Source organism: Dermacentor variabilis, chromosome 5, assembly GCF_050947875.1.
Source record: "Dermacentor variabilis isolate Ectoservices chromosome 5, ASM5094787v1, whole genome shotgun sequence".
Lineage (NCBI taxonomy): Eukaryota > Metazoa > Arthropoda > Arachnida > Ixodida > Ixodidae > Dermacentor > Dermacentor variabilis.
In genome coordinates this window covers 152,702,682-152,991,039 of record NC_134572.1, presented here as the reverse complement: position 1 = coordinate 152,991,039, position 288,358 = coordinate 152,702,682, and the positions used below count along the sequence as shown (strand labels likewise).

Sequence of the window (288,358 nt, the reverse complement as noted above, 5' to 3'; positions counted from 1 at the left end):
TCATCCTCAGCTTCTAACTCAAGAATAGCCCTTAGCAGTTCTGGTTTTCTGAGTTTGTCCGAGACATTCAGACCCAACTCTCTTGCAAGCTCCAGCAATTTCGGTTTGCGCAACGACTTCAAATCCATGGCTGCTCTGAATGCTGCTTTCTCTACTGCTTACTATTGTCTTGCCGCAAACTAACCCGGCAGCAACGACAACCACAATTACCAGCTCTGTTTCTGACACTAACAAAAGCCTGGCAAAGCTCAGAAGAAGAAAGTCCCGCACTCACCAAACCTCGCAGCCAAGAGTCCAGCGCAGTCGTTCCGCTGCAGGCAACCAGTCATCACACAGGGCTCGTTGCACTGCTCCCGGATCGTCGTTGAGCTGCTCAGCATACAGTCAACTGCATATCTTCGCTGCTGGCCTCCGTTGTCGCGATCTCACCGCTGGCAGACAGTTGTTTGAAGTCGGAGGCGATCTCACCGCTGCCAACCAGATGTTTTGATCGCACCGCTGGTACGATCTGTTGGGAACTCGGCGCTGACGCCCGTGGTTGTACCTGGGTCGCAAGCCCCAAGGGTAGCGTTGGCCTGGCGGCCTGGGGTACAACTGGAAGCATCCGAAGGTCCCGGCAAAGCATGAGTCGACTGGTAACAACAAAACAACTTGTTTATTTTAACATCGCAAAGAGTTGGCGGTCAGGTTGACCGAAGTAGAGAGACGGGAGAGCACTTTACTCAGCAGAAGAAATCGGAGCCCTCGATTTGTCGTCCGGGGGCAGCTGTCTTTATACTCTCGCAGTTGAGGGCAAGAAGGAACCCCTCAATAGACGAGCACGTGAACGTACAATGTCGTAACGCTGTCGTAGCACAATGTCGTAGCACAATGTCGTAGCACAATGTCGTAGCACACTGTCGTAGCGCTGCCGGTCGGGCACAATGACTGTAATGAGAGGGTGATCCCTGCTTTCGCATCGCCTGGTTCGGGCACAATGACTGGAAGGAGAGGGTGCCCCTGCTGTCGCATCGCCTGGTTCAGGCACAATGACTGGAAGGAGAGGGTGATCCTTTGCGGTCGCATCGCCGCAGTCGCGCCTGGAAACACCTGGCGGGGAGCGTTGCGGCGACGACGATCGGGCCAAAATGTCTGCCGCCCCGCTGCAGTCGCGCCGGCAAAACCACGTGTCGCAGGCGAAACGCAACACCGCCGACGCAAGCACCCGGAGGTCACTAGCAAGGTTGTCTCAACAGACGAATCAAACGCTCTCCTCGTACATAGGAGGCCACTTTTGTTTGCTTGAAAAACGAATAACTTTGCCGACACTGAGCTGCTTGTCTTATCTAATTGGCTGACAACAGGTGAGCAGCACGCTCAAGTGGAGAGGGATTTGATAGGGCCGAGCCACTGCACTGAAAATCGATAAGCGGATGAAGAAGGTGGTGCCGGCGTCTGCGATTGATCCGCTTTCCCTTACTTAGCTTGTGGTGGCTGATCGAAAATCGCAGCGGCATGCAATGGAAGCTTAAGAATGACGCTAAAACGGATCCTCAGCAAAGAAGAGTTGGCCGAATGAGGTTGTAACCGTGCCGAAAGTGCTCGAAAATGAAAGTGCTCGGCCACGCAAGAAGTTACATTATACGCAAATAAACCCATGCTCGCCGGCAGGTGCGAGTAGCGAGTGCGTGAGCGATCGGCGGCAGCCATCTGTTATTCCTTTCGGAACGGGGCAGCCTGCGGCTATTCCGAAGAAAACTGAGTTTTGTTCGGCATATTAATGCATCTTTAATGCGTACAGGTCACTTTGAGGCGTTTGGTTTTTGCGATTTTGTCACGTCGCGTGGCAGGCAGGTGACGTGGTTGCCGCCCGAAAACTTTTGACCGATAGCTGGGGGCTAATGGCGAAGAGGCGTCGAATCAGAAATAGCAATTTTTCGTTTTTCGGCCAAACCATGCATAATCAGTGCGCACAAGTCATATCAGATGGAGAGCTATCGCGGTTGTCGTGACGTCGCGTGACTGACAGATGAAGTGGGTGTGGTTCAAAAAATGTTTGACCAATCGCAGGAAGGAGAGCTGATTACAGAATTGGAACAGAAATGTTTGGAATAGTTTTACGTTATAGCGCCCTTGGTTTCCAATTTGCGATTTAGGTCAAATTTTTGTTAAAAATCGGCAAAAGTAGCAGATTTTCAGGAAACGAGACTATCAATTGCATATAATGGCACATCTAAAGCGTACAAATTTGACATGCTACATATGAATCTCAAAAAATTTATTAATATGTAATTACAACTTTTGCAGAACCCTCGCTAACAACGTAACAAATTCGCGTAAGAAGTAAAAGGATTTATCAAATTTCACCTCTTTGAATTATCTAATGGATGCCGTTTACAAAACCGCGATATCTGTTCTTTATGCGTAGCTATTAGTTTGTAAACTTCGTGCTTCTCCATTTTTCAAACTTCTGAATTTAAAAAAAAATCTTTGTAACAAAAGTCAAGCCCTAAATCAATATTCCGCTTCTAACAGTAACTATAATTTAACTTTCGCTCTCAAATGCAAGAAATTTCATTAAAATGGGTCCTGGGTTTATCTCAGAAAAACGTTTTTGCGTTGAACACCGGAATTACTCGGGCTCTCCCAACGAAGACCTCGACAGAGATTTCTCCCAGCAAGAAATCAAGTCGGCTCCGGGCCCCGACAAGGTGACCAACAAGATGCTCCGGAACCTGGACGACCAGGCAACGAGCCGCTTGACAGACTACGTCAACGACTGCCGGCGCAACGGCGGGATACCCGACGAATGGAAGAGGTCCGCCGTGATCATCGTCCCCAAGCCGGGTAAATCCTTAGAAATACAGAACATGCGGCCGATCTCTCTCACTTCCTGCGTTGGTAAAGTGATTGAGCACGCTTGCCTGTGCAGAGTTAATGTCTACCTGGAGTCAAACGACTTGTACCGCAGCAACACGATTGGCTTCAGAAGAGGGCTCTCTACCCAAGACGCCATAATACAATTCAAGGAGCAAGTCATAGTCACCACGGCGCGTGGTTTGAGGGCAATATTTGGACTTGATCTAAAGAAGGCCTTCGACAGGGTCAAGCACACGGTCATCCTCGACAGAATCGCGCAACTCGGCCTGGGCGAACGAACGTATAATTTTATCCGAAATTTCCTTACGGGAAGAAAAGCCAGAATCAGACTGAACGAGGAGGAGAGTATCCAGATGGACATGGGCAGCGCTGGCACACCGCAAGGGTCCGTCGTGTCACCGATGCTCTTCAACCTCGTCATGATCGGACTATCGAAAAAATTGGACCGAATAGAAGGCATTAATCACACCGTTTATGCAGAAGACATTACGATTTTTACGACGAAATGCGCAAGCGAGGGAAATATGGAGAACAGATTCAAGGGGCGGTGGAGGCAATCGAAAATCATCTGGAGGGCACCGGACTAGAATGCTCGCCGGAGAAATCGGAACTGCTGCTCTACTGCCCCAGGAGGCTCGGCAAACCGTTCAGAGACGTAGCAGAACTACACAAAAGGGGAATCAGATTAACCACGAGGAAAGGCAGAGAGATACCCATGGCCCAAAAGATTAGAGTCCTGGGTCTCTGGATCGAAGCCAGGGGAACAAACACGGAAACTATAACACGCCTGGAATAGAAAGTCACATCGACCATTCGGCTAATACAGAGAGTCTCCAACAACAGGAGAGGCATTAAATAAAGAAACGTCGTACGGCTCGTTCAGGCCTTCGCGATCAGCCAAGTCGCGTACCTGGCGGTGTTCGTCCACTGGAACGAGGCTGAGAAAGACAAGATCGACGCGCTCATCAGAAAAGCGTACAGAACCGCACTGGGTCTCACCCAATACACAAGAAACGAGAAGTTACTACAAATCGGGATACATAACACGCTGGAGGAAAGCGCGGAAGCACAGCGGGTAGCGCAACTCGAAAGGCTCTCCGGGGGGCAAAGAAATCATGGGAAAGATCGGCATAAGCTACCATGGAATGAACGGTCCCAAGACGCAGATTCACCCAGACGTCCGAGCCGCAATTAACACGGAAAATATCCCGAAGAACATGCACCCGGTGCACAATGTTTAGAGAAGGAAATGCGGCACGAAAACGATTCTCAAAAACCACGGCGCGCCGGAGGAGATGCTCTTCGTAGACGCCGCCCGGCACCCTTATACCGCGACTACAATGGTGGTGTCGGCGCTGAAAAAGGTAACTCTCTCTTCGCAATGGTGGTCGTATGCACGAAAGACCGTGAGTGTGGGCTCCGTAAGAACCAGTTCGTTGGAGGCAGCGGAAGAAACGGCAATCGCATTGACTGCAATGAACGGTCGGCAACAAGACAGAACAATAATCAGCGACTCCAAGACGGCTATTAGGAACTCCTCAAAGGACTGGGTATCCACCGAGGCGGCCAATATCCTGAACCGCAGAGCAGAATACATTAATAACGGCAAAATTACACCCAAGTACTTCAGATGGATCCTGGCAAATATGGGAGAAGTTACCATGAATGTCCTTCCCAACCTCAACGAGAAGGCCCACAGAGTCACGCGAAAACTAACCCACCGCTGCACGGGCAGTGACGGCCCAACACCCCGCAACCCTCGGGGAAGGGGGAAGGACTGCGGCGGAGGCGATGGAGAAGAGGGAGGAGGCGAGGACGACAAACAAGAAATAAAAGACGACAGGGACAGACTGGTCACGTCACGACATACTGACACGCCACACGAAACAAAGAGAAGCATACCCACAACCCCACAAACAACTCGACAAGTCTCAAGAAACAGATTGGAGAAGATTGCAAACCAGAACATTCCGAAACCCACTACAATTAAAGAGAATAATTTCAACACAATATCCAGACGCGAGCTGCAAGCTCTACAAACACGAACACGCAGACATGGCACACATCTTATGGAAGTGCACACAGATCAGATCAGTATATGTAGAGGACAAGCTAGAACCGTACCTTCTCGAAGAGCGATGGCTAAGCTCTCTGACTAGCTCGGAACTACACGACCAATTATGGGCTATCCAGCGGGCCCGGGCAGCGGTGGAAAGGCTATGCCTCACCGCACATAATGCCACGGTGGCCTGAGCCCGGGCTGGCAACTTCGCAGGTCATTTTCCCATTAATGTTTTTTCCGTCCGTCCGTTTTTGCGTTTTTACATTTATTTGAATACGCCGCGTCGGAGTTGTGCCCGAGCTAAAGCTTTCTCCTAACTCCATCGGGTATTACTTCCTAATAGTGCATGGTCGGCTACATATGCAATATTTATATTTTCTTACGCGCTGCATACGAACATAAGCTTGGGGTTGTTGGATTTCGGGATATTGTTCCGACGCATTTTCTTTAGCAGACGCCTGTATTTGGAGTCACGTGATAGCCACTCTGTCACCACCTCCGCTCCATCGGAACACAGGACGTGCAGTGCGAATGGGAAAGTATACGATGGTGACCATTCTTAGAATTTGCGCAATTTTTAAAAATCTCCTCTCGCAGATAGCATAATTCTTGATTTTCATATGCATTATTGAACACATTAAATTAATTCAATATTTACTGGCCATCTTGCAATTTAGGCGTTTTATCCGGCGAGGTTGCCAGACGTATTCATTTCAAATTAATTTCAAGGGCGACAATTGTTTTCGCATAATTTTTCAGAATGTATATGACAAAGTACATCGGCATTCCAGTCAATTTGGAGTTTCAAGGCAAAACGAACGTTTGTTAAAAGTGGGAGATACAACCATGCATATTTAAGGCGACTTTGATGGCGCATATCTCTAAACTGGTGTCATTCCGTAAAATTTATAGTGGGTACGCCGTTCACACTCACCGGCTCTTAATCATAAATGCTAAATCGTAAAGTAAATAAATCACAATGAAATTTTATAAATTTCGATAATTAATTGAATATGTGTTTCCATTTTTCCTGCAAGTAATGTAGGCCTCTCTGAATCTTTCAGTCCAAGTACCAGACATGTTATCTGCTACAGGCCATTTCTAAAGATCACGTAAAAACTAAAAAGGATGACCGCGTATATCGCGAACGAAGTATCTATGCTCGTACTAGATCTTTACTAAAAATTCTTTTGGTAAAGGTTCCCTCGCCAAGTCTGGCCATTTTGAGCTGACGAGCGCAGAGGATACAATGCGCGCCAACGATTTTGTTTGCAAAGAACTACATCGCTACACGCCGTGGAATCCGAACGCCGTTTCTTCTTTCCCTCACGACGACCGCGCTCCAAGCTGTACGGTGACGTATACTCGTGTCCCTGCGTCTACGTACTCGTGTCCGCAGTGTGACGTCGCTCATGGTGACACGTGACTTGAAAAATTATTCAGGAAGGATCTGTTATTTTTGTCATATCATGCTTGAATTACCGAATTGAAGTTTAGAGACATAATAAAACACACAAACGGAATGTCTGCGTGATTTTATTGTTTTACTTCGCACCGAAACAACAGAGATGTACTTCCGCTTCGTCTGCTTGTTCCCACGGTCGCGCAGTCACGTCCGAAGGCCCCGAAACTATGACATTTTCTACCGTGTTCCAGCGCGTCATAATGCTCTGCGATTCGCTTGTTCTGCCTCATCATTCCTGCAGCACTTAATTATACCGCTTGTCATGTGTTCTGGTGCACAGCGCGCAAAATCGGGCGGCACGAAACGAGACAATTACATCTCGAGGGCAAGGCCGTCAGCAAAAGTGCGCAGCGCCAGAAATATGAAAAAAGAAGCGAGGAGAAAAAAATGAGGGCGGGGCCCCTGCCGTGTGCGTCGTCGAAGTCCCGTAGGGCAGAACGCCGGCAAGTAATTTTGCTTGAGAAGGATAGATGGGGCAAGTGCAAAGAGCGCCTGTGTTTCCGGTGAAGCTCGCCTGCTGAAGCCATGGGTTCGCGGCACTGAAATGTTTCTATCTAGGCTATTAATGAGCCGACATGAAAATATTTTGCGGTAGAACGCTCCCTAGAGGACACATAACTTTTGCTATGGAACCTCGAAAGGGGCCTTTATTAGATTCCCGGGAGGTAACGTACTAATTAAATTCTTGTGCCGCAAAAATTACCAATTAACATTAAGGTGGCGGTCCCACTCCGACGGCACGCCCTCCCCATTTTGGCCATTGTTCGCGGACGCACTGTGTCTTCTGCGCTCATCAAACGGATGTGGATAATATTGCATTTTAATGCTTACTTTCGGCGCTTTCCGATGACGTCTATTATTATCGCCAAGCTTGAAGCGTTACCTGACGACGCTTAAAACAATGTGAGGAAAAAACGGCATTTTCCTGTACTAGCTTCAATTGGACCGCGTTTCTGCCAAAACAGTTCAACATAACAAAATTAAGTTTGCTGTGCCGTTACACGAAAGTTGATACAATGTTTCTATGAAGAGATATTGCGTGTAAAGCATTGAGAAATTTATTTAGGTCCTTATAAGGTTGGGCAGAACAATAAAAGTATATGAATGAATATCTTTTTCCATTTTTAACGCACAACAGTATTTAGTGGTTTTCGAGTTTACAGTGCACTTATCTATGCGATATTGTTTTTGTTCTGATGAACAGTTGATCAGTTATTATTACTTCCACTTGGTCATTTACGGCTACAATTCGTCACGCATTACCGAAGAAGAGGCAAAACTACTCAAGCTGTAACTCTGCAATTCTTAATTATCAATCATCAACCCCTTTTCTGCCATTCTATGAAGATAAAGATTTCTTAAGTTGACTAAGGCACCTACGAGGGAGCAGCGAATTTAACCAACTTTCCTGCTGGCAACGTCCCTCAAATTGATATTCCTTTTCACGTATACAGTAATTGAGAACATGTTGCTCACATCAGTAGCGCCATACAATGTTTTGTAACTACTAGCATTCACTAGTTTTACTAAGCAGCGCTTGAAACCAAAGATTTCCAATAAATAGCTAATCTTACAGTCTTTTGCTTGTGGCGCCATCTGTGCACAATCATATCAAGCTCTTTCATGTGAGTTCCAACCTTGGTCAAATGTGGCGCCACTAAACTCTACAAAGTGCAGCCCTCAATTTTTCAAATGTAGCGCATTCTTAGATCTTTCCGCCACCCCGCTCACCCTGCCGCTTCCTCCTCCACACCTCCTGTCTCCCCAGCTTCCTCCGCTCCCCCATTGGCCAATCTGTGTCACGTGGAAGCAGGCGCCGCGCTTTTGTATATTTTTTTCTTTTCACAGCGGAGCACGCGCCACGCTTTGTTATATTTTTTTACTTTCCCGCGCGCTCCGACCTCCATTGTTGGGCCTGCGCGACGAAAGTACCGCAGGCGGACTGACGGAATGCGTTAGCGTAATAGAATGTGTTAGGGCCGAGAATGTGTTAGGGCCGAGCCAACATTTACAAACACTTCCCTGCATGCACCTCTGCTGCTGTTACATTTAGTTCTGTATGCCAAGGCGGGCTAGTATCCTAAAACATCTTTTAAACCTTTTTTGCCGCATTAAAGTTGTTAGTTATTCTGCACCTCTGTGTGTGCCGAATGCACATTTCAGTGCATCGATTTCTTCAGAAAGTACACTCCTCTTTATTTATTTGTGCATGCAAAACGGGTTCAGAAGAACTGCTTTCCGAAGATCTGTATAACAAGCAAAAAAATTCTATGTTGGCTGCACATAAAGAAAGGATTGTTTTGTAAATATGTTATTTAGTTCTTTAAAAAAAGGCAGCTGTCAGTATTCTGTTCCAAAGTGAAAATTTCCCCTACCTGGCTCTGCTTCATTTTCCGTTGTTGATGGTCCATTCGGGGGAACTCAACTGACAGGCTGCACTCTAGCCATGTCGGGTGTGCTGTCACCAGGATCAAGGTCGATCGACATCGTCGCCAAAAGTCGAGCCCAAACTGCATAAAAGAAACATCTCATCATTTTGCTATCAGTTTTGGAATCTTGTGTGTTTCACACACGGCCGTCAGTGAAATATTCCGTCACTTGGACACTGAAAAAAATTCAACCATTTTCTGGCAACCAAGCTGAATACACAACAAATGGAGAACATTAAAGAGCAAATACAGTTGTCCCATTAGATTGATCAAGTACAGCATGTAACTGAAATAAATCAGTGATACTGTGTGTGTTGGCTTTGAATACTAGAAACATAAAAAGAGGAACTTGTAGCCACGTCACTTCGAATTTCCCGCGTTTGCTACACCTCACAACAAGTTTGGCATCGTCCGGTACTCGGGGATAGTAATCGCTTAAAATTAAGATGATCGAGAATCGGCATAAATTAACAGGATAATTAACCGGGCAATATTTGCGCATAAAAACAACTCACGTAGCGAAGCTACTGTCAAATGACCGATGACGCATCTGCGGGTTTGGGCGAACAATTCAAGAAGGAATGCGAGTTTCACTTGTTTCACGCCTACTAAGCTAAGATAGAATTTGAGTTTCCTACTAAACTATACTAGATATTTACGCTCTGAATAAAGCGCTGGAAATTTTGTTACCTCACATTGCATACGTATGAAAGTGAGGAAATTGCTTTTATTGTATTCTGCCCAGGCGGCATGTGGCAGCTACCACTCTCATGCAACAAAAGCATGAAAGTGGTACTCGCGGCACGGAAGACAAACACATACAGAGCCAACGTTACGCCTCTTGGAGTTAGAACTAAGCACGATCAAGCCAGCTAGTTTCCTAGCCTTCATAACGCCATGAACAAGACCAAACATCGAGCGAAGCAACTGTCTGCTCTCGAAAATTATTGCCGCTTCCATTTACATACCTATCGCCTGCCACAAGCAAAAGTCAAAGGGTTAGCTGTCGATAAGCCGCAGGTTACACTGACAGCAACATATTACGATAACGTAAAACAATTTCCACGCTGACTTTGCAGCCGCAGTGGGCGCTAAGTGCCGCAGTTCTCGTTGGTCGCTCGAAATTCACACCACGATGACGGGCACTGCATCGATCACATGAAATATTGCACGCTTTGCTCCGGAGCTCAACAGGAGGGCGAAGCGCATTTGCACGTGCCTGAAATCCGCATGCCGGAAACCCGTCGACGCTTTTGAGAACGGGCCACACCGCCATACAACCGTACGGCCACTTCACTTGGACGTGAGGCAGTTCTATCAAACATTTCACATGTGACATATCTTACACCGATTGTGCGAACACGAGAAAATGACGCAGGTCGCAATGCGACGCCGTGCAGCCGTACATCCACCGATGAGCTGCGTACACGGACTTGCAGAAAAACAAAACGTTAGGCGCGAGAAGATGGCGGCGCCTGTTGCAGAGACGAAGCAGCGGCAAGGTAAATATACCTGGTAGCGAAGCTTCCATAGGAGCCCATGCGTTCAATACATGGCGGTCCATCGGCGGTTCATGGGGCTTTGCGCCATCTGCACATGTGGTGGGAACACTTCCAGCGGAAGAAAAATAATGTGACGCCATGTCCATTAAAAGCAGAAGTGACGTCATTTTGTTTTCGAAGGCGCGAAATTTGTTTTGTTGGCCTGCTTTTGGAGCTATATATTCAAATGCCCCGCCATTCGACTTGATGTGCGTTTCGAGCTTTCAGCGCGGAAAGCGATGCAAGAAAGGCCAGCCGTACGGACGTCGAAATCGCACCCATGCAGAAAACATACTTTCTTTGGAGGCCGACGAAAGCTTTAGGCGTAGCGTGCTGATCCTATCGTCGGACGCCAAGCCCATCGGCCAGCGCAATCGCATGAAAACAACTAAATAATTATCTGGCTGTCGTAATTCACTACTTTTGAATCAACAGATTTAAGAGCGCTGAAGCTACCCGCGTCACCAAATTCAGACAAACTTCGACAAGCAAGAAAGCACGAACTCTGAGGAGGGCGTATTTCAACAGCTAAACTTGACGAGTGCGCCTTTCTGCCCATTTCAAGACGTGCATTGCATTGCGAGTGATAGTGCCGTCAACGCCCCTCTAACGATGGGCGCTGAAAATACACGCATTTATTAATAATAATAAAATGGAGTAAACTTGTATTTTTTTAACCGGTCACGAATATATAAGATTGACCAGGAATTTTATTTTCGTTGAATGAATCTAACTGTGTCTGCTTGAAATAAAAAAACGCTTTTTTCTTTCCCAATGTTTGTTCCCTCCAAACATAGTCGCGCTTCCCTCGCTGCTCCCATATCCCCTCTTGCTGATCTCGGTGACAATCTGTACTGAACCGCTTTTCGCCCGAAGCTTCGCGAACCATTTGGATCGATCTTGGCAGCGGTGTAGTGGAAAAGCGCGAATGATGTTGCCAACGGTTGGTTCCGTCGTTATGCCGGCGATGGTGGCTTTAGTGGTGTGTGTTGCGGCTGTCTAATTTTTTATTTCTTTTCCCCAAACAGTACGGTTAAGATCAGTTGCTTATTTACATTTTTTACTGTGTCACTTGTCATTATTTTTTTCCTTTTGTGCAATTACGTCGTCAATTATGGCCTCCCAGATTTGTGCTGGCCAGCTTCGCAAGCAAATCTCGGAGGCCATGGGACAACGCGTTAGGAAACGCCGTTCTTGTCGTGGTTAACGTTTCATCATCGTTTCTTCGACTGAAATAGAGGCGTAGTGTCCCTTTTCCCGGGGGGTGGGGAAGGGGGGGACCAAGACGGCATCGCTCAGCGGGGGGCGGGGAGTAGGTTGGTGTTCGTTCTCATCGCGACTTTGCGAACCCTGCGATTTCTTTTTTATAACGTAAGCATTTCTATACTTACCCAACAAAAAAAAAACCATCCATCCATCCATCAGTCCGTACCAGACGATATCTTTCAAAATAGAACCCGCAGGGGTAAGTGAATTCACCTTCGTGCTAGCTCTCGCTTCAACGCGACCGAATCGGCGAGAACACAGCGCTTGCGAAGCTTTCAGCACATGCCGCACTATGCGCTTTTCGCAGATCACATTCGAGATAGGTGGACGCGCGTCTGTTTTCAAAGCGAACCAAACGGCGAGAACACAGCGCGTGAAGTTTCCAGCAGTGGGCACACTCTGTCCGCATTGCAGTTCGCGCGGCCGTGCCACAGGCAGCCGCCGCCGGAGAACGGTTGATAATCGTTCGACGCGGATGAGAAGTGCTAAAGAGCGATAACGGCTCAAAATGAACGGAACGTCATCAGCGCACCTGGCCCGGCCACCTGCAATACTTTGCTCGCGCCATACACTTGGTACCGCCGACCACAGCAGCCCGTGTCGACGCAGCGCTGTCACCTATACTCGTCGGATCACGTCTCATAACATTGATAACGACATGGAAGAGGACGACATGAGGACATGACACCGACAACGACATGAGGAAGGATAAAGCTTACGCGTTTAGACAAATCCCAGAGGAGTTTCTGTGTGATATTTTTTATCGAAAAGGTACAGTGGGCGGTGACCCAGAGCTGATAATGCATGTAGGAGGGGTGCGAAGCTTTTCTTTTTATGAGAGTCTTGCCCAGCTCCCAAAGATCTCCTCAAGCTAAGACTTGCTGATGGCTGTATGTTTTTTTTTTATTATTATTGTCGCACGCCTTCGAACCGCCATGAATCCTACTGTGTAATGACATTAGAGCCGCATTCACGTCCAAAAGAAAATGCCGCCGGTAATTGGGCTGCCTATAGGTTTGGGGCCCGGCGGCAGCTCCGCTCCACTCCTCAGTTTGCGTTGAAAAGTTAGGGGGAGGGGTCTAGAGCAATCTTACACCCCCCTCCCAACTGTGACGTAGCCAGAAAATTTTTCGTATGAGGGGGGGAGGGTCCCAATTGACTGTGGAGGGGGAAGGAGCTTGGCCATTGCCATAGTAGCAAAAAAAATACTGTTAGTGCGCGTTACAATTGCCCGTCGTGCTCCCGTTGGCCACGTCTGTGTTTTTTTTTCCCTCTTTCAGGTACACTGCTCGGGCACTAGAATACAGATGTGATAAATAGCCGAGATTTTCTGTCTGCACGACCCACGGACGAAGCGCAGACGGCAGCACTCAAGGACAGAAGGTCACGTGAAAAAATCGGGAATGTGAAATCTATAGTATCGGAAATACAAGCTGGTTGTAACAATTGATGACGCCACTGACAGCAACCGTGTTTTTATTCTGTCCTGTCTGCGGTTGCCCTACCCGCATGTATGAAACTCATCACTTCGTCACCCATGCAAGTGGGAACAAATGCTTCCAACCAAATGCAATTGTTCTGAACTTTGAGGCTCCAGTTGCGATCAATCAATTTTCTTGTTCCTCAATCAGGCGCATATTTACTGTTCTTGCCCATTTCATTTGAAGCACTTCAAAAAACCTTCTTTTTCAGACACTAGCTTTGCCAAGGGTATTAATTGGCCAGACGCTTTTATGTAGCGCATATTGTGTAGCAAAAAGCTCTATCGTGAGGTTTTCATGGTGCTCGAATCCTGATATTTGACAAGTTGATTAAATAATTAGGACTGATTATGTCATTAAGCAGAATTTCAAAATTTTAAGTATCTCCAAGCGACGGCAAACAACAACAGTAACTTTGTTCTGTCCCGCTACTTGGGACACCCTGTATGTATGTATGTATGTATGTAAGTATGTAGGTGAATATATATATATATATATATATATATATATATATATATATATATATTTATATATATATATATATATATACATATATTTCTGTGAAGGCATCCGGCACAGAAATAGTTCAAAGATAGAAGCACGCAAGAAAAATTACGACTTCACTCGCGTTAGCACACGCCACACGAGCCCACACAGAGTTCAACTTATAGATTTTTCACTTTAAGTAAAGAAAGAAGTGAGAGACGGCAACCAAAAACGTGAATACAAACTTTGTAAACTTGCGCGTGTCGCGACAGTGGCATAAATGATGAAGAAGTGCGCCGCCATGCTCTGCTTATTTTATTGCCTAGTGTCCTGCCTATGTATCTTTCAACGAGAAGACCACCTGGAAACCACGTGTTCTAAGACTTCACTGGACTTCGGAACACGTGACATCTGGTTTCTTGTGCGCGGCATGGAATGCTACAGGTCACGCAGCCATCGCACTTTTCAGTGCGAGCAGTCAGCAAAGTATGGCTCGCTCATTGTTTGCTGATAATCCTGTCGTTCAACCGGCCCCTCGTAGAATAGGGCAAGCAAAGAACCCTGCCAAACACGTCGCACCTCACCGCGTGGGGAAATCTAGTTGGTAGATATTATCGTACGAACCTTGCAAATAGGAGGAGGCGATGACAAGTTCTGTGTGCACTTCAACAACGCTTCCACAGCCACCTGTGAACAAAAGTCAGCACCGAGGAAATTTCTGGTATCTCACTTTATCTGCAATTCTCCTTGGTACAATGGCGCAATAGCCTAAACTGCTGGCCAACTGGCATGCACGGATGATGTAACGCGCACGGCGTTTTTTTTTTCTTTCATATTATCTATCCCCACAGCCACAATTGAGTGAGTTCTGGTTGGACTGCATTGATGGCGCTGACGATTGGGGGGGAGGCGCGACGACTAGACTGAGCCAACCACTCAAATCTGGAGAAAGAATCCGTTCGCGTTTTGCCCGCTTTGTAAGGTTTAGTGGCGCCACAATTGACAAATGTTGGAACTAACGTGAAACAGCTTGATATATAAGAACGTCTAGGAGATTTATTATTTATTGTAAGTCTTTTGTATCGAGCACAGCTTAGTAAAACTCGTGAGTGCTAGTAACTACAAGACGTTGTATGACTCCATTAATATGCAGCGCTCGCTGTGAATTAGCGTGTACGTGAAAAAAAATGACAATTTGCACGGACCTGGCCAGCAATAAAATTAGCCACATTTACTGCTCCCTTGTAGATTGCTTAAGCAACACTGGACAATTTCCTCTTCATAGAATCGCAGAGAACGGCTTCCTGCTTCATTATAGAAAACTTCAGTATCACCATCACTAGTTTTGTATATCATTCGGTAAAGTGCGACCAAATATAGCCATGTATTGCCAATTCGAAGTACTAATAAATCATGAAGTGTTCATCAGAACATAAAGCAACTTCAGATAAATGATAATTGCATTGTAACCCAAAAAATCAATAAATATTGTTGTTCTGGGTTGAAGAAGAAGGAAAACATTCATTCATAAACTTTTATTGCTTTGCCCAAATTTATTAGTTGCTATAAAAATTTCTAATTGGGTTACACGCACTATCTCGTCATCGAAACCTTGTATAGCAATAAAAAATTATATTTCAAAAAAAGTTATATTTCTATTCTCAGAGGTGTCACTGGATATTTACGAAATGGTGGATTTTACACTACCGCATAACAAAACCTAAACAAAATTAATGGTTTTATTAAGCTTTAATATATTGAGCCAGATGTAGTGAATCGAATTTAGCTACTTCGATCTCGTAATAATAGGTCAAATAATGCTCACTTGTAAGCAAATGAATAATAAACGAGATTGACCATAAACCAGGTCTACCTCCGACTCTGCAGCTGTGGAGCATGCGTGTGCTTTTAGTATCTAATATACAAATTTTCTATTATGCCTCAGTTTCAATTTCGGCATCAGCAAGGAACATTCACATAGGGGGCTCACAGCCATAAATGCCAGGCCAGCACGTGCTTTGGTAAGCGAGTTGGTGCAAGTATATGAAGGAAAATAGCGCTAAAAAGGAGACTAAAAATAAATATAAAGTGGAACCTCCGTGTACGGAAACTGTCCAAATTACGCGTAGCTTTCTGTGAAGGTCGTTGTGGGGCGGACTGTGTTATGAGTATATACTAACGATGATTCTGAGTGGTTGTGCTTATGTAGTAGGCGTTATTCATTTATAAATGAATGAGGAGAGCGAGTACAAATATGCACACATTAAAAACAACAGTTCACGACTATGGAGGTTCCGAAATTTGCTGTACCTCGAAATGAAGTGCTATACAAGGTTTCTATGAACAGATATTGCATGCAAACCCATTAGAAATTTATATTGGAGACAGTAAAAATGGGCAAAACAATAAAAGTTTATGAGTGAATACGTTTTTTTTTTTTTCGGCGCAGAACAATATTTCGTTATTTTCGAGGCTACCGGGCAGTTCTCCTCTATGTGAAGTTGTATTATGTTCCGATGAACCGTTCATGAGTTATTATTACTTCAATGCGGCAATTTATGGCTATACTTGATCGCGCATTACGGAAGAGTATGCAAAACTGTTCATGCTGAAACTGAAATTTTCTATAATTCAGCAGCAAGACGTTCTCTGCTATTCTATGAGGAGAAAATTTTATTATGACGATTAAGGAATCAATTACGTAGCAGTAAATTTTTCTCATTTTCCTGCTGACCAGGTCCGCGCAAATTGTCTTCATGTACACGCTAATTCACAGCTAGCGCTGCATTATAATAGAGCCATACAGCGTCTTGTAATTACTAGCACTCACGAGTTTCACTAAGCAGTGCTTGGCACAAAAGATTCCCAATAAATAATAACTCTCATAGGCGTTCTTTTGCTGGTGGCCTGATCTGTGCAAACAAATATCAAGCTGTTTCACGTCAGTACCAACATTTGTCAAATGTGGTGCCACTAAACATTACAAAGGGGGCAAAACGCGAATGGATTCTTTCTCAAGCGGCGCTATAACATAAAGCTATTCCAAGATTTTCTATTCGAATTCTGCAGTCAGTTATCCGGGATTGGTCAAAAAGTTTTTGGACCACCCCCACTTCACCAGCCTGTCGCGCGTCGTCACAAAACCGCGAGAACTCTCCGCGTCAAAGCGACGTGTACGCGTTAAAGATGCATTAATATGCTGAACAAAACTGAATTTTTTTCTGAATAGCCGCAGGTTGCCCGTTCCGAAAGGAATAAATGATAGCTGCCGCCGATCTCTAAGGCACTGACTATTCGCACCTGCCGGGGAGCACAGGTTTATTCGCGTATAATAAACCTTTCTGCGCGGTCGTGCAACGTTTTCGAGCAACTTCGGCACGTTTACGACTTCGCTTTGCCAACTATTCGTTGCTGAGAGTCCGTTTCAGCGTCATTCTTAGCCCACCGTTGCATGCCACCACGATTTTAGGGAAGCCAACGCAAGCTAAGTAAGGGAAAGCGGACTAATCGCAGACGCCGGCACCGCACTCTTCATCCAGTTATCAATTTTCAGTGAGCTGGCTCGTGCAGATCGACACCCTCTCTATTTGAGCGTGCAGCTCGCCTCTTGTCAGCCAATTAGATATGAAAAACCGCTGAAATATTCGACGCCATTCCTTTTGAAAGTCAACAAAAGTGACCTTGTATAAACGAGGAAGGCGTTTGATTGGGCTGTTCAGGGAACGTTGCGGGTACGCTGGGCCCGATGCTAGCGTCTGCTGTTACGCAAATTTGACGTCAAGAGATTGGAATAAAAGCATATTTGAATAGCTTTACGTTATAGGGTCCCATGTAATTCGTCTGTTTTTTTTTTGGACCACTTTCTTCTGAATCGGCAGAATTTCACTGGTGCCATCAACCTTTTCGTGTTTACATTGCTGTTGTGGCAATTCACAACACAACAACAATTTCCAGTCATCCGAAATGGCGCCGTCGCAAAGAAGAGACGTTTCCGCGCACCGCGGGCTAAGAGTGAGTGCGACCTTGAAGGGAAGTGGAGGAAGCGTACACCCGTGGGAGGTGCAATCGTTTCGCCAGGGGAGAAACGAGTGCTGGCGTCTAGGATGAAACTTGGCGTGCCGGGAGGAATGGCTTTCTTTCCCCGATTTCTTGCATATGGATACGAATGTCGATGGTTCTGGGCATGTGTACTTATGTCGTGAGGAGCGCGAGAAAAGCTGCTGCCCGCCGCGTTGTCACAGCATTTTTTTTTTTTGCCTACTCCAATGGCACGAAAAGGGCAGCGTAGGCCCGGGCGACCCTGCTTTCTTGATTGACATCCTTTCCTAATATATCATAGTGCGCCCGCGGGACACTGTGATGTAGCTTCAAAAAGCCTATTCGAGATAGCATTCTTGCTCACCATAATAAAAGAGGGCAAGTAAGAGCAGATATGTTTATGTGGCTTGACCCTTTACAACGGGCGCGTGCTAATGCTGCGGCCTAGCCGTGATAACCAGGGCCCGTGCAGAAAAGCGAAAGCGGAATCTCAGAATTATTTGCGTACGCACGCGGCCAATGGGTCACTTGTCAAAGTACTTCGGACGGCAGTGATCTATAGCATAATGGGCTTCAAAGTTGCACTGTCATGCCACATGAGGGAAGAAGTTTTCTCGTTTCGCAGGGAATTTTTTTGGCCAATCAAGATAGAATGCTACGCACTAAGCTTATAATGCTAGCGCAAGGTCGATTAGCATCTTGCGTAGTTCGATTCTTGGCAAAGTTCCCTGTCTTTTTTCTTTTTCAGGCCATTCGGGTGGCACCATCCGCTCGATCGAAACTTCGGACGTTCCAGTGGCCTCAAATGCGTAAAATAAAGAATGCAGTGGGGTACCCTTTGCTAGTTTACTTAGCTAGTATTTTGGTACAACGGGAAGCGCATAACCAGGGTCTACAACACTGCCACCGAACTTTCCGAGCTCCTGTATACCACGTGCGAAGCGCACTCCCTGGTTGTCGTGAAGCTACCTTCAGCACAAACTTTTATGTTTAAGATTAGAATGAAAAATAAAAAATAAGGGAGCTTTCGGCAATTCTCTTCCTTGGCGTTCCTCCGTAATTCCACGTAGATGGCGAAATGCTCTTAAAGTACATTGTAAGTAACGTTGATACTGGAAGCCGTTTGTTGCTAGATGACGTTTCCGCATGAAAGAGTGTCGGACAAGGCGTCCAAATCTCGTGGCATGTAATACCAAATGCACTCAAATATACATATCGCCTGTAATATACACTAAATTAAAAATAAATAAAAGGAATATGTCAGTTCCACCGGTACCAGGAGCTTCAGTTTTTCCAAATTTCCGCATAAAAATACTGGCCGCAAAATCGACATCACGCTTTACTCGGCCCCAACCGCTCTTTGGCTGCGGGAAATAATCACTGAAATAATCACTAGCCTAGCATCGAGAGCAAAAAAAAAAGAATTCAAGAATGATCGGACATTACTATTTTTAGGAACACTAAGCCATTCATTTCGGATTCCGTGGACTGTGAACACCATTGCACCAGTGATAAGACGTCGAAAGTATAAGTATTCTAAACTCAAGAATACGCAATCGAAGGAACAAAACGCAACATTGGAATAAATAGGCACTGTATATTAACATTAAACGTAACGCTATCTCATAATTTATGCTCGCAAAGAAGAAGACTACGGTGCTAATGCATAATAGAAAGAGCCCAGTTCCTTTATTGTGGTACTGATCGATTCCACCGTAGAATGTTTGAAAAATACAGAAATGTTGCGAAAATATCGAAGTAGCTACTGCATTTAACTCCACTGTTATATTCGTCAGCTCAAGCCATCCTTTTATCCATACTTTCACTTCCTGAACGGTAGCTAAGTTAGTCTTGCATCCAATGTTGAAGTTTTACACTAATGTTGCAGCACATATTAGTCGTCCAGAAGCTATGTAGGAACTAATCGAAATTCGCAATAAGCAACAGCGGTCAAAGGGTTGCGAATAGCGAGACTGCTGTGATCCGCCACGACACCGTTTCAGTAGTGTGCTCATACATTCCTAAGCAATGCATGCTTTGCATTCTTTGACGGCCGCCTTGTCAGTCCCCTGTGAAACGTTCACGATTGTGTGTATTTTCCTGATGCATATAAGTATTCAAAGCATGTTGCGGCGTATGTTTTAATAGCAACACAATAAAAATATAGACAACTTTGTCTTCTCAGATACCGCGCTTCAGAAACCGTTTCCCACATATGAATAGTCCCTATAGCAGAATATTTGATAGCACACTAGAGTTTCAAGACTAATAGTTTGCATAGATAAGCGTAACCTTGCAAAACTTAATTGTTGTTGAACGAATCATGATTAGAGAGCCACATTTCCAAACTAGCGCAAACACATTTTTCTGTCGACGCAACGATCACACATGGCGGCCATACATTAATCAATACTGATAATTGCATCCTGAAATGCCTGCTATAATATATGACCGTATGGTTGTAAATAAAATTCTGGTGTCTGAGCATTCAGCGTAAACACGCACAGAAAATTGCCCTGGTTACCAATTTATGACAGGAAATCTTTTTTAATAATTTTCATGCTTCATCGAAATAATTCACTTCATGGCCATTTTGCACACTCAAATTTCTCAAATTCATCGAGCAAATAGTTCTACCTTCCACAAAGAGAAAACCAAAGCAGCTTACCAGGACCCTTTCTCTGACCTAGTCACATTCCTAGAAACGTATGTGCGAATTTGCACATCATGCTGTGCACTGGAGTCTTTATACTCTATGCAAAAGAGAAGCCGAGATACCGACACATGGCTTTTGTTAAAGCTCGTAGACTTTTGAAACTCTACGCGGCAAACTACATTCCTTCTTTCAAGGTCAATCACCCGCCTGCCCCACCCTCTTTCGCACGAAGCGAGACTAAAAGGCTGTCAAAAAATTCTTCCTGAAACTTAATATCCTCATAGTTCACCCTCGTGGCCTTGAAAGGCAGTCTATTGTTGCAATTCGGCATACCTGACCATCACCCACACTTTGAGAGTATACAGCTGGGCAGGGTTAGGCGATGGTAAAGGGGTAGTTACTGAGAAGAAACAATACTGTGCATGCGGTCTTTCCTGTATTTCCTGCGCATGCGCAGTAGCCATCTCTCGTGTGGTACAGGTATGGGGGAATAGCACCAAAGAGGCCGTCATTTGAACGCTAACCACCCGTTGAGTGGGCCACGTTTATGGTCTTGTGGTGCGGTGTTCAAGCGCCCTGTGCACTCCTTTTTCGCAATGGGCATAGACGTCTATGGTTTACTCGATGCAGCCGAGGACAAGATAGCCATAATTGACAAGAGCAGTCAAGATTTGGGCATCCACAAGCGACTCCTGCTTTCGAACTTACTTCGCGAATGGTCCTGGCTGAACGATGACGAAACCGGGCCAGAACAACCGGCCAGCCGCAAGCGTAGCAGCCCTAGTCCGAGCCCTAAAGCCAAGAAGCAGCGTGTGCAAAAAGAGGCGGCATCCTCGCGGAATCGCCATAGGAGGACTCGTCGTGCAGAACGCTCTAAAGGTGGGAAACTTTTGAAGTTTATTTCTACATCTTTTAGGGATCCATTTAGCTATAGCCTCAATATGTATCCTACTGCTTACGATACGCGTGTTTTGTCACAGCGATGGGAAGGAAATCATCGAGATATTCTCATCCCCGTGGGTTGAGGAGACTGCATGGCGGTATATACAATTGTATAAACGTAACAAAATCATTAACGCGATGTCTGCTAAGGGCAGTTGTACAATTACGACTAGCCATTGATTGTGTGCAGTGGCTACTGCTATTTGATAGCACTCCACTCAAGTAAGACTTTCTAAACTAACTCCGCTTGTCTCGTTACTCCACACATTTAAGACATCAATTTTACAAGGTGCTTCCAAATCACTTGGCCACACTTTTGCATCACCGCTTTTCCATGATTTTTTCCACACGCAATAAAAGTTTCGAACGCTTGCAAATTGCCTCAATTTTATCGGAAAGAAGACATCTTGTTAGGCTGCGCAACCAGACATATCGCGATTAGCGAACAATTTCATGTAATTCAAATTCTTGCATCCCACGCCTACATGAGTGACTCAAACATTTGATCACTTTTCGATGCAACCGCTTCTATTGCACAGACAGTATAGAAATTAACATTATCATTCATTGGTTCAGTAACTCAATGTACTTAAGCTGGGTGATGGGCACCTATGAAAGCTGTCACACGAGTTGTGAATTTTCTCTACCATTCATACGACTGTCTTCATTTCGTTACAACCAGGCGTTAATGGACCTAGCTTTCAATTTTCAATTATTTCCAATAATTTTGCTAATTCACTTGTCAAAATTCTGGTAGTAGAAATTATTCCGTGCATATTTCGAGTGAGAGGCAGCTAGTTTTTCACGTACAGTGCTACAATGTTTTTTAACAGCACGTTTCTGCCATGAAGCAAATAATTTTTATAATAGCATTAGTGATTTTAGAAACTTTCAGGTCCATGGCATAAAAAATTAGAATTTTATGAGCAGTTTGACGGTCTCGTTTTACTGGCTCACTCATAACAGTAGGTATGGCAAAATGGCTTTGCCATGATGAAGTGGCATAAAATTTCCGTTTACATTCTTTAGAGTCCTCATTGCAAGTAAAAACTGATGATTGCAAACCCAGCTTTAAATTATTTATCCCACGAGTATTCCACTGAGCAGACAACTGCTATCAATCAGGCCAGGAAATGCTAAAGAACTAGAAAACGCCTGTGTGTGCCATTCCTATTATTTAAGATATACGCGCAGGCTCCGCCTACTGCAAATGCAGTACACTAATGATAATATTATTGTTACATCTAGTGACAAGGTCTGTTTCTGATTCGCCGTTTTCCCGCCACTGCTGTCGTGCCTGTAGCGTTTCCTCGCCCTCTCACGGACCTTTTTCTCAGTACACACCCTCGCCACCTTTCTTTGTATTGAAACTTCGTGCGAAGAGTGGGCGAGCTGTTTTCCAATCACGGCATCGTCGGTTCCACGTATTCTCCGCTTCCCTCTCCCTCTTTTCTATCATTCCATCTAGCTTCCCTCTGGACTTGCACGTTCGCAGAAAGGTAAGCGCTGTAATTCTCGTAATGCTTTTAGACGGGTCACGGACGCTTTGTGCCAGACAGCAGAAGCAGTGGGAAAGACGAAGGAAAAAGATTCGCTTTAAAAGTAATTCTTTGTGACAGAACCAAATGGCGTTGTCTGTCAACAGCAAGCCTTGCTCCTACTGCCTGAATTCTTGCCGGCACATAACTTTCTGTTGAAAGGTAATATTTGAATGTAATGCTTCCGGTGTGAAAAGTGGTAACCACGATTCGCAAAATAATTATATTTACAATCAGCGAGTATTTTTTTTGAAAACACAATAAACAATACATCACTCGTCCTTTGAAATGTCTGAAATTTCGCGTTTGCACTTTGGCATTACGACTTTTTCCGTATACTTACATACATTTTCCATTGCTTTTGGAAATAACGTCGTTCACTTAAAAATTACGTAAATCGTAGCAAGCCCAATCGCGCGTGAATATTTTGTGCAATATCTGTTCTACGGGACACGTTTCGGAATCCTTTCCGAGGTGCAGATTGCGTCATGTTGAGTAAGGCAGGCACATGTGATCTCAACCCTGCTAGCTTCCGTCACCACGTGCCTCTCCCTTATTTTTCAGTTATGCAGCTACATCGTGCCGTGAGACGAGGGGTATTGAAGATGGCCTAACATATGCCATAACATTACGACGCTCTGCTGCCGCTTGTTTCGTCATAGTATGTATAATTGAAAAATAAGAATAATGTATAAAATTGCTATAACCATAATCCTTTGTGGCGACCGTGGCATGCCTTGAGTAATCACAATTTGGCCGCGCGTGATGCCTCATTAAGAAACTGCGGTGCAAGTTTGAACTTTCATGATCAGCGGAGTGAATCCACGTCTTATGGTGAAAACAAGTGCTTCTTATACCAAACTACAACGTGTATTTTCGCCGTGAAAGCTTATGCTTCCGTCTGATTTAGTGACTAATATTGTTGCTGACAAGCTGTTTCTTTGCGTTATTTTCGCTCCAGCCAAACTGGAGAGCCGTGCCCATCGTCGACGGTGCCAGGCGGAAGCCGTGCCGTCCGATACCAGATGTGTTCGAGAAGTCCAACCAGTGCACCCGGTGGCTTGCCCTCTCCCCATCCTATACGAAGCAAAGCCGTGCAACACAAACGAGTGGGATTGGCTCTTCATGGACGTCTACGACCTGACAACCGACGCCCCTGTGCCTGACCCGGACTTGTCGTTTCTTGAGCAACACGCAGCTGTGTGATTAGTCCATTGGATTTTTTACTCTTTTACTGTTTAACTGGCTGTTTATGGCTGATATGACGAGACCAGTGCGTACTTATACCTAGGTGCTCAGTTTTTAGATCTCCCTCGAGTGCACAAGGATAACATATTGTGTGATGACCATTTCGTTTAATTATGTTCACACAATCTCCAATTTGCACTGTTAACTTCTCGCTATTACATGCATGAGATCTGCGTACAAAGCGCTAATGTGTTAAAAACGAGTGTGCCCCTCTCACGGTATCTGACTATGCATTTTGATTTTAATAAAATGTATATTTTGCACCTGACAAGCTTTGTTTTTCCTTCATCAACTGCAAAAGTTCGCGACATTCAGCCGCCGCGCTCTCAATTAAGCGACTATTGGTGATCACACATCGTGTTCCTACTCTCTTACATTTCACCCTTTTCATGGCAGTACGGCCTGTTAACAGGAAGCTTTAGCTCGAGTGCTCCTATATAAATAAATGTAAAACGAGAATTCGTCAACTGCAGCACCAAATTTGACGGGGATGGTTGCATTTAAAAGAAAAACTTAAACTATAGTGACTGTTGCTTTCGAATTTGCGATTTATGTCGTCAATTTTTAACTAAATTTCGGCAAAATTCGCAAATTTTCAGAAATCGAAACTTTTAAGTTTACATTGTAACTCAACAACGAGAAAGGATAATACAATTCTGTGAATTGCAGCTAAAAGCACATCTAAAGCGGACAAATTTGACATCTTACAAATGAATCTCAAAAAATGTATTAATATGTAGTTACAATTTTTGCAAAACCCTCGTAAACAACATAAGCAATTCACGTAAGATGTGAAGTGACTTATTAAATTTGTCCTCTTTGAATGATCTAATGTATGCCGTTTACAGAACTACGATATCCGTTCTTGGTGCACAGCTATTAGTTTGTAAACTTCGTGCTTCTATATTTTTGAAACTTCATAACTTTTAAAATCTTTGTAACAAAAATCAAGCCCTTAATCAAAATTCCACTTCCTACGTTCACTAGAATTAACCTTTCTCTCTCAAATGCAACAAATTTTATTGAAATCCGTCCAAAGGTTATCTCAAAAAAACGTTTTTGCGTTTTTAGATGTTTTTGAATAAACCGCGTCGGAGTTGGGCGCGAGCTAAAGCTTCCTTTTAACTGAATCGGGTATTCCAACCTTGGAGTGCGTGGTCGGCTACATACGCATTATTTATAGGCTCTGCATACGAACGTAAGCTTGGCGTTCTTGGATTTCGGGAGATTGTTCCGACGCGTTTTCTTTAGCAGACGCCTGAATTTTGGGTCACGTGATAGCCTATCTATCACCACCGCCGCTACATTAAATTAATTTAATATTTACTTGCCATCTTGCAATTTACGCATTCTATCCGGCGAGGTTGCAAGACGTATTCATTGCAAATTAATTTCAAGGGGGACAATTGTTCTCGCAAAAGTTTTCAGAATGTGTATGACCAAGTACATCGGCATTCCACTGAATTTGGAGTTCCAAAGCGAAATGAACGTTTGTTAAAATTGGGTGATACAACCATACGTATTTAAGGCGAATTTGATGGCGCACATCTCTAAACTGGTGTCATTCCGTAAAATTCAAAGCGGATACGCCTTTCACACTCACCGGCTCCAAATCATAAATGCTAAATCATAAAGTAAATAAATCGCAGGGAAAATTTATAAATCTCGATAATTAATTGAATATGTGTTTCTATTTTACCTGCAAGTAATGTAGGTCTCCCTAAATCTCTCAGTTCAAGGACTAGACATGTTATCTGCTACAGGCCGTTTCTAAAGATTACGTAAAAACTAAAAGGGATGACCGCGTATATCCCGCTCGAAGTATCTATGATCGTACTAGATCTTTGCTAAAAATTCTCTTGGTAAACGTCCCCTCGCCATGTTTGGCCATTTTGAGCTGACAAGCGCAGAGCATACAATGCGCTACAACGATCCCGTTTGCAAAGAATTACATCACTACGCGCCACGGAATGTTCTTGAACTTCAATCCGAACGCCATTTGTCCTTTCCCTCGCCACGACCCCGCTCCAAGCCGTACGGTGACGTACTCGTGTCCCTACGCCTACGTACTCGTGTCTGCAGTGTGACCTCGCTCGTGTGGACAAGGCAGCATCTGTTATTTGTGTGATCTGTTGCGTGAATTCACGAATTTAAGTTTAGAGAAATACGAAAACACACAAACGGAATGTCTGCGTATTTTCTTGTTTTACTTCGCAGCGAAGCAAGGGAGATGTACTTCCTCTTCGTCTACTTGTTCCCACGGTCGTGCAGTCATGTGTGCCGATACCGATGCTATGGCATTTTTTACCGTGTTCCAGCGCGTCATAAGGCTCTGCGATCCGCTTTTTCGGTCCCAGTATTCCTGTAGCAATTAATTATACCGCTTGTCATGTGTTCTGGTGCACAGCGCGCAAAATCGTGCGGCGCGAAACGAGACAATTACAACATCTCGAGCGCAAGGCCGTCAGCAAAAGTGCGCAGCGCCATAAAGATAAAAATAAAGCGAGGAGAAAAGAAATGAGGGCGAGGCCCCTGTCGTGTGCGTCCTCGAAGTCCGGTAGGGCAGAACGCCGGCAAGGAATTTTGCTTGAGGAGGATAGATGGGGCAAGTGGAAAGAGCATCTGTGTTTGTGGTGAAGATCGCCTGCTGAAATCATAAAAAAAATTAATTATGGCGTTTTACGTGCCAAAACCACTTTCTGATTATGAGGCACGCCGTAATGGAGGACTCCGGAACTTTCGACCTCCTGTGGTTCTTTCACGTGCACCTAAATCTACGTACACGGGTGTTTTCGCATTTCGCCCCCATCGGAATGCGGCCGCCGTGGCCGGGATTCGACCCCGCGACCCAGTGCTCAGCAGTCTAACACCATAGCCACTGAGCAACCGCGGCGTGTCTGAAATCGTGGGTTCGCGGCACTGAAATGTTTCTATCTCGGCTATTAATGAGCCGATTTCTATCTTTTTTTTTTTTTGCGGCAGAACACTCTTTAGAGGACACATAAGAACATTTGCTATGGGACCTGGTGAGGAGCTTTTTATTAGGTTCCCGGGAGGTGCCATATTAATTAAGTCCTTCTGCAGCAAAAATTACCAATAAACCATAAGGAAAAGGAACCACACCAGCAGGACGCGCTCCAAATTTTGGTCATTGTTTGCGGACGCACACTGTTTTCTGCGGTCATTAGACGGATGCGGATAATATTGCAACAGAAAGCTTACTTTCGGCGCTTTCCAATGACCCCTAATATGATCGCCTAGCTTGAAGTGTTACCTGACTCAAAACAGTCTGAGGAAAATACGGTATTTTGCTGTACTAGCTTCAATTACACTGCGTTTCCGTCAAAACTGTTCAACCTAAGAAAATGAAGTTCGCTGCGCCTTTACAAGAAAGCTGATACAATGTTTCTATGAAGAGATATTCCGTGTAAAGCATTGAGAAATTTATTTAGGTCCTTATAAGGATGGGCAGAACAATAAAAGTTCATGAAGTAATATCTTTTTTACATTTTGACCGCAGAACAGTATTTAGTGGTTTTCGAGGTTACAGCGCACTTATCTATGTGCAGTTGTTTTGTGGTCTGATAGACAGTTGATGGGTTACTATTACTTCCACTTGGTCATTTATGGCCACACTTCGTCATGCATTAGCGAAGAAGAGGCAGAATTGTTCAAGATGCAACTCTGCAATTTTCAATTATCAACCCTCAAGCCTTTTTCTACAATCTATGAAGATAAAATAGTCTTATGTTGATTAAGGAACCTTCAAGGAAACTGCGAAGTTCACAAATTTTTCTGCTATCCAGGTCCCTCAAATTGATATTCTTTTTTCATGTACACGCTCATTGAAAACGTGTACAGCACATCAGTAGCTCCATACAATGTTTTGTAACTACTAGCATTCACTAGTTTTACTAAGCAGTGCTTGAAACAAAGGATGTCCACTAAGTTACAAATCTTACAGGCTTTTGCTGGTGGCGACATTTGTGCAAAATCACATCAAGCTCTTTCGAATGTTTGTCGAATGTGGCGTCGCTAAACATTACAAAGCGAGCAAAACGGGGATTTATTCAGATTTGAGTGTTTGGCTCAGTCTAGTCGCCCCGCCTACCTTACACTCCTTCAAGCACATATGTGTCTGCAACAAGACCTTCAACGTGGTCCTGACGCAGCCCATGTAATTGTGTCTGGTGGGGGAAAAAGAAAGAAAGAAAGAAGGAAACAAACAAAGCAAGCGCCGCGCACGGTACGGCGCACCATGACTGCACGCCAGCTAGCCAGCACGTTAAGGTATTGTGCCATTCCGGCCCAGAGAATTGCAGATAAAGAATCCACAAATTTCACGGGTGCTCAGTTTTGTTCATAACCGGCCATGAAAGCGCCCTTGAAGTGCGCTAAGAACTCGGCATCGCCTCCTCGTAGCCGCTAGGCTCGTACGGCGATATCTGGAAACTTGTTTATCTCACGCGGTAAGGTACGCTGTGTTTGGTATAGCACTTCGTTGCCCTTATCCTAGGCGACGCCGCTAGAATGATAGGACTAACAGCAAAAAATGAGCCAACCTTCATTTCCCCAAATTAAGCGAAAAGTGCGGAAGGCTGCGTGACCTGTAGTATTCCAAGCCGTGCGCAACAAACCGGATGTCACCTGTTCTGACGCCCAGCGAAGTTTTTACACACGTGATTTGCCGTAGGTGGTCCTCTCGTACAAAGGTGTATCGTATTTAACCGCGTAACCATCCCTCTCGTGCACTCCTCGAGGCCCCGCATGGTCCACTTCATTTTTCGAGTAATCATCGTACCCTCAAAAAATCCTGCAGGAATCGCCATCTGCTTGTTGCGGTGCATGACGGCTGATCAAGCTAAATTTTCCGCCATATTTAATTTTTATTTGCGGAGCCTTTACGCCATTGCATGCACAACAGCGCAGATGCTCGAAAGTCTCTGAATTCAGCAGAAGAAGAGCACGGGCTGGGCGAGAAAGCCAGACAACACGTGCACGATTTCCGCTATGTAGACTTACGACTTTTAGGAGAACGTACTTTTGGCAAATATTCTAGTTATGCACTACCAGCTTGTATAGTGCGTGTAATCTTATAACAAAGGCCAGTGTGAGTACTTGCTATCGGACGCCTGTGTCATGGGGAACTCGAGAAACGGTCCTTCGCGTAGGCAACAAAAAAGACTGTGGCCGAAACTTGGAAAACATCTGAGGGCTGTCCTCGAAGCTATGCGCGAGTGCTTGTGATAGTCGCTGTGACCCTTACGCTCGCGCAATATGTGCTAGCAGCGGTGAGCGCATGTACATTTCATTAAAGCGAACGTTCTGCGCCACAGCTTGTTTTACCGCTTCCCTGCAGTGCGTCTCTGAACCTTGAATGACGCGACCGCCAATACCGTGCGCGCGTGTTCTCTAGCGCGTGCACACGCGAGACCACGCCATGTACGCCAGAAGTGTCCGCGATTTATATCGCAATACAACAGACTAGCCGCGTGTACTCTATGCTATCTGTTTTGTAGGGGTGCGAGCATAGTAACTTTTCTCACCAGTCTAAAACTGCCCATCACAAATTGATTCGAATAATGATAATTTGATTCGACAACCGATTCAAATAGGCCATTATTATACACTCGATTCAGATTTCGCACACCCCTACTAGTATTTGATTTATTTCAGTCTTCGATTTTGCAGGTGCTGTCCCGTGATAGAATTGTGCGACTGCAATATATTTGGGCAAATGTCCACTTTTTTGGTTGAGAGAGAGAGAGAGAGAGACGAGTAAATAAAGTTGTTTCTCTCTCTCTCTCAACCAAATATGTGGACATCAGCAATTGACAGTTGGCAAACACTGAAAGAAACCCATATAATAAACATTTCCTTTTGTTCGCACCTACGCACATTCATCATGTCACTGAGTGACACTTATCAGTTCCATCATAATTCCTTCTTTTACTCCTCTGTTTAGCTGTAGAGAATAAAGTGGCACGCAAGCAGTGTTTTTTTGGTTTCCTTCCTTCATTCACGTGTTCGCTTGTCGAACAGTTCATAAATGTGACGAGTAAGTTTCATAGGCGGCGGGTGCACATGAAACGAGGTAACTGTGTAACTGTGTAATTGCATAACAGCGGGACGCATATTTGTGTTAAGTGGTACACAAGCAGGTACACGTTACGGGCATTCATATGGAGAATCGCGTGAAAGAACGCAACTGCAATTCTTGCTTGTTTATCTGCACTAGATGATATAAATAGCATCCTGCTCATGTTTCTCTCACAGGCCCATCTCACACCAATAGTGAATTGAAATCATATGCGCACATGCACGAGGGTATCGGAAATAATTCCGGCTTATGACTGCATCAGGTAAACATGCATGAAGCAATCCCAGTTTTACTACGTGGCTTCATGTCCGGAAGTGCTGCAGTCTGCGCTTCGTCCATGTGCCCTACAGTCAAAAAATCTCAGCTATTTATGACATCTGTATTCTGACTCTTGAGCAGTGCAAATTCAGATGACAAGCATTGCAAGGGCTTTGTCCGCATGCTTTGACACGGCGACTAGTCCCAAAGACTATTCTGCCTGCTCATGGGACAGTAGGAAGCACGACGTCTTTCGAAAGGGAGAGAAGGCAATATCCAGCGCACGCGAGATGGGTAGCAGGCCACAGAGACAGGGAGTATCCGACGCGTCGGCTTAGCTATACCATTTTGCGGATAGTGACTGCTCACCTTCCTTCAGCTTTTGATGCATTTTCGGTCATGAGGAAATGTTGTTAGTGTGGGGCAAGGTGACAGCCTAGCTTCGCCGTCATTACCATAACTGTATCGCACGTGGCGAACGTTTGAACTATTCGGTGGCAGGCGGAGCTATCATCAGTCGGCGTTCGTGGAAGTGGTGATCCTCTCCTGTACTAGCTCAGATCAATGGTGCTTAGCTTGGCCGATTGCAGGAGCTAGCATGGCATGATTGCAGGAGCGGCAGCAGGGCATGGCCGATGGCGTGGGAACATTTGTTCGCCGCCTAAATCCCTATTCATGTTCAGGCAGCCAGATACCTGTTTTGGGATGCATAAGGCTAATGGTGCTTTGGTTGGCTTTCTGTCGCGCCTCTATATAGAAAGCAGCCTTTTTTTTTTTTTGCGCACTGCAAAGTGCGCGAAATGTGCGAAGTAATGGAAACGAGCTTTCAGGAGGGCTTCTGAATGCAGCGAAATAGGCATCAGGTCACGTGGCACACGAGCTCGGAACGAAACTGGTTTCAGTTGTGAACACAGCTCTAATTTTTATGCACGTGGTCCGAGGTAGCTTACAAAAGCAGTGCGACTTCTTCGAGGAGTTGGGCCTCACTCTGCCCCCCCCCCCCTTCTCCCGTCCCACTCCACGCGACCTAACAGTGGCGGTGACAACGTTTCTCGAGGAAGACACTTCACAAGAGAACTGTCTTTTTTTTTTGTTTACTTAGGCGCTATGTCGTAAATATTACTTAGGCGCTATGCCGTAAATATAAACAGGCCTGCAGTTCGGCCTGATCCCGGTGACCAAAACCGGTAACGCACTACGTCCCCAGAGCAGGATTGGCCACCCTGGTGCAGTACTTCGCCACAACCGCCTATATGAATACCACGAACAAACCCCGGCCCTCAGTCCCCAGCGGCTGCGAAGCAACTCACCACGGCGGCGGTCAGACCTGAGACGCAGCAGTGAGTGCTAAGAATCCCTGGGTCCAGACAGACCGTCATTGGAATCTGAACCTGGCAACGTTTAACGCTAGAACGCCATCTAGTGAGGCGAGTCTATCAGTGCTGTTGGAGCAATTAGAGGGCAGTAAATGGGATATAATAGGGCTCTGTGAGGTTAGGAGGACAAAAGAAGTATATACAGTGCTAAAAAACGGGCACGTACTGTGCTACCGGGGCTTAGCGGAGAGACGAAAACTAGGAGCCTGATACCTGATTAATGACAATATAACTGGTAACATGCAGGAACTCTATAGAATTAACGAGAGGGTGGCAGGTCTTGTTGTGAAACTTCATAAGAGGTAAACATTGAAGGTCGTGCAGGTCCATGCCCCCTACATCCAGTCATGATAACCAGGAAGTCGAAAGCTTTTTTGAAGACGTGGAATCGGCGATGGGTAAATTCAAAACAAAATGCACTATACTAATGGGCGCCTTCCATGCCAGGGAAGGCAAGAAGCAGGCTGGATACAAATCAGTGGGGCAATATGGCATAGGCTCTGGGAATAGCAGGGAATATTTATTAGTAGAGTTTGCAGAACACAATAACATTCGGATAATGGATACCTTCTTCCGCAAGCGGGATAGCCGAAAGTGGACTTGGAGGAGCCCGAAGGGCGAGACTAGAAATGAAATAGACCTTATACTCTGCGCTAACCTTGGCATCATACAAGATGTGGACGTGCTCGGCAAGGTCCGCTGCAGTGACCATAGAATGGTAAGAACTCGAATTAGGCTAGACATGAGCAGGGAACGTTAGAAACTGGTACATAAGAAGCAGATCAATCAGTTAACGGTAGGATGGAGAATGGAGGAACAGCACATCAAGCTGCAGAATAGGTATTCGGCTTTAACTCAGGAAGAGAACATTAGTGTTGAAGCAATGAACGACAATCTTATGGGCATCATTAAGGAGTGTGCAATAAAGGTCGGTGGTAACTCCGTTAGACAGGATACCAGTAAGCTATGGCAGGAGAAGGAAGATCTGATCAAGAAACGCCAATGTATGAAAGCCTCTAATCCTACAGCTACAGTAGAACTGGCGGAACTTTCCAAGTTAGTCAAAATGCGTAAGACAGCTTTCATAAGGAAGTAAAATATGGATAGAGTTCAACATGCTGCCAGGAACAGAGGAAGCCTAAAAGCAGTGAAGAAGAAACTAGGAATAGGCTAGAATCAGATGTATGCGTTAAGAGACAAAGCCGGCAACATCATTACTAATATAGATTATATAGTTCACGAGGCTCAGGAGTTCTATTGAGATTTATATAGTACCAGTGGCACCCACGACGATAATGGAAGGACGAATGGTGTAGAGGTATTTGAAATCCCACAAGTAACGCCGGAAGAAGTCAAGAAAGCCTTGGGAGCTATCCAAAGGCGGAAGGCAGCTGGGGAGGATCAGGTAACAGCAGATTTGTTGAAGGATGGTGTTGAAGGATTGTTCTAGAAAAACTGCCCACCAAGTGTACGCAATACCTCATGAATTCGAGCGTACCGGAATCTTGGAAGAACGCTGACATAATCCTAATCCATAAGAAAGGACACACGAAAGACTTGAAAAATTATAGACCGATCAGCTTATTATCCGTTGCCTGCAAAATATTTACTAAGTTAATCGGAAATAGAATCAGGAACACCTTAGGCTTATGTCAACCAAAGGACCAGGCAGGATTCTGTAAAGGCTACTCAACAATAGACCATAGTCACACTATCAACCAGGTGATAGAGAAATGTGCGGAATATAACGAGCCGTTATATATAGCTTTCATTGATTACGAGAAAGCGTTTGATTCAGTCGAAACCTCGGCACTCATGGAGGCATTACAGAATCACAGCGTAGACGAGCCTTATGTAAACATACTGAAAGATATCTACAGCCGCTCCACAGCCACCGTAGTCCTCGATAAAATCCCAGTAAAGAAAGGGGTCACGCAAGGAAATACGATCTCTCCAATGCTATTAACAGTGTGCTTGCAGAAGGTATTCAGAGACCTGGATGGGGAAGAATTGGGGATACGATTTAATGGAAAATACCTTAGTAACTTGCGATTCGCAGATGATATTGCCTTGCTTAGTAAATCAGGGGACCAATTGCAATGCATGCTCACTGACCTGGAGAGGCAAAGCAGAGGGTGTGTCTAAAAAGTACTCTGCAGAAAACTAAAGTAATGTTGAACAGTCTCGGAAGAGAACAGCAGTTTATGATAGGGATCGAGGCACTGGAAGTGGTAAGGGAATACATCTACTCAGGATCAGGATCAGGATGCTGAGTCTGAAATAATCAGAAGAATAAGAATGGCCTGGGGTGTGTTTGGCAGGCATTCTCAGATCATGAACAGCAGGTTGCCATTATCCCTCAAAAGAAAAGTGTATAACAGCTGTGTCTTACCAGTACTCACGTACGGGGCAGAAACCTGGAGACTTACGAAAAGGGTTCTACTTAAATTGAGGATGACGCAACAAGCTACGGAGAGAAGAATGATGGGTGTAACGTTAAGGGATAAGAAAAGAGTAGATTGGGTGAGGGAACAAAGGTGCGTTAAAGACATCTTAGTTGAAATCAAGAAAAAGAAATGGGGGCATGGGCAGGACTTGCCAATTTCATTTTCATTCTGAAATTTAGTGATGAATGTTCGTGGTATACCATTATGCAGATGTTATTAAGCCGCTGTTGTTGTGTATGGTGTTTACATATGTCTTCCTGCAGTGTCCTGAAAACGTAATGTCAGTACTACAGTTACATCTTCACACGTTTCGGAATGTGCTTATTTATACGCAACAAAGACGCTTGTAGTTATAGGTATTATTTTTGTACAATCAAACAATATGTTTATATTTCGTGTAGGTAGCTGTACTGCCTGACTTTATGGAATGTATTATTTTTTCTTTTAGGGGGGGGGGCGGGAACTAGTCAAGCTGTCTGTTTCAGCTTTTTTTCCCTTACCTCCCCCAACAGGTTGATGGAAAAAAGATTATTATTATTATTATTATTATTATTATTATTATTATTATTATTATTATTATTATTATTATTATTATTATTATTATTATTATTATTATTATTATTATTATTATTATTATGATGTAATGAGGAGGGAAGATAACCGATGGTCATTACGTGTCACGGACTGGATTCCAGGAAAAGGGAAGCGTAGCAGGGGGCGGCGGAAACTTAGGTGGGCGCATGAGATAAAGAAGTTTGCAGGGATAACTTAGCCACAAGTAGTACAAAACCGGGGTAGTTGGAGAAGTATGGGAGAGGCCTTAACCCTGCAGTGGATGTAACCAGGCTGATGATGAAACCATAGGGAAAATTACTTGTACTTATCAATTGAATTATTGAAATGAGACATTATTGGCAATGAAAGTGAATGAAAAAAACAACTTGCCCCAGGTGCGCAACGATCCTACGTCCTCGCATTACGCGTCCAATGCTCTAACCAATTCAGCTACCGCGGCGCAGCTTCCCCATCCCCTTTCTTCGCGTAATGCGTGATTCTCTAACTCAATTAGTAAGTACAAGTAATTTCAATTATGGTTTCCTTGATGTCTTTTTTGTTTGCTTGTCATGATATGATTTTAAAATATTGGGCCTGTCGTTTAACCCCCTTTCTTCTCGTTATTCACCTTAACAGTGAGAAGTAAAATGGCACCCAAGCGAGCTTTCAAATCTTAAGAGATTCGAAAACGTAACCTTGGCCCTTTTGACAACAACCGTCGTCGTGCTGGAGTGAAAACAAAATGGGAACGTAGCGGTTTTCACTGCTTCTAGATTTTAGACTTTCTTGATATGCTGAGGAATTGGATCACTGCACAAACGAACTATCTTCTTGCCTTTCTACTTAGTAGCTCTGTTGCAAACAGTTCTTGTTCACCCAATACTAACATCTCACCCAACTGTATTGCCTTGGCCCCTTCCCACTGCTGACCGCTGTTAAGGTGTCAGCAGGCTGCCCTAGATGGCTGCTGTGGTCAGTAGCAAGTTCCTTCCCTTTTTTTTTCCTTTATTTATCGATTTGTTTATAGGCACAAGGCTACGTTTACAATTTCTAGCCTAAAACCATGGCTTACGGGACCTCTACGTTGGAGAATGGTGAAAAATAAGTTAGACGCTAGGAAGAAAAAGGAACAAACATAATTGGTGATCAAAATCATTCGAGATTCCGTCCATTTCAGTCTCAACCTCTCTGTATTATTACAGCTAGAGTTGTGTTCCACAGGGGAAGTGAGCACTGCCGTCAGCAGGTCATTCGCCGAGACGCTTTTCGGAGCAGCGGCCCGCACTCACGTTACCGCCGCATCAAGAAACGGAAGTGACGCACCACTTACCACACATATAGCCGCTATCAATCAGCGGCACCTACTCTTGTACATTCAGAAAGCTCCAACGAAGCCACTGTTAAAAGCGTCAGACATCAGAAGGCCAACACGCGCAGAAACAAAATGACAATGGTGCCGGGCACAACTCGTCCTGAAAAGAAGGGAGGTGCGGCGCACATTTCTCAACTACAGCAGATCAGCTGTCGCAGTGTCACAACAGGGACAGAGAGGAGCGTGCTGCGACGGGTAAGAGCAGACATATTTCTCTTTTTCAAGGATTGATGAATGCTATGAGCGACCCCCTTGGATCGGTGTGGTGGGTTGCGCCACCACGCTCTTGCTATTATACTGCTTAATGTCCCACCTATGCAAAAAAAGACATAAAAATTAAGGCATGATGAATTACCATAACCAAACTTTCTTACTCCGTATCATAAGCTTTCTTTCACGTCTCCGTTTTCTGCCGTTTCCCTACTTTTCGTCCACCAATCTTCCGATCGCCTCTGACTAATCTCTATTGCTGGACATCTTTGCTTTGTATCCCCGTACTCTCACTGAACCCGAGGGCTTCAAGGAGTTCATGGCTACTTAAACCGATCGCTGGGCAGGTATTTTCACATTCTAATAATACATGCTCCATCGTTTCCCTCGCTTTTCCGCCGCAAGCACATACTTCTTCTTCCTTCTCATATCTCGCTTTATAGGAGCGTGTTCCAAGGCATCCTGATCTCACTTCGAAAAACAATGAGCTTCCCTTTCAGCTATCATAAATTGTTTCTTTCGTGATTTCGTTTTTCTTTTCCTTATTTCGTTTTCCATTTTGTTTTTGTTTTCTCGTAAGTAGTTACTCATGGCAGGTTTCTTTTCCATTGCCGTCACCCACGAGATTATTTCAGCATCTCTGACTTTCAACTTCACGTTATTTGTTGCTGTGTGGCTCACCCTACAGGCCACATACCTGCTGGTAAGCTTGCTAGTTCTTTTCCTCCACTGTAAATCAATGTACTTTTTCTGTACAAATACCTCAACACTCTACCATGACTTAGTGGCGACGCCTGGTTGGAGAATCTCAACTACACGCAAGATGGCGGCAGTCATATCTTCACCTTAAGCTATTCGCAAAATGGCAGCCGTTCAGTGATAACCACAAGAACTGTATTATTAATGCTAAAGTCCTGCATGCTACACGAAGCGGACAATCCGGCGTCCGTTATGCCTTAACATACGATCGTACGCAAAGGCACGTGACCTAGTGATGACGTCACGTTCACGGAGCTATAGACTTGCTGCCACTCGCAATGCGAAATCCCCCGTGAAGAGCGACGGCTTCGGACCGAATCCGTGGTTCACAAAAAAAAAATAAAGAATTGACTTTGCGCAATTCCAAGATTGATGGAGGCAAAAGGCGTAGAGCTAACGAAACAGGAAAAAAGAACGGAGACGAGACACGTTTGGCGCTTAAGTGTGGGTCGTCTGTGTTGTTCTTTTGTTCCGTTTCTGATGCGCCTCACCTTTTGCCTCCATCATGATATTCCAACAAGCTCAAGGTGCAAGTTTAGTCGAAAAATGAGTTGACCCACTCTCAATACCAGCTTCATTCACTCCCAAAATTGTGTTGGCCCACCCCCCAGATATTGATGTTACCCTATTCGAAAATTGAGTTTGTGCACGTTGAAAGGCGACCTTGGTCGCTTCTAAAATTGACTTCGAACGCACCAAACATTTGTGTGGCCCAGCCTCAAAACTGACTTTGCCCAATTGGAGAACATGACCAAGTGAAAACCATCGCGCGAATGACCCTTAATGAATTCACATTCAATTGGCGTAAGGGGATTTGAGTGCCTCTATATGCAACAACGGCACCGCAAAACGGCGCTGTCGCGCCAGCGTGAGAGCGCCACCTGCGGGGGTAAATTAAGCTAGCCGGGTGTACATCTCTCCCATCTCTGATTCACATACCACGCACGGTGTGTGCCTGTGTGTGTGGACGTTTTATTCGAAGGACGATGTACATGCTTCTATTTGCCTTTAAGAAGATGGGTGCGCTTGACGATTATTTTCGTCGCTGCAATGCGGCGGAAGCACAGTGTCTGCTCAGCGACGTAAATGACGCTGAGCCGATAATCCGAAACGACATCATATGTGCCGCCGGAAAAATCTTCGGAACATAAGGTGTGTGTTAGCCGAAGTCATTCTTGCAGTTTCCCGCAAAATGTTTGCTACAAATACGTGTGGTCTGTGTCGGCGACCGCGGACTTCCACCGATACTGTGCTGAAATGTGCGAAATATATTGCCGCATAGCATAAATACGACATGCGCACGCAAATTTAACTAGTACGTCCCCTGCAATATAGAATAGAGGCACCAGCGTAAATAATTGGTAATTTCTTAAAAGTTGGCAAAGAGACGAAAGCTGAAAGCATTAGTAATCATTTCTGCTTCACCAATGCCGGCGCGATCAAGACGCGGGCGCGAATCTTAATCGATCTATCAGTGCAGTGGTGAAACAGGAATGAACTCCGGTCACGTTCAATGCACCGTGTTCAATCCTCGGCACCCGTGAACTCCGGCCACGGCTAGCGCATGCAATAGAAGTGGTTTCCATTCTTGGGAAGCGCACACACAAACGAAACAAAAGAAGACAGCAAAAGCGCTGGTATACCAACTGAAAGTTTTCATTTGAAGAAAAGAATTGTATACCCAGTAATCATGAAATTCGTGTGGACTACAGGTAAAAAACCATCATACACTAACGTGCGATCAGTGAATCAGATCGCATCATTTGCAAGTCGCTTACTTATTTTGTTCGGCGCATCGTTGTAATCCATTTCATTCGTCTGTTTATTTCTTTTTCATACCATTTTCTTCTGAATCGGCAAAATTTCACTGATGGCGTCTACCCTTTCATATTTACATTGCTGTTGCGGCACTTAACATCACAATACCAATTTTCAGCCACCCGAAGAGGTGCCGTGGCAAATCAGAGACGCTTCGCGGGCAGCGCGAGCTAAGCGCGGGTCGCGACCTTGAATGGAAGCAGAGGAAGCAGAGGAAACTTGGCGTGTGGGGAGGAATGACTTTTTCTCCGATTTCTTGCATATGGATACAAATGTCGATGGTTGTGGACATGTGCACTTATGCCGTGAGGAGCACAAGGAAAGCTGCTGCCCGCCGCGTTATCACTTCATTTTTTCTCCCTTCTCCAATGGCACGAAAAGGGCAGCGTAGGCCTGGGCGAACCTGCTCTCTCAATTTACATCCTTTCCTAATATGTCATTGTGCGCCCGCGGGACACTGTGGTATAGCCTAAAGATTTCTATTCTATTCTAGTGTGCATGCTAGCACACTATAATTAGCAGATATGTTTATGTGGCTTCACCCTATAGAACGGGCGCGCGCTAGTGCTGCAGTCTATCCTTGATAGGGCCTGTGCAGAAAAGCGAAAGCGCATGGGCTCACAGAATGATTTGCGTGAACGCGCGTGTTGTTATCGCGTACCATGGGTCAGTTGTCACAGGAATTCGGATGGCAGCGATCAATAACATAATGGGCTTACATTTTGCAAGGTCATACCATATGAAGGAAGAAGTTGTCTCGTTGTCCAGGGGATTTTTTGACCAACTCACGATACAATGCTATGCACTAAGCCAATAAAACAAGCGCATGGTTGTTTAGCATCATGCGTAGTTCGGGTTTTGGCCCTGTTTCCTGTTGTCTTATATTTTTCGGCTATTCGCGTGGCGCATCCCCTCGATCGAAACGTCGGGCAATCTTGCGGCCTCAAAGACGTAAACTAATGATTACAATGGAATACTCCTTGCTACTTTATTTAGTCAGTATTTTGGTACAACGGGAATCGCATAACCAGCGTCTACAACACTGCCACCGGACATCCACGCTCCCGTATACCACCTGCGAAGCGCACTCTCTGGTTGTCATCAAGCTACCGTCTGAACGAGAATTTCCCCTTAAGGATCGCGAGTACAATACCAAATCAAGTACCTTTTGGCAATCCTTTTCCTTGGCGCTCCTCCGGAATGCCGCGGAGATGGCGCAATTCCCTTAATGTACATTGTAAGTAACGTTGATAGGGTAAGGCCTTCGTTGCTAGGTGACGTTCCCACGAGCACGAGGGTAGCACAAGGCGTCCAAATCTCATGGTATCTAATAATAAGTGCACTCAAAGATACAGACCGCCTGTAATATACTCTTATTATAAAAAAAATAAAGGAATATGTTCCTTCCACGCGTGCCATGAGCTTCATTTTCTCTCAATTTAACGCATAAGAAACGTGGCCACGAAAAGCGACGTCACGCTTTACTCGGCCCCAACCGCTCATTGGCTGCGGGAAATAATCACTGAAATAATCACTAGCCTAGCATCGAGAGCCAAACAAGAATTCAAGAATGATCCAACATTACGATATTTAAGAATGAAAAGCCATTCCTTTCGGATTCAGTAGACTACGTACAGAATTGCAACAGTGATGAGACGTTGCAAATATACAGATTCTAAACTCAAAAATACGCTATCGAAGGCCCAAAATACAACATCAGACTTAATAAGAACTCCATATTAGCGTTAAATATAACCATAACTCATAATTGATGCTCGCACAGAAGACTACGGTGCCAAGGCAAAGTAGAAACAAGGCACTTCCTTTATTGTAGTAGTGATCGGTTCCAGCGTAGAATTTTTCACAATATACAGAAATAACGCGAAAATATCAAAATTGTCATTGGATTTAACTCGACTGTTATATTCGTCTGCTCATAACATCGTTTTATCCATATTTTGACTTCCCCAAGGGTAGCTATGTTAGTCTTGCATCCAATGTTGAAGTTTTACAATAAGGTTGCAGCACATATTAGTCGTCCAGAAGCTAACTAGCGATGAGTCGAAATTCCCAATAAGAAATACCGGGCAAAGGGCTGAGAATACCGAGACTGCTGTCATCCGCCACGACGCCGTTTCAGTAGGGTGCTCATACATTCCTAAGCAAACCAAGCTTTGCATTCTTTGACGGCACCGTTATCAGTCCCCTGTGAAACGTTCGCGATTGTGTGTATTTTTCTGATGCATCTAAGTATTCAAAGCAGCTTCCTACGTATGTTTTCTTAGTAACATATTAAATATATGAACGCGTTTGTCTATTCAGTCACCGCGCTTCAAGGACCGTTTCCAACATCCGAATAGTCCCGATAGCAAAATATTCGATAGCACATTCTATTTTCAATACTAATAGATTGCAGAGATTAGCGTAACCTTGCAAAAATCAATTGTTCTCGAACGATTCTTGATTCGAGAGCCTCATTTGCATACTAGTGCAAACACATTTTTCTGTCGACGCAACTATCACACTTCGCGGTAATACGTTAAAAAATACGGAAAATACTGATAAGTCCATCCTAAAATGCCTGGTATTATAGTTGAATGTATCGCTGGCAATAAAATTACCGCGTCTGAGCATTCAGGACGTACAAAAAATTGCGCAGGTTACCCGTTTATTATAGGACATTTGCGTTTATGAAAATTCATGCTTCATCGAAATCATTCGCTTCATGGCCATTATGCGCACTCACATTTCTCAATTTCATCGAACAAATAGGTCTACATGCCCCAAACAGAAAAACCAAAGCAGCCAACTATTACACTTTCTCCAACCCAGTCACATACCTGGAAACGTATGTGCAAATCTGCACATCTTGCTATGAACTGCTGTTTTTATACTCTATGCAAAGGAGAAGCCCAGATGCCGACACATACCTTTCGTTAAAGCTCGAGCGCTTTTGAAACTCTACAACGCAAACTAAATTCCTTCCTTCAAGTTAAATCACCCGCCTGCCCCACCCTCTTTTCCACGAAGTGGGAGTAAAAGGCTGTCAAAAAATTCTTCCTGAAACTTAATATCCTCATAGTTCACCCTCGTGGCCTTGAAAGGCATTCTATTCTTGGAATTCGACATACCTGACCATCACCCACACTTTGAGAGTATACAGCTGGGCAGGGTTAGGCGATGGTAAAGGGGTAGTTACTGAGAAGGAACAATACTATGCATGCAGGCCTTCCTGTATTTCCTGCGCATGCGCAGTAGCAATCTCTCGTGTGGTACAGGTATGGGGGAATAGCGCCAAAGAGGCAGTCATTTGAACGCTGACCACCCGTGGAGTGGGCCACGTTTGCGGTCTTGTGGTGCGGTGTTCAAGCGCTCTGTGCACTACTTTTTCGCAATGGGCATCGACGTCGATGGTTTACTCGAAGCAGCCGAGGACAAGATAGCCATTATTGACAAGAGCAGTCAAGATTTGGGCATCCACAAGCGCCTCCTGCTGTCGAACTTTCTTCAAGAATGGTCCTGGCTGAAAGACGACGACACCGGTCCAAAACAACCGGCCAGCCGCAAGCGTAGCGGCCCTAGTCCGAGCCCTAAAGCCAAGAAGCGGCGTGTGCAAAAAGAGGCGGCATCCTCGCGGAATCTACATAGGAGGACTCGTCGTGCAGAGCGCTCTAAAGGTGGGAAACTTCTGAAGTCGTTTATTTCTATTTCTATGTTTCAGGGATCCATTTAGCTATAGCTTCCACATGTATCTTACCGCATGCCGTGCACTTGTTTTTCACACAGTGGTGTGAAGGAAATCACCGAGATCTTGTCAGCCACGTCGGTTGAGCGGACTTCTTGGTGGTATATACAATTGTATAAGCATAACAAAATCGTTAAACGCGATGTCTGCTAAGGGCAGTTGTACAATTACGACTAGCCATTGATTGAATGCAGTGGTTACTGCTATTTAATAGCGCTCCACTGAAGTAAGACCTTCTAAACTAACTCCGTTTGTTTCGTTACTCTTCATATTTAAGACAGCACTTTTCGAAAAGGTTCCAAATCACTTGGCAAAGCTTTTGCGCCACCACTTTTGCGTGATTTTTCCCACACGCAATACAAGTTTCGAACTTGAAAACTTCGAATGTCTTTCGAAGACATGTCGCTATCAGCGCACAATTTCATGTGATTGAAATTCTTGCGTCCCGCACCTACGTGGGTGATGCAAAGGTATGATAAGCATTCAATGCAACCGTTTCTATGGCACTGATAGTATATAAATTAACGTTATCATTCATTGGTTCTGTAACTCAATGTGCTTAAGCGGGGTGATGGGCACCTATGAAAGCTGTCACACGAGTTGTGATTTTTCTCTACCATTCATACGACTGTCTTCATGTTATGACAACCATGCATTAATGTGCCTAGCTTTCATTTTTCAAATAATAATTTTACTCATCCACTTGTCCAAATTCTGGTAGTAGAAATTACTCCGTGCATATCTCGAGTGAGCGGCAGCTAGTTTTTCACGTGCAGTGCGACAATGTTTTTTACCAGCACGTTTCTGCCATGGAGCAAATAATTTTTATAATAGCATTAGTGATTTTAGAAACTTGCAGGTCCATGGCATAAAAAATTAGAATTTTATAACCAGTTTGACGGTCTCGTTTTACGGGCTCACTCGTAACAGTAGGTATGGCAAAATGGCTTTGCCTTGATGAAGTGGCAGAAAATTTCCGTTTATTTTCTTCAGAATGCTCACTAAAAGTAAAAACTTATGAAAATTATTTATCCCACGAGTATTCTACTTAGCAGACGACTACTTCCAATATGTCCAAGAAATGCTAATGAACTGGAAAACGCCCGTTTGTGCCATTCCCACTATTTAAGATATACGCGTACGCTCGGCCTGCTGCAATAGCGAGTACACCAATTACAAAATAGTTATTATATCTTGTGACAAGGTCTATTTCTGATTTCCCATTTGTCCGCAACTGCTCTCGTGTCTGTAGCGTTTCCTTGCCTTCTCGCGGACCTTTTCTCAGCACACACCCTCTCCACCTTCCTTTGTATTGGAACTTCGAGAGAAGAGTGGGCGAGCTGTTTTCGCATCGCGACAGCGTCGGTTCCACCTATTCTCCGCTTCTCTCTCCCTCTTTTCTATCATTCTATGTAGCTTCTCTCTGGACTTACACGTTCGCAGAAAGGTAAGCGCTGTAATTTTCGCAATGCTGTTAGACGGGTCACGGATAATTACAGCCATCAAGCTAATGCGATGACGCACAGAGGAGCTCCAGATGGGATTGTGCACATTCGACGCGGTGCAAATGTCCAAACGTTTGTCGCGTCGTCTTTGCTCTGTGTCGCGCACTCTGAACCACCCCCTGACGTGGTGTGCCAGACATCAGCAGCAGGAGTGGAAAAGGCGGCGGAATAGGCAAAGAAAGCTTCCCTTTAAGAGTAATTTATGGTCACAGAGCCCAATGGCGTTGTCTGTTACAGGAAGCCTTGTGCATACTACATGCATTGTTGCCGGCATATATGTCTTTGTGTCCAAAGTTAATTCTTAAATGTAGTGCTTCCATTGGGAGAACTAGTATTCACCGTTCGCAAAGTATTTATGTTTACAATCAGCGAGTATTCCACTTGAAAACAAAATTAATCAATACCTCACTCGTCATTTGAAATGAATTGAATTTGAAGCATTTGCACTTTCGCTTTACGACTTTTTCCATATACTCACATACCTTCTCCATTGCTTTCAGAAAAAATGTCATTCACTTAAAAATTGCATAAATCGTAGCAAGCCAAATCGCGCGTGAATATTTTGTGCAATGTCTGTTCTGCGCGACACATTTCGGAATCATTTCCGAGGTGCAGAGTGCGTCATGTTGAATAAGGCAGGCACATGTGATCTAAACCCTGCTAGGTTCTGTTTCCAGCTGCCTCTCCCTTATTTGTCTTTTATGCTGCTACATCATGCCGGGAGACGAGGGGTATTGAAGATAAACTAACATGTGCTATAGAGGTACGACACTCTAGTGCGATGTGTTGCGTCATAGTATATATAACTGAAAAGAAAAGGATAATATATATAAGTACTAGAACCATAATCCTTTGTGAAGACAGTGGCATGCCTTGAGTAAGCAAAATTGGGCCACACTTGACGCCTCTATAGGAAACTGCGGTGTAAGTTTGAACTTTCATAATCAGCCCATTGAATTCTTGTCTAATGGTGAAAACAACTGCGTCTTATACCAAACACAACGTGTGCTTTAGCCGCGTAAGCTTATGAGTCAGTGTGATTTAGTGACTAACATTGTTGCTGACAAGGTCTTTCTTTGTGTTATTTTCACTCCAGCCAAACTGGAGAGCCGTACCCATCGTCGACGGTGCCCAGCGGAAGCCGAGCCGTCCGACACCAGTTGTGTTCGAGAAGTCCAACCAGTTCACCCGGTGGCTTGCCCTCTCCCCATCCTATACGAAGCAAAGCCATGGAACACAAACGAGTGGGATTGGCTCTACGTGGACGTCTACGACCTGCCAACCGACGCCCCGGTGCCTGACCCGGACTTGTCATTTCTTGAGCAACACGCAGCTGTGTGATTATTCCATTGCATTTTTTACTCTTTTACTGTTAACTGGCTGTTTTCTCGCTGATATGGCGAGACCAGCGCGTAACTATACCTAGGTGCTCTGTTTTTACATGTCACTCGCGCGCACAAGGAGAACATATTGTGTGATGACGATTTCTTTTATTCCACCATCTCCAATTTGCTCTGTTACCTTCTCGATACTACATGCATGAGATCTGCATACAAAGCGCTAATGTGTTAAAAACGAGTGTGCGCGTCTCACTGTATCTGACTGTGCATTCTGATTTTAATAAAAAGTCTGTTTGGCACCTGACACGCTTTGCTTTTCTTTCATCAACTGCGAAAGTACGCGACATTCAGCCGTCGCGCTCTCAATTAAGCGACTAGTGGTGATGACACGTCGCTTTCCTACTCTCTTACATTTCACCCTTTTCCATGGCAGTACGGCCTGTTCTGAGGAAGCTTTAGCTCGAGTACTCCTATCTAAATTAATGTAAAACGAGCATTCGTCAACTACTGCACCAAATTTGACGCGGATTGATGCATTTAAAAGAAAAACCTAAAATATAGTGACTGTTAGGGCCCTATAACGTGAAACTATTCCAATATGTTTCTATTCCAATCTCCTGACGTCAAATTTGCGTAACCGCCGAAAGCAAGCACCCGGAGGTCACTAGCAAGGTTGTCTCAACAGACCAATCAAACGCTCTCCTCGTACATAGGAGGTCACTTTTGTTTGCTTGAAAAACGAATAACATTGCCCACACTGAGCTGCTTGTCTTATCTAATTGGCTGACAACAGGTGAGCAGCACGCTCAAGTGGAGAGGGATTTGATAGGGCCGAGCCACTGCACTGAAAATCGATAAGCGGATGAAGAAGGTGGTGCCGGCGTCTGCGATTGGTCCGCTTTCCCTTACTTAGCTTGTGGTGGCTGGTCGAAAATCGCAGCGGCATGCAATGAAAGCTTAAGAATGACGCTAAAACGGATCCTCAGCGAAGAAGAGTTGGCCGAATGAGGTCGTAACCGTGCCGAAAGTGCTCGAAAACGAAAGTGCTCGGCCACGCAAGAAGTTACATTATACGCAAATAAACCCATGCTCGCCGGCAGGTGCGAGTAGCGAGTGCGTGAGCGATCGGCGGCAGGCATCTGTTATTCCTTTCGGAACGGGGCAGCCTGCGGCTATTCCGAAGAAAATTGAGTTTTGTTCGGCATATTGATGCATCTTTAATGCGTACAGATCACTTTGACGCGTTTAGTTTTTGCGGTTTTGTGACGTCGCGTGGCAGGCAGGTGACGTGGGTGCCGCCCGAAAACTTTTGACCGATAGCTGGGGGCTAATGGCGAAGAGGCGTCGAATCAGAAATAGCAATATTTCTTTTTTCGGTCAAACCATGCATAATCAGTGCGCACACGTCGTATCAGATGGAGAGCTATCGCAGTTGTCGTGACGTCGCGTGACTGACAGATGAAGTTGGTGTGGTTCAAAAAATTTTTGACCAATCGCGGAGAGCTGATTACAGAATTGGAACAGAAATGTTTGGAATAGTTTTACGTTATGGCGCCCTTGGTTTCCAATTTGCGATTTAGGTCAAATTTTTGTTCATCATCATCATCAGCCTGGTTACGCCCACTGCAGGGCAAAGGCCTCTCCCATACTTCTCCAACAACCCCGGTCATGTACTAATTGTGGCCATGCCGTCCCTGCAAACTTCTTAATCTCATCCGCCCACCTAACTTTCTGTCGCCCCCTGCTACGCTTCCCTTCCCTTGGGATCGAGTCCGTAACCCTTAATGACCATCGGTTATCTTTCCTCCTCATTACATGTCCTGCCCATGCCCATTTCTTTTTCTTGATTTCAACTAAGATGTCATTAACTCGCGTTTGTTCCCTCACCCAATCTGCTCTTTTCTTATCCCTTAACGTTACACCTATCATTCTTCTTTCCATAGCTCGTTGTGTCGTCCTCAATTTGAGTAGAACCCTTTTCGTAAGCCTCCAGGTTTCTGCCCCGTAGGTGAGTACTGGTAAGACACAGCTATTATATACTTTTCTCTTGAGGGATAACGGCAACCTGCTGTTCATGATTTGGGAATGCCTGCCAAACGCACTCCAGCCCATTCTTATTCTTCTGATTATTTCCGTCTCATGATCCGGATCCGCCGTCACTACCTGCCCTAAGTAGATGTATTCCCTTACGACTTCCAGTGCCTCGCTGCCTATTGTAAATTGCTGTTCTCTCCCGAGACTGTTAAGCATTACTTTAGTTTTCTGCATATTAATTTTTAGACCCACTCTTCTGCTTTGCCTCTCCAGGTCAGTGAGCATGCATTGCAATTGGTCCCCTGAGTTACTAAGCAAGGCAATATCATCAGCGAATCGCAAGTTACTAAGGTATTCTCCATTAACTTTTATCCCCAATTCTTCCCAATCCAGGTCTCTGAATACCTCCTGTAAACACGCTGTGAATAGCATTGGAGATATCCTATCTCCCTGCCTGACGCCTTTCTTTATTGGGATTTTGTTGCTTGCTTTATGGAGGACTACGGTGGCTGTGGAGCCGCTATAGATATCTTCCAGTATTTTTACATATGGCTCATCTACACCCTGATTCCGCAATGCCTCCATGACTGCTGAGGTTTCGACTGAATCAAACGCTTTCTCGTAATCAATGAAAGCTATATATAAGGGTTGGTTATATTCTGCACATTTCTCTATCACTTGATTGATAGTGTGAATATGGTCTATTGTTGAGTAGCCTTTACGGAATCCTGCCTGGTCCTTTGGTTGACAGAAGTCTAAGGTGTTCCTGATTCTATTTGCAATTACCTTAGTAAATACTTTGTAGGCAACGGACAGTAAGCTGATCGGTCTATAATTTTTCAAGTCTTTGGCGTCCCCTTTCTTATGGATTAGGATTATGTTAGCGTTCTTCCAAGATTCCGGTACGCTCGAGGTCATGAGGCATTGCGTATACAGGGTGGCCAGTTTCTCTAGAACAATCTGTCCACTATCCTTCAACAAATCTGCTGTTACCTGATCCTCCCCAGCTGCCTTCCCCCTTTGCATATCTCCTAAGGCTTTCTTTACTTCTTCCGGCGTTACCTTCGGGATTTCGAATTCCTCTACACTATTTTCTCTTCTATTATCGTCGGGCGTGCCACTGGTACTGTATAAATCTCTATAGAACTCCTCAGCCACTTGAACTATGTCATCCATATTAGTAATGATATTGCCGGCTTTGTCTCTCAACGCATACATCTGATTCTTGCCAATTCCTAGTTTCTTCTTCACTATTTTTAGGCTTCCTCCGCTCCTGAGAGCATGTTCAATTCTATCCATATTATACTTCCTTATGTCAGCTGTCTTACGCTTGTTGATTAACTTCGAAAGTTCTGCCAGTTCTATTCTAGCTGTAGGGTTAGATGCTTTCATACATTGGCGTTTCTTGATCAGATCTTTCGTCTCCTGCGGTAGTTTGCTGGGATCCTGCCTAACGGAGTTACCACGGACTTCCATTGCACACTCCTTAATGATGCCCACAAGATTGTCGTTCATTGCTTCAACACTAAGGTCCTCTTCCTGAGTTAAAGCTGAATACCTGTTCTGTAGCTTGATCTGGAATGCCTCTATTTTCCCTCTTACCGCTAACTCATTAATCGGCTTCTTATGTACCAGTTTCTTCCGTTCCCTCCTCAGGTCTAGGCTAATTCGAGTTCTTACCATCCTGTGGTCACTGCAGCGCACCTTGCCGAGCACGTCCACATCTTGTATGATGCCAGGGTTAGCGCAGAGTATGAAGTCTATTTCATTTCTAGTCTCGCCGTTCGGGCTCCTCCACGTCCGCTTTCGGCTATCCCGCTTGCGGAAGAAGGTATTCATTATCCTCATATTATTCTGTTCCGCAAACTCTACTAATAACTCTCCCCTGCTATTCCTAGTGCCTATGCCATATTCCCCCACTGCCTTGTCTCCAGCCTGCTTCTTGCCTACCTTGGCATTAAAGTCGCCCATTAGTATAGTGTATTTGGTTTTCACTCTCCCCACCGCCGATTCCACGTCTTCATAGAAGCTTTCGACTTCCTGGTCATCATGACTGGATGTAGGGGCGTAGACCTGTACAATCTTCATTTTGTACCTCTTATTAAGTTTCACAACAAGACCTGCCACCCTCTCGTTAATGCTATAGAATTCCTGTATGTTACCAGCTATATTCTTATTAATCAGGAATCCGACTCCTAGTTCTCTTCTATCCGCTAAGCCCCGGTAGCACAGGACGTGCCCGCTATTTAGCACTGTATATGCTTCTTTCGGCCTCCTAACTTCACTGAGCCCTATTATATCCCATTTAGTGCCCTCTAATTCCTCCAATAGCACTGCTAGACTCGCCTCACTAGATAACGTTCTAGCGTTAAACGTTGCCAGGTTCATATTCCAATGGCGGCCTGTCCGGAGCCAGTGATTCTTAGCACCCTCTGCTGCGTCGCAGGTCTGACCGCCGCCGTGGTCAGTTGCTTCGCAGCTGCTGGGGACTGAGGGCCGGGGTTTGATTGTTGTGTTCATAGGAGGTTGTGGCCAAGTACTGCACCAGGGTGGCCAATCCTGCTCTGGTGAGGGAGTGCGTTACCGGTTCTGGTCACCGGGATCAGGCCACACTCCAGGCCTGTTTGTGCAATTTTATCAACACGCGGATTTTTTTTTTTAAATCCAGCGGAAAATTGCCGGCACCGGGATTCGAACCACGGACCTCTTGCACGCGAGGCGGGTGTTCTACCTCTACGCCACCGCTGCACCCAATTTTTGTTAAAAATCGGCAAAAGTAGCAGATTTTCAGAAAACAAGACTATCAATTGCATCTAATGGCACATCTAAAGCGTACAAATTTGACATGCTACATATGAATCTCAAAAAATTTATTAATATGTAATTACAACTTTTGCGGAACCCTCGTTAACAACGTAACAAATTCGCGTAAGAAGTAAAAGGACTTATCAAATTTATCCTCTTTGAATTATCTAATGGATGCCATTTACAAAACCGCGATATCTGTTCTTTATGCCCAGCTGTTAGTTTGTAAACTTCGTGCTTCTATATTTTTCAAAATTCTGAATTTAAAAAAAAACCTTTGTAACAAAAGTCAAGCTATAAATCAAAATTCCGCTTCTAACAGTACCTAGAATTTAACTTTCGCTCTCAAATGCAAGAAATTTCATTAAAATGGGTCCTGGGTTTATCTCAGAAAAACGTGTTTGCGTTGAACACTGGAACTACCCGGGCTCCAACGAAGACCTCGAGAGAGATTTCTCCCAGCAAGAAATCAAGTCGGCTCCGGGCCCCGACAAGGTGACCAACAAGATGCTCCGGAACCTGGACGACCAGGCAACGAGCCGCTTGACAGACTACATCAACGACTGCCGGCGGAACGGCGGGATACCCGACGAATGGAAGAGGTCCCACGTGATCATCGTCCCCAAGCCGGGGAAATCCTTAGAAATACAGAACATGCGGCCGATCTCTCTCACTTCCTGCGTTGGTAAAGTGATTGAGCACGCTCGCCTGAGTAGAGCTAATGTCTACCTGGAGTCAAACGACTTGTACCGCAGCAACACGATTGGCTTCAGAAGAGGGCTCTCTACCCAAGACGCCATAATACAACTCAAGTAGCAAGTCATAGTCACCACAGCGCTTGGTTTGAGGGCAATATTTGGACTTGATCTAAAGAAGGCCTTCGACAGGGTCAAGCACACGGCCATCCTCGACAGAATCGCGCAACTCGGCCCGGGCGAATGAACGTATAATTTTATCCGAAATTTCCTTACGGGAAGAAAAGCCAGAATCAGACTGGACGAGGAGGAGAGTATCCAGATGGACGTGGGCAGCGCTGGCACACCGCAAGGGTGTCGTCGTGTCACCGATGCTCTTCAACCTCATCATGATCGGACTATCGAAAAAACTGGTCCGAAAAGAAGGCATTAATCACACCGTTTATGCAGAAGACATTACGATTTTTACCACGAAAGACGCAAGCGAGGGCAATATGGAGAACAGATTCAAGGGCCGGTGGAGGCAATCGAAAATCATCTGGAGGGCACCGGACTAGAATGCTCGCCGGAGAAATCGGAACTGCTGCTCTACTGCCCCAGGAGGCTCGGCAAACCGTCCAGAGACGTAGCAGAACTACACAAAAGGGGAATCAGATTAACCACGAGGAAAGGCACAGAGATACCCATGGCCCAAAAGATTGGAGTCCTGGGTCTCTGGATCGAAGCCAGGGGAACAAACACGGAAACTATAACACGCCTGGAATAGAAAATCACATCGACCATTCGGCTAATACAGAGAGTCTCCAACAACAGGAGAGGCATTAAATAAAGAAACGTCGTACGGCTCGTTCAGCCCTTCGCGATCAGCCAAGTCGCGTACGTGGCGGTGTTCGTCCACTGGAACAAGGCTGAGAAAGACAAGATCGACGCGCTCATTAGAAAAGCGTACAGAACCGCACTGGGTCTCGCCCAATACACAAGAAACGAAAAGTTACTACAAATCGGGATACATAACACGCCGGAGGAAAGCGCGGAAGCACAGCGGGTAGCGCAACTCGAAAGGCTCTCCGGCGGGCAGAGAAATCACGGGAAAGATCGGCATAAGCTACCATGGAATGAACGGTCCCAAGACGCAGATTCACCCAGACGTCCGAGCCGCAATTAACACGGAAAATATCCCGAAGAACATGCACCCCGTGCACAATGTTTAGAGAAGAAAATGCCGCACGAAAACGATTCTCAAAAACCACGCCGCGCGGGAGGAGATGCTCTTCGTAGACGCCGCCCGGCACCCTTATACCGCGACTACAACGGTGGTGTCGGCGCTGAAAAAGGTAACTCTCTCTTCGCAATGGTGGTCGTATGCACGAAAGACCGTGACTGTGGGCTCCGTAAGAACCAGTTCGTTGGAGGCAGCGGAAGAAACGACAATCGCATTGACTGCAATGAACGATCGGCAACAAGACAGAACAATAATCAGCGACTCCAAGACGGCTATTAGGAACTCCTCAAAGGACTGGGTATCCACCGAGGCTGCCAATATCCTGAACCGCAGAGCAGAAAACATTAATAACGGCAAAATTACACCCAAGTACCTCAGATGGATCCTGGCACATATGGGAGAAGTTACCATGAATGTCCTTCCCAACCTCATCGAGAAGGCCCACAGAGTCACGCGAAAACTAACCCACCACTGCACGGGCAGTGACGGCCCAACACCTCGCAACCCTCGGGGAAGGGGGAAGGACTGCGGCGGAGGCGATGGAGAAGAGGGAGGAGGCGAGGCCAACAAATAAGAAATAAAAGACGACAGGGACAGACTGGTCACGTCACAACATACTGACACGCCAACGAAACAAAGAGAAGCATACCAACAACCCCACAAACAACTCGACAAGTCTCAAGAAACAGATTGGAGAAGATTGCAAACCAGAAAATTCCGAAACCCATTAAAATTAAAGAGAATAATTTCAACACAATATCCAGACGCGAGCTGCAAGCTCTGCAAACACGGCACTGCAAACACGGCACGGCAGACATGGCACACATCTTATGGAAGTGCACAGAGATCAGATCAGTATATGTAGAGGACAGCTAGAACCGTACCTTCTCGAAGAGCGATGGCTAAGCTCTCTGACTAGCTCGGAACTACACGGCCAATTATGGGCTATCCAGCGGGCCCGGGCAGCGATGGAAAGGCTATGCCTCACCGCACATAATGCCCGGGTGGCCTGAGCCCGGGCTGGCAACCTCGCAGATCCTTTTCCCATTAATGTTTTTTCCGTCCGTCCGTTTTTGCGTTTTTACATTTATTTGAATACGCCGCGTCGGAGTTGTGCCCGAGCTAAAGCTTTCTCCTAACTCCATCGGGTATTACTTCCTAGGACTGCATGGTCGGCTACATATGCAATATTTATACTTTTTCTTACGCGCTGCATACGATCATAAGCTTGGGGTTGTTGGATTTCGGGATATTGTTCCGACGCATTCTCTTTTAGCAGACGCCTGTATTTGGAGTCACGTGATAGCCACTCTGTCACCACCTCCGCTCCATCGGAACACAGGACGTGCAGTGCCAATGGGAAAGTATACGATGGTGACCATCCTTAGGATTTGCGCAATTTTTAAAAATCTCCTCGCGCAGATAGCATAATTCTTGCCTTTCATATGGATTATTCAACACACTAAATTATTTCAATATTTACTGGCCATCTTGCAATTTACGCATTTTTTCCGGCGAGGTTGCTAGACGTATACATCTCAAATTAATTTCAAGGGCGACAATTGTTTTCGCATAATTTTTCAGAATGTATATGACAAAGTACATCGGCATTCCAGTCAATTTGGAGTTTCAAGGCAAAACGAACGTTTGTTAAAAATGGGAGATACAATCATGCATATTTAAGGCGACTTTGGTGGCGCATATCTCTAAACTGGTGTCATTCCGTAAAACTTATAGTGGGTACGCCATTCACACTCACCGGCTCTTAATCATAAATGCTAAATCGTAAAGTAAATAAGTCATAAAGAAATTTTATAAATTTCGATAATTAATTGAATATGTGTTTCCATTTTTCCGGCAAGTAATGTAGGCCTCTCTGAATCTTTCAGTCCAAGGACCAGACATGTTATCTGCTACAGGCCACTTCTAAAGATCACGTAAAAACTAAAAAGGATGACCGCGTATATCGCGCTCGAAGTATCTATGCTCGTACTAGATCTTTACTAAAAATTGTTTTGGTAAAGGTTTCTTCGCCAAGTCTGGCCATTTTGAGCTGACAAGCGCAGAGCATACAATGCGCGCCAACGATTTTGTTTGCAAAGAACTACATCGCTACACGCCGTGGAATCCGAACGCCGTTTCTTCTTTCCCTCACGACGACCGCGCTCCAAGCTGTACGGTGACGTAATCGTGTCCCTGTGTCTACGTACTCGTGTCCGCAGTGTGACGTCGCTCATGGTGACACGTGACTTGAAAAATTATTCAGGAAGCATCTGTTATTTTTGTCATCTCATGCTTGCATTAGCGAATTGAAGTTTAGAGACATAATAAAACACACAAATGGAATGTCTGCGTGATTTTATTGTTTTACTTCTCACCGAAACAACAGAGATGTACTTCCGCTTCGTCTGCTTGTTCCCACGGTCGCGCAGTCACGTCCGAAGGCATCGAAACTATGCCATTTTCTACCGTGTTCCAGTACATCATAATGCTCTGCGATTCGCTTGTTCTGCCTCATCATTCCTGTAGCACTTAATTATACCGCTTGTCATGTGCTCTTGTGCACAGCGTGCAAAATCGTGCGGTGCGAAAGGAGACAATTACATCTCGAGCGCAAGGCCGTCAGCAAAAGTGCGCAGCGCCACGAATATTAAAAAAAAGCGAGGAGAAAAGGAATGAGGGCGGGGCCCCTGTCGTGTGCGTCGTCGAAGTCCCGTAGGGCAGAACGCCGGCAAGGAATGTTGCTTGAGGAGGATAGGTGGGGCAAGTGCAAAGAGCGTCTGTGTTTGTGGCGAAGCTCGCCTGCTGAAGTCATGGGTTCGCGGCACTGAAATGTTTCTATCTAGGCTAGTAATGAGCCGATATGAAAATATTTTGCGGTAGAACGCTCCCTAGAGGACACATAACAACTTTTGATAGGGAACCTCGAAAGGGGCCTTTATTAGATTCCCGGGAGGTAACATATTATTAAATCCTTGTGCAGCAAAAATTACCAATTAACATTAAGGTGGCGGTCCCATTCCGGCGGCACGCGCTCCCCATTTTGGCCATTGTTCGCTGACGCGCTGTGTCTTCTGCGCTCATCAAACGGATGTGGCTAATATTGCATTTTAATGCTTACTTTCGGCGCTTTCCGATGACGTCTAATATTATCGCCAAGCTTGAAGCGTTACCTGACGGCGGTCAAAACAGTGTGAGGAAAAAACGGCATTTTCCTGTACTAGCTTCAATTGGACCGCGTTTCTGTCAAAACTGTTCAACATAACAAAATTAAGTTTGCTGTGCCGTTACACGAAAGTTGATACAATGTTTCTATGAAGAGATATTGCGTGTAAAGCATTGAGAAATTTATTTAGGTCCTTATAAGGATGGGCAGAACAATAAAAGTATATGAATAGATGTCTTTTTCCATTTTTAACGCACAACAGTATTTAGTGGTTTTCGAGTTTACAGTGCACTTATTTATGCGATATTGTTTTTTGTTCTGATGAACAGCTGATCAGTTATTATTACTTCCACTTGGTCATTTATGGCTACACTTCGTCACGCATTACCGAAGAAGAGGCAAAACTACTCAAGCTGTAACTCCGCAATTCTTAATTATCAATCATCCAGCCCTTTTCTGCCATTCTATGAAGATAAAGATTTCTTATGTTGACTAAGGTACCTAGGAGGGAGCAGTGAATTTACCTAACTTTTCTGCTGGCCAGGTCCTTCAAATTGATATTCTTTTTCACGTATACGCTAATTTAGAACGTGTTGCTCACATCAGTAGCGCCATACAATCTTTTGTAACTACTAGCATTCACTAGTTTTACTAAGCAGTGCTTGAAACCAAAGATTTCCAATAAATACCAAATCTTACAATCTTTTGCTTGTGGCGCCATCTGTGCACAATCATATCAAGCTCTTTCATGTGAGTTCCAACCTTGGTCAAATGTGGCGCCACTAATCTCTACAAAGTACAGCCCTCAATTTTCCAGAAGTAGCGCCATTCTTAGATCTTTCCGCCATCCCGCTCACCCTGCCGCTTCCTCCTCCGCACCTCCTGTCTCCCCAGCCTCCTCCGCTCCCCCATTGGCCAATCTGTGTCACGCGGAAGCAGGCGCAGCGCTTTTGTATATTTTTTTCTTTCCACAGCGAAGCAGGAGCGGTGCTTTGTTATATTTTTTTACTTTCCCGTGAGCTCCGACCTCCATTGTTGGGCCTGCGCGACGAAAGTACTGCAGGCGGACTGACGGAATGCGTTAGCGTAACAGAACGGGCTAGAGCCGAGAACTTAATTGCGATGCCATGCTGCTACGAACTTTTAGGCAAGATGCATGAAATAGTGTGACTGCCACCTCCATTTTCGGCGACATCAATTGACTCCATTTTCATGTCTAAATGCAGCAATGCATGGTGCGTGTTTTGAGCTTGTTTTGATAACGGCACGCGCGTTATCAGAAGGGGCACTCCAAAGGGTGTAAACTGTTCTATGCTGATAACGCGCGTGCCATTCTTTACTGGAAAGTTCTGGGCTCGCAGTGATAAAGAAAGGAAACGCATCAAGGCAGATGGCAATTATTTTTGTGTGGCAGAAGGGGCAAGCCAAAGGGTGTAAACTCTTCTTAGAGTGTATGGGCACCTAGATTCAGGTGCACATTAAAGAAGGCCAGGTGCCCAAAACTTATGTTTGTGACTTTGGCATGTAAAAGCCGAGAATTTAATTTTAACATCTAAAGGTGCCTTATTGGGAGCCGGACATCATCTAGAGCTTTTACTACACTGCCATGGCATCAAGAAGCTCAGAGTAAAAAAAACAATTTCTCAGACAATGTCCATATCTTTCCAACATTTACAAACTCTTCCCTGCATGCACCTCTGTTGCTGTTATATTTAGTTCCGTATGCCAAGGCGGGCTAGTATCCTAGAACATCTTTTAAACCTTTTTTACCACATTAAAGTAGTTAGTTATTTTGCACCTCTGTGTGTGCCGAATGCACATTTCAGTGCATCGATTTGTTCAGAATGTACATACCTCTTTATTTATTTGTGCATGCAAAAAGGGTTCAGAAGAACTGCTTTCCGAAGATCTGCATAACAAGCAAAAAAATTATATGTTGGCTGCACATAGAGAAAGGATTCTTTTGTAAATATGTTATTTAGTTCTTCAAAAAAAGGCAGCTGTCAGTATTCTGTTCCAAAGTGAAAATTGCCCCTACCTGGCTCTGCTTCATTTTCCGTTGTTGATGGTCCATTCGGGGGAACTCAATTGACAGGCTGCTCTCTAGCCATGTCGGGTGTGCTGTCACCAGGATCAAGGGCGATCGACATCGTCGCCAAAAGTCGAGCCCAAACTCAAAATCAAGCAACAAAATCCCTATAAAGAAAGACGTCAGGCAGGGAGATACGATCTCACCGACGCTATTCACAGCGTGTTTGCAGGAGGTATTCAGAGACCTGGATTGGGAAGAATTTGGGATAAGAGTTAATGGAGAATACCTTAGTAACTTGCGATTCGCTGATGATATTGCCTTGCTTAGTAACTCAGGGGACCAATTGCAATGCATGCTCACTGACCTGGAGAGGCAAAGCCGAAGGGTGGGTCTAAAAATTAATCTGTAGAAAACAAAAGTAATGTTGTCTTCAGTCTCGGAAGGGAACAGCAGTTTACAATAGGTAGTGAGGCACTGGAATTGGTAAGGGAATACATCTACTTAGGACAGGTAGTGACTGCGGATCCGGATCATGAGACTGAAATAATCAGAAGAATAAGAATGGGCTGGGGTGCGTTTGGCAGGCATTCTCAGATCATGAACAGCAGGTTGCCATTATCCCTCAAGAGAAAAGTTTATAACAGCTGTGTCTTACGTACTCACGTACGGGGCAGAGACCTGGAGGCTTACGAAAAGGGTTCTACTTAAATTGACGACGACGCAACGACCTATGGAAAGAAGAATGATAGGTGTAACGTTAAGGGATAAGAAAAGAGCAGATTGGGTGAGGGAACAAACGCGAGTTAATGATATCTTAGTTGAAATCAAGAAAAAGAAATGGACATGGGCAGGACACGTAATGAGGAGGGAAGATAACCGATGGTCATTAAGAGTTACGGAATGGATTCCAAGAGAAGGAAAGCGTAGCAGAGGGCGGCAGAAAGTTAGGTGGGCGGATGAGATTAAGAAGTTTGCAGGGACAACATGGCCACAATTAGCACATGACCGTGGTAGTTGGAGAAGTATGAGAGAGGCCTTTGCCCTGCAGTGGGCATAACTAGGCTGATGATGATGATGATGATGACGACGACGACGACGACGATGATGATGATGATGATGATGATGATGATGAAACTCCATAAAAGAAACATCTCATCATTTTGCTATCAGTTTTGACACCTTGTGTGTTTCACACACGGCCGTCAGTGAAATATTGAAATATTCCGTCACTTGGACAATGAAAAAAATTCAAGCATTTTCTGGCAACCAAGCTGAATACACAACAAATGGAGAACATTAAAGAGCAAATACAATTGTCACATTAGATTGATCAAGTACAGCATGTAACTGAAATAAATCAGTGATACTGTGTGTGTTGGCTTTGAATGCAAGAAACATAAAAAGGAGGAGGAGGAGGAGGAGGAAGAGATAAACTTTATTATAGAAGAGGTCTTAGGCAGGGGTTGGGGTGACGTTCCCCTCCCCGCAGTGGGCTCCTCTTCTAGGCCGGACGCCAGGTGGCCCACCGACGATGTCGTTCGGCGACCTCTTCGGCCCGCTCCGTGACTCGGAGTTGAACCTCCGGGTCCGAGCTGAGCAGCGCGGCCTCCCACTGCAATTGGGTAGAGAGCTGCAGACTGTTCGACGGCTTGTCTTGATTACGTGAGTATAGGATGTGTGGTGTGTCTGTCTTATGGTGCCCACAGAGAGAACAGACGGGGCTGAACTGCTCTGGGAACCATATGGAGTATATGTACGGATTAAAGAAAGTGTCTGTTTGGAGCTGTCGCCAACTGACTTGTTGTGTTTTACTTAAAGATCTATGTGGTTCTGGGAAGATTTGTCTTTCTTTCTTAAAGTGGGCAGTAATTTCTTTGTAGGTCGTCATTCGCTCCTTGGCCGACCTGAGCTCGGGGTAACGCACCTCCCGGTTAACTACGAATCCTCGGGCAAATTGGTGCGCCGCCTCATTTCCAGGATGGCCTGAATGGGCGGGGACCCAGATCAATGTGATCTGGCGGGTATTGGAGATTTTTCGTAATATTTTGATGGCTGCTGAGTGGGCCCTTCCTTGCAAAAATTTCGAATTGCGGTTTTAGAGTCGCTGATGATGTATTTGGCAGTGGTGGAGGTAAAAGCTAAAGCTGTGGCAGCTTCTTCGGCCTCCTCTGGAAATTTTGTTTTATCGATTGTCGCTGATGCGAGGGGAGAACCTCGATGATCGACAACTGCCAGGGAAAAGGCGTCTCTGCCCGCACGTTCTGCCACGTCCACATGCGCCGTATCTTTCTGAACTGAAAATCTTTCGTGAAGTTTTTGCGCCCTAGCCTTTCTTCTGTTTGTATCGTACTGTGGATGCATGTTTTTGGGCAGAGGATGGACTATTAAGTGTTCGTGCACGTGTCTTGGAATCGGCAAGGTGTGTGCACGGATTCCTTCATATTGTATGCCTGCCATTTTTAGGATGAAACGTCCCGTTTCAGTTCCTGATAGTCTTTCGTATTGTGCGGTGAGGTGTGCTTCCATCATTTCCGCTAAGGTGTTATGAATTCCTAACTGTAGTAGTTTTTCATTTGGGGTATGACGAGGGAGGTTGAGCGCAATTTTGTAGGATTGTCGAATTAGAGAATCCACGTCGTTCCTTTCTCTGACTGTGAGGGTGACGTATGGTGTAGAGTAGATGACTCTGCTAAGAACGAAAGCCTGAATTAGTTTCCTTGTCTCGGCTTCTTTAACTCCTCCTCGCCTATTCGCGATGCGTCTGATGAGGAAGGAGATTTGGTTGACGGTGTTTCTCAGCTTCTTAATTAGTGTGTCGTTTTTTTTGGTTTGACTGTATCAGCATTCCCAAGATTCTTAGGGTTTCCACTTCTGGGATGGCTGCCCCTTCCGCGTAAATTTTGATCTCAGGCGCTTTATTTTTTCTTTGACGCTTTGGGTGTAGGATGAGGAGTTGAGATTTTGGGGGGGAACACGCAAGTCCCGCGGCTTGTGCCTCCTCTACTACTACATCTGCTGCTTGTTGTAGCGTATCTTGTATCGTGCCGATACTCCCCTTGGTTGTCCAAAGGGTGATATCGTCCGCGTACAAGGAGTGTTCTAGGTCAGGGATTTTGGCGAGTTCGTGTGCCATTTTGATGAGGGTTATATTGAATAAGAAGGGGGAGAGGACCGATCCTTGCGGCGTTCCTCTGTCTCCTAAAGTGAAGGTGTCGGATTTGATTGTGCCAATTTGAATTTTAGCCGTTCTATCGGAGAGGAAGTCTTTGATGTAGTTAAGCGTTCTTTCGCCTACATTCAACGGTGAAAGAGAATCTAGGATTGCTTTGTGTTTGACGTTATCAAATGCTTTGGTTAAATCTAGAGCTAGGATTGCCCTTGTGCTCCTTTCTTGCTCCTGAGTAAGGACCTCGTTTGCTAGTCTGAGCATCGTATCCTGTGTTGATAAATGTGGTCTAAAGCCGACCATAGTGTTTGGATATAAATTCTCTTTGTGCATGTGGGACCGCAGTCTGTCTAGTATGACGTGCTCTATCAGTTTTCCTATGCAAGAAGTAAGCGAAATAGGTCTGAGGTTTTCGAGCGCGAGCTTTTTGCCCGGTTTTGGGATGAATTTAACGATGGCATGTTTCCAAGACGCTGGGAGTTTTCCTTCTCTCCAACACCCGTTCGCAAAGTCCGTGAGGGCTGTGATGGAAGCGTCGTCTAGGTTTCTGAGTGTCTTATTGTTAATGCAGTCCTCTCCCGGAGCGGATGTCGTGCGTATCTTAAGGAGGGCTGCTCTTATTTCCGCCATTGTTATGTCAGCGTCCAGGATGGGGTTAGGTTTTCCTAACCCCATGTTTAAAATTTTGGTGATTTCCTTTTGAGTCGTAGCTTTGTTCGATTCCGGATCAAGGAGATGCCGCAAAAGATTCCACGTCTCTCTCGTGCCAAGATTGCCATTTACATTTTCGCAGATATGGTTCCACTGCTGTCTTGCGAGTTCTGCGCAGTGGTGTTGAATTGCTTCCGTGAGTGTGACCCTCCTGTTTCTAAGCTTTTTGTTGTATTTTTGCTTAAGCCATCTTTTTTCAAGGCTTTGCCTTGCCTCCCACATGTGTGTGAGGCGGCTGTCAATCGTATTTACGCCTAGATCATGTACTACGTCTTTAGAGGCCTTTCCCACATCTGATAGGAGGGTTTGTGTCCACTGTTCTAGGTCTGCGATCGGTTCCTGATTGTGGTCACGGATCGTCCTAAATTTGTCCCAGTCGGTGATTCTGTTTTTTCTAGGTTGGAGTTTGAGATTGCCAATGACGATTTTAGACGTTACGATATAATGGTCACTTCCCAGATTTTGTCTGGTGTTGCTCCAGCTTAAGTCTGGGAGATTTTCGCCTATCGTGAGGTCCGGGCACGTGTCCCTGGTCACGCTGTTGCCTATCCTGGTAGGTTGCATGGGGTCCGTGTATTGGGTTAGCCCTCTTTGCTGGATAAAATCCATTAGGGCCGTGCCTTTCCTGGATATTGTTGCGTGTCCCCATTGCACGTGTTGAGCGTTGAAGTCGCCCACAATTAGGATTGGGTTTTGGCCTGCGATTTGTAGGGCTTTGAGTATAGCGGCTTTCGCTGGTCCAGCCTGTGCCCTGGGGTGGCTGTATGCGTTAAGTATGAACAGAGAAGAGGAGTTTCTTTTGCTAGGTAGAATTTCGAGTAATATACAATCGAGCTCTACGTTTTCAATCTCGTGGTTAACCACGGTAAGGTTTCTATGTACCACCGTAGTGGTTAATGGCTGTTCTGCGATGTGACATGGCAGAACTGCCCGATACCCTGGCAGTTTTAGTCGAGACATTCTGGGTTCCTGGATCGCAATTACGTCAGGTTTTTCGGATTGCGATTGAATGTGTAACTGCAGATGTGCTTTTTTATTGCGCATAGACCTGCAGTTCCACCGGCAAATTGTTATGGTTTTAGGATTGGCCATTTTGCTGGGATTGATCGATTGGCGCCCCTTGAGTTGACGGGGGAAGCCGACGTAAAATTTCCTGTAAAACGGTGTCGAGCACTCCGAACTTGTGATTTACATCCTGTATTTGTTGTTCAAGGCTTTGTGTTAGATTGTCAACTTTTTGTGTTAGGTTATCGAGTTTCTGGCTGTGCTCTTCCACTTTTTGTTTGAGTTTTGGGACTCTATCTTCGAGTGAGGGATTTCTTACGTCAGTTATTGCTCGTTTTTTGCGAGGTGTTTCTCCCTTGCTTACTACGCTTACTGGTGTTTCGACTGATGCGGCCACAGCAGTTTCCATTTCTGTGACCTCCGGCATTGGGAGTGGTTGTGGAAGAGGGTCCTTAGAATTTGTGGGGGCTTTTAGTTTACTGTTTTCTTGTTCCAAGTGTTTGATTCGGTCCGTGAGCATTTGCATGTGGTGGAGTGCCTGATCGAGTTTAGACTGTAATGACTGCAGCTCCGTCCCCTTTCCGTGAGAGGCCACTCCCGCCCAGCTCACCTGTTTCGGTCCGGGACTCTGAGTCCGGCTGCTGGTGCTATTGCCACCTCCGCTGCGGCTGCTGCTGCGTCCGCTGTCCAAGGACGGGAAGGAGCTCGAGCGATCCTTCCTTTGGGTGGATGTTGCGTCGTCGCAGGTCCGGGATTTGGATCTTGACTGGTGCTCCGATGTTTTCGTTTGGGGTCGTTGAAATCGTTTCTTGCAACTGTTATCGCCTGTGCGTACGTGCCCTCCTCCGCAGACAATGCAAACTTGTCGCAGATTTCTTCCTTTAGGTGCTGGTTGCCGCAGTACGGGCACCGTTGTTGCGGTGGCTCCGGACATACGTCTCTTCTGCGTCCGACTCTTCTGCAGTTCGTGCACGCCTCTACTTTCGGAATGAAGGGGTAGACTGGGTACAGGACTCCGAAGTATACGATGCTACCTGGTAGTTCGTCCACGTCGAAGTGGAGCAGTAGGGACTTTGATGTTCTTCCCATGGTTCGTGCTTGTACGATTTCAGGGTTTCTTTTGTGGAATTCTGTCATCATTTCTTGTTGAGTTTCGCCATCGTAAGCCCGATAGATGATGCCTTGCAGGGCCCTGTCCGGAGGGGCGATGTACGACGTCATGATGACGTCTTTGCCTTCTATCTTGATTTGCTTGACTGTGACGTAGCGTAGTGCGTTTGCCTGCACCGGCGTCGATGCCGGTGCAGGCAAAATGCCACTCGCTGTTGCGATCGCGTGCCTGATGGACTTCTCGGTGTAGCGCGTGAAATCAACGCCACCCATTGGTCTGTAGATGATTTTATAGTCCTCCTCCGGGAGGCGGGGAAGCCGTTTCTTGGGATGCAGTGGAGGGAGAGGTTGCGCCTGCGGCTTCTCGGTCTGCTTATTTGGCTTCTGAGCTGTTAATGACTCAGCTTTGGGGTTCTTATTACGATAGGAAACAATCGTTTTCCAATCGGTCGGATCGAATTCAACTGGGGAGGCGTTAGTCCCAACTACGGCGTACTCCATGACTGTCGCCGAGGCGTTCGCGCCGCGCTAGGCCTGGCGTTCGGGTAAGTTAGGGCGCCGGGGCGACGCTGGCTTGAGACAGTCGGAGCTCGGTCGCCCGAGCTCCGATTTGCATAAAAGAGGTCTGGAAAGGTGCCTTATACAATCACGCTTCTTCTCCATGTGTCGGCGTTGGCGTATCCTGGTGTTTTCCTTCGCAGCAGGTGCTCGAACACGGAGCCCAAACGATGCACATGCGCCTTCGTTGGCCCCCTAGCGGCAGTCCCCAAACATAAAAAGAGGAACTTGTAGCCACGTCACTTCGAATTTCCCGCGTTTGCTACACCTCACAACAAGTTTGGCATCGTCCGGTACTCGGGGATAGTAATCGCTTAAAATTAAGATGAACGAGTATCGGCATAAATTAACAGGATACTTAACCGGGCAATATTAGCGCATAAAACAACTCACGTAGCGAAGCTACTGTCAAATACCCGATGACGCATCTGCGGGTTTGGGCGAACAATTCAAGAAGGAATGCGAGTTTCACTTGTTTCACGCCTACTAAGCTAACATAGAATTTGAGTTTCCTACTAAACTATACTAGATATTTACGTTCTGAATAAAGCGCTGGAAATTTTGTTACGTCACATTGCATACGTATGAAAGTGAGTAAATTGCTTTTATTGTATTCTGCTCAGGCGGCATGTGGCAGCTACCACTCTCATGCAACAAAAGCATGAAAGTGGTACTCGCGGCACGGAAAACAAACACATACAGAGCCAACGTTACGCCTCTTGGAGTTAGAACTAAGCACGATCAAGCCAGTTAGTTTCCTAGCCTTCATAACGCCATGAACAAGACCAAACATCAAGCGAAACAACTGTCTGCTCTCGAAAATTATTGCCGCTTCCATTTACATACCTATCGCCTGCCACAAGCAAAAGTCAATGGGTTAGCTGTCGATAAGCCGCACGTTACACTGACAGCAACATATTACGATAACGTAAAACAATTTCCACGCTGACTTTGCAGCCGCAGTTCTCGTTGGCCGCTCGAAATTCACACCACGATGGCGGACACTGCATCGATCACATGAAATATTGCACGCTTTGCTCCGGAGCTCAACAGGAGGGCGAAACGCATTTGCACGTGCCTGAAATCCGCATGCCGGAAACCCGTCAACGCTTTTGAGAACGGGCCACACCGCCATACAACCGTACGGCCGCTTCACTTGGACGTGAGGCAGTTCTATCAAACATTTCACATGTGACATATCTTACACCGATTGTGCGAACGCGAGAAAATGACGCAGGTCGCAATGCGACGCCGTGCTGCCGTACATCCACCGATGAGCTGCGAACACGGACTTGCAGAAAAACAAAACGTCAGGCGCGAGAAGATGGCGGCGCCTGTTGCAGAGACGAAGCAGCGGCAAGGTAAATATACCTGGTAGCGAAGCTTCCATAGGAGCCCATGTGTTCAATACATGGCGGTCCATCGGCGGTTCATGGGGCTTTGCGCCATCTGTATGTGGTGGGAACACTTCCGGCGGAAGAAAAATAAGGTGACGCCATGTCCATTAAAAGCAGAAGTGACGTCATTTTGTTTTCGAAGGCGCGAAATTTGTTTTGTTGGCCTGCTTTTGGATCTACATATTCAAATGCGCCGCCATTCGACTTGATGTGCGTTTTGAGCTTTCAGCGCGGAAAGCGATGCAAGAAAGGCCAGCCGTACGGTCGTCGAAATCGCACCCTTGCACAGAACATACTTTCTTTGGAGGCCGACGAAAGCTTTAGGTGTAGAGTGCTGATCCTAACGTCGGACGCCAAGCCCATCGGCCAGCGCAATCGCATGAAAACAACTAAATAATTATCTGGCGGTCGTAACTCACTACTTTTGAATGAACAGATTAAAGAGCGGTGAAGTTACCCGCGTCACCAAATTCAGAGAAACTTCGACAAGCAAGAAAGCACGAACTCTGAGGGGGGCGTATTTCAACAGGTAAACTTTACGAGTGCGCCTTTCTGCCCATTTCAAGACGTGCATTGCATTGCGAGTGATAGTGCGGTCAACACCCCTCTAACGATGGGCGCTGAAAATACACGCATTTATTAATACTAATAAAATGGAGTAAACTTGTATTCTTTTAACCGGTCACGAATATATAAAATTGACCAGGAATTTTATTTTCGTTGAATGAATCTAACTGTGTCTGCTTGAAATAAAAAAACGCTTTTTCCTTTCCCAATGTTTGTTCCCTCCAAACATAGTCGCGCTTCAATCGCTGCTCCCATAACCCCCCTTGGTGATCTCGGTGATAATCTGTACTGAACCGCTTTTCGCCCGAAGCTTCGCGACCCATTTGGATCGATCTTGGCAGCGGTGTAGTGGAAAAGCGCGAATGTTGTTGCCAACGGTTGGTTCCGTCGTTATGCCGGCGGTGGTCGCTTTAGTGGTGTGTGTTGCGGCTGTCTAATTTTTTATTTCTTTTCCCCAAACAGTACGGTTAAGATCAGTTGCTTATTTACATTTTTTACTGTGTCACTTGTCATTATTTTTTTCTTTTTATGCAATTAGGTAGTCAATTATGGCCTCCCAGATTTGTGCTGGCCAGCTTCGCAAGCAAATCTCGGAGGCCATGGGACAACGCGTTAGGAAACGCCGTTCTTGTCGTGGTTAACGTTTCATCATCGTTTCTTCAACTGAAATAGAGGCGTAGTGTCCCTTTTCCCGGGGGTGGGGAAGGGGTGACCAAGACGGCATCGCTCAGCGGGGGGCGGGGAGTAGGTTGGTGTTCGTCCTCATCGCGACATTTGCGAACCCTGCGATTTCTTTTTTATAACGTAAGCATTTCTATACTTACCCAACAACAACAACAAAAAAAAACATCCATCCATCAGTCCGTACCACACGATATCTTTCAGAATAGAACCCGCAGGGGTAAGTGAATTCACCTTCGTGCTAGCTCTCGCTTCAACGCGACCGAATCGGCGAGAACACAGCGCTTGCGAAGCTTTCAGCACATGCCGCACTATGCGCTTTTCGCAGATCACGTTCAAGATAGGTGGACACGCGTCTGTTTTCAAAGCGAACTAAACGGCGAGAACACAGCGCGTGAAGTTTCCAGCAGTGGGCACACTCTGTCCGCATTGCAGTTCGCGCGGCCGTGCCACAAGCAGCCGCCGCCGGAGAACGGTTGATAATCGTTCGACGCGGATGAGAAGTGCTAAAGAGCGATAACGGCTCAAAATGAACGGAACGTCATCAGCGCACCTGGCCCGGCCACCTGCAATACTTTGCTCGCGCCATACACTTGGTACCACCGACCACAGTAGCCCGTGTCGACGCAGCGCTGTCGCCTATACTCGTCGGATCACGTCTCGCAACATTGATAACGACATGGAAGAGGACGACATGAGGACATGACACCGACAATGACATGAGGAAGGATAAAGCTTACGTGTTTAGACAAATCCCAGAGGAGTTTCTCTGTGATATTTTTTTTATCGAAAAGGCACAGTGGGCGGTGACCCAGAGCTGATAATGCATGTAGGAGGTGTGCGAAGCTTTTCTTTTTATGAGAGTCTTGCCCAGCTCCCAAAGATCTCCTCAAGCTAAGACTTGCTGATGGCTGTATGCTGTTTTTTTAATTATTATTGTCGCACGCCTTCGAACCGCCATGAATCCTACTGTGTAATGACATTAGAGCAGCATTCACGTCCAAAAGCAAATGCAGCCGGTAATTGGGCTGCCTAAGGTTTGCGGCCCGGCGGCAGCTCCTCTCCACTCCCCAGTTTGCGTTGAAAAGTTAGGGGGAGGGGTCTGGAGCAATCTTACACCCCCCTCCCAACAGTGGCGTAGCCACAAAATTTTTCGTGTGAGGGGGGGAGGGTCCCAATTGACTGTGGAGGGGGAAGGAGCTTGGCCATTGCCATAGTAGCAAAAAAATTACTGTTAGTGGGCGTTACAATTGCCCGTCGTGCCCCCGTTGGCCACGTCTGTGTTTTCTTTTTTTCCTCTTTCAGGTACACTGCTCGGGCACTAGCATACAGATGTGATAAATAGCCGAGATTTTCTGTCTGCACGACCCACGGACGAAGCGCAGACGGCAGCACTCAAGGACAGGAAGTCACGTGAAAAAATCGGGAATGTGAAATCTATAGTATCGGAAATACAAGCTGGTTGTAACAATTCGTGACGGCACTGACAGCAATCGTGTTTTTATTCTGTCGTGTCTGCGGCTGCCCTACCCGCATTTATGAAACTCATCACTTCGTGACCCATGCAAGTGGGAACAAATGCTTCCAACCAAATGGAATTGTTTTGAACTTTGAGGATCCAGTGGCGATCAATCAATTTTCTTGTTGCTCAATCAGGTGCACATTTACTGTTCTTGTCCATTTCATTTGAAGCACTTCGAAAAACCTTGTTTTTCAGACACTAGCTTTGCCAAGGGTATTTATTGGCCAGACGCTTTTATGTAGCGCTTATTGAGTAGCAAAAAGCTCTATCGTGAGGTTTTCATGGTGCTCGAATCCTGATATTTGACAACTTGATTAAATAATTAGGACTCATTATGTCATTAAGCAGAATTTCAAAATTTTAAGTATCTCCAAGCGACGGCAAACAACAACATTAACTTTGTTCTGTCCCGCTATACTTCGGACACCATGTATGTATGTATGTATGTATGTATGTATGTATGTATGTATGTATGTATGTATGTATGTATGTATGTATGTATGTATGTATACATGTAGGTGAATATATATATATATATATATATATATGTATATATATATATTTCGGTGAAGGCATCCGGCATAGAAATAGTTCAAAGATAGAAGCACGCAAGAAAAATTACGAATTTACTCGCGTTAGCACACGCCACACGAGGCCACACAGAGTTCAACTTATAGATTTTTCACTTTAAGTAAAGAAAGAAGTGAGAGTCGGCAACCAAAAACGTGAATACAAACTTTGTAAACTTGCGCGTGTCACGACAGTGGCATAAATGATGAAGAAGTGCGCCGCCATGCTCTGGTTATTTTATTGCCTAGTGTCCTGCCTATGTATCTTTCAACGAGAAGACCACCTGGAAATCACGTGTTCTAAAACTTCACTAGACTTCGGAACACGTGACATCTGGTTTCTTGCGCGCGGCATGGAATGCTACAGGTCACGCAGCCATCGCACTTTTCAGTGCGCGCAGTCAGCAAAGTATGGCTCGCTCATTGTTTGCTGATAATCCTGTCGCTCAACCGGCCCCTCCTAGAATAGGGCAAGCACAGAACCCTGCTAAACACGTCGCACCTCACCGCGTGGGGAAATCAAGTTGGTAGATATCATCGCACGAACCTCGCAAATAGGAGGAGGCGATGACAAGTTATGTGTGCACTTCAACAACGCTTCCACAGCCACCTGTGAACAAAAGTCAGCACCGAGGAAATTTCTGGTATCTCACTTTATCTGCAATTCTACTTGGTTCAATGGCGCAATGGCCTAAACTGCTGGCTAACTGGCATGCACGGATGATGTAACGCGCACGGCGGTTTTTTTTCTTTCATATTATCACTCCCCACAGACACAATTGAGTGAGCTCTGGTTGGACTGCATTGATGGCGCTGACGATTGTAGGGGAGGCGCGACGACTAGACTGAGCCAACCACTCAAATCTGGAGAAAGAATCCGTTCGCGTTTTGCCCGCTTTGTAAGGTTTAGTGGCGCCACAATTGACAAATGTTGGAAATGACGTGAAACAGCTTGATATATAAGAACGCCTAGGAGATTTATTATTTATTGTAAGTCTTTTGTATCGAGCACTGCTTAGTAAAACTCGTGAGTGCTAGTAAATACAAGGCGTTGTATGGCGCCATTAATATGCAGCGCTCGCTGTGAATTAGCGTGTACGTGAAAAAAAAATGACAATTTGCACGGACCTGGCCAGCAATAAAATTAGCCACATTTACTGCTCCCTTGTAGATTGCTTAAGCAACAAAGGACAATTTCCTCTTCATAGAATCGCAGAGAACGGCTTCCTGCTTCATTATAGAAAACTTCAGTATAACCATCAGTAGTTTTGTATATTATTCGGTAAAGTGCGACCAAATATAGCCATGTATTGCCAATTCGAAGCACTAATAAATCAAGAAGTGTTCATCAGAACATAAAGCAACTTCACATAAATGATAATTGCATTGTAACCCAAAAAATCAATAAATATTGTTGTTCTGGGTTGAAGAAGAAGAAGAACATTCATAAACTTTTATTGTTTTGCCCGTATTTATTAGCTGCTATAAAAATTTCTAATTGAGTTACACGCACTATCTCGTCATCGAAACCTTGTATAGCACTAAAATATTATATTTCAAAAAAAGTTATATTTCTATGCTCAGAGGTGGCACTGGATATTTACGAAATGGTGGATTTTACACTACCGCATAACAAAACCTGAGCGAAATTAATGGTTTTATTAAGCTTTAATATATTGAGCCAGATGTAGTGAATCGAATTTAGCTACCTCCATTTCGTATTAATACGTCAAATAATGCTCACTTGTAAGAAAATGAATAATAAACGAGATGGACCATAAACCAGGTCTACCTCCGACTCTGCAGCTGTGGAGCATGCGTGTGCTTTTAGTATCTAATTTACAAATTTTCTATAATGCTTCAGTTTCAATTTCGGCATCAGCAAGGATTATTCACGTAGGGGGCTCACAGCCATAAACGTCAGGCCAGCACGCGCTTTGGTAAGCGAGTTGGTGCAAGTATATGAAGGTAAATAGCGCTAAAAAGGAGACGAAAAATAAAAATAAAGTGGAACCTCCGTGTACGGAAACTGTCCAAATTACGCGTAGCATTCTATGGAGGTCGTTGTGGGGCGGTCTGTGTTATGAGTACTAACGATGTTTCTGAGTGGTTGTGCTTATGTAGTAGGCGTTATTCATTTATAAATAAATGAGGAGAGCGAATACAAATATGCACACATTAAATAGAACAGTTCCCGACGATGGAGCTTCCGAAATTTTCTGTACCTCGAAATGAAGTGTTATACAAGGTTACTATGAACAGATATTGCATGTAAACCAATAAGAAATTTATATAGGAGATAGTAAAAATGGGCAAAACAATAAAAGTTTATGAGTGAATACGTTTTCTTTTTCGGCGTAGAACAATATTTGGTTATTTTTGAGGCTACCGGGCAGTTTCCTATATGTGACGTCGTATTATGTTCCGATGGACAGTTCATGAGTTATTACTTCAAATTGGCAATTTATTGCTATACTTGATCGCGCATTACGGAAGAGTATGCAAAACTGTTCATGCTGAAACTGAAATATTCAATAATTCAGCAGCAAGACCTTCTCTGCGATTCTATAAGGAGAAAATTTTATTATGACGATTAAGGAATCTACTACGTAGCAGTAAATTTTGCTCATTTTCCTGCTGAGCAGGTCTGCGCAAATTGTCTTCATGTACAAGCTAATTCACAGCGAGCGCTGCATATTAATAGAGCCATACAGCTCTAGTAATTACTAGCACTCGCGAGTTTTACTAAGCACTGCTTGGTACTAAATATTCCCAATAAATAATAACTCTCATAGGCGTTCTTTAGCTGGTGGCCTGATCTGTGGAAACAAATATCAAGCTGTTTCACGTCAGTTCCAACATGTGTCAAATGTGGTGCCACTAAACATTACAAAGGGGGCAACACGCGAATGGATTCTTTCTCCAGCGGCGCTATAACATAAAGCTATTGCAAGTTTTTCTATTCCAATTCTGTAGTCAGGCATCCGGAATTGGTCAAAAAGCTTTTGGACCACCCAGTGGCGTAGCAACAGGGGGGGCCGGGGGGCCGTGGGCCCCGGGTGCAAGGGGCCAGTGGGAGGGGGGGGGGTGTCATATGCCTGAAGAGACCTCTTTTTCCGCCGACTTGACTGGGCGCAAATGGCAAAGAATGCTCCGGTATCCAGTAGCTCGAGCTCATGTAACCGATGCGTTGCGCCGCAGAATTGTCGGCTGCAGCTCTATCAACACCCCATGAAATAATTGCACGAATGTGCGGGCTAAGAAATTTAATTCCCAAAATGGTCGCTAAACTATTCGTCTTAGCGGAATATTTCATGTGGGGTGCGCCGTGTGTTCATGCTGGGAGCAGGAGTCGCTAAACATACAGTAAGGCGTTGAGGCTCTTGGGTCCCTCTTCCGTTCAGAACGCGCAGCGAAGACGAACAAAGACAGCAGTAAGAGGGCGTTCAACGAGCGCGCCCGGCGCTCTCGTTTACGGCGAAGCGTTCGTTGAGAGCGACGCTGCATAAGTGCGCCCGTCAAAAGTCGCGAATGGGATTCTCTGGATCGTCTTCAGACTCGGTGCGGCCGAATGGCGGCGTATGACTCGACACGCTGTATATAGTCGCGCGCGCCGTGACGTTCAGCTCGCTTTTACTTCCCCTTTCCCGCTCGCTCCGAGAAGCCGCTGCGAAACCTGCCGTTATGTTTCACGCTTTCCTTCTTACCCTCGAAAGTTTCAGAAAACTGTTGTTATTGTGTGACTTCATGTCAAGTACAGTGTCTGTGTCAGCTACACATAATTTTTAAAAAAACGTGAATTTTGTAAGGATATTTCCGGATATTCCATGATGTTATGTGTCTGTGATTACTAGGAGCTCGGTAGCGTGAAAAAATATGGCAGGTAAGTAATAACCATATCCTTAATATTCCCCGAATTAGTACTTATAGAGGAAGTACTTCAATTCCAGAATTGAAGATTCAAAGTCATGTTATTAACTCAACAAAAATTTCTCAAACAAAATCGTTTTGGGTGCTACAACCTACAGTACTTTGGCACTGCGGGCGGCGCCCAGTATGGCAGTAGCGAAAGAAATATGAAATAGTCGACCAGTGAGGTTGAACCCTGAACCCTTTCCATTGCGAGTGCAGACCAACAGGTTTCGCTTGCACGGGCTTCATCGAGGTCCTTTTTTTTATGGGGAAGCCAAGAATCGACGCGAAGCGTGCTCTATTCTGTTCCCAATCTTTTGGTGGTACCGCAGCTAGGGTAATCACGTTTGTCCTTATAGCAGTAAATAAAAACAAGGCTTTATTGATCACAATAAAGAGAAGTCGTAATTGTCATAACAGTGGCGCCCGCGCAGCAAGGAGGCAGGTGGCGTTTTCCGTTTTTCTAATATGGTGGGAAGATCAGCGTCACTGAGACACAATTTAATTTTCGTTTTCGTTCAGGGCTGCCCACAGGCAAAATACTGCGGGCCATAGAAACTACGACGATTTTCGTGAAGTTGTTGTTGGGCAAGATGTAAATGTCGGCCTTCAATTTTGCAAATGCAATGTTGCCGCTAAAATTGGTAATGAAAACTTTATAATTTTTTTTTACTTGTGACGTGAGCCGTATTTGCCACGATGCCGCATTTGTATTGGTTGCCAAGCCTTACAGTCTGACAGAAGATGTGCACATGCGCTTATCACAAGTTATCAGTGCAGCAAACTGTGTTATTTGGCGCAGAAAAAAACAGCGTGTATTAGCGTCGAGCTCCACTATGGTATAGCTCCACCACTGGAAAAGCTGGCGCCACCATCGGCGTGACGTGCTATTAGGGATCACGTGGACATAGCGGCCGCGTCGGCAGCTTCGGGAGCGCCGAAGCGAGCTTTTTTTATGCTGCGTCCTCATTTGTTGGTGGGATCGTCCCGCTTCGAGTGTCTCCTTTACAACGATTGAAAGCACTAGAATAGGTAGTGGCTGCCTTTGAAGGTGCGCAACATGGTAGGCTACTGCTCGGTGCCGCACGTACGCAACGGAGCCCGGTGTCAGCCTTATTCATGCGTAGCCGCAGGACAAGAAGCTGCGTGAAGCTTCGCTCTCGAAACAAAACCGGCAAACAGTCATCGGCTACAACTCGGGTATGCTGCAAGCACAGACGCGAGGAAGATTTCTGCTTCGGCCCCGGGTCTGCAATGTTCGAAAAACGCGCACTGAGACGCTCGCCCGAGTCCGCTGCCCGAGTAATGTCATGATGGTTTGGTCTATGAACTTGTCGAACGTTTTACTGGCAAGTTCACTGGAGTGGATAGGGAGCGGTAAGAAGCACAAAAAAAGAACGCATGGCATATGGTCATCTTTGTGTTACGAATTAATGCACTGGATTCCAAAAAAGAAGCAGCGGGAAATCGCACGCTGAGAACACGAATAAACATATAGTGCGACGCAACTCGAGAAATAATATTGAAACGTCCAAGAATTTAGAAGACAAAAAAAAAAAAACGACTGAGTCGTCGCGACGGTACATCGCAGTCGGCGTAGGCGTCGAAGTCTCTAAAACAAAATTATTTTTGAACAATTCTGATAGCGTCCACGCAACAATGGTTGCTAGACTGCTGTGAAATGCTCATATGCTGCGGCCTAAAGCTCACGGCATGGTGCGAAAATGCGCTCACAGCGAAAGCAAAACATTGTGCGCGGACATGCATGCATACGCGCAGTCGGTCGCTGCGAACCCGTGCGATCGCTGCATTGAGGCTTCATTCTGTTATGCCCCATATGGTTATACACACACTATAAGACCATATTTCACATAGTTTGGTCTCGGCGTTTGCCTACCTTTCACGCAAGAAGCCGGTTCGGGAGACTAAATCGCGGCGACCGCGTACAGTGGCGTTTAATGTACGTATTCGGTAAAGAGATAGCGTCTGTAAACGATTCTGTGCTTTCAGTTTGCCCAAGAGTATTATTTAGACAATAAAAAACTTCTCTCGTTTCGAAAGTACTTACAGAAATTTCCGGGAGAGCTCCCGCGTGGTGTTTTCAGTGAGCGCTGACAGCAAAACCTATGAGGAGCGCGCCGCGTGATCCCTCATACTACTCCAGAGAGGCGCTTCCGATAGATGGCGACTCCGTAACTCCTCGCCGCCAATACCTGCTGCATTCGCGACCTCTGGGAAAGAAACCGAAAGAGAGGGGGACCCGGGGGACGTGCGCGGTGTCCAAGGCGGCTGTACTGGTGTTTAAACCCGGAAATTGTCGATATCCTCGCCTTCCTCGACTACACGCGGGGGGGGGGGGGGGGGGTCACAGAAGACCTGTGGGCCCCGGGTGCCAGACGACCTAGCTACGCCACTGGGGCCACCCCCACTTCCCCAGCCTGTCGCGCGACGTCAAAAAAGCGCGAAAACTCGCCGCGTCAAAGCGACGTGTACGCGTTAGAGATGCTATAATATGCTGAACAAAACAGATTTTCTTTTTTAATAGCCGCAGTTTGCCCCGTTCCGAAAGGAATAAAAGATAGCTGCCGCGCCGATCTCTAAGGCACTGGCTATTCAAACCTGCCGGGGAGCACAGGTTTATTCGCGTATAATAAAGCTTTCTGCGCGGCCGTGCAACGTTTTCGAGCACCTTCGGCACGTTTACGACTTCGCTTTGCCAACTATTCGTTGCTGAGGGTCCGTTTTAGCGTCATTCTTAGCCCACCGTTGCATGCCACCACGATTTTAGGGAAGCCAACGCAAGCTAAGTAAGGGAAAGCGGACTAATCGAAGACGCCGGCACCGTACTCTTCATCCGGTTATCAATTTTCAGTGCGCTGGCTCGGGCAGGTCGACACCCTCTCTGTTTGAGCGTGAAGCTCGCCTCTTGTCAGCCAATTAGATATGAAAGACCGCTTAAATATTCGACGTCACTTGTTTTGAAAGTAAACAAAAGTGACCTTGGATAAACGAGGAAGGCGTTTGACTGGGCTGTTCAGGGAACGCTGCGGGTCAGGGCCCGATGCTAGCGTCTGCTGTTACGCAAATTTGACGTCACGAGATTGGAATAAAAGCATATTGGAATAGCTTTACGTTATAGGGTCCCATGTAATTCATCTCTTTTCTTTTACCACTTTCTTTTGAATCGGCAGAATTTCACTGATGCCATCAACCCTTTCGTGTTTGCATTGCTGTTGTGGCAATTCACAACAGAATAACAATTTCCAGTCATCCGAAATGGCGCCGTCGCAAAGAAGAGACATTTCCGCGCACCGCGGGCTAAGAGTGGGCGCCACCTTGAAGTGAAGCGGAGGAAGCGTACACCCGTGGGAGGTGCAATCGTTCCTCCAGGGGGGAAACGAGTGCTGGCGTCTCGGATGAAACTTGGCGTGCCGGGAGGAATGGCTTTCTTTCCCGGATTTCGTGCATATGGATACGAATGTCGATGGTTGTGGGCATGTGTACTTATGTCGTGAGGAGCGCGAGGAAAGCTGCTGCCCGCCGCGTTGTCACAGCATTATTTTTGCCTACTCCAATGGCACGAAAAGGGCAGCGTAGGCCCGGGCGAACCTGCTTTCTTGATTGACATCCTTTCCTAATATGTCATAGGGCGCCCGCGGGACACTGTGATATAGCTTCAAAAAGCCTATTCGAGATATCATTCTTGCTCACCATAATAAAAGAGGGCAAGTAAGAGCTGATATGTTGATGTGGCTTCACCCTTTACAACGGGCGCGTGCTAATGCTGCGGCCTAGCCGTGATAACATGGACCCATGCAGAAAAGCGAAAGCGGAATCTCAGAATTATTTGCGTGGGCACGCGGCCAATGGGTCACTTGTCACAGTACTTCGGACGGCAGTGCTCAATAGCATAATGGGCTTCAACGTTGCATTGTCATACCACATGAGGGAAGAAGTTTTCTCGTTTCGCAGGGAATGTTTTGGCCAATCACGATAGAATGCCAGGCACTAAGCTAATAATGCTAGCGCAAGGTCGTTTAGCATCTTGCGTAGTTCGATTCTTGGCAAAGTTCCCTGTATTTTTACTTTTTCCGGCCATTCGGGTGGCGCATCCGCTCGATCGAAACTTCGAACGTTCCTGTGGCCTCAAATGCGTAAAATTAAGAATGCAGCGGGGTACCATTTCCTAGTTTACTTGGCTAGTATTTTGGTACAACGGGAAGCGCATAACCAGGCTCTACAACACTGCCACCGAACTTTCCGAGTTCCCGTATACCACATGCGAAGCGCACTCCCTGGTTGTCGTGAAGCTACCTTCAGCACGAACTTTTATGTTTAAGATTAGCATGAAAAATAAAAAATAAGGGAGCTTTCGGATATTCTCTTCCTTGGCGTTCCTCCGTTATTCCACGTAGATGGCGAAATGCCCTTAAAGTACATTGTAAGTAACGTTGATACTGGAAGCCGTTTGTTGCTAGGTGACGTCTCCGCAAGCAAGAGTGTCGGACAAGGCGTCCAAATCTCGTGGCATCTAATACCAAATGCACTCAAATGTACATACCGCCTGTAATATACACTAAATTAAGAATAAATAAAAAGAATACGTCCATTCCACCGGTACCATGAGCTTCAATTTTTCCTAATTTCCGCATATAAATACTGGCCGCAAAAGCGGCATCACGCTTTACTCGGCCCCAACCGCTCGTTGGCTGCGGGAAATAATCACTGAAATAATCACTAGCCTAGCATCGAGAGCAAAAGAAAAAAGAATTCAAGAATGATCGGACATTACTATTTTTAGGAAGACTAAGCCATTCATTTCGGATTCCATGGACAGTGAACACAATTGTACCAGTGGTAAGACGTCGAAAGTATAGGTATTCTAAACTCAAGAATACGCAATCGAAGGAACAAAACACATCATTGGAATAAATAGGCACTGTATATTAACATTAACTTAACCCTATCTCATAATTTATGCTCGCACAGAAGACTACGGTGCTAATGCATAGTAAAAAAGAATCCAGTTCCTTTATTGTGGTACTGATCGATTCCACCGTAGAATGTTTCAGAAATACAGAAGTGTTGCGAAAATTTCGAAGTTGCCACTGCATTTAACTCCACTGTTATATTCGTCTGCTCAAGCCATCCTTTTATCCATATTTTGACTTCCTGAACGGTAGCTAAGTTAGTCTTGCATCCAATGTTGAAGTTTTACACTAATGTTGCAGCACATATTAGTCGTCCAGAAGCTATGTAGGAACTAATCGAAATTCGCAATAAGAAATAGCGGTCAAAGGGTTGAGAATAGCGAGACTGCTGTGATCCGCCACGACACCGTTTCAGTAGGGTGCTCATACATTCCTAAGCAATGCATGCTTTGCATTCTTTGACGCCCGCGTTATCAGTCCCCTGTGAAACGTTCACGATTGTGTGTATTTTCCTGATGCATATAAGTATTCAAAGCATGTTGCGGTGTATGTTTTAATAGCAACACAATAAAAATATAGACAAGTTTGTCTTCTCAGATACCGGGCTTCAGAAACCGTTTCCCACATATGAATAGTCCCTATAGCAGAATATTTGATAGCACACTAGAGTTTCAAGACTAATAGTTCGCACAGGTAAGCGTAACCTTGCAAAACTCAATTGTTGTTGAACGAATCATGATTAGAGAGCCACATTTCCAAACTAGCGCAAACCCACTTTTCTGTCGACGCAACGATCACACATGGCGGTCACACATTAATAAATACTGATAATTGCATCCTAAAATGCCGGCTTTAATATATGAACGTATGGTCGTAAATAAAATTCTGGTGTCTGAGCATTCAGCGTAAACACGGACAGAAAATTGCCGTGCTTACCAATTTATTACAGGAAATTTTTAGTTATTAATATTCATGCTTGATCGAAATAATTCACTTCATGGCCATTTTGCACACTCAAATTTCTCAAATTCATTGAGCAAATAGTTCTACCTTCCACAAAGAGAAAACCAAAGCAGCTTACCAGGACACTTTCTCCGACCTAGTCACATTCCTAGAAACGTATGTGCGAATTTGCACATCATGCTGTGCACTGGAGTCCTATGCAAAACTCTATGCAAAAGAGAAGCCCAGATACCGACAGATAGCTTTTGTTAAAGCTCGTAGACTTTTGAAACTGTACGCGGCAAACTACATTCCTTCTTTCAAGGTCAATCACCCGCCTGCCCCACCCTCTTTCGCACGAAGCGAGAATAAAAGGCTGTCAAAAAATTCTTCCTGAAACTTAATATCCTCATAGTTCACCCTCGTGGCCTCGAAAGGCATTCTATTGTTGCAATTCGAAATACGTGACCATCGCCCACACTTTGAGAGTATACAGCTGGGCAGGGTTAGGTGATGGTAAAGGGGTAGTTACTGAGAAGGAACAATACTGTGCATGCAGTCTTTCCTGTATTTCCTGCGCATGCGCTGTAGCAATCTCTCGTGTGGTACAGGTAAGGGGGAATATCACCAAAGAGGCAGTCATATGAACGCTAACCACCCGTGGAGTGGGCCACGTTTGCGGTCTTGTGGTGCGGTGTTCAAGCGCTCTGTGCACTACTTTTTCGCAATGGGCATCGACGTCGATAGTTTACTCGAAGCAGCCGAGTACAAGATAGCCATGATTGACAAGAGCAGTCAACATTTGGGCATCCACAAGCGCCTCCTGCTGTCGGACTTTCTTCAAGAATGGTCCTGGCTGAAAGACGACGACACCGGGACAGAACAACCGGCCAGCCGCAAGCGTAGCGGCCCTAGTCCGAGCCCTAAAGCCAAGAAGCGGCGTGTGCAAAAAGAGGCCCCATCCTCGCGGAATCGCCATAGGAGGACTCGTCGTGCAGAACGCTCTAAAAGTGGGGAAACCTTTGAAGTTTATTTCTACATCTTTTCGGGATCCATTTAGCTATAGCCTCAAGATGTACCTTACTGCTTACGATACGCGTGTTTTTGTCACAGCGATGGGAAGGAAATCATCGAGATCTTCTCAGCCCCGTGGGTTGAGGAGACTGCGTGGCGGTATATACAATTGTATAAACGTAACAAAAACATTAAACGCGATGTCTGCTAAGGGCAGTAGTACAATTACGACTAGCCATTGATTGAGTGCAGTGGCTACTGCTATTTGATAGGACTCCACTGAAGTAAGACTTTCTAAACTAACTCCGCTTGTCTCTTTACTCCACACATTTAAGACATCAATTTTACAAGGTGCTTCCAAATCACTTGGCCACACTTTTTCATCACCGCTTTTCCATGATTTTTTCCACGCGCAATACAAGTTTCGAACGCTTGCAAATTGCCTCAATTTTATAGGAAAGAAGACATCTTGCTAGGCTGCGCAACCAGACATATCGCGATTAGCGCACAATTTCATGTAATTCAAATTCTTGCATCCCACGCCTACAAGAGTGACTCAAAGATTTGATAACTTTTCGGTGCAACCGCTTCTATTGCACAGACAGCATAGAAATTAACATTATCATTCATTGGTTCAGTAACTCAATGAACTTAAGCAGCGTGACGTGCACTTTTGAAAGCTGTCACACGAGTTGTGAATTTTCTCTACCATTCAAACGACTGTCTTCATGTCGTTACAACCAGGCGTTAATGAACCTAGCTTTCAATTTTCAATTATTTCCAATAATTTTGCAAATTCACTTGTCCAAATTCTGGTAGCAGAAATTACCCCGTGCATGTCTCGAGTGAGCGGCAGCCAGTTCTTCACGTAAACTGGGACAATGTTTTTAACAGCACGTTTCTGCCATGAAGCAAATAATTTTTATAATAGCATTAGTGATTTTAGAAACTTGCAGGTCCATGGCATAAAAAATTAGAATTTTATAACCAGTTTGACGGTCTCGTTTTACTGGCTCACTCATAACAGTAGGTATGGCAAAAGGGCTTTGCCTTAATGAAGAGGCATAATATTTTCGTTTATTTTCTTTAGAGTGCTCATTAAAAGTAAAAACTGATCATTGCAAACCCAGCTTCAAATTATTTATCCCACGAGTATTCCACTGAGCGGACAACTGCTATCAATAAGGCCAGGAAATGCTAAAGAACTAGAAAACGCCAGTGTGTGCCATCCCCATTATTTAAGATATACGCGCAGGCTCCGCCTACTGCAATTGCAGTACACTAATTATAATATTATTATTACATCTTGTGACAAGGTCTGTTTCTGATTTCTCGTTTGCCCGCCACTGCTGTCGTGCCTGTAGCGTTTCCTCGCCCTCTCACGGACCTTTTTCTCAGTAAGCACCCTCTACACCTTTCTTTATGTCGGAAGTTCGAGTGAAGAGCGGGCGAGATGTTTTCGTAACGCGACAGCCTCGGTTCCCACCTATTCTCCGCTTCCCTCTCCCTCTTTTCTATCATTCTATCTAGCTTCCCTCGGGACTTGCACGTTCGCAGAAAGGTAAGCGCTGTAATTCTCGTAATGCTTTTAGACGGGTCACGGACGCGTTGTGCCATACAGCAGAAGCAGTGGGAAAGACGAAGGAAAAAGATTCGCTTTAAAAGTAATTCTTTGTGACAGAACCAAGTGGCGTTGTCTGTCAACAGCAAGGGTTGCTCCTACTGACTGCATTCTTCCCGACACATAACTTTCTGTTCAAAGGTAATATTTGAATGTAATGCTTCCGGTGTGAAACGTGGTAACCACGATTCGCAAAATATTTATATTTACAATCAGCGAGTATTCTATTTGAAAACAAAATAAACAATACATCACCCGTCCTTTGATATGTTTGAAATTTCGCGTTTGCACTTTCGCATTACGACTTTTTCCGTATACTTACATACCTTCTCCATTGCTTTCAGAAATTACGTCGTTCACTTAAACATTAACTAAACAGTAGCAAGCCCAATGGCGCGTGAATATTTAATGCAATATCCGTTCTACGAGACCGTTCTACGAGGTGCAGATTGCGTCATGTTGAATAAGGTCGGCACATGTGATCTCAACCCTGCTAGGTTCCGTCACCAGGTGCCTCTCTCTTATTTGTCTGTTATGCTGCTACATCGTGCCGTGAGACGAGGGGTATTGAAGATGGCCTAATATGTGCCATAACATTACGACGCGCTGCTGCGCCGTGTTGCGTCATAGTATGTGTAATTGAAAAAAAAATGTATAAAATCACTATAACCGTAATCCTTTGTGACAACAGTGGCATGCCTTGAGTAATCACAATTTGGCCGCGCGTGACGCCTCTATCAGAAACTGCGGTGTAAGTTTGAACTTTCATGATCAGCGGAGTGAATTCATGTCTAATGGTGAAAACAAGTGCTTCTTATACCAAACTACAACGTGTTTTTTCGCCGTGAAAGCTTATGCGTCCGTCTGATTTAGTGACTAATATTGTTGCTGACAAGCTGTTTCTTTGTGTTATTTTCGCCCCAGCCAAACTGGAGAGCCGTGCCCATAGTCGACAGTGCCGAGTGGAAGCCGTGGCGTCCGATACCCATTGTGTTCGAGAAGTCCAACCAGTGCACCCGGTGGCTTGCCCTCTCCCCATCCTATAGGAAGCGCAGCCGTGCAACACAAACGAGTGGGATTGGCTCTTCGTGGACGTCTACGACCTGCCAACCGACGCCCCTGTGCCTGACCCGGACTTGTCGTTTCTTGAGCAACACGCAGCTGTGTGATTATTCCCTTGCATTTTTTTACTCTTTTACTGTTAACTGGCTGTTTCCTGGCTGATGTGACGAGACCAGTGCGCACCTATGCCTAGGTGCTCAGTTTTTAGATGTCCCTCGAGTGCACAAGGATAACATATTGTGTGATGAAGACCTCGTTTATTTACGTTCAGACAATCTCAAATTTGCTCTGTTAACTTCTCGCTACTACATGCACGAGATCTGCGTACAAAGCGCTTATGTGTTAAAATCGAGTGTGTCCCTCTGACTGTATCTGACTGTGCATTTTGATTTTAATAAAAAGTCTGTTTGGCACCTGACAAGCTTTCTTTTTCCTTCATCAACTGCAAAAGTACGCGACATTCAGCCGTCGCAATCTCAATTAGGCCACTATTCGTGATCACACCTAGTGTTCCTACTCTCTTACATTTCACCCTCTTCATGGCAGTACGGCCTGGTAAGAGGAAGCTTTAGCTCGAGTGCTCCTATCTAAATACATGTAAAAGGAGAATTCGTTTTTCTCGCCGACTACGGCACCAAATTTGCCGGGATTTGTTGCATTTAAAAGAAAAACGTAAAATCTAGTGACTGCTTGTTTCGAATTTTCGATTTAGGTCGTCAATATTCTTATTAAAAATCTCAAATTTTCAGAACAAGAAACTATCCAGTTTACAACATTGTAAATCAACAACGAAAAAGGATAATACAATTCTGTGAATTGCATCTAATAGCACATCTAAAGCGGACAAATTTGACATCTTACACATGAATCTCAAAAAAATATATTAATATGTAATTACAACTTTTGCAAAACCCTCGTAAACAACGTAACAAATTCACGTAAGATGTAAAATGAGCTACCAAATTTGTCCGCTTTGATAGATCTAATGGATGCCGTTTACAGAACCGGGATATCTGTTCATGTTGCAGACCTATTAGTTTGTAAACTTCGTGCTTCTCCTTCTTTCAAACTTCTCAATTTTTGAAAATCTTTTTGAAAGTCATGCCTTAAATCGAAATTCCGCTTGCTGTGTCGCTAGAATTTAACTTTCCTTCTCAAATGCAACAAATTTTATTAAAATCAGTCCAAAGTTTATCTCAAAAAAACGTTTTTGAGATAAAAAGGCCGCGTTGGAGTTGGGCCCGAGCTAAAGCTTTCTCCTTACTCCATCGGGTATTACCACCTTGGAGTGCATGGTCGGCTACAGATGCATTATTTATATTTCTCTTACGCTCTACATACGAACATAAGCTTGGGGTTCTTGGATTTCGGGAGATTGTTCGGACGCGTTTTCTTTAGCAGGTGCCTGAATTTTGGGTCACGTGATGTCACATGATAGCCGCTCTGTCACCACCGCCGCTCCATCGGATCAGAGAACAGGTGCGAACGGGAAAGGTATACGTCGGTGATCATTGTTATGATTTACGGATTTAAAAAAAAACCTCTCGCAGATAGCATAATTCTTGTCTTTGATGTGCATTATTCAACACATTAAATGAATTCAATATTCACTTGCCATCTTGCGATTTACGCATTTTAGCCGGTGAGGTTACAAGACGTATTCATTTCAAACTAATTTCAAGGGGGACAATTGTTTTCGCATAATTTTTCAGAATGTGTATGACCAAGTACATCGGCATTCCACCCAATTTGGAGCTTCAAAGCGGAATGAACGTTTGTTAAAATTGGGTGATACAACCATGCATATTTAACGCGACGTTGATGGCGCATATCTCTAAACTGGTGTCATTCCGTAAAATTCAAAGTGGATACGCCTTTCACACTCCCCGGCTCCAAATCATAAATGCCAAATCGTAAAGTATATAAATCACAGGGAAATTTATAAATTTCTATAAATAATTGAATAAGTGTTTCAATTTTTCCTGCAAGTAATGTAGGCCTCTCTGAATCTTTCCCTTCAAGGACTAGACATGTTATCTGCTACAGGCCATTTCTAAAGATTACGTAAAAACTAAAAAGCATGACCGCGTATATCGCGCTCGATGTATCGATGCTCATACTAGATCTTCACTAAACATTCTTTTGTTAAAGGTCTCCTCGCCAAGTCTTGCCATTTTAAGCTTACAAGCGCAGAGCATGACCGCTATCTTGTACACGTTCGAAAAGCCGACGTTCGATTTCACCTCGCGCGATTGTCTCGGCTGCGCCGATATCACGGCCTTGGCCAATCTGGTCCAATCACGTCAGACGAAATCGATACAATAGCGGTCGATACAAGACAGCGGTCCATACAATGCGCTCCAACGATCCCGTTTACAAAGAATTACATCGCTACGCGCCACGGAATGTTCTTGAATTTCAATCCGAACGCCGTTTCTCCTTTCCCTCGCCCCGACCCCGCTCCAAGCCGTACGGTGACGTACTCGTGTCCCCTACGCCTACGTACTCGTGTCTGCAGCGTGACGTCGCTCGTGGTGACAACGCAGCATCTGTTATTTGCGTGATCTGTTGAGTGAATTCACGAATTTAAGTTTATAGAAATACGAAAACACACAAACGGAATGTCTGCGTATTTTCTTTTGTTTTGTTTTACTTCGCAGCGAAGCAAGGGAGATGTACTTCCTCTTCGTCTACTTGTTCCCACGGTCGTGCAGTCGTGTGTGCCGTTGCCGATACTATGGCATTTTTTACCGTGTTCCAGCGCGTCATAAGGCTCTGCGATTCGCTTGTTCTGCCTCAGTATTCCTGCAGCAAAAAAAATATACCGCTTGTCATGTGTTCTGGTGCACAGCGCGCTAAATCTTGCGCCACGCGAAACGAGACAATCACAACCAGCTCGAGCTTAACGCCGTCAGCAAAAGTGCGCAGCGCCGCAAAGATGAAAAAAAAAGCGAGGAGAAAGAAAATGAGGCCGGGACCCGTTCCGTATGTGTCCTCGAGGTCCCGTAGGGCAGAACGCCGGCAAGGAATTTTGCTTGAGGAGAATAGATGGGGCAAGGGGAAAGAGCGTCTTTGTTTGCCGTGAAGTTCGTCTGCTGAAATCATGGGTTCGCTGCATTGAATTGTTTCTATCTCGGCTATTAATGAGCCGATTTGAAAAAAAAAATTGCGGCAGAACGCTCCCTAGAGGACAGATAAAAACTTTTTGTATGGAACCTGGTGAGGGGCCTTTTATTAGATTCCCGGGAGGTGCCATATTAATTAAGTCCTTCTGCAGCAAAAATTACCAATAAACCATAAGAAGAATGTCCCACAACAGCAGGACGCGCTCCCCATTTTGGTCATTGTTCGCGGACGCACTCTGTTTTGTGCGCTCAGAGACGGATGTGGATAATATTGCATTAGAAAGCTTACTTTCGGCGATTTCCAATGACGCCTAATATGATCGCCTAGCTTCAAGCGTTGCCTGACGCCACTATAAACAGTGTGAGGAAAATAGGTATTTTGCTGTGCTAGCTTCAATCGGTCTGCGTTTCCGTCAAATCTGTGTAACATAATAAAATGAAGTTCGCTGTGCCTTTACACCAAAGCTGATACAATGTTTCTATGAAGAGATATTCCGTGTAAAGCATTGAGAAATTTATTTAGGTCCTTATAAGAACGGGCTGAACAATAAAAGTTTATGAATTAAGATTTCTTCATTTTTAACGCACAACAGCATTTAGTGGTTTTCAAGGTTACAGTGCACTTATCTATGCTATGTTGTTTTGTGTTCTGATGAACAGTTGATGAGTCATTATTACTTCCAATTGGCACTTTATGGTTACAATTTGTCACGCATTAGCGAAGAAGAGGCAAAACTGTTCAAGAGGAAACTGCAATTTTCAATTATCAAGCTTCAAGCCTTTTTCTACAATTCTATGAAAATAAAGTTGCCTTATGTTGATTAAGGAACCTTCAAGGAAACAGGGAATTTCACAAATTTTTCTGCTGTCCAGGTCCCTCAAATTAACATTTTTTTCATGTACATGCTAATTGAAAACGTGTACTGCACACCAGTAGCGCCATGCAATGTGTTGTAACTACTAGCATTAACTAGTTTTACAAAGCAGTTCTTGAAACAAACGAGTTCCACTAAGTAACAAATCTTACAGGCTTTTGGAGTTGGCGCCATCTGTTGAAGATCACATTAAGCTCTTTTATGTAAGTTCCAACTTTTGTCAAATATGGCGCCACTAAATATTACCTCCCGCTCCCCCCCTCCCCAAAGCGAGCAAAACGGGGATATATTCAGATGTGAGTGCTTGGCTCAGTCTCGTCGCCGCGTCTACCTTACATTCCTTCAAGCACATATGTGTCGGAATCCAGACCTTCAATATTGTCCTCACGGAGCTCATGCAATTGTGTCTGTCGGGGGAAAAAGAAGGAAAGAAACAAAGAAAGCGCCGTGCATGGTGCGGCGCATCATGACTGCACGCCAGCTAGCCAGCAGGTTGGGTATTGTGTCATTGCGGCCCGGAGATTTGCAGATAAAGATTCTACAAATTTCACGCGTGCTCAGTTTTTTTTATAACCGACTGTGAAAGCGCCCTTCAAGTACGCTAAGAACTCGGCATCGCCTCCTCGTAGCCGCTAGGCTCGTACGGCGATATCTGGAAACTTGCTTACGTCACGCGGTGAGGTATACGCTGTGTTTGGTATAGCACTTTGTTGCCCTTATTCAAGGCGACGCCGCTAGAATGATAGAACTAAAGCAAACAATGAGACAACCTTCATTTCCCCAAATGAAGCGAAAAGTGCGGAAGGCTTCGTGACCTGTAGTCACGGAGGAAGGAAACTAAGGAGAGGCCCTGACGTCACTCTTTGTGAAGCAAAAGTGAAGCCGGAAGTTGGCGTTGCTCATCGCGATGCTCCGCCTTTTGTGCCACCCTCCTCTCTTGTTTACATCTTTCGCGAAACCACGCCGCGCTGCGCGTGGTTTCGCGCACGCTCGCGCAACATCCGGCAGAGCACAGTGCAGGTAACACAGCGCAACAAGACACGGTGACTAACGCAAACCCGCCCACACAGCGCCTTTGCCACGGCACGAAACCTACCAGAGCAACACGTGTGAGCGCTCAAAATCAGAACAACGCCGCCATTGTGGCCCAAAAGGCGTGGCCATACAACAAAAAAAAATAAAAAGCAGCAAAAAAATGAGAACCTACTACGTCATTTCCGCCACACTTTTCTCCTAGCGCGCGGAGGGGGTAGGGCCTCTCCTTAGTTTCCTTCCTCCGTGCCTGTAGTATTCCAAGCCGTGCGCAACAAACCGGATGTCACCTGTTCTGACGCCCAGCGAAGTTGTGACACACGTGATTTGCCGTAGGCGGTCCTTTCGTACAAAGGTGTATCGTTTTTCACCGCGTAATTTTCACCGCGTAATCATCGCTCTTGTGCACTCGTCGAAGCCCCGCATTGTCCACTTCATTTTCCGAGTAAAAATCGTACCCTCAAAAAATCCTGCAGGGATTGCCATCTGCTTGTTGCGGTGCATGACGGCTGATCAAGCTAAATTTTCCACCATATTTAATTTTTATTCGCGGAGCCTTTACGCCATTGCATGCGCAACAGCGCACATGCTCAAAAGTCTCCGAATTCAGCAGAAAAAGAGCACGGGCAGTGCTCACGTGCACAACACGTGCACAATTAACCCTATGTAGACTTACGACTTTTAGAAGAATGTACTATTGGCAAATATTCGAGTTATGCAGCACGTACTTGCATAGTGCGTGTGATCTTATTGCAAAGGCCAGTGTGAGTACTTGCTAGCGGATGCCTGTGTCATGGGGAGCTCGAGAAACTGTCCTTCGCGAAGGCAACGAACAAGACTGTCGCCGAAACTTTGAAAACATCTGAGGGCTGTCCTCGAAGCTATGCGCGAGTGCTTGTGATGGTCGCTGTGACCCTTACGCTCGCGCAATGAGTGCTAGCAGCGGTGAGCGTATGACATTTCATTAAAGCGAACGTTCTGTGCCACAGCTTGTTTTACCGCTTCCCTGCAGTGCGTCTCTGAAACTTGAATGACGTGACCGCCAATACCGTGCGCGCGTGTTCTCTAGCGCGTGCACACGCGAAACCACGCCATGTACGCCAGAAGTGTGCGCGATTTATATCACAATACAACAGACTAGCCGCGTGTACTCTATGCTATCTGTTTTGTAGGGGTGCGAGCATAGTAACTTTTCACCAGTCTAAAACTGCCCATGAGAAATCGATTCGAATAACGATAATCCGATTCGACAACCGAATCAAATAGGCCAATATTATACACTCTATTCAGATTTCGTACACCCCTACTAGTATTTGATTTATTTCAGTCTTCGATTTTGCAGCTGCTGTCCCTTGATAGAATTGTACGACTGCAATATATTTGGGTAAATGTCCACTTTTTTGGTTGAGAGAGAGAGAGAGAAAGAGACGACTAAATAAAGTTGTTTCTCTCTCTCTCTCTCAACCAAATATGTGGACATCAGCAATTGACTGTTGGCAAACGTTGATACAAACCCATATAAGAAACATTTCTTTTTGTTCGCACCTACACACATTCATCATGTCACTGAGTGGCACTTATCAGTTCCATCATAATTCCTTCTTTTACTCCTCTGTTTAGCTTTAGAGAATAAAGTGACACGCAAGCAGTGTTCTTTGGGTTTCCTTCCTTCATTCACGTGTTCGCTTGTCGAACTCTTCATAAATGTGACGAGTAAGTATCATAGGCGGCGGGTGCACATGAAACGAGGTAACTGTGTAACTGTGTAATTGCATAACAGCGGGACGCATATTTGTGTTAAGTGGTACACAAGCAGGTGCATGTTATGGGCATTCATATGGAGAATCGCGTGAAAGAACGCAACTGCAATTCTTGCTTGTTTATCTGCACTAGATGATATAAATAGCATCCTGCTCAAATTTCTCACATAGCCCATCTCACACCAAAAGTGAATTAAAACCATATGCGCACATGCACGAAGGTATCGGAAATAATTCCGCCCCGTGGCTGCATCAGGTAAATAGGCATGAGACAATCCCAGTTTTATCACGTGGCTTCATGTCCGGGAGTGCCGCAATCTGCGCTTCGTCCATGAGCCATGCAGTCAAAAAACCTCAGCTATTTATGACGTCTATATTCTGGCACCCGAGCACTGCGAATACTGATAACAAGCATTGCAAGGGTTTTGTCCGCATGCTCCGACACGGTGACTAGTCCCAAAACCTATCCTGTCTGCTCGTGGGACACTAGGAAACACGACGTCTTTCGAAAGGGAGAGTAGCCAATGTCCAGCGCACGCGAGATGGGTAGCAGGCCATAGAGACAGGGAGCATCCGGCGGCGTCCTCTCAGCTCTACCATTATGCGGATAGTGACTGCTCACCTTCCTTCAGCTTTTGATGCATTTTCGGTGATGAGGAATTGTTGTTAGTGTGGGGGAAGGTGACAGCCTTCGCCGCCATTACCGTGACTGTATCGCACGTGGGCAATATTTGAACTATTCCGTGGCAGGCGGAGCTATCATCAGTCGGCGTTCGTGGAAGCGGTCACCCTTCCCTGTACTAGCTCAGATCCATGCTGTTTAACTTGGGCGATTGCAGAAGCTGGCACCATGCACCAGGGCATGGCCGATGGCGTGGAAACATTTGTTCGCCACCTAAATCCCTATTCATGTTCAGGCAGTCAGACACCTACCTGTTTTGGGATGCATGAAGCTAGTGGTGCTTTGGTTGAGTACACGCAAAGACTTTCCGTCGCGCATCAATATAAAAAGCAGCTTTTCTTTTGCGCACTGCAAGGCGCGCAATAGCGCCGGACTAATGGAAACGAGCTTGCAGGGCGGCTTCTGAAAGCAGAGAATTAGGCATCAGGTCACGTGGCACATGAGCTCGAAACAAAACTGGTTTCAGTGGTGTACACACCTCTTGCCAGGGATCAACAAAGGTGTTCGAAGCTGGGCATGAAGCTTCCAAAATTAGGCCTGTCAAGCCGTGAAAATGACCCGGCACACACGTTCAGAGGTGCAGCCGTTTCGAACGCGCACATTTAGACTTGGTGTGTCCCCTTCCAACCTGACAAGGTTTCATGTACCTCCTCGCGAGTGTCGATCAGTACTCAAGGTGTCCTGAGACCACGCCTCTACAAGACGTCACGGGCGATACAGTGGCGGGAGCATTTGTTGCTACGTGGGGGTATGGTACGGTTGCACTTTGGGCACAACTACTGACCAACTACTGACTTTTTTATGCCATGACGAGACTGCTCGGCATGCGCCCTCTAACCACCACAGCTAACCACCCACAGAGCAACGGCATGGTTGAGCATCTCCACCGACAACTGAAGGTGTCATTGACCGCAACGCTCGACAGAGAGCACTGGGTGGCAAGGCTACCCCTAGTGCTACTGGCGATGCGAACAACAATCAAGGACGACCTCGTAGTCAGCGCAGCCGATACTGTATGGGTCAGCATGCCTAATGCCTCAAAGGCATAGTTCCCCTTAAAGGGCGTCTCACCAGGTGCCATGAGAAATTTCGTTATACAATGGAAGCTGTTACGCGTCCTCTAGGGAGCGTTCTGCCGCAAGAATTTTAGAATCGGCTCACTAATAGCCGACATAGAAATATTTCAGTGCCGCGAACCTATGATTTCCGGAGGCGAGCTCCACTGCCAAGCGAGGCACTCTCTCCACTTGCGCCGTCTAGCCTCCGCAAGCGAAATTCCTTCCCTGCGTTCTCACACACGGGACCTCGAGGATCGTGTGACGCCACAATAGAGTACACTATAACGCTATGTCGCGAGCCCCTCCATTTTTTTTGTCGCTTTTTTGCGGCGCGGCGCACTTCCGCTGACGGCGTCGCGCGCGAGCTGTTGTGACTGTCTCGTTTCGCGGAGCGCACGATTTTGCGCACTGTGCACAAGGACACCTGACTAGCGTTACAAGTCAGCGCTACACGAATACTCAGGCAAACACAAGCGGCTCACAGAGTATGATCCCGCGTTGGAACACAGTACGAAATGACATACGTACTTTCGGTGTCTGCGCACGGGACTGAACGACGTGGGAACAAGCAGACGAAATGGTAGTACATCTCTCTTGCTGCGGTGCGAAGTATAACAAAAAAATGCAGACGTTCGGTTTGTGTGTTTTATTTCTTTGTGCTTTAATTTGTCTAGTCAAGCAACATATTACACAAATAACAGACGTTGGCTTCAATAATTATCGAAGTCACGTATCGCCACGAGCGTCGTCACGGCGCGAACACGTGTGCGTCATCCTCCGGCTTGGATCGCGGCGGCCACGAGAAGGGAAAATGGCGCTGGGTTTGAAATTTCTGATCTTTCCGCGGCGCGTAGCGATTTAATTCGCTGCAAACACGTTCGTTAGCGCGCATTGTATGCTCTGCGTTTGTCAGCTCAAAATGGCCAGACCTGATGAGGCGCTCTTTAAAGGGAGTTCCAACCGATTTTTAAGGATCCAGTTCTTTTTTATGACTGAATATTTACCTCGGTAGTGTTTACAATTGCACCGGTTACTTCCGAAAGCAGGTGGATATTTTGTAAGCAGAATTTTTTAATCTGAGCAGCCTTAAAAAAAAAGTAAGAGTTCCTCCTCCAGCAACGCTGAGAAGTGAGGGCGATGCCGATAGTCCGCCTCGTAAACTGTGAAAGCCGCCCATCGCTCTGCTTTTACAGGAGTGAGTGCAACTGTGGGCAACCACCTAAATTTCGACCTTTTCAACCACTTTTGAAAAAGCTGGTAAAATAAATTCGCGTTGTAGTAGACACCTAAGTTTTACACACCTATTTATGTAATCATAGAAGGTCCCCCAGGCAGTTTTTTCAACACTCTGGGACCTTCTGCTGTAATACTATTGCCATGTAACTCCAACATGACTGTTGCAATAAACTTGACTTGACCTTTCTTATATTTGTACCACGTTTTTTTTTTCATGGAGGAAGGAAGTTCTTTTGCATTTTTTTTTTTTTGCCCACGTACACGCCTATACGTCATTGCTGGCTGGACAAACTCTATGGGCTGAACCCCACCATCGTTCTTTCAATATACGCGCCAAGCCAACTGATCGAAAACGAAGGGGAAGGCAGTGCCACTTTTCTACTCACTGCAAACGAAATCCTATCTGCACATGGTAAATAAGAAAAAAAAAACTGAAAAAAAGTGTACAGAATTTCAATACTAATAAAAATTATGCAGATCCCACGCACTGTGGGAATCGATGTAAGCGAAGCTTTCTGTGCTGTTTGCTTTGATTGACGATAATTAGCCGTGATGTTGACGGCGAATGTTTAATTTCTGCAACATTTTGTCCAACACGAGAGTTGTAAATTGATGATAAACGTTGCCTCGCATGCGCCACTGCTGTTTGTCAGCGTAGTAGACAGAACACAAAGGGAGAGGTGTTTGCTTCAGATGTTGTTGTGCGCCATATTTTATAACCTCTGAGAGGGTTGCCTCACATGAGAGGGTCATTGCTTCACATGGCACATCGCATCATGGCAGAAACATTACACTTAAATTGTATTATGGGGTTCTACTTGCCAAAACCACAATCAGATGATGAGGCACGCGGTAGTACCGCACTCCGGATTAATTTTGGCACCGTGGTGTTCTTTAACGTGTCCCTAAATCAAAGTGCGCGAGCGTTTTTTATTTCGCCCCAGTCCAAATGCAGCTGTCTTGGTCAAATCCGTGACCTCGACCAATGCCATAGCCGCAAAGCTATCGCTGCGGGCACAAAAGTGTTCATTTGACGTGCGACCGCTTCCGTTGTGTCGCCTAGACACTGCGGCTCTGCTTCTGCACGCCCTGCGTAAGTTTTCCGCTAGACATAAATGGTTTAAGAAATTGCATAAACGCCCCGTACCGTACCTTGAACTTAAGTTTACCCAGCGTTTCCGTGCCTTCTGACATCACATTTTCCCTATCCCCCCCGCCTTGTATTTACGCTTCGCTCAGCTGCTGAGCGGAGCGTAAAAACGCCAAACTAAAACACTCTATTGCCGCGTGGAACGCCAAAGGTCATATAAAGAATTAAAAATTGAAATCTACGTTTAATGAGAAAAACATGGCCCGCTTTAGCCGCTAGGATAGGCAATCTTTCCATCAGCGGGGATATTTCGATTCACCTTGTGAGTGGTTGTTTGTACCTTTATTATTTACTTCATCAATCTTAAAATTCCTCGCAATATCGCAAATTCCCTCTCGTCCAAAATTGTGGGGAGAAATTCCCGGGAGAATTCTCTCCTGCACGGAACATCACTGTCTGTGGCGCATTTCAATAAGGTCGAGCAGCTCGCGACTTGTGAGTTAACACGCTTCAATGCAGAATAGAACTTCCGGTTTCTCTGCAGGGTCCAACATTGTGGCTGAACGCCGCGTACGTTGTTCACTGAAATCTACAGCGTGCCTCTTGTAATGCGTCATTTTGCATTGCTGCCTCGTGAAAGGCACAAACGCGTCTCGAACGCTTCTATCAATAAGAGGAGCATAGGCGTATCTACCTGTGGGGGGGGGGGGGGGGGAGCACCTGCCCCTACGTTCAATTATGGGGGCGGAGGGGCGAAGTATGGCACCATCACCGCTTTTGAAAGAGGGCACTGGCACTTTCGGCTGCAAGCTGGGAAGTCCGTTAAAAAACAGCTAAAGCTAAATTTTCTTTCTTACTAGAGTGACCACATTCTTTACATTTGCTTTCGGCATTAAGAACGTGTATGTACATATCATAATATCCGTGTCTTTCCTTTTCACATTTTGTATTAAGTTCGTTAACTCTGAAAACTGTAGAATTTAATTTGTCAACGGATGCAATCGCATCATTACACTTTCGTTCGCATTCTTCAGTGTTGTTAATAGCAATATTTCTACTAACTGTCATAACCTTGCAACAATTGGCCTCCGTTGTATATAACCTTGACACATTATTGAGCTTTACATTGGAATCATTTCTATTGCGTCGATACCTTTCGATTTCATTCTGCTGTGTATTCTTGTCGTTCTGTAATTTATTTATTGTGATTTGTAATTTGTTTAAATTATATTGACAATTTGTTTCACATCTACTTACTGGACCTTATTTACAAGCTTGTTCGGCTTCTTGTATGATATGCCGCTCCTGTTCATTACACTTGATTTGCAAATTACCTATTTCGCGACTGCAATTCGACGCGCCGTTGATACGTTCGTTATTCAATATACGTACGACTTCCAGTGCAATATATAATACACGTCCAGGGGATTTGATGCCAACCAAGAGGTTATACAATGTTCCATTAAGTGCATATTGTGTTGTAGTTTGTTCTCGCCACAGCGTTTCATATAATGCGCTGGCTTCGTCGTTCCACGTTCTTCTTGCGTCCTCAGATATACCATTCCATTTAAAAAGTAAGTTGTTTGCTAAAGTATTTGATATTTGTGTTGAACATGTTTGCAACGATGGTGTAACATATTGATGTGCTTCCGAAATCATTGATGATGCAGTCGGTGAACTTGTCAATTGCATTGCAAATGGTATTGCAACCACACTTGATGGTGGTGGAATTGCTTTTATCCATATGTTTTCATTGTTGTTGAAACTTTGCGTCGGTACCGATTCTTCAGATCTGCATCCTTGAGTGCCTGTAAGTGTTGCAGCAGCATGCAGGGTCGCAATGTTCTTTGCGTGGCAACATTTTTTATACTCTGACGAGTGTGTTGCAATTTTATAAGGACGCCCTGCGACGTACAGTAAAAAATTGTAAAAACTAAATATTTCAAGCGTGACATGTGTACAGTGAATGTCAATAGAAAATTTACCACATGGTTGATTCTGCTTTATTATCATATCGATTTTCCACAACCAACAATATGAATGGAAAAATGGTACATATATTTCTGTGTCTACAATACTTTCTTCTGTGGTTGCATTAATGGCATAATGTATATGTATATTATCCAACCAACCTATCATTTCGAGTAAATCGAACTGATTAGTTTTTATTGTTTCTGAAATAATGGTGTTTCTAACCTTTGCTATATAATTTATAATTTCATTACGTTTCCGTTTAACATTTTTCATGTAGCTACATTTGGCTTTAGTGGGAATGCTACTGGGACCAGCGAATTTGTTTAAATACAGAGTTAGTTGGAACAGTAGCTTCGTTATTCTAGATATGTTACTTTTCAATGTACTTGGCGTACTGATCGCTAATACATTTTCTGAATAAGTTCCGGCATACGCATTACGAAACTTGAGTGCTTTTAAAAGAACATTTTGACAACTGCCATGAATGTGCTGAGATGCAGGCAATTTACTACCTACAATATCTATTATTTTCATTTTAGAGATGTTATTTACACTGAAAGGTTGTAGTGCGCCAAAAAGTCTGAGCCGTAAGTCTTGATAGTGGACCGGTTTGCCGCGCTGAGCTCGAAAGACGTAGAAGGACGGGGACCTTGAAGGTGGGCTCGCGGGTAGCAGCAAATGTCGGAACCGCTGTCGACAAGGAACCGCTGCTTTGTAATTTGGTCGGTGACGAAGATGCGACGGCCTCCAGGTTGGCAGCTCGCAGCCGTGGCTACGAGCTGCCGTTGGCGTTTCCCTGATTTCTAGCGGAGCAGGGTGGTCGACATTGCCGTGCTCTGCCCCCAAGCGTCTATGGTAGTAACACCGGTCGTCGTCACCAGGCTGCTGCGACGGGGTAGTGTTCTGGCCACGGCTTTGCGAGTGGCGCGTCGGCAAGTGTTGATCCAGGCGTCGTTGAATGGAGCTGAGCTGTCGGTTGATATCGTCGATACGCCGCGCAAGCTCTATGGTGTTCAGCGGTGCGGCGACAGCCTGGACGGTGGGCGACAACGGCGGCAAAGAGACCTCGATGACGCGATCAGCGATCCCGGCGAGTTGGTCAAGAGGTAGCGTAAGCTGAGCCTGCAGAATTGCCTGGACGTGCGGTGGAAGTCGTTGAAGCCAAAGTGCTCGCAGTAAGGAATCCTGGACTTCCATGTTGTCCGCGAGAGCACGCATGTGGCGGAGGAGCCGCGAAGGCTTGCGCTCGGCAAGTTCTGCGGACTGAAGTTGTCGCACCTTCTGGTCTTCCGAGAGTGACAGGCGGCGAATGAGTTCCGTCTTGAGATGTTCGTAAAGGTTGACCGTTGGTTGGTTGGCAAGGATATCCCGGACCTCGCTGGCATAGCAGACATCGAGGTGGGCGACGACATAATCGTAGCGGGTCTGGTCTTGTGTGATGTGCGCGAGGGAGAACTGGGCCTCGACTTGGCGAACCATACCTCGGGCGAGTCGGCCCAAAACAGCGGAAGCTTGACAGCGACACGCCAGACGCCGTGCGGGGCAGCGTGCGGGATGCCATCTGCCGGGGTTGTGACGTCCTCGGCGGAGCCGGCAGGATGCTGCTGCACGGAACCGTTGAGCTGGTCGTGCCGTTCCTGAAGCGTTTGCTCTTGCTTCTGGATCTCCTCTTGCTGCGTGTGAAGCTGTCTGTTGAGAAGTTCCAGCTGTCGTTGAAGGGCGTCTTGTTCGTCCATGGCGATGCGTTGTTGTTCGTTGTCCGGGTCACCAGATGTGGGTTGTCGTGTCTGCCGAAGGACGTATCCCAACATAAAAACGTAACGCTTCTTTATTCGACTAACGATGGCAGCGGACGGGCATACCAACGCTACGTTCGTCACGGTAGCGGAAGGTAGAAGCCGGTCTTTCTCAGCCAGGCAGCCTGTTTTTATAGCCACCGTCGGTGACGCATACCTCGGGTAACGTGGCGGTGGCGCTATGTTTTATCGACCATGCAGTCCAGCGTGCAGCTCTGTTATGCCGGGCCACATGATAAGACGGAGGGTGCGCAGAAGTATGCGTGGAGTGTGTCGCCACACAGGCATTACGAACTTCCCATACGTAGGCCATTCCAAAGATATCGCAATACCAGGCCCACCCGCGGCGGAGATGAAGCAGGCGTTAAGCGCTCGCCATAAGTGGGTCGATGCCGAAGGATAGTGCCATGCCGGGCCAACCGCCGGCGGATGTGAAGAAGGCATTAAGAACTCCCCATACGTAGGCCATTCCAAAGATATCGCAATACCAGACCCACCCGCGGCGGATATGAAGCAGGCGTTGAGCGCTCGCCATACGTGGGTCGATACCGAAGGTAGTGCAATGCCTGGCCGACCCCGACGGAGGTGAAGCAGGCATTAAGAACTCCCATACGTAGGCCATTCAAAAGATATTGCAATACCAGTCCCACCAGCGGCGGAGATGAAGCAGGCGTTAAGCGCTCGCCATACGTGGGTCGATCCCGAAGGTAGTGCCATACCGGGACAACACCCGGCGGAGTTGAAGCAGGCATTAAAAACTGCCCATCCGTAGGCCATTCCAAAGATATTGCAATACCAGACCCACCCGCGGCGGATATGAAGCAGGCGTTAAGCGCTCGCCATACGTGGGTCGATACCGAAGGTAGTGCAATGCCTGGCCGACCCCGACGGAGGTGAAGCAGACATTAAGAACTCCTCATACGCAGGCCATTCCAAAGATATCGCAATACCAGGCCCACCCGCGGCGGAGATGAAGCAGGCGTTAAACGCTCGCCATACGTGGGTCGATCCCGAAGATATTGTAATACCGTGCCCACCCGCGGCGGAGGCGAAGCAGGCGTTAAGAGCTCTCCATACGTGGGCCCGTCCCGAAGACTCCGAAGGGCGCGTTGTAGGTTCCTGAGTCGAAAGGGGTATGTGCCATTGATCTTGGACCCTTTCTTCGCTGCCACCAGGATCGGTCCACGGGATGATTTTTTCTGTTAACGGACGCCGAAAAAAACTACAGGAGTTAGTCATACACTGCTTTCGCTGTAAAAGGCGACCAAATGTTGACCGCCAAGTAGGTTGATTTGTCGGCGCTTTAGGAATGTGTGGGGAGTGGTGGCGTGGGATGATAGTGGGGGGGGGGAGGGGGCACCCCCTTGGGTACGTGCCTGCTCATTGGTATGAGGCGCGAACTTTGTCACAAGTGAGATTCTCCCTCAACAGTCGGCAAGTCAACCTCAATTGTCCTGACATACAGCCCGCGCAGAACGCCTCAGTGTTGCGTTTCACTGCTTTAAAGAAATTATTTTGGTTTGGATGAGGGACACCTGCATCTCGATGTCAAACACTTTTCTTTTTGAGCTCCAGCTCTTTCAAGTAAGCGGCGGCACGCTTCCTTTCCCATTCATTTCTTAATGCGCCGGTTTTTTCTGTTCTCGTCCTCCTTACGCTGCGCGTTCGTCCCACGGACCCTTTGAAACATCCTATTGGGCAGTTGTACAGTCAACGCTCAATTTTTCGGGCTTCCTAGGGGCCGCGAAAACGTCCGAAAAAATGAATGCCAATCTTTTTTTTACAGTACCCTCAGAGTAAATATACATTATAGTTATACTTTATACATTTACTTTTTACATTATACTTTTAGTGTCCTTGGGTGCTCAGATCACCATAGGCACGTCCGAAAAAGCTCTGGAGGCCTGCCAGTACACTTACTCGGCACATCGGTGCTCGTACTGCGACAGGAGACTGCGCGTGCACGCGAGTATAATTAAGGAATACATACCGTGTCCCACTACAATTGCCCCCTTCTTACGCTTGCTAAGCTTCACCGCGTAACAATTCCGTATTGAGGCGAAGCTGGCTTGCGGTAACTGGTAATATGTAACGCGCCGTGCATTCAGAGTTTCGAAGCCAATCGCAAGGATTACAAAGGCGGAGTCGGTGCCATTGCTGACAGTGGCGAATTATTTCATTGAAAAACACGGCCCCGAAAGGTAAGAACCTTAATAGCGAACGTCGAAGCGGCTACAGTTGTATAAAACGAAAGTATGCAGTGAAGCCCCGCCCATGCCATCATAACCGCCAGCCACTGTTCCTCCGCAGGCTGCAAATAGTTCGTACTTCAAACTTTCCGTTACCTAAATGAGACGGTAACCATAAAAATAACATTTGCATATTTTCACTCGTATAGTATTACAGTGGAACGGTGAAACATTACTTCTTTATTGAACCGAGATGAAAGACCTGCTTCGCTGCAACTATTATAAACTTTCACTTCAGCTGGCAGTTAAGTTTCACGAGTAAAACGGGCCCAGCAATGAAATGAACTGTACCGCGGACTTTTAAGAAAGTGAAATGCTCAGACTCCATACACTTTGTCTATGTCTGTTGCACGCCTCATCGCTTCCGCCTATGAAGACTCAACAGCACACGCTCCGGAAGTATCATGTACGACGCAATTTTGAAAAGGTCACATGATGATTTTGTTTGCTTCTGCGATTGCCTGGCACAGAAACAACCTCGCGCGGTCCGTGCGCCTTCGTTGCCAACTGCTGTTTTTTAAGTTGTATCCTATTATAGGCGTAGGGTCAGTAGGGTTGCCGCGGTGGTGGCTACAGCTGCCAGCGGGTCTGCGTTCGAGGCGGCGATATAATCAAGATGGCAGCGGTGGTGGCGTCATAAATGCAGTCTTCGTCCTGAAATCACGGCAAGATGTCCTGAAAGAACCGGACGGCGAAGGGCTCTTGAGCCCGACATTTCGGAGGTTCTTATCGACTCTCACCATGGAGACTGTTACGGAGTGCGTGGTGGTGCCGCGAAGCCCTCGGAATTATCGGGCGTCCGGAAAATCGGTCGTCGACTGTACACTGCCAACTCCTCCAGCCGACGACACGGCGTCAAAGACGATTCAGTGCGACTCATCCAGTTACTCGAGCCAGCGTTAGCGCGACTTCCGTTCCCTTTCAATAAAATTACACCTAATTTTTCCCGATAGAAGCACAAATTCCCCGAGAATTCCCAGATGGTAGACACCTTATTTCTTCACACATACAGTTCTAAACATTCATCTTACAAGCATCAACGTACCTCGTGCCACGGACTGCTGAAGCCTATGCTCTTTCACGAATTCCAAATGCCAGACCGGCCGCGTCAACCACTACTGCTATCTCGTGAACTCAAATAAGCTTGGAGTCATTACGACTCCAGTATTCTTTTTTTTGTTTTTGTTTGCTAGGCTTTGAAATTGTCGCGTGATGCTTTCCTACACTCATTTAATGCAAATTGCGTTCTTTGCAGTCCGACCAGTTTTCTTGCCAGCTATCTAACAAGTGTGGACGCCAAAGATAGTGCAGTCTAAATGACTTGCAGGTCGGTCAAGAGTGCAACACACACATTCAAGCGTCAGTTGCGAGTCAGTGCCAGTGTCGTGTTCTTTGCCTGTGTGCTTGTCTGTGTAGCACTGTTACTTTTCAAAACATTAATTACCACCAACTCGCTAAAGTTTTCCTTCTTGTGCAGTCTGGGCATTTTCGCTCCCAATCTCGAGATGACCACATTGATGTGGGATCTTGTGGTCCAAATTCTTCCACGGCATTTCACTGTAGAGGATGCCTCGCAACGTTCGCTTACACTACTACCTTACGCTTTTATGCTGGAGTGTTCGCCAGTTTCTCAAGCACACACTAGTGCAGCTTAAGGCAGTAAGACTACAGCAAGACGATGGTATAACGACATTGTAAAGACAGCATGACGAGTGCAACAATTGAAAAACGATAGAATTACAACTGTATGACAATGGCAGATTCCGAGATGATGGAACAACAGTGCAACAATGGCGTTACAACAGCGCCCCGAAGAGAATCAGATGTAAAACCGGATGGCTGATCACAAACGCCAGACAACTCCCTGGCGATGTCACATTCATGGTCGGACGTCAACAGTACGATTACAATGGAATGACGAAGGAGCAATGATGACTGAAGATAGGCGCAATCGGTGGGTTTCACCACTCAATGTATGTAGGACACCACCACCAGATGGCATTACAGGGAACTGAGCATTAAACACCGAACACTCCTCTAACTGATGGAAGTACATGTGATGTCGCATGCACTTGTAGTAATGGAAGCACCTTCTGGTGCCTCCCTATGGACAGCGCCAACAGAGGAACGAGCCAGGGATAGCTTTAAAATGTGGGACATTCACATGAATATGCGATGCACTTTAATGAACCTCCGCCGACAACTTGGGCAACATTATGTGCCACTGGGTATGCGTGGACCTAAATGAAAATTAAATTCTGGGGTTCTTGCATGCTAAAAACCACTATCTGATTCAGGGACTCCAGATTCATTTTGACTTCACAGCGGAGAGAGAGGAGTCCAGCTGCAGCATGCACCTCATAGATGATGCATTTCGGACATTTGCATACTGGACAGCGACCATAGATGAATTCTGCACAAATTCTTTCCTTAACGTTTGTACACATGCCCTTTTCAAGGCGACAGCCGTGGCGTAGTTACGCCTGGCTCGCAAACGCAGAATCGCATCTAGTGCATGTGGCAAAACGTTTTCGCCACATGCACTAGATGGCCCAGAGTCGCACATTTGTTTAAGAGAGGCACACATTCCACAAGCATAGCATTTACTTTTATTTCCTCAACCCAGCCAATGAAGAGGGAAGGAAAAAAAGCAAGCACACTCTTTGTTGTACCAAAGAAGTCTGCACCTTACGAATACACGCCGCAGCATCAAGCAAAAAAATTACATTAAGAAGTGATCATTCCTTCAATTAAAAAGTTATGTACACTGCTCTCTACCAGACAACTACAAACCCTCAGTAGCTTTTTTTTTCCTCACCCCGCTCCTTTCTTCCTAGAAAAACGGAGCCAACCTCTCGTGACACTGGCCCGAAGGCAAAACCAGGGCCCAAGATGCTGCACCGACAGCAGAAGGCCAGAGAAAAAAAAAAATCCTTGATGTCACGCATTCCTGCAACCGCAATTGCAAGCAAAAGTAATAAGCAAAAAAACTACTCAGGTATGTACATGTCTCACGAGTATGTGCATCGTCGTACACAACAGCGCACACGCAGGAAAAAGAAAAAAAAGTTATCGAAGTCCATTTTGCTATTTAAAAAAGACCACTATTCTTCAAGGACAAGACTGTCAGCCACTAGCGCCTTTCTTTTTTTTGATCGGCAGCATGCAAGAGTCCGACGCGGCTATCGCTACACACTTTAAGCGCTACAGCAAAGTGCTGGAGTTTTAAAGGTCAACTAGGCAGCCAACAGAGCACCTATAGTAAACCAAGGCCGACTGACGAGAAGAAAAAAAATATACAAACCCGATTGTATATCTACAGCCTGCCAAAAAAAAAGGCCAAGAACAGCTCAACAGTCCCAAGGACAGCCACTTCTCTCACGCACATCAGTGCTACATGCAAGTTGTTGAATACGGATCCAACGGGGAGTAATAAATACAAACGCAAGTTGTCTTGCGATACCTGGGAAAATGAAGCAGCTTTGTATATATTGCTGGTAAAACGATTTTTTAAATTTTGCCTGCATCCGTATGCCATGAGCTGCCTTTTATTAATATATATATATGTGTATGTCTTTCAGTATGGAAGCGAGCTCCCACAGGCTGCTGAAAGATGTCCCATGGCACGCACAAGAACTAAACAAACCTAAACATGCATTAGAGCAATGTCAATTGTGTTCAGAAAAGTTTCTACAAGACAGGAAAGAAAAGGAAGCTATTTTAGGCAGCCAATAGAGAGAAAAAAAAATCTAGAAGTGCTTGTGCATGAAGGTTGTTTGTAAAAGGAAAGAAGAAAAAAAAAAAATGCAGCCAGACATGAAAGAGAAGATGCAAGGTGAGTGGGAGAGCAAAAGGGAGGAGGAGGAGGGGAGCACTTCTTCAGCAAGAGTCACTAAACCAACGACGTTGCAGCCGTGGAGAAGAAGAGGGTGCACAGGCATCATCGTTGACGTCACAGTCAGCTTTGTTTTTGTTTTTTTTACTCGGAGACTTCGTCTCCATCTTCTTGCTGCAGATGTGCGTAGATGTTCCTGCTTGTGTACACCTGCGCAGAGAGACAAACAGGACTTTTACTTATTTATTGTTAAACTACGTTTAACCTGAAAGAATTACAGCAGAGGCGTTAAAACAGGCAGTTTTGGTCTCCAACCAAACAAACACTGCATCAAGAAGGTTTAGATCCAAAAACACATTCTCCTCACCAGGCCACAAAGCAAATCTTGGTTATACGCTGGAAGTTGTTACATGTCCTCTAGGGTGCATTCTACCATAAAAAATTGTCAAAACGATTCATTAATAGCCAAGATGGAATTATTTCAGTACCACGGACCCATGATTTCAGGAGATGAGGATCACTACCAACATAATGACATTTCCACTTGTCGCTGTCTAGCGAAATTCCTTCCAGGCATTCTCCCATACCAGAGCTGGAGGATCATGTGACGCATACGTCACAGGCCCCGCCTTCTTTCTTTTCTATCCTCTCTCGCTTTTTTTGCTGCATGACGCACTTCCACTGATGGTCTCCCGTGTGAGCTGTTGCATGTCTCATTTCGCAATTTTGCGCGCTCTGTGTGAGAACTGAATAGCGGCAGAAGTCAAAACTATACAGACATTTAGACAGACAAGCAGATCGCAGAGCATGATCGCGCACTGGAACACGGCAGTAAATGACAGTTTCGCTCTCCGCATGTGCAAGTGCACGACATGAAAACAAACTGACGAAGTACAAGATCAAGTACATCTCTCTTGCTACAGTACGAAATAAATCAAAGACACGCAGGCATTCGGTTTATAGGTTCTGTTATACAGTCAACAACTGAATTTTCGGACGCCCAAATTTTTGGACATGCCTGATATTTCAGACGTCTTCGCGGCACCGCCACGAGCCCCATAGAATCAATGTATAAGGACAACTGAAGTTTCGGATGCTCGAACCCCCCGCCGTCCAATTTTCCGGACTTTTTGACGCGACGGAAGGTCCTTTAGCTCCTCACGCAGCACCCTTGTGAAGGAAATTGACTTGCAGCCGAAGCATATCACCGCTTTGAACCACAACTAGCCGAATCTAGCCGTCACACACCGATTTGGTCTGGCCACGCTGGCTATGTTATCGCCGCACTTCCGCCTCCAGCGGAGTTTCCGGAGCGGCACCATTTCGTTTGTTTGCGCAGGCCACGTTTTGGCTAGCGTGGTGTGTGGTTGTGCTGTTGTGTCAAGCGTGTTCTGCGACGCTAAGCCTAGGTGCTTCTACGCTCGTCAGCGAACTCCACTGTTCGCAACTTGAGGATTTCGCTTGCCTTCGATGGCTCCCACTCCGTCTTCATTGTCCTCGCCGATGGCATCGAAGCACGGAAAGCAGTACCGTTGGTTAACGATGGAGAAGAAAGTCGCCGTTATTAAGCAAGTCGTGAGCGGCCGATCGCAGGCTGACGTGAGCAAGGAGTTCGGCATCGGCTCCGCTCTGCTGGGGTTTCCATACCCGCGGAAATAACTTTTGAGCAGTTTGTTGACGCTGACAACAAGCTCGACTTCTGCGCAGAACTGACTGACGAGGAAATAGTCCGTCAGGTTGTGGGGGATTCAGAAGACTCCGATGTTGAAAATGAGGAGCCGATGCCTGCGCCGCCTACAAGCGCAGAGTTGATGCGAGCACTGTTGACCCTTTCATCGGTGTACAGTGCTGACATGACCCTTGCTCAGATCAAAGTGAATATGATCGCATGCAACCGGAACGCCGTCCAAACAACAATCAACAAGTTCTTCAAGCCACTGCAGCAATAACACCGGCTGCCTGACGATGCACATGTACATAATAAACCGGCAGTCGGCTACATACAGTTTTTGAACGCCTCTTTTTATAGCCACTTCAGTGATGCTTTGGTAGGGTTTCGGAAGCCTGGTACTTCGCCCTTTACCTCTAGATCCGAGAGAAAAAAAGTGCGTTTTTTGCATGCATTCATTTTTTCGGACTGCCTGAATTTTCGGACGTTATTACGTTCCCTAGAGGGTCCAAAAAATCGGTCGTTGACTGTATTTTCCTAACTTTATTTCGTGTATCAAAGCAGCAGATCAAACAAATTTGTAAAAAAATGTATTCGAATCTAGGAAGATAGTTTTTTTCAAATAATCATATACCACCAAACTCTAGGGTCGGCTTAGATTAGAGGATTTTTTTAAAAAACGCGCCAGTTTGCAATTGATGATAAATACGGTGCACAGCTGGCACCACCTAGAAAAGTCAGCATCGCAGCTGCTATTAGCCATGCCAGTATCCAACCGAAGTAAACAAGCGACATCGCTATTTTGACCGGTGTCATATCGGCGAGTGGTGTGGCCCATAGCGTGGCTGGCACGGTGTTTTCGAAATGGCACCAAACAGGCAATGCCGCTTTCAGACGAAAAGTAGTGCTAGCTGCAGAGGCATCGTCAAACGTTCAAGCCGGCTGGGACTTCAGCATCGATGAGAAAACCTTCCATCGTTATAGGGGGCAAGGGGAGACGCTTTCTGCGTGTGCCGCAACGAGGAGATAACAGCAATAAGGAAAATAAGCGTGCGATAAAAGAGAGGAGCTGTTCACCGAGGTCGCGCCGCGTTTTAATGCATGCGAGCCGTGCCGCACTGTCCGCGCATGAATAGGTGCGAGGACGCGAGCCTGCACGTGGGACCAGAAACGTTTTTACTAATGGACGGGCAAAAATGGGGCCTTCCGCGATTCACAGTTGCAGTTCCGAGTTTCCGATTGCAGCCGTCTTGGTCTTGTTCGAAAGAGCCACTCTTCTCGTTTAGTTTTCTCACTACCGCTACTCGGTGCGCTGAAAGGCTCTGAAGAAAAAGCCAGCTAAAAAATTGTCCCAATGCGCAATTCCATTTGTCGACCGACACATGCGACTGCAAGCATGCCGTGCCAATGGCAGATTTTTGCCGTCTGTCTGCTCAGGCCGCTTGGACGTGTGCTACTCGGCAGGAAACGATGTCAAGTTCAGTTAGCTACAAACCATACATTCCGCAAACAAGAAAAGACATGAGGGGTGTTAAACCTCCAGAAGTGCGCAGCAGCTTTGGAAGATGCCAGCATTAGTTTGCTACCTGCGGCGGAATGCCGCCGAAACGTTACCCAGTGACTGCGGAATAAGCTTAGCTCATCAACACTGTTCTGGCAGCGGCCGGTGTTCCCGGGCCATTCGAGCACAACTACTGCAGCCCAACGATTTGGAGGCGGTGAAGAAGGCTCATGAAAAACCGCAAGTCTTTGCTTCAACGCTGGCTACCAAGTGAAAATCAGATTTTCTCGCTCTCGATGATGCCGACGTGGCCTACTCGGATCCGATGGAGACGTGCTTCATTATCGTAAACCTCGATTCTATAAATGCCCTGCTGTCTCGAGTAAAGTGCAAGTTTCGGTGTGGCAGCGGGCAAAGGCAAATGTGACTGCAGTTTAGCTATAAAGATAGTCATCTCGTCTGCAATTTGCTGCGATACCACGTAGGCGCAGAATCTGACGCACGTGAGCGGCAGTGGGACGTGCTCCCCGTCCCTCGTGAACAGTCTCACCGTGCACAGAATGCGGAGCACCGGTAATTGGCAACCGGCATTAAATTACATTTTTTTTTTGCGATTATCGATATTCGTTTCATGCACGATCTGCGATGATGCTGCGTTGGCGAAACGTGCAACCCATACTTCGCAAATAATGCCGTTGCGCGAGAGATCCGGAGCGCAGTAATAGGGGAACACACAATTTTTTTTTTTTGCCCAATAGTAACTGTTTCACACTGCAGCATACATCGTGGGGCATGCGCGAGGAGCATACTAGCCTGTTACAACTGGTAACGTGTAAATAAATACATTAGATTCCTGAATAAGTAGAGTTGTCTGTTTTTCTCAAAACAAACTTTTTGCTTTGATCTAGAACAGTTACAGCCATAATTTTTTTCTTTTTTTTTTTCTAAACCAACTTAAGTGCATGAACATTGAAGTGCTGCTACAAGCAGATTCCTTTTTTTTTCAATTTTCCTTTAATTGCTTTTGTTATTGTTTTCTAGTAGCAATACTGTGAACACTGAACTCATTAGCAACTAAATTGCCTATTGTTGATGGATTTGAAAACTTCTTCCAGCACTTCCCTCCTCAAACATTATTTTTTTACCCATTGTCTCGCCAAACAATAGTAATGGGCTTTTAATTATCTCCACAATTATTTACACTATATAAAAAAAATTACTGCATTTTTGTAATTATCTTGGAAAGCTGAATAAGACCATGTCTTAATCGAATTTGGTCTAAATATAAGTTGCAGCTTTATACACCATGCTTCCCCCTTAACCCTCCTCCGAGGTTTTTTTGTCTTTTCCAGCTTATGAAGCCTCCACTTCGTGGCTTTTTTAGCACTGCAGAAGGGTAATTTAATATCAAAACTCGAATTACTTTTCTCTTTGGCCTCATTTTACCTGGCAGCACGCTATGCAACTACCAATTAACGACCACTCTCAACCACTGCCCGATCAAAAAACTGCACTGGCACGCGCGCATGAAAGAAATTTACACCCCAACGAGACAAATGATTTCTAAGGTCCAATTCGCACTTGTCCACTTCCCACAAGCAGCAAATGAAGAACGGCCCTCACCACTTCTTTGTCGTTATCACTCTTGTTGCCAGAAGTGAGGTCCTGTTTCGAGAGTGGTCTCTCGCCGCCATTTCGGGTTGGGGGGCCGTCTCTTGGCCCGCTGCCACCAGAGTCCGGACGTCGGATGCGGTCGGCCGGCCGCTTGGCAGAGTCTCCCGGTTCACCTGACGAGTGACACAGCAGAACAGCAAGGTTGCGAGCGTGGATGGCAACCGTCCTTCTCCACAGTGCAAAACAAACATTTTTCTAAAGCCACCGTGACGGTTGGCTGGCATGCGAACACTCTAAGCACAGCTTTCTTTCCCAGGGAACTATCGCCAATTAGAATGAATGCACTGCTAGAAAATTCTCAGCGGCTGCAACTGCCTGTCGGACATATTTCTTGCAGGCTATCTCATTCTTTTCTGACCCTTGCATATTTTCCTATACAGTATTTACTTTTTGGCTTTTGTTCATTTATGCCCATATTGTAGCCTTCTCCGGCCTGCAGTACTGAGAAAATACAAAAAGTGGGGGGAGGAGCATAGAACTGACATCGGCACTTACTAGCGCTCCTACTGCATGCCGACTAATACAGGCACTCAAACCGGACCTGCATGCACCCGCAGGCATTCGCTCACGTTTGCATCCGGCGACTCACTCAGACTCCTATTCCTACTCGCGCCCACTCAAGTGATCTGTCACTTGCACTCACGCTTACGCATTAATTAAAATTAAATTCTGGGGCTTGACATGCCAAAACCACCATCCGATTATGAAGTAACCCCCCCCCCTCCTTGTAAAGGGGGCCTTGAGATAACTTTTGACCACCTGAGTACACAACAAGTACAGAATGGCGGAACACTGCCTGGAAGGCAAATTCAACAAACAAGAGCAGGCCATGCGTGGTGGTGCTGAAATGGATGTGATGACCGCGATGTTGTTGCGACCTCACAATTCAGGCGAAGCCTCCAAGACAAGCATTTGCAGTTAAATCTATGAGGCGCAGTGCTGCAACCAAGGCAAGGCCTCAGAGATTACCGCCTAGCGTGTAATCTGAGGCAATTCTTGATGTCTCGAGCTTCCCAGAGGATAATGGCGACAGAGTCTGCGTGCGCTACAACCATGTACGGAGTCCTGATAATCAAATGTAGAGCTGGTGGCTGTCCGAAATTTCGGTCATCTTTACACATTATTAAGTCTACGGGGCGATTGGCAGATCTGCAAAGCTGTCCAAATTACTGAGCATATCCGGATTATCGGTGTCCGATTTATCGTTCGGCAACTGCACACATCTAGCACTCACCTCGAACAGGCGCGTCGTAGCCTTGAGAGCCGTGCCGGCTACTTTGTGAATGTTGGTCGCTGTCCTGTAAGGAGCAAAGCAAAGTTTACAGACTATGTAGACAGTCAAGAAAATCACATCGTTAGCACAGCATTGTACGAAATAACATTAGGGGACAAACATTTTTATTAAACAGAAAGAACTACAGTCGAGCTCACTTGCAGCATCACCGGGTTTAACTATACTCGGATGTAACCATGAGCAGCCGTGGACTTTTGCGCGTGTTCTATGGTGAAAGAACCCTACTTACTATAATGTTCTCATGCCGCATTACAGTCAAACCTCGTTAATATGTAGTCGGCCAGGAACAATGTTTAGGTACGCACTAAATGATGTACGAATTAACCACCAATGCCAGTTTAAAAGGTGCTTACTGGCCAGAAAAGAACTACGTCACAATGCTCTAAAACACAAAAACTCAGACAGGCTTTATTTGTGCTTAGGCAGAAAAACATCGGCAATATTCACTTTCCGATGTGGTGGCCTTGCCGCGACAACTCCGAACTCTGTGAGACCGCGAGCGAGTTTGTCCATGAGGACCCACTTCTCTGCGAAAGCTCGCATGACGCTCAAAGCATGTGCTGCGTTAGATAATGAAAGGCCGTCGTCCACTTCCACATCGTCGCTGTAGTCATAACTTTCAGGTGAAGATGGGCGAGGTGCGACGGTGGAAATAATGTTGCTATCCGAGAACTCTGCGGATGTAACAACGTCGACAAACTATTGTGCCGCCTGCTCATCTCCGTGCAGCCCGGTGTCATTATCAATGTCATGAAAGTTGAATAGGCCATGCAAACAAACAACAGCGCTGCGGCGACACAAACTGGTGCGCACAGACGCGCAAGGTGCATTGATAATGCAAGCAAAGTATTTAAGGTAGCGGCACCCGGTGCACTGATGACGTTCCGATCAATAGAAGTTGTTATCACTCATTAGCACCTTATCCATCCACGTCGAAACCTTGTGAACCGTGATCAAACGTGCACTGATGGCACCTGCGTATAAGGCATGGCCAAGCGGACCATATCTTCAAAACGATTTGTGATGAGAGAAAGAGCCAACTGCTAATAGCTTCGCGCGCTGCATTTCCGCCGCTGCGGGCTGAAGAGAGACGCACGAAACCGCATCTTGAAAGCGACCCAGAGTAATATAGTAAGTAATTTGACATGTTACCCTATGAGCGACCTGTGAAAGGGGCATGGTGCGGCTTGTGCCGAGAGTTTCGCGAGCACTGTGTTCTTGCCGCCTCGTTCGCATTGAAGCGACAGTCAGCATGAATGTACAGCCGTTCCCTGCTGCGGGCTTTATCTTGAAAGCAGTCGTGTTACAGGACGGACGGAGGGACATTTTTCTCTTTGGATAAGCATAGAAATGCCTATGCATTTTAAGAAAATGTGCTTCTGTACAGTTACTACTTGAATTGGATTGGGTTCGACGGAGATAGCGAATTCGCACCCCTACCGGCAGCAAATCTCGAAAGCCATACTTTTGTGCGCTGCAATAGGCAACGGCTGTATGAGCAGGAACTACGTCATGGTAGCCATGTTTGAACGTCTCTATCGCTGGCGGCTGTCGTCCGGCTATCGCAGCTCTGGAATTGAACGTCTCCACACACGATATCTTGCCGATTTTGTGTCTGTGCGTGTAGAACAACAAAGGAAATGGTACACACTAACTGTTTGGTGGGCACCGAGCGACTACGGCTTAAGCGGTTAGCCAATACATGGGGTTCAATGGGGGTGGGTGGGGGAATCTTTGCAACTACATTTAAACCGCAATTACACATTAAGGGGGGACGCGGGTTTTACATCGCGAAAAATGGCCAAAAAATCAATTTTTTGACAATCACATTTTCAGTTTCTATAGCCCTTTTTCTATCTGATACCCAAATATCATCCCTGTAAACCACCAAGAAGTGCTCTAAAAAATTCGTTTTATTAGCCAAGGTGGCGAAAAATCTCGCAGAAATCAAGAAAGAACAGCGTTTTTCACGCCACAATATCTCCGGAACGGCGCGACCGAGCGCCGCCATCTTGCTCTCGTTGGAAAGCGCATTTCTCCGTCTTCAAATTTGCCGCTTCAGCTATCTCCTCCATACAGAAACAAGCGCACAAAAAGCAAATGATTGAAGGTCTTGCCGGAGTCTGCGATTGGCCGCGCCCACCACGCGACTCCAGCGCGGTTCGCCATTGGTCCGGCGCTCGCGTCGTCTGCTCGGCTCTTTTCACCTCGCGAGTTTGTTGTCTCCACTCTCCGTAATCTCGACGTGTCAAAACGGGCACTACGCGGATATCGCAGTAGCGTGGCCGATCCCTATGCTTGTGGACGTGTCATAAGGATTCCAAGCATCGGCGACGCGGACTTCGCGACCAAGATTCACGCGCGGAATCCTCGGACATGTGGCTAAGCCTTTCAGCACTCGGTGTTTCGAATTCGTGACAAATTCGTATCGCGCACGCAATCCTCGGAAACGCGGCTAAACATTTCGCGCATAGGCAGTCTCCGACTCAGCAATCATGCACATCGCACGCGGACTTCTCGGACCGTCACCTAATCATTTTGTGCATCGGCTCCTCCGACTGCGCGAACAAGCGCATCGAGGGTCGACTCCTCGAGCCCGCGGCTAGGAATTTCGCGCGTCGGCACGTAGGACTGCGCGAATGAGCGCGTCGAGGGTCGACTCCTCGAGCCCGCGACTAGGCATTTCGCGCGTCGGCACCTTGAACTACGTGACTAAGCACATTGCGCGTCGGCTCCTTGTATCTGCAGCTATGAATTTCGCACATCGGCACTTCGGACTCGCAACCAAGCACATTGCGCGTTCACTCTATTATCATATTGTCACGATAGCTCGTAACAATATCTATCATACCACCCCTTGATAAAGAGAACCTCATCATGAGCTCTGTGCACTAGGCCCCTTGGGCTGGCACACACCTGGCTGCAGAAGTGATCGAGGCATCATACAAATGTAAAATTCTGGAAAGCACCTAGCAGCTGCATATCTATCACTGGCTCTCTGATCCTAAGTTCCACAGCCACTGTCAGGTGAAGATGACTTGGAAGGCTACTTACGTACACTCAGAGCCTTCATTCAGTAACATGGTCAATTCTACTAAATGAAAAAAAAAAAGAATGCCTCACTGATTGTAATGGAGACTGCTATCAATCAGGCAGCCTGCATGTACAACACTGGAACTATATTCATGCCCACACAGAGTTCTACACTTCAGTTTGCAACCCAGGCACCATGCTCTTTGTAGAGCATGGTGCCTAGTAAAGTTTCTTGTGCTAGTTAAGTGGCCAGTGTGCTATTATTTTGAGTGTGCAGTCACACATTTAGTATGGCCATTCTTACAAAACATAGAGCTTCAAAATGGTGCCATTTGTATTGCTGTAGATTCACTTCAGCAAAAGCTACATTTGTTTGAAACTTCAAATGCGTTTATTTCAGTTCGATGTTTTTGCACACTGTACTCCGCCTTAGGGGTGTTTTTTCTGGGTTGTTTTTGGCCAAAAATGACAAGGGTGGTATTATTTTATTCGTATTGAAATGATCTGAGGGGTGATGCTATTTTTATTACTCTTGCACCGTCATGAAAATTACATTCAGGTATAGTAATCGCTGCTAATTAGAAAAAAATTTTCATAATAAATGCAAGATTGTTTTCTTGTCCGCAAAATGTTTCCAAATGAATAAAAATAGCATCACCCCCTACAGTAGGTCTTTAGCAATGGTGTCATGCATTTAGTTTTTGGTTTAGCAAGACGGAATCATCAAAAAGCCCCGTAACGAGTTTGAAATTAATTTGACTTCAGACCTCAATATTTTTTGAACTGCTACAGCTATCAAAAAACTAATTACAGATGTGAAATCAATATGAAAAATTACCCCAGACAGTGGATTTTATTAAAGATTCAACCAAAAATAAGAAAAAAATTTTTAGGACCCATGTCCCTAATTAAGTGGGTACATGTTAACGAGGTTTGACTGTAACATGTCTGGCTACTGGGTGCCTGTGCTGAAAAGAAAAGCAATGGGAAGCCCAGGAAGAAAAAGCACAAGCCGCTCTGCCATACTTGCCTTTGTGCCACGCACACAGCATGGCATGCTTGTCATCTTTTTCCCTTCCACCCATGCGACATCAGCGAGAGGGTGGAAGGAAAATGGGAGAGGGCGTGAGGCCCGCAATACCATGTGACGAAGGCGTGCCGTGTGGGGGAAAGGCTAATGCGGCAAAGCAGCTCGCATACTCTTCTTTCCCCTAAGCAATGGGACGGAGGCACGCCACGCAGGGTGTGCCCTCGGCATGCTGCATAGCACGTCAAGTTCAATTTTTCTGGCAAAGGACAATTTCAGGAGTGAAATAAAAGTTTAGGCCCATAGATATGCATGGGGCACCAGCCGGGACTTTCGGTCAGGATCAAATTCAACGAAATATTGCATTACCTGGAATCTAATGAACGGAAGTTTACTGTATTTTCTTTTTATTCATCACTGTGAGCAGACTACAAGGTAATACCGAATCAAATGCAATTACCAGCAGCAGAAAAGTAGCCTTGTGGATTCTTAACGAGAGAACTTTTTCACATCTAAATTGGACTCAGTTGTGCAATAGTGCCACTCAAACAGTGCTCCCTAACCACATACTTCAGGGCTTTAGCTAATCAAATGAACACATTTGCTGCCACAACATACATGTTCGATGCTTATTAAGGTCGGCATGCATTCAGCTTGTAGCGGAAGCGTGCGCAGCCCTGAAAACAAGACAAAGCAAAAGACTCACAAGAGAAGGGGAAGAGGAGAAAAAGGAACACGGAGGTGTTTGGTACCTCTGCCACTGATCTCGCAAGCAGTGTGGCCACTTACGTTGCTATACTGCCGCGACAGTGGTTGCCGTCCCCCGTCGTCGTGGGAGTCCCTACCAGACTCCGAGGAGCGCCGCGATCGCCCTGACCCCGAGCCGACACTAGAGCGCCTCACACGGTCATCCTTGCGGCTGGAAGAAAAAAAAAAGAAACCAAATGAAACAGCATGTCCCCTGCAGTACAGAAAGCCCCCGCACAAGTCACGCCAAATGCATGGATTAAGCAAAAAAAGAGAGCACGAAGAATATATTACAAAACAGCACAAGGGAGTTCATAGTTTTGTGCTTCATGTTAAGGGGGCACGCGGCTTTCGCATTGCAAAAAATGGCAAAAAAAACCCCAATTTTTTGAAAACCACATTTTCAGTTTCTATAACTTTTTCTATCCAATTCCGAAATGCCATCACTTTAAACCACGTAGAAGCGCTCTCAAAAATTTGTTTCATCAGCCAAGATGGCGAGAAATTTCACGGCAATCACGAAGGAACAGGATTTTTCAAGCCACAATATCTCCGGAACGGCGCAACCGAGTGCCGCCATCTTGGTCTCGGAAAGCACTCTTCTCCATCTTCAAATATGCCGCTTCAGCTACCTCCACCATACAGAAACAAGCACACAGAAAGCAAAATAATTGAAGGTTGTGCTGGAGTTTGCGATTGGCCACGCGCGCCACGCGATTCCAGTACAGTTCGCCATTGGTCCAGCGCTCGCGTCGTCTGCTCGGCTCTTTGCACCTCACGAGTCTGGTAGTCTCCACTCGCTCGACGTGTCAAAACGGGCACTACGTGGACATTGCAGTAACGCCGCCGATCCCTATGTTTGTGGAAATCTCAGACTCATAGCTAAGCATACCGAGCATACGTATTTAGCTAAAATCGGTTGATGTAAACATCAAAATGCACACTTAGCCTCAGAGTAAAACGACGTGTCGATGCAATGCGCACGCGAGCTTCGTTTAGCTGCGCCCACCGGCGATGCCGAAGTTGACGGTCTCAAGCAGCTTGAAGCAGCCACGTCGACCCGCAGTGCCGTGGCTCGCAGCAACACCGAAGTTCTCGAAGAGCTTGGAACAGCGGCATTGATCCGTGGTACGATAGCTTGTGGTATCACCAAACTTGACGATCTGGATGAGTTTGGCGCAGCAGCCCCGGGGGACCGCACTACTGCAGCTTGCGACAACACCGAAGTGGCAGTTCACGGTGAGCCTGGCCCAGCAGCATCGATAGGTGGTACTGTGACTTGCAATGACACTGAAGCTGCCGTAGTTGTTTTCGACGATGCAGTTATCTTGTTCTAAGCATGTCTACTTTTGCGGAACACTTTCCGCATGCTTTCAAACACGAGTCTCGACCAATCAGAATAACAGCACAAAAACATGCATGCATGTACGCACGGCAGCCTGGCTAATAAACGTAGTAACGAAAGTGCAAGCTAAAAGGGAGCGAATTAACGATGAAAATATTTACATGAACGATGCGAAAAGAGACCGGGACGCAAAACACTGCACAACAAAGAGAAGCCTCGGGCGCACGCAGACGACGTGAAGGCACCATGCTGTCAGCACGAGGCCGCGCCAATTGGAGGGTTGCGCCTCGGAGAAGTGCGCGCTTCGCCCAATCAGCGTCGCTCTTTCCAAACTTCACCCTTCGAAAATGTCATCGATGCCGTCGCTCACAGAATGCCTTCGTCGTGTTTGTTGAAAGGCGCCAAAATGAAGTACAGGAAACCAGCTTTCAAACGAGACCAAGATGGCGGCGATCGCCTCGCATCGTCCGGAGCTTTGTTGGCATGAAACTACGGCAAATTTTTGAGCTGGGCCTTCAATTCCAGCCCACCGACACTTACAAATTGCCGTTTTTTAATACTTCGAGAAGGAATTGAGCAATAATACTTTGTGGGGTAATACTTTGGACAATGAAGACTTCATTGAATAAAGGGAAAATGAGACATCCACCCGTTCGTAGCAATTGCTACAAAGGAAACCCATACGGGTTCCTCGAAAGAAAAGCCTCATAGTTGAAGAAAAATTCGTCCTGGTCCGGGACTCGAACCCGGGACCACTGCCTTTCCGGGGCAGCCGCTCTACCATCTGAGCTAACCAGGCGGCTAGCAGATGGCAGGGCGAAGTCAAATTTGTCGACAACACGAAGCAAAAGCCTTTGCTTCGTGTTGTCGACAAATTCGACTATGCCTTGCCATCTGCTAGCCGCCTGGTTAGCTCAGATGGTAGAGCGGCTGCCCCGGAAAGGCTGTGGTCCCGGGTTCGAGTCCCGGACCAGGACGAATTTTTCTTCAACTATGAGGCTTTTCTTTCGAGGAACCCGTATGGGTTTCCTTTGTAGCAATTGCTACGAATGGGTGGATGTCTCATTTTCCCTTTATTCATTGCTTCTCTCCACCTTGCGGGTTTCCGCAGAACTACTACGTCAAACTCTTGCCTTTGCTTCGTGTTGTCGACAAATTCGACTTCGCCCTGCCATCTGCTAGCCGCCTGGTTAGCTCAGATGGTAGAGCGGCTGCCCCGGAAAGGCGGTGGTCCCGGGTTCGAGTCCCGGACCAGGACGAATTTTTCTTCAACTATGAGGCTTTTCTTTCGAGGAACCCGTATGGGTTTCTTTTGTAGCAATTGCTACGAACGGGTGGATGTCTCATTTTCCCTTTATTCATTGCTTCTCTCCACCTTGCGGGTTTCCGCAGAACTACTACGTCAAACTCTTGCCTTTGCTTCGTGTTGTCGACAAATTCGACTTCGCCCTGCCATCTGCTAGCCGCCTGGTTAGCTCAGATGGTAGAGCGGCTGCCCCGGAAAGGCGGTGGTCCCGGGTTCGAGTCCCGGACCAGGACGAATTTTTCTTCAACTATGAGGCTTTTCTTTCGAGGAACCCGTATGGGTTTCCTTTGTAGCAATTGCTACGAACGGGTGGATGTCTCATTTTCCCTTTATTCATTGCTTCTCTCCACCTTGCGGGTTTCCGCAGAACTACTACGTCAATGAAGACTTCAAAATCGCAATTTTTGAAAACACAGATTTTTTTTCACTTACTTTTATTTCAAGACCCGTGTCGCCCCCTTAGGTGAAAAAATAAAAATAAAGGAAGACTGAACGACACAAACAACATCCACTTTGTTTCCCGTGTAATGATGACAGCTTCATTGGCAAACTGCAGTCCTAGAACTACCGGTCCCCTGTCAATCACCGATTACAATAGTCAAGAGGGGAGGGGAGTTGTTGAAAAATAAGTTCCACCGAACAACAACACGCAGTGCAAGAGAGGTAGGAATGTGCATCAGCTTGTCCCATTTGTTGCATAACTGAATACAGTGGAATCTCGATGATACGATCACGGTTAATGTGAATTCCTGGATGATACGAATTTTTCTGTGGTCCCTGCCAAGCCCCATTACTTTGCAACGTGCTAGAGAACGGTTGCTACGAATAAATTTTCGACCCGCGTCGGTTGATATGAAAATTACCGAAGACACTTTGGAAATTCTAAAGTGTGCTTGGCAAAAGCCAGACGCTGCTGCCGTCTGCGCTCCGCTTCCCTGGCTTTGCTGTTCGGTGAAATGGCCAGTCGCTGCTGCCGTCTGCGCTCCAATTCACTCACTTTGGTGTTCGGCGATATCGCCTATCGCTGCTGCCGCTTTCGTTCTGCTTCCCTGCCTTTGGTACCCGGCGATCTAATCAGTCGCTGTTCGCGTTTCCGTTCTGCCTCCCTTGCTTTCACATCTGGTGACATGTTCAGTCGTCGCATGCGCATTCGCTCCTTGCTCTTCTGGCATTTGGTGTTGGGGGAGTCCGCTACCGCTTCCCCGAAGCGCTTGGCGCGCAATCACTGGGCCGTTTCGGAGCCATGCATCACACCCTCTAGACTGCAACGAGACCTCTGGCGAAGGAGCGGCAGTGCAGCTGTCACCGCCGACGCGCGCACGCTCGTTCTACCGCTACTATGTGATGTCACGGTTCCTATGCGCAGCTGCGCCCCCCAGCGGCGCACCAATTGCTAAGGGAGGGAGGAGACTGTGCCGCTGCGCGGATGAGAGGCCACAGTTGGCCAGATTCCAGCGCACGGACGGACGCGACCGTGAGCCCCACCGATGGCCGCGAAAGAGAACAGCACGCAGTCACGCTATTTCTCCCTTTCTCTTTTGGTGCGGAGGCCGCGAAAAGTTTGAAGTGATGGCGCTTTTGTTGCTTTTGTGCTTTTCCTCCTTTTCAGTCTGCCACTGGACGGAGTAGCTGCTGTGCTTTGGGCCGCGTTCTTCGTGTTATACGTGGGCGATGGCGAAGGTCCACCACCGGCGGCTGAAACGCTGCACGCGCTCGAAGTTCTGAGGCGTGCTATGGCCGCGTATGAAATCAGCGATGACACATGTATGCGTTTTTAAGGATTTCGACAAAGTCTGCTAAGTGACCTGACAAAGAAAAAGAAGCAGAAGGACATTAGAGACTTCTTCTTCAAGAAATAAATGCTTTTTACGTACGTGTGCCTGAGTGAGTTCACCTCTGACTCTTTAATTCAGCTAGTTTTAATTGTTCCGATGATACGAATTTCGGCTAATACGAATATTTTTCGTGACCCCGTGAGATTCGTATCATCGAGATTCCACTGTATAACGCAGAACATAAAATGAAACAAATCAAATAAAGATAACCTTGAAGCCAAATTATGTGCGGCAGAACCTGAAACGCGAGACAAAAACATACCAACACGAAAAAACGTACGACCCAAAGTCAATAAAAAAATTTGCAGGCACAACTGAAGTTGACGTCTACATAGTGCGAAGTGTTGGGCTAATTTTTGCACAACGTGCCTGCTGTTAGATACAGACCATTAACTGACATCGGTCAAGTTCTCTGAATGCAACCTCTCGCCGTTGCATTCCAATTATGGCACGCAGGTACGCGTTGACCACGCTATCCGATCCCTCACACAGGTTGCATATTCTGTCCTCATGTGCCACGTGTGGAGCTTCCACCCCCCCCCACCCTCCGGGTCATCATCAGCCTGGTTAAGCCCACTGCAGGGAAAACGCCTCTCCCATACTTCAACTACCCCGGTCATGTACTAATTGTGGCCATGTTGTCCCTGCAAACTTCTTTCTTAATCTCATCCGCCCACCTAACTTTCTGCCGCCCCGTGCTACGCTTCCCTTCCCTTGGAATCCAGTCCATAACTCTTAATGACCATTGCTTATCTTCCCTCCTCATCACATGTCCTGCCCATTTCTTTTTCTTGATTTCAACTATGATGTCATTAACTCGCGTTCCCTCACCCAAACTGCTCTTTTCTTATCCCTTAATGTTACACCTATCATTCTTCTTTCCATAGCTCGTTGCGTCGTGCTCAACTTAAGCAGAACACCCCCGCGTGACACTTCCTAAAACAGCAACTGGAAGCCGGCATGGTTTGAGCTTGTCGACACTTGCAGCACTGGAATACCATTCAAGGACGACCTGTCCCCTTAATTTTCTTCCAGATTTCCAAGACAAGACGCTAAAGAAGTGAATTTCTTTGCAATTTCTGCTGCGTATTTCTTCTAAATATTTTGGCACAAGATTAAAAAAAGGTCTTGAGATTGCGGAAAATGAATAAAGAAATAGGAAATCTTTAGCAAGTCAGCCATTGCATTTCCGCGCCCCCTTTAGCCATTTTTTAAAAAGCTCTTGGGAGATGAATTTTGGGTAATACAATTTTTTTGCCACATGCCAAGAGGTTCATAGTGCGTTTTTACTGAACCGAGCTTTCGTCAGGAAATTAGCAGGAAATGCGCGGTCTAAGTACGGTCAGGGGGCTTATATTTTTTTGACGATTTCACTCGACTTTAAACTCTCCTATCATCTATACATTTTTTTTTTCCATCCCGCCGTGCGCAGTGAGAAGCCACTCTGCCGGGATGCCTGCCCGCCGTAACACACCTGTCCTGAAATGGCTCCCGGTCCCGGATTTGCCGGCGCTCTTCTTCCTCCCGCTGCCGAGCGAGCCGTGCTTCAATCTCACGCTCTCGGGCAGCCGTGTCCACGGGCCGTGCTCCGCCGAAAATAGACGAGGAGGACTTAGGTGCCGGCTGCGAGGCCTGGGGCGCGGCAGCGGCCGCAGGCTCCGGTTTGCTCGCCTCCACAGGCACGGAGCGAGGTTTGAGCTGCAGCTTCTTGCGTTCCCGTGGCCCAGAGTCTGAAAAAAACAAACAAGAAACAGAGGACTGTCCCAGTGCTCAAAATGTGAGCTATGATGTACCCAGTTATTAACAATGCACCACACAAAGTTACTTGATAACCACTGCTCGCCAAGATCGATGCAAAAGGATACATCAGAAACAGTCTGGTAAATTGTTAACTGCTCAGGTTTCGCAAATTAACTCTGATTATAACATGACCGCAGTTATGAAACCGAGAAGTGCTTGAAAGTTCGTGCAACATGGCCCCCATTTCCGACTTTCGGCTCAGTTAAAGAAAAATGAAATAAAGGTCCTAGACTTAGAAACGACGGTAAGAATACTGGCAAGCTTCCGAGCGCTCCAAGTCATTCAATACACGGTCAACAACTCATTTTTCTTAGTTTTTGCCGTGACCGTAGGTCCGAAACATTATTAATCGAAGCCACCATTTTGTTTATCTAGCAGATTCAAACCGCCATAGCCCATTTGCGTTTGGCTGCGGGGCAGGGTTGTCTTCTGCTGTCATGCACTCTGCAATGCTGGGCCTGACTGCTTCGACGTTCACAGCCGAGCTTGCAGCTGTTCGGCGCCATGTTTTTCATTTCAGTCGTTTCAAAATAATAGTTTAATTATTAGATGAGAAAATGAAGGTCTAAGTATCAGTATTTGAATTTCGCGCCGAAACCCCAACGCCGGTACAGCAACGTGACGTCAGGGATTCCAAAGTATGTTTTCGCATTTGGGCCGTGTTGGTCGAGTATAGAACACAATGTAGTCAATCTGTACTGCTATATAATTAAGTAGGCCCTAGGAGAAGCTATCAAAACACACGAAGTCACAGCGACCAGGTGCGGGAACTTCAAGGAGGAGTCGCCACCCGTCTTTCATTCTTGCGCTTTTTCTGGCTTACCAAGAGTCTTATCGTAGTAAGAGCAGTGTTCTTGGTGTCCTAGAGAGGCAATTTACTGATGCAAAAGAAATCATTTTTCTCTTTAGTGCCCCTTTAAGGTTATTCACTTAACAAACGCAGCGTGGATTTTTTACTTTACAAAACACAGAATAAGAATGCACATGCCACGTACGCTGCATAGAAATTTATTGTGCAAAACACATGCGACACGGACTTACCGGGAACGATGCCACAGAAAGCGAAAAAAACTTTCGCAAATACGTGCTACGAGAGCAAGATGTACCAGAAACATGCGAATTTACCAACGCCGGAACAGCATGGATGGCTACGAATGGAGGGGATGGCAAAAACGACGACAACCACGAGAAAGGACCTCGCGAGGTGCCGACAATGGCCAAAACAAAAAACATCAGCCAAAGCAAACAACATGAGATAAAGTTGAGTGCAGCGGCAGGAACGATAGGCCCATGAAATGTGTGAAGCAGCCAGAGCATACCTGTCTAGGTCCAACTGCTACTGCAAAGCAGACCAACCTTCCAAAACAGAGCCGGTTGATATCTCCGATAAGTTTTTTTTTTTTTTGAAACCTTTCCGAAGAGCCAGTTCAGAAGCTCTTGTTGAAAAGCTTTTTTAAAAAAAGAATTCAACTTTTCACTGCATCTTCTGCAACTTTCCATATCTCGAAATTTTATCCAGTTTTTACTACATCGTATTAACAAGATATTGCTGTATACACACATGTACTCATTGTCTCCTGTCGGGCTTCAGAACTATTTCGAATGTGGCTGTGGCGATTTGAGCCATCGAGGACAGTAGAAGGCACGAATTTGTTTTCTTTCGACGTGCTCGATCTTTTGTGCCTACATCATGTCGCATGACGAGTAGCTGCTCGGAGGCGAACGAGTGAGCCGAGGCGAGTGCCAACATGTGACACTGTCCTGATCCCACGCAATTACTTTCCGTGTCCTCGCATCAAGACTGTCACCTGATGGAAAATGACCAAAGCCTATTAAGGGGGGACGCGGGTCTTGAAACGGCAAAAAATCACAAAAAAGTCGATTTTCGGAAAAGTGCATTTTCGCTACGTTTATACATTCAAGAATCCCTCCGCGAAATCTAGAAGCTAAATTTAATCGGAAAATAATAAAAAATCGCGCTTAAAGGGGCCAGGGTGAACGCGAAATCAGCAAAATTTGGTCAAAAATGTTCAAACTTCGCGCCGTCACCATTTGCGAACGCGGTGGCCGATGGCCGCCATCTTGCGCTTGTTTTGAAGCTGTTTTCTTTGTGCGCATTTTGCACCAGTTCAAAATGGCGTCGGTGAAGGGAAACCGACGCTATCGCGTCATTTCTGGAGGACGCGTCCGTGCCGCCGATTGGCCAAAGCGCGCACACACCCCGCGCGCCTCGCTCCTATTGGTCCGGTGCTCGTCGGCGCGCGCTCGACCGCTCTCGCGTCTCGCTACGTTTGTTTATCTCTGGTTTCATCGCGCCGCTGTCTACGTTTGTTCAGCCGCTTGCCTCGCGACGTTTGATAAGGTGCTCATTTCGCTGCCCGAATGGCTGGAAAAGATTGTCGTCTCAAGGCTACTACGCGTCAAGCGGCTGTGGAATGCGCGACGGAAGGCGGCTAGGCCTGCATACTCGCGGAGTTGCCGGTTGCTGGTCTGCCTGGACATTCTACCGGATCGAGTTCCGAGCTGCAAAGTGGCACGTCTAGCGTCAACACTTCGTCCGCCCACGCCACGCGTGTTGGCACAGATCGTGCAGGCACCGTTTCCTTCACGACTGAAGAAAGTAGCGAGCGCCGGAAAAACGTCCGGAGCGCCGGACCTTCGAAGTGCTAACTCCAGCAAGAAGCGAGAAGCCTCTTTGAGCACAAGGAAGCTGGCGAAAAAGCGGCAAAAAGATAGGATGTATTCAGATTATGCCCCTGGTGAATTTCCTTGAGATTTTATTGGTATGTTCTCAATAAAGATGTTGCAGAATGTTTTTCCTTGATTTCTCAAAACAAAAATTCCGACAGACTTCCAATTTTGGAGGTAAAATAGCTTCTGTCCTATTTCAGCTACCAACTTAATTTTTTTTTTGCCAGAAAGATAAATGTATGCAGTAAGCAATATGCACCTTTTCAAAGCAGCACTCTTCTCAAAAAGTTTTTGAAATGAGTCGCATGCTTGACATGTCAAGATGGCATTTTTTTCTCACAACTTTGATGAGCTCTAACTCTTGCTCAGATTAGCCTAGAACATTGAATAATACCTTATGGCACTCCCTGAACATCCTAGATAGTCTTTATACTCAAATTACTGTGTTAGGGTTTTCTGTTTAGATGCTAATTTTCCTCCAAACAAAGGACTCAGCTTATACAATGCATTTAGAGTATATCAAAAACTACTTATCCTGTGGCAAAATTAATTATATTTTTAGAATCTGCATATTAAAATACACAAACTGTGAAAATTTCGTTCAGATCTGTCCACAAATAAAAAAGTTGTATTTCAAGTGTAGCCTCCCCCCTTAAGGGGGGGATGTGGCAATGAAAAATTTAAATTATTTATGGGAATAAATTGGGGAAAATTGGCATGCAGGTGCGATTTGTGTTTGATATCATAACTGAAGTTAGTTTTGTGCTATCTATTATAGCTTGAGTTACAGCAATTGACAGCCCCTAATTGTCACCCCCAAATTAATTGATAAATTACACATAAGTTCGCGAAGATTTACAAGCACGAATGTTGACTAAGGCCCATTCTGTGCAATAAAGCCATTGGTTTATTTTCTAAATGCCGAAACGAGCATAAAAATATTTTTGAACTTCCCTATGCATATCGTCTTGCTAATGACTTGCAAAAAAAACCCATTATAATTTTTTTTTTATGAGGTGCAGTTAATAATCGACAGCTTTATTGCACTCGTACATTTTTCAGGATCTAAGTGCGAAAGACAGAATGATGCATGTGCTCATTCGTTGTGAAACGGCACTGCAATCCCTGAAACAACTGTACAAAAAATGAAAGCTGAGAAAACAGAGTTCAAAGTTTCCCTTAAAATAAAATATTTATTTTGAACACCTAACACCCCCCTGGAATGTATTCCTTTGCCTGTGAGGACACATTTTCTTTACATTTTGATGTAGTTTTTCAATTTCTTGCAGCAGTTTCGTGCACCTTAGTTGCCTTTTTGACCGTCTTGCATCCATGCGTCATGCAGAGGTAGATGACAGCGCATTCAAAACGTCCGCTCTTGTCTAGTTGCGCAACCTCTTTATTGGCGAGAGTGGAGCTGAAATCCGCAGTTGAACATTTAAAGTGAAAACTCATGCTCTCGTTGATGTTGCGGTGCCACATGCGGACGCGCCGGCACCAGAGCCCTCAGTCGCGTAGTCAGCACTGCACGCGGGCACGCTTTCCCGGTCACCCACGTGTGCTGGTCGTGCCTCATCGATAAGCTTGGCAGCATCTGCTTCTACGAGTGGTTTCCTCCCTCTTTTCCACATCTTTAGTGGTCTTCCGTACGCGTGGACCACTCGGAACTTGATTCTTTTGGGGTTCATTACAGAACAGGTGAGTTAAGCTGCGACAATTATCAATCACATTGATTGGAATGCGCTATGCAAATGCACGTTAGAGAGGTTCATCAGCAATTCAAATCTAGCGCAGCCTATTGGCTGTTGTAGGTTTGAATTGCGCACCCACGTGACTACTGCAACCAATTGCAATGCTGCAGCATTTCCATTTTCTTCGCCTACGTTTGCTGGTTTATTTTTCGGTGGAGAAATGAGTCGCTCCGGCAATCTTGAGCTCCGATCTCTCCTCTTTACGGTCCGCGGTGCAACGGGGCATTCCGAAGCCAGATTTTTTCGCAATTTTTGATGACAGCACTCTAGGAAAGAGCTGTTTTCTGAATTTCTGCTGCATATTTTGTTATAACATTTCCCCACGAAGCAAATAAAGGTCCATGGATCGTGAAAAAAATCAATAGAAATCGAAAGTTTTGACAATTTTGACCGCTTCAATTGCCGCGTCCCCCCTTAAATTATTAAGGTGCTCACACAACTGGAAGTGTATACACTCGCAGACCGTTTATTCGGACCTCACAGGGACTGCGGAAATGCCCGACTAAACAGGTGTCCGAAAAAGCAGATTAAGAAAAAGAAAATGAAATCCTTCATTTCCACGCACTTATTCGGGCTCGGCAGTAGGCTTGAAGAAATCGTGAATGCGCCATTGCACGCTGTTCCGTTCACGCGCAATCAGATAAGCCTGAATCTCTGAGAAGGTTGGCTGAAAGCACAGTCACTGCTTGTACACGCTCTGCATGAGACGGCAGCGTAGCACATGGTGCGTCATCTTCCGACTCAGTCATCGTCCGGCAGTGCAGCAGAAACCTGATGAATGATCTCGTCGTCGAGTTCTTCGCATGTCAGTACAGCAGTGTCAGCACCTGTGAAACTGTCAAATGAGACAGTGTCCGGAATCTCAATGCAACTACTGCGCAGGTCTCGGCAGAACATTTTCCGTGTCAGTAGGGAGCACATCGGAAGGCGACAAATCTTAGGCCTCCCGGCACCCGCTTGCCGGCATTCCCCAGCGCAGTCTGCGCTGGCACTGTCGGCGCCATTCAGTCGTACAAACGAAAAACATGGCCTACTTGCAGCGTCGTGCGCGAAGAAACAAATCGGCTGCTGGATTGTCTTTACATGGCTTACTAAAATGAAACTAACTGCTGTAGAGCCACTCTATCGAACAAGGCAGAAACGATGATGATGAGCGGGGATTTGCAGTAGTGCCACTTTGTGGGGCAGCAAGGAGGCTCCGTTCAAAGCAAAAATGGCGCTTAGCAAGTGGAACCATGCACCGGTCAGAGTCGGTGCATGGTGTTCTCGATCGAGTTGGCTCAAGAAGTGTCCGAAAAATGAGACGACAGGTTGCAAGGTGTCCGAACTTTCGGCAGTTGTTATACATTATGGTCTATGGGGAGAATGGCGGTGCCGCGAAGCAGACCGAATAATCGAGCATGCCCGAATTTTTGGAATCCGGAAAATCAGTCGGCGACTGTATTTCTGGACATTATAGAGGTTCTGGTATTCCATTAAAGAAAAAAGAAATCACAGCAGAAGAGTACAAAATATTGTGTTGGCACACCTTCAATGCATTCCGCTGGTCCTGTCGATACTTGTTCATCACCTTTGTCAGACACCGACTTCAGATTGAACAAAATTCACCGCCAAAAGAAAGCAGTGTTTGGCACAGCAATGCTATCAACCATGCCTCAGATGAGGGGAAAAGGCGAGTTGAGCATATATGGCGGAACACGCAAACGAGGGCTTTCAAAAATATTTTTGGGGTTATATTTGTTGAAAGGCATCAAGGCATCGCACTCATTCCTAAGCGCTGCGAAGGTTTCAAGAAAGGATCGGTAAACCCCCGGTAACTCAAAGCCAGACATGTCCAAATATCGCCCCCCCCCACCCCAAGTTCTGGCTAAGCTATGGTTAAAGTCGCTACCCAAAGGTCTCCATACTCTATTTGCAGCTGCGATATCACCAAAAATTGCGAACAAAATTCTGCTACCGCAGCTAGTCCTGATTAAAGGAGTCGACAAACTTGGCAAGCGTCTTGCAGTTCTGCCGGCTTGGGCAGAAATAACATGACACAAAACCAGACGGGGAGAGCGAACGAGGGGAGAAATGCCGGACTTCTCAAGACGGCCCACGGTAAGGAATGCGAGGGTGCGACATACCCACCTCATCTACGTGCAAGTGCCAGCAGCATTTCACAAAAGTCATTATCAGAAAGCCAATCACCTTGTTGCTCACGGTCGTCTCGGTCGTCGGGGCCACTCCGGTCATCCCTGTAGCTGCTGCCATACTCCCGCCTGCCACCACCAAAGCCTGGGAAAAACGGGCAACAGAAGAGCGAGATGTCAAGCACAAGTTCTTGGCAATTCAGTTGTTTACTTGTTTTATAGAAAAATAAACACGCATACCAGAATATAATCAAGGAGGTCCCAGAGCACATAGCTCAAAAGGGGACCTCCTGTCAGAAAATGTGCATTATACAAAAAAACATGCAAGACAGAAACAGCCCTGTGATTATAGTCGCTACGCATGATAATACAAAATATATAATAGCACAGCATAGTGGCATACAGTTCTGGTTATTTGTCCTAAGTACCGTAGAACCTCGTTGATATGTTCCCATTATGTACGTTTTCTCGGTGCCAACTCGAGCAATCGCGAACACAAAAAATGACCCAATAGTGTTACGCTCATTGTTTATAAAACCGGTTCATACGTTCCCCGAATACACGATTTTTCGGCCCCAATGTTCAGTACGTCGCCAAACTGCGATCGCATGATACATTTTCCAGTCGCTAGATGCCATGTAAACAAGAAAATATGCGAGGTGCATGCGATCGAGAACAATATATAGCTGCTCACCACGGCTGATAACTCTTTCCGCATCGCACCCATAGGGCATCGTTAGCCCGCTCACGATGGTTTGAAATGCCGCTTTCAAGACCTGTGCCACTCACGACACACTGCGCTATCGGATGTAAAGGAGGAGAACCATATTTTCATGTTCTAAGCAGTTCGCTTTTTCCCCCCCAGGCGGTAATTTTTTAACACAGTCCAATGTTTCGCGATCGTAAAAGTAGAAAGCAAGAATGGCTGCCCGCTATCAATGGTTTCAAACACCGCTTCTGAGACCTGCCGTGCCCCTCACGGCCACACTAAGCCATAGGACACGAAGGAGGAGAACTGTACTTTTGTTTTCTAAGTAGTTCACCTTTTCACCACCAGGCGTTCAAATTTTTGAACGCAAAAGCAAAAATGGCCACCCACTATCGATGGTTTGAAACGCTGCTTCAGAGACCTTCCGTGCCGCTCAGAGACATTATGCCATACGACGTGAAGGAGGAGAACTCTAGTTTTCTAAACAGTTCGCCAGGCGTTAACTCTTGAACGCAGACCAAAGTTTCGCGATCGTCAAAGTAAGCAAAATTGGCCGCCTCCGAGAGCAGCGCACGCACTTAGAAAATCGCAGATCTCGCGATTCAGGTGCGTCTATGGCAGATTTTATCGATAGATCGAGCAGCAGCGAGTCTGAGGATGCTGCCTTTTCGTCAGACTATGAATCTGGGAGCGACAAAGATGCAAGCCAGCCTGGAACATTGGCGGCCACAGCCCGGCACACCAAACTGTGCAATACCCTTTCAATGGAAGTTTAAAATTTTTTTCAGAGATAGTGCCTACTACACGGTAATACATTTTGTATAGCTCATAACTGTTTCAGTCTTTTCTTAGTAGATATAAGTGTGTCCTTACAATCACACTATCTTGCTTCTGGAACAAGAAAGGGGGTTAACCGAGGGGCCCGATTTTATTACCGTATTTACTCGCATAATGATCGCACTTTTTTGTAAGAAAAATTGACGCAAATTCAGGGGAGCAATCATTACGCGGGTTACCGTAAAAACCGGAATATAGGTCGAACTTTTTTTCAAAAAACTATTGCGAAAAGTCGACCCTCGTCTTATATACCGGACATTGGCGGAAAAACTACGGAAGTCTTGCAACAATGGGCGGATGAAGTAAAGAAGCGCCTTCGCCATCAGCAGCAGGTCGTGGCCATGTTGTGCCGACATTGTGGCAAGGCCAATTTGCATTTACATTGTCACAAAGTTATATTGGTTAAAAGCTGCTTTTTAAAATTTTGTTTCAAAATGAGCGGAAGCCGACGATAAGTCACCATCGCCTACAAGAAAAAGGCGATTGAGTGCGCGAAAGCCCACGGCAACCTCGCGGCACAGCGCCAATTTGGAGTATCAGAAAAGAGCATTTGGTACTGGCGGAGACAGAAGCAGCAAACCAACAGAAAACGTCATTTCGTGGGTGAACCGCAGCGGACCGCAAAACTGGAAGACAAGGTTGCGGAGTTCACCCGGTAGCTGCGCGTAAGATCACTGCCTGTGATAGCCGAATGCATCCGTTTGAAAGCAGCAGAGATCGCACGCGCCTGTGGACTGGGCAGCGAGAAGCACTCGTCACACGACTAGTTCGGACCACTCTAATCAAACGCGTTGCTCTGGTTCGGAGTAGCACTTGCACACTTCGTGCCCTTCTGCGTACTGTACACCCGGCCAATTTTTAACACTATCGCGCGACCAACGACCCGCATGTTTCTCGGCACCTTATCATCACGGCACGGAGCGGCGAAATAGCGAAAGTAAGCGCACGTGTACACACGCGCGTATCTCGTTTGTTCTGCCGCTCAGCGCCGTTAATAAGGTGCTGACAAGCACGCGGGTCGATGGTCGCGCGATACTGTTAAAGATTGGCCGGGTGCACATGCGAGCAGCATTTAAATAAATACTGTCACTATTGTGCATGAGTCGCATTTGTTTCAAGGTAAGGGTGTCTTCCGGTACTTTTGCCATTGAAAAAGATTTTTTTCATTTTTAGAATTGGTTAGTTGGGGGATCGACCTATATTCCAGTCCGACCTATAGTCCGGTTTTTATGGTAAATTTCCAGCGAAAAGGAAAAAAAACTTTTTTCGTCTCGCGTTTCCTGCGGGATGCGGGACACCAAAAAAAAAAAAAAAAAAAAAAAAAAAAAAAAAAAAAAGGCGGCTGGCGGAGCAAGCCGAACGGGCCGAACGAGTTTCTTTTTTTTCTTCTCTTGAGTAAATTACAAGCATTGAAACAGTTTCTTCCATATCGATGATGAATAACATCATTATTATCGGCAATTTTGCGGCAATAACATAGCCTTGTCCACTTTGAGAGGGACAGAAACAGATGGGCGCGCTTAGCTACCAGTGGGCTCGCGTCTCTTACTGCAAGCCGGCCTCCACTACAGTGCGACAACCAGCTATGACCACTGGATACATAACAGATTCCACAAAACACTGCTTCAATTCATACACAACACAGGCCTCACAGCACACATATAATACACATATACGCACCAAGAATTATGCCTTAAGGGCAAGTCTTTATCGCAATAAAAAAAGAAAGCTACCAGTGACATAGAAACATGACCGGCGTGCTGTGGAAACTGCATCATCCGTCTTCAGACAGACAGACAAAGAACTTTAATAACAAGGTCCTGAGAAGCTTTGCCCTAGGGCAGAGCTGCGGGCCGCTCCCACGTGGGGACGGGTAGGCCGAGCCTAACCGCCGCATCGTGGGTGGGCTCTCTGGACCGCCCAAGTTTGACGTGCATACTCTGAGCTCCGGATGGCAGAGCTCCATTCTTGTTCTGTGATGCGATTGGGTCCCAGTAACGAGGGGCATCGCCAGAGCATGTGTGCCAAATTGCTAACAGCCCCACAGTCGGGGCAAGTAGAGCTGAAAGCCTCTGGAGTGATTGTGTGGAAAAGGGCCAGGTTTGGATAGCACTGCGTCTGAAGCATGCCTAAAGTGGACGCCAGAGGTCTAGCCAGTTTGCAGTGAGGGGGAGGATAAGTCCTCCTACCCAGGTGATAGTGCGTAGTAATTTCGCTGAAAGTAGTGCGAGTGTCCCGAAACTTGAGAACACCGGAGTCTGAGCTCAATCTTGCTCCCGCGCGGTGGGTTAGTGCGTGCGCTTGGGAGTGGGCAATGTCATTAAGATTGGGAAACGAGTCAAGCTGGGGGTCGAGGTGAGCCGGAAACCACGTGATGGTGTGCGGAGAGATTATCTTGTTCTTGAGAATCTTGTGAGCCTCCTCGGCGATGGATCCTGAAGCGAAAGCCCTGACCGCCGACCTCGAATCAGTGAAGATTTGTGATCTGCTGTTGTCTAGGAGTGCTATAGCAACTGCGACCTGCTCTGCTCTGGTTGGTGTTGAGCACTTCAGGGAAGCCGCATTCACTATCTGTCCGTTGTGATCAACGAGGGCAATGGCGAAGTTAGACGACTGTCCATATTGGGCTGCGTCGACAAAACATGCCGAGTAGGGATCGTCTTTGGTACGCTTGAGGAGGGCGAGGGCTCTTGCCCTGCGTCTGCCTACGTTGTGTTGAGGATGAACATTATGGGGAAACGGTGCAACTCATATGTTGTTCCTTTGATTTTCTGAAATTTCATATTTCCGCTCTTTCATGAGGATAGGGTTGATCCCAAGAACTGCCAGGATCTTCTTTCCAGCCGGGGTAGAGGATAGACGGGCCAGTTGGGCTGACTCCTGGGCCTCGATTATCTCGTCCAATGTGTTGTGCACTCCTAGTTGCATAAGGAGGTCCGTGCTCGCCCGTAACGGAATGCCTAGTACTTTTTTGATACTTTTTCTGATGAGCGTGTTTAATCGTTCCTTCTCGGAGTTATACCAGTTGTGCATGGCTGCCACATAAACTATATGACTCATGAGGAAGGCGTGGAACAACCGGAGGAGGTTGTCTTCCTTTAAGCCTCCACGCCTATTCGAGACTCTGTTGATGAGTCTCATCATGTTCTCAGTCTTGGCTGTGAGCTTGTTGAGCGTAGTATTATTACTGCCATTGGATTCGATGAACATGCCAAGGACCCGAACGGTGTCTACTCTGAGGATGGTACGGCCGCTTTTAGTGTGGAGTTTGATGTTTATTTCAGACAACGGTTTCCAGCCTCTAGGTTTGGGACCTCTCCTGACTGGCCTGTAGAGGAGGAGCTCAGACTTGCTCGGGGAGCATCGAAGCCCCGTATTTCCCAGGTACATCTTTGTTTGATCTACAGCCTCCTGTAAGCCTAATTCAACAGTTCCTTCGCTTCCTCCGGTGCACCAGATTGTGATGTCATCAGCGTAGAGCGTATGATTGATCCCTTCTATGTTGGAGAGCCTTTCCGACAATTTCTTCATGGCGATGTTAAAAAGCAGTGGTGAGACTACCGCTCCTTGTGGTGTGCCTCTGGGGCCCAAACTGAAATTGTCGGACTTGAGGTCACCGATTTTGAGCGTGGCCTTGCGATCCCGGAGGAACGAGCTTATGTATCTGTGGAAGGCGTCTCCCAAATTGAGCTCTGAGATGGAGTTCAGAATGTGAGCATGGGATACATTGTCAAAGGCTTTCTCCAGGTCTAAGCCTAGGATGCCTCTTATATCTCTTGTGGTGTTGTCAATGATTTGACATTTGATGAGTTTCATGACGTCTTGTGTAGACAGGGCCGGACGGAAGCCAATCATGTTGTACGGAAACAGTCCTTGTTTCTCGATGTGCTTAGAAATTAGATTGTGTATGACATGACATGTTCCGCTACTTTCCCCACGCAGGACGTGAGGGAAATGGGTCTGAGGTTTGAGAGACTCGGGGGCCTTCCAGGCTTTGGAATGAGGATGACCGAGGCCATTTTCCAGGACTCCGGGACAACCCCTCGTTCCCATATTCCATTAATCTCCTCTGTCAACCATTCTATAGAGCAGTCGTCCAGGTTTCTGAGGGCACGGTTAGGGATGCCATCAGGACCAGGGGCAGACCTGCCATTTAGATTCTGGACAGCTTCCCTTACTTCGCATGTCTTCACTACTATCCTAATACGGCACGTTTCCGCTAAGGGTGGGCGAATATCTTAGCTGTGTTACAAGCGTCGGCGTATGAATAGGGTACACATTTAACGTATCAGTGTAAACGTGGCTACTATCGTTGCCGCTCGCGATTTGTTGCGTGCCCACGAGTGCAGATGAGAAGAATCGAAAGGCACCTGTTTTGTTGTTGTTGACCACAACCATTATAAAGCCTGCACATAATAAAGGCAAGTTTCGTTGCAGCTTTTCTTTTAGTCAAGGAAGTGCAGAAAGTGATGAAAGTAATGAAATGAGGCATCTACTTATGAATGCTTGGCGTCTGCAAACCGCTTGGGTTGTCTTGTAGAGTCGTTCGCGTAGCATTCGACAGATGGTAAGTGCGATCATTATTAGCTAGACTTGGCACACGACATATTGTTGCGGCAAGTTCAGTGTGCGATCATTACACGGCAAATAAAAAACATTGAATTCTGACGACAAAATTCAGGGGTGCGATCATTATGCGAGTAAATACAGTAATCATGTCATGAGAAGCCAACAAACGACACCAAGGACAACATAGGAGTTATTCCTTGTACTTACTAACTGAATTAAAGAAATTATAAATTAATGGCAATGAAATTGGATGAAGAAACAACTTCCTGCAGGTGAGGAACAACCCCACGTCTTCGCATTACGTTTGCGATGTTTTTTCATCTTTTTTCTTGCAGCTATTCGGCAAGCAGAATTGAAGTGGTGCGAAAAATTAAGATGAGGACCTTTTTCAAACGAGACCAAGGTCACTGCGACTGGAAACAAAGTTCTGCAACAAAAAGCGTTTTTCTACAGGTGTGATATAAAATGATACCACAACTACTATATCAATCTAGGGAGTGTTAAATCTTCAGAGAACATGCATCGGTTGCTGTAGAATTTTAAAAATAATATTTACAAAATCCATTCTTGGTCTGCAAGACCAGTGTCTGCCCTTTACCAGTTTCAACCAGTCAGCACATAGACAAACCTAGTAGGAAGGCGGCTCAGATCTGTTGGAGGTTGCTCGTGGGCCCAAACGACGCTTCTATGGAAGAAGTCTAGCCCATGTGTTATCTCAGGCCCAGTCACCGATCATGCACTCGATGAGTGGCAAACTTCTCGCTATGGTTTACCGCCCACCAAAACGCCAGTCAGCAGCATGTTTTGGCACGGCCACACTGCCTTGACCAGCACTAATCTATTTCTGTTAAAAACTGTGCTCCTGTGAAACATGTTAAAAAATTGTGCGAAGCGCACCTCGATCCCTGTCAAAGTCTCTGTCCCGTGGCCTGTCGTAGCCGCCGAGCCCACTCCTGCGCTCGAAGCCGCGGTCGAAGCCTTGGTCGCGGTCTCCGAACCCACGAGGTCGGTCTCTTGAGTACCGGTCACGGTCCCCGTCTCGGTCAAAGTCCCGCCCAAATCCAGACCGACGGTAGCCGCCATCATCATCAAATCCTCGGCTACCGCCAACTGCAACATTAAGCCAGAGGCACGATTAGCAAGGGCTCTAAAAAATTTCAAAAGAAGAAAGGAAAGAGCAGGAAAGCAAATGAAAAGATGCACAATGTTATTGTGGCATCAGCAAGTGTTGGTTTATATACAATCCTATCAGGGTTTGCTGGGACATTAGATGAGCAAGCCTGTTTGTATAACACTGCCAGAACAAGAGCAAAAACTAAGCAAAGAAAGATCTCCAGCAAGAACTTGCAAGGCTTATGTCCCCACAGAGGTCTGGTATGGAAATTGCAAAACGCAATTTTGTTTTCCCATAAAGAATTTGCCCAAGATTGCCAAAAGTGTGTTAGCAATTTGTGTAGTCGCGGCCACATAGCCTTGATCAGCCCTGGGCCTATTTGCACTGAAGTATACCAGACTAGGACAACTTTCTATATTGACTAAATTTCATAATATAGGCTACAGCAGTGTGCGAGTTCTTAATGTATGGGGATGCGCAACTCTCACGTGTCCCCTGATACGTTGTTTTCTTGCATAGCTCCCATCTCCTGCAATCCGGCTTTGCCGCCTGGCTTTACTTGGCGGTCAGTATGCTAGCAGGGTAGTACGAGAGATGGCACGAGTGTTGCTCTACTAACGCAACCTAACGGCGGGGTTACTTGGGCACAAAAAGGAGAAGGCTCTTCCTCTTTGGCTCGGGGTCGGCAAGCCTTAGCCACTCACTGACCCCGAAGCCTGGTCGTTTGCTTGAGCCTACGCGCGAACGACCAGGCGTTGGTGTCCAGTCCAGCATGGGGCGAACATATTCGCTCGTTAACCGGTCGTGGTGAGTCTGACTTCCGTGATTTGTCGCGTGCCCATTTTGTGGATAGCAACTCGGCTAGCAGGCATTAGTCTATGAAAGGTGTAATAAATGCCCTTGTGATTGTTTGCACTACTGTGTTGTCGTTTCTTTGTCCCAAAATGTTGGGTGAGAGCCCCACAAATGTTAGGATGACACACAACAAAGCGGCCAGCAATGAACAAATCAGCTACAGCAGAAGCCAACTGCCTTTGGTTTTACCCCAGAACACAAGTCGACTGAAATATGTGTGTGTTGGGAAACAAACCACAGAACAGTCCATTGCCTGAAAAAATGCAGAAAGCAAAAGCAAAAAAAAAAAAAAAAAAGTACAGCAACTCACAGGAGGATTCTCTCCGGTCATCTTCCCCGTCATCCCTCGTCATCGATCGCCAATCCCCGCCTAACGGTCGGTCGCTTCGGCCAATGTCACGGTTTCCGCGCTCACGGCCTTCGTTGTCTGTCAAAAAGAACAAAGCAATTCATTGTCAGCGCACGCACAGCATCAGCGAGAAGGTTGCTCCTCTTGGAAGCAGACAGCCAATAATCAATAACTCACCATGTTCCTCTGCTAGGCTCACTTTTAAGGACCGGCCCTTCAGATTCTGAAAGACAAACGCGTGCATTTAAGGGCAAGCAGTCCATCAACATCTTAGTACACCCAGTTTCATACATAGCAGGCAATGCTGTGAAGAATCTCTAGACAGACATCTTTGACTGCTCGCATTCACGACCAAAAAGTACTGCACACCATATGATAGACGAAGGCATAATTCCCCCCTTCCCGAGATTTTTTGAGGGGTGGACATTAGCAACCGGAGTGCCGCAAGCCTTTTTGATGCGAATAGCAATCTCAGTATTGTCAGACCAGTTTTCTTTCCGGCTATCTATACCACTGCAAATGTGGACCGATCCTAAAGCTAGTGCCGTCTAAAAATGTGGGCCTTCCATGTGGGTATGTGCCACTGAGTAAGTGCCGCTCTTCAATGAATCTCTTGACGCGCAAACTTCATGGTGCCACTATCAGAACCTGCAACGTGTCCAGAGGAAAGAGCAAGAGAGGAGTCTGGCTGCAGTGCTCACCTCCTGCACAATGCACTTCGCCTGTTCTGATACTTGGACAATCATCATAGAAGAGTTCTGCTCGAATTCCACCATTCCATTCTTTTCTTTAATTATGACCATTTTGCTTATATATGACTGCCTCCGAAATTGTCACATACAGAGACTTCCCTCAAGACTCTCACAAAAAAGTTTAACAAATTTCTGTTAAGTCCTCTAAACCTCGCACTATTAGCAGCATAGTGTGACTACTGTGCCTAGAAACTACAAGAACGCCACCTTATGGCCTTTTTATATGTATAAAAAACACATGAAACAGTAAAAACAAGAGAGCGCCCTCTAGAGTGATTACTGGCACGGCAAACGCTCAGCTACCGTGGAAATGATGGGCATTAGGTGGATTTGTCCAATCTCCATGCTTGCGGCTTTGTTTATTATGTTTTATCAGCCTTCATTGGCGTAAATTTCCAAGCAATCAGATTTCTCTATATGGATGAAGGCCATGAGACTCCACACACACGCATAACGGTTGCATTTCTAACACTACATTTCACTGAATGTGATCAATCTGCAAAGCCGCAAAGTCAGCAAGTCGTTTGAAGCCAAGCAGACGAAGCTTAGGGAAATTCATGCACTACTCATCTGCCCCACGCTGGCTGAACCACCATGCTTGCAGGTGTAGAAACTAGCAACAGATTTCCAGCAGCAATTATTGTGGCAAACTAAGCTGCTACAAACCTCACCCGGTAGGAGGGAAGGAGCCATTGTTATATAGCCTTCTGCATGTCTCTTCTTATATGCAGCAACATACTCAGGGTTTGGTGAGCAAGTCATTTGAAAGAGGGGGGGTAATCAATTTGTCACTTTTCAATGTTCCTACTACAGTAAAACTTTGTTAATTCGGCTTTCACGGGGCCGAAAAATATGTCCAAATTAACTGAACGTAGAATTATCGAGGGTATCAAGAGAACAATAAACAAAGGCTTGATACATCAACACAATTCCATCTACCAAATGAGTCGGCAAATAGTGTTCTTACTTTGTACAAATGCAGTTCGCAAGTTGAAATTCTCGCCACCTCGTGACCGATTAGTGGCTGCCATGCAAAACCCACGTCTTAATCCGAAACACTTAGTTTCGCCACCATGCGCTCCCATTATTTTTTCGCCAGTGCGCTGATAGGCAACGGATTGTGTTTGTAGCAACATAGCGGGTAAATTTGATGCCAGTGTGTGAGCTGCGGTATCACTTACGCATTGCACCGAGTCAAGACATAACTATTCCTCGCCGCAACCGACGATGACGAAACTGTGGTCGCTATCAACGCAATCACGGATGGCAACTACACAGTTTTAAAGGCGCAAGCCCAATATGGCATCATGCGCAGTGGCAAACGCAAGAATTAAGGGCCATAAAGACAACTAAATATGAAATGTTCCAGCGATCCTGACGTTTTCCACTGATGAATGGCGATGCAGAATCTGCCACTTTCTTTTGGTAGGATGCTAGAGCCGCTTTTGCGGCGCTCTGCACTTGAACATTTGTCAGACTTAACCAGTGTGCAGCCAAATGTGCCTAAATTAAGAAAGAGCTTGTTGCCATTAAAGGTCTGTTAGATTCAGCCAAGTTTCTCAGCACCTTCTGCACCTATTCACGGTGCGCTGCACCCAGGCCTTCGATTCCCCAAGGTGCAGCGGTGCACCCTGCACCCCCGTGCACGATTGAACAAGGTGCCGCAGCCCGGCACACATAACTGGCACCCCCTGCTCCTTTTCGTTTGTGGTGCCGTGCACCCTTTTCCGAATCTTTAAATATTGCATACGCCTGCCAGGATCATAGGACAAGTCCGAATTAACTAGATTTTACTACCAGACGTGCATTTTCTGTGAGCCATTTATTTTTTTCCTCCCCACACTTGCAGAAACACTGCTGATGCATGCAGTGTTTGACTGCAGCATCATGATTACCGTCAGCCTATTTCCTGTCTACAGTGCGACAAAGGCCTTGCCCTGGGATTTCCAATTACCCTCGTCTTGTGCCAGCCAACTACACCTTGTGCCACCAAATTCCCTAATTTCATCCCAGCACCTAACCCTCCACTGTCCTTGACTTCATTCCCACTACCTCGGCACCAATTTCGCTAGTTCAATAAGATCTCCAGTTATTTGGTCTAACTACTGAATGACCAGCCCAACTATCCCACTTAATCTCAACTGGAATGCCAGCAACACAGTTGGCTTTCTAATGCATGCATCATCTTGTCTCTTATTACACCTCACATATGACATTCCATCATTCCAGTGTACAGGAGGCATGCAGGAATATTGTGGGAAATATCTACAAAGATTCCACACCATACTTTGGTTCTCCACACAAAAAGTAGAAAATTAGCTATCAAGAAAGGGGTCAGGCAAGGAAACAATCTCTCCAATGCTATTCACGGCATGCTTAGAAGTATTCAAGCTATTAGAGTGGAAAGGCTTAGGAGTAAGAGTGAACAGCGACTATCTCAACAGCCTTCAGTTTGCAGATGACATTGTCCTGTTCAGAAACAATGGGGATGAATTGCAAAACACGATGAGGACATTAACAGAGAAAGTGTAAGAGTAGGGTTGAAGATTAATATGCAGAAGACGAAGTTATTGTACAACAGCCTGGCAAGGGCAACAAGGGCAAGGGCAAGGGCAAGGCCTGACTTGCAATCTCATGATTGCAAGTCAGCCTCTGGAGTCCGAGCAGGGATATGTTTACCTAGGTCAATTACTCATAGGGGACCCTGACCATGTGAAGGAAACTTAAAGAGGAATAAAAATGGTTGGAGTGCATACGGCAGGCATTACCAAATCATGGCTGGGAACTTACTACAGTCATTGAAGAGAAGTGTACAATCACTGCATTCTACCAGTGCTAACATATGGGGCAGAAACTTGGATGTTAACAAAGAAGCTCGAGAAGTTGAGGACCGTGCGAAGACCAAGGGCATGAGTTAGGCATAACATTAAGAGAAGGGAAAAGAGCAGTGTGGATCAGAGAGCAAACGGGGACAACCGATATTCTGGTTGATATGAGGAGAGACAAACGGTATTGTTGCCGTCGACAGGCTGGGCGAGCCCAAAACACCTAAGGGGTTAATGTAAATGACAAGGAACATGAGTATTAGCGAGTGAGCGCACGTGAGTGTGGGTAAGTATGCATATAAATGCATGCATATATAATGTAAGCTTACCTGTGAGTGAGCATCCTCTATTTCTGCCAACCAATTTTCACCTCATGCAATGAGTTTTCGCAAAGTGCAACAAATTCAATTTCTAAGTAAAGCATTAGCAGGCTTTAAATTCAAATGCTGTTTGTTTCCAACGTGCTGCTGAACATTTTACGAATCTATGGTCTATTAACTGAAAATTCAAACAAAAATTATGACTTGTGCTAATTGATGAGTTAACTACAGTCGCCAACCGATTTTTCGGACTCCAAAAATTCGGACATGCTAGATTATTCGGTCTGCTTCGCGGCACCGCCATTCCTCCTATAGACCATAATGTATAACAACTGGTGAAAGTTCGGACACCTTGCAACCTCTCGTCTGATTTTTCGGACACTCCTTGAGCCAACTCAATCGAGAGCACCATGCATCGACTCTTGACTGACCAGTGCATGGTTCGACTTGCCTAACATCGTTTTTGTTTTGAATGGAGCCTCCTTGTTGCCCCACGAAGTGGCACTACTGCAAATCCCCGCTCATCATCGTTTCTGCCTGGTTCGTAGCTACAGCAGTTCCGGTCTCAGCTTAGTAAGCCATGTCAAGACAATCCAGCAGCTGATTAGTCTCTTCGTGCATGACGCTGCGAGTAGGCCACGTTTCTCATTTGTGCGACTGGTGTCGGCGTGACAGTGTAGTGATGTTTGCTTTCTGTGCTGTGTCGAGGTTGCAGTGATGCAACACGGCATACGGAAACATAGCGTCAAGTGTCTAATGGCACCAACATTGCCCGCGCAGACTGCGCTGGGGAATGCCAGCAAGCGGGTGCCGGGAGGCCTAGGATTTGTCACCTTCCGATGTGCTCCCTACCAATGCCGAAAATGTTCTGCCGAGACCTGCGCAGTGGTTGCATCGCGATTCCGGACACCGTCTCATTTGACAGTTTCACAGGTGCTGACACTGCTGTACTGACATGCACAGAACTCGACAACAGCGAGATCGTTCGTCAGGTTTCTGCTGCGCCGCCGGACAATGACTCCCGAGTCGGAAGATGACGCACCATGTCAGTGAGAAACATTTTAGATTTACATTGTTATACCTGATCCTTATTTACATGCATGTTTGTTACATTGAAGTTCTATTGTACAGATGATATTTTGTGAGGTGCAGTGCTTTGGATTATTCAAAGAGATACAGTTGAACCTGGCTAGATCGAACTTTCAAGAAAATGACTATCAGTTCAATATAGGGCACATTACGATATAAGCCTGCTAATGATTTGGACGTCATAAAAGCACATACCATTTATAAAATCAATTTATCGATGAAACTAGCTTAGTTTCGCATGAAATAGTCCTGTATTTTCTCCTGCTTGGGCAGTTTCGCTGCCTGCGACGCACGCTCTTCTCCACATTGACTAAGGAGTCGGAGCAGCTGAGGCCACAAGCTTCCGCATTCGCACAGGAGCACCGGACTAGTGCAAGCGCACCAATCACTTTGGAGGATGTGGGCAAAGGACCGTTGTTGCTTTCCTCATTGTGCCCACTTTCACTTGTGCTCGGTATGATGTCAGCAATGTAGTCATCATTTTCAGGCTCTCCTGTGGTTGCGGCACCATCATCTTCACTCACAAGTCGCCGACCGTCTATTCGTCAATGGCTTCCGGAAATTTCGACAGCTCGGTCCAAACTTCGGGAACACCAGCAGCGGCTTTGTCGCACTCATCAGAATTTACAGTCATCACCGGGCACGCGGAAGCTAGCACATCCAAAGCAATTTCGGATGAACCACTTCTACATGGCCGTGCGTACGTGTCGGGCGCCACAAGCACCGGGTCGCAAGTTTATTCACTTTAGCCCTAATCTCCCCCTTATTCTTGAAGGTTGTGCTCAGATTGCTCATTGGAATCCTGCACGCTGGGGGCATCCCGCATTTGACCAGATTTACGATTTCGAGCTTCACAGCGAATTCTGCCGCTTCATCACGGCAACACTGCGGAGAAGGCCCACAAGGCACAAACACAATGAACCCAAAAAGCAGCGAGAGAACTCGCACTTGCGCAATCTTGCGAGGGTACAAGAACCTCCGATTGGCTGTCTGAGCAAGTGCTGCGGGCGGGCCAGGATCATTTCTTGCAGGGGGGTGTCGACGGCTCGCTCGACGCAGCGCCGTCATGGTAGAGAGAGCGGTTGGATGGAGCCGCACTGCCGGATTTTCCCACCACCGCGAGGGAAAGCCAACTTCTGGGGGCACTTTTCCGCCGCTTGACATTCGTTATATCGGGAGTCGCTGCTATTTTTGTTTGATGTAAACGTAACTTTTGCTACATAGACTTATTGTAACTATACCGTGTTCATAAATTGTTCGATATAAAGAATAATTCGATGTAAACAGGTTCGATACAGTCGGGTTCGACTATACTCTGGTACAGCCTTTAAAGGAGATCAAAATTCTGAGCAAACACTACATATAGATCACAAGTCCTGCAACAGTGCAAAATCACACGCAACACATGCACATACGTTTGTTACATGGGGACATCTAAAGATATCACCCGAAACACGTCTCAAAATTCTGTGGCTGGTGGGAAGGTCATTCCTCAGAATGATAGCACAGTTTTATCCCTTGAAAAAATTTAGACGTTTAAATTAGGAGATAAACTTGTACAATGATTCTATGAGCCTGCGAGCAGTGGGGAAACACTAATGAAATAGGTTTGTGTGTGCGCCCCGTGACTTCGCCTAACTACACACGACTTAAGTCATTGAGAATCCTGCAATGGAGACTTCCTTCACAAGTGTTTCCACTTGCTTTGTACGAATAGGCGCCAAGTGTGCCTGCTTAAGAAACCTAAGCTCCGAAATTTCGGACCACTTCCGACGTTCTCAAGGTGCTGGGACCTGCTCAGTCTAACAGCTGCACACTCCTCTACACAGGCCTCAACAAGCGTGCACCTCAGGACAGCATCAAAGGAGACAAACATGGCACAAGTGCCAACTCGCAAGTGAAGTTTATTCGAAGTAGGCATAATAATTTCCGAGGCTTTACGTGCCAAAACAACAATCTGATTATGCAGCACGGAGTAGTGGGCGACTCCGGATTAACATTGACAACCTGTAGTTCTTTAACGTGCACCCGACGCACAATACACAGGCATCTCTACATTTAGGACCTATCGAAATGTGGCCGCCACGGCCGGGATTTGATCCCGCGACGTTGTGCTTAGCAGCACAACGTCACAGCCACTAAGCAACCACGGCTGGTTCCAGAGCAGACATGCATTTGAAGCAGCAAGGGATGTGCACAAACTACACTGCACATAAGTGGAAAGGAATATCACAATCACGTTGCTATAATTTAGCAATCCAGCAAAAACCACATCACAGCAGTTTGCAAAACATCTGTTAACTGCTACGCAAAATTAGACGCGTCACTAATCAGCCTTCCCATTTCTTTTTTTTTTTCAGATATATAATACTTACATTAATTCCTATGCAAGCAAACTTTTACTCTAGCCCAGAATTCTGTCTGCCTTCTTTTGTACCAACATAAACCGCACATTTGTTTGAAGCTTCAACGAACTAGTTCGAGAACGCATTTATTTATACCCCTGACACACAGGCACTCTAAAGTCCTTTAGGTTAGGGGACATCTACGGGAAAGGTGTTCAAGCGCAGTGGAGCTCTCCCTCCCACTGAAGTTCCTTTGCAGGAAAGGAGATCGCGCATCTACTTTTCAAGCAAAAAAGGTGTTACTCTCACACACAGCGTGCCTAACTCGTCAATAGAAAGAAACCTGGCACACAACTACAGTGGCCCATTAGTATTTTTTTACCTTGCGAAAATGTGGCAATTTTTTGCGGTAATGTAATTTGTCGAAGAGTGAAGATTTACTCTAGCTATACTTTCAAACGCTTGCATCACGTCGCAAGTGCTGCCATGTTGAATTCCAGTAGTGTCATTTGCTGCATCGTCTTTGGCACGTTAGCATCGTGAAACCATTGTTCGTTGGGCACGTAGGCCCACCTTCTGAAGTTGGCAGCTCGCGGGTACTGTGCCAGAGCAGTCAACATGGAACTGTTAAATGATGAGTCGACATTTGATGTTTAACACTTTCACCTTGGCTGCGTTTATGTTATCTTCAAGAGAACCGAGAGTGACAAGCGTCAGAGCAACTTCAACTCTTGCTTCATCGCTAGCGTTTCGCTGAGCCATGATGCAATTGCTCAGTTCTGTCACGCTATTACAATTGTGGGAATAATACATTGAATAAAACGCGCTGCACCTGCATGCACGAAGAAAGGGAGAACAAAAACCTGGGCAGCACAAGAATAAACAGCATGCACAGCAAATGACTGCAAAGCACCGACTGTACATAGTTGCTGGACCAATTTAAATTGCTGCTAAGAGCGCAAAAACGCAAATAAAACAAACGAACATGCACATTATAAGGCATCAACAATGAAAAAAAAAATTTGGGGGGTTCTACAGTAGCTAAATGCAATTTAAATTCACAGCTTCTTAAAATGTTTTCTCTCTTGCTGCTTTAATAAGCAGTGCTATCTTTCTTGCAGCATTCCTCTGGGGAACCGCCTAAGGAAGTTAGTGCGGTGCCGTGTGTCATCGGCGCAACGCCTTTCCACAAAGGGCCCTTCAGAGTAACAAAAGGGCGTTTACTGCAAAGGACTACTTTTGCCCGTGTGTCAGGGGGTATTAAACACCTCCACCTTTTCAAGGTTGAAGGTTCGAATGAAGCAAGGTTCGAGAATACAGTGCAAGCTCTGCATGCTGTACTCCACTTTACACGTAGCAGGCAACACTTCAAAGGCTAGAGCGACTTCTATGACTGCCCTAATTCACAACCAGCAGCGCACAGAAGATTACACACAAAGGAGAGACATGCATCACATAATTCGATGTAACATGAAGTCTCAGACTTTGGTACAACAAAATTATGACAATGTGTTGGCACATTTCTGCAACCAGTGGCCACAGCCCACTGCTGCACTTGTGATTGAAACATGTTGCATACCTGAAGCACAAAGCTGCCCAAATAAGTTATTTAACATAACCTTAGATCAAGTCGCGATTGTAATATGTGAACTAGTTATTCTATACAAAGAACCACTCATAAAAAACAACCGCACTGCGAAATGCATGTAGTGAAACCTCTTTGATTGTACTACTTGCATCGCTTACTCAGCATTGCCTGCTATGTATGAAACAGTATAGCAACAGGCACAAATGTCTGTTACTATCCGAAAGCCAGTCAGGGACATGCAACTTGCCTCATTGTTGTAACCCAGGGCCTCCAGGAGGGTGCTACGGTCCGGGAACTCGGCATAGCCAAAGCCACGCATGCGACCCTTGTCACCACTTTCTCTAGGCAGGCGCACGGATGACACCTTTAAGGAAGAAAACGGGAAAAAAGGGGAAAAAGGAAAGAAGGGACAAAGTTAGTAACCCAATCAATCAAGTGTACCACGATGCTCTTCACCTTCAAGCCGCGGAAAAATTTGATGACGTCTTCGTCACAGATGTCGTACGGTAGGTTGCCCAGGTAGACTGTGTAGGGTGGTCGGTTGGGGACCCTGGATAAGTCCACGTCCGGGCCCCGAGCAGCCTTTGGAGCGGTAGGGAGGATGATCTTCTCGTCCCTCTTGTAGTCGATGGTGAATTTCTCTGCTTCCGATGCAAATGGGGCGCATGCGAGTCAAGATAAGGGCTTCGCGTTACAAAAGTCGCAACATTCTCATGAAGAGTGAAACGAGGTCAGGGAGATCAAGTGGCATGGCTTCTCACACCGCAGTGTGCTCGAAAAGTAACTGCAGCATACGATGCACGGATCCCAAGACTCAACAAACGGCAGGTGCGGTAAGCACCAAGTCGTTCAAAATCACACTTTACAGGCAGAAAAAAAAAGAGAGCTGAAGGACGCAGTGCTGCAAAGCTGAGAGCGGAAGGGTTCGTTTTCAGTTCATTTAGCTTAGCATTAGGACTTACAATGGTTCAGTAGCTACTACGGGCACCCGGCGAGTAATATCAGCTGCCGCACGGCGTGCATCGCAAGCGCGATGACATTTCACACGCATGCGCCAAGTGAACAATAGCACAATGCCAAGAACAAAGTGCGCCCACGAAAAGGCCTTACCGTCAACGGCTTCATTTTCCATGGTGTCCGCCCAGTTGATACGACGAGTGTTGACCACGGCATATCCCGACGGCGCTTCTTGATCACCACCCAAAAAGTCATTTAGGTTGAGGGTCTTCCCCTTAACCTTATGCTTTTTTCCTGCAACGGAAACACACGTGGCTCAAACTGCGAGAAGTGCAGCCCAGAGCCGGCACGCGTCGCGACACAGGCAGTAGCCTAACGACGCGACGCCTCCCGATCAGTTCCCTTGCTCCGGCAATTCGGGGCACCAAAGAAAAAAAAAAATATACAGCGGGCGCCAAAGAGCTACGCTAAGCTGGCCGTCTAGCGCTAACAAAAAAAATCGCGCAAAAAAAAAAAACTGCTGCCTAACTGTCAAATAGCAGTCGTACGCGCTAGCGACAGCTCGAGTTCTACGTTACCTGGCATGTCTAATATGAATCCGCGCGCAGGACGTTCACGGGGCGCACGCTGAATGAACACGTTGGGCACGTTCGCTATCAGTGGGCACCAAACTTCGCGAGCAGGCTTAATCGCTACCGGCGGCGGACCGCTGTCCGGCGCACCACGATGAAAGAGGCAGACTACGACAGCGCCTGAACTAGTGAAACACTGCGTGACTAACACGCCGAGATAATTGACAACCATACGTGATAACCACGCCGAGCGGAATTTTATGGCGGGCCCACGAGAACACCGTCAGGAGCGCGACCCGGTTACTACTACCATATTTAACGGACGGGCGCCGCTTTAGGCATGACTACGAGCGCGCCTTACGGATGACTCGAGACATTACGCGCATGAAACGCACGATGTGAGCGCAAAAACTGCCCGCTGCATAACCAAAAAACCTCAGAAAATATGTTAAAGAAATCCCACGTATTGACCTACCAGTCGACGCCATGTTGAATACTTTCACGATATGCTAATATTGTAAACGAGGATTAGATAGACTCATTTATCGAAGGAGAAATTTGCGTAATTAATTGAGGGCCCAGATTCCAGAACGATTGTAGTAGCGTATTGGGCCTAATGACGCGGAAAAAACAATGACTAACAATTATAGGTGGCGTGAAGGAATGCGCTGCTGGCGACACCAGTCCACAGCGGGCACCCTGGGCACCATTTCCTCTCCTCCCTCCTCTCTGGTTCTCTGTAGCCTCGTTTGAATGGATGTTGTAGTGAAACTGAAAGTTTCATCGTGCTTTGCGTAGGTGAGCTTGGCCTTCGCTCGCTGGAACCAGTGCTGCGTCCCGTCGTCCATTACAAAAGATCCGAAGAAATGGGACCTCGCGACAATGTGCTTCGCAGTATCGTCGCAATTCGTTGTTGACAAGTAGGCAGCCGGCGAGCGTGTATCACAATGGAAGCCTGCACACCCACGCCTGGCAGTGTGGAGCCCGCAGATGAGGATGCACTTCAGGAGTTCGAAGACTACGAGGCCGTCATGAGTGTGATTCGCAAAGTCACGAAAGGTGGCCTCACCGAACGCGAGATCGAACACTTGCTGGACACGTTTAAGGGAACTTTCGACAAGTATCTCGAACAGCCGTACCTGTTGGACAGTCACTTGAGGGAGATCGTGCAGGCTCTGGTCAATCCTGTGAAGTCTCCGGACTGCACTGACGATATTCTGCACACTTGCATGGCCTTTCTCGTCGTGGTGACCAATGTTCGCGGATACAAAGTGGTGGTTAACCACCTGCCTCACGAGGTAAGTGGGCGTGGGCAGGAAAAGGCCTTGCACTGCGAGAGGAGGCACCAAATTTGCGTTTATAGAGGCAAACGTAACATAACGCAGAACAGAAACGCATTACACAGGGCTTTTCTCTCAGGAGGAGCTATCGGACACATGCTGGCAAATCGGATTGGAGCTGTCACCTATGGAGTAGTGGGTAGAAGGCCAATTGATGTTCCAGCTCATATTGCACATCGCCATACATATGTCAGTGTGCATGCACGACTTTCGTAATGCTATCCGTGAGCGTTTGAGGTGCAGCGTGAACCGCTCAAATGTTATCAGCGGTAGTTTTCGAGGGAACATTTAGACTTGGCAGAGGTACAAACCTGTGCCATTGCTACTTGGTCGTACGACCTCGCCGTTGATAACAAGATGAGACGAAGAAAAGTCTCACCAATTTTCCGCCAATACACTAAAACGAACCATACGATGGGTATCATACCCTAGCACACAACAAATTTTGATAGCATTGCAACTTGGAGTGTCATTTGTGTCGCTCATTGTGAATTGATTCATTTTGATTAATAGCCCGAGAATTTTGTTGTAACAGACACAGGCATTGCCCTGTCATGGGTGTAGGTATGAACCAGCGTTGCTTGCGAGAACACTTGGTATTTCCTGTTATTTAATTAAAGACAAGTGTCAAAATCGGGAATCGGTGCTGGCAGGCATTAACCTTTACGGAGAGTGCCTGTCAAAGCATATATGCTACTAGTTTTAGTTGCCCTATGAGGCCTCGTCCATGGCCAATGTCCATGAGGCCTCGAGGCCCTCATGGACATTGGTAAGCCCTGTCCAGCTGGCTCCATGACTGTGACAGCAGGTGCCGCTGGCAACAAAGAGTGCTTCATATCAAAATCGCATCCAGGCTTCAACCCGTCTTAGCATATCTTCCTCAGTCACAGAGGCAGCTCAAGGACGTACTCACTTTTCAACTCGGTTCCTATTACTGACTCGATTATTATGAATACGGAAAAAAAAAAAATCATTTGTTTAACCCTTTTCTTACAGGGCCCAAATAAATCAACCAAGTTGATCGACAGCTTTTCAACATGTTCCTAAAAATTGCAGTCGAAATTGGCATCCAGTGTTTCTAACACTTATCCAATGGAACACAAAATTTGTACTTTGGTCGACTTGGCTACCTCATTTTTAAGTCACAGCAGCAATGAAGACACAAGCTTTTGCCAGGGTGTCTAATTTTACTATGTCTCAAACATCGGTATATGCTGAAGAGCGCATGTTGTCTTTATGATTGTGTTCGACTAATGTCCAGTGGAGCTTTATTTTTCTCCCCTGCCGGTTGGCTTTTGTTCACCAGCATTTCAACAGTGTGTTTACTGTTTATGGGAAATCCTCACACTACAGTATGCAGTCAATTTCCGACCGACCTTCTACACACACTTGACTAGCAGTTTGATCTCTTACTTTTTTGAGTGCTGCCCTTAATCATTGCTGTGCACTACTGTTCAAACACTGTATAAAGCATAGAAGGCCCCAGCATCAGTTCAAGGTGCATGACTTGGCCAGCTCTCTTTGATCTATAAGATGATCGAACATGATGAATGTGTATGAGGAGGCTTGTGAATTCTACCCAGTCTGACAACCATCCCTTCAAGAATGCAGAAGAAAAGAAAAAGTTGGGGAACGAGGAAGGTGGGGGTGGGGGGTGTTTGCTGCATGGGGTCAGAACAGTCTCTGCACGGTAGGCGCATACCTGCTTTGACATGTGCATCACTGTGGACAATACTGATGCCACCAAATCCGCATATCCGCCATGGTGATGTAGTGGCTTTGGCGTTACGCTGCTAAGCCCGAAGGCACAGAATCAAAACCCAGACGTAGGGGTCATATATCAATGGAGGCAAAACGCAAAAATGCCCTTGTATTGTGCATTGGGTGTATGTTTAAAAACCCCAGGTGGTCAATATTAATCTGGAGTCCTCCGTTATGGCACATCTCGAAATCATATCGGGGTTTCGGCACGAATTCTGGCAAAACACCAGAATTAAAATCTGCATATTATTACTTTTGCATAGTCTTATCTTATATAAGTTGGACTCGAGAAACAGGGCACATAATTTATATAATTCAGATTTTTTTTTAACTCAATGCATTGAGTAAAAATTGCAAGTTACTCTTTTCATGCATGCTTCTTGGGTTGCTTTAAAATTTTACACAGGAATTTCCAAGCACTGCTTTAGGAGTTAGTCATGCTTTACTTGCATTTTAAAAAATGTGATGATTAGGTCACAAGTTTATGTACCATTGTATATGTTGCAACTAACACATCACCCGCCGCGGTTGCTCAGTGGCTATGGTGTTGGGCTGCTGAGCACGAGGTCGCGGGATCGAATCCCGGCCACGGCGGCCGCATTTCGATGGAGGCGAAATGAGAAAACACCCGTGTACTTAGATTTAGGTGCATGTTAAAGAACCCCAGGGGGTCGATATTTCCGGAGTCCTCCACTACGGCGTGCCTCATAATCAGAAAGTGGTTTTGGCACATAAAATCCCATAATTCATTTTTAACTAACACATATAAGTAAAATGTAACATAAAGGCACCAAAAATCTGCATATTTCTGGTGGTAAGAAAAAAGAAGTTAAATACCCTGGTTAGGTACTGAAGGCAGTATCTTTGTGTACACGGAGAAAGTGACTGGCCTCTCGTATTCTTTGCAGTAAAAACTGCTTTTCTTAGGCTGCACACAGAGTTGAACGTGTAATGCCACATGGTAGGTTGGTATATTGATGCTGCGTCTTGGATTTTCATGTGAACTCGTGGCATTTGAAATGCACTTCATTGGGGCTACTTGTCTACAAGAAATCGGTGTCAGTAGTGAAAGCTGTTGGCAAAAATATGCTTAAACCACTATCATAGACTTAGCAGGGTTTGAGTGCGAGCTAGTTGGTACAGGTCATTCATTTTAAACAGTGCCAAAAAACACACGGACAAATACGTGCTTCAATAAAGATGTTGGCAGTCAGCGCTGGTCCTGTGATCCGCCTTGTCTGCGTTTTTTTTTTTTCTTTTTTTGCTGTTTAAAATGAATGACTTCCATAGAGTTCAGCACGCAACCAACTTTGTATCCAGGATTAATATTTTACATCATTACTTGCAAGCATGTGCTGAAAAGGACCGAGGGCAGGCAATGGTGCATTAGGATGTACAATGAGTGGCATGAGCATATTTTCAAGAGCAAGACAGATGCCTGGTGATGAATGACGCAAGACTCCAGTGAAGCAGTAACTGTGGGTACAGAGTCACGGAACTTTCATTAAGCCTTTGTCACTTAAGCTAGGCAGATCTCAAGATAGCTCCAGACTATGTTAAAATGTGATGGTGAGGTGACTGCTTGGAATTTTTACTAGGTTACAGCACTTTTTTTTACAGCATGAAATTGCACTTGAAGTCGAGGATTGTGCTTAGTGGCTCAGTGTGGTGACTTCAGCTGCTATTTGAGTTGTTTGCGTAGATGAATTGTGCCTCTGTAGTTGATAAAATTGCTTTTGTATCCAGTTTTGGATGCGCATTAAAGACTGTATGTGGTCAAATGCTTCTCTCATAGGCCTTCCTGCTGCTTTGGGTCATTAAAACTGTATCAGTCAATCAATCGGCTGTGAGTTCCATCAGCAGTGTAAGGCTAGAAATAAAGTAGTACTCCATATTACAGAGTGGCAACTGTAGCAAATAAAACACTCTTTCAACAACAAAAAATTGAAGTCCCGAGCTCAGGTCTTTCTTTATAGATTGGCTGTTTCCTTTTTTTTTTTACATCCAAAGTAAACAATTGTGCTGCCTTTGCATGCATCAATCAAGTAAATTCATAACACCTTTGCACATCACATAGCTATAGTTGTATTAGCAGCTTGAACAGGAGGCTTCTTGAAGGCTGACCGACAGCAGAACAAAAGTTGATCATGTGCACTGGCATAAGGCAATGCTCAACCTGATGGGGAACACCGAACGAGCATTCAGGCTACTAATTAATAGGAGACGCTTCCAGTTATAGTTGCAGCCTACTATAACTGCACACCGCCTGTAACATTTTAGAATATCATACTTCTTTAAGCATTCTAGTATCCCACGGGCCAAGAAGCTGTGTTTCGAAAAAAATTATGCAGATCCCAGATGCTGGCAGTCGGTGCAGATGTTTGTGTTAATGCCAAACTAGCTGACATTATGTGGTGTTGCATTATGTAGCCGCTCTGTTGATGTCATGCATGCGATGACATAGCTTGCGTTGAAGCACTACATTAGAATGAATTGACTTCTTTTTTGCTTGAACTAAGTGAGTGATTGTCACTGCTTCACATTTAATGATAAATTGCACATCTCAATCAAGGTTTTGGTAAATGACCTTTACGGTTGTACTGAACAATACAAATGCCATTTGTGACATATGAACTAGTGCCATTATGCGAATACTTCTCCTTACTCTTCCTATAATAATGCATTCTGGAATTCCACATGCTAGGCACTGCACTAAGAAAAAGTGAGAACATTTGCATTTTTCTGATGAGACAAGAGTTTTGTGTCCTTGTTTAGTCGGCTGCTCTGTTCTTGCCTTGTGGACTTGCTTGCATTTGAAAAACTTGGCAAGAAGAGAACTTGCATAGGAGTTTTGTGATTGGACAATTGGCCTGCAAAGCCACTGGGTGTTAACAAGTAAACATCGTGTACCCACTCCTGCCTTGGCTACCAAAAGGCGGCCGGCAGTATTGAATAAAATGAAAATTTAAAAAGAAATGTTCTGCAGCGAACATCAGTAGTGGCTAATATGCTAGCTTGGTCGTAAATTCTTGTTGCGATTCTAGCTGACAAAACAAGAGCAGCTTTCTGAATCTACTGGTTTATTGGCTTCTTGCCCGACCAATTCCTTGGTTCCAAAAACCATTATTTTCTTAGGCCATGGTGTAAGTGAGGCATGGTGAGGATAAATACAGAATTAACTGGGACTGTATTCTTTTCTGTCCTTCTTTCTTTTCGCTTCATCTGCACCGTGAATATTCAGTACACAGTCTCACCAACTTTGCAGTGTAGCAACAACTTTTGTGCCACATCAGCCAACTAGAAAAGAGAACCAGGAGGAGGGCCTTTCCTTTGCCCGCGTCGTGCCACTCTCTCTGTTCCACTGACTTAATGGAAGCACCTAAGAAAGATTCATTATTATTATAATCATCTCGGCCTATTTATGTCCACTGCAGGATGAAGGCCCTTCCCAGTGGTCTACAGTTATCCCTGTCTTGTGCCAGCTGACACCATCTTATGCCTTTAGGCTTCCTAATTTCATCACACCACCCAGTTTTCTGCTGTCTCTGACTGTGCTTCTTTTCTCTTCGCACCCGTTCGGTAACTTAAATGGTCCACCAGCTATCTGCCTTGCACATTACATGTCCTGCCCAGCTGCTTCTGTCTTAATTTCAGCTACACTATTGGCTACGCCCTATTTACAGCCTAATCTGCACTGCTTTCTTCCTGTCTCTTAACATTACGCCTACAATTTTTTATTCCATTGTTCACAGTGCATTTCTTAGCTTCTCAGTTTTCTTTGTCAGCGCACAAGTTTATGCCCCATATGTTAGCACTGGTAGAATGCAATGATGCTACACTTTGCTTTAAGTCTGTAAAGACGCCACAGCTATCTTAATTCTCCACAAGGAAAGAGGAAAAGTATCAATGGAGACACAATCTCTCTAATGCTATCCACCACATGCTTAAATGTATTGAAACTATTAGACTGGGAAGGATTGGGAGTGAGGGTCAGTGGGAGAGCCCTCTTGTCTTTTTTGGAACGCACAGCCAGCCCTCGTCGCTGATTGGCTGACACAAGACCTAGCCTTCACAGTACTGCGTGAAGTTGGGGATGTGGAGTTTAGAGCATGGAAAATCAGTTTTGCGAATGCCCTCAAGCCACAGGAAAGTTCATGAAAGGGAAAAATTGTCATCCGGCCGACTGCAGCATGAAGCTATAAAGAAAAAACCATACGGGTTTCTCAGAAAGAAAGCTTCGGTTTATTTTGTAGTATTGTCCTATGGTCGAGTGGATGACACTTTTTTCCCTTTTATGGCGTTTAGGCCAACAGTCAGTCATTCTTCGTCTGTCATGGGCTGCTTTCACCTGGTGGGACGCTGAGTCTGTCTATATTCCCTTTAGAGAGATTAAACTTCATTTACAGAAGTGAGGGCGGCTACCAAGCGCCCTGTAATGCAAAACTTCTAATTTGCTTTTATTACAATCTCCTGATGTGAAACTTACGTAATCGCCGACACAAGCATAAGGTGTTGACCCACAGTGTTGTTTTAAATGCCCAGTCAAGCACCGTCCTCATTTACAGGAGGTCACTTTTGTTTGCTTCCAAAGCGAATAGCATCTCCTACCCTGTCAGGTTTTTGTTATCTGATTGGCAGACAAGAGGCAAGGACCACATAGAAGTGGAGATGGTTTCGGTGGGGCTGAGCCAGCACAGTGAAAATAGATAACCGGATGAGGAGAGTAATGCTAGCATCTGCGATTGGCACTCTTCCCCTTGCTTAGCTTGCGGTGGCTGGTCAAAAATTGCGATGACGTGCAATGTAAAATTAAAAATGATGCTGAAATAGATCCACGGCTGAGAAAACTTGGTAGAGCAGTGTCATAAACGTGCCAAAAGGGTTCAACCACGTTGTGCTGCCATGCAAAAGTGTTATTATACGCATATAAATTTATTCTACCCGGCACCTCTGAGTAGCCTGTGCCAGAGCATTCGGTGGGCAGACATTTTCTATTCCTTTTGGAAAATCTTTGACCAATTGGGGAGGGCAGAAATGGAATAGAAACAGTTTGGAATAGCTTTACGTTATAGCACCTCAAGTCGGGATCTTCATTCTATCATAGGTATTTACTATACAGAGGCAAGAAAGGGACACCATGCAAGAGGACTCATACAAACAGTGCAAGGCAGTCTGCCAACTGATTTTATTGAAGAAACAATACCCTCATATGCTTGTGGTCCAACCTGCAGGGTACTTGTGCTGACAATAAGTGGGGAACCATGCATAACTGAAATGTACAGTCAGCCACAAAAGTTTACGGGACACGGGTTCCACGACAAGTGTTATTGAAATAAATTTGGGGGTTTTACATGCCAGTACCACGACCTGATTATGAGGCAGTCTGTAGTGATGGACTCCGGATTAATTTTTGACCACCTGGGGTACTTTAGCATGCACACCCTATGCACAGTAGACGAGCGTTACTGCATTTCACCCCCCATCAAAATGTGGCCGCCATAGTCGAGATTTGATCCCACGACCTCTTGCTTAACAGTGCAATGCCAGAGTCATTAGGCTACCACAACAAAGTCCCACGACAAGTGTCAATTTCTGCTTTAAGGCATCAAACTTACTATTCGATGGATTGCTATACAGGTTGCAAATACTGTGCTTTGGAAAACAAACTAAAACTTTGAATTCAAGGCTATGCGCCCAGCCTTCACAAGGATTCAGCTGTTTTGTAAATCCCCTCTCCTGTAAGTTTTATGGCTGACGGTACGAATATCTCCTCGATATCCCATGTGGCTGTCTAGGAAACATGCTTTGTAATTGGACATAAATATTGTGCTATAAACCAGTTTAGACCAATAAATTATTATTGCTAACCTTAACTTTTTTTTATTTATTTTGCGCCTATAAGTTGATTTCTAAATGAGGAAATATAAGCCGAACTTGCACTTCTTTTAATTTTCAAGTCGAAAACCAAATGCTGGTACATTGGCGTGATGTCGCAGATTTCAAGGTATTCGGGGGGGCTGCTCGTTTTGGTTTGGTACAAGTTCTTGAAAAATGCTAAGTTCAATTTTTGAATCTTTTAGAATACAGTGTAGTCCATCTTTACGGTTAAAAAAAAGGCCTGTGCAGTCACCACCCAAATCTATGACGTCGCAGCAGGATGGTGCGGGAACTTCAAGGTGGCAGAACCACCCGCATTTAGTTTTTGTGTCTTTTCTGACTTACCAAGCCTCATCTGATGGTAAAGGTGGTTTTTGTGGTATCGTAGAAAGGCAATTTATTAATACAGCATGAAGTGTTATTTCTTCACTGTCCCGTTAAAGGGCCCCTCACCAGGTCTGGCCATTTTGAGATGACAAGTGCAGAGCATACATTGAGCAATAACGATCGTGTTTGCAAAGTATTACATTGCTATGCACCGCGGAAAGATCTGAAATTTCAAACCAAACGCTGTTTTTCCTTCTCCTCGTGGCCGCCGCTCTCCAAGCTGGATGGTGACGTAGTCGTGTCCTGCGCCTACGTTGTCATGTCCACAGTGTGACGTTGCTCGTGGTGACACGTGACTTCAAGAATTATTCAAGACATCTGTTATCTGTGCGATCTGTTGCTGGCATTGACGAATTGAAGTTTAGAGAAATAATAAAACACACAAATGGAAGGTCTGCATGTATTTTGTTTTACTTTGCCCCGAAGAAAGAGAGATGTACTTCCGCTTCATCTGCGTGTTCCCATGGTCGTACGGTCACGTGCACAGGTACCGAAACTATGCCATTTTCTACTGTGTTCAAGCTTAAAATCATGCTCTGCGATCCGCTTGTTCTGCCTCAGTATTCGTGTAGCACTGAATTGTAATGCTAGTCATGTTTCCGTGTGCACAGCACGCAATATTGTGCTCTGCGTGAACTAGACAACAGCTCACGTGCGATGCCGTTGGCAGAAGCGTGTAGCGCCGAAAAAAAGCGAGGAGCGAAAAAAAAGGAATGAAGGCAGCGACTGGGACGTATGCATCACGTGATCCTTGAGGTCCGGTATGGAAGAATGCAGGGAAGAAATTTCGCTTGCATAGGCTAGACGGGGCGAGCGGAGAGAGCCAGTCCTTCTTTCTAGTGGCGCCTTTACCCATCCGGACGACCCAAAGCTGCTCTTCTGGGTCCAAGTTTAGCAGTAAGGTCTCCTGCTGCTCAGCCATAGTTATGATGCGCATAGTGTTAGTGCGCTGGGTGTTGGTGGGTGAGGCTATGATCGAGGTCAGTGCGGGCCTCGCATGCTTTGCGTCGGAGTAAATGCAGTGGCATAACATGGGGGTTTGGGAAAGTTCACGTCTGAAGTGGTCGCCAAGTGGTGGATTGAGATTTACTCACTGTTTTGTGTGCTGGGGGTAGTGTAACCACTTTCTGCGTTAGTGGAGGAGGATTTCTCTGAACATGACCACTCGGTCCCATGCATGACCGCGATGCAGAATAGTGGGCTCGTCAGGATTGAAAGACGCAGGAGAAGGATGATGAGCCCGGTGTGTGAGAGCTCGGGCGGCATTGTGGGCAGCTTTGTTTCCAGCCAGACCAGAGTGACCAGAGGCCCAGATGATCTGGACACTTAAGAGGATGACATCAAACAACTTTCCTGGCCTGTATAGGGGCCATGCAGAACCAAGGGGTGGTGCACTGCACTAACGCCACCAACGGCCAGTCCGGCGTTGTGTTGCCTGCTACCAAACACTGCCTGATGTCGAAGGCCATGCATTCACTGCCTTCACAAGCCATGCAAACTGCGCACACTCACGACGTTTGCGTCTTTAATCAACGGATACACTGTGCTGACACGGCACATACCTTAAGAGCTGAAAACATTTCTAGATAACAAGAAGTTCAGCAACATATTACACTCCTGTAACATGGGAAGGAGAAAGCCTGCTGCATACTTAGTGATGCATTAAGTGATGCAAATGGAGGGGTCAGGCTTCCTCCAAGACATAACGAGCCGAAGTGTAAAGTACACGTGTGGCAAGCTGTTGTCTGCGAGCTTCGGCCTCCTCTCTACGTTGCTGTCTCGCATTGCTACTTTCACAGTTCGGCTTCTCCTGCTTGTTTTCGACACTCAGCTGTGGCTTTGTGCACTCGTATAGCAGGGCCAGATTTGCGGCAGCGACGCTTCTCTTCGACTTTACGTTGTATCCTCTCAGCAGGGGAAAGCAGCACTCGCGGTCGAACTCCTTGCTCCCGCCGCTTTGCATGTCGCACCTCGTTTCTCGCTTGGTGAGCATCCTCAGCCAAAGCGTACTTGTGAGGGGGGTATGCAGTGCCTTATTGATGGTTTGGATGCTTGTTTTGAACTTGTTCTTTATTGAAACACATGCTGCTCTGTGTGTTGTATGGGTTATTTCAATGAATGGATGCACTGAATGGATGGAGGCACTTCACTTTGCTGCATGCTTGTAGCCTCTGCCTTACGGGGGTATGATCCATTGCGCTTTTTTCTTGTTTACGGGGCTGTGAGTCATTGCTGCTGACGATAATTTTTGTACCACTCGACTAGGCACTGCATTTTTTTTTCAAGGCCCTTGAGCACCAAGCCACTTAGGACTTCTGCCTTATTAATTGGGCAAAGTATATCATGTCTTGTGGTGTGATGTTGACATATATGGATCAGCCGAATTGCCCTAATTTTAAAGCAGGCAGTGGATGCTCGCGCTAAGGTTATAATGTGTATTGTCAAATTTAGTGCATCAGTGCCGACATAAACTAATGAACGCTTAGTTGTTACAGGCATGAAGCTATTATGTAGTTGGTGCAAATTGCATAGTATTGAAATGAACTCACAAAAGAAGTATCCATAGCACTGCTTGTGGGGGATACTCAGTAGATAGCATCAATGTTAGCACGACATAGCTGCTAAACAAGCATAAGTCTCAGTGTCATAGCTTTAAAAATTTGTATATTGAGCACATGGATACACAAGCATTTATTGAAGCACATGTACTGTTTTTTTACAGTCGTGTATTTTAGCTAATTGTCAAAACTTAGCACATAAAATGGAGAAAGCAGAAATGCAGTAAATTAGTTTAAGAAAGATCACTACGCATAGACCCATCCGTAATGCAGAAAGATGGCGAGTTTGTTGGCATTCATATTTTAGTTCGATTGAAGCACACCTCAGATGCGGACACAGAAAGGAAGTAGACAGGATCAGGCGCTGTCCTGTCAACTTTCTTTCTGTGTGCACATCTTAGCTGCGCTTCAGTCTAACTCAAATTTGAACCATCCATAATCATTCAAATGATAGATCGAGTTGCAAGGAACTGAACACCACTGTGCAGGCTCTTGCTGAAAATAAAACACGGTGCACGCCCTCTAGCCTTCCCTCTCCTTACTGTGCCACCACGGTAATAAGATTTATGGTATGGTACTCATAAGGCAACTATTGCAGATATTTGCATATCTTGTGTGAAAGTTTACAAAAAGAGCTTAGTTTATAGCAGCATACCGTCATTTGCTGCACTAAGCACGCAAGATACCTACTCCACAGTGTGCCGCCACCATCCTGTTGTTGGGCGCTCCCTATTGGTCACTTGTCATGTGGTCCTTTCAGCTGTCGGACATTGAGCCTGTGCTTGCCCTGCTGGAGAGGATGGCGCCAGACAGTTGGAAGTTGCGGCCGACAACGTATATGCTGCTGCTCTGGCTTGGCGTGCTGTCCATGGTGCCTTTTCAACTATCACGCCTCGACTCCGGAGATGAAAAAATGAAACCTGTGGCCCAAAGGTAAGGGCTCTGTTGCTCAGAGACAGGGGGCTCTGAACGGTTGTGTACCGGGTGTCCGAAAGTAACTGTGCAATGAGAAAATAAACATGATGATGATTGTGAAAGACAGTACGTGCGATATGATGGCGCAAGACCTCTAGTTTGTAGGGTAACATTCGAAGGAAGGCGAAAACACTGAGGGAAGGCCTCATTCACATAAATGCACACCTGTTGAATGAATGTAGTGTTAATACACAACCTTTACAGAGAGACTAAGGGCAGACATGTCGATTCAGTGTTGCAGGGTGTGTCACTGCAGTACCAGCTCCCATAACAGAGTGCATCCTACTTATAATTGATAAATTTAGGCCGACACTGCTAATAAAAAAGGTTAGACATTGTACTGCAACAGGAAAGCCAATTCAGTTTGCGTTATTTTATTACAATTTCCTGTGAAAGAACTGACGGGTGCCACTCTTTGCATCACTCTGTCAGCATTATTTGAGGGAGTCTGGTGTCCTCTGTGTGCGGGTTCCCGAAAAAAAAAAATGCAGTAGCATCCAGTACAGCACTTCTTCGGTTATCACTGGGGCAGATAATTCAGAATGCCCTTAATCTTGGGCAATTTCAATATACGAGGGCAAGTCAGAAAGTCCTTGCCCTTGTTTTTTATTAGCCAAAATAAGGTACATACAGGTAATTACAGATATATGTGCTGTTCTACGTACCTTAGACCATTTTTCCAGAATGCTCCCGCACCAGCTCAGACATTTGTCCTATCGCAGAACTAAATTGGAGATGCCCCTGTCGTGGCATTCGTCTGGCTGACTATGGAACCACCGTTGGACTGCTGTCTTGGTTTCATCATTGCATGTGAATCGCTGTCCTGCCAGGAATTTCTTCAGCAGGCCGGAACACTTTTCCCCATACGTGGGCTGCATTTCCCTGTGGATTTCGATGTGCGTTTGTCCCTTGCTTCATAGAAAACTAATCACACTTCTTTGCTTGTATGCTGTGGATGTGTGAAGCACAACTGCCGTCTTCAACAACTGACAGCAGCGCCGTGCCGGGAAACTACCGGCAGATGAGGCTGGGCCAGTCCAAGAAAGGTCCACTGCTGGAAATGAATATGTTGACTTCACATTTACAGCCGTAATTTAGCTTAAAAAAAAAATGAAGGGCAAAAACTTTCTGATTCACCCTTGTACTAAGCCCCCTCAATTGGTGATTTTCACTGAAACTTATGCCTCTTCTTGGCATAAAACTAAACTTGTGAAATTTCTAGAAGGGTAGCTTAACAATTTAGATTTAGATTTTTCAAGTCAGCACTTGTGTGGTCTGTGCTGTGAGTACATGTGTGCTTTGCTTTACTGATATTTTTCTCCATGCTGCATCATTTACTCATTCTGTTTCATTTTAGGATATTTGATGTCATCAAGGCCAACCTCACTGCCGTCGGTAAGGCAAACACTGCCTCCAGCTTTTTAAGTGCTCATTTTATTACACGTCCTGACATCAAAGACTCCTACCTTGACGACTTCATGATGTGGTTGCATAATGTAAGTGATCTTCCTGGTTCCTTGCTCCTGTTAGCCATCTTTAAAGAAAGAATATGTATGAAAAATCTTCACCAAATTATTTTTTTTACACCGAAAGCAATCGAGTCACAAGAATTCCTGTCAGATTTTTTGTCCACTCTTCTGGACAATGAAGTTTGTTCTTTCAAAAATTTATCTAGAAGGAACAGCCCAAAAAAAGGTGTGCTCAGTCTTGCAGCTATGCTCGTGCAGCACATGTCAGAAGTTATTATGTTGCCACTGGTTGCAAAGAAACACACTAATTTGCGTCAAGACTGCTCTGAAGTCTACCAATAATTTTGAATAAGACTTTTGCTGAACCCAAGTAAACAGTGTAACAATTTAGCATAAGCTGTAATACAGTACATAAAGTTTGTCCGCTTATATGCTCTAATACATGCAGTTTACAGAATTGCAATATGTTTCTGATAAGTTCTTTTGAAAAGACCCAGTGTCCAGCACTCTTGGAAATAATGTTGTGTGCTAAAATATAAATTAGAGGTATGTTCCCTACAGTGACTAGAATTTTCTTTCTTCATTAAGACGCACGAAATGATAACAATAAATTTGTAACTGGTAATAATTAACAGCGAATTTCATTGCATATTTCTTGAGAATATTTCCCCAGGGAATAAAGGGAATAAAAATGCTGTGCATTTGTGAGCAGATTCATGCACTTCAGAAGTTAGCTCGTGATAGCAACGCTGTCCACTGGGACAGTGGCCTTGCGGACCGCATTACTCGGTCCCTCCCACCACCTGTAACTCTTTCCCTTCCCTCCAACCCCCACTCTGCACTCGTTGTTCAAAAAAGTCTATACTCCGGATCGGCACGCATGCTCTGATCACCCTGTGTATCTGCTCCCTTTTCTAAACCTCTTTTTGGGCAGACAAAGTCACTCCGGAAGCCTCGGGCCAGCCCTTAGAGCAGCTTGTACCTGTGGTCAACCCGATGAAGACAAATGTCCAGTGTCTGAAGGGCTCCACTCCTGCGTCTGTAGCGAATGCCCGCCATCTACTTTAGGCGTGCCTTGAGATCGGGGTATTGTACCAGAACTGAACCAAAAGCTGGGAAAGAATCTTTATTTTTGCTTCAAGTGGAACTGAACTGGAACGCTACTTTTTTTTTTTTTTCTGGAGCGAAACTGAAAGGCAGAATTAACGGTTTTCAGTTCAGGTTGGGCCACCTTTTCTGAAGCTTTTCATCCATGCATAGCTTGTACTTGTGGCTTAACCATCCTACCTCATTTGTAGATACACACCATCTTCCCGTGATTTTAAAGGTGGCAGTACTGCTAGTATGGTTTTCAGCATATTGCATCGGGGAGTAGACTAGGTTATCGTGACATTTTCATTGCGTCCGATGCGCAAACTCGCCAGAGTGTGACGCGTGCTAAGTGCCCAAGACTGTGGAGCACCATACTTGTGTGTCCCCAGTATAACTGAAAATGGCAGGAGTTGATCTCTTCGTTAGTGCCAGTTAACAAGAGTGCGCTGTTCAGTGTAAAAGTGTTAGTGTACCGGTGGCCGGACATGTCAGCGAACTTGGAATGGTTGTTTAACACAGGTTTAGATTTAAGGCCATAAACGGACCCTTCGAACGCAAACGTGGACGTATATAATCACATTCTACAGTCTGTCCTCGTCATTACCTCCTCAGTCTCCTATTTTTGTCCTCTTCCCTTTCACCCTGAGCAGAGAAGCAGTCTGGAGGATTCTCTGAATTTCCTGAATATATTCTTGTCTCTCCTCCTCAATACAGCTTTGCTTCACATATATTTTGACATTGGTGTGGGATCTGCATAATTCTTTTGTAACTGTGTTTGGCTTGAAGAACAAATAGGCGTATCCATCGGTAGGGGTGTGTGAATACTGAATAGTATATTTCAAATTGAATATCGAATTGAATCAAGGAAAAGCTGAATATAGAATTGAACAACAACATTTCTCACAAAATTTCATGCTTACAAATTTTGGGCAAAAAAATAGTGCTCCACATGCTCGGCAGTCTTCTAGCATTGCATAACGAGAATATAGCAAGATATATTCTACTTAGGTACATAGAAATTAAAATATATAGTACATTCTACTCGTATTAAAGGGAACACCGAATTAGTATGCCAGCACTGATTACAGGTCAATTTTGTGTATGAAGGTCTGTCAAATAATAATTTTATCAATAGAAATTCTGTTGAATAGAACCTAGCTTTTTTTTTTTCATTGGAAACTAATGAATTAGTGACGTTCTTTTCTAATTAATACCAATGAGGTTCTCAGTTTAATAGCAGACCTGGGTTTTTTGTCCATCTTTTATTTATTACATAGGAAGCATTGCTTTCCAGTTTTTCTCCAGAATACAGAATGACTATCCGTACTTTACGGCAGGTGCTTTATCGTAAGGCCAATGTGCGTGACAGACGAAAGGACCATGTGTCACACGACTTGATCCCTGCTCCGTGTGTAGTCGGCACTGATGTGTCAAGAGCAGGTGCCATCCATGCCATTTCATTATCAGGTTCAGCGTGATTTGCCACCTATCAAAGATTCTGAAAGCTGGAGGGCCAAGCCAAGCTCGCACAACACTCCTCGACTGCATTTCCCTTTCGTTGGCACCCTCTCTGTAACTAATTGACCACCGGTTAACTGCCCTACATATAAAATCGCATGCCCAACTCCATTTTTTCTCCTAATTTCAACTAGAATATCGGCTTCCCCTGTCTGCTTTCTAATTGACACCGCTGTCTTCCTGTCTCCTAAAGTTATGCTTGACATTTTTCATTCCATCGCTCATTGCGCGATCCTTAAGTTATCCTGAAGCGTGTTTATTAGCCTCCAAGTACTTGCCCCATATTTTAGCTCCAGTAGAATACAACGATTGTATGCATTCGATCATGACTTGCTAATGCACGTCGTACACACTCCAACCCATTCTTGTTCTCTAAATTCCCTTCCCATGATAAGGGTCCTCTGTGAGTACTAATTTGCTTATTGTGATAACTGCATAGTCCCGGGTATGCCAGTCGACGGACTGAAAAGAACGCACGCATTTGGGTGGGTTCCATAATGACCAAACTGGATCGCACGCATTGCATTTATTACCATCAAACTGTGGTCCCCCCTGGGCACTGGAGTGACAACTTTGTATTTGATGTCACTTCAAAAGTCCGAAAATGTTCTATATTCAGGGATTATGTGTCTCAAGCATTTGTATTTGATTCAATTTGGAAATTTCAGTACTTGAACACACGGAATGAAATACCACATCTGTTTCCTATGTTTGTGTGTCCCAGCTGACATGGAACAAGCTTAAACTAAAAATGCATGGCCTTTTGGGCCATTGAAACCAATTGTATGCTGTTAGTAATTTATAAGAGAACCCTCCAGTATTTTTGTGTTCTTGTTAATAAGGCAATCGGTAGGATAAATTAGCAGTCATTTTAATTAATTGCTTTGAGGCCACAATGTTGATGCAGATTTGTAGAGAATGCTTAAAAATGTCACTCAATTTTCTGAAGTGAGTTACCTTTTTCTTCCCACATTTGAAAGAAAGCCGCTGCGGATTGCAAATACCTGGCCCTGGTGCTTTTTCAACAATTTCAGGGCCTTTCAGTGAAGCAAGGAAAAAAAAGAAAATCTATGCACATGGTAGCACGTCGCAAACAAATGAAAGTGATGTCAAATGTACTCTACAAACCTCATGTTGACGCTGTTACCATAAAGATAACCAAATAAAATGTTCATTAATTACCGATCACTTAAGAACAATAAGCATACTGGAGGCTTCCTTAGTAGGTTACTAACAACACTCAGATGGTTTCATCCAACCAGATGGCTTCGCTTTTATTAAAAACTCACTCCATCGTAAACTGGGATACATAGCGCAAAAAGCGACACAAGGGCGATTGCAATTGAGCAGGAACACGGGACGAGCGCTAACTTTCAACAATTTATTTACTGCAGCTGGTAAGCATATATATATACTCACTGGGAAGCCACTGCAGCAGACACACTGAAGGGAAGGAAGGAAAGGAAAAGCAGTCATGTGACTACTATGCCCAAAAATTCAAGCTCTTTTTTTAGATAAAAGAATAGACGGCATGCTAACACAATCGTCACCTGCTTAGCTATCTCAGCTGCTTCGACAGTTTCCTTCGTTATCTTATTCCTGTGGCAATAGACAACAACTGTTTGTTTTAAGACAGGGTAGCATGGTGCCTTCACGTCACATTTTCTTTAATGGGCAGCCAGATGCCCATCTATTGCCATGCTCTCCACTTTATTACTATGCTCCACCAGACGAACGTTTAAGCATCTGCCCGTCTGGTCCACATAGTACTTCCTGTTAGCTGGAACACCCTGTACACGCAGTTCTAGGCAGTTCTATTCAACACAACTGTTAAGTCTTGACATTCATATGTTACCTATACCTGCGGTGACAGCTACTTCGGGCTATGAAGATGAAGTTGTGGAAGCAGGTTTCTGCACGCACTTTACCATATGAAGCACCATATTTACTTGAATCTAACGCGCACCTTTTTTTCTGATAAAACGAGTCCAAAAATTGCACGTGCATTAGAATCGAGTACGACCCTAAATCCGTGTTACCATATCGCCATCGGCATTAAAAAAATGACCGCCTCGTAAGCGCTACTAGCCTAGCTGCCATAGCTTCCTCCATGGGCATACCTCCATGTTGTATGTGTAACCAGGCGCTAATGTAACCTAGTCTACTGCCTGTCTTCCTGTTTTTTGCGTTTATTCAATCAGCATGGAAGCGCCGACTGCGAAGACACGCCGAGTCCACCATGATGCCACATTTAAAATGAAAGTTATCATGTGCACGGAGACAGATGAAAATCAGGCTGGATCACGGGCGTTCGGAGTTCCCGAAACTTGCGTGCGGGACTGCTGCAAACAGAAGGAGAATATTTTCGCCAGCTAAGCAACAAGGAAGGGTTTCAGTGGACTGAAGCAGGGCCGCTTCGCCGATATAGAAGAGCTGCTCATGGAATACATGCAAGAGCAGCAAGCGGCACCGCAGCCTGTGACGACCGATCTCCTCAAAGTATGGGCGATGCAGTTAGCCCTACAGAAAGGGCTAATGCGGAGTGACTTCAAATTGAGCAGGTGCTGGCTCTCAACTTTTATGAAAAGAAAAGGTGGGCAGGGATATGCCAAAAATTGCCCAAAGAATATGAAGAGAAGTTGCACAGTTTTCAGCAGTACATTTTGAAATTGCGCCATAGAAACGGCTACCACTTCGGACGGATTGGAAATGCCGATCAGATGCCGCTCTACTTTGACATGCCTGCCACCACAACCGTTCGAAAGAAGGGGGCGAAGCAAGTCCGCGTTTTGTCCTCGGCCACGAAAAAACTAGAGTCACCGCAATGCTTTGTTGCACTGCGGATGGGCACAAGCTGCCCTCGTATCTTCAGATGAAAGATGCTCCCGAAAGGAATCGCGTTTCCAAGTGGCGTGATTGTGCGTGCAAATGAAAAAGATTGGATGACCACAGACTTGGTCGCTGACTGGATTTATAACGTTTAGCGGAAAAGACCTGGCAGCAGTTTGCGTCTGTGTGGGAGGCTTGTGCTCGACGCATTCAGGTGCCAGTTTGACCAGCGCATCAAGGACAAGTTGGCTGCATGCAACACCAATTTTGTCGTGATACCTGGCGGCATGACATCGCAGCTCCAGCCGCTCAATGTTTGTTTGAACAAGCCAGTGGAAGATAGAATGACATCGCAGCCCCAGCCATTCAATGTTTGTTTGAACAAGCCAGTGAAAGGTAGAATTCGGGTGCTCCACACCGAATGGCTTGCCAGTGGCTGCCACGAATTCACGCCCGCCAGTAAAATGAAGCATGCCACGTTGCAGGACTTTGCTGGATGGGTGAAAGATGCATGGTGCACGATCCCGTTTGCCATGGTCAACAAGGCCTTTAAAAAGTGCAGGATTTCGAATGCCATGGACGGCACTGAGGATGAAATGCTTTGGTCTGTTGATAGTGATAAGGAGTTGTCTTATAGCGACAACAAGTGATATCTATTGCCCCACGCAACTCATACCGGCGCAATGAAAATCTTGGCAGCAAGCTACGCCACTTCCATTTGTGGTTTTATTCATTGCAACTTTAGTGTATTGGGAATAAATTAGATTTTTCCCAAATGAGAGAAAATAGTATTTCTATATGAAAGCACAATATGCGTCGTATTGTACTCCTATTTATTTTTGCTCATGGAAAACGGGTGCGCATTACAATCGAGGTTTGAATTTTGTTTATTTTTTGGTCATGGAAAACGGGTGCGTGTTACAATCGACAAATTGGTAATCCAGACAAGATGAGTGCAACTTTTCTGTGACCTTTCGCTGTTTATTTACTTTCACGAAGACAGCCGCAGATAAGTTGGTGTTGATGCTGCACACTGTTGGTCTCATCTACTTTGATGGCCTATCGTTTTTGATGAAATTTGTCATGAGGTTATAAGGCATGCTCAGCTATGGGCAGTAAGCCCATGAAGAATGGCCACTGAAAGATGCAGATGCCGTTTTGCTGTCAAGAGATGTGTGAAACTCGTGGCAAACCCAACTCGTACAAAGCTGAAAAGTGTGGGCTACTCAATAATGGCATAATATACCCATACTGACTAGGGAAATTGTCACTTATCAAGGTACTTGCTTTTGGGGTAAGGAAATTTCTTATAATAATATTTTCTAGTTCTCACTTTAGAAGACATGAAGTTGTGAGACCGCTACTGCCAGCAGCAAAGCTGCATGCGTGCTTTGGTTCCGTAGCTCTGCTTTCATAGCCACCAGACAGTGTTGCCCGAGGGGATAGGGTGTATGTTGTTGCTTACAGCCAGTGTGTACGGAATGTGTACATAGCTCAACTAACCATTACCACTCTCTTTGGTTCAACAGCAAATTGACGCTGAAAATAAGGTGACGACGACAAACATGTTGTCGGCGCTAGCCATGATCTTCAAGCTCGCCAAGCGGGAGGTTGTCATGAAGTACGCAAACAGCTTGATGAGTCTGCTGACGAAGAAAAAGTTATTTCAAAGCAATAACATCATTATTCAAAAGCTTGCATTAAAGCTGTGTCAAAGGATTGGTGAGTGGTGGCATTTATTCCTCTGTTCCTTTTTCTCTCATAAAGTTGCACTTGTGAAAGTGTGCTTTTTCATCTAACCCTTTTAGTTACCCCTTTGTAGTACAACTACTAACTGTATTCTTGAAGGTAATGCCTCAAAGCTAGAATTACTAGTGAAAGTAATAACTAACACATGAATGAAGCCAAGGAAAGCAACAGAGATATTAAAATTTGTTTTTTTCTGAGCTGGAATGTAGAAGTTATGTAATGAACAGGGAAATGAAAGCCGAAGAAAAAACAACTTGCAGCCGGTAGGAGCCGAACCCACAACCTCTACGTATTGAGCAACAATGGAGGCTGTAGCCCATCCACTTCCTTGAGCATTTTCTTCAGGTATTTGCATATGTGTAGTAAACATACTTTGCGAGTGTTAACAAGCAGCGCTCATGGCCATGGCGGCGAATGTGGAACATTATGTTAATCGCAGATGTCATATAGTATGTCAACTAAGGAGGGGGAATCCAGCCAATAAACCCTCTTATGCTACCTCAATGTATCAAAACAGCCAGAGTTGAGACCAGCTTCACCTGGTCATTGCTAACAATAAATCAAGCACCAGAGTTGCCCTGATTATTTCTTTTCAAAATAAGGACATTCATTACTTGTTGCATACCACTGAAGAAAGAAAGAAAGTTGGAAAGTATTAGCATTTTGAATGCAGTTACTGCTACATATAGTCATGTAGGGAGTTCTGTGCTTTAGAGTTCTCAGGTAGCTGGTTTTGAGAGCACACTGCTTGTAAAAAAGTCAGTTGTGCTTCTCTAATTGAAATGCTGTTTTTGATAGTTGAAGGGACGCAGCAACATTTTTTTAACTTTCTAATGAAACATTTATGTTTGCTCGACAATGCTGCCATGAACATGTGAGCGAAATACTTCGTCTGTTCGATTCTCCTGTACTTCTTTCACGAGTTGACTTGGCAGCAGTTCTGAACTGATGCAGCTCCAGTTCATAAGTGCGGCTGCAATGTGATGCTGCGGCCTTCCTGAAATTGACGCAAACGTGGTGCTGCGGAGCAGGTCTCCTGCTTCCGAGTTTGCATCTCGCGCCTTTCGTAGCTGGCGTTGTCCAGTGCATGTTGTTGTAATTGTATTGTGAATGCCCGCTTTTGTCAGATTCGCAGCTGCCCTGTCATCTTTGCCAGCACTCTGAAGTGAAAATGAGCAGTGTAATGATGTAGTAGTTGCAATGCCGGCAGGTGATATGGTGAGATGGAAAGAAAACTGGTAATGTTATTCGAAAGAAGGGGCAACAAGCTATGTAATTTGAATTTGAGTTCGAGCGCCTCTTCAGCCTGTCTGAGGACACATCTGAGGGCCGCTCACGAACACTGACTTCTGTAGAAACGAGTGCTGTTGTTGCTGATTCACGGTGCAATTTCTGACGCCATTTTCTGAGGGCACAGTCATATTTCTTGTAGTGTTGTCCGCTGCCATGGCACCGACAGAATTATGTGCTGCTTTGTTGCTTTGGTGGGGAAAATCACAGTGGTGAAGAAAGTTCAAGAAGTGAGTCTCAAGTTTACCTGCGGTTTTTTGAACAAACGACGCCGTGCAGAGAATGTCACACCTGCACTGCTGAAACGAATCGTGAAGTGCCAGCACTGTCTGAAGTAGCTACCTCGTTCACAAAATGCACGTGAACTGAATGCACCTGTTATTCCAGTGCTTGCAACAGAGAGCCCCACGATCACTCGCCCTCTCCTCCTTTGGCTTTTGAGGCTCTTTCTGTTTTGTTATTTCTATTTTGCTATTTCTATTCTACTCTTTCTATTTCTATTTTTAATATTTCTTCATATGATAGCAAAAAAAAGAAAGTATGATATTTAGACCTGTCAACCAGCACGGGAGGTGACAAACCCAGAGCGGTGGGCAGTAAACCAGAGTATTTAGCAGTAAATCGGAGCGGTGGGCAGTAAACAGAAGTGGTGGGTGGCAAACCAGAGTGTGGAGCGGTAAATCTGACCAGTGAGGGGTAAACCAGAGCAGTGAGTGGTAAATGGGAGCGGTGTGCGGTAAACAGAAGCGGTGGGCAGTAATCCGGAGTGTTGGGCAGTAAGCTGGAGCGGTGGCCAGTAAACCAGAATGCGGAGCAGTGCAAAGAAACTGTCCGTCAACTTTGTTTTGCCTTCTGCCATGAAATCACAGCCTCAAGCTCTTATTCCGAAGTCAACACTTTGTTGAAATACTTGATCATTTAAAACTTTTAAAGCAGCGTTTGCTCTGTTTGCATCCTTTCTTTCGTGCCTTCGTTTGTTGTGTGGAGGTTGGACTGTATGGCCAATTTGTGAGCGAAACCTGTCTTGTCTTTCAGGCCTTTGCTTTCTTCCCGTCAACCTTGCCTCTTGGAGACACCTGAGAAGCATAAAGCAGCTGTCGAAGAATGTGCAAGTAAATGGTCCCTTGTCAGAAGCAGCCTTCCCAGCCGCGCAGGAGAATGGAGAATTTGATGTTCCAGAAATCGTTGAAGAGGTCATCGACAAGCTTTTGGAAGGCCTCGAAAATTGCTCTATCGATGTCAGGTTGTAATCCACTGTCCAGTTCTGTGTGCCCACTTTTGATTCCGTCTCTATTACTTCATTGCATAATGGAAAACACGAATCTCCCAAGCCCTCGCCTTCTAAAAAGAATACCTATAATATTTAATTGCAGCAGCATTTTTGCATTTACATGCAGAGGCTAAAAAATGTATTTTTTCAAGATTTACCTTTCTTTGCATTTACCAAAAGCATTACATTAATTAAGTTGCAGCAACTAATATGAGTGTTTGAGCGAGTACAAGTGCATAAATACATGAACAAAGTAGTGCTTCTTTCTTACTTTCAATAAGTTAGCCCACAAAGAATTCATAAATCATATGGTATCATCTCACATAGCAAAAAAAAAAAAAAAGTGGCAGAAAATAGGGAAAAGATGTTTGCTCATTTTTCAATGGCTGGAAAAGCTCTCTTAGCTGTATACTTCATTTCATACTTGGTGCACAACACTGTAGAAGCTATGCAATTAGTCACGTGGCATTTTTTAGTGTTTTGCAGGCTTTCTTTAACACTTCTAAAGAGCTTTTATGTAGGACTTATTCAGCAACAGAAAGATAAAGGGAATTTTTCATGATGGCCTAAAATTTTCTCATTGACAGTCTTGCTCTGATCATAATATTTGAAAAGTTCAATAATTATTAACTAATTATATACCTAATTATGCAAAGTACAAAAGATAGTCTTACTTACTCCAAGCGACGGCAAACAGCGTTACCTCAGTTACCTCAGTTCTGTCCAGCTACGTGGCACTCGAATATTTTAAAACTTTGACGCGAGTTGCATGGGACAGTATATTGGTGCACATTGTGTTGTCGGCAATTCAATTAAAATTAGTAACTCAAATTTATTTCCGATGCTGCTGCTGCGCCACTGATGAAGACGACGGTGCGTGCTACGAGCAATAGATCAGTTCTTTCTTATCATCACATGAGCAGTGTATTTTTAGCCACAAAATAATAAATCAGTGAAATTAAGTAAATTTTTTTTTTATCCTTGATAACTAGGTGTCAGTTTTTTACATGCTGGTTTACTATGGCTAGTAAAATGGCAAACTATGGCCTGCCCACCCCTGACCGCAGCATGTCTATTTGCTTACAGGTGGTCAGCTGCGAAAGGCATAGGCCGTATTGCAAGCAGGCTTCCAAGGGAGTTTGCCTCCGAGGTTGTCTCGTCGGTGTTCTCCACGTTTGAGAGGCAGGACAGCGAAAGTTCACTTCATGGGGGATGCCTCGCCCTCGCTGAATTTGGTATGTATTTGTGTCACAATATCACTATGAGTTAGCAGTAAGAGGGATAATAGAGGAATTCCAGATCAAGCTACAGAACAGGTATTCGGCTTTAACTCAGGAGGAGGACCTTAGTGTTGAAGCAATGAACAACAATTTTGTGGGTGTCATTAAGGAGTGTGCAATAGAAGTCGGTGGTAACTTCGTTAGACAGGATACCAGTAAGCTATCGCAGGAGACGAAAGATCTGATTAAAAAATGCCAATGTATGAAAGCCTCTAACCCTGCAGCTAGAATAGACTGGCAGAACTTTCGAAGTTAATCAACAAGCGTAAGACAGCTGACATAAGGAAGTATAGTAGGGATAGAATTGAACATGCTCTCAGGAACGGAGGAAGCCTAAAAGCAGTAAAGAAGAAACTAGGAATTGGCAAGAAGCAGATGTATGCGTTAAGAGACAAAGCCGGCAATATTGTTACTAATATGGATGAGATAGTTCAGGTAGCTGAGGAGTTCTATAGACATTTATACAGTACCAGTGGCACCCACGACGATACTGGAAGAGAGAATAGTCTAGAGGAATTCGAAATCCCACAGGTAACGCCGGAAGAAGTGAAGAAAGCCTTGGGAGCTATGCAAAGGGGGAAGGCAGCCTGGGATAATCAGGTAACAGCAGATTTGTTGAAGGATGGTGGGCAGATTGCTCTATAGAAACTGGCCACCCTGTATACGCAATGCCTCATGACTTCGAGCGTACCGGAATCTTGGAAAAACGCTAACATAATCCTAATCCATAAGAAAGGGGACTCCAAAGACTTGAAAAATTATAGACCGATCAGCTTACTGTCCGTTGCCTACAAAGTATTTACTAAGGTAATTGCAAATAGAATCAGGAACACCTTAGACGTCCGTCAACCAAAGGACCAGGCAGGATTCCGTAAAGGCTACTCAACAATAGACCATATTCACACTATCAATCAGGTGATAGAAAAATGTGCGGAACATAACCAGCCTTTATATATAGCTTTCATTGATTACGAGAAAGCGTTTGATTCAGTCGAAACCTCAGCAGTCATGTAGGCATTGCGGAATCATGGTGTAGACGAGCCGTATGTGAAAATACTGAAAGATATCTATAGCGGCTCCATAGCCACCGTAGTCCTCCATAAAGAAAGCAACAAAATCCCAGTAAAGAAAGGCGTCGGGCAGGGAGATACGATCTCTCCAACGCTATTCACAGCGTGTTTACAGGATGTATTCAGAGACCTGGATTGGGGAGAATTGGGGATAAGAGTTAATGGAGAATACCTTAGTAACTTGCAATTAGCTGATGATATTGCCTTGCTTAGTAACTCAGGGGACCAACTGCAATACGTGCTCACTGACCTGGAGAGGCAAAGCTGAAGGGTGGGTCTAAAAATTAATCTGCAGAAAACTAAAGTAATGTTTAACAGTCTCGGAAGAGAACAGCAGTTTACGATAGGTAGTGAGGCACTGGAAGTGGTAAGGGAGTACATCTATTTAGGACAGGTAGTGACTGTGGATCCGGATCATGAGACTGAAATAATCAGAAGAATAAGAATGGGCTGGGGTGCGTTTGGCAGGCATTCTCAGATCATGAACAGCAGGTTGCCATTATCCCTCAAGAGAAAAGTTTATAACAGCTGTGTCTTACCAGTACTCAAGTACGGGGCAGAAACCTGGAGGCTTATGATAAGGGTTCTACTTAAATTGAGGATGACGCAACGAGCTATGGAAAGAAGAATGATAGGTGTAACTTTAAAGGATAAGAAAAGAGCAGATTGGGTGAGGGAACAACCGCGAGTTAATATCTTAGTTGAAATCAAGAAAAAGAAATGGGGAATGGGCAGGACACGTAATGAGGAGGGAAGATAACCGATAGTCATTAAGAGTTACGAACTGGATTCCAAGGGAAGGGAAGCGTAGCAGAGGGCAGCAGAAAGTTAGGTGGGCGGATGAGATTAAGAAGTTTGCAGGGACAGCATGGCCACAATTAGTGCATGACTGGGATAGTTGGAGAAGTATGGGAGACGCCTTTGCCCTGCAGTGGGCGTAACCAGGCTGATGCTGATGGTGATGATCAACAGTTTACTTCTACATACGAGTTTAACGCATGATGTTGCAACATAGAATGCATTCCTAGTTGCAGTATATGTGGTGAACGCATGACTTTTGTTACATTTTATGGACTTGGTATTTCCTTAGCTTTCTTTTGGGACTGTCTGTTATCCCTCTGAAGATGTACGCGGTGGTTTGAAGAAGCATTTGGTTCTGAAACTAGCCAGGTTTCGACCAAGATTAAAATTTTCGTTAAAAATTTGGTTGTTTTGGTTTCCACAAGTGGGCCTTGTTTGCAGTGCTTTAATGGTGAACAAGGCTCCCGTGTAGATGCCGTGAGTGTAAAGTGTTTTTTAATAATTAAACTTGATCAGGATCTGCCTCTTGTTATCATGACAGCTTCAGACCAGACTGCACGTTGTCAGACTCCCGGCATAATTTTTAAACAGAATGGGTAATTATCATCATTTTCTAATCAGTCACTGCTAAAGAAAGCTATTGTGGTTTATCGATTGTGCGAGGTCATCTGTCGACATTATGTAGAGCACATGAACATCTCGAATGCATTTTTTCTCATTGAAAATGAAAACTTGAGCTGCATAACAGTAAAACGAAGCACACGGCCAATAAGTAGGGGTGTGTGATTAGTGATATTGAGACCGAATCGAATGCAGTCTATGCTCGTTATAACGGAGCCAGACTTTCAGACATAATGGACCATATTTCAGCCTTAGTTTGCTCTTCCTATTATATCAATGCAACGAAGTTCACTTTTAACGGCCCACACTACAACGGACTATCGGCTACAGTGGGCTAAATTAGCGTCAATTTTAAAAAAAAATCGTGTGAATAAAACATACTTTTACCATGTCAACGTGGGCAACGACCGACTTGCGAGGGTCAGCCGACGATCACGACTCAACACCTCGTGCGCAAGTCATGAGGGGCCGGAGGCGAAAGAGGGAGGGGTAGAACTCCGGTGGCTGCTGCTTATGGCGCAGCCGCCGTATTTTGAAAGCGATCTGCGATGTGGACAAAGTGCGCGCAGTGCCGGTAGCTTCGTATGCGCTTTGCTTTCAACGTTTAGTTCGCGTTGAAGTGAGAGACAGCACAAACGTCGATTCTCTCACTGCTGCTGCCACGCTTATCTTGCTCAGTTTGCTATCGCAATTGATGCTTTGCCTTTCGGGTGAAACTGCAACTTTTTTTGTTTGTTTGTTACTTTGGACGTTCATCACTCACTCTTTGCAATAAATTTGTTAGAGATTGCGGTGAAAGTTTCGGAAGTGAGGCGTTTCGAATATTACGGACATTTCTTTTTCCCAATTACGGGGTTTGTTGTAGTGAGAGCCGACTGTATAGCTCTTCGACATGCACATGCTCTCGCTCGAGAACTTTGGGTTGTCTCAAGGTTTACAGGTTGCCTTCCACGCTGGTTCTCGTGCCGCTGCAGACAATACGCATATGATGAATTTGCTTTATGGATAGCCACCTGTGCTACCGTCACAGAGGTGTTGGTTAATGGCTCTGTACCCTACGCAATTATGCAAGGAAACAACGAACGCTACTTATGTATCCTTACTGGAACGAATGTATGCCTCCAAATGCATTGTCTCTCTAATAAAGCATGTAGCTTTCTAGAAGTGTTTGGCTATTCACTTGCGTTGACACTCGTCGTCAGTGGCATTTGCACAATTTTTTGTTTCTTGTTCAAGGACGCCGAGGTGCCCTGCTTCCCGAGCAGCTGCCTAGTGTGGTGGCTTCCGTACTGCCTTGCCTGACCTTTGACGAGCAGCTGGGCAAGCAGTCCTTTGGATGTATAGTCCGTGACGCAGCCTGTTACGTCTGCTGGACTTTGAGTCGTTCGTATGACCCCTGCCACCTGGCGCCTTTTGTAAGCGCTATTGCTGGGGCACTTGTCTGCGTTACTCTGTTTGACAGGTGAGAATATATATATATATTTTCTCTACTTTGAAATTGTTCCTTTTCTTTGTGGCTTCTCTTGTCGTTCATATGTTGCACACATTTTGTTCCGCCGTTGAAAGGCAACTCCAGCACTTTTTAGTTTCAGCTACGTCAGAGAAATGTTGGCTGTAAGTTCTGCTCTGTGTTCTGATCATCTGTGCCAGATTGCACAACCTTGCGGCATCATAGTGTTCCTATGCAAATAAATGTCTAATTTATGTGCAGTGTCTGTGCCTGCCGAGTAATGAACATTCCACATCTGTTTGTTCACTTTCAGTGAAGGGACGCTGTCAGACTGACAGTTCTGAGAGCTGACACCTCTGTTGCATTATTCAGACATTATGTAAGGATAGTATGCTTATCGTGACCCTGCATGCATGTGTCAATGTACTGAATGATCCTGAAGTAAAATAAAATATCCAATAATTTAAAAGTACAGTAAAACCACATTAATCTGGACAGTCTGATGATTCAGACTCGTCCTCTGTGCTCGGCTTGCACATGCATTATCTAATGTCATCAAGCTCTTGTTAATTGGCATGTATTTGGCCGCACGCCGGTTAATTCAGACAGTCCTCGGGACGCAGCGAGTGTGGAGCACTGCAATTGTGCTGCATAGTAGATCAAAAAGTGGCGCTAGTGTGAAACCGTAACGAAGCGGCAGAGTCCGTCATCAGCAGAAACCGTACTGAAACGATAGGAATGCCGGAACACTTCGTGCCCATTTGTGCCTGTGCCTTTATTCTTACGTTCACCACTGCGTACGATGCATGCTGACTGCGTAATTTTCAAGCTACCTAGTCGCCATCTGTAGTTGCATCTACAGTGGTTGCGGCAAACAGTAGTCTTGTTTTGTCTTGGCCTGTGCCTTGGTTGCAAGTCTTTAGAACTGCATGCTTGCCATGGTCGTCATCAATGATAACATCGATGGAGCTTGCTGTTTCACCTGCAGCAGATGCAGCAAACTGTAGTTTCATTTTGGCTCTGTGCACATTGGCAGCATGCTTAGAGAACTGCATAGTCACCATCGGGGGTCGCGTCGATAGCAAGCACAGTTTCATTCACAGCAGTTCAGAATAAAAAAAGCTGAAAATCGGCGTTGTCTGCATGCTCTTTTGTCTCTTGTTGCGCTGTTCTAAGTTCAAGACATCTCAAACAGCAAGCCCGAATTGTGACCTTATCATTCTTTTTATTTCAAAGAAAATTGCAGTTTCTTATTCCTACATTTCAATGAAAAAGCACAATTTCTCTATGCTTTGTTGAATTTATTGTTAGCTTCACATGGTCATAAATGAAGAAAATTTTAAAGAAAAGCTAGAAAAAGGAGCTTCCCAATTTCTCTTGTTCTTCTCTAACAATGCATTGATACTACAAGTATTACTGCATAGAAGTGCAATTATTGCAGCGAAGCTGCAGATGTTCTAGGGTTCCGTGCATTCTTGTTCTCCGTCAAAAAAAACTATCATCATCAGTGGCCCGTACCCCCGTATGGAAGCAAAAAATGCAATGGCTCATAGCCCATAAGGCAGAGGATACAAGCAGTCAGCTAAGTCAAACAAACAGTGCTTACGTTGTTTCTAATCACGTGCACGACGTACAGAACAGCAAGTTGAAAACTGTCATCATCAGTGGCTCATACACCCATAAGCAATGGCTCATGCTCCCGTAAGGTTCACAACTACTCACTCCGCGTGAGTTAGTTGCGATGACACCACCCCTGTGGTCATTGTCGGTGATTTCAATGAGAATTTGTCGGGACCGAAAAGGGAGCGGTTACACTTTGACCCACATCGGCCATGTCTACGTTTGCACTGCCCTCTCTTTGTCGGCGTTCCAAGCACTTGTGTGTCTAAGTAGACCCTTGTTCATGTGTTTTGGAAAAAACCACAAGAAAAAAATGTGCAATCTGAAGTAACTAAAAAAATTTGACAGACTTAACTATTATTTACAGCTACGTAATGCAAAACCTCACACAGATCGTTGCGGCACGAGACGCCGACGTACGTCGAGCTGGTGTTGCTCCAGCTGCCCGAGACGCATTTTGTTAACGAGGTTCTACTGTACTTTCCTTCCGCTCTCCTGGGGTGCCGGTCCCGTCGAAACCTCAAACTTGTCTAGTTTCCTCCGTCTTCTTGGGCCGGCAGTCCTGTCGTCCACGCGAATGCATATAAAAATCATGGTAAAGGAGTTCATACCTTTGTTCAAAATTCTGTGTCACCTCTGTGTCGTGTGCTAAACAGCTTCACTGGTCATCCACTTCCACAGAGTGGAATGGTTCATGATTTTTTTTTTTTTCATACATTCGTAATGTTTTTGGATCATTAAGATCATTACGGTGGTTACAGGGCCTGCTTGTGTTTTTTTTTTTTTTTCATTCACAGGGAGGTGATATGCCGTCGGGCGGCTGCCGCTGCTTTCCAGGAATGTGTGGGAAGACTTGGCACCTTTCCACATGGCATCGATATCATCACTGTAGCCAACTATTTCTCCTTGGCACGAGTGCAGACCTGTTATTTGAGCCTCAGGTCAGTGACCTTGGGAGTGAAAGAAATCGCTCCTCATTGCAGCAAGGACATTCTGCAGCAGTTGCTGTTGTACGTCCTTCAAGCTCACAGTGTGTCTTTATGGCTGAGTTGGAACTGTAGGGTACCCAGAAAAGGCAACCCGAATTTATTCTAGAAAACTAGGTTCTAACCAAAATCAGTGATTTAGCACAATTTGGCACGAGGGAGTGATTAGGGAGTTACTGCCAAGAATTTTGTAATCTTAAAGTGGTACAGATTGAGATTCATGCATATGCGTGCTCATTTATGCAAGTAAACGTACCTGCACTCATTACACATGTAAATTAGTTTCAGGCTGAATAAAGACGAAGTGCAGTTATTGCTTCGTCTTTAGGGATTTGCAAATAGGACTTGAATATCACCGAATCGAATCGAACAGTAAACATTTGAATAATACAACTCGTGAGTTGAGTATCCACGATTCGATTTTTCAAATATTTGATGTATTCGATGAAGAGACTTGCGCAGTGTCGCATGTCGCATGCCGCAAACGAGCCTGACGTGGTCACGAACTTCGTTTCTGCCAGCGCTTTGGCACTACTGCTAGCGCTCCCCAATATCAGCCTGATGCGGGGATCGAACACACAGCGCCCAAACGCCGCAATTCGCAAAACATCGATGCATCGGCCGGGGACGCCTCTATTGGTACAAAGACTTTCCAGATCGACAGAACTGATCAAAACAAAAAGTAGTGCATATGTCAGAAAATGTAGTAGCATGATGCAAAGATTGGCCCAAAGATTAGCTGCTGGAAGGCATGCGTTTCATGTTGAATACGCAACTACGTGTCTGTTCAATGCCATCATTGCTGCTTCCACACTGCCGTACGTCAACCTAACCCATACGCATGATCTTGCAATGAGCCACCTGTACAAACTTATTGGTGGCAAGCATTCCGTGATGGTTTATGGTGCGTTACCAGATTGGCCAGCTGCAAATTTTCATCACAGCCACAATGCCTAGGTCATTGGGCCTAATCGTCGAGCATCGGTAACTAAAGTTGTGGTTTGGTGCCGAATTGACGCAGATCTATTCGCAGCTGCCGCGTCACTCTTGAAAAGCAAACGGAATACCTTGCGAACAAAAGTGAGTGTATGGGACGAATATGCAGGTGCTAGCTCACACTGACATATGACGGGTTGGCAGCAAAGTGGCTCACAGCCACCACCCAAACTTCCCGTGACCCTCCGTGACTTTGTAAAATGTTTGACAGGTGGCAAATCATGCTGAACTCGATGATAAAAAGACTCCTGCTGTACCGTTAGTGCTGACCGCGGTCGACACAGTAGCAAGGATAGCTACATGTGGAGCGGTGATGAAGTCACGGGATGCTCGGTTTGTGCTTTCGTCTGTCGTGCAGATTGGCCTTACGATAACCCACCTGCCTTAAATATGGGAAAGCCCTTCTATATTTTAGAGGAAAACTGTAAAGCAAAATTTTCTGTGCAGTAAAAGGTTGCCATAAAAGATGATGAAACTCAAGTCCACTATTAAACCAAGAACCCGATTGGTATTCAGTACGGCATAGCAACACTAATTATTTAGCTTCAGAGGGAAAAAAAATCGCTTCGTTCTATTGATAAAAAAAATATCCTAGAGACCTTTATTCTAGAAGTGAGCTGTAATCAGGGCTGGTATAGTGCTAATTTGGAGTTCTGTACTGTACTGTATATCTTGACTTCTATGTACCTACGTTAATGATAGCTTGCTACATTCTTGTTATGCAATGCCAGGAGACTATCAAGCATTTGCAGCACTGTGTTTTTTTTTTCCCAAAAGTTTGTAAACACTCAACTTTCTGATAAATTTTCTGATTGTCAATAATTGATTCGATATTTGGCTTTATTTCTTGATTTGATTTGAAATTTACAGGGGTGTGTGAATATTCGCAAAGTTTGAGTGTTACTGAATATTATATTTTTAATACAGTATTCGTATTCGATTCATAAGATATATATATTCGAAAATGTGCGAATATCCAGTTGTATACAAATATTAGAATCAAATAAAATATAGTGGGAGCAAACACGGTTCTTAGTATTTGTTTTTATCTAACCTAAGAATGTTGGGGTGATCTTGTGCTGAATTTTTTTACAATTTCATGCTGCTAGCGAGATTTCGCCTGTAAAGCACACTTAGCCACTGAATGTCTAAACTGTGTGGGAAAGCGAGCCTCTCACTAGCAAGGGGCACGGGTTTGCCGACAGCAAGAGTGCACTTCTTTTTTTGCAGCGCCACCCTGAATTCTGAGCTTATTGCCGTACAGCAAGTTAGATGAGTGATGACTGGCACAGGGTCAAATGCCTCCGAGCTTACAGGCGTTTGATGCCGTATAATAAAGCGCGGGCTAGCAAGTACAGCTAGTCGGAATTACTAAATTTTCCAAAATAACATGAACCAAATACACAATGTTTTGGTATAATGGCTTACTAGTCTAGTTTTCTTAACAGTGAAAACTTAATTGAAATGTTTCAACATAACAATTTAGCCCAACTTGCTAATAAATGCATGCGCATATCATTATTCTATGTTCGATTCGATACTCGAAGCTGAGTATTCGCGCACCCCTATTGATTTTTTTTTCATGGCAAGCTTTAACTTTTCATCGCACTTGATGAAAGTCTAAGCACCACATGCGGACGTCATTACATCACTACTTGGCTACAATCGCCAAATATAAAAAATATTTGCTTAATATTCTGAATATTGAGGCCAATTTCAGGATCAAAATAAAAAAAATCGTGTCCAGATTCAGTGCGGATTCAGATGTTCAGTCACGATTTGCCTAACATAAAATTTAATTAATGAGAGTTGAATTAGTGGAAACCTACCATATGCCTCTTGCCTGTTGTAATGCCTAACCAAAAATTGAATTAACCAGAGTTGAATTAGGGAAAGCCTGCCATATTCCTTTTGCCTGTTGTGGTGCCTCATGCAGAGTGTTTGTCTAGTGTTTGATAGGCGGTGCCATTATTTTTCAAACGAAGCATGGCATTAAGTTTTGCCATGAGAGTGCTATGTGAGGTAAAAGTAAGTAAAATGTTTGGTTGCTGATCTTGGGAGGGGGGGCTGCCCTCATTATGCAAGGGCAAATCAGAAAGTCTTTGCCCATATTTTTATTAACCAAAATAAAGTGCATACAGGTAATTACAAATATACATACTATTCTATTCATAGTTTCACACCGGTTCAGTCAATTGTCCCATCGCAGCACTAAATTTGACATGCTCCTGCGGTCAACGACGCACGTGGCCTCCCCCAACGTTCATTGTCATGCGAATCTTCATGCCTTTTGTGAACTCACAACACCACCGCCTCACACTTCTCAAAACGAGACACCTTTCCCCATACATTGGCTGCATTTATCTGTATATTTCGATGGGCTTTTGTTCCTTGCTCCATAGAAAACGAATCACACTTTGTTGCTCATATGCCATGGACGTGTGAAGCACAACCGCCTTCTTCAACAACTGACAGCAGAGCCGTGCCGCATAGCTACCTGCAGATATGGCCGGGCCAGTCCAAGAAAGGCCCACTGCTGGGAATGGACGTGTTGGTTTCGCATTTACAGCCATAATATGGCTAAAAAAAATAGGGTCAAAGACTTTCAGATTCACCCTTGTACGTAGGCATATATGATGTATAGGTAGGTTCAATGTTAAAGGGAACAACATTTTAGCAGAGCAAGGATGAATTTCTCTCTGTGGCAAGACCGGAAACATTTGCGACAGATGACTTACGGGAGATTAGCATGACTTCCGCAGATGCCGACTACTGTGGCACCCGAAAAGTGCGATTGCTCCCTTCCACAATGGACCAACCTGTACTTGTGGTAGGCTGGAGCTGAGTCACCTGACAGTAATAACAGCCTAATAATTAAATTACAATAGCATACAGCCTAAATTAGCATACAGGACAAAGAAGAGGCAGCGGGTCACAGTTCTGTCTGTAAATTTAGGCTGTACACTACTGTTAATCATGGAGCAACTAGCTCAGGACAAAAGCATTGTGAAAGGGTCCCTAAACCACCTCTGACATTTTTTTTTCTAATGCACTTTAAACAGACTTGTGCACCAGGTACAGCACTATACTGAGACAATCATATTTCTCGATTATATCAGTGCTGCATTCCGTAACTATACCACAAATTCGAAAAACAATCTCGTGCTCCTCTTCGAGCTTTCCCGGCCCTTCTTAGCACTTCGTGATGCCAGCAGGGCCCTGCACACGACATCATGTGGATTGGTCAGTCGACAAAGGATGGTAGTGCCAGCGTGACGAGAGCCAGCTGTGTATTCTAAGAAGGGTGGGGGACTCAGCCATTGTGTGTCACTAATCGTTTCATAATACTTTCATTCATTCAACATCACTTGGAAAACAATTAGGTAGGGGTATACAATGCAGTAGCCTTTCTACTGATGTGTTGATGTGACCTGTAGCTTTCGCTGCAGTGCATCGAGTTGGTGAGAGTATGTTGCGAGGAGCAGAGAGTTACTGAGGGAAGGGTAGCAAAGGTAAGCGAGGAACTGTAATGGCTGTGTACTTGTTAAAACGAATGGCTCTCACTTTGCTATTACAACATCATCTTGCTGCTGTATTTTCGTTGTAGACTAGTACAAGGCTACCACTGTACAGTCGAACCCACTCATAACAACATTCAAGTGCCATGAAAATTTCACTGTTATAACCGATTATTGTTATGACTGGGGTGCACGAAAAAAACAATATAGAGGGATGGCAGAGCTGTTGTGAGAAAATGGGGAGGCCAGTGCCCCTCCTCACCATATTCCTCCATCCGGCTGCTGATTGTGTTGGCTCATTTAACTGTTCCTGCATGCTCCGATCATGTGTAACAAGCCACAGCTGTTAGCATTCAAGAATGGCACTGCTGTAACAACTGCCAAGAGGGGTAACAGGTGGCGAGTGACATGGAGCTCTGCTGAGGCCTTTTAAGGAATGTGAGAAGGTTGCCACAACAGTCTCTCAACTTGAGAAATCTAGTAGAAACACTGGGGCAAGATTGCCACAAGCATCTTGCCACATACTTCTCAGCGGCTTGCACGAGAAAACTCCATGTCCATCAGCCTTGCTTGCATTATGCAAAGCTTGCCAACATCATTCTCGAAGGAAGTGTGGTGTTCCATCTAGTGCAGCAAAAGGTCCCACGAGAAAACGAAGACCGGGAGGGACTGAATCGTCTGCAGGGCCTTCTGCGAGGACAATGTTGAGGCAGCCTGCCCTACCGCGTCATCGCTGCCATCGTCGCCATCACGGTCACCGTCGCTATCCGATGCAAGCATGTTTGTGATGATCACCTCATCGATTAAAAGTACTGACGCTTCCAATGTGTCGTCCACATGTAGAAGCCATGAAGCAGCCTTGTTGACGGTGGACCAAAGTTTAGGCATCACTTGGTCGGTGGGAGCTTCGCAGGCTTCGTATAAGTCGCTGCTTCCTCGGACAAGGCACGCTTTTCTAAAGCAGTTCTGCACCGTAGAAGCGCTTACTTCTGACCTCGCACCAAAGATAAACTGCATGGCCATCAGTAGATTTATCTTCAAGTGTGGTTGCTTCCTGCTTGACCACGTGGCCATGTCCATCAACAAGACTAACTTGTTCAGGACGCGGCGATGATGCATGACCTTAAAATCGGCGATCATGCCAGCATCCATGTGCTGCAAACCTGCCGTCAGGAAAAAAAAAGCTTCCATGCTTGAGACCTTGGGCATGGAGTGGTGGGCGCTACAATTACCTAGGATGAGCGCCACCTTTCTCTCGGAACACTCGATACGTTGATCGAACTCTGAGAGCTACTCACGATCGAGTTCTCACGTCATCCATGCCTTGCAGTTGTGATGGTAGCATACCGGTATCCTGGCAGCACCGCGGAAGCAGTGGTAGTTTTTTTATTTCTTAATGACAAATGTGAAGCACTTGTCACTCCCATCCATGTTGGTGCACAGAAACACAGAGAGGAGCAGCTTGCTGTTTTTGCCACCCTTACGCATGTCTCCTTTGAGTGCATGTGTCTTGGACGGCAACTTCTGGAAGAGCAGTCCTGTTTCTTCACCATTCATGTTCATCAGTGTCAACATAGTTGTTGAAGATACGGGGCAGCCCAACGTTTCCTCCATCCACTTCTGGTTCACCTCCATGGCAAGCGAAGCTCTTTCGCCGATGATGGCTTTGCAAACAGTGCCGTGCTTCTCTTTGAAGCACTGTACCCAGCTGCTACCCGGCTGGAAGTCCAAATTGTTGATGAGTAGGGCAAACTACTTAGCCTCTGTGGCCAGAATTGACCCGGTGATGGGCAAGTGTATGTCAAACTTCTCTGCCAAGCAGATTATTGTCGACACTGTCAGTTGTGATAGACCGCACTTCTTCACCAAGTCGCACACATTTTTATCATCTTTGTGGTCCTTCACGATAATGCAATTCATTTCCAAATCTATAGCAGTGTGCTTTCTTTTAGCAACATTGTGCATTGCCAATGATCAGCAAGCGGATCAGCCATCTTCCGTTTTGGCGGCGAGTCGAATGAGGCAGAGAAACCACGTGGCCAGGAACGACATCAACGCAGCCAACAAAGACTAGCACAAGCGACTTAACCCATTGGCAGAACCTCGCAGAATGAGTAGCCAGTGAGTAATCTGGGGGCAGCGCTGTCAGTGCAGTTGGCGCAGTCCATTCGTGTTTTGAAGGGTGGCGCGGCATAGAGCTGTGGGTGTTCGGAGCAGTGGAAGGGCAACGGGAGAGAGGCGAACGAGGCTGGTGGTGCAGAGAACGCTAGAAAACAGGTCCTGCTGTATGAACATGTGGCGGCCGTTGAGGTGGTGAGTGAAGGTGCAGCAGCTCGAATTACTTTTTCTTTTTTTCAAGCATTTTGCATTCCATTACTTTTTGGCACAAACACCCAGCAGCCAGACTTCATCGTTATAACCGACAATATGGCATGGGGGCATTGTAGTAAGCGGGTTATTTCCGCATAGAAAACACACAAAATTTGACAGTACAGTAGCTTCTCGTTGTTATAACCAATATATTGCTAAAACCAGTATCATAGGTAGGTTTGACTGCGTATAGCAAATTTCCAAGCTCAAACAGTGGTTTAGGGTCCGTTTAATAACTGGATCTCCAAGTTTTATTCAACTTGTTGCGAGTGAAATTCAACAGTTTTGCTAACTGGCTTGCTAGGACTCCTACTTGGCCAACCTTGCATGAAATGTAAAACAGCCTGCAGGTTGCCAAGTTCATGGACTACACGCAGCCCCTCATTTTGCACCTCGTGGAGAAGAAGTCGGGTCACTGGGATCCCAACATAAGGACGCTCTGCTCGCAAGCGCTGTTCAAGCTCACCGTGGATGACCCTGGCTTTGTGAGGCAGACCTGCATGCCCAAGCTCTTGGCTGCATTGCATAGTCGAAACCTGAACAACAAGCTGGGAGCCTTGCTGTCTATTGGGGAAGTCGTGCACTCACTCTGCGAGCTGGGCGAGAAGAGGGGTGAAAGTGTCTACGATGCCTTAGGTAAGGCTCTTCCCTTGTCTGTTTGTAGTTCACTAGAAGTGGGTCAGCTTGAGTATGTATTCCAGTCTGTGCTAGCGTGAATTCTAGGTGGACCCTGGATTTCGGAAAAGTCAGAAAAAAAGAGAGGTTTCCTGGAATGTAAGCCGAATGAAAAAGGGCACTGGACTGCCAAAAGAACATGTCGAGATGGTGCGCTTTCAGGTTTCTCGCGTTATGATGTCAGCCGGAATTTAATCCCATGTCCCCAGCTAAAATTGGCAGCATCTTTTCCACCTTGTGGCGTTGACCTGTCTTGTGGTCGACAGTGCGTGGCCGTTTCCTCCAAACTGCATCCTCAAATCTAAGCTGACCCTCTACTTTCATAAGTTACTGTATTTACTCGCATAATGATCGCACTTACATAATGATCACACCCCTGAATTTTGTCGTCAAAATTCGATTTTTTAATTTTCCGTGTAATGATAGCACCCCGGACTTGCGGCAGCGATATGTCGTGTGCCAAGTCTAGCTATTATTGATCGCGCTTACCATCTGTCGAATGCTACGCGAACAACTCTTCAAGACAAACCAAGCAGTTTGCACACACCAAACATTCTTTAAGTAGATGCCTCATTTCATTACTTTCATCACTTTCTGCACTTCCATGACTAAAAAAAAAAGCTGCAACCAAACTTGCCTTTATTGTGTGCAGGCTTTATAATGGTTGTGGTCAACAACAACAAAACAGGTGCCTTTCGATTCTTCTCATCTGCACTCGTGGGCACGCAACAAATCGCGAGCGGCAACGATAGTAGCCATGTTTACACTGATACGTTAAATGTGTACCCTATTCATACGCCGACGCTTGTAACACAGCTAAGATATTCACCCACCCTTAGCGGAAATGTGCCGTATTAGGATAGTAGGGAAGACAGATGCCGCAATTTCCGCAGCATGCCGGCCATGTGTTTCTATGTCACTGGCAGCTAAGATCGCGCCCATCTGTTTCTGTCCCCTCAAAGTGGACATGGCTACGTTATTGCCGCAAACTTGCCGATATTAGCGATATTATTCATTACTGATACGGAAGAAATTGTTTCAATGCACGTAATATACTCACAAGAAGAAAAAAAATCGCGTTCGGCATGTTCGGCTTGCTCTGCCGGCCGCCATTTTTGTTTTGGTGTCCCGCAGCAAACGCAGAAAGAAAAAAACATCTTTTTTTTCTTTTCGCAGGAAATTTAACCCACGTAATGATCACACCCCTGATTTTGCATCAATTTTTCCGACAAAAAAGTGTGATCATTATGCGAGTAAATATGGTATTTTTGTAAAGAAAAGTATGAGCCTACATTTGACTAAATATGCTACATTGTTGCTTAAATGGTCTTCAAAGGGATGTTCTCTCTGGGCTCAAAGTCAGCCAGTGTTAGTGCTGTAGTCAGTTGGTATAGTATGTATGCATTGCAGTTTACAGAATACCAAAGTAGCAGAGACATGAACAGCGACAGCAGCGATATTAGGGATGTCTTGTGATGGTTTGTCAAACCACAGAGCATCAGAAAGACATTATTGTGTTTTAAGTTGGTTCTTGTCAAAGGAAAAGAAGAGGCATTACTATACCTTCACATCTATGTTGCTGTGACACCTCTACACCACCGGCTAAATTGCACATGGCCTGTCATTGCAGTAATAGTATTACACATTCTTATTGAACTCAACGTTAAAAGATGGCGCCTCTGTGACAAGGTGCTGACAGCTACATCTGCAGTATTACAATGTTTTAAATGGCAGTACAGACATAGACAAGCTAAAGCTATCCGCTGTTATAAAACAAGCAAGAAACATACTGTTAGCGGCACTGTGCCATAAGACCGTTAACATATGTTAGGAGACGTTCTCAGATAGGTGCCAACAACTTGTTGGCCAACATTTGGGCAAAAATGTCACTTAGAAACCAGCTGAAAATACGGCGCTGCTAGTGATAGCAGGACTCCTTTCTTTGCTGTACAGTCAAAACTCGTCATGTCTGACATGGAAATGTCTTCGTCACATCTGGTATTCATTAAAATCTTATATCAATTCAACACTAATATTGGCAAGGTAAATTGTACATTTACCTCATTAAATGCTGTAATTTGTTATATCAATGTTTATTTCATCAAGGTTATAGTGTACTTTTTTTCTGTTGTTGCCAAGAGCTGTCACACAACATATCTTGCTGTTGCCAACAAATATGTTGACCAAATTGACCAGCACGTCAGAAAACCATGTTGGTTCCTCGTGGTCAGCACATTATAATGCTTAGTATGTAAAACTAATGCTATGCTTGGCTTGAGGTCACAGGTCAAAGTAGGTGGAATGCAGAAATGCTCAAGCACTGAAGTTTTGGTGTGCGTTAACTCCGGATGGTCGGAATAATTCTGGAAGCCTTTCCCCAAGTCATCCGTTGTAGCCCGCTTGTTGCTTTGTAACATTAAATTTAAGGATGTGCAATGTTCAAATATCACTAAATCGAATCCAGTAGTGAACATTTGAATAATTCTATTTGTGAATTGAATACTACTCTTAGATTTTTCAAATAATCAATATGCAGTCGGTGTCAGATTTTTCAGACTCCTTTGTGAGCTGCGAAAACATCCGAAAGATCGGGCAGTCCGAAAAATGCATGCTTTACTAAAGAATACGTACTGTCCCATGACAGTGGCCCCCTTCCAGTCTTGATATGCTTCACCGCAATACATCTCGTATGCTTCACCGCGTACCAATGCTGTATTGCCGCGAAGCCGACTTTTGGGAACCGACATTTTGCAATTTTTAACCTTTGCCGTGTGTGTGTGTTTTTTTTTTTCGCGATTCAAAGTTATGTGCGCGGATTACAAAGGCGGTGTCAGCGCCATCGCTGATAGCAGCGAATTCTTTCAATGAAAAGCACAGCACCGAACAGCAGGAAGCTTGGTAGCGAACGTCGCAGCAGCTAAGCCTATAGCGTTGCCACGATGGCTGCGGCTGTCGGCGAATCGGCGTCAGAGAGCGTTGGTTCGACGCTGCTGGATAATCAGAATGGTGGCAGTGGTAGTTTGATTATTGCTGTTTCGAACCTGCACTCACGGCAAAAGGTCAGGAGAATCGGACAGCGAAGTGTTTCAGCGTGTGAAATGTCAGACATCCTTGTACACAGGCTCTATGGGGTCTATGGCAGTGCTGCAAAGTCGTCCAAATTATGGGGCATGTCCGAGAAATGATGTGTCCGAAAAATTGGTCCTTTACTGTGTTTGATGTAGAGGCTCGTGCAGTGCCACACGTGTGAGCCACGGAGCCCCTCGTGTTCGACAGGCTCAAGCAAGTGTCTCACGTCATTTTCAGTGAAAAAGGAGCGCCGAATACGCCGCAGACGGGCTGCCCCTGCTGACGTAGTAGCTGACTTTGTCACTGCGTACGCTCCCCGATGTCGGCTCGATGTAGGGATCACACACATAGCGCCCGAACACTGAAATTTACAGAAAGGTGCCGCATCGGCCAGGGCCACTTCTGTAGGCACAAGGTTGCCCTGGGTCGACAAGACGAATTGAAATGATAACGCGACACAGACAGAGGGAACAGCAGCAAAAGCAGCACATGTTTTGTAAACTGCAAAAGCATGCGCTAAGATGTTGCTAATCATTCGCCGATAGTCACACAGATTGTGTTAGATATGCGGCGACGACCCGCACACCTAATCTCGGGACCAGTCACTGATGAGCCACCCCATATAAACATATCAGTGGCAAGCAATCGCAACAGTTTGCAGCCCGTTGTACCGCGATGGCTAGCGGTGAATTTTCATCGTGGCTAAACCACCTAGGCTGTTGGGCCTAATCAGTGCTCCTTCATCCGGCGTTGCCGACTTGTGTTGCAGCGGGGTGATGAAGAAGTGCAGATCTATTCGCAGCAGTCACGCGACACTCAGAAAGCTGACAAACTGCCTTGCAAATGAAAGCAAGTGCACGGGATAGCAACAGTTTGTTCATGGCCGTCACCTTTGTGACGCACTGTACCTTGGCCTCTTGTTCCCAATGTCATTCGCAGATGCACATTGGTCTCTTGCACATTGCACATCGCATTGCAATTTCAGATGCACATTGCAGCCTCGAGCAATTCATCACAAAACTAGCTTGGATTTACACTTACATAGCAGGTGTGTAAGTGCCGTGGCCGGTTGCATGCGTTTATGTGAACACAGGAGTAAGTGGGAGCGAGTGTCACACGAACTTGCCCTGGCCTTCCAGATTTCAGAATGTTTTATAGGTGGCAAATTGCGCCAAACTTGACATTGAAATGGCGTGGATGGTGCCCGCTCTTCACCATCGGGGGCAGCTATGCACGGAGTAGAGATCGCGTCACGTTATGCACAGTCCTTTTGTCTGTCGCACAGATTGACTTTACGATAAACCACCTGCTGTTAAGTTGGGACAGCCCTTCTGTATTTTAGAGAAAAACTAGTAAGCAATACTTCCCTTGCAATAAATAAAAGATTGGCAAAGAAAAACGCAGGTTCACATTAACCCTTTCAGGGTCAATGACGTATAAATAAACGGCGCCGCGAACAAGTCCAAAATGGTCGATGCCATGTGTTTACGGCACCGTCTGTACATTTAAAAAGTGCGTCAATTTCCAATTTTTTTTTTTCTTTCCTAGCATGTGCTGCCACTATGTGGGAATACAGGGAATTGTTTTCTCGCGCCTGCCTCTCTCGGTTTTCGTTGCAGGGTTTGTTTTAGAGCTAGTTTGCTCCAGCGCATCTATAAACTACCGCTCGCGCATTGGCAACGCGCGGGCGGGCGGCAGTTTGGGTTTTGTTCCATGGGCGGTTTCGGCTTCTTGCGCTCGCAAAACTGATGGCTATCGCTCAAAGGGCGGCCGCCTGTTTCTTGCTCGCTTAGTGCCCACAGGGGTGAGCATAGGAAGGATGCCGCAGTGCGTGCGTTTCCTTTTCTTCTTTTTTTTTGGGGGGGGGGGGGGGGGGGGGGGGAGCCTCACAATCTCTAATTGCATCTGGTTGGCGATAAGATGAAGACTAGCGGAAGTTTGTCACACGTTTTGCTTTTTTGACAGGCACACAACCACACAGTTTTCTTGAGTGCACTCACCTATGCAGTTCGATTACGCTATGGACGTAAATATTAGTGTAAGAGCAGGAACATTTGAGACTTGCGAAATATTCTCGCGTGCGCATATTCTAAGCCTTGAACTATAACAATACATGGAATTTTTAATTCTTATAAGTTTATTTCCTTTTTTATTGTTGTTATTCATAAATAAAGAATACATACATACCAACGCAAAGTATTTTTTTCTCACTTTACAGTCACCCTAAAAAAATTAAGGTGAATGTTTTTAACTAGGTCACTCAGAAAAATTGGAATTTGCATTTTAAGAAAATCAACCCTGGGCGGTCGCATATGGTGAAAAAAATCAACCGTGAAAGGGTAAACTGAGAGCCTCAATGGTATTCAGTACAACAGGGCGTCACTAATTCATTAGTTTCAGAGGAAAAAGAGCACTTCATTCTATTCATCAGAAATTCTGTTGATAAAGCAAAAAACTATTTTCCAGACATTCATATACTACGACTGAGCTGTAATCAATGCCACCATACTAATTTGGTGTTTCCTTTAGTAAGAGTAGACCGTACCGTATATCTTGATTTCTGTGTACTACCTAAGTTACTGATAGCTTGTGTCATCCTTGTCCTGCAATGCTAGGAGAATCCTTGGCATGTGCAGCCCTATATTTTCTTGCTCGAAATTTGTAAGCATGAAATTTTGTGGGACATTTGCTGATATATGACTTTTTTTTCTTGATCCAATTCAATATTCGATTCCAAATCTGCTATTCGGTATACGCACACCCTAATTGAATTCTCTGAATGTTTCGTGATTAAGCTTCTTGAACATTTGCGTATGTCCGTGGCGCAGACCATCCTTGCCGTTACTTTAGACCAGAGTGCCTGCCCAAAGCACGCATACAAAACGAGCTCTGCAAATATATTAACATTTGAATTAGGAAACAATTTCAAGTGTTTTTCACCAAATGTTATCTTTTTGGCATTGACTGCAGCGTTTTACAACTTCTAAGGTTGACGGGTCTTCTAATGCCTCTCTCACTCTTCACCAACTGACCTCTCTAGGTGATGACACTGTAGAAGCACTGAAAGAGCTGGTCTCAAGCTATGAGGAAAGCAAGGTGTTCCAGGGCCTTGGAGGAGACCCTATGAAGGAAGCCTTTTGCTTGTTCATATACAAGCTCTCTACTGTCCATTTTCCTGTTCACAAGTCGCGGCCTATTCTTGGTAAGCATATATTTTTTAACCCAAATAGAACGCAAAGGTGAGCTTGTTGTTAAGCACTTGCCAAAGTAGCCCAGTGGCTATGGCGTTACACTGCTGAGCTCGACGTCATGGGTTCGATTTAGGCAGAGGTATTCCAGTGGAGATGAAATATGAAGTAGCTCACTTAGATTTAGGGGCACGTTAAAGAACCCTGGTGGTCAAAATTAATCAAGAGCTCCCACTATGTCGTGCCTCATGCTGGTTTTGCCACGTAAAGTCGCAGAAATTAAGATTAAAGAAAGGGACAAGCTAGCTTCATCATGCGATAAACAGCTTGAAAAATGGGACAAGGGAGCGGACTCGGGCACATTGCTGCATTCAAGCCCTCTCTCTCTCTCTCTCCACTTCTGGCGCTGCTTCTTATGCAAGGATTTTTTAACCTTGACCCTTTGTCTGATCTTTGGGAGTGAGAGGAAGACATTTTATTTCTGCAAAATTGCTCAATTATAATAGATTATTGCTGTGCAGTTACCAACTTAGATGGGCTACAACTAGGGTCACCACCTTTCCCCAAAAAGAAAAACCGGCCCTTCTGCAGGGATGGTAGGGGGGTTATTATGCAGAAGGTTGAGTTTATTGTGAAAAAAAGACGCCATGTTAAGTCTTTGATATGCAATCCTGTTTATTGTGCCGTTGCTTTCCTAACAAGAAATCAACATAATGTACATGTGCACAAAAAACGCAACATGTAGTTAGTACGTATTTACTTGAATCTAATGAGCACGTTTTTTCCCACTAAAACGGGTTCAAAAATTGTGTGCGCATTAGAATCGAGTACGACCCTAAATCTGCATTACCATATTGCCATCGGCATTTCAAGATGGCCGTCTCGTACGCACTTGGAGCCTAGCTGCCATAGCTTTCGCCATGTGCTGCAGTGTGTGTGCTTAGGCAGTGCTTGCTTTGGCTTAAGTTAGTGCACCGTCTGTCTTCCCGTTTTCTGTGTTTGCTCTATCAGCATGGAAATGTCGGCTGCAAAGACATGCCTATTTCATCACGATGTTGCAATTAAAAGGCAAGCAATCACGCGTGCGAAGACGGACGGAAATCGGGCTGCGTCACGGGCATTCGGAGTTCCCGAACTTGCATGCGGGACTGGCCCAAACAGAAGAGGCGTTCTACTCCGGCGGCTGCTACATACGATGCGGCCGTGCAGCCTCTATCTTGAAAGCGATCTGCAACGGAGACAAGAGTCTATGCATCTAGGCACACCGTGTTCTCATTGCGTCGTTCGTGTCAAAGCGAGAGGCTGCACAAAGGTCAATTCTCGCGCTTCTGCTACCGCACTTCCTCACTCCAACATTTAAAGAGTTTCCACAGTCATTGAGTGAGATGTGTTCATGTTTGCTTGTGCATACAAGCAAACTTGTTTGTTAGAACCGAGTAAGTACGGTAGTCTGCTGATTGGCATAAAAGTACCAGAGAATGGAATAATGTGTTTACCAAAAGTGACTAAGGTTTTGGTTACCGCTCCGAATGTGCTGCACTGCGAAGTAACTGCACGAACTTCATCCTTAAAAAGCTCTTCTTTGCATCTGAATCCACCAGACCAGCGACATCATACATACAAACGAACGTCAAATAGTGTACAATGCATATAGTACCACAATGTATCTGTTGTTCATATATACATACACCCGCAATAATATGCAGTATACAAACAACATAGAAAAACAAAAGGTAAAATTATATATACTCGCCTTCTTTTATTTGTGGAACGTTAATGTATACAGTGGAATCCCGTTCATACGTTTTTCACCGGACTGAGGAAAAAAAACGTAACAGCCGGGAAAACGCAACAGTGAGGAAAGCTCCGAAAATGAATGAAAAAAGTGCAGCTTCAACTATAGACAATTTATTTCCACAGAGTGCGCTTAGAATTTCAAAAAAGTCTAAAATGGTGGCTTGCCGTTTCTTTCGCTCGCTAGAAATCACCACACGTTTCTCAATAGCCTGGAAGGCCGCATTGCTGTCAGCGTCGCTGTGAGGTGCGACGTACCTGCGGAGGAGGTCTAGAGCCGCGACGGCTTTTCCAAAGCTAGGATTTGGCAACTCCCCGGCATCATGTGGCTCGTGCTCCTCGTCGTCACCGCGCCTCGGCAATGGCAACGGACGAAGGAATATCCGCGGGAAATTTTGCCCTCTTTGGCGTAATCATGCTAACATGCTAACGATTGTTTAGTATTGCTGTGGAGCGCGCGCGTCCGAGCAGCTCGGTTGCGCACAGCGCGGCTTGGTTTCGCGAGAAACGTAAACAAGAGAGGAGAGCTGGCCCGATAGGCGGAGCAATGCCATGAGCAACGCCAACTTCCAGCTTCCCTTTAGCTATAGCTTCACAAAGGGTGACGTCAGGGCCTCTCCTGAGTTTCCTTCCTCCGTGAGTCGACCCTTTTAACCACGGAGGAAAGAAACTAAGGAGAGACCCTGACGTCACTCATTGTGAAGCTAAAGTGAAGCCGGAAGTTGGCGTTGCTCCTGGTGTTGCTCCGCCTATTGGGCCAGCTCTCCTCTCTTGTTTACATTTCTCGCGAAACCACACCGCGCTGCGCACAGCCGGGCTGCTCGGACGCGCGTGCTCCGCAGCAATACTAAGCAATCGTTAGCACGTTAGCATGATTTCGCGAAAAAGGGCAAAATTTCCTGCGGATATTCCTTAGTCCATAGCCATTGCCGTGGCGCGGTAGATTGCGCACAGCATTGCATGCGCGTTCATTTCACGAATTTTAGTTGCTTCTGTCCCACCTGGCCACAGCAACATCGGGAGTGCACTGTCCAGATAACGCAGTGCAACAAAACACAAATACCAACGCAAACCTGCCCGCACGGCGCCTTTGCCACAGTACAAAACCTGCGGAGCAACGCGTATGAGCGCACAGAACCAAAACAAAGCCACCATTGTGGCCCAAAAGGCATGGCTGCTACGGCAAAGAAATAAAAAATCAGCAAAAAAAAAGGAGAACGTACTACGTCACTTCCTCCACACTTTTCTCCTAGCGCACGGAGGGGGTAGGGCCTCTCCTCAGTTTCCTTCCTCCATGCGTCCAACAAACCATGCGGTGACTGTAATCACAGTGATGATAGTGAGAGCATTTTTCACGAACGGCCACCTAGTGGCGGGCTCTCGAACTGGCGTGCGGCTTCTTGCAGCCAGTTTCATAGCCAAGCCCAGCCAAGCCCGGTCAGAACTCGTCAAAAGCCAAAATGGCGGTTGGAGCGCGTTGCCTACTTTAGCCCAGGCAGGTTCAGGTTGCGACACATCATGCGGGAACGTTTTCACAGCTACTATGTAACAGCGGGATTCCTTATACATTGGATCCTTTGGATGCTATGCCGGGACTGGATGAAAACGACGTAGCAGCCAGGAAAACGCAGCAGTGAGGAACGTAGAATGTAACAGCGGGGTTCTACTGTACTTAGAGATTCTCTTTGGCAGCTCTGATGAGCTGCTTGTTTGCTCTCGCCGTCCTTATAAAGTCTTCGCAGTTGTAGACCATATTATACCTCACAAAGAGCTCTGCTTTAACCATTGACACGCTTAGTCGATTTCTCTCATCCGTCCACAAGTTCCCCATCACACAAAGACGCTTTCCACAAATGTGTTGCAGCAAGGGAATGGAGTAAACATGCTCCATTAGGTTCTGCAAATGGGGGCACTTAACCTCTTTTAAGGATTTGAGCCAGATCGGGCTTGATTTCTCGTCATATCCCAGAAATCCAGGTAGAGCATCCCTCAAAAGACAAAGCTCTGAGAACAGTTTGTCACCTTCCTCTTCAATGTTTATGCCAAAAAGCTCCCCTGCGTTCATGACGACTGATATGCTGGGTGCATATTGCACCCAGCAGATCCAATTCAGCGAGCCTCTTAAATGGGGAGTTCTCTCAAGGGACGCAAGGGACCTGTCATAGACATTCATAAAGTCCAGCATTGCAACTTGTTCGTCAGGAAGGATTTCAAGTCCCTGATTAGCCTTTACACCGAAGAACATATCTTTTCTTTTAATCGGTAGCTTCCTGAGCTTAGTCATTACAGTGTAAAGTTCTGTCAGCTCAAGGTGACTATTTTCGAGGGCGAGGATTGCCAAATGAAAGCATTGCACGGAACGAGTGCATGAATCGCATGTAGCACTCCGGAAGCAGGACACACTCCCAAAGTCAATTGGCTAGGCTGCCAATAAATCTCCGGATTATTTTTTCGCACTCCTCATCGCCCTGACGTGACTGAATGACTCAATGGGTGTCCAGTTCTTAATAAGTCTGTCTAAGGCTGTAAATAAGCTTAACCAGCTGATCGAAATATGACCCAGCACTTTGCTATATTCCTGGTCACAGAAGTCAGAAAAACATTTTCAATTCCTCTACACATTTCGAGCTAGAAGAAAATTCTTTAAAGAACTTTAGTGCACGGGTTTTGACATCAAACTTTAAAAGACTTCACTGCATGCTTGGCATTGTTGTGCACAACATGATAGTTACAATTGCCCTTCAACAAGTTCGGCTGAACTTTCTGCATTTGCCGGAAAACTGAGTTACGATTCCCATAATTCACGGAAGCATTATCTGCGCTATACACAGCAGCTCACTCCAAAGGCCCTCCTTCTCCAAGCTTGTTGCCAAGAGTTCACAGGTGCCTCCAGAAGCCGCGTCCACCTGCTCACAGAAGTTGATGAGAGCGTCTGTTATTCCGGCACCATTCACATCGTAGAAATGCATTGCAACGAGGAAAAGTTTTCTATTTCCCCTATTTCCCTTGTTGGAGGCATCCATGGAGAGAGCAAACAGAAGGTTGTGACCTGCTGAGTCAACGCTTCTCGACTACGTATGCACTCAGCGGCATAAGGCGTCGGTACATCTTTCATCAGATATTCCAATTATTTTTCCGAGTCGCATTCTGGAAGCGACGTCTGTATCCAGGAAGACTTTTGGGGCCAATTTGCTGCCACAGTCCATTGACAAATAACTGTAGCTGTGCTTGATCCCGTAGAAGATGGCACCCAGTTCTGCAGCAGTCACATTATCTCCTGCGCTAGAAGTCGCTGGAGCAAAGAACTTCGCGAGTGCAGCCAACTGTTTCAGGGCGAAGCTCTTCTGCTTATGTTTCTGCGTTGACGAATGTGATGCTTGACAGCGCTAATGCCATCAAATTTTACCGTAAATGTGCTTGCGCATAAGGGGCATCTTGCGACTGTAGCGTCGTCGTCCATGGGCAGGAGCCAGCTGTCGGACTAGGGTTGAGGCCTGCAGTCTTTCTGGAACATGCATTGGCGTAATTTTCGCTGTTTCAAAGACGGAGAATTTGTGCTCGTGATGGAAGCAAAGGAAGCACGTAACCACTGATGCTGATTTTCGCTCTATTCCAATGATCGGTATACTTGAAGCGAACTTGCCTCGAGATCTTGCCAACCCGGTGGTCGTGTCGTTGTGTGTTGTGCCTACCCCTCTTCCTCTCTTCCCTCCCCCTCCATCTCTGGGAGCACACTTGCCTGCAAACTTTCTCTGCTTGCATGTCTTCGCGGTGCTTGTATAATTCAAGACTTTCTTTTTTGCCGACAAACATTTATTGTCATATTTGTTGAATTGATGCTTATAAAACACAAAAAAGAATAATCGTGATACAGTGGCCCAAAAACTGGCCAATGACGGCCGGTCGAGGGTGCGGATCGACAACCGGCCCACTGTCTAAAAATGGCCGGGCTGCTCAGAAAACGGGCAGGTGGCAACCCTAGCTCCAAGATTTGTCTTGACTTCCTGTATGGGTACCATCATGAGCAAAAGTTTGATCGTCAAGGGGGCTCTGTGGCTGTAGCCTTTCACTGCGCAGCACGAGGTTGCGAGTTTGATTTTGAGACACTGTGGCTGCATTGCGAGAAAGGTGGAATACATAAATGCTTGCGTACTTGAGACTTAAGCGCATGTTAAAGAGCCTGATGGGGTTCGAAATTAATCCGAAGCTCCCTGCCTCCACTCCCTTATTACGGCATTTCTCATAGCCCCATTACTCATAATCTAATAATGAATCAGTTATCAATAAGTAAGTCGGTCAATCAATCATTGAACTTATCAATTTTCGACTTCCTGTAGTATGTGTAAAAGATCTCCATGGACTGCAATTTTGCAGCCCGACGCGACCTGACCAATGATGGATCACCATGCGTGCCCTGGCTATACAGTAAAGGCTCAAGGCGAACTCCACTTTGTCTTCACAACGGTTACACAGAATGAGAACATCATTACCATACAGTCAATTCTCGTTAATTCGAAGACACTTTATTCGAACTTCCAGTTTATTCGAACTGACGCTGTGGTCCCGTCAAAGTTATGTGTGTTCCAGGGGGGGGCAAACACCCGGTAATTCGAACGCACAAGCATTTGCAATGGTTAATTCAAACATACCGCCCTCCGACAATGCTTTCAGCAGTGCGCCAAGTCACGCGACAGCACCTCCGACTGGCATTGTTCTGACCCCACTACAAAGGAAAAGCTTAGGAGAGGCCCCTCAACGCCATCTGCTAAGAAAAAAAATTAGGTGGTAATTTCACCTTCTCTCAAATGGCAAGGTCGCCATTTCTGTGTCGCACCAGCCCCAGCCCCAGCCACACTAGAGGCAAAACATGCACCGCGGGAGGGATCGGTCCTGGCCCGACGTTTCGCGGCGGCAAGTAAGCCACAATTGGAGAAAACCAATGAGACCGGTTTCTACAGTTATGTATGCATGGGAACCTGGTGACTGCTCAATTCATACTCTCGTCTGGTTCAGCTGGACCGCTTGTTTCACATTATCGTCTGCTCGTGTCAGCTCTTGCTTGCGCTTGTTTTGGTCTCGTTTGCACTTGTTTTGTTTGCGATGACGAGTCTAAACCGATACGTCCTGACGGAAAGGTTGTTGGAGACAGTGCACCATATCCGATTGTGTATGACAAGACACCCTGAATACAAGGACACGAAGGTGACACCCAGTACTTCATTCTCCTTGTCTTTTGAACGCAGCGTCGCCACAACAGGGGAGCCCACCAGCGTGATTATGAGAGGTGGCAATGATGTCGTCGTCTTGATAAGACAGGATTCGCATTAAGAACGCACAATGAAGAACGTAAACACAGTGTCAATCTATCAGCATACGAAGGAAGAAGCACGCGAGCACGCAGAGCGAAGCAGCAGCAGAGGCCCAGTCTTGCTTTGACAACTCCGCTGCTTTGGTGGCAGAGGTAATTAGCACCATCCATCAAGTTGACGGGAAAGCAAGTCTGCTTCCCTCGCTTCTTCCTCTCAACTATGCTCCCCTCACCCTCCCTCTAAACTCCCTCGTAACTCCCGCACCTTCGATGCTGTCCGCTGCGGCACCACTAGTCCCACCGGCCCGGCGGCAGCTTAGCCTGCTCTCTGGAGTTTCATTATCTGCCATTATTGGGAAGCGAGCGTTGGCTGGGGTGGGCAGTTTCTTGGTCCTCGCTCGCTGTCTGCTTGCGTGCCAAAATATTTCACGACTCGCACCGTTCGTGTATCGCATTATGGTGCACGAATACTTCAAGAACAAGTCCTTCTTTTAATTCAAACAAACTTTCGGGCCTTTTCGAGTTCGAATTATCGAGATTCGACTGTATTACGTTTTTTTCCATCGTCATCAAGGACGCAGGTTCTGGCAGCTGCTCTGATAACTATTGCTAAAACTGCCTGCTTCTACAGAACAGGCAAGTCGATCGTACCGGGCATGCGCTGGCGAGTGATGTGATATAGGAGAAAAAGAAAGTGCATTTATTGGGTTTCTGCAGGCATCTTACAAAGCACTTTACAAAAGCTTTTCATGCTATGTTGTCAGGCAGACCGTACCATGCTTCGCATGCCCACTTTGCCACAGGGCTGACCCACTTCGCGCAAGCCGTCGGTGACTGGGGCTTATCGTCCTGTTCCATCTACTCATTGTAGAGTGCCGCCACCTGATCCTTGAACGACTTGTTTAATGCCACGTCACGAGGCTGAAGGATAGGAGTCAAACCGCCTGGAAAGAATGCCAAGAAGGCTTCTTCTCATCATAGGCAACAAGTAGCTTGTGGCAAACCGTGGTACACTTCTTGAGAATCAGCCTGTTCCACTTCATAAAGTTCATCACCCACTTTTTTGAAAGCTTGAACTCACTGCGGGCAATTTTCAGTTCATTTTCGACAATGTGAGCATTCACTTAAATGTCCTCGTAGGACACGCTTGGGCCTTTGTCTGGCTGTTCTCTCACCCACTTTTCCACAACTTCTTCAATGACAGGTTACCTGCCTTCCTTAGGGTCCCTGGAAAGACATTCATGATCCTGCGCACGCAAAAAGCTTGTCCTTTTGTTGCAGCCAAGTCTAGGCATTTTCCCGAAACGCCGTAATTACGCTCTGCTGCTAAGTTGTTGGTTGATTCAGCGCGAATAACTTTCCGCGTAAACACCGCGCACTAATTGGGCCATTGAGTTGTTACAATTGCGGTGTCATCCTGCCAGACACTTCCCAATGTGATGTGAACAAAGCTGCCAAATGCTTGCAGAGGTACGGTACTTGCAGTTGGAGCAAGTTTCGCAAGCGAGCAAAGCCCGCGCAGCAGTACGCAATAATGAAATTACTACTATTCAGATGCGACTGTGCGAGCAGAGCAAAGCCTGGTGCAAGCGAAACCTTTCTTCCACCCACATCATTCTCAAGGGTAAAGTCAAGAAATTATTTTTCCATAAATTGGACAGAGATGCACAAGTACCGTTTTATTGAATGTGTAAAACAACTTTTGTTTTAATTATTGCTGCTTTAGTGCAAATATAGACTAGGTATATGTATGGGAATTGCCGTTTGCCAAAGCTTGTCTGTAATTTCTCTTCTACCTTCATTCGAAGTAGTGATGAACAGGATACAGAGGCTCCTTCTGTAACTAGCGATAAAGCTAGAAGGGTCTTGCAAGACATGGCCCAGGGAAAAGCAGCAGGATAAAACGGAATAACAGTCGATATACAGTCAACGACCGATTTTTCGGACCCTCTAGGGAACGTAAAAACGTCCGAAAATTCAGGCAGTCCGAAAAAATTAAAGCATGCAAAAAAAAACGCATCAATTTTTCTTTTTTTCTCAGATCTAGAGGTAAAGGGCAAAGTAACAGGCTTCCGATACCCTGCCACAGCATCAGTGAAGTGGCTATAAAAAGAGGCGTTCAAAAACTCTCTATGCAGCCGACTGCCGGTTTATTATGTACATGTGCATCGTCGGGTAGCCGGTGTTATTGCTGCAGTGGCTTGAAGAACTTGTTGATTGTTGTTTTGACGGCGTTCCGGTTGCATGCGATCATATTCGCCTCGATCTGAGCAAGGGTCATGTCAGCACTGTACACCGATGAAAGAGTCAACGGTGCTCGCGTCAACTCGGCGCTGTAGGCGGCGCAGGCATTGGTTCCTCATTTTCAACATCAGAGTCATCTGAATCCCCCACAACCTGACGGACTATTTCCTCGTCAGTCAGTTCAGCGCGGAAGTCGAGCTCGTTGTCAGCGTCAACAAACTGTTCAAAAGTTATTTCCGTGGGTATGGAAACCCCAGCAGAGCGGAGGTCGTTGATCACGTCGTCCGACGGTACTGCTTTCCGCGCTTCGATGCCATCGGCGAGGACGACGAAGACGGAGTGGGCGCCATCGAAGGCAAGCGAAATCCTCAAGTTGCGAACAGTGGAGTTCGCTGACGAGCGTCGAAGCACCTAGGCGTAGCGTCGCAGAGCACACTTGACACAACAGCACAACCACACACCACGCTAGCCAAAACGTGGCCTGCGCAAACAAACAAACAAAATGGCGCCGCTCCGAAAACTCTGCCGGAGGCGGAAGTGCGGCGATGAACATAGCCAGCGTGACCAGACCAAATCGGTGTGTGACGGCTAGATTCGGCTAGTTGTGGTTCACAGCGGTGATATGCTTCGGCTGCACGTGGATTTCCTTCGCAAGGGCGCTGCGCGAGGAGCCAAAAGACCTTCCGTCCGTCAAAAAGTCCGGAAAATTGGACGGCGGGGGGTTCGAGCGTCCGAAACTTCATCATCATCATCAGCCTAGTTACGCCCACTGCAGGGCAAAGGCCTCTCCCATACTTCTCCAACTACCCCGGTCATGTACTAATTGTGGCCATGTTGTCCCTGCAAACGTCTTAATGTCATCCGCCCACCTAACTTTCTGCCGCCCCCTGCTAAGCATCCCTTCCCTTGGAATCCAGTCCGTAACCCTTAGTGACCATCGGTTATCTTCCCTCCTCATTACATGTCCGGCCCATGCCCATTTCTTTTTCTTGATTTCAACTAAGATGTCGTTTACCCGCGTTTGTTGCCTCACCCAATCTGCTCTTTTCTTATCCCTTAACGTCACACCCATCATTCTTCTTTCCATAGCTCGTTGCGTCGTCCTCAATTTCAGCAGAACCCTTTTCGTAAGCCTCCAGGTTTCTGCCCCATATGTGAGTATTGGTAACACACAGCTGTTATACACTTTCCTTTTGAGGGATAGTGGCAACCTGCTGTTCATGATTTGAGAATGCCTGCCAAACGCACCCCAGCCCATTCTTATTCTTCTGGTTATTTCAGTCTCATGATCCGGATCCGTGGTCACTACCTGCCCTAAGTAGATGTATTCCCTTACCCCTTCCAGTGCTTCGCTACCTATCGTAAACTGCTGTTCTCTTCCGAGCCTGTTAAACATTACTTTAGTTTTCTGCAGATTAATTTTCAGACCCACCCTTCTGCTTTGCCTCTCCAGGTCAGTGAGCATGCATTGCAATTGGTCTCCTGAGTTACTAAGCAAGGCAATATCATCAGCGAATCGCAAGTTGCTAAGGTATTCTCCATCAACTTTTATCCCCAATTCTTCCCACTCCAGACCTCTGAATACCTCCTGTAAACATGCTGTGAATAGCATTGGAGATATCGTATCTCCCTGTCTGACGCCTTTCTTTATAGGGATTTTGTTGCTTTCTTTGTGGAGGACTACGGTGGCTGTGGAGCCGCTATAGATATCTTCCAGTATCTTTACATATGGCTCATCTACACCCTGATTCCGTAATGCCTCCATGACTGCTGAGGTTTCGACTGAATCAAACGCTTTCTCGTAATCAATGAAAGCTATATATAAGGGTTGGTTATATTCTGCACATTTCTCTATCACTTGATTGATAGTGTGAATATGGTCTATTGTTGAGTAGCCTTTACGGAATCCTGCCTGGTCCTTTGGTTGACAGAAGTCTAAGGTGTTCCTGATTCTATTTGCGATTACCTTAGTAAATACTTTGTAGGCAACGGACGGTAAGCTGATCGGTCTGTAATTTTTCAAGTCTTTGGCGTCCCCTTTCTTATGGATTAGGATTATGTTAGCGTTCTTCCAAGATTCCGGTACGCTCGAGGTTATGAGGCATTGCATATACAGGGTGGCCAGTTTCTCTAGAACAATCTGACCACCATCCTTCAACAAATCTGCTGTTACCTGATCCTCCCCAGCTGCCTTCCCCCTTTGCATAGCTCTTAAGGCTTTCTTTACTTCTTCCGGCGTTACCTGTGGGATTTCAAATTCCTCTATACTATTCTTTCTTCCAGTATCATCGTGGGTGCCACTGGTACTGTATAAATCTCTGTACAACTCCTCAGCCACTTGAACTATCTCATCCATGTTACTAACGATATTGCCGGCTTTGTCTCTTAACGCACACATCTGATTCTTGCCTATTCCTAGTTTCTTCTTCACTGTTTTTAGGCTTCCTCCGTTCCTGAGAGCCTGTTCAATTCTATCCATATTATAGTTCCTGATGTCCGCTGTCTTACGCTTGTTGATTAACTTAGAAAGTTCTGCCAGTTCTATTCTAGCTGTAGGGTTAGAGGCTTTCATACATTGGCGTTTCTTGATCAGATCTTTCGTCTCCTGCGATAGCTTACTGGTTTCCTGTCTAACGGAGTTACCACCGACTTCTATTGCGCACTTCTTAATGTTTCCCATGAGATAGTCGTTCATTGCTTCAACACTAAGGTCCTCTTCCTGAGTTAAAGCCGAATACCTGTTCTGTAGCTTGATCCGGAATTCCTCTAGTTTCCCTCTTACCGCTAACTCATTGATTGGCTTCTTGTGTACCAGTTTCTTCCGTTCCCTCCTCAAGTCTAGGCTAATTCGAGTTCTTACCATCCTATGGTCACTGCAGCGTACCTTGCCGAGCACGTCTACATCTTGTATGATGCCAGGGTTCGCGCAGAGTATGAAGTCGATTTCATTTCTAGTCTCACCATTGGGGCTCCTCCATGTCCACTTTCAACTAACCCGCTTGCGGAAAAAGGTGTTCATTATCTGCTTATTATTCTGTTCTGCAAACTCTACTAATAGTTCTCCTCTGTTATTCCTAGAGCCTATGCCATATTCCCCCACTGACTTGTCTCCAGCCTGCTTCTTGCCTACCCTGGCATTGAAGTCGCCCATCAGTATAGTGTATTTTGTTTTGACTTTACCCATCGCCGATTCCACGTCTTCATAAAAGCTTTCGACTTCCTGGTCATCATGACTGCATGTAGGGGCATAGACTTGTACCACCTTCAATTTGTACCTCTTATTAAGTTTCACAACAAGACCTGCCACCCTCTCGTTAATGCTATAGAATTCCTGTATGTTACCAGCTATTTCCTTATTAATCAGGAATCCGACTCCTAGTTCTCGTCTCTCCGCTAAGCCCCGGTAACACAGTACATGCCCGCTTTTTAGCACTGTATATGCTTCTTTTGTCCTCCTAACCTCACTGAGCCCTATTATATCCCATTTGCTACCCTCTAATTCCTCCAATAACACTGCTAGACTCGCCTCACTAGATAGCGTTCTAACGTTAAACGTTGCCAGGTTCAGATTCCAATGGCGGCCTGTCCGGAGCCAGGTATTCTTAGCACCCTCTGCAACGTTACAGATCTGACCGCCGCCGTGGTCAGTTGCTTCGCGGCTGCTGGGGACTGAGGGCCGGGGTTTGATTGTTGTATTCATATAGGAGGTTGTGGCCAAGTACTGCACCAGGATGGCCAATCCTGCTCTGGTGAGAGAGTGCGTTACCGGTTCTGGTCACCGGGATCAGGCCGCACTCCAGGCCTGTTTGTGCAATTTTCTCAACACACGTTTTTTTTTTTTTTTCGGTGGAGAATTGCGCGGCACCGGGATGTGAATCACGGTCCTCTTGCACTGGAGACGGATACTCTACCGTCCCCGTAGGAGTTAAATTAAAAATTGAATTATGGTGTTTTGCGTGACAAAAACCACTTTCTGATTATGCACGCCGTAGTGGAGGACTCCGAAAATTTCGACCACCTGGGGTTCTTTAACGTGCACCTAATTCTAAGTACACGGGTGTTTTCGCATTTCGCCCCCATCGAAATGCGGCCGCCGTGGCCGGGGTCCGATCCCGCGACCTCGTGCTCAGCAGTCTAACACCATGACCACTGAGCAACCACGGCGGGTCCCGCAGGAGTTGTACGCCTCATTTAACCTACAGTGGTGCCCTATTTGATCAGTCAAGGTGGACCAATCTGAGCTCGGTTATACCGCATGGATGGCACTCGGCTAGTGAACCTGGTATTTATGACCTGCACATGTGTGGCCACACATAATTGAGGATATATAATCTTTTTTTTTTTTTTAGCAGGGTTTCCGTACAGTGATAAAAGGAAGGAAAATACATTAAAAGAAAGAAAAAAAAAGTGAAAAAAAGGAACATAACATGTGATTTGAACTCGTGATCCTTCAATGTTGCCCGGAAAGGTAGCTCGGTCGGTTGGTTCGTCAAGCCAACGGTTACTTTCAAGCGCCAAAGCTCCTGCTCCGAGCCTCATACTTATGTGGAAAGGGACTGGTGTTGTCCGCGGCAGTCGATTTTTGCTGATTCTGAGTGGTTGGAAGGCATAATTTCTTGGAAAAATGGCCGCCAGAGGAGCAGCGTGAACTCGAGCGGCTTTACAGACTAGGAAAACTGCCTTAAAATATTTAGACTTGAGGGGAAGCTTCGTTAACAAACTATAACACGGCAATCAGCACTTGTATACGACGAGAGAAATTATTGAGACGTGGAAAATTCCCTTGAAATAAATCTGGTTTGCGAGACAAATGCTTGTATGTATTGAATCTCTTAAAAGATGAGGGGGGGAAATATGCGCTCACCGAGAGGGCATCGTCAGCACGAGACCACCGCCAGGCACCTTACTGAGATGTAGAGAGCTTCGCGGCCAGAACAAAGTCTCCCCTCTCCGCCGGCCCAGGGTGGAAAACGTGCTTTCCGATCGCTCAAGGTTGCGCGGACATTGTATAGCTCTAGCGTCTAGGAAAAAGCTTAAACAGGTGCGGGGGCGGCACGCATAGCTTGGGAAGCTAGCCGCCGGAATAGCTATCTCAAGTACTGCTGCTGGCGAGGGCGAAATACCTTCGTGTAATTATAATAACCCTAATAGGACTTCTTTCAAAGAAAAAAAAAAGAGAAGAAAAAGAAAAGGGAAACGGCTCAGAAGGCTATATTACGAGAGCTATGACTGATACTTTTCTATATATATGTATTCATCTCATCTATGGGATCGCATGCACGCGCTGTTGGTTTTAAAGCGCAACCGTGGTAGGGAAACGGAAGGCGATATAAGCATGCGTGTCCATGATACGCACACGACAAACTGCCTTACAATATTTAGAATTGATATATATATACACACACAAAAGCCAATATAGGCTGCTCGACACTATCTCGCGCGTTTTTATAGCGACGTACATCAGAACCGACTCTTCGTTCCACAACAACCATTTCCTGAGTGATCGCCAGATATATGCCGAATAACTTCCTGTCATTCAATAAGAATGTCTTTCTTTCATGCAGCCTACCAATTCGCGCTGTTTCGGTTTAGACAAAACAATTTATCATTCGAGGCGCCCTTGCCAAGTTTGCCTCCAATTAAAACTGCCTGCGATGCCTATAGTGCAGCTCTTATCTCACTCAACATACACAGCTCTATATACGTGCATCCGGTGCAATGCTTTCCGACACTTCAGATGTCCTTATACATTGATTCTATGGGGCTCGTGGCGGTGCCGCAAAGACGTCCGAAATATCAGGCATGTCCGAAAATTTGGGCGTCCGAAAATTCAGTCGTTGACTGTAGTCGACGAGCTGTCATGATTCAATCGTGATTATGCAGCCGTTGTGATGCCATCGTCGTCAGGCAGTCACCATCATGTATATATTGTCATACCGTTGTCATGCCATTGTGCTCATGTCGTTGTCGTCATCCCATTGTCGTGTGGTTGTCGTCATACCGTCGTCGTCATTATCATCACATTGTCATCATTATACCACCATCAGCATCATTTATAAATTGTCGTATCAATGTCATACATTCATTGTCATGCATTCATTGTCATACTGTTGTCGTTATGCCGTCACGATCATTCTATTATCGCCATTCTAACTTCTTAATTTGACTCTTGTCATGGCTTCGTCGTCTTACCATTGTCGTCATACTTCGTTGATCCGTGCTGCTGTCATTCAGCCCTGATTATGCGCTGTTCTCGTGCCATTGTCAGGGTTGTGTCTTTGTTAGACAGTTGTTATCATGCATCCGTTTTTTATAACATCATCTTCATGCTCTTGTGGTTATTATCCTCATCCTAACTTCGTCATACGACTCTGATCACACAGTCGTTGTCATCCCATTATGTTCATGTCATCATTGTCCCGGTGTCATTATATCGTGGTCATCATTTAAGATTCAGCTTCTCCTTGCCTACATGCCGTGGTCATCATACCGCCTTTGTCATTCCGTCAACATCATTCGTTCTTCGTCATTAAATCGTCGTCACTGTCTCAGCCTCAAAATTTCTAAATATTTTAGGGTTCACAAACATGGTATTACAAACTTACTGCACTCCTTGGGTGCCTATCTATCAGATAAAAAGAAAATTATTAAAATTGGATAATTTTTGTGAGAAATTGCTTATGACCAAAAACAATTATTTCAGAAATGTGCAAAAAAAGTAATCACATGTGAGAAAATTATTTTATTCTGCTGGGTGCAGAAAATTTGGCAAGAAAGCATGCATTTTAGGCAGGAAAGCGAGGCAGAAAACATGCTCTTCTAAGCAAGACCACAATGCCTGGCTCTGATAAGTGATTTTAGAATGGTGAATGGCAAAATAGTAATTTTTAATGCTTTCATGGACAAAACTGAACATTTTTGTGGCATAACAACAGTGAGGTTTTTTCTCTCATTGACATATTGTTTCAAACTAGCGTTGTCTTTTTTTTTTTTTTCAGGAAGTGTGCCGTGATACGTAGATTACATATGTAACATAAATGAAAAATTTATATTTTTTGTTACATTTTTGTCTGCAAGACCCAGTTCCCTCCTTTACTGCGTGACAGCATAAGACAAGCATTTGGCCGTGCAGGTAATCTCACTTTCTTCTGGAAGTGGAGAGCTAGCAAGTATTTCGGACCCAAGTCGGGCTCTGATGCCGTGCCGTCCCACCCGATAAAGGGTGCCTGTAGGTCCAAACGCCAACCGAGCCTGACTTAAGATCAGCCGGGTTGCCCGTACCCAGCTTGCGGGCCGGGCCGGACCTGACCGGGCCCTGTGGGCTGCCCGGGCACACCTCTTATGTGTTACTACCGTGTTCAAAACTTTGAACACCATATCGTTAGCTTAAAAGATTTACGCTTTCTTCTGGCGTAACTGTGCAGCCTGGATTTGGGCATGCACTCCATTTGTTAGCATGCAAGCACGTGTTGTAGTACTTAATGCTAGGACGCATATCTAGCCTGCTAGAAGGTCCTTATTCATGGTGCGATAGTTCTGCAGAAACCCCCAAGGTGGAGAGAAGAAATTCATGAAGGGAAAACGAGACATTCACCCCAATCGTAGCAGTTTTCCTTATTCATCATCCACAAGCTCTTGCTCGTTATTGTACAAGCTTGCAGTATAGCAGTTGCCACCTGACACAGCACAACACTGCTCTGTTTCATGCTTGCCTTGCTATTTTCGCAAAGCTCGATGTGTAGGCATAAATATTTTGCGATCTCATTGCCAGTGCAAGTTTTCAGCTTGCTTCTTCAGTTTGCTCTTTCTTGCAGATAAGTGGCTGTCTGTGATAAGCCGGTGCCTTCTTCGTGACGAACGCAGCCTGAGGGCCAATGCCTGTGCGGCATTGTCACCGTTCTTGGAAGAGTACTGCAAGGACGAGGACACCATCTGCGACACTCTTGTCACCGAGTACCTGGAAGGGCTCAACTCGGGCACGGAAGGCGTCCGTTGCAACTTTGCGCACGCACTTGGTGAGTGCTGAAGGCATGGTACTCGTTGGTTTATTTACTGATTGTTTAATTAAAGGGACACTAGAAATGAATGCCAAGGAATGCACAACAAATGAGTAAAAAAAAATGCCAACTCCCACAGCAAACTTATTAATACCTTCAAGCAGGATAGGTGTATCATTAAGAGGCAACATCAGTATCAATGACAAAGCAAAAGGAGGTAGATGGAACTCTAACCCTTACCCTGCCACTTCAGAGTACACATACAGTAGTACATTGTTCACACATTCTTGAAAAAAATGCCAGAAAAGATGTGCTGATTAGGAAAATGTACGATCCTAAGTCCCTAGAAAATTTGGCCAACTAAACTGTAGTTGACATCTACGTAATGCAAAATATGAGACACGAATGCAGCTGGTGGAGCCTGAGCGGCCCGAGACGAGACGTGTGTCGTTTTTGCGGCTTCGGCAAACTTACGTGCACGCTCATCAAATTCGACTTGTCTGAGCACCTTTGAGGGGGGGCATTTCGGTGGAAAGTTCTGACATGCACACTCAGCACGAGATGCCGATGCGACCTACGTGGAGTTGGTGGGGTTCAAGCTACCCGAGAGGCACACATTGTTTTCCTATTGCGTAGTTCTTTAAGATGGCAAACGAAATCAAGCTGGTTGGCGATGCTGGAATACGATGCCTACGATCTCGCCAGAGCGAAACATGACACTAACATCATTCTGCCGTCTGCAGCAGGGAACAGCGGCACATTTGAGTTGTCGCCTATTAAAAGCGTGCAGTGTGCTTCCAATGGTACATGCTGTGAAATAGATAGGTGAAGATGCTTAGCGCAGTAGGGTTGGTGGCTATAACTGTGAATGCGGCAGGCGACAACCCAGGAGGAGGTTTACTGGAATAAGAAACCGTGTGCATGCCGGCGTTTTCATGTGAGATGGGCGGGCAGGCAGGCGGGCGGGCGGGCGGGCGGGCGGGCGGGCGAGCATTGCATGGAAGCTACTGCTGCGGATGGCTACGGTTCTTGTCTCATGCCCCTCACGCCTTTTCTTTTTACATGAGATATACTGGCCAGGAAACGTATCGTGTGATCGCAGTTTGGCAAACTACTGAACGTTAATGCAAAAGATCACATTTTCCAGGAACATATGAAATGGTAAAAAAATAAGCATAAAGGCACCTTCACCAAAGGCGGAGCAGACAAGCGAATCCGGCCAAGCTGCCGCGGATTTTCCGCTTTGCGGAAAATACGCGTCCGCTTGGCTGGATCGTGCAGGGACTGATCTTTTCCATGCGAACAAGTTGGCCGCTTTGGCCACAGCCAATCAGAACCCGACACGGCGGAGCGCTGGTGAACGAATGTAAACAAATGACTTTCTCTGGGCTTTTCGCTTCTGTTCTTGAAAAGCGTCAAAACGGCAAGTTGGGCCAGTTGGGCCGACGACACGGCGCCGTGTTGTCGCTTTATACCTTCTTTTGTCCTTGTCTTGTGTTGCGCTGTAACAAATCTTGAAAAGCGACTATACAAGTGGCAACTAAAATGCCAACGATCTCGTCTTCTTCGTCTGAGCTCATCATTTTGCAGAAGTAGATAGCGGACGGGAGCGCGCCAACCAACGACGAAAAAACATATCGAAAGTGCGCGTACAAACCCAAAGTGCCGCGAGATGGCGGCACGTCCCTGAAATTGCTAAAGATATTGCGAGATGCCCCGCCTTCCCGGCAGCGCGGACAGCCAGACAACGCGGCTGGTCTGAAAAGGTGCGGGCACGTGCCGCCTCGTCGCTTTGAAAATCCGCATATCCGCTTAGACACTCCACTTTCGGTGTGAATGTGCCTTAACTGTGTTGGGTCATTTCTTGTGTTCTCTATAGCAGACATTGGCATGGGAAAATTGTACATAACAGGATCATGTCAACAAGGTTCTGCTGTACTCATTTTGTGTCTTTAATGCATTCTCTGTTCTCCAGAAGTGATGCAAAAAAGAAACATTGCATATTTGTTGTGCCATCTATAGAGAGGTCAGCTAAACACACCAAGTATGCAAGATAAATTTGTGGCAGCAAGTGAAGCAGAATGTCTCTGTCCTCTGTCGCTCTGTTGCAAGAGAGGGCAGCCATGGTGAACCGGTCTTGTGGCAGGTCTCTCCGTACTTTGATTGTCGAAGGTGTCTGCGAGTTGTCATTGATTGAATTCTGAATCGGAAGAAAGCAACAACAAAGAGCCAGTTTCTATAAAGCCTGAAATGTGCACTCAGCGAATACATGAAATGCTGGCAGGGGCTGAAGATTGGCAGGGCAGCAATGGCCAGCAGTGTATCAGGTCTGTCTGCACTATAACAGACGAAGGAATTCGTCAGCTGTTTGTAAGTACTGAAATGTGAGAAAGCGATGACAAAGAACCAGCTTGCGAACTTTCCAGTTGGAGTGTAGTATTTCTACTGCGCTTTCTTAGGGCTTTCTTGATATTGTAGCCGCAAAATGTTCGGCTGCTCTCGGAGCAATCAGGTGAGCCACCTGAATGGATTATCTGCCAGATCTCGATCATGCTCCCAGCTTGAAGGTGACAGCGCCTACGAGCGCTCCGAGTGAACTATGCGAATGTGTCCCAGACACTCTATTTTCACTCAGCTGAGTGTAAAACACTCATTGAGAGCGCTTGAAAGCAACCATCCGAATGTGCCATTAGCAAAGCCGCCGCAGAGCCGATAATCATCTAAATTTTTTGTTAGCAGACTTTAATCAGCACCTTAATAGATGGCAAAGCCACCTGGTACTGGTCAGGTAGCAGATATGTAGCAGATCACAGAAGATGGCCTGTGAGGTCTTCAGGGTGCTGTCTACGCCACTCAATGTTGGAGGTCGTGCCCAGGCTCTGCTAGTTGCCAACGAACCAAGTTCTCTCTCATTTGGATTTGAAAATGGAGGCATTTTCTTTTTAAAGCAAACACTGTTCATACTCATGGGATCTATGCAATTTTTTTCTCAAGAAACCAAAGCAAACCTTCGAGGTGCACTTAATGTGCAGGGTAAATATTATGGGAACCCAAGGTAACTTTTTCAATGCAAATGGGGGGGGGGGGTACCTTTACTAGTGCAAATATGAATCACGCCTGCCACTCGCCATAAAGATGCGTAAACCCGCAAAAAAGAAATGAAATAAGGTGAATCTCACAGGTACGCCTGTGATGTCGTACGCCTGTCTACTTGGCAAACAAGGAACCGCATCGAATGGACTCGCGTGGGAAAGAAGTGCAGGAAGAACACTGCCAAGAACAAGTAAACATACGAAAGTCTAAAATTAAGATTTTTATTGTAGCATACAATTTAAAAAAAGAAAGAAAAAGGGTACATGCCTGGTTAGTACTAAGGGCACATGTACGTGGTACTAAGTTCAAAATCCGGGTGAACCCATTGCTCTCAATTCATGCAAAACTCTCAAGGCCCACCATTTTAATGCCTGTTGCTATAGAATGATGACAGTAAATACAGATGGGTCAGCAATTGTGTTCGTGTTAATTTGTGATGCGATGTTGTGGCGAATATTCTTCTTTACTTATGCTTCATTTGTACTGTTATGTTATCTGTGTATGTAGCAAATGTGATGTGATACGTACTGGTACAGTAAACGATTTGGCACGACAAACCTCAAATGGCAAACATTGATCTGTTTATGCTGAAAAGTTAGCCCCGTGAAATGTTGATGGTGCTGCTGTGCCTCCACAAGAGGCCATTGCAGGACGTATGGGTTTCTATAGAAGTTTCGCTACCACGTGTACCTTGGTGGTTTGGTTCCACAACAGCTTGTCCTCACAGCCGCTTCCGGCCGTGTGTCGTGATCACAAGCATCACGTTAAAGGACTACATTTCCGCATCTGTTTTGACAAGCACACTGTGTGCACCTCTTTCCTCTGACCGTCCTTCTCATCAGCATGTCAAAGTTTATCTTTTGTCTGATCAGCGTTTCCGTTTTGTGAGCAGATGAGCTCTCTATCCCGCAGCAGGTGTATAACTTGACTTAGGGCCCATCGCACACAGCAAAACCGAAGATGCAGAAAAGCGAGCAACAGACATGCGAATGTGACACTGTTTCCCACTATGCTCTCCTGTGCTGCCAGCTGCACCACCGCGCATTGCACGCACTCCCCTATTACGTCAGAGTAAAGTTGCGTTTTTTGCTCTGTCCAGTCCGCAAGGTACCTTTGCGCCAGCAAGCATGCAGTAAGAACAGGCCCAACGTTTCGTGGTCACTCTTTCTGTCAGGTCTGGGGAAGCTCTGGTGCAGCGTGTTCTGACCGCATGTTTGCCACCAGTGTTCTCTCCCGATGTCTTTGCTGCCAGCTTCTCGGCGTTTCTCAGATGGAATTATTAAGTACTTCCAACACAGAGACGGGCATCAAGATTAAGTGGGCTTGCTCTGGACACATGTGCAAGAGTAAAAGATTCTAGTTTCTCTGAAAAACTACAGCACGGCCGTTCAACGGTGGGACTGCACAGGAGCAAACTTTGGGGTGCGTTTATTATGCAAGTGCATTCATTATGCGAGTATATATGGTAGCTTTCTTTGCGTCTCGCCTACTTTCGCACTTGGTGGTGGGTGGTTCAAACTTCACCATCGATGCGAAGGTGCCGATGCAAAGAAGACGTGCTCTTGCATAACCAAGTTGCTGGTCACGTTCATTGCCTAAAGCCAACTAGCTCTTTGAGACGCGCATGCTTTCGCGTGTGAGCTTTGTGGCATCTGAGGATTTAGATGCTGGGGCGCAGCGCACGCTCGTGCCGCTGGAGACACCACACGGCAAATTCCTTTACAAGAATGGCCCCCATACCACTGCTACCGATGTGCTAGTTAACGGCTCTTTCCTGTACGAAATGACATGATGGAATGACAAGCACTGTGTACATTCTATAAATTTTATTTCTGTCCTGCCACCTATGTAATTTTTTTTTTTCTTATAATTAGCCACCGAGGGTCCCGGTTACTGTCTTCGACTTTGGGACCCTCGTCTGTAAAACAAAAATGTAAACATTTCTTTGTTTGCAATGAATAAACTTGATTTGATTTGATTTGAAATATGCTGTTACAAATAGGATACACATTTGTGCCCATCATTCCTTTAACAAAGTGAATAGCTTTATGGAGTTGCTCTATTTGTTTATGTTTGCAATTGTCATTTATAGTTTCTTCACAGTTTTTCTAGTTTTAGCATTACAAGCGTTTTTAATGCAAGAGCGTTAAGGAGCCCATGAAAAGCCCATGTACACAACTTACATTCGCCCACAACTAGAGTACGCGTCATCAGTATGGGACCCCGGTCATGACACCCTCATACACTCTCTAGAGGCAATACAGAATCGATCAGCCCGTTTCATTCTCACCAACTACCAAAGAACTGCGAGTGTCACTAACATGAAAGCTCTCCTTCACCTCCCGCTGTTATCAACCCGTAGAAAACTATCTCGCATATGTCTTTTCCATAAAATCTACTACCATAACACATATTTACGCTCTATCTTTGTCCAACCACCACCATACATTTCATCTCGCATAGACCACCGCCAAAAGGTAAACATTCCGCACTGCAACACCGTTGGCTTTTCATACTCATTTCTTCCCCAAACGAGCAAAGATTGGAATAACTTACCCGCATTACTTACAAGCATTATTGACACCAATAACTTTAAAAGCACACTTCAAAGCTTCATGTTATAAATAATTGTTGCGTTTGCTTGTTCTGTATAATAACTGCTTTTATGCCATTGTTTTACATTATTGCTTGTATTTTTATATCGTATGTTCTTTCCTTTCTTTATTTTGTTCCGCCATGTATTTTTGCCACGCTCACAAGTTTCTATTTACCATTCTTGTTTTGTATACGATGTTTTTTGCCATGTTGTTTGCCTTCCCTCCTTATTTTGTGATTGCCTCTGTATTTACTTACTTTGCCCCTCCCCTCTGCAATGTACAACCGTACCTTGAGGGTATGATAAATAAATAAATAAATAAATAAATAAATAAAATATCCAACATCCCACATCGGCATCCAGCGTCGTCGTCGCCTTGGCAAAAAGAATTCCGGACCAAATTACGAACCATGCATACCCAACCATTTCTCTACCACCAAAGTTGCTCGTACCTTGTCTTTCATTCTTTACAAAATTATGGCTCATTCACACCGGCGACTTGAGGAGGTCGCGCAACCATTTGTGACTCGCGACCAAAAAGCGACCGAAGGCGAATGATGTTCACACCAGCAAGCCCGGCTGAGCGCGACCTGCAAGTCGCAATCCCGGAGATTATCGTTCTCAGCGAGAACTCTCGGAATCTACGTGGAATTTGCCGCGACGCGGGAGGAGGCCGGACGTAGACACATGAAAGATCACTTCCGGTGCACCGCTGATTGCTTTATCAATTTTGCGACCACAGTCGCACGACTGAAAAATCGAGCACCGAGCGGCTGGCCCAAAATGGACGCTTTTCGAGAAAAGCGACCATCGCACAACCAACTTGGTCGCGCGACCACTGTCAATCGCCGGTGTGAATGAGCCTTTATTCCTCGAAATTTTGAGAATGGCAGCCCACAAACAATGTAATGGAAAAAACACCGACAGTGCATGGCCTTATATTAGCTCTTCTCAGACTGAAATATTAAAAGTGCGAGACAATAACAGCAGATCGACCCACGCAAGAGGCCACGTTTCTACCAAAAAGCTCGCCTTGGTGCATAGTGTTCGCAGCCAGCATTACATAAGCTTCAGTTGCTGGGATGCATGAAAAGCAGTAAGGGGTCTTTCAGTGCTATCGCATTCCACTCTTAAAGGCGAAGCTTAAGCATCCTCTAAATTTCTGTTGCTAGCTTTTCAAAATGCACGCACTCATATTTCAGACGTAAGATTTTTTTATGAGTGCTCTTGTAGATCTGTACTGCCTAAAACTAGGCTTTTCATGCTTTCAGAAATGTTGTTGCAGCTGGTTTTTAAGATATCTTGCATTCCTATTTCAGGATCCCTGCCAAGCTTTGTTTACAAGAAGTACTTCCAAGTGATCCTTCGTGGACTCACGGCCAGAGCGACAGCAGAGGGCCGGGAGTACTCGGACTCAAAAACTGAGGCGGTGCTTTCCTTGGCACGTTTTTGCATCTCGGTTGGGGTCGAGGAAGGAGGCGTGTCGCCTTCCCAGATTGGAACCATACTCGACATCCTAATCCAAGGAATGGATGACTACACGCACTGCCCAAAAAGGGGAGACGCGGGAGCCAACGTCAGGAAAGCCTGCATGACGTCATTTAAGGTCCGTCGAGGCTTTTGACACTGTTATCACCACTGTACATGCGCTAGTGCATGTGTCCAAATCAAGCGTGAATGGTGTCAGCTCAGATAGCTGTAGAAAAGTTTGCAGTATGTGGTTGATGTATGCTGATCCCTCTGGTGTGTTGTTTTTCTTGGTGTTGACAGAACCAGCAAAGAGATGCTGATTTTTCTCATTCTCGTCACTCATCACTGTGAAAGCATTTTAACACTTTGTATGTAGTGTCAGTAGCTAGCCATTACCCTGACTCGTGCAAAGTTAGTACTCCGTGAAGATTTTGAAAAGGAAAGTGTGTGGGTATTGCATAAATTATTGCAACCATACAAAACCAGCAGACAACAAAGCCAAGGTAAGCCTAGGTGAAATGAACTATGGTTTTTGGATAACACATGTAATTAATTATCAGTAAGAATTAATTATCAGACAATGAAGACAAGGAAAGCATAGATTAAACAAACCATGTGTTTTGGATAAAGCTTAGAATTATTGCTAAAATGAAACTGTGACTGTAAAAGCTTCATTTTATAATTATAAAAAAGGAAAGTGGAAGTGGGGAAAAAAAAACGGCTTGCTGCTGGCGGGAGCTGAAGTCACAAACTCTGCAAGACACGTATGATGTACTGCCAATTGTACTACTGTAGTGGGCGCATCTTCATCTACTCTTTTCAGTACTTGTGTAGTTCATTTAGAAGAATGGGGAAGCCTACTATGGAACCCCATACTGTCGACTTCCATTAATTTGGCCCTGATGGGACCGACGAAACTGATCGCATTATGCGGCGGGTCAAATTTAACAAGATGCAGAAAAAAAGACTTCGAAACACACTGCCAATTCACTTGGCAGTGGTATTTGCCCAATTCTGACATGGCCCCAAATCAAACGTGCACCAAGTTTCTGTGTGTTCAAAGTAGAAAGATAATGTAGAAGTGACATTAAAGCTCCTAAACAAAGTAGAAAGCTAATGTGCAACTGATTTTTTACCAAAAAACATAAGCAAGGTGTAATATGCGTTACCCACTGATGGCCAATTTCTTAAAGTCTACTTTGGCGCAATATATTTCTATTATGCGGTAAAGCACACGAACTCTGTGAAAGTGATTTTTGTTTCATATTCCACTGCATTGCGCAGGCAGTTCCGGCCCAATTTTCTCGAAATAAGAACGTCGCATGTTCAAATTGGATAACTATCATAGTCGTCGGATATTGTGAACAACGGTTATGGCTTGAGAATCTTGCTAGAGCAGGCCAAAAATAGGTGCTTTCGACAGGAGTAGTGTGTTAAACACATTGACTGACCCCTAAGCTCCACTGAGACTGACACTTCTACTAAAGGGGTTATACTGGTTATACTTAGGGGTGTGCAAATATTTGAACATGTCGAATATTAGAGAATGTTACATTTTTAATATTGATATTCAATTAGAAAAATAGATATTCGGAAACGTCAGAATATTTGCTTCGATATGAATATTCGAATCAAATCGAATATATTGCTGGCTTTGTGGGAGCAAACACAATTCTTAGCATTTGTTTCTATCTAATCTAAAAATATTGGGGTGATTTTGTGCTCAATGTTGTGATGCTTTCGTGCTGCTAGCGAAATTATGCCTATAAAGCATGCCTAGCGACTAAATGTCTAAACTTGCGGGAAAGCCAGCCTCTCAGTAGCAAGGGGCATGGGTTTGCAGACAGCGAGGGTGCACTTTTTCTTTTTTTCCCTTTTGCAGCGCCATCCCCAATTCTGAGCTTATTGCTTGGAAGCAAGTGCGATGAGTGACAACTAGTACAGGGTTGAATGCCTCTGAGTTTGCAGGCATTTGATGACTTAGGCTGACGGGGACAGCTAGTGGGAATTACTAAATTTACCATGTTAACAGAAGCCAAATACAGTAGAACCCTGCTGTTGCGTTCCTCACTGCTGCGTTTTCCCGGCTGCTACGTCGTTTTCATCCGGTCCCGGCATAGCTTCCATAGGATCCAATGTATAAGGAACCCCGCTGTTACGTAGTAGCTTTGAAAACGTTCCCGCATGATACGTCGCAACTTAGCACCCCGAACCCACCTGGGCTAAAGTAGGCAACGCGCTCCAACCGCCATTTTGGCTTTTGACGAGTTTTGGCCAGGCTTGGCCGGGCTTGGCTATAGAACTGGCTGCAAGAAGCCGCAGGCCAGTTCGAGAGGCCGCCACTAAGTGGCCATTCGTGAAAAATGCTCTCACTATCATCACTGTGATTACGGTCACCGCGTGGTTTTTGGATGGGTCGACTCACGGAGGAAGGAAACTCGGGAGAGGCGGAGAGGCCCACACGTCACTCTTTGTGAAGCTAAAGTGAAGCCGGAAGTTGGCGTTGCTCCGCCTGTCGGGCCAGCTCTCGTCTCTTGTTTACGTTTCTCGCGAAACCACGCCGCGCCGCGCGCAACCGGACTGCTCGGACGCGCGCGCTCCGCAGCAATACTAAACAATCGTTAGCACGTTAGCATGACTACGCCAAATAGGGCAAAATTTCCCGCGGATGTTCCTTCGTCCGTTGCCATTGCCGTGGCGCGGTGACGACGAGGAGCACGAGCCGCATGATGCCGGGGAGTTGCCAAATCCTAGCTTTGGAGAAGCCGTCGCGGCTCTGGACTGCCTCCGCAGGTACGTCGCACCTCACAGCGACGCTGACAACAATGCGGCCTTCCAGGCTATTGAGAAACATGTGGTGGTTTCTAGCGAGCGAAAGAAACGGCAAGCCACCATTCTGGAATTTTTTAACTCTTAAGCGCACTCTGTGGAAATAAATTGTCTATAGTTGAAGCTGCACTTTATTCATTCATTTTCAGAGCTTTCCTCACTGTTGCGTTTTCCCGGCTGTTACGTTTTTTTTCCCCGGTCCGGTGAAAAACGTATGAACGGGGTTCCACTGTACACAGTGTTTTTGTATAACAGCTAACCAGTCTATTTTTCTAACATTGACAATGCGATTGCAATGTTTCAACATAGCAAATTAACCCAACTTGTTAATAAATGGATGTGCATATCATTATTCTATATTTGATTCAATACAGTCGTCGACCGTTTATTCGGACTTCATGGGGACTGTGGAAATGTCCGAATAAACAGGTGTCCGAAAAAGCAAAATAAGAAAACAAAAAGAAATCCGTTATTTCCCCGCACTCATTCGGGCTCAGCAGTAGGCTTGAAGAAATCATGAATTCGCCATTGCACGCTGTTTCGTTTACGTGCAATCAGATAAGTCTGAATCTCGGAGAGAGTCGTACGGTCACTATAGGTGGCTGAAAGCACAGTCACTGCTTGTACAAGCTCCGCATGCGACGGCAGCGTAGCACATGGTGCTTCATCTTCCGACTCGCAGTCATCGGTTGGCGGTGCAGCAGAAACCTGACGAATGATCTCGTCGTCGTCGAGTTCTGCGCATGTCAGTACGGCAGTGTCAGCACCTGTGAAACTGTCAAATGAGACGGTGTCCAGTATTGCAATGCAACCACTGCACAGGTCTCGGCAGAACATTTTCGGCGTCAGTAGGGAGCACATCGGAAGGCGACAAATCTTAGGCCTCCCGGCACCCGCTTGCTGGCATTCCTCAGCGCAGTCTGCGCAGGCACTGTCGGTGCCATTAGACACTTGACGTAATGTTTCCGTACGCCGCGTTGCATGACCGCAACCTCGACACAGCACAGAAAGCAAACATTACCACGCTGTCACGCCGACACCAGTCGCATAAATGAAAAACATGGCCTACTCGCAGCATCGTGTACGAAGAGACTAATCAGCTGCTGGATTGTCTTGACATGGCTTACTAAGCTGAGACCGGAGCTGCTGTAGCTACGAACCAGGCAGAAACGATGATGATGAGCGGGGATTTACAGTAGCGCCACTTCGTGGGGCAGCAAGGAGGCTCCGTTCAAAACAAAAATGATGTTTAGCAAGTTGAATTATGCACTGGTAAGATTCGGTGCATGGTGCTTTCGATCGGGTTGGCTCAAGGAGTGTCCGAAAAATCAGACGAGAGTTTGCAGGGTGTCCGTACTTTCAGCAGTTGTTATACATTATGGTCTATGGGGAGAATAGCGGTGCCGCAAAGCAGACCGAATAATCGAGCATGTCCGAATTTTTGGAGTCCGAAAAATCAGTTGGCGACTGTATTCGAAGCTTGGTGTTCATACTATATTCATATTTGGAAATTTTTATATTTGCACACCTCTACTTATAATTGCAGTCACCATAAGGGTCAAGCACGTGTGCTGACTGGTAACGTTCAAATTATTTAGTCAAGGCCAATTTCAGGATCAAAAGAACCAAAGTTTGCACCCATATAAATGCTAGGGCACCAGCCAGGACCTTTGGTTGAGTTCGATTTAACCGGAAAATTGAATTAACTGGAGTCAAATTAATGAGTCTGCTGTATAATGCATGAAAATAGGGAGAAAATGCCAGCTTTGTAATTAGTATCTTCAAAGCTCACAATTATGCCAAGCTATAAGTAGAACCTTCTTGATACGATCCTGTTTTGTACAATTTCTTGGCACTAATGTTAGCGATTGAGAGCACAAAAAATGATCCAGTAGAGTTGCACTTACTTTTACCAGTTCATGCTTTTCTGGGAAACACAACTGTTAGGCACTGACATCGACTACATCACTAAACCGCAATCGTATGATAGGATTTCTGGCCGCTCGATCCTATGTAAACAAGAAAACGCACAACGCACAACGCACACACGATTGAGAATAGTGTATAGCAGCCCGCCGCAGCAACTTCACCACAATATTCGCTCGCCCATCTCACATGAAAACGCCGAGACGCACTCAGTTTCCTATTCCGGTACCAGCAATTCTCCGGCGGCGGCGCACACCGCATTCACAGCTATCGCCACCAACCGTATTGCGATAAGCATCTTCACCTATCTGTTTCACAGCGCGTGGAGTGTAGTGCCGTTGGTAGCGTACTGCCGTTGCCTGCTGTGGGCGGCTCGATGTGAGTGCCACATTTCACTTCATTGGCGTCCAGCATCGCCCACCAGCTCAATTTCATTTCAGTTTCCTGTTGCAGTCTTAAAACACTGCAATAGGAAAACAGCAAAACCGCCCACAACAAAGCACCAGCTCGACGAGTGTCTCATGCCTCGTGTGCAACAATTCGCACAACGCTTCACATTACATAGACGTCAACTACAGTTGAGTTGGTCAGAGTTTTTAGTCGCTTTGGATCATACATTTCTTTGGTTAGTACGTTATTTCTCGCATCTTTTTCCAAAACGTATGAACGAGGTTCTACTGTAAATATGAAAGGGAAGGCCCAAATTGCTTTGAGAAGCTTTGGGGCTACACACACATACCCAGCACAAAAGTGTTTATTGACCCTGAATGGTCATTGTGAATTTTACTTGTATATCAACACGTTAGATTCAAATCCACACACAGTGAGTACCGTATGAACCGGAATATATTTCGACCCCTGACCATGACTTGACCAGACAGTGGCTCATAATGTGCTAAAGACTGCTATGGAAAACGAGAAACAACCTTGGCTGTTTGTTTCCTCTAAAAAAAAATCTTGACTTATATTCGGGTTTATATCTGGTAATTATTCCTTGAAAACTAATAAGGAGTTGCTTCCCACATGGCTCACAACTGTACAGTGAACCACAAAATTTTATGGACCACGGAATATAAAAACAAAGCTAAATATCTCCTGGTGCTACTAACAGTTCAATTAGATGGGGACACGAGACAAGAAAACGACACCACGAGCGCTGCTAATTACGCTGTTAACACCAGGATGAAAAACCAACAAACCCAAGCTTCTGGTCTATTGAATATCTCTGCAGCCTCACAATGCAGCCACATGTTCACATTTGCAGCTTCTACTAGCATATGCGAACAACTTTGTGATGTATGGTTTTACTGACTTACAGTTACAGGCTGCTCGGAAATTGAACATTTTCTGAGATGTCGTGGTCCACAAAATTTTGTGGTTCACTGTATGTGTATTAAATCTAGCCTAGGAGTGCCAGCCACTGTCATTTGCGACCTTTATGTAGATGTGTAGCCTTCTTTCAACCACAGGTGTTGTGCAGTGCGTGATTGACTGGACAGTGAACTTGTATGCTTTCCTTGGCTTCATTTTCTGTTGGCTTCTTAAGGTTGCCCTAAAAACAGACCCCCTTGGTTTCCCAAATTCTTCTCACCCATGAGTTACTACAGTGCCTTAAAATGCTTAATCCGCCTTTTGCGATGCATTGTGGTGCCACCGTGCGGTGGCCACGAGAAACAATTTAGCAGGCACCGCGACACCGCGACAGCCGCCCCACGCGAGACTCGCGGCCAAACAAGCAGCGTGTGAGACAAGACCGAAACAACGTACACACGCCATCATATTTTGTCATCGTCAGCTAGCCATGGAGACCACTGGTGAATGCTTTGTACCCGGAGGTTTCTTCAGCGTGACGAACGGCTGGAAGAAGAGCTTTGGCAACACTTTACAAGCTCCTCCTTGACCTGAAACTGTTGCACCTGTGGCATAAAGTGAATAAGTAATAAAACAGCATGAGTACACATAAAAATGCATGGCTCAAATAGGGTATGAGGTGTAGTTCTTAGGGTGAATATCACGTTTCACCACTGCATGTCTTGCTTTATGGTGTGCCATAGTGCTAGGCGTACATAGATACACAGGCAGTGGGGAGGCCAACAGAATGCAAAGTTGCATATGTTATTTACCCACATGAAGTGTGTGTACATCTACAAAAATGCCAAAAAATGGTCAGAATGACCAAAATCGGTTATATGTACCTCCTGTTTGTGGGGCACCTGTCTTCCTCTCAGAACTTGCCGCGGCACGGACACAGCGGTCGACTGCGTCCTTTTTTTTGGGCTAGTCCGTGTATACAAATAGTGTCGGTATGAAGTGCAGATGTCTGGGTGACAGCAAAGTCGACCTTGAAATGTGTCGGTTACACAATTAAGGCTAAACCCCATGAGAGCGATTTTGTGCGCGACAGCACTGAGTGATGGCTTCAAGCGACAGATCGGGCCAACACTAGTCACGTCATGCTAGTTTCGGCGCCTACATTGCTGCCCTCATACCAGCAACACCGGGGAGACGTCACTCAAAGTCATCGTGTGCATGGGGTATGATTCGTAGGCGACAAGCGAACACGACAGCCATCTCAGTTGCGTCACTTGTCGCTGTCATGCGCAAGATCGCTTGCATGGGGTTTATACTTAAGACGCGTCACTCTACTCCAGAAGATACCGCACAGGAAAATGAGCCTTTGTAAATACCGTACTACATCCCAATTCGCTAAATGAACATAAACGCCTTCTGTAAGTAAATGTTACGTTACTTAGTGCCGACATGAATGACTAAACGACAACTAGCAATGATTGCTAACTAGCACTATCAACTACTTCTACAGAGCACGCTGTTTCCCACGTCAGCCCGGCAGTGCAGGTGAGCTTGGCTACTACACCGGCATCACAAGCATTCACTGAGCATTAATAAAGCTGCAAGTGTACATAGTGTGAAGTTGCGAAATGACGGCGTTCTAGCGGCGGACGCACAGAGACGATAGGAAAAAAAAAATACTTTGCGTTTCACTCAAGCAGGGCGCGCGAGCTCTGAGGTCATTTGTTTCGCTAGCTTAAACATACATTTGCGTCTTCGTCAAGATTATTTGTATGAGTCAGTAATGACAAAAACACAGAGGTAAACTGCATATGCCAATACATACCTGTCGCAAAGTGCTTCCCGCTCAGTCTAGATGCTGCTGACTGCTGCCACGAACGCCCTTGCGAATCTTCCTGCTTCACAGCCCTAATCCAGGCTTCATGGCGCTGTCGATCGCATTTTACTGACAGAAATTGGAAAATCCGCATTGCCCTGCTGGGATGGTCACAGGAGGTGCAGCCGTAAACGAGACATGACACTGGCATCGTGCCAAATCACAATGGCACTAATGTTCAACAGGCATTCCGTGAGTGCGGTAGCGAGACTGGAAAGGCTGACAAGTGAGTGAAAGAACTTTATTGGAGGTCTGGCGAGGACGCAAACTCATCGGACACCCGGCTAGTCGCACGTCGGGACTGGCAGATCTAGCCCACCGGCCCAGTCACGGGCACGCCGGACAGCCAGGATTTGCTTGTCTAGAGCGGGGCTACGCAGAAGCGAGTCCCACTCCTCCTTGCTGAACTTGGAGCATCTCGACCCACACTCCCAGAGCATGCGCGCTAGAGCGGAGGTCTGCCCGCAGGACGGGCAGGCATCATTGCGATATACGTCGGGGTAAACCGTGTAGAATGGCAAGAGATGGATATGTGCCAGTCTGTAAGAGTCTAAGAGAAACAGCTGGTGCCCTATTCTGACAAGTGCAGTGCCTGCCGTGGCCGGACTCCACTCACTCGGAGGAGAGAGTCGAGTCCGGCCGTGCGCCTGCCTTGTGAAACGCGGATTGCATTTCAGTTGTGGTTGCAGTAGAATCTCGGTGATACGATCACGGCTCGTACGAATTTTGGGGCGATACAAATTTTTCAGTGACCCCGGCCGACATCCATTACTCTACAACATGCTAGAGTACGGTTGTTGCGAACAGATTTTCGCCCCGCACCATTTCATACAAACAGATGTCACCTCACAGACTGCCTCCCATCTGTCTGCGGAATAGAACAGCGTGCGATCACGCATTGCCAAGCACACATCGGTTTGGCAGGTTGCTAGCGTCACCCACCAGCTGCGCCTTATATAGCCTCTGAGATGGTGCACGTAACGTGGTTAAACATGCGCAATCTCGGAGGCCCTGATGCGCCTTCGTGTACCTTCGCTGTGAGAGCACAGATGGCGCTGGCTGTGGAGGCGTTAAAACTCATTAGAATCTCAGTAGACACCTATCTCTCCTTTTAATGGGCTCATTGTGGTTTCTTTTTTTTTTGGCTCTGGTATACACTGACGCCAGGAATGCTTAACCAATTTTCTCTGCTTGTAAATAACTTATCTATAGATGTGAATTTCAAGGCTGTATTATTTGTATCATTTTATACTACTTGCTTTCTGTAATATAATTTCTTGCAGCATTCTATTGTTAATTTTTTTTTACCCGTATGCATTTCTGTTATACAATGTTCACTAATGTTCACTATTTTTTATTTCGTTTAACCATTATTGTATGTTTGTGTTCTCTTTATTGTGCACAGTGCCATTTCTGTAGAGGGTACAGACTCCGTCAAGCCGAATTCATTTGGCTTTTTGTCTGTACTCCTGTCATCTGTACATGTATAGATGCAAATAAACTTGAATTGAGGCTGCAGCCTGCTCACTCGGGGAAGTGACGCTTTTGTACGTGTGTTTTAGGGTGCCATATTGTTTCTGCTGCTACTGTGCTCGAAGTCACTTTTTTGTTCATGCTTCAAGCCTGTTTTCTGCATCACAACAAGCTACGTCTCACAATCGGAAAGCTCTGTCTTTTAAAGAGAAATCGAACATCCTGCGGAAGGTGGACAAGGACCCCAAGAAACAAATATTCACTGACAATTATGATACTCCGTAATGAAAAATTTGAGTGCAGGTCTATATGCACTTTCATTTCCTGATGTATTGGCTGGTGCAGACAGTCTGTCTCATGCATTAGAAATGGAGGAAAACATTTCAAAACAAATAATGCTCAAGCACATCGGTAACGGAGAGCAGTCAGTGATAGTCGAAATCTGATCTGCAGGTCCACCATGTCGGCTTTTATACATGACTCTTCGAAGGTTCCAGTGTAATCACTCGTGCCCACATGGCTTCCAGAAAGTACTACATAATTCTCATTGCACATACAGTCAGATTACAAACGCTGTGGCGCCATCTAGTAGCCGCGTGCGGCACTCTGCTTTCCTTCTCGCCCTTTCATCATACTCTCCTCCTCTGCTTTCTGCCTCATGTTTTCACTGTAGCCTCCTCCTCGCGCTCTCTTCACTATCGCCGCCTTTCATCCTCCACTGCACTCCGCATTCACTTTCATCTTTCACTGTGTTCGTTCGCTCAGTTACAAGGGACAACGCTGACGCTTGCCGCAGAAACGGGTGGCTAAGAGCTGTGCTCAAAAGGCAAACCAAGTTGGCGAAGGAGCTAGGCCTTGCAACATCGACATTGAGCACCATTGTTGGGCAATGTGAACACATCATGAAGAATGTGCTTTCCTTCAATGTCAATGCGAAGGCGGCCCCTCACATTAAGCTAGAAAAAGCTTTGCTGGAGGAAGTTACTGCAACCAACATGAATATCGACAGTGAGGCTTTGAGAGAGAAAGCCGTCGAGATTGCATTCACTTTGTGCATTGATGGATTGCAGGGTTCTGGCGGCTGGCTGCACCATTTCAAAACTATGTACGGTCTTGTGTACAAAAGCGTCTGTGGTGAAGGCAAAAGAGGTTGACAAGTCAATCATGAAGAATTGGCTCTGGACTACACTGCCATCGCTCATTGCAGAATATGAGCATCGAGATGACTTCAGTGCAGATGAGCCATGTCTGTTTTTCAACCTTCAGCCAGAGGAGAGCCTGTGCTTTAAAGGTGTAGCGTGCCAAGGAGGGAAAGAAAAGCAAGGAGCGATTACCGTTCTCTTTTGCAGCAACACTGACGGGTCTGAGAAACTTACACAGTGGTGGGGAAGTCTCAGAAGCCCCGATGTTTGAAGCGGGAGGTTTATCTGCCTTGCTTCAGTCACGCTAACAAAAAGCCGTAAAGGACAACAGCCCTGTTCGAAGAGTTCATCTCGCTCCTTGACAGAAGAATGGGAAACAAGAAGAGAAAAAATTGTCTTGATACTTGATCAGTGCGCTGCACACCCAAAGCTAGTGAAGCTTCACGTCAAGCTCGTATTTTTGCCCACAAACACAACCACGCACCTACAGCCGCTTGACGCTGGAGTCGTAAAGAATGCGAAGCATTATTCGATAGAATTTCTCGTGTGCCGCCTTCTTGCCAAAATTGATTGCAAGGATGGCGACTTGCGAGTAAGCCTGCTGGACACTATTCGCTTTATAGGCAAGACTTGGGGCTGAGTCACGCCAGTTATGATAGCCATCTGTTTCAATTAGTGCGACTTCTTCAGGAGTCTGCAGAGGTGCCCTCAGAGCCAGAGGACCCAAAAATTGAGGACTGGGACCAGCTTGATGCCAGGCGCTCTGTGGATAATTTTATCACTGCGGACGACAACCTTGCTACTTGTGGTTTGCACAGGTCCGAGGCTGCAAATTCCAGTGATGATTAAAGCGACGAAAATGCTGAGCGCAACAATGAGCAGCCACCACCAGCAGCTGAAACACTACACGCCCTCGACATCCCGTGGCGTGCTATGCCACGGATGAGTTCAGCGACGACATGTGCACGCATTTTCATTGGTATGGAAAGTGTCTGCTGGGTGACATGATGAAAGAGAAGAAACAGAAGGACATCAGGGATTTTATCTGCTGCAAATAAAATTTTTAGAGCGCAGCTTTTAGGTGCCCACTTCTGCGGTGAGCAGTCGACGTCAGCCTAACCAAGTGAACGAGCACAGCGAAGGATGAAAGAGCGAACGTGGAGTGCGGCAGGGGATGAAAGACGCAAGAAGGAAAGTGGGGAAGGGTATGGCGAAAGCGGTAGAAGAAAAGCATAGTGTAGCAATGATGGCTACAAGATGACGTCAGAGTAGCGCGCATCGTCTGGGAGGTCTGTCTGTGGCAGCTGCTGTGAATTGCTGCTGTGCCTCTTGTGATCTCCAGATTAGGGAGGAAGTTGCACCACACTTCGCTCCATTTGCAACATGCCGCACACAACAGATTGTCTTTGGCAGCTAATGCATTGCAAAATGAAAACATGTTCAGAGCTCCGCTCAAATTTCACATTAGGGAGTATCGTAATTGTCGATGAATTTTCGCTTTCAATGTGCTTTTTGCTTCTCTAAATAAAAAATTTGTTGCTATGAATTGCGTTAATTTAGCTTGCCAGTTTTCAATGTTATTCGATGATATGAATTTCTGATGATGCGAAAATGCTTCGTGACCCCATGAGATTCGTATCACCGAGGTCCCACGGTACTTCTATTTTGAATACAGTTAAATGTTTAATTGTCCGCACTGCAGGACCTCATCTGCTACCTTGCATCGGTACGGCCCAGTGCCATTCCCGAGGCACAGGTCTCCTCAATGATGTGCGCCTTAGCCCAACAGAGCGTGGAGCCTGTGGATAACGTGTGCCGCCTGGCGATAACAACTTTCATTGAGCTGCTGTACAAGTAAGAATTCGCTTCGGACTGATCCATTATGTCAACATTATAATCAAACATGCTCGGATTGCTGGCTTAAAAGGCACTCAAAAAAGTCCTCTCCACACCCCTATGTGGGCTGCAGGAGGAGCGTCTGGCACCGCTAACAGATTTAATGGTTAACATTTCTATTCTTCACAGAAGTATGCAATGAAACAACGAACGCTGCTTAAATGTTCTCACTGCAACAAATGTATACATTCATGTGCATTGTTCCTGTAGTAAAGCAAATAGCTTTCTAAAAGCATTCAGCTACCACTTACATAGACAATCGTTGTCAATGGTTTGTGCACATTTTCTCTCTCTCTTTTTCTTGCATGCAGCCTCGTCTGTTGCCACCACAACATTCACTCAATTCTTGTGCCCTAAATTGTAACGTCCTCCCTGATTTTCATACTTACAAAAGAAAACAAAGCAAATATTCTTGATTGTTCTATAGTGCTCTCATTACATTTTCGTGGTAAGAGCAAGAAATGGTGGCTTGTTTTTACTTGAAAAAATAAAATTCATGCACCCGAGCCACAGTGGACCAGGCATTACTCATTGGGCACCACCCACAGTAATTTCAATTTATCGCGAGCTTCAAACACTCGCAGTTCATCAATGCGCGGCATTAAGGATTGGAAGGTGGGGTTCCAGATCGGGGGACGGAATTTGGACACCACCTGTTCCAGTTTAAGTTGTGTACCCCATTCTAACACATGCGTCATATTTCCGTGAATTTTTCAGGAAAAGAAGTGCGTGTTAATATTAATCATAAATATGCCACTTAACAAAATGTACCATCTTTTGCGTACTAAGGCACTCCATTTTATTCTTTTTTTTTCAATTAACGCAGCACCCCAGAGATTCCATACATCCCCCACCGAGAGGAAGCATGCAAGATCCTGCCTGAAAACCTGGGGAGCCTTATCAACCTTCGGCACTCCAACGAGACGTTCCCCTACTGGAGCCAGCTGCTGCCGCTCGACTCGTATCGTGAACCCCTGCTCAAGGGATTCCTCGTCAGTGTGGGCGGCATGTCTGAGAACTTTGTAAGTTGTGCTGTTCTAGCCATTCACTTTGATCGTGTTCAGAGCACAACACATGAAAAAAATAAGGGACAGGCAGCTAGTGAAAGAGCCCTGACTTGCAACTATAATTTTATTTTCGTAGATAAGTGAAATATATATATATGCAGTAGACTCTCTGTACAAAGAACTTCAAGGGACTGAAGAAATCAGTTCCATTTAACAGGAGTTCTGTTTACTGAAAAATATGTGCAAAGGTACTGCATTTTGCACATATGCCCTCTTAATAGCATTTTAGTGAACTCAAAGCACTAGAAGCTGAATACAGCTGATAGCTTTTGAACAAAACATAGGAAATTACAAAAGGCTTTGGCACAGCATGTATGCATGTACTTGTCACTGTGCATTAAAAATGTATCAATTATCGCTTGCTTGAGCCCTTGCAAATGCATTTTCAAGATTGCTTTAACCATGGAACACAAGCTTTGCAAGAACATTTCATATCGCGGTTCTTTCAGAAAAAGAAAAATTATTGAGAGCCTGCATCTCTATTTCTGCTCCTTAAATGTGGTAGCTGCTTCTGTGGTAGCTACCTCTTGACATGCCTCTTCTGTCTCGTCCTCTTCTTCTTCATTGCATACCTTTGCAGTAATGCTTTCCACTGTGTCTTCAAGGCAGGTTGCAACATCACTGCATATGTGCACATGCTCGTCAAAGTCCAGTGGAATTTCCCTCGATGCACACTGCTCTAACAGGTCCTGCTTCTCAGTGGCATCTTCTTCACTATCATACTCGGGCAAATCCCCCATGTCAGAAGTCTGGCCATTGAGGAAAATCCTGCGTGCCTGAAGAAATTTGCTATGGTTCTTACCGTCAGTTGCCTCCAGGCATCAGTAATGAGGTGAATAGCATCAAGAATGTCTACCTTGCATTCTTTCTCCTGGCTCATGCATGCCAGCATCCTCTGCAGGAGACTCTTGCAGAAGCTAGCTTTGAAGGCTTGGATAACTCATTGATCCATGGGCTGTAACAGGGTTGTGGTATTAGCAGGTAGGAACTCTAACTGAATCGACTTCAGTCCCATTACAGTTGCATGTCCAGGGCTGTTCTCAACAAGGAAAAGGATTTTCCTTTTCTGCCGCAAAAAGCTTGCATCCTTGATGTGAAGCCACTTATTAAAGAGAGCCTGCGTCATCCACGCTTTTGTGTTCGACTCATAGGCTAAAGGCGAGGTTGCTATTCCCTTAAAACAGTGGGATCTTTTGACTTTCCGATCACTGGCAACTTCAGCTTGTCGCCGCCCGACATGTTGGCACCTAGGAGAACAGTTTCCCTCTCATTGCCAAGTTTGCCACCTGTGCATCGCTCACCTCTAAAAGTGAAACACCTCAGTGGCAGGAGCTTAAAAAGATTTGCCGTTTCATCCACATTGTAGATATCATCGGCCTTGAAGTGACTTAGGATCTCCAGAAGCCGTTTTGCCCACCAGTCGTGGCATGCAGTGGCATCAGCGGCTGCAGCTTCCCCTGAAATGGCACGGAAAACGAGGCTATTTCTCTGTTTGAACCTCGTCAACCTGCCCTTGCTGCACAAGAAGTCTTGTATGTATTCCCAGCTGAAGAACAAATTCTTCTGCCTTGGCACAGATTAAACGTCCATTGGCGGGGATGTTTTGGCTCCGGGCTGTCCTCAACCACAACACCAGGCACTTTTCCAGCTCCTCATGGTCGCCCTTCTCCTTCAAGGCCCAAATTGCGAACTTTCGAAGGTATCCCGTAACTTCTCTTTGTCATGCAGAATCATTGTTAAGCTGCTTTTCGGAACCCCGTGTTTCGTCTTTGGGATTCTCACCCGTGCTCTTGGGACAAAGGAACGAGAACACAGTAGTGCAGGCAATCACAAGGGCATTTATTGCACCTTTCATAGACTAATGCCTGCTAGCCGAGTTGCTATACACAAAACATGCTGATGGGCGCGCGACAAATCGCGGAAGTCCGACTCACCATGACCGGATAATGAACGAATATGTTCGCCCCATGCTGGACACCAACGCCTGGTGGTTCGCACGTACGGTCACGCAAACGGTGGAACGTTCGAATGAGGCCTCGCGAGACGGTCTCGCAGAAGCATGGATCGGCGCACGCGGGGAATATCCGCACCGCTTGCCAACCCCGAGCCAAAGAGCAAGAGCCTTCTCCTTTCTGCGCCCAAGTAATCCCACTGTTAGGTGGCATTAGCAGAGCCACACTTGTGCCACCTCTCGCAATGCGCTTCAACCACGACTGCCGCGGGCACCAAGCTATGCGGCGAAGCCGGATTACAGGAGACGGGAGCTATGCGGGAAAACAACATATCAGGGGACACGTGAGAATTGCGCATCCCCACACGTCACAAGTGCCGACTTCGTGTAACAGCCGCTTTCGAAGCCAACAATAATATTCACTTTCTTTTCTAAAGTAAGTGCATGGTGTGCACACTTCTGTGCCACCTGGAAACAGTAGAGGCCAGTCCTTGTAACTTCGCCGACTTTCACCAGCCACCAAAGTGAGAAAACGCTGACGTGGCAATGAAGCACAGAATAGGGCCACCACGACACGAACGAAGCTTGTGAAGATGGGGACTTGTAACTTCGCAGACTTGCACTGGCCACAGCGAAGTTATGACGATGAAAACTGGACCACTAAGACAAGGGCTGCGCTACTGACGAGGCTAGAAAAAGAGAACAACGGGAATGGAGCATAGCTGGAACCAAAAAAAAACTGATGCCCATGGCCAGGGGTTGTAGAAGAAGTTGACGTATGCAACTTATTTAAAACAGCTTTCGTTCCATTTTCAGTTCCGTTTACATGGTGATGTGGAAATCTTCGTTCCAATTACCAGAAGTTTTTTTTTTTTTTTACATTATCCAAGTACAAAACCAACCAACTTAGAGGCAGTTGTTCCATTTAAGTGGCAATTCCATTTAGACGATTTCCATTTATTGAGATTTTACCCTATATATATATATATATATATATATATATATATATATATATACATATATATATACATACAGTAGAACCTCGCTGATACGTTCCCGTCACGTATGTTTTCCCGACGGCAACGTTGGCACTCTAGAACACGAAAAATGACCCACACTCGATTTTTACCGGTTCATGCGTTCCCGGAAAACCAATTTTTTGGTGCCAACGTTCAGTACGTCGTCAAACTGCGATCATATGATACATTTTCCAGCAGCTAGATCCCACGTAAAGAAAAAAAAATGCACAATGTGCATACGATTGAGAACAGTATAGTGCTGCCTGCCGCAGCAGCTTCACCACAATGCTCGCCTGCCTGTCTCGCGTGAAAATGAAGGCGCGCACGGTTTCTTATATTCCGGTACCAGCAAATCTCCGCCTGGTTCATCGCACGCCACATTCACAGCTATTGCCACCAAACCTATTGCGATAAGCATCTTCACCTATTCCGTTTTACAGCGCATGGTGCCATTGGCAGCCTACTACATGCTTTTAGTAGGCGATAATCCAAATGCGCTGCCGTTCCCTGCTGCAGTCGGCGCGATGTGGGCATCATGTTTCGCTTCGGCGGCATCCGGCGTTGCCCACCAGCTCGGCTCATTTTAGTTTCCTGTCGCCTTCTTAAAACACCACGCAATAGCAAAACAACAAAATGTGCCTTGGGTCCCTGGAGCGCCACCAACGCAACGCGTGTCGGAGTCTTCGCATTACATAGATTTCAGTAATAGTTGAGCCTGTCGAATTTTTTCAGTTACTTCAGATCGTGCATTTTCCCAGTTTCCCAGTCACGAATGCACTGGGTATTTGCCGCTTTTCAACGAAGACCATTCTCGCCAACACTTGGCGAGCTGTGCCGTGAATGCAATTGCTACGTGCCACTCTTCAGCGAACCTCTCGCTAACTTTGGTCACTAAGGGTGTGCGGCCAGTGAGGGAACCATCCTCAGCATTCGCAGGCACTGGCACCCCATGCTTGTGGATTCAAAGGCTACTCGTGGACTTCTCGACCGTGCCACTAGATGGTGCAGTGTGTCCAGGAAGAAGTGCCAGAGAGAGGAGCCGGTTGCCCCATGATGCGTTTCTCAGCATTCTCACACACCAGCACACCATGAATGTCGGAGGCCACATGCAGGCTTCACGGCAGCAGCACTAGATGGTGCCGAGTGGTGTTAGGGAAGTGCAAAAGAGAAGTCCCGCTACAGCGTATGCCTCATACATAACTCGTTTGGATAGTGGCAAGGTTGTGTCGCTATATTGATCCAGTGCTAAACGCATTGCAGTCCGTGGTCGTCGTGGAATGGGTTCTGCAGAATTTTTCTGTTGCCACTGTACTAGGATTGCAACTCTGGAAATTTTGAGCGTGAAACCCCATTGACCTTCATGCTTTTCTTTTTTTTTTTTTAGTTCATCACTGGCAAGAAAGCGCTGCTGTCGTTCCTCAGCACGGCCAAACAAGACCGCACCCTTGAAGAGTCTGTGTATGGATTCTTGGCCAGACTCCTCAGTGACGAAGCATTCGTGAACAGGGCTCTGTCCAAGTACCTCAAAGCCCTGGACCACCTTGCAGTTTCTGGTGCCTTCGCCGGGGTTCCCCCCGAATTTGTCGAAGTGGTTCAGCAGGATGCTTGGCTTAAAACATACAGGTTTGTAATGAACAGGCTTATGTTCTAAAGCGAGTTGGATACAGTTTCAGGTAGTCCTATATACCCAAGCTCATCTGTAATGAACTTGAATGAACTTCACTGGTGTTTGCTACAGATGGATTTTTTATCTGCAGTGGAGATAAGAAGCAAGCAAGGAATCCATTTATTGGAAACAACTATGTGCTTATGCTGTAATTTTGCCCGTGCCTTGAACCATTTTTGATCGCCACTAAGAAAACAGTACTCGATGCTTGAGATGGTGTCGACCTGCTCCTGTTCAGTGCCCTCAATATCTGCGCAGTATCCGTGCAGCATGTCTGCCATAGAAAGTGTGTCCCATTAGTCGGGCAAGGCAGCTCCTCACACTCAAGAGCATGATGGCGCTTGGAGTGGATGCACCTAGTTCGATATACCAAGTGGCTTGTTTGTTATGAGAGAGCTATTTTACATGAGTACCAATCTTTACTAAGTTTCGCATTTTTGACGTAGAGATCAATTAGCTTTATCCAGGTTTGTTACATTTGGGCTCCACTGTACTGGTTATGAAACCTTGTGGAATCATAAGAGCATTTTTTTTTTCCTAGGCGTTCAGACAATGTTTCAGTGAAGACTCTCCCGAATTAATAAATGTGAGGTATTCAAGACTAAGCTGTAATTTTTGCCGCCAAAAATTTGGGCTGGTAATGAAAATTCAGGACCCTGGGATGACTGCTGACAGGCTCTAGAGTAACTAAACTAAATCTTGCTGTTGACCACCGTTGTTGATCACTTTAAATTTTACTAATTAACTTATGAAATGAATATTCTCTGTGCTCGTGTTGCCATCCTGAAAATGCTCCCAGCTAGTGATCAAGGAGTATCCACTTGGTTAGAATTCCAGCTTCAAGGTATCCATTCCTGTAGTCAAACGATCAAATGCTTTGGTGTTCCACTCATGTAGCACTATGCAGGAAATACTTTGGGGTATGACAAGTGCATTTAGTTATCAGTTATGCCACAGTCAGTCGCAGTGGTTTCAAGTTATAAAGCACAGAAGGTGTTCACCCCCCACCCCTTCTTTTTATTGCCCATTGACGTTTGATTTTGCCTTGATAATATTTAACACATTAAAATCTGCGAGTACCATTTTTTATGAATCTTTAACATGCGGTCAGCTTATAACAGGGGGAAAATAGCCTGCCTCCCATTTTTGCTGTCCTAGACAGATGGAACTTGCAAAACCTACCCACATGGAATGTAAATTTATCCACACTTGCTGTCGTCACAGTCATTCTTAGACAGCTGTTTATTGGTGTCTATGGACCACAATGTGTCCTCCATGTGATTGCGAATGGCATGGTGCCTCGACTAACCACCCTGTCAGTTCATCCTGCAATGCACACGAGTCTTTACAGCACCAAAAACACGTTACACGGATCTGTTGCTGCTAGCTCCACACGTAAAATAGCTTCTCTTTTAAATGCACTTTCATAATATGAGCAGCACATCATCTTCACCCACCTGCGCTAGAGTGTACTAGAATACAGTTGAGTGGGATGAGCGGATGGGACGGTGCATGCTTTGCGGTGAGGTTTGTGATGACGAAAAATACTTTGGTGGCACTGCGAATGAACTGGATTGGGCCGCATCAAGGTCGCACCGTTGGAAACTGCTGGTGATTCTGCTCGGCGGGGTCGTTCGTACTGCTTCGCACGCTACTGTTTGCGATCAGACTGCCCAAATGGTGTTTGTAATTGGATATGACATGTATTTATGGCTTAGGAATAGATGCATTTCGTTATCTTCTTTATTTCATTTTACTGATTTTTAATGCCGTTCGGTGACTGCACTTGCATTGTGGCTGCAGAGTCGGCTTTCATTCTACTATGTTATTGTACGGTTCCCTTTGGAGAACAAATATTTTTCTTGTTCTTCAAGCAGTATGTATCCCTCGTGTGTATTTTCGCGCATATAGTTTTTCATCAGTAGGTCTTGAAAATGCAGATGGAAAAAACTTATGTAAACGTCCTGCTTGCCGCTTCAAACAAATAAAACATATCGGCCCCATCCTGCACCCTTTACTCAGATTTACGATTTACTCTGATAGAAAAAGAAAAAAAAAAAGCTTCAGTGCTACATACCATTCATGTTTCCATCTTCCTCGCGTAACACAACATGAAGTAATTGGCACGTTCTTTTTCTTGCGGACGGCACTCGGGCACCAAACACGGTTTTAGGTAGCGATTATATATGCTAATCTTTGGCCTGTAAGCTGTGTGAAATTTTTTGTCCAGTCCATGGTTAACATCAAAACTCAGTGCCCTTCCACTCTGTGAAGAAGGATGACCAGTGAAGCTGTGTATGTGGGCCCCTTAGTGGCAAACTGCACCTCCACCACGGGTCGGCCCGGTAGTGTACCATCTTCGAGATCGGCCAACATATGGGGAGTGCTTAACGCCTGCGTCACCTCCGCCAGCGGTCGGCCTGGCATTGTACTGTCTTCGGGATTTTTTCTGCACACAAACGCAATAGTGGGAAAGTAGCCCTTAACACCTTCGCTGTTAAGTGGATATGGCGTTGTGCTGCTAAACTTGAGCTCACGGGTCTAAACCAGGTCTATCTGCTATCAAGGAAGTCTCAAAAATTACAATTCGCACACCCCTAGTGCACTCTATGCTTGTTACGCTCGATACAACGGACCCACCTACAACCGACTTTCGGATATAACAGACCATACTTCAACCTTAGTTTGCGCGACCTATCTTATTAATGCAACGAAGTTTGCTTTTAATAGACCATGCTACAACGGACTATCGGCTATAGTGGATGAAATTAGCAGCAATTTTTGTCAAAATCTGGCGTATAAAATGGACTTTTGCCTTGTCTACATGAGCTTACAACTGACTTGTGAGGGTCAGCTGATGATCGTGGCTCAATATCACACACGCAAAAGAGGAGGGGGGTGGGGCGGCAGCGCACCGTCTTCTTCACGCGTGAGGCACGAGGAAGGGGGAGGAAGGAGGGAGGGCGGTTCTACTCTGGCAGCTGCTGCTTATGGCACGGCCGCGCAGGCGCCATATCTTGAAAGCGATCTGCGATATAGACAAAATGGTGCACCCGTGCGGGCGCTGTATCTTGAAAGCAATCTGCAATGTGGACAAAGTGCACCTAGTGCCGGTAGCTTTGTATGCGCTGTGCATTCGACGTTTAACTCACGCTGAAGCAAGAGACAGCATAAAGTTCAATTCGCTCACTACTGTTACCGTGCTTCTTCACTCCAACGTTTTGATAGCAACTTTCCGCAGTCATCAAGCGAGATGTGTTCATGTTTACCTGTGCGCGCATCTAATCTGTGCATTTTTAACTTCTCAAGCTTCATTGTTAACCTTCAAGTTTCTGCGCCATGTGTTAGTACTGGTAGAGAATGCAATGGTTGTACATTTTAATTGTACAAAAAAAAATTCCGTATGCTATCTCGTAATTTTCATTTTGTTGGGCATCTATTTAGGTTCTCCTTACCAGGTTTTGACATTGCCGAAGACATACAGTCACAGTGCATAGGTCACATTGCAATCGTGTCTCTAAAGTATGATACCTAAATACTCTGTGAAAGCAGTAAAATATTCAAACAAAACTCTGCGTGCTCTTTCAAAGGAGCTGGTCCAGCTGTGAGTGAGCTTACACCACACCCTGGCTGCCTCAGTGTCACACGTATGCTGCCTATGGTGCAAAAATAGCCAGCAGCAGCATGAACAACTTGGGTAGTCTCATAAACAACAGAAATGTCACAGAGAGAAAAGAGGCGGGAGTCTCGGGGTAGTTGTGTCAAAAGAGGAGTTTTGTGCTCAACTTCAATGTGGCAGAAGGCAGAAGAGGATTGTCGCTTGTGGGTATTGATCGAGGGACCTGGAGAGGGACTTCGCAAGAGGATGGTAGGTTGCCTCCTCGCAACATTGCTTTATAGCATTTTCTCTCAGCTACTATAGTAAACCCTCTTTAAAAATTCTTGTGGTAGTATTCCCCCTGGATGGCACTCTATGAAGCCTAGTGTGTTATGAAGGTTTGAAATGGGACCTGGTGAAAGGCCCTTCAAGAGCTTGGAAACGGGGTTTGCTCAGTTCGTTTATGGCGTGCACCGTTGTCATTGCCATCATGCCATCACCGTTATCGTGCCACCATCGTGGGCCACTCCCTCACCCTCCCCATACCATCATGGAGGGTATCCACCATGTTGGCTTTGTGGCTATGGTGTTCTGCTGCAGCAGCCTCATTTTGATGGAATGTGATCGCCCAAGAATACTGCCCCTGGACTGGTGATCATATACTGTTTCATTCTATTCTAGTTAAAGGGAGGTTGTGGAGCTGAGCAGTTCATGTGAGCAACAGAGTGAATACAAAGGTTTAGATAAGGTCATGAGATTAAGAAGCCTTTGTACGCCTGCGTCTGTATGAATTTGGAATGCCAGATTTGTATTTGAAGCCATCAAATTTGTTTCTTCATCAGGGAATTCCTCTACATGAAGCCCCTAGACAGTGGAACATCGGCGAGTGAGGTTCCAACTTATACATTTGCAAACATTTCAGTTTGAACACACATTAGGAGTTCCCTGTCACAGTTGTGCGTAGAGTACATAAATTAGGCTAGGTTACGACTTGGCATGGCTAACCAGATGTTTCTGTGAGAGGTATTCATTCTGCGGTGGGCTTATAGGTGATCATATAGTTCAGCCTTGTCATGAAAAACTCGCATCTTCGTTATACCAATATATTCATTATATGCTGATATCAGTGAGAAACATTTTAGATTTACATAGTTTAGATTTACACATTTTAGATTTACTTGATAATTATTTACATGCATGTTTGTTACATTGAAGTTCTATTGTATAGATCATATTTTGTGAGGTGCAGTGCTTTAGATCATTCAAACAGATACAGTCGAACCCAGCTATATCGAACTTGCAAAAAAAGCCTATCAGTTCGATATAGGGCATAATTCGATATAAGCCTGCTAAAGAATCGGACATCATAAAAGCACATACCATTGATAAAACCACTTCATTGATGAAACTGCCTTAGTTTCACAAGAAATAGTCCTGTATTTTTTTCTCCTTGGGCAATTTCGCTGCCTGCGACACGCGCACTTCTCCACATTGTCTAAAGAGTCGGAGCGGCTGAGGCTGTAACCTTACACATTCGCGCAGAAGCACCGGACTAGTGCGACTGCACCAATCACTTCGGACGATGTGGGCAAAGGACCAACATTGCTTTCCTCATTGTGCCCACTTTCACTTGTGCCGGTACAATGTCGGCAATCTAGTCTTCGTTTTCAGGCTCTCCTGTGGTCGCGACACCATCATTTGCACTTACAAACTCATCAACAGCTTCCGGAAATTCTGACAGCTCGCTCCAAACTTTGGCAACACCGGCAACGGTTTCGTCACACTCGTCAGAAGTTATCACCAGGCATGTGGAAGCCGGCACGTCTGAAGCAATTTCGGATTAACCACTTGTACACGGCTGTGCATACGTGTCAGGCGTTCTGGGCACCGGGACGCGAGTTTGTCCGCTTTAACCCTAATCTCCCCCTTATTCAACATCATGCTAAGAGTGCTTCTCGTAATCTTGCACGCTGCGGGCTCATCCGACTTCTCATCGCGTTCTACCCAATTTATGATTTCAAGCTTCACGGCAAAAATCAAATTCTGCCGCTTCATCACGCCAACACTGTGGGCGAAGGCCCACAAGGCACAAAAACAATGAACCAGAAAAGCAGCGAGACAACCCGCACTTGCGCCATCTTTGCACGACAAGGATGCAACAGCCCTGATCCTGGCCCGCCTGCAGTCTGAGCAAGCGCTGCGGGCGGACCAGGATCATTTTTTGCAAGGGTGTCTCGACAGCTCCAGCGCGATCGCGGTAGGGAGAGTGGCTGGATGGAGCCATGCCACAGGGTTCTCCCACTGCCACAAGGCAAAGCCAACTTCTGGGGGCACTTTTGTGATGCTTGTTCGCTATATCGGGAGTTGCTGCTATTTTTGTTCGATGTAAACATAATTTTTCCTATATATACTCATTGTAACTATACCGTGTTCGGAGATTGTTCAATATACAGAATAATTTGATGTAAACAGGTTCGATATAGCTGGGTTCGACTGTATATAGTACGTTGTGCACAGAAGCATGTGAATTCATAGACATCGGCATTATTGGCGTTCACAAGGTGGGTAAATATGCTATATGTCTTTTTTTTTTTCCTTTAGGTCGAAGTCTTTCCAGAAACTCGAAGCCATCTCAAGCTTGCTTGCCACCTGGCTGCAGTTTGAAGGAGATGTGAGGAAGAAAGTTCTCGTTAAGCTCTTCAGGCTTTTGCAGCATCGTTGGAGCAAAGTGCGCAAGGCAACTGCACTCCGGCTGTGCGAATCTCTCTTGCTATACATGGTATTGGAAGATGAAGAAAAGTTGGAAGAGGCGTGCGTACTCCTGTCCGATACAGACTGGAATGAGGGCGATATTGACACGCCTGTAGAAAGGCTCAGGAATCTGTTCGGACTGAAAAGCGAGAGCTAGCAATGAAGCGTGCCCATTATGCGTCTTCTGGTTTATACTGTAATGCTTGCAAGGTTTTCTATTTATATCTAGCGGTTAGCGGAACTAAATTTGAAATGATGTAGAAGCATTGTGCGTATCTTTCATTTTTTTTTACGAGCTGCTCACTTCGTGTTTCATTTATCACCGTGCTCTTCCTGTGTTTCATGTAGGCTTGGGCAAATATACTGTATCTTCGAATATTCAGCACATAAATACTGTGCTATTCAGTATTCACTTCCATTCGAACTTCAGCATTCATAATTTTCTATGTATCCTGAACCAACGATCATAAATTACAAAACAGGTGTGATAAGCGTATCCTGTGTTTAAATCGCATTGCCATTGATGCAGCTCAAAGCCAAGACAAGCCACAGACATAGAATTTGTGTATAGTCGCCAACCGATTTTTCGAACTTGCCTGATTATTAGGACATCTCTGCATCTAGTTAGTTTCTTCATTCTTGCATCCCGGCCCCTTCTTTATTAACGGCGACCAAAGTTTCGGACCTGATCCACGTTCACAATGGTGGAAAAATGGCGGTCGTGATGAAAGTTGGCACCATTCAGGTTGACCTCCATACACTTGCTTTTGCCACCCTCTGCGGTGACTTGGCAGCTATGGCATCGCACTGCTAAGCAAGAGGTCGCGAGATCAAATCCCGGCTGCCGCAGCCACATTTCGATGGTGGCGAAGTGCAAAGATGCCTATTGTCCCATGCATTGGGGGCACGTTAAGGACCCCATAGTAGTCAAAATTAATCCAAGTCTCCTACTATGGCGTGCCTCATAATCAAATCGTGGTTTTCGCATTTACAACCCTGGAATTCGATTGACTTGTTTTTGTCGGCGAGGTGACATCTCAACCTTCCGGGAGCCATACATATGGCCACAGCAAATGGATGTATGTCCATTCAGTCAAATTAATTAGGCAAATAGAATGTACATTTGCAGCATGCTAACAAGCCTGTCATTGAACACCATGTTACTTGCATAAATACAGGCTGGCTAATTGTATAGCTCAGCATATGTAGAATAGTGGCACAATGCATAAAAACCGTTTCCGAAGGTGAAACTCTTCACAACATGGCAAGTAAAGTCCTTCCGCGTCTTTTTCCTAGGGATCTCTCCACTCTTGGATGTTAAATCAAAGGTTTATGCAAGTCCCGCAGATATTCGAACTACTGACTTCAAAATTTAACAATATTACTGTTCAAATTCGCTTCGAACCAAAACATTGACATTTGTGTAAGCCGATTTTTGCAACATCACAACCTATTATTTTGCTCTAATATATATTTTTTAAATACTGGTTATGCTTCTGTGTCATCCTAATGCCAAGTGTGCATATTTCAAACTGTGAGCTGGGTTCGCAGTGGTTTGCTGTTATACACATTTGAATATTGCACAGTAGATTGAACACATCGTGATCTAAATAAAGTACTGCATGATGTCATTCACTTTGTTGTGCCTTTTTTGTGTTGTATAAAAATCCATAGCTTTGCACTAACCTATGCAAATGCTGTGAAAGTTGATGTGCATAGGTCCTTATGTAAAGCATAGAACTGCAGGTGAAGTGACACCTTTGCTGCTAAGAAGGCTGTATGTAAAAATTTGTTGGTGTGATATGTGCAAAATATGCCTCAGTGTCACAATGTGTGTACCCATTGTCCTATTAATGTTGCGTCATGGTGTGTCACATGCATGTAACAATGTCACATTATCACAATGTGCTTGTGTGCACATAATTTTTTCGTTTTCTTTTTTGCGCCCACTCGGTGGTCAGTGTGGTGCTTCTCTCGACGGATCCTATCACTAGGGTTAGCTTGTCGTTAACCGTTGATGATAAGAAAGAAATAGAACAGAGCATAAGGAATTAAACCACAGTTTATCGAAGTCGAGAAATGCATTTCAAATTAAAATAGATTACTTCACAAATACTTTGCTGCAAAAAGCACTTCAAAAGGTTCGGCAGAAGCGGAGTCATTGGCAATGAAATGTCCCCTACGTGGTGCTTCAGCTGCTCCTTCAATGCCTTGCACTGCGAAGGCTCGGTGGAGCGGGGCGTGCCTGCAACGCTCTGCCTACTGAATGTCACCGTGCCGCGCAGTTCAAATTTAATTTTAGATGTGCACATAGACGCCACTACTATTTCCGATTTTGGCGCCTGCGACGCGCCAAACGTATTGAGGGGCTTCAGCCAAACGCGATTGCCCTCAACGAGCTGCAGTGCGCACAGTCAGCGGGCTTGTTGCGGCACCCAGTGGCGGCCACGGTGTCTACGCTACATAGCAGACTGCAGCTGCATGCAACTGTAGTCCATGCAACTGCAACTGTAGATGTATGTGCAGCATTTGCTTTGTGCATGATAGGGCACGCTCACACTCATACATGGCAGTGCTATGTGGTGCAGACCCGCCGTGGTTGCTTAGTGGCTGTGGTGTTGAGCTGCTTAGCACGAGGTCGCAGAATCGAATCCCGGCCACAGCAGTCACATTTTGATGGGGCAAAATGTGAAAACACCCGTGTACTTAGATTTAGGTGCACGTTAAAGGACCCCAGGTGGTCAAAAAATTTCCGGAGTCCCCCACTATGCCGTCCCTCATAATCAGATCGTGGATTTGGCAAGTAAAACCCATAATATAATTTTTTGACAAGTTGCGGACCAGCTTTGTCCTGCTATATCTTGACCAACGGATAACAGAACATTTTTAAGCGCTATCGATAACTCAGTACGAAGCAAAGTCTGCCAAGGCATCTAACCAGGAGTGGCCAGGAGTGAGCGCATGCTAGCAAGCTTGCATGTGGTCTAACCATAATTTTCACATGGTTCGAGGCTAGTTGAGTGCTCAAAACTAGTCGAAATTAGCAAGACCTGATGGCTATGATACCCATAATCGGGGTGGTCAAAGTTCAATTGCCTGGCCGGTGGCCGCGACCAAGCGTGAACAGACGAAAGTTGGCTTCTTGCGAAAGTGTGTAATTGTTATTGAAATTCGAAAGCAGATTTTTGGTTACTTCAGCCTGTTTATTGGACTGCATCAATAAACCCACACAGTAACAGCAGGAAGAAGTGCTCTGATCCAAACACCATTCTTTATTGATGTCAGCTATTGGCGTCCATAAAAAGAGTGAGGAGCACGCTTCTGCTGAAAAGAGAGCATTTGAGAAAAAAGAGTCTTCGCGCTTCACTTGCGCCGCGCACGACTAAAATTTTGCTTAGATGTTCACAGCGCCATATGCTATCCTCGGAATATATTTTTTCACTAAGCCTGAAGGGCAGTTCAGCTGGGCCTCTCAAAACCGGCCCTAGGTAGGTACATTAAAATCCCAAGAGATGCCCCACCCCCAAAAGATAATCCACCACTGGCTAAGCTCCCGGCTTAAAGAAGCTGCAGAGTTACCCACCTGAATGTTACCCACCACACTAAAAGTTAGCCCACCCTATATTTTCAGATTTTTTCTCGATCTTAGATGTGCTCTCCTTTGGGATTTCACGGTAATGGACTATCATCATCAGGTGTTGAAAGGGCAGCAGTTGACCTTGTGCCATGATGCCTGCCTCCCCGAAGATAATTAAGCCAGGAGTGTATGAAGCAGTCGCTTCAGCTGATGGGAATCTCCCAAGGGCAGCACCCACCCTCGGAACATGAATGGTGTCAAAGTGAGTGACAGCGTTCGTACCTGCATGGATCGATGTTTTGCTGCTGTGGACCACACGCATTTCGGTTTGCCGTTGTCGGGAGAGACGCTAGTAGATGCATCCGCACGGTGACATTCACATGCAGGAAATAGAGCTAAGCGCACGGCCATGAGGTTGGTGCACTCTCTTCTTCCGCTAGCTTTCACAAAATCTCGAGAAAGAAAATTTGTTTCTTATTATCCTTATTTTGTTTCGTATGAAAGTTGCTGTCTTTACCATCCCTAGAGCTTCAAATTTTTTGGATTTGCTAGACGCATACTTGTGAAGTTGGCCACCGTGGTGGCTTAGTGGTTATGGCATTGAGATGCTAAGCATGAGTTTGCGGGCTCCATTCCCAGCCTCGGCGGAAGCATCTCGATGGTGTGAAATGAAAATAAAAAACCCTCGTGTACTTAGATTTAAGTGCGCATTAAAGAATTCCAGGTGGTCAAAGTTAAACTGGAGTGCCTCATAATAATATTGGGGTTTTGGCACATGAAATCCCAGAATTAATTTTTTTTTGTTTTATTCCTTTATTTGTCTTAGTCTGGTGCGCTATACCCACCATGCTATCACATACTTTGCACACAACAGCAGCGCACTGCAAGGTTTTGCTCTTTGCACAGACTCTTAAAGCAGTATGTGGCGCCTCTCCGTGTATTTCGAAGGCCGAACAAGCAATGTTGCCGTGGACGACGACGACATCATGTGCATCGCACAGTTTATTATTTTTTTTTTAATGGTGGTGAGTAGAAGTGAAGATCTTAATTGTCGTGCTCATGAAAACTTGTCAATTTTGTGGTTTTCGGAAAGCTTTAGCTCGGGAACGAGTCCGATTTCCTTATTCAAATAACAGAAATGCAGAAATGCTTTCATGACACAACTGCTATAGACCCATTTGAATGAAATTGGTTGCATTTGAGAGGAAACATCCGACTATAGGAAGCAGAATTCTGATTTAGGCCCTCGACGGTCTTGCACATGTTGGCGAAAATTAAAAGGTAAGTAAAAAATATAAACACGAATTTTACAAATCCATCATGCTGCACCAAGAACAGATATTGCGGTTATGTAATGTACATCTGTCAGAGCATCTCAACAGGACAAATTTTATATATGAATTTGCAGCATGCATTGAATTGTTGCATTGCTTTTGAAGGTTTTGTAGAAGACCTATGAAAAAATTAGCGGCATATTTCAGAGCAATGTTTAATACATCTCCTTTGTACATTTATCGTTTTTCACGTGTGAGCATATATGCTCCCACTTTGAAGATTTGCGAAGCGGGTGTACGAAGCTCGGCGATGAAAGTTGGCTCAGCGGCAAGAATGAGGTCAGTGTCGCAGCTGTGACGGTGCACTATGGATGACCTAGATTAGAATAGGCAAGTGGCACTGTGGATGACGTTGTCGGCACAGATGGTGCGGTGCCAGGTAGCATGGCACGGAATGGATGGCTTCAGCGCCTGATTTTGAAGCTGAACGGCGAGCTGGAAGGACGGTAATTAGATAATGACAGAAATGGGTGAAAGTACGCTCGCATAAAAAAGGGTTGACTTTGTGGATCGAGGTCGTTTTTTATTGCTGTGTTACAGAGTTGTTAACTTAGTACTTGAAACTTCTTGAAATTTAACAATTTTTGGAGTATTTTCCTAAGAGAAGTTCGTGGCATAAATTGAAAATTTACTTCTACAGTTACTGGCTTTTCATGGTTACTTTCAAATAAGCTCATTAAAAAATGTGTATTGCAGGCCAAAAAGTATGATTTCTTCGTTCTCATACATAGAGATAGAAGCTTCTGAGCTAAAGCTTTCGTTTAAGATCGAGAAGCAATAAATTAAAGGCAGCCCTCATTCGACGATTCGGCACACTCCACTCGCAAAGGCATCAGCTGACCTTCGTTATGGCGAGGTACTCATTGCTCACAAAGGCCATTAGTTCATTACAACTTCGAATGGGAACAAGGCAGCAGTCCTTTTCAACGCTAGTTGGAGCGTCTAAGTTATGTTTTGGTGCTGGCTTGGGTCGAGCAGCTCTAGATGTTAGTGTTGCGGAAATGAATATGCAGGTCATAACTATTCCTTAAGCAATATAGTATGGGTGTCACATGGCGCACTTTCGATCGTGATCAAGCCCGATCCATATCGAATTTCTCAGTTACAATTGGTTTCTTTGCGCGAGCTGTGCTAGGGAGCCAATCGCGGTCAAGAATTTCTTACCGGATCGGGCTTGATCGCGATCAAAAGCAGTCGTGTGACACCGCCATAAATCATTGAGCTGATTTGAGCGCGCAGCTTTAAAAGGTGATCAGTACTGGCCACTGCCCTATCGCATACTGACAACATCTGACATTCTCAAAGTTGCTGCCTCTTATAACCGGCAGAAAACAACTAAGCAGTTCACAGAGCACACGGCGCCGGCAGAATCCGGATATGTCATACAAGTTACATATGTAGACAAGCATTTGCTACATGCTTGTTTCACTGCAGGAAATAATCTAGTTTCTTAGTCAGACATTCAATCGCATTTTTAATGTTTCTGGTGTTCCACCTCGACTGCCACTCTGAGGTTTAGAATTGCGAAATAAATTTTTACAACGCGCTGGACCGAGCTGCGTAGCGGTTGGCACTGTAAGCTCTGTTTGCGGCATAGATTGTTGAGCTGTTTTAATAAATTTGTACAAACGATAACAACTGAAAAGGCTATTTGAAATGACAGTCAGAAGTATGCTAGACTACAGAACCAGAGCGAACAAATGAAAGATCAGCGACAGCTCCTCGCACTGCCCAGCAGCTGCAGCTTATGTAACCGTAATGTTTACCAGAAATGCTGGCAGCAAACGCTATGCACAAAGGCGAGCTTTATGGTACAAATGCGCCTATTGCATGGGCCGATCTTCTGTTGTTGTTTCACACTTTAAATATTTCAGTCCGAGAAGATTTAACATAAAAGGCATGCGCTGTTGGTGTTTTTGTTTCATGACATATCTGTTTGTGGGCTGTCATTCTCAAAATTCCGAGGAATAACTTTGTAAAGAATGTAACAAGGTATGAGAAACCTTAGTGATAGAACTTTAGTGAGGTATAGAATATATAGGGTAATTTTCACTCAAGGGACGGCAACAACGCCTACAACACCGGATTTTCTGCGAAGCGAGGCCCTTAACACTGTCGCGTTAAAATTCCTAAGCGCACACACTCTAAGAACAGTTTACACCCTTTGGCTTGCCCCTTCTGCCACACAAAAATAATCGTCATCTGCCTTGATGCGTTTCCTTTCTTTATCGCTGCGAGCCCAGAACTTTCCAGTAACGAATGGCACGCGCGTTGACGAATTGGATCATCTTGTTCCACGACAATGCCCGTCCCCACGTCGCTGATGTGGTTAATACAAAACTGGCAAAGTTCAATTGGGAAACGCTGCAACATCCGCCATACAGCTCAGACCTGTCTCCTTGCGACTTCCACATTTTGGGGCAACCGAAAAACAGCTCAACGGAACCAGATTCGTGCCGGACGATGACGTGAAAGAGTCAGTTACAGACTTTTTGAAGCAGCAACCTAAGGAGTTTCATAAGACGGGAATCACGCGACTCGTAAGTCAATGGGACAAATGTCTAAATTCTCATGAAGACTACTTTTAAATAAAGTACCCCGTTTGTCATATATTTGCATTGGCTCACATTCATATGACTCGCCCTCGTATAGCTTGCAGAACTCCTGCTTTTTTATACGTATTATCCGTTGCAACTATAATTTCGGCGCAATTACTCATGATTCACAACCGGTGACACCTGCTCTTGCGTAATACATTGGAACAAATGACAGCGTCATGGAGATTTTACACTGGCCATTGCGTATATACAAGAATGTAAACACGGTTCTTGAATGACAAAGTTTCATTAACATATTTGTCCTCAACTTGTTTATTTCATGGCCTTTTCATTTTTCATATCAGCAGCATGCACTGCTTTCCTGGTTTAGAACTAATATAGTTCTAAAGTTAATAATAATAATAATATTTGGGGTTTTACGTGCTAAAACCACTTTCTGATTATGAGGCACGCCGTAGTGGAGGACTCCGGAAATTTTGACCACCTGGGGTTCTTTAACGTGCACCTAAATCTAAGCACACGGGTGTTTTCGCATTTCGCCCCCATCGAAATGCGGCCGCCGTGGCCGGGATTCGATCCCGCGACCTCGTGCTCAGCAGCCCAACACCATAGCCACTGAGCAACCACGGCGGGTAGTTGTAGTTCTAAAGTTCGTGTGATATTTTCTTTACTTATTAAATAGACAAAATCATGGAAGCATTGATATCAGTTACTTTGGGCACAATTTTTGGCACATACAAGAATATTCTTTTATGAAAAAAATACATATTTTACTTGTGTGAACAGTGCGTAGCGTTCAAGAATTCGTTTGCAGCATCTTTGGCAATGGCAATGGTAATGCAGTTATTATTTATGTGTTTGATCCCGCGACAAATTGTTTAAGAGGAAGCTTTAACTCGGGCCCAATCCGACGCGGCCTATTCAAATACGTGTAAAACGCAGAAACGCTTTTCCGAGATAATCCTGCTAATCGCTTTTAATGACATGTGTTGCATTAGAGAGAGAAGGTAAATTATACTGTCTGTTTCAAACGGAATTTCGATTTACGGCCTGAATTTTGTATAAAATATTTTGAAAAATTTGAAGTTTCGAAAAAATAGAAGCACGACGTTTACACAATAATAGATATGCACCAAGAACAGATATCTCGGTTCTGTAAACGGCAACTATTAGAAAAGTCAAAGCGGACAAATTTGGTGTGTCAATTTGTATCTAACGTGAATTGGTAACATTGTGTACAAGGGTTCTGCGAAAGCCGGATTTCCATAATACCAGTTTTTTTTTTTTTTTAGATTCATGTTTAACATATCTATTTTGTCCTCTGTAGATGTACTATTAGATGCAATTCACAGAATTGTGATATCATTTTTCATTGTTGAGTTACTGAGCTTTAAACTTGATAGTTCGCTTTCTGAAAATTTGCGATTTTGGCCAATTTTTATTAAAGAATTGACCGCCTAAATGAAAAATTCGAAACCAACAGTTACTAGAATTTAAGGTATTCTTTTAAATGTAACAAATATCGTCAAATTTGGTGCAGTTGTTGCGGTGAAAACGAGTTCCCCTTCTACATGTACTTAAATAGCAGCACCCGAGCTAAAGCTTCCTCTTAAGGTGGAGGCCGAGCTGCAAAATGAGCCCCCCCTCCGAACGAAATTTCTGGCTACGCCACTGGCGCTCGCGGCAAGAAGTTGGGAAAATCGGATGGCGAAGGGTTCTTGCATCCGAAATTTCATACGTTCTTATGCATTCTCTATGAGGCATGTGGTGGTGCCGTGAAGCCGTCCGAATTATTGGGCGTGTCCCAAAAATCGGGCATCCGGAAAATCGGTTGTTGACTATACCCTGGCAAGTCTTCCAGCCGACGACACGGCGTCAAAGACGATTCGTTACGATTCCTCTCTGTCACTCGAGCCAGCATTAGCGTGACTTTCGTTCCCTTTCAATAAAGTCACAGCTAATTTTCCCCAATAGAAGCACAAATTCCCTGAGCATTTCCAAACTATTCAACATCCACGAGAATTCCTGGTTTTCTCGGTTCGTAGACGCCCTGATGTTTTCTCTTCCCCAGCTTAAACGAAGTGGACGAAGACGCGGGACTGTCTTCAGAAGCGCTCTCACTAGTGCGCGCTTTGCCTCCGTAGCTTTCCCTTCATATTGGCCTCGAGCTCCACCACTGGAAAAGCTGGCGCCACTGTCGGCGTGACGTCCTATTAGGGATCACGTGGACATAGCGGCCGTGTCGGCTGCTTCGGTAGCGCCGAAGCGAGCTGAAAACGAGTTTAAATTCCCTCGTACGCTGCGGTCCTCATTCAGTGGCGAGATTTTCCTGCTTCGAGTGTCTCCTTTACAACGCTTGAAAGCACTACAATAAGTAGTGGCTGCCTTTGAAGGCGCGCAACACGGTAGACTACTGCTCGGTGCCGCAGTGCCGGACGTACGCAACGGAGCCCGGTGTCAGCCTTTCACACGTAGCCGCAGGACAAGCTGCGTGAAGCTTGGCTCGTGAAACATAAAACCGACAAACAGTCGTCGGCTACAACTCGGGTATGCAGCAAGCACAGACGCGAGGAAGATTTCTGCTACGGCGTCGGGTCTGCGATGTTCGGAAAACGCGCATTGAGACGCTCGCTCGAATCCACTGCCCGACTAATGTCATGACGGTTTGGTCTATGAAATTGTCGATGCTATAGGTACTGGCAAGTTCACTGGAGTGGAAAGGGAGCGGTAAGAAGCACATTAAAAAATAAAGCATGGCATATGGTCATGTTTGTGTTACGAACTAATGCACTGGATTACAAAAAAAGCAGCAGCGCGAAATCGCACGCTGAGAACACCGATAAACATAGAGTGCGACGCAACTCGAGAAATAATGTTGAAACGACCAAGAATTTAGAAAAAAAAGATTGAATCGTCGCGACGGCACATCACAGTCCCCGTAGGCGTCGAAGTCTCTACAATGAAATTATTTTTAAACAGCTCTGATAGCGCCCACGCAACAATGGTTGCTTGTATACTGTCAAATGCTCATATTCTGCGGCCTAAAGCTCATGACACGGTGCGAAAACGCGCACGCGGCCAAAGCGAAACAGTGCGCGGACAAGCATGCAGACGCGCAGTCGGTCGTTGCGAATCTGTGCGACCGCTGCATTGAGGCTTCATTCTATTACGCTCCATTTAGTTATACAAACACTATAAGAACGTATTTCACATAGTTTGCTCAGCGTTTACCTACCTTTCACGCAAGGAGGAGGTTCGGGGGACTATCGCGGCGACCGCGCGCAGTGCGTTCACTGTACGTATTCGGAAACGGACTCGTGCGTCTGTAAACGATTCTGTGCTTTCAGTTTGCCCAAGATTATTATATAGACAGTAAAAAAACTTCTCTCGTTTCGAAAGTACGTACAGAAATGTCCGGAAGAGCTCGCGCGTGGTGTTTTCAGTGAGTACTGACAGCAAAACCTATAAGGAGCGCGCCCCGTGATCCCTCATACTACGCCAGCGAGGCGCTTCCGATAGATGGCGACTCCGTAACTCCTCGCCGCCAATAGCCACAGAAAGTTGTCCGCGAGTATTGGCGGCGAGGAGTTACGGAGTCGCCATCTGTCAGGAGCGCCTCCCTTGCGTAGCATGAGGGATCACGTGGCGCGCTCCTCATAGGTTTCGCTTACGGCGCTCAATAAAAATTGGAGGACGCTTAAGCTTCGCCTTCAAGAGTGGAACGCGACAGCGTTCCCGTCGACCCGCCAAGGGGTATAAGACAATGGGCTACGGCGCAGCGACTACGCGCCCCGCATCGGACGCGGTGAGCGTCGAGCAACGCAGCGTTCGGCGCGACAACGAAATGTGCGCCTGAGCAAGCGACGCACGCCTGAGCCTTAGAAACAGCTCGTTTCTAAGGCAACACCGCGTTCACTAGAAGCGCTTTTGTACCGCTTCCCACCGCATGGGCAACACACACGTTATAGCGTCTCGTGAAAGGACGCACCATACGCTCTGTCACTGAGCCACGAGTTCGATGCTTCAAAGCGCTTTTGTACCGCTTTGAAGCATCGAACTCGTGGCTCAGTGACAGAGCGTATGGTGCGTCCTTTCACGAGACGCTATAACGTGTGTGTTGCCCATGCGGTGGGGAGGTCTTCGGGGTGCATTTTGTTAATTCGGCAGAGTCTTGGTGCTGTAGTGCAGTCGGTGACTACCTGTGAGTCAGGCCGTTTCATTGTATCTGACTTTTCCCTGTCAACAGAAAATTGGCGAGTAATTTGTCTTTATGCACCAACTCAGGCTCAAGAGCTAAAGCTTTTTTTTTGAAGAAATGGAGACGTACGTGAAATGCGAGCGTAGACTAATCTTGGCAGGAGATTTCAATTGTGTCTGTACGGAACGTGACAAAACCAGTGGAAAACACAATGATGCAAGTACTGCTGTTTTGAAAGACTTGATTGCAGAATTTAATCTAGAAGACGTAGGTGAATGTCTTTGCGGTGGAAAAGCGGTCACTTTTACCCACTTTCAGGGTGCGATCGAGCCATGCTAGACTTGACAGAGTGTACGTGTCGGCTGAACTAATTCAGTCGTGTCGAGATTATCGAGTCACACCTGTTGCATTTAGTGATCATTGTTTGGTTTCTTTCCGTGTTGGAAAGGAAAAAACAAATCGCACAGAAATTTCCTGGGATCTTTGGAAATTTAATGCAAACTTGCTGAAAGACGACGAGTTTTGTGAGCAGTTTCTCAAGGCTATAGATAAAACAAAAACTCAAAACTTATATAGTTGGGGACATAAATGAGAAGTTTGTAAGCAAACAATTAAATTGAAAGCACTTGAAAGGGCCAGTGTCTTAAGTCACGCGAAAAAAGAACTCGAGTCCCGTCTTAGATTGAATCTGAAGCAATTATTGGAAGCTGAAAGTATACAACCCGGTTATATCTTAGAAGACATAAAAAGCATAAAGCAAAAACTTGAGCTGATAGACCAAGAGCGATACAATGGAGCATTGATTCGAGCCAGAGCTGAAAAATGGAGCACAGGAGAAATGCCCACAAAACGTCCCTTGGGAGTCGAAAAGAAATATGCTGCCCAAAATGCAATAACAGAAATAGAACATAATGGGTTACTGTCTACCAACAAAGAAACAATTGTTTCTTTGTTAGTAGACAGCAAGTTGTTTTTTGGATTATTACAAAGTATTGTTTTCTCGTAGCCAAATTGACACTGATAGATTTAAAAAAGACTTCATGTCACTGATGCCAACATTAGATGATGAAACTAAGGAAGTATTAGAAGTGCCCATAACGGTAGAGGAAGTTAAGAATTCGATTGACCATTTAAATAATGGCAAATCACCGGGACCGGATGGCTTAAGCGCTGCATTGTACAAGGCGTTTAAGGGTGTCATCGCACCTGTTTTGACTGAAGTATACAACGAGGCTTACGCGAACAAACATCTACCGCCGTCCTTTTTGTCAGCACACACGGTCCTAATACCAAAAACTGAAGACCCAATCAAATTACGTAACGTCACATCGTATAGGCCGATTAGCCTGACAAATATAGACTGTAAAATATTAATGAAAGTATTGGCTAACAGGTTGCAGACCGTAATAAAAGATTTAGTCGGTCCACATCAAACGTGCGGAATAAAAGGAAGGACAATTATGACAAATATACACATAGCACGATCAATCCTTGAATGCTGTGACGCAATGCAACTAAGTGTCGCTATGCTGCAGGTTGACCTTGAGAAGGCGTTCGACCGCGTGCCGCACGATCTGCTTATATGTATGCTTGAATATGTGAATGTAGGCAATGTGATCAGCGAGGGTGTGCGGATGGCTTACGCCGGATGTACGACGAGGTTGATAATAAACAAATCAGTAGGTGAATACATACCAGTACAGCGCTCGGTCAGACAAGGGTGCCCATTATCACCGCTTCTGTTTTGCATATATATTGAGCCCTTTTGTCTAAGCGTAATTAGGAACAACGCGATACGTGGATTTCAGTTACATCAAGCCGAGGTAAGCCTTCTTGCTTACGCTGATGACATTGCAGTTTTCTGTGCTGATCATGAAAGTATAATGCATACCGTCAATGCTCTTAAAAGTTTCTGTCAAGCAAGTGGTAGTGCAGTAAACTGGGACAAGTGCGTTGGGTTCTGGCATGGGGAATGGGACGTCGCACCAAGGATGTTCTTGAACATTAAATGGCAAGAAACACCAACAAAATACTTAGGAGTACCCCTACAGTACTACTCTGATAATGAGCCTTATTGGAAAAAACAAACAGAGGTGTTACGTGAAAATGCACAAGAGTGGAAAGGATGGGATAAGTCGATTTTCGCACGGGCCACGACGTGCAACCTATTCCTTGTAAGCAAGCTATGGTATGTAATGCAAGTTTTGCATTGCAGCAGGTTAAATGTACAAAAAATGCACAGAGTGTTCGCGGTCTTTATCTGGAGCTCTCTATGGGAAAAAACGAGCCGAACAAATCTGTTTAAAAGAGGGAGTGATGGTGGGCTTGATCTAGTGCATCTGTATGTGAGACAACTCGTCAGCCGATTTGTTTTTCTCAGAGATGTAGATCATACCTTTCTCAGAACTATGATTCAACTGAGGCTGGGTAAAGTGCTACCAGAGTTTGTTGTGTCTTCGGTGTGTCAGCAAGGACCAGTACGAGGATATCTAAAAGAAGTGGTGTCATCTTTCCGCTTCTTATCGGTGCGTTTTTCTTTGCAATATTTGACAGATTTGTCACGCAAAAAACTGTACAAGGACCTTGTGGATGTGTTATTTCCTGTGCCATTGTACCGTGAATTATACTGTGCAGGCAAAGGAAAAGAAGTTTTGAAACGCGTTAAAAAAATGCTAGTTGCGCCAGGGGTTAAACCTTTTTTTTTTAAGCTGCACACAGGAACCTTACCTGTTAAAACATGGTTAGAAGAAAAGGGTTTATTTGTTCCGTGGGGTACTCATTGTTTGTTATGCAAAAAACCAGAGACAATTGAGCATGTGTTTTTAGATTTCTGGAGTGGAGTGTTCTTCTGAGACATCTTACAGAGAACCTTGAAAAAAGAGTTGCCATTAAGTCCGCACGGAATCCGTTATCTCACGGTCGAAAACGACGATGGTGTGCCTTTCGATCTGGTTATGCTCCTGGGCCTGCACAGTATATGGCGAACTCGGACTGCTGTACACAATGCGGATATTGACGCTAGACCGGTTCGCGAATATTTTTGCGAATCGGTGTCCCATTTTGTCGAAGTGCAGAAGGTGCAGTCGTATGTACCAGAGTGGGTTCCAAGATTAGAAATGTTGTTGCAGATGCCGAAATACTGATGGCTTGTAGTCAGCAAACAGCTGACGGTTCTCGGTACTATTATCTTGTTAATCTGTTCTTCTGATCTCGTAAACTCTGTGAAAAGCGAGGCAATAAAGAAAAAAAAAAAACTCGTGGCTCAGTGGTAACGTCTCCGTCTCACACTCCGGAGACCCTGGTTCGATTCCCACCCAGCCCATCTTGCAAGTTGTTTTTTATTCATGAAGTGCCTGCTGGGATTTATCGCTCACGGCCAACGCCGCCGACGACACCGGCTTTTCTGCGACACGAGCTCCTTAACGCTGTCGCGTTAAAACGCCACGTGGCGGCCCTCCTGGACATTTATGTAAGCACTCTCAAAACGAGGGAAGCTTCTGACTGTCGATATAATAATCTTGGGCAAACTGAAAGCACGGAATCATTTACAGAAGCTATCTCTTTACCGAATACGTACAGTAAACGCCACTGCGCGCGGCCGCCGCGATGGAGTCTACCGAACCGGCTTCTTGCGTGAAAGGTAGCCAAACGCTGCGAGTAAATTATGTGAAATATGTTCTTATAGTGGGCTGTCTGTATAACCAAATAGGGCGTAACAGAATGGAGCCCCAATCCAGCGATCGCACGGGTTCGCAGCGACTGACTGCGCGTCTGTCTGCATGCATGTCCGCTGCGAGCGCGTTTTCGCACCGTGCCGCAGCACATGAGCATTTGACAGTATACACTAGCAACCACTGTTGCGTGGACGCTATCAGAACTGTTCAAAAATTCCGTTATAGAGACTTCGACGCCTATAGCTACGGCGACATGCCGTCGCGACGATTCAATCTTTTTTTTTTTGTCTTCTGCGTTCTTGGACATTTCAATATTATTTCTCAAGTTGCGTCGAACTGTATGTTTATCGGTCTTCTCAGCGTGCGATTCCCCTCTGCTTGTTTTTCGTAATCCAGTGCAATAATTCATAACACAAACATGACCATATGCCGTGCCTTTTCTTAATGTGCGTCTTACCGCTCCCTTTCCGTTCCAGTGAACTTGCCAGTATCTAGCATCAACAAGTTCATAGACCAAACCGTCATGACATTAACCGGGCAGCAGGCGCAGGCGAGTGTTTTAGTGCACGTTTTCTGCTACTCACCGAACATCGCGCAGTCCCAGCGCCGCAGCAGAAATGTTCCTCGCTTCTGTGCTTGCTGCATACCCGAGTTGTAGCCGATGGCAGTCTGCCGGTTGTGCTGCTTGTGCGCGGCGCAGCGAGATATACCAGTGTTGCTCGACGACGTATTCGACACAGGGAAGCGGAAGTTTTGAACAGTCGCAGCGAACGAGTGCCTAATCCCGCAGAAAGCAATGTACTCGGCGTGCAACGGTCGCGTATATATATACATATATTTGGTTTCGGAGACAAATCTATTTCGTTACACCAATCGGCAGGTCAATTTTACTTAGTTATAACGAGGCTTCATATACGTGAATGTCTATGCAGCTTTCAAGTGGAATTTCATTTACTTCGTTATACCCATTATTTTGTTAAATCCCATTCTGTTATAACGAGGTTCGAGCGTATTATCGAAAAAATGTAAAAATAGAGCCTTACTGAAAAAGTTTATTAGTGACAAGTACAAAATCCTACCGTAAGGTATCACAACAGTACTTTCTTGCTTTGTACTCTGTGCACAGAGCTGTTAAAGATGTCTCAACAGTTGTTTCATGTATGCAAACACGTAGTGCACGTTGCCACTATTAAAGTGTGCAGCTAAGCAATCCAGTCACTGTTCCCATGCTCCCGTTAAGTACCAACAACTGCTAATGTTGTAAACTTTACATACCTCAACAAGAAGCATTTAAGAGAAGTCTGCTGTACTTGTTTCAAGTGTCATTAGACAGGCCCTACGGTGTTTACCTTGTTTTATCCCTTGCGTCGTTCCAGACTGCCATGCTCACAGCTAAGAAACGGAGATGAATGTCCACTGTGCACATCAGAAATGTGGTTCAACATGGAGAACCACTTTGCTACAATCAGATTCCTATCTTCATTGCTTGTTGAAGCACAGCAGTACAGGTGACTGATGATTAATTTTATTCAAAAAACAATAACATTGCTGTCCTTGAAGTGCTTTGCAGCTGCTAGAAGTTCCTCCTTGATGCCTTGACATTTGGAGAACACAACAAAGCTGCAAGAGTGCCACTAATGAAATAACTCTTATTTTTACACATTTGCATGACACGGCCTCTTCAAAAACATACAGAAGCACCGTATGCAGATATCCATCTATCAGTGATTACCTTTTGCAAAATGCCACACATCAAATCTGTGGTCTATATCTCTAGGGTTGCTGGCAAGGCACTTCCTGGTTGGTCCATGCCTGTCAGTTATTAGTGTGGCAATTGCAATTCCTTGAACTTTCAGGTATCTCGGGCCTGGTTTAAAGTGTTCCAGTTCCGTGTTGTTACTGCTACCGACTTCATTCAAGTGAAAGTTATAAAAAAACAAGCCAGGTGACATCCAATGCAGGTGCATTTGGGTACACATGCAACACATGCAACACAGAGTATGTGCCAAACTTTGTAGAAAACCCCGGTTAGTCTGAATGGCCATCACCAGCTATAACCGTTTCACTTCGTGCAGCTACTGACAAGAGTTCTGTCTGGTCCTCTCGCCAAACCCCCCCAAAATTTTGAAGTGAGTATGAAGAAACAATGTTTAGAAACAGCACTTTAATGCAGTAGCCACAGCTAATTCTTCCAGACAGTGTCACTACCAGCAGCTTTAGCAGCATTAGTGGCAAGGGGAAGTTACTGGAGGTAAGGGGTATTTGCAACTGTTTATCAGGCAGTTTAAATTTGTGTTCATGTCCACTGCGATGCATTAATAACCTGTATTGCACTTTACAGTCAGTGAAATAAACCAATTTTTCTACCTGTGACATTTATAACGGTGGAAAGCAGACTGGATGGCACGCGTGACTCTTCACACTTTCTGCACAGATGGAATTAAGAGGTTCTGCTGATGACGGAAGAAAGTCCTCTTTGACATGGTAGCCACCTTTACCAATGACAGCATCTGCAAAGACTTCGCTGGGTTCAGGCCAGAAAAGAATTTCTGCTGCAAGAAGCACATTCCCAGCTGCAAATGGTCCAATTTGGGGTTAACTGTGCCAAACAAATTTGTGCTGGTTGGGGCAGAGAGCTACGACTTCAAGTGCTGTGCCGTTCACTTTAGTTGTGATGCTTGCATCTTGAGTATAGCTGCAATAATCTCTCTAAAAAAACAACATATTTTGATTCATCCTGTGAGCCAGGGGACTCGGCAGTCAGATTTAAAGCTCCTGAAAAAGGCAAAAAGAAAAAGAAATTTGACACACCATCAACTGTAGTACAACAAATGGCATACTGAACTAATCACGCAAAGGAGCCCTTCGAGTACAGTCACTTCCTTAAACACCAAAGTAGTTGCAGGAGAACCAACATTGCACTTTCAACCCTTTGTTCCCCTAATTCAAACACTGAATGATATGCTTCGTGTGTCCACAGGTTGATGCCCTCACTACTCACATTCATTTCTGAAGAGTGTAACTGAGTGGGTATAAACATGAGTGTATAGGAATATTGCTATGCTTGTTTACGGAAAAATTTCTTTGCACAGTAGACTTAAAATCAGGCTGCAATGAGATGAACGAAGTGGCCTTGCCCGATATTAGCGGTACAAGCAGACGGCTCATAAGAAGAGCCCAAATCCTGAGAAATGAACTCTTCACCACTGGCGAAATACATGAGTGAACACGGGTAAGAGCAAGTGCACATGAATGTTGATATGCTGCATTTATGGGGAAAAAAATAACTACACAGTAAGCCTCAAATCAGGATGCAATGAAATGAACAAAGTGGCCTCACCCTGCAGACAACCATGCACGCAGCAGCCCATGTGAAGAGTCCAAATCATGAGAAATTATGAACTTTTCACCACTTTACTGGCGGCTTTTATGAGCAGCAGAGTGCCACTAAGGTATTGCCAATGTCTTCAGCTCCTACATCTCTTGAATCTGGAGAAACAGCATCAGTTTGTGAACCTAGAAGTGTAAAGTAGACACTATAAGCAAGGCCTGTGTTCAGGAAATCCTTGAACACATTCAGGGATTTCCATGGCTGTGCAAACTATTTGTGCCTCCAATAATTATTTGAAACACTTTGGTCTGAAAGATAAAAGCTACCCATAACAGCGAACATATCTACCAATGCGAGGCAGTTGTTTTTCCCTCAATTGTTATTGCCGATGAGGTTTATGGTGACACCTCCTGAAACTTATGGCATTAGGATGAAAGGGCCACATGTCCTGGAATAAAAATGACGTGCCCAGCCTGCCCTCTTCAGGCCAAATTTATAGCAATTTCTGGCCTGTCTGCTGCCAGCTGTTTTATTTCCACTTCCGTTTGTCTCGCCTTGACAACAAAGCTAGGCTGTTATTTCAGCATCCTTACTGAGATTTATTCTTTATATTAAAGGCTCTAGGTCTAGCCACTGATGGAGACCTATCATTAGGGTAATGTAGTGGCCGTCTTGGCCTTCATCAGCCGCATTTGGTTTGCAGCACTCCAGTGCCAGCTCAGTGGGCTGTGTGTTTGTCCAAATAGAAAACTGACGTCCCTGCCTTAAAACTGGTCAGTCATATCTTTTGCTCGCCTGATCACATGCTGCTGCAGCAGGCTTAGCTTAGGTCTCCACAGTGACATCAGAGACAGCTTAAGATTCGTGCTGCTTTCAGTTTCAGTTTAGTTTATTTCTTTAGTAAGGAGGAGAGCATGTGGCTGAAAGGGGACCTCCTGTCGAAAAATATACACATTAGAGGAAATACAAAGCATAAAACAGCTATACAGTAGTCACTATGAGGGAGATTATACAATTAGCTGCTTTATATGCTATATATGCCGGAGCAAGCGTCAGGTTCAAATTTTTGTAGGGGGCTTGCAACCAAGTGAAGAACACTGTGACAGGTCTAGTTAAACACCACCAAAACTTAGATAAGGCCCTTGTGTGACATCTTTTTTTTCACGCTGGTTACATCATTGCAGTGGATGGATAGAATGACTATCCATTAGAATGGATAGTGCAGCACACTGGTTAGATCCGGCATGTTGGGCTGTATGAGGCAAATACTGGCGATGCAACGGCTTTGCCTCTATTCATCTGTGACACACTTCACCTAAGCCATAGAGCAACACAGCCTACTCTCTCTGGTGATGTCACAAGTTCTAGGTGGTGTGGGCTAGTCGCTTGTACATACTAGCCAACTTGCATAATTGACTCGTACGGTTGGTGATGGGCATGTGTGGTACCACGACGAGCACATTTATCCTTAGAGGCTCTGGTCTCGGTGGGGTGTCTGGCAGCAGTTACCGCGGCTGTCTAGTTTGGTTCAGAAATCAAGTAGCCCTAATTTTTTTTAGGTCACTTGACCATGCATGGTGCTTTTTTTGTTTTTAATGAGTGGAGGGAAACAGCTAAATTTCTGAGGTTATACCACTGTTCAGTTTTATGATTATTTTTGAAGTATTACCATAAATAGTGCTGATTAACGTTAAAAGAGGAACCTTGTCACAGCATGCACTAATAACCTGTACACTCTCTAGAGCAAGTCTGTTTCTGCAAAGCATGAAAATGCAAGAACATACTATATTTACTGGAATATAAGTTGACCCTACATATCTAACTCGCCAAATAACAAAAAATAATAACTCAAATACAGGTCAACCCACAGCTTTTGAGAAAAACCAAGAACTTCGAGCATGACATTTTTACCATAAGCTCGGCCACTAAATCTTGTTAGTCGAAGGCACAAGCTGTATCGTTGGAACTGCCAGAGAAGCTATTCTCGACACATGCTTCGCAGGTGTGCACAGACGCACACAGCAAGCTGTACGAGTATCATACTTTTATTCTCGTTCGTGGGGTGGCAATACACAAGCATTGGCTCACTGGCATGGCTGGCTCGACTGTAATCTGCAAATGCATGGGCATTTCTGAGCGTTTTTGATTGGTTTTCTCAATGCTACTTTCTAACGTTTTATTTTTGGTATATATATTTAGCACAAACAAACATATCTAACGTACTAGTGCCAGTGCTGCATGAAGAACTAGGTGCGACAGAGGGACTCCATCAGCTCAGTACTTTGGGTAACTTTGTTCACGATTCAAGGTTGAAATTCCTTGGTCAATAATAATACAGATCAATAGCTCATATTGGGCAACATATTCAGGGGAAAAGAAGTTGACCTATAGTTGAATAAATACGGTATTTAATCGAACAGGCACTCATTTAATATACAGCCAGAAATTGGCCCAAGCACCAGCTAGTGAGCAGACGAGAGTGTGATACAGATAAAGCAGAGGAAAGAGAGCTCAGTGATAAGAATCATAAATGCCGCAAATTGATGCACTCACTTGTAAGCACACTGTCATCAGAGAACAGTGCTCATGTGCATGAGTAAATGCAAATGTAAGCATCGCAACGGGCAAATGAACAGTTCTTATAAAGTATGCTGAAAATTGGAAAGCTGTTTGTGAACTCAACATAGATCACTGTGGTATACTAACCTGAATTTGCAGTCTTTGTAGTGGTTTGAATCCGTACATGTCGTTGCCCTGGTCGCAGAAACACTTGAACATATTCAGAATGCCTCCCACAGTCATTCTGTATACTTGCATCTGTGCTACACGAGGCAGTTGAGGTCAAGGAGTCATTTGAGCCACCTAAACAACATGTATCAGCTTCCACGGCCGTTGTTGCTCCCAGTGGGAAATGCTCCTTTTGCATGTCAAGCTCTTCATTCCCACCACTTTCTCTCAAGATAGCATCAATGACCTGTGTAGTTGATAGAAAGAAAGGAGGGGCGGGTGAGAAGAGGGCAAAGAAAAACACATGAACTATAATGCATAAAACAAGGACCTGCAATGCTACGATTTAGCTGAGCAGCCATGTCAACAAACAAGAATAAACACACTAGTTCTTGAATAAATACACCGTTAATTGTTCACTGTGTATATTATGCGCTCTGCAATTTGCAACACAACATAGTATATGGCAAGACGAAAATGCTGGTCTAGGTACAAGAGTTTAGTACTGTTGCATTCTCCAGGGTAGCGTACCTCACCGCTGCTGACCAGTTGTTGCGACGCCTGTTTATCAAAGCTCAACCGATGTTACTATTGGGTAATGTGGCGTTGTCGGCAGGCTGCAGGCGTCCGGTAGACCATGGCAATCAGGCTGGGACGAGACAACTTCTAGTGCGAAACTTGCACGGTTTATTCAATGGTTGGTGAAAGACAAGAAGAGAATGAAGTCAAAAAGTACATTGTGGGGCCCTTTAAATAGGCTCCCTAAAATCGTAGGCGGGATCTTGTTCACGTCAATGTCACGTGACATGCACTGAGTCCCACGCTGCTTGGCAGCGGCACCCACTTTCCAAGGACGATCAGTTCTTGTGGTGCATCTTTTTTCTCCCATCTTGTGCCTTTTCTCCTTGGTCTGGTCTAGTGAACAGGACTTGCAAACCAGTCTCGGAACTTTTCGTCTCCTGTTTGGGCAAGCAATCGCCCCAGAACAGTGCCGGACCCACAACCACAAAGCGGCGAGCACAATGCCACCCTCCCCCAAGACCACACCAGGCTTGACAAAAAAAAAAAAAAAAGAAAGAAAAAGAAAACCCGCTACTGCTTTCCCATCCCCCGAACACTAAAAATAGGCATTTCTTGAAAGCGTTAAGACGTGGTTACTAAAATCAGCTAAAGATCAACTACAACTTCGCGATAATAAAAAAAACATAAGAGAAAAAAAGAATACCAACGTAAAAATGCCACGGAAACCCCAGTGAGAATGAGGCTTTCGTTACTCTAGGGGCAACGACTCAGACCGTCGGCATTGCCGTTAAGCTTACCCTTCTTGTAGCGAATATCGAAGGTGTACTGTTGAAGAGCCAAGTTTCAGCACAAAAGACGACCGTTTTTTGTAGACATGGACTGCAGCCATGTGAGGCGACAGTGGTCAGCCTCTATGGTGAACCTTGAACCGGCGATATAGCAAGCTAGCTTTTGCACCACCCATACTACGCAGGCGCATTCTTTTTCTGATGCAGTGTATGCCTCGTCACGAACTGAAAGCTTTCTACTGGCGTACAGGACGGGGTGTTCATTTTCATCATCTCTCTTTTGACAAAGCACTACCCCCATACCCCGGTTGGTGGCATCACACTGAAGAATGAATGGCTTAGAGTAGTTGGACGTGTTCAACACTGGCTGACTCGTTAGTGCTTTCTTCAGCCTACTAAAAGACTTTTCTTTTGCGTCATCCCACTTTATCTTTTCTGGTTCTGTTTTTCTGAGAGCATCCGTTAAAGAACTCGCAATCTCGGAATACCGCAGGATATATCTTTGGTAATAACCCGCCAAGCCAAGGAATGATCTAATGTCCCGCTTGGTGCGTGGTTGCGGGAAGTTGGCTATTGCTGTCAGTTTAACCTCGGAATGCCGACGATGGCCTTTCCCTATTACATGACCCAGATAAGCTACCTCCACGCACCCTAAGTGGCATTTGGGAGCCTTGACAGTTACATTGGCCCCTCGTAGATGACACAACACGGTTCGCAGGTGTTGCACATGGTCCGCCCATGACGAAAAAAAGATTGCTATGTCATCGAGATACGGAAGTGCAATGTCCTCCATTCCTCGTGGAACCTGGTCCATAAGGCTAAAGAAACAATAAGAATCATTCTTCAATCCAAAGCTCAGGACTTTCGGCCGAAAGCTTCCCAGCGGGGAAATAAACGCCGCAAGCCTGCTTGCCCTCTCAGTCAACGGAACCTGCCAATACCCTCTGACTAAATCGAGCGTAGAGATGAAATTATCACTGCTCACTTTCTCAAGCCTATCCTCGATATGCAGTATTGGATAAGTCTGGTCCTTCGTGATTAAATTGAGCCAGCGGTAGCTGATACACGGTCGCGGCTCTTTTCCTGGGACCTCAACCAAGATAAGAGGCGACATATAATCACTCTCTCCTGTTTCGATTACACCTAGCTCTAACATCTTGTCTATTTCAGCGGCCATGACTTGAAGTTTACGAGGTGAAACGTGATAAGCTTTTGAACGAACTGGGTCCGACGAGGTTAACTCGATGTCGTGAACAATCGCAGTGGTCCTGCCAGGTGTGTCTGAAAATATGTCTTTAAATTCAAATACGAGTTCCCTCAGATCGGTCCTTTGATTGGGATTCAACTCTGCCTGCTCTACTAGCTTGTCAATGGTCTCGTGAATGTCTTTGGCCTCCGCCACTGCTTTTAACTCCAGAAAGCCGACAGGCATCTCCTCAGGTTGGTTAAAGGACATGTTCACAATGGCCTCCTTCTGGCGGAAGGGTTTAAGTAGATTGCTATGGTACAATTCTCGTGTCCTTCGTTTTCCCGGTACCGTGATTACGTAGTTTGTTTCACATAATTTCTGAATTATGTCAACCGGTCCTTCCCATTGAACCTCTAGCTTGTTTTTTAATGAGGGTTTCAGGATCATTACCTTTTCCCTTTAACTTTAAAGCGTCGCGTGCGAGCCGTCCTGTCATAGTAATGCTTAGCATTGCTTTGTGCCATACGCATTTTCTGCCCTGCTAATTCTTGAGAAATGTGCAGACGGTCCAACAGCTCTAGCCCGTATGCCACAACCGAAGGATTGTCTGCCCGGCCTTCCCAGGCTTCTCGAACAATGCGAAGAGGGGAGCGAAGGCAGCGTCCATAAACGAGCTCTGAAGGTGAAAAACCTGTTGATTCGTGCAGTGCTGTTCGAAGCGCGAACATTGCTGCAGGCAAGCAAACCTCCCAATTGGCTTTGTGCTCATAACAAAGGGCAGGCAAAAGCCATTTCATGACTGAGTGGACTTTCTATACCGCATTTCAATGCGGGTGGTACACTGAGCTATGAATAATTTTAATACCGCACGTATCCAGAAACGTAGAGATCAGTGTGCTCGTAAAGACTGATCCTTGATCTGACTGGATTTCTGCGGGAAACCCTACTCGCGCGAAGATAGACAAAAGCGCATTGATTATCTCCACCGAGCTTAGTTCTTTGAGGGGCACTGGCTCTGGAAATTTCATTGCGGGGCATAGGTACAGTAAGAATATGCCGATAGCCAGACTGCGTTGCAGGAAGTTGTCGCACTGTGCCTATAGAGCATGCAAAATGGCTCCACGATAATGGGAACAGGTTTCATTGGCGTTTTAGCCTTATCTCCGGGCTTGCCTATGCGTTGACATGTGTCGCAGCTTCTTACGAATGCTTCTACTTCTCAAAAGCAGCTGGGCCAGTCAAATTCCTGCAGTAAGCGGTCCTTTGTTTTACGAATGCCCTGATGCCCTGTCCAAAAGCCCCCGTGGACCAAGTGCAGGAGCTGCTCACGATAAGGATGCGGCACCACGAGTTGGTCTAATTGCACTCCCTTTCGACTTGTGTACTTTCTATAGAGGACGCCTGCCCTCTTGAGGAACTTTACATTCTGTTTGGCCACAGCTTCTTTCGCGTCTGGCCTTAGGTTACGCAGGGTAGAATCTTTTTCTTGCTCAGCAATGCATGTGGCAGGGCTTACATTTAATAACTCTTCTGCATTCTGCCTCTTGAGACCGTTTCAGGCTCCGGTGCTTTCCTGACCTCTTCATTAGCTGGTGTACTTTCCACATTATCCTCTATACGGCTGTCCTGTTAGGTGCTGGTTGACGAATCCTCCATCAAACCTGTTTCCTCCACCACAGGACATTTGTACACTGCCTTGGCCGCGAGCTTCCTTGCCTTGGAATGAGTTAAGGCTTGCACTATTCCTTCACTAAACCCGATTCCCTTGCGTCACAGCAAGTCCTCAGATTTGTTAGAAAACAAATATGGATACTGTGGCGGGAGATGTGCCGAGACGGCGGCTTCAGTGTCCAGTACTCCAGAAGGGCCTTCGATAAGAATCTTGGCCACAGGGAGACAAACACTGGAGGTCTCCAAGGCTTGCCTTATCCAAGAACATTCTACCGTGAACTGGCCTTCCTCTACGTACGATGGATGCACCAGGTCCATTGTGGCTGCTGAGGCGCAAAGCACCCTACACGGTTTGCCGTTTACCAAGAGGTCTCGAATGTACGGTTCTAGCAATTTCAGATTTTCCTCGTTACTAGTTAGTGACATGAACACTAGTTTGGGATTCTTGCATCCCATGGAGATATGCCTCGTTTGCTGGCACTTGTAGCAGACTACTGGTTTCTTGGCCTCTAAAGCTTTTTTTCTTTTGCCTTTCTGCCCTCTGTTCGGGTGACTCCTCCCTTCCCTTGCTGTTCTCATCACTATTTTTCACCGAATCTGATCTTTCCTTGGAGTTATACTGACTTGACTTTTACCATCGCTTTGGCTTGTCGGGTCATGTATTTATTCCTCTCCTTCTTAGGAGCTTCGTTACCTTCGAATACATGGTGAGTTACGTACTCCTCAGCGAGATCAGCCACTCTCGTGATAGTGTCTACACCTGGCCTATCCTGAACCCAATACTTGATGTTTACTGGCAGCTGGCGGTAGAACTGTTCTAAAGCAACGCACTGCATTGTCTTTTCGGCGTCGCCAAGTGCACCCTCTTCGCTGAGCCATTCCTTCAGGTTTACCTTCAAGGTGTATGCAAAATCTGAGTAGGACTTACTTTTGGTCTACTCGACTTCCCTGAATTTTCGCCTAAATGCTTCTGCTGATAATCTATACTTTTTAAGCAGATTTGCTTTGACTCCGTCGAATTCTTCTGCTTCTTTCCCCATGTGGGTAATGATATCAGCTACCTCACGTGGCAGTAACGTAAGCAAGCGTTGTGGCCACATGTTTCTCGCGAATTTTGCTTTCTCACACATGTGCTCAAACTGCATCAGAAAAAGACCTATGTACCCTCCCACTGCGTAGGGTGCCATCAAGTCTGTCATTCTGCACTCGATTTCACGTGCCTCTGTGCTAGGTTTTTCAGTATTTTTAGCTCTCAAAAGCTCAATCTCTAGGCGCTTCATTTTGAGTGCGTCGCGTGCTGCCCGCTCGTACTCTTCTTTTTCGTCTAGGCGCTTATGCTCTTCTTTTTCTTCTATGCGCATACGCTCTTCCTTTTCCTCTAGGCGCTTACGCCCTTCCTTTTCTTCCAGCCGCTTATGCTCTTCCTCCTTACCTGCAATGCTCTCTAAGCATTCCTTCAGTTCATCGTCGTCTGCCCCGCTTGCTTTGATCACCTCAATGATCTCCTGCTTTCTCATTGATTCGGCAATTTGGAGGCCCAACTCTCTGGCCAAGCTCAACAATTCCGGCTTCTTTAGTGCCTTCAAGTTCATGGCTGCCCTTATTGCTGCTAACTCTTCACTCTATAACAACCTCAACATACTCAAAACTTCCGTCAACAGTTAAAGAAAAATCACTGCTCTGTATTTCTAAAAAAAAAAAACTTAAAGCCAAGTGATACCTTAGTGAAGAAAAGCCGTGCACTCACCATATGCAGTCATTAACCCTGACACCTTCCTTCCGAACATTGTCACCAGGACAAAGAAGAGACGATCTCTAAAATGTCATCCAAAGTTGGGGTCTCCAGAGTTACGTATCCCAATTGCTGCCAACGAATTATTGCATTCTCCAGGGTAGCATACTTCACCACTGCCGACCAGTTGTTATGACGCCTGTTTATCGAAGCTCGACCGACGTTACTATTGGGTAGCATGGCGTAGTCGGCAGGCTGCAGGCGTCCGGTAGACCATGGCAATCAGACAGGGATGAGACGACTTCTAGTGCGAAACTTGCATGGTTTATTCAATCGTTGGTGAAAGATAAGAAGAGAACGAAGTCAAGAAGTACATTGCAGGGCCCTGTAAATAAGCCCCCTAAAATCGTGGGCGGGATTTTGTTCACGTCAACGTCACGTGACATGCACAGAGTCCCACAGTGCTTGGCGACGGCACCCACTTTTCCAGGATGATTTTTTCCCGAGTTTGCCTCCACTAGTGGCAACCCATGGGTCATGGGGATCGTAGGCAGCTGAGCCCTTCTCTTTCGCTTGTCGTTGGTTCGCGAAAAGGGCGTACGGTTGTGAATGGGCGACTGATCCATTGTCCCAGTTGATGTCATCACGAGCGTGCCTCCGCTGGCGGCAGCCTGTGGGTCCTGGCTGGTTCGCGGGAAAGGTTTTCATGCACACACACAAAGGGGTCTGTGAACACTACAGGGCATCCACCAGACCGGCATCCACTCGAGACAACCATAGCAAATTAGGAATCCACTCTTCATTTCGCTTAGGCATGCACACACATGAAGGGGCCTATAAGTACTGCAGTGCACCTGACAGACCGGAAACCACTCAAGACAACCACAGCAAATTAGGAATCCACCCTTCGTTTCGATGAGGCATGGTGGTAGAGCATCCTTTTTGCCCGGGGTGTTACACGCCAACCGTAACAGTACCCCTGTCACATGGGCACATTGCATTGTGATCGAGCCCGATTTGGGTCAGACCATCAACGGGATCTGGTGTTGCTAAATGAACAATTAAATTGCGATTTCACTCAATCTGGAAAAAGTAGATCACAGTCCACGCACCGCGATCGAGCTTCTCGATTGTGATCGTAGGACGTCGTCTGCATCAACATGAATGCTCAACCAAGTCAATCTAGATTAATGAACCATGAAGAAGCAACCATCCTTGATCGTGATTGAAAGTGCCGGTGTGGCAGGAACAGGCTAGCCATATTTTATGTGAGCATACTGACAAGTGATGACACATTTTTATCACGCAATCATTCCTTCACACTTCCACATGTTCATGCCTGTCATTCACCCCCCCCCATCCTTACAATCACTCATTCATAATGACACTCGCGGCCACTTGCACTCACCAGCACACGCTCACATTCAATCTTTAAACAAACAATGCAACACTTGCCTCTTCTCTTCGATGTTTTTCCAAAGCACCATGGCCCTTGGCTTGCAGGATGGGTTGGTGCGCGAACACGGTCGGCACTGCATCTGGCCGCAGCCTCAGCCTTTTCACAGGTATCCTGAACTCGGAGAGCAGGCGCAAATCGTCACTGTAGCTGTCTGGCGTGAAATGTTCCGAGCACAAAACAGAAGTGTCACATGCACGCCAGTCCTTCCTGCCCACATTCATCTCCCAAGCCTTACGCTTGACGGGCTCCTTGGGGAATTTGAAGAACGATACGGAGCTCTCTTTGCTCTTTTCGCTCTGGCACCCCACAGCGCAACATGGGTGCCGCAGTGGAGTTGGTTCAGCCACTGTAAGATGAACAATTCCAATGGCAACCTGAACAAAACATAAGTTTCCCGCATGTGCGTAACAGCTGAAACACAGGTCGCGCGTGCACTCTGCAAGAACGCAGCTTGTGATGTCACATGGCGATGGTGGTATTGCCCTTTGTAGTAGGTCGCCATAGCCTATCCAAAGCAACATTCTTAGACATACTTCTGTTTCACAGTTCCACTTGGGAGGTGGCCGAAGTAGTGATCATGCAAGCTAGTGACGCTGCAATCGCATCTTTCGTCACTTCTGCTGCTTCTGGTTTCACCTCTGCTTACTCATTTTGGTGGTGCTGCTTTTGATGTTGCTACTGGGGCCATCTTGTTGGTGTCGTGTGATGTGCAGAGTTCTTTTCCAATGAAAAGCTTTGCGCAGAAACTTTGTGGTGTCTCACAACGGGAAAAAGTTTCGTATGCGGTTCTTCTTTGTCTACAGCTGTTTCAGCAACCAGATGAAATGCAATGGTGCTCACTATATTTTTTTCACACCGCAACGACCAGAGATTTATCTTTACCATCAGCTCAGCCACTAAATTTTGCTGTCGGAACTGCCACAGAAGCTGCTCTCGGCAGATGCTTCGCAGGTGTGCACAGACGCACACAGCAAGCTGTACGAGTATCTCACTTTTATTCTCATTCGTAGGGTGGCAATACACAAGCATTGGCTCACTGGCATGGCTGGCTCGAGTGTAATCTGCAAATGCATGGGCATTTCTGAGCGTTTTTGATTGGTTCTCTCAATGCTACTTCTTAACATTTTATTTTTTTGTATATATATTTAGCACAAACAAACATATCTAACGTACTAGTGCCAGCGCTGCATGAAGAACTAGGTGCGACAGAGGAACTCGATCAGCTCAGTACTTTTGGTAACTTTGTTCACGATTCAAAGTTGTGATTCCTTGGTTAATAATAATATAGATCAATAGCTTATATTGGGCAACATATCCAGGGGAAAAGGAAGTTTACCTATAATTGAATAAATACGGTATTTAATCAAACATGCACTCGTTTAATATACAGCCAGAAATTGGCCCAAGCACCAGCGAGTGACCAGATGAGAGTGTGATACAGATAGAGCACAGGAAAGATAGCTCAGTGATAAGAATCATAAATGCCGCTAATTGATGCACTCACTTGTAAGCACACTGTCATCAGAGAACAGAGCTCATGTGCATGAGTAAATGCAAATGTAAGCATTGCAAATGGCAAATGAACAGTTCTTATAAAGTGTGCTGAAAATTTGAAAGCTGTTTGTGAACTCAACCTAGATCACTGTGGTATACTAACCTGAATTCGCAGTCTTTGTAGTGGTTTGAATCGGTACATGTCGTTGCACTGGTCGCAGAAACACTTGCACATATTCAGAATGCCTCCCACAGTCGTTCTGTATACCTGCATCTGTGCTACACGTGGCAGTTGAGGTCAAGGAGTCATTTGCACCACCTAAACAACATGGATCAGCTTCCACGGACGCTTCTGCTCCCAGTGGGGAATGCTCCTTCTGTGTGTCAAGCTCTTCATTCCCACCACTTTCTCTCAAGATAGCATCAACGACCTGTTTAGTTGACAGAAAGAAAGCAGAAGGGGAGGGTGAGAAGTGGGCAAGGAAAACCACATGACACTATAATACATAAAACAAGGACCTGCGATGCTACGAATTAGCTGAGCAGTCATGTGCTCTGTCAACAAACAAGAATAAATGCGCTAGTTCTTGAAAGAATACACCGTTAACTGTTCATTGTGCATTTTGTACACCTTGCATGTTGCAACGCAACGTAGTACATGGGAAGCCAAAATGCTAGTCTAGGTACAAGAGTTTAGTAACCCTGTCACGCGGGCATTTTGTATCGCGATCGAGGCCGACTCGGATAGGACCGCCATCCGGAGGTGTTGCTGACTTCACTCGATCCGGATAAAGAACATCGCGGTCCGCGCATCGCGATCGAGCTTCTCGATGGCGATCGTAGGACGCCGTCTGCATCGTCATGAACGCTCAACAAAGTCGATCCAGATTCCTGGACCATGCGGCAGCAACAATTCTTGATAGCGAACGAAAGGTAGAACGAAAGTACCTGTGTGGCAGGAACAAGCAGCCATATTTTATGCAAGCGTACTCACAAACGAAGACATTTATGTCACGCAAATATTCGTTAATACTTTCACATGCTCATGCCTGTTGCTCAATTGAGCCCACACAATCGCTCATTCATAACGAAACTTGCGGCCACTCGCATTCAATCTTCAAACAAACAAACAAACAAACGAATAAAAAACACATTGGACTTGCCTCTTTCCTTCGACGTTTTTCGAAAGCGCCACGGTGCTTGGCTTGCAGAATGGGTCGGTGCGCGAACACGGTCGGCACCGCGTCTGGCCGCAACCTCAGCTTTTTCACAGGTATCCTGAACTCGGCGAGCAGGCGCAAATCTTCATTGTAGCAGTCTGGCATGAAGTGTTCCGAGCACAAAAGAGAAGCGTCAGATGCGTGCCAGTCCTTCCTGCCCATATTCATCTCCCAAGCCTTACGCTTGACGGGATCCTTGGGGAACCTGAAGAACGATACGGAGCTCTTCTTGCTCTGTTCGCTCTGGCACCCCACAGCGCTACATGGGCGCCGCAGCAGTCGCAGCCGCTGTGGCATTGTTTCAGCCGCTGCAAGTCGAACAATTGCAATGGCAAGCAGCACGAAGCAGAACTTTTCCGCATGCGCGCACAGACCAAACAGAGGGTTCGTGCGCGCGCTGCAAACGTGCAGCTTGTGACATCACCTGGAGCGTAGACCTGGAAGAAGGAAAAGATAGCAGGTAGCATCACGTCGCGCTACCAGCCTTGGCAAGCGAATGCTCCGTGAAGCTATGTGTATGGAATGGGGCAGCAGTGTGTCCGTACGGAAAAACAATGGGAGAACCATGGGAGAACTGGGACGCTTCTGCGACGACGCCACCAGTGGGGTGCTGCTATCGACCGGCCTGCCTAGCGCGCGAAATTTAAACATGTTGTGCAAAACTTTCTGCATTTATAAACTAAAACGCTCTCAAAACAGAACTCAAATTCTTATAATTTTCAAAAAATAAATAATACAAACTGTTAAGATACATCAATAACGCCGTCTATGCTTGCACGTTTCGGACCACAGGTCATGCAATGTTCCTGATCGTCTGCTCAACCGATGGCTCAGCGTTTCGGTTGCAGAAGACAAACGCTCGTCAGCTCCTTCCGTTCGGTAAGCACGCATATGTTTTTAGCACGTTTTTAGTATTTCGGAAGACACGAGGAGGAAAAGCCCGGAAAGAGCACCTGCACGGTGCCTAGTCGGTTGCACGGGATTCCTTTCATTTTATATCAGCCAGAAATGCGGTCACCAGGTTTCACTGAAGAAAAAAAAAAATACTGCTCCGTGACGAATGCAGCCGCTAACGTTTACATATTTCGCGCCGTAAAAGGGCGCCGAAGGGCAAGAATACAGCCAATGCTCTCAATGTGCCCGATCTGAAGCCGCCCGGAGTTATGATTGTTATGCAGGAACCTCAATGCACGCGCGCGCGCACACATACACACACACAAAGTACATTTGCAAGCACAGCGCTTGCCGTGCACATAAAGGATGTGCGAACGCGGCAGGAGAAACCACAGCAAGCGATCGGCGAGCTCGAAACGCACATGCATGACCTCCGCGACAACCATAACTGCCGATCCCGGAGGCTCTGTGTTGCACCTTTACTTAGCCTCTTGCGAGCAATGACTCCAGGCTGCAGTGACAGATGGCGCTGCAGTAGACCGGCGTAGACAGTAGACTGGGAGCACATGGCAAGACACCAAATCTTGGAGTGCAGGGGGATCTGGGATGGTCTTCTTTCGAGGGCAGAGAGGCTAGTAGCAAGATAGCATTTGAGGAGCGATTGAGAAAAATGGGGGAAATTCGGTGGGCTAGGAAGGTTTTCAGTTACTTATACACGAGGAATGTTGACACGAGGTGGAGGAAGCGAACTAGAAAATTGACAAGCAAATACTTGGGAAGTAGCGGGGGAACAAGTAAGGAATCATCTGTCAAGAAAAAGGTTAAGGAGGCAGAGAGGGGTATGTGGAGTACAGAGATGCAAACCAAATCGGCATTGGAGACATACAGGACGTTTAAGCAAGAAATAGCCAAAGAAAATATTTACGATAACTCTAAGGGAAGCTCATTGTTGTTCGAAGCCAGGACAGGTGTACTGAGGACTAAAACGTACCGAGCCAGATACCAGGAGATAGATTTGGTGTGCGAGGCGTGTAGAGAGGAGGAGGAAACGGCGGAACACCTGATACTTGCTTGTAAACAACTTCACCCTGCAGTTGAATCTAACGGGCAACTATTCAAAGCCTTGGGTTTTAAAGACAGTGAAAGTAGAATAGACTTTGAACAGGTAGAAATAACTAAACGGAGGCTATATGATTGGTGGACAATATCAACGCAAAAGTAAAGGAGTAAATACATAGGTATGCATGCATATAGAACCATTAAAGGCTAGGTGGCGCGCGGCGCCGCCGCCCGATTCAAAGGGTTGAGCCACAATCATCCATCCATCCATCGTGCTTTTATTAGGACGCATGCTTTTATTAGAATGTGAAGACGTCTACCCAGCGGTCGATTTAGGCACCAATGGCCTCCTTGAAGCCCTTGGGTTTAGCGCGAGCAGTGGTAAAGCAAACATGTCCGCAATAGACATTAGTAAGAGGCGATTGGAGGATTGGTGGAAGAAAAGTAGGGAAACGACAAAAGACGGAGACGTACAAAAGCACAGTTCGCAATAGGTTATCACAAAATTTGGGCGTGGTAGTTCATAGTGTTCTTTTTAATTGTTTAATCTAGGTAGGATATTAGGCAGTATAGTATCAAGCGCTTGATGGCCTCAACCCACGCCCCGTTCCAAAGGGGACGCTCATAACATCCATCCATCCATCCGGCAATCCCAGCCTTTATGGCAAAAAGAGCCACGTTTTCGCCCCCGCACGACACACTACTCAGACTAAACCGAGAAGTGCATAGAGCAGGCTTTGGCGGAGGCTTTACATGAAATGGCATCCACTTTAATGGAAGGCTAGGAGCCGAAATCAGCTGGCGCCTGGCAGGCCGGGCAATAGCTTTTTTAGGGGGTCCACTGCGGCTCAGGGCGTAGGGGCAGGTAGAAACAATATAGAAAGTGCAACAATAGAGGCTGACGCCAATAAAATGGCCACTAGGAGGTCCAGGAAGAAAACTAAAAAAAAAAATTAACACAAGGATCAGGTGCATCAACATGCAAGGCAGTAGAAAGAGAGCGAAGTGGTTAGAATTAGAACAGCAGTTAAAGGACGAACAAGTAGGTGTATACGCGCTATGCGAAACACATCTCAGGGATCTAGAAAACCCATTGTTTATTGAAGGCTACGTCTGGGAAGAGAGCAATAGAACAACAACGGAGAGGAAGGGAGGAGGAGTAGGTATGCTGATACATCAAGGAACAAATTGGCAAAGAATAACGTTAGCTTGCAAAGAACGTGTCTGGGTATCAGGTACAATTGCCGGTAAAAAGACATGGCTAGGAGTAGTTTATTTAGGGACAGAGGACAAATGCAGGCAAGAGAACAAGAATATAGTGAATTGTCTAAATGACGATATAAACCAGTTCGGAGAAGGTGCCGATATTTGTCTGCTGGGTGACATGAATGGCCACATCGAGGATCTGGATGGATACACAGATTGTAACGGGAAGTTGATGCTAGACTTCTGTGAGCGACACAACCTAGTTATAGTAAACAGAGAAACTAATTGTGAGGGACAAATCACGTGGGAATACCACAAGAGACAAACGACCATTGACTACTGCTTGATGTCGCAGGGGATGTATAGGAAGCTCGCAATAATGGAAATAGACGAAGAGGGGAAGTACAGCCTCGGAAGTGATCATAAGCGTATCAGTCTACAGTTGGGAGCCCTGCTCAAAAGAGAAATGCAGGGAAGTAAAAAAGAGTACGGAAAATTAAATGACGAACAAATAGCGGCTCGTATAGAGGAAACAATAGAGAAATATCCCATGGAAAGGTGGGATTATAATCAGAACTACTCATTAGTACACAAATAAAAGATGTAAAAGGAGTAAATCGCTGGAGAGGAAAGAGGAAGCCACGAAGTTGGTGGAATAAGGAAATTAGGCCATCGGACAACGACGGTTGGCATCACGGGAACACAGAGAAGCAAAGAGGGCGCAGTTATCTGAAGAGGAAATAGGCCAAAAATGGGAATCTTTTGACAAAAGAAACAAGTGCAGGTCCTCGTCCAGGCTAAAATAAAGGAGTCCTCTGATCGCTGGCTGGCTGAAGTTCGCGATGCAACTAAAGGGGGGTCAAGAAAATTCTGGAACCATATAAGCTGGCTGGGTAAAGCGAATCACAGAAAGCAGGAACAGATTCACGATGCCGAGGGAAATTGTTTAGAGGGAGATGACTCTGTGAACTACATTGGTTCAGTTATAGCATAGTCATTTAGGAAAGACAATAGGGTAATCTCCCCAAATGAGGGAGCAACACAGGATAGCATAATAGAAAACAGCTTAGAACTGACCAATCTTAACTGGAAAAAGGCAGAAGCAAATGTTCCAAAATGCACGTCCGCAGGGATAGATGAAATTCCAATCAAGTTAATTAATGAACTTGGCCCAAGAACCAAGGAAACGCTGATAAAAGCACTAAAGGCAGTCATAACAAATAAGCAAATTCCGCACAGCTGGAAACAGAGTAAAATGAACTTGATTTATAAAGTTAACCGTGATAAGAGCATAAAATCCTTCCGACCAATTACGATAACATCAGTTCTATATAGGCTGGCGATGCAGGCGGTGAAATTAAAAATGCAGTCATGGGTAGAAAGTAATAGAATATTCGGAGAACTTCAGAACGGGTTCAGGAGTGGTAGGCGCTTAGATGATAAACTGTTCGCGCTTACCCAGTGCATAGAAATAGCTAAGACGGTAAAGAGACCTCTGTATTTAGCCTTCCTGCACATAAGCGGTGCATACGACAACGTGAACAGGGAACTCCTGTGGAACATATTAAAAGATGAAGGTATCGGTCATGAGGTGATTGATTTTCTACAGGAAATATATCAAGAAAATAATGTTCAAATAACATGGGAAGGAATTAAGAGTACGATAACTGTCGAGGTACGCAAAGGATTAAGGCAAGGTTGTCCTCTATTACCGCTGCTGTTCATGCTTTATATGATAAGTATGGAAAGAAGGTTACAAGGAAGCAATCTAGGGTATAATCTGTCGTACAGATTAGGCGGAAAGGTTGTTGAGCATTGACTACCGGGTTTAATGTATGCGGACGATATTGTACTTTTAGCAGATAGCCAGGAAGATTTGCAAACTCTGGTTAATTACTGTGGAAACGAAGGAGACAGTTTAGGTTTCAGTTTTAGTGCAGCTAACTCCAGTGGGATGTTTTTCAACGATACAAGTGATCAGGGCCTTACAATGCAAGGCCATGAAATAACCCCAGTTGCCGAATACAAATATCTCGGGGTATGGATAAACAAAGGACAGATGCACACGAAAAAGTACGAACAGTCTCTCATAGCAAAAGGGCTAAGAGGTGCCGGGATGATGATACATAGGGCATTGGGGGGGTACAACAGGTATGGGGTACTGAGAGGCCGGTATTTGGAAGGGAGTAATGGTGCCTGGGCTTACTTTCGCGAATGCGGTCCTGTGTTTAAGGGCAGATGTTCAGTCGAGACTACAAGGAAGTCAGATAGCTGTGGGAAGGTTAGCACTAGGTGCCCACAGGAAAACCACATACGAAGCAGTACAGGGGGATATGGGCTGCGCATCGTTCGAAGCACGGGAAGCTCAGAGTAAAATCCTATACGAAAAACGCCTGAGGAAATTGGATGATAACAGGTGGGCAGCTAAAGTATTTAGATACCTATACAGAACGAGCGTTGACTGACAATGGCGGAAAAGAACTACGAAGCTAACCAGTGAGTACGCCAAACACGAGGACGAAGAAACACAGAGCATTAGACGACAGGTTAAAAACGCCGAAGGTAAAAATTGGATAAATTCAATGGAAAAGAAGCATAGTGTGGAACTATATCGATAGTGGAAACAGCAGATCAGGAAGGAAGCGTTTTATGATAACTCAAAAGGCAGTGCCCTACTATTTGAAGCTAGGTCAGGATGTCTTAGAACGCGGAGCTATAAAAAGAAATTTAACGAAGAAGAAGACGCATGTACTGTGTGTGGTAAATATGTAGAAACAATAGAACACCTCGTACTGATGATGACAAAATGTATTTATTAAGGGATGGCGCGAAGGCCTATACTGGGGAATAGGAAGAGGAGGGGGGGGGCATATTCAGAGCCGTCCTAGAAGCTGCGCGTCCTTGGCGAAAGCCAAGACCGAGTCCAGAATGACCCTGTCGGAATCCATCGAGCCAGTTGCCGGTCTAATCCACTCCTCGTAGGACGACACTCGCACCGCCCTCAAGTGGTGGTCCCGCTGCTGAGCGTGTCGCTGGCACTCCCAAAACAGATGGGCTGCGGATGGCCGCGTGGCCATGTCGCAGTCAGGGCACCTGTGTGGCGTCTGGAGCGCTTCTTGGTCCGCGGAGGCTGTGAGATGGCCGGGTTCCTGCGATGGAAGGGAGTTGGGAGACGGAGATGGAGATGGAGGGCGTCTTTCCCGGCGTGGCCGCCACCGCTCCAACACATCCGGTGTGAGGACGAAGCCGGAACGGAGCCTATGCAGCAGCACCTGCTCCGACCTGGGGAAGACCCGCTGGAAGTGGTTCTGGGTCTGAGGGCACACTCGCACGGAGTTCCCTCTTGCGTCGGTTGGCTGCCGCTTTCAGAGCTCTGTCTGGGTCATACGGGGCTCCATTTGCCGTGTTGCTTGTGCTGGTTGTGAGGGTTTCTGAAGGATCCCGGGAGACGACGCGGTTGGAAAGAAGGGCGCGCGCCGCCTCATGGGCTCTCTCATTTCCCTCGATGCCCTGGTGGCCAGGGATCCAATGAAGTGTTGCAGTGACCCCGTGGGCCTCCGCACGCCTGAAGGCCTGCTTGACGAGTACTTCCGATGATGCTGTGTGGCGCGACTTGCAGGCATGCAGCGCATACTGAGAGTCGGTGTATATATCGATGTGTTTTGCTTGCGTGGTGCTTGAAACTCTATCTAATGCCCAGACTATTGCGCGGAGTTCAAGTTCCGTTGGGTCGTCAGCATCAGCAGTTGTAAAGGTAGAATGTGTCTCACAAGAACCCACTACGTGGTAGGCGATTGCTCCCTCGCTGGTGCGTGGGTCGAAAGCTGCGTCAGTGTACACTTGTTCATGGCTTGGCGGTGCGTCTGCCAATGTCTGCACATGACGCGCAGCGAATGCTGCCCGGCGGTGCGCATGTTGGGCGCCCATGTTTCGGGGCGTTGGTGTAGTGTCGACGACAGCAATGTCATCCCACGGTGAGATGTCGGATGGCAGTTGTGGCAAAGTTGATGTATCCTTTCCCATGTAGGCCAGTAGAGTCCTGCCTTGTCTGGTGTGCTTCAGGCGTTTCTCGTATCCTGCCTTCGATGCTTCGATGGTTGCTCGGAGGGTAGGCAACTTCGCATAGCGATGTAGTTCCTCGACACGTGTGTGTTTCGGGAGCCCTGTGATAACACGGAGAGCTGATCTGTGGAGTACCTCTAGCTGTGTCCAGTGCCGAGCAAGCAGGTCATAACAGCGCGCTCCGTATATCGCTCGGGATGTCAGCAAAGCACTAACAAGCTTTCGGCATACGTCGGTACCAGCACCGCCCATGCGGAAACAGATTCGTTTTATGAGGTGCAGAGTGTTGTGCCATGTCCGACGAAGGTCTGCGAGCCACGCATCCGCTGTGCCTGTGCGGTGAATAGGTATCCCGAGAACGCGCACTGATTTTTCCGCTCGCTGCAGGGTTTTGCCTGCGAGAGTGAGCGTGAGGGCTGCTTCGTCCTGCGTTGAATCTCGGATCACCACATAGGTTGTCTTCTCTGGAGATGGCCGCATGCCAGTTTGTGGCAGGTAGTGGTCAATAACGTCAAGTGCCGCCTGTAGGGTCTCCTGCTGCTCATCAATTGGTCGTGATGTAGTCCATAACGTGATGTCATCTGCGTAAATTGTGAAGCCCAGTTCGGAAATAGCCTCCAGTCGCTCAGCCAGGCCTATCATAGTCAAATTAAAGAGGAGGGGTGATAGTATGGAGCTTTGTGGGACTCCCACTATGTTTGGGTAAACCTTCCCGACGTCTCCGTCTACCCGTATGGAAAAAGTGCGATCTTGAAGGAAGGAACGCACAAAGTTGAGGGGGCGGCCCGGGATTCCGTGCCTCCCAGCTGCCTCGATGATTGCCTCATGCGTCACAGTGTCAAAAGCTTTACGGAGGTCCACCGCCACCAGGACGCTCGGCGACTGACCCGAAGTGTCCAGCTAGACTGAAGTCCGACGCAAAAATTGCTAAGAAACTCCGCTCAAGGCCCCGCTCTTGTCGTAGAAGGCACGGCGCACACCGATCGAGAAGCCGCACTAGAACTGTCCAGTGCCATGACGTCAAATCGACGCAGCAGCTACTTGAACGTGAAAACATCTCAACGCAGCCACGTACCATAAAGGAAGCAGTGAACGAGATTGTTTCAAAGAACTGCGCACAACCAACAACGGGAGGAAACGGCTGCAACCTCAACTACGCAGCAGCGCTCAAGCGAACTCAACCAAGTGGAGACAAACCGGCGAGCTCTTCACCTTATACTACACCTATGCTACCTTCACCATCGCAGCTGGTTGATACATCGAAAGACAGTGTATTAGCTGAGATTGCAGAACTCGCACGACAGAACGTCGAACTGCGGCGGAAACTAGAAGAGAACGAAAAAAGGCATGCAGCACTGCTCGAACGTGTTCGTGCCAAGCGACAGCAGCAGCCATGCAATCCGCAGGAGCTCACTAAAATGCAAGAAACAACCTCTACTACCACACAGCAGACAGACCTGGCTCTGCTGGTACAATAACTTTTGCACCCTCTCCTCCAAGCGCAGGAGAAGCACTTCCACCTCGTACTAAAATGTGATGGTATCCATCCCGATGTCGATGCGGGCACAGTCACGCTTCCTGAGGCCATAGGGTTCAGAGCACGATGGAAGCCTATCATCCACCGTGGTTCAGAGATAACAATAGTCATGTAAATAAATATGCGGTGCAAATTAGCAAACTGGTGGCTCAAAAGCATAGAGGTGACATAAGGTTAACAGGGGAGGAAGACGTATTTAAAGAAAATGGCGAATTTTAATAACGCACAACACAGGTAAACAAAAATAAAAAGGTGAGCATGGTGGCAACTGCCATCACCCCGTTTCAAAGGGGACGCTCCTACCTTCCATCCATTCATGCCTACCCAATTCCAGTACACCATAGCCCCGACGTCACATCTTGCGTCGTGATCGCGGAGGAAATTCGAGATTTGCTGAGATGTTTGGTAACCGGCAGTTTTTATTCGGTGCGCGCTCGGCCGGCGGCTGCTAGCTGCTCAGATAGAGGCTGTGGAGGCCTCCATGGCTGCTCGGCTGCTCTGCCCGTATCATTGGTTGCATTTTTCTCTGGATGCTTGTTCCGATTCGCTCGTTTCCTGCAAGGCATGCACTTTGGGCGAGTTGTGAGCGGTTCACAATCCAACGTCAGTGCATTTAGGCTACAGGTATACTTTGGCCGAAGTAAACAGACCGCAGTGAGTGATAAGAAGCGATATGTATTCGTCACATTTTTGACCGAGGCCTTGCTCGTGTGTGCTTTGCCCAGTTATGCGAGCTTCAGTGATTTGCGTTGTCGCTGGATCAGTGGCATCTTACGCATGAGGGTTTGCATGCATGCGATTGATCGCATTGAGGGAGCAGCGTCATCCTTGCAGGCCAAACGCGGTCGAGCTTATTGGTTCACATGACGCCGACTCCCGCAAGAAGCGGGGAGTTGCATTTGCTAAGGGCGTGCTATGCTGTTCTCTCGTGAAACGCGGTGCATTGTCAGTCTATCTGCTCCTAAGGAAAGCAGCAGCAACTGCAAACAGGGGTTTGTTCCAGCTTTTGGAGTTTGAGACTCATATACGGTCGCGTCATGCGGTCTCTGCCGCTATGTTCCCAAACTCTGACCCTGCTTCGAACACTGCGAACACGAACAAGCGGTAGGTCATCGGACGCAAGGGATCTTAATTTATTACAAAAAATTATGGGGTTTTACGTGACGAAACCACAGTCTTATTATGAGGCACGCCGATGTGGAGGACTCCGGAATAATTTGGGCCACTCAGAGTTCTTTAACGTGCACCTAAATCTAACTACACTGGTGCTTTCGCATTTCGCCCCCGTCGAAACGCGGCCGCCGTGGTCGGGATATTCGATCCCGCGATCTCGTGCTTAGCAGCCCAACACCATGGCCACTAAGCAACCACGGCGGGTAAAACATAACATGTATCGGCGAACGAAAGAGAAAGTTGCACTCCAACTCAAGCTAAAGTTTGCTTTATACCTCACACGTTAACTGACCACTTAACAAAACAGTTTTTAGCCTCCCTTTATAAATGAAGGATATGCGTGCTTAGCTTCTGAAATGACAACAGAAATTTACTGCAACACGAACCCCAGCGCACACTTATCGCAAAAGCAGTCAGCAGTGTAGCAAAGCCGCGCACCTTTCGGAGAGGCCTGCAATATTTGCCTTCAACTTCCTACACGCTTGAGAGGCTTTCTCACTGATGCGGCTCGCCGAACGGACACGCATAACGCAACACCGCGATTCGATGCCACAATCCAGAAACTTCAGCGCGGCATTAAGCGAAAGTGCCGCCGTAGTGGCCATGTTTTTGTTTATTTGAAGAGCTTCAAATAATTTCGAATGTGTATCGAAAAAAAAAAACTACCGGCAGTAGTAAAACCTACCGCGCGCTCTGACGCTTTTATCACGTGTTGGGCCGCCACAACGGATTCAATCGCGTTGCGGCATGCGTCCTCCCTCGCGTGCGTGTCCTTCCTCCATGTGTCGTACAAAAATCCCTCACGTGGCCTGATCCTAGGTGCTTAGGGACGGGATAGGTTAGGGATTTTTGAGAAGGCACGATGGTGACGCCGTGGCGTGTTCGTCCTCGGCGTGATCGTTCTCTGGCCCGCGCGGACCGCGCCTTGTTCAACGTTCCTTATGTGATTGTGCTTGCGTTGTTTGTGTGTTGGTTGTAGGTTCTGTGTTACTTGGCGGAAAGCCGTGAGTAGTGGCGGTGCGACGGTGCATCTTTGGCCTCGGTGAGCTCTGGCAGTACAGAATCTGCGTTGTGTGACCCGTACTTCCTTGAGAACTCGGCGGTGGTGACAATTGAGATGTCGAAGTGGCCAAGTGGCCTAGCGCCTCGGCAGCGAAGTTCTGCGAACCGCGATGTGGCATCGCCGTGTCCGACTTTGCTTAACGAACATCGAGGGATGTGCTGCTCGCTACAAGTCATGTAAATGCGACTGCGTCGACCGCTCACTGCTCAGCGCTGAATGTGTGTTTGGTGTGCTGTGCTTGAAACGAGTGGTGCAGCCGTGCAGCGGTGTAAGGATTGGGGTCAGGCATGAATTAAGTGGTAGCTGGCCCATGCTGTCGTCCGACTCATCCACGCTGAGGACGTTGTTAAAGGGAAGGACTTGTTCTCAACGAGAACGAGGAATATGCGATTTATTTACAATATCTACGTGAAGCGTGGAGAACATTTTATCAGTCTAGCATGACTGAAACAGAATGCACCCCAAGCAACCGTAAACGGCTGCTTAAGAAACACTCTGTCCTCCCTATATCCCTAGGTGAGGGAAAACTGCCGTTCAACCTTCGGCCAATGGGAGTGTCCAAAGTATCGTAGACGACCCGCCTTTGAGGGGGAGGGTTCACTCTCACTTCTGCACTTTGGTTTCACTGAACACTCCGAGGTGAGAGGGTTCTCGTAGACAGATGTCTTGACCCTGGCAGGCGCCTCTTGATCCCAGAGCTGACCCCGCAGTCAGTAGCCGCCGCGCCTGTCTATTGACTGTGACGACCTTTGGAGCCCATGGGAAAGCGCCGCAAAACATCCCCTTCCAGGACTTCCCCCGCTCCAAGCAAACCGGGTAGGCGACAGCGAATCAACTAACAATACTCGGCCCGCCGAACGTGGCTAGACATGTCGGCACCGCTGCGCTGTTGAGGCGGCGCATTGTTGTCGTTACAAAGCGAGTCGTCGCAGCGGGCTGGGAAGCGTTCGGAGATTGCTTCTCCGAAGATCGTCAGACCCCGCAGGCCGATCGTAACAACGGGGGGTGGTGGAGGAGCAGAGTGGCCTAGGGGCTACATTGGCGCGTTCACAGACATGTGATCCCGTTTTGGTCTCATTAGCGGCTGTCGCGGGATTGTGGTGTTCTCCTTGCCTAGTATGAAGTTTACGATGCTAACACACAGCATGTTCACGTTTTTCCGTGCTATATGTCATTTGCATGACGACCGAGTTGAAAACGAGGCATACGTCTGTGTTCTTTGCGTTTGTGTGTTGTAAATTACTTTCTATTGTGGAAGTTAATATGGAAGGAGTACGGACGTATACATATAAACATACTTCTGTGTGTCTGGAATTTTAAATTACCCATAATACCCTTTACGACTGATAAGTGGGCTACACAGCCTGTGTGAATCAGCTACCTTTTGTTTCGACACTCTTCCATGTGGTAGACTGATGCCTGGTGCGCGTTTATTTCTGCACTGTTGTAAGAACCATTTGTTCATTCACTCAATACAAATGTACTGCTTTTTCGCAGCAGTACATTTTAGTGACGCGGTGAAGCATACTAAAAGTGGGAGCAGGGCCGCTATCATCCAGCATAGTATGTCCATTCAGGCGACCTGAGAGGCGGCGGGTGCGCGAGTGTATAATTAAAGAACTCTTATGTACTGTGACAGTGGCCCCTCTCCACTTTTAGTATGCTTCATCGCAGTACATTGCTTAGGTATCACCGCGGAAAATAGGTGTATTTCATCATCATCATCATCAGCCGGGTTACGCCCACTGCATTGCAAAGGCCTCTCCCATACTTCTCCAACAACCCTGGTCATGTACTAATTGTGGCCATGTCGTCCCTGCAAACTTCTTAATCTCATCCGCCCACCTAACTTTCTGCCGCCCCCTGCTACGCTTCCCTTCCCTTGGAATCCAGTCCGTAACCCTTAATGACCATCGGTTATCTTCCCTCCTCATTACATGTCCCATTTCTTCTTGATTTCTTCCCCCCATTTCTTTTTCTTCATTTCAACTAATATGTCATTAACTCGCGTTTGTTCCCTCACCCAATTTGCTCTTTTCTTATACCTTAACGTTACAGACATCATTCCTCTTTCCATAGCTCGTTGCATCGTCCTCAATTTAAGTAGAACCCTTTTCGTAAGCCTCCAGGTTTCTGCCCCGTAGGTGACTGCTGGTAAGACACAGCTATTATACACTTTTCTCTTGAGGGATAATGGCAACCTGCTGTTCATGATCTGAGAATGCCTGCCAAACGCACCCCAGCCCATTCTTATTCTTCTCATTATTTCCGTCTCATGATCCGGATCGGCTGTCACTACCTGCCCTAAGTAGATGTATTCCCTTACCACTTCCAGTGCCTCGCTACCTATTGTAAATTGCTGTTCTCTTCCGAGACTGTTAAACATTAGTTTTCTGCAGATTAATTTTTAGACCCACTCGTCTGCTTTGCCTCTCCAGGTCACTGAGCATGCATTGCAATTGGTCCCCTGAGTTACTAAGCAAGGCAATATCATCAGCGAATCGCAAGTTACTAAGGTATTCTCCATTACCTTTTATCCCCAATTCTTCCCAATCCAGGTCTCTGAATACCTCCTGTAAACACGCTGCGAATAGCATCGGAGAGGTCGTATCTCCCTTCCTGACGCCTTTCTTTATTGGGATTTTGTTGCTTTCTTTGTGGAGGAGTACGGTGGCTGTGTAGCTGCTACAGATATCTTTCAGTATTTTTACATACGGCTCGTCTACAGCCTGATTCCGTAATGCCTCCATGACTGCCGAGGTTTCGACAGAATCAAACGCTTTCTCGTAATCAATGAAAGCTATATATAAGGGTTGGTTATATACCGCACATTTCTCTATCACCTGATTGATAGTGTGAATATGGTCTATTGTTGAGTAGCCTTTACGGAATCCTGCCTGGTCCTTTGCTTGACAGAAGTCTAAGGTGTTCCTGATTCTATTTGCGATTACCTTAGTAAATAGTTTGTAGGCAACTGACAGTAAGCTGATCGGTCTATAATTTTTCAAGTCTTTGGCGTCCCCTTTCTTATGGATTAGGATTATGTTAGCGTTCTTTCAAGATTCGGGTACGCTCGAGGTCATGAGGCATTGCATACACAGGCTGGCCAGTTTCTCTAGAACAATCTGCCCTCCATCCTTCAACAAATCTGCTGTTACCTGATCCTCCCTAGCTGCCTTCCCCCTTTGCATAGCTCCCAAGGCTTTCTTCACTTCTTCCGGCGTTACCTGTGGGATTTCGAATTCCTCAAGACTATTCTATCTGCTAGTATCGTCGTGGGTGCCACTGATACTGTATAAATATCTATAGAACTCCTCAGCCACTTGAACTGTCTCATCCATATTAGTAACGATATTGCCGGCTTTGTCTCTTAACGCATACATCTGATTCTTGCCAATTCCTAGTTTCTTTTTCACTGCTTTTAGGCTTCCTTCGTTCCTGAGAGCATGTTCAATTCTATCCGTATTATACTTCCTTATGTCAACTGTCTTACGCTTGTTGATTAACTTCAAAAGTTCTGCTAATTCTATTCTAGCTGTGGGGTGAGAGGCTTTCATACATTCGCGTTTCTTGATCAGATCTTTCGTCTCCTTCGATAGCTTTCTGGTATCCTGGCTAACGGAGTTACCACCGACTTCTATTGCACACTGCTTAATGATGCCCACAAGATTGTCGTTCATTGCTTCAACACTAAGGTCCTCTTCCTGAGTTAAAGCCGAATAGCTGTTCTGTAGCTTGATCTGGAATTCCTCTATTTTCCCTCTTACCGCTAACTCATTGATCTGCTTCTTATGTACCAGTTTCTTCCGATCCCTCCTCAGGCCTAGGCTAATTCGAGTTATTACCATCCTATGGTCACAGCAGCGCACCTTGCTGAGCACGTCCACGTCTTGTATGATGCCAGGGTTAGCGCAGAGTATGAGGTCTATTTCATTTCTAGTCTCGCCATTCGGGCACCTCCACGTCCACTTTCGACTATCCCGCTTGCGGAAGGAGGTATTCATTATCCGCAAACTCTACTAATAACTCTCCTCTGCTATTCCTAGTGCCTATGCCATGTCTGCCTTGTCTCCAGCCTGCTTCTTGCCTACCTTGGCATTGAAGTCGCCCATCAGTATAGTGTATTTTGTTTTCAACCTACCCATCGCAGATTCCACGTCTTCATAGAAGCTTTCGACTTCCTGGTCATCATGACTGGATATAGGGGCGTAGACCTGTACAACCTTCATTTTGTACCTTTTATTAAGTTTCACAACAAGACCTGCCGTCCTTTCATTAATGCTATAGAATTCCAGTATGTTGCCAGCTATATTCTTATTAATCAGGAATCCGACTACTAGTTCTCGTCTCTCCGCTAAGCCCAGGTAGCACAGGACGTGCCCGCTTTTTAGCACTGTATATGCTTCTTTTGACCTTCTAACTTCACTGAGCCCTATTATATCCCATTTACTGCCCTCTAATTACTCCAATAGCACTGCTAGACTCGCCTCACTAGATGACGTTCTAGCGTTAAACGTTGCCAGGTTCATATTCCAACGGCGGCCTCTCCGGAGCCAGGGATTCTTAGCACCCTCTGCTGCGTCGCAGGTCCGACCGCCGCCGTGGTCAGTTGCTTCGCAGCTGCTGGGGACTGAGGGCCGGGGTTTGATTATTGTCTTCATATAGGAGGTTGTGGCGAAGTACTGCACCAGGGTGGCCAATCCTGGTCTGGTGAGAGAGTGAGTTACCGGTTCTGGTCCCCGGGATCAGGCCACATTCCAGGCCCGTTTATCAATTTTATCAACATGCGGATTTTTTTTAATCCGGTGGAAAATTGCGCGGCACCGGGATTCGAACCACGGACCTCTCTCACGCGAGGCGGGTGTTCTACCTCTACGCCACCGCTGCATTGAAGCGGTGGCGTAAAATTTGAAGAAAGGTAATCTTAAAAAGCACAATTATGCAGCGTTTCTTTCGTAGCTTGCTACACCGCAATACAGCGGTGGAAATAAGCATCGTGCAGTAAAGCATGCTAAGAGTGGAAAGGGCACATAGGTTTACACTCATTATTTACACTGCTCATTATTGTCGATTGGGACATAATTTGCAAGTGCATCTGTCCTCATGGTAAACTTTATTTAGAATTCTTTGTACATTACAAATTCATGTTGCAGGGAAGCTTACTAAAGTACATTCACCGTTACGGAACGCATTATTCACCGCGGAACATAGGTGTATTTCATCATCATCATCATCAGCCGGGTTACGCCCACTGCATTGCAAAGGCCTCTCCCATACTTCTCCAACAACCCTGGTCATGTACTAATTGTGGCCATGTCGTCCCTGCAAACTTCTTAATCTCACTGAAATCTCACTTAATCTCACCACATACAGGAGCTTAACGCGGATTCATGCCCATGCTTTTGGCTGGACTGCACATGCTCTTTGAGAATTCATTCGTTGTTCATAAGTGCACTGGTACTTTACTCTAAACTGGAGGGCTGAAGTTGATATGGAAGCACATTTTTT

At 45.8% G+C, this 288,358-nt stretch overlaps 3 protein-coding genes and 1 non-coding gene across 6 annotated transcripts; 1 reads left to right on the top strand and 3 right to left on the bottom strand.

Moving 5' to 3' along the window:
• Window positions 1-101,681: 101,681 nt before the first annotated feature.
• Window positions 101,682-146,242, bottom strand: LOC142583254 (eukaryotic translation initiation factor 4B-like). 3 transcript variants are annotated; one of them, XM_075693649.1, is made up of 13 exons: window positions 146,092-146,242; window positions 145,198-145,338; window positions 144,544-144,731; window positions 144,335-144,451; window positions 135,346-135,391; window positions 135,130-135,246; window positions 133,748-133,960; window positions 126,794-126,880; window positions 119,836-120,091; window positions 113,918-114,047; window positions 109,009-109,072; window positions 107,724-107,887; window positions 101,682-103,140 (listed from the first exon to the last, which is right to left on the bottom strand). In XM_075693649.1, the coding sequence occupies exons 1-13, from the start codon at window positions 146,102-146,104 to the stop codon at window positions 103,075-103,077; spliced, it is 1,602 nt and encodes a 533-aa protein (XP_075549764.1). In that variant the 5' UTR covers window positions 146,105-146,242; the 3' UTR covers window positions 101,682-103,074. The 3 variants fall into 3 exon arrangements, with proteins under 3 accessions (XP_075549764.1, XP_075549762.1, XP_075549763.1); XM_075693647.1 differs by lacking the exon at window positions 146,092-146,242 and adding an exon at window positions 145,623-145,909; XM_075693648.1 differs by lacking the exon at window positions 146,092-146,242 and adding an exon at window positions 145,623-145,907 and having other exon boundaries at window positions 144,544-144,728.
• Window positions 115,945-116,019, bottom strand: TRNAS-GGA (transfer RNA serine (anticodon GGA)). Its single transcript has one exon. It is a non-coding gene; the product is annotated as a tRNA-Ser (tRNA).
• Window positions 146,243-146,324: 82 nt separating the features above from the next.
• Window positions 146,325-242,018, top strand: Tbcd (tubulin folding cofactor D). The gene is made up of 16 exons (XM_075693650.1): window positions 146,325-146,914; window positions 158,300-158,472; window positions 159,872-160,010; window positions 166,952-167,144; window positions 169,497-169,704; window positions 170,818-170,966; window positions 174,740-174,965; window positions 177,371-177,514; window positions 184,787-185,079; window positions 191,228-191,389; window positions 208,536-208,736; window positions 215,727-216,013; window positions 228,137-228,288; window positions 229,157-229,352; window positions 233,752-233,990; window positions 240,233-242,018. The coding sequence occupies exons 1-16, from the start codon at window positions 146,564-146,566 to the stop codon at window positions 240,537-240,539; spliced, it is 3,420 nt and encodes a 1,139-aa protein (XP_075549765.1). The 5' UTR covers window positions 146,325-146,563; the 3' UTR covers window positions 240,540-242,018.
• Window positions 242,019-257,226: 15,208 nt separating this feature from the next.
• Window positions 257,227-272,477, bottom strand: LOC142583253 (uncharacterized). The gene is made up of 6 exons (XM_075693646.1): window positions 271,800-272,477; window positions 270,800-271,067; window positions 269,139-269,488; window positions 261,761-262,028; window positions 259,064-259,239; window positions 257,227-258,498 (listed from the first exon to the last, which is right to left on the bottom strand). The coding sequence occupies exons 1-5, from the start codon at window positions 272,151-272,153 to the stop codon at window positions 259,151-259,153; spliced, it is 1,329 nt and encodes a 442-aa protein (XP_075549761.1). The 5' UTR covers window positions 272,154-272,477; the 3' UTR covers window positions 257,227-258,498; window positions 259,064-259,150.
• Between the last annotated feature and the right edge of the window lie 15,881 nt (window positions 272,478-288,358).

Coding starts and splice junctions, on each gene's coding strand:
- LOC142583253 (XM_075693646.1), bottom strand. CDS start 272,153: ATGCCACAGCGGCTGCGACTGCTGCGGCGCCCATGTAGCGCTGTGGGG. Junction 262,029..269,138: donor AAAAACATCGAAGAGAAGAG/GCAAGTGTTGCA, acceptor TCAACTACACAG/GTCATTGATGCTATCTTGAG. Junction 259,240..261,760: donor TACAAAGACTGCAAATTCAG/GTTAGTATACCA, acceptor TTACACTTCTAG/GTTCACAAACTGATGCTGTT.
- LOC142583254 (XM_075693647.1), bottom strand. CDS start 145,848: ATGGTTGTCAATTATCTCGGCGTGTTAGTCACGCAGTGTTTCACTAGT. Junction 120,092..126,793: donor AGACGACCGTGAGCAACAAG/GTGATTGGCTTT, acceptor TGTTTTTTTCAG/ACTCTGGGCCACGGGAACGC. Junction 114,048..119,835: donor CGGGAGCCATTTCAGGACAG/GTGTGTTACGGC, acceptor TTTTTCTTCCAG/CCGCAAGGATGACCGTGTGA.
- Tbcd (XM_075693650.1), top strand. CDS start 146,564: ATGGAAGCCTGCACACCCACGCCTGGCAGTGTGGAGCCCGCAGATGAG. Junction 170,967..174,739: donor CCTCGCCCTCGCTGAATTTG/GTATGTATTTGT, acceptor TTCTTGTTCAAG/GACGCCGAGGTGCCCTGCTT. Junction 185,080..191,227: donor AAGTGTCTACGATGCCTTAG/GTAAGGCTCTTC, acceptor TGACCTCTCTAG/GTGATGACACTGTAGAAGCA.